Source organism: Rana temporaria, chromosome 3, assembly GCF_905171775.1.
Source record: "Rana temporaria chromosome 3, aRanTem1.1, whole genome shotgun sequence".
NCBI classification, from domain to species: domain Eukaryota; kingdom Metazoa; phylum Chordata; class Amphibia; order Anura; family Ranidae; genus Rana; species Rana temporaria.
Window position 1 is genome coordinate 70,989,656 of NC_053491.1, and position 288,358 is coordinate 71,278,013.

The 288,358-nt window shown below is 42.3% G+C and overlaps 1 protein-coding gene across 1 annotated transcript; it reads right to left on the minus strand.

The window, feature by feature from the left end:
* Window positions 1-21,275: 21,275 nt before the first annotated feature.
* PRTG (protogenin) lies at window positions 21,276-210,551 on the minus strand. The gene is made up of 20 exons (XM_040342732.1): window positions 210,424-210,551; window positions 192,891-193,193; window positions 126,688-126,832; window positions 124,658-124,791; window positions 124,275-124,412; window positions 123,999-124,157; window positions 119,600-119,759; window positions 118,948-119,195; window positions 113,924-114,088; window positions 113,504-113,809; window positions 109,028-109,216; window positions 55,647-55,742; window positions 50,700-50,886; window positions 48,980-49,107; window positions 46,820-46,990; window positions 37,629-37,811; window positions 34,235-34,355; window positions 30,436-30,598; window positions 28,917-29,021; window positions 21,276-28,834 (listed from the first exon to the last, which is right to left on the minus strand). The coding sequence occupies exons 1-20, from the start codon at window positions 210,494-210,496 to the stop codon at window positions 28,529-28,531; spliced, it is 3,480 nt and encodes a 1,159-aa protein (XP_040198666.1). The 5' UTR covers window positions 210,497-210,551; the 3' UTR covers window positions 21,276-28,528.
* Window positions 210,552-288,358: the final 77,807 nt, after the last annotated feature.

The window sequence follows — 288,358 nt, forward strand, 5'->3', positions numbered from 1 at the left end:
TTATTTACCTCATGAAACCTGACCTAAAAACTTCCAGGAGGTTGTTAAATGCCTCGTTAGCTATTACTGCCAACCTGGCTAACACCGTCACAGGAGGGAGCTCTTCCTCTGATTCAAACCCCCTCACATGCACCTTCTCTCCCCTGAGGCAGTAGCTCTGAGCTCAGTGTTTGAGAGCTCACTTCTGTGATGGTGGAGGTGAACAGTAAGACCCCTTTCACACTGGTTTTCAGGCGCTTAACGCTGGAAATAGCCTCTGCTAAGCGCCTGAAAACCCTGTGACTTTTCACATTTGGGCGGTGTGCTTGCTGGACATTCCGAAAATTCCTGCAAGCAGCATCTTTGGGGGCGGTTTGGGAGCGATGCATTTAGCGCTCTCATAACGTCCTGCCCATTGGAATGAAAAGCGCCGCAACACAAGACTTTTTGACACCTATTTTGGGTAGGGATGAACTCTGCATGTGGAGTGTTCGCACACTCCACATGCAGAGCCCGCCAGGAATTCAGCACAGCGTTGCGCTAATGCCAGTCAGGGAGACATTTTCCCGATGCGCGGCTGCAGAGATAGGGAAAATGTCCCACTGCCTGTGATTAGCGCAGCGCCGTGCCGACTTCCTGGCAGGCTCTGCACGTGGAGTGTGCGAACACGCCAGAGTTCATCCCTAATTTTGGCGTTAAAATTGCCCCGCTAGCGGCTGAAAAGCGCTGCTTAAACAGTGCTAAAACGCCGCTATAAGACCCCTTTTACACTGGTGCCGTGGCCACGTTAAAATGAGTGGCGCTTTAGCGCTAATGTGGCCGCGGCCCCAGTGTGAAAGGGGTCTTATAGCTAGGCCTCACTTAGCAATGTACTAGCAACACCCTGGAAGTTTTTAGGTCAGGCTTCATGAGGTAAGTAAATGGCCTACACTTATCGTAAACGCATTATTCAACTTTGATCAAAGCTGCACAATTTATTTCTATCTGCAGACTTCCCCTATCTGCATAGGCAGTTTTGTGGTAAAGGTGAACTTTCCCTCTAAGGCAGGGGGTCTTCAAACTATGGCCCTCCAGGTGTTCAGGAACTACAATTCCCATTATGCCTAGTCATGTCTGTGAATGTCAGAGTTTTGCAATGCCTCATGGGATTTGTAGTTCCGTAACAGCTGGAGGGCCGTAGTTTGAGGATCCCTGCAAGGCTTTGTTTCTACTAGTGCGACCCCCAGTGCGACTTTGCAATGCAATATAATGCGACTGGTGAGAACCATGGGAGAACAAGTCGCCCCGAAGTCAGAACAAAGTAGTACAAAAACCTTTTTTTGCACCAATTAGAACGGGGACATTGAAATACATGGATTTTGATTTGTAATGCGACTTCACATGTGTCAAGTTGCACAAAAACTCGCAGTAGTGGAAACAGAGCCTAAAGCAGACGGAGAGGATGTGATACAACACCTCCATACTGCCCATACACAGCAGATGGCAATCAGCGGGTGACAGCCAATAAATGCCCGCCGGCAACTGCCGATCGTCAGGAAGATACACAGGACATAGCTCTGCCTAAATAAACAGGGCAGAGCTCTGTCCTGTCAGTGGGGAAGTAATGGATTGTGTCCAACTGTTCACCGCAATATCGCAGTCCCGCTATAAGTCGCTGATCGCCACCATTACTAGAATAGAAAAATAAATATACAAATTCCAGAACATGTACCATCGTTTGAAGACGCTATAAGTTTTGCGCAAACCAATCTATATAAGTTTATTGTGATTTTTTACCAAAAATATGTCACGCTCGGGACCCGGTTCTGAGCTCCGTGACCGCGCCCGCGGGATCCGCGGACCCGATCGCCGCCGCTGTCTCGTGATCGAGTCACAGAGCTAAAGAACAGGGAGAGGTAAGTGTAGACAAACCTTTCCCCATTCTTCCTAGTGCAAGTGTCACTGATCGTCTCTTCCCTGTCATAGGGAACGACGATCAGTGACGTCACACGCCAAGCCACGCCCTCACACAGTAGTAATCACTCCCTAGGAAACACTTAACCCCTTCAGCTCCCCCTACAGGTTAACCCCTTCACTGCCAGTGGCATTTTCACAGTAATCAGTGCATTTTTATAGCACGGATCGCTGTAAAAATGACAATGGTCCCAAAATAGTGTCAAAAGTGTCCGATGTGTCCGCCATAATGTCGCAATCACGATAAAAATCGCTGATCGCCGCCATTACTAGTAAGAAATCATTATTAATAGAAATGCCATAAAACTATCCCATATTTTGTACACGCTATAACTTTTGCGCAAACCAATCAATAAACGCTTATTGCGATTTTTTTACCAAAAATATGAATACGTATGAGCCTAAACTGAGGAAAACATATTTTTTTTATATATATATGTTTTGGGGATATTTATTATAGCAAAAAGTAAAAAACATAGGGCCAGATCCACAGACGAAGTACGCTGGCGTATCTACTGATACGCCGGTGTACTTTCAAATTTCCCGCGTTGCATCATTGTTTTGAATCCTCAAAACAAGATACAACGGCTTCTGGGTTAGATCCGACAGGTGTACGTCTTTGTACGCCTTCGGATCTAAGATGCAATACTTCGGCGTCCGCTGGGTGGCGGTTTCCGTGTCGGGTATGCAAATTAGCGATTTACGACGATCCACGAACGTACGCGCGGCCGTCGCATTTTCGAACGTCGTCTGCAGTCGGCTTTTACCGGCGTATAGTTAAAGCTGGTATTATTCGGCGTATACATAGAATTGCCATGTTAAGTTGTCCGTGAATAGGGATGGACGTAACTCACGTCTAAGTTCAAAAAATGACGTCGTTGCGACGTTATTTCGCGCAAAGCACGGCGGGAAATTTCGGAACGCCGCATGCGCAGTTCATTCGACGCCGGGACGCTCTTCATTTAAATGAATCACGCCCCCCTACCCGCCGATTTGAATTACGTGCCGAGAGATACACTGCGCCACCGTAACTTTCGGCGCGCAAGCTTTCAGGATTCGAACCAAAGCTGGAAAAGTTACGGCGGCGTATCGTATCTCTGATACGCGGCGCAGGTGTAAAGGTATGTGGATCTGGCCCATAAATTTTTTTTCAAAATTGTCGCTCTAATTTCTGTTTATAACACAAAAAATAAAAACTGCAGAGGTGATCAAATACCACCAAAAGAAAGCTCTATTTGTGGGGAAAAAAAGGACGCCAATTTTTTTGGGGAGCCACGTTGCACGACCGCGCAATTGTCAGTTAAATCGACGCAGTGCCGAATCGCAAAAAGTGGCCTGGTCCTTTAGCAACAAAATGGTCTGGGGCTTAAGTGGTTAACTTCTCAAATCGCATGCCAAATCTCAGCCTATTTCCGGCAACGGCACTGACCCAATCGGTGCAGCGCCAACTTTGGGGTGCTGCACCTTTTTTCAAAAGTAGTTCCTGCACTACGTTTGGCGACTTCAGGGGGCGATTTCAATAGACATCTGTGCAGGAACCCACATAGATGTCTTTCAAATCACCCCCAAACTCGCACTGAAATGCGGGTTTGAAATCGTACGAGTTCAGCTGAATTTTAAACCCGCCTTCAGTGTGAACGAGGGTTAAAAGTCCATTTAAAACGACTTATCTATTTAACTCTACCCTGTCCGCAGGCTGACAATGCTGCTGTGTCATTTCACCACGGAGCAAACAGTTCTGTAACCCAGTTTAAAAGACATGTACTGGCAGGATCAACAGGTTATATCATAGAATGCTATGGTCCTTTTGGGACACCATCTGTTTAAAAAAACTCAAAGGCTTCCCATAACTAAAAATTTGCATTTCTGTTAATCTAAAAATAAGCTACTTAGGGGAAAAAAGTGTGAAATGCACAGAAAATATCAGATGTATTTCTTATATAAATATCCCCAGTGTGTAGATCTGTGGATACTAATGGATTTTATGCTGACACGCTGTATTTCTGTAATTCTCTGAAATTGTTACGCACACGCTGCAAAGAATATGTTTTAGCCCTCGTTCACATTGAATGTGGCTTTAACCACTTCCATACCAGGCACTTACGCACCTTCCCGCCCAAGCCAATTTTCAGCTTTCAGCACTGTCGCACTTTGAATGGCAATTGCGCGGTCATGCTACACTGTAGCAAACACAATTGGCATCCTTTTTTCCCCACAAATAGAGCTTTCTTTTGGTGGTATTTGATCACCTCTGCGATTTTTTTTTGCGCAACAACTAAAACAAGACTGAAAATTTAGAAAAAAAATATGTTTTTATTTTTTTCGGTAATTTTTTTTGTAAATAAGTAAGTTTTCTCTTTCAATTACGGGCACTGATATGGCGGCACTGATGGGCACCGATGAGATGGCACTGATGGACATCGATGAGGTAGTACTGATGGGCACCGATGAGGTGGCACTGATTGGCGGCGCTGGTATGCGGCACTGATGGGCACTCATAGGCGACACTGATGGGCACTCATAGGCGGCACTGATGGGCACTCATAGGCAGCACTCATAGGCGGCACAGATGAGCACTCATGGGCGGCACTTATGGGTGGCACTGATGGGTACTTATGGGTGGCACAGATGGGCACTGATAGGTGGGCACTGGGCATGGATGGGCACTGTGGGGTGGCACTGATGGACACTGTGGGGTGACACTGATGGACACTGTGGGGTGGCACTGATGGATCCATGTTGCCAGTCAGTGCCCATGCGGCACGGATGGGCACTCATAGGCGACACTGATGGGCACTCATAGGCGGCACTGATGGGCACTCATAGGCGGCACTGATGGGCACTCATAGGCGGCACTCATAGGCAGCACAGATGAGCACTTATGGGTGGCACTGATGGGTACTTATGGGTGGCACAGATGGGCACTGATAGGTGGGCACTAGGCATGGATGGACACTGTGGGGTGACACTGATGGACACTGCGGGATGGCACTGATGGATCCATGTTGCCAGTCAGTGCCCATTTGTGGGCACTGATTGTCATCTTTTTTTTTTTACTGCACTTTTTTTTTTTTGCCCTTCCCTGGTGGTCCAGTGTGGGCTTCCCTGGTGGTCCAGTGTGGCGATCTGAGGGGGGGCTGCGCTGATAAACAATCAGCGCGAACCCCCCCTGTCAGGAGAGCCGCCGATCGGCTCTCCTCTACTCGCGTCTGTCAGACGCGAGTGAGGAAGAGCCATCAACTGCTCTTCCTGTTTACATCGTGATCAGCCGTGATTGGACGCGGTTGATCACGTGGTAAAGAGCCTCCGCCGACACCCCGCATCACCGATCGCCGCGCTGCGCACCCCCACGCGCGCGCAGGCATGAAATCCTGCAGGACGTCAATAGACGTCCAGTCAGGATTTCAGAACCACTTCCCGGACGTCAATCTGTTATTGACCAGGCGGGAAGTGGTTAAAATTGTGCGACTTCAAAGCTGCATGTCAGTGCGACTTGGGAGACATCTGTGCGGCTTCATGGACAGAGGTCTATGCAAGTAGCACCCGAAATCGCCAAAGGTAGTGCAGGAACTACTTAGTCAAATTGGTGCGGCATCGCAAAGTTGGCGTCGCACCCAACAGTGTGATTGCCGTCAATAGGGTGCGACTTGTCAGGCGATTTGACCTGTCAAATCACCTGACAAGTCACTCCAATGTGACCGAGGGCTGGATTACATTGTTCTGTATGCATAACAGCGCACGTGGTAATGCGCGAGTGTAGAAAACAAGAGGGTTCTAATTATCGGACATTTCCATGCAGCAAAATTCATGTGTTGTGCTGCATTAAAACTGGCAAGTGTGAGAAGACTACGCGCCCCTTCACCCCTGCCTATTCTCTCCTTCAATATTTTTATTGGTAGAAATACAAAGTATACATAACAACAGTAGCGCATGACACGTATAAGAAAAATGGGTTATCCACGTACAAAGGTCATAACAACACATCATGTAAATAAAGAGTCAATGTGGAAACTCGCTGTCTATGCTTTTGCTGCATGGATATGCATGTCTAGTAGAGATCCAATTGTTTAACCCCTGCTGATTTTGTATGTTTGCCCACTGACAAAGAAATGATCAGCCTATAATTATAGGTCCCTTTCACACGATCAACCCGCAATCGGCCTGTCCGTTTTTCAGGTGGATCCGAGCAGGCCACTCATTGACTTGTATGGGCAGGCGGAATGTCAGCAGAGATGTGTCCGCTGACACCCGCCTGCCATCCGATCCAACAAGATCCGCTCAAAACAGACGGATGGCTATAAGTTCCCCATCCATCCAGCGGATGGGATCAGATGAAAACGGACGTGCTGTCCGTTTTTGTCCAACAGCGGGGGTTTGACAGGTTCGTCCCTTCATAGTGAGCAAAGATGGAGCTGTCATCCGCCTGCTCAGCGGGGATCAACGAAGCGATCCCACGCTGAGCTAGCGGAGCCCGCTGAGCAGATCCACTACGTGTGAAAGGGGCCTCAATGGTCTGTTTATTTTAACAGTGAGAGACAGAATAACAACAAAAATATCCAGAAAAACACATTTCAAAAATGTTATTAATTGATTTCCATTTTAACCACTTCCATACCGGGCACTTACGCACCTTCCTGCCCAAGCCAATTTTCAGCTTTCAGCACTGTCGCACTTTGATTGACAATTGCGCGGTCGTGCTACACTGTACCCAAACAATTTTTTTATCATTTTGTTCCCACAAATAGAGCTTTCTTTTGGTGGTATTTGATCACCTCTGCGGTTTTTATTTTTTGGGCTATAAACAAAAGAAGAGTGACAATTTAAAAAAAAAACACAATATTTTTTACTTTTTTATTTAATAAATATCACAATTTTTTTTAAAAAAACTTTTCTTTCCCTCAGTTTAGGCCGATACGTATTCTTCTACATATTTTTGGTAAAAAAAATCGCAATGATCATATATTGATTGGTTTGCGCAAAAGTTATAGCATTTACAAAATAGGTGATAGATTTATGGCATTTTTATTTTATTAATTTTTTTACTAGTATTGGCGGCGATTTGCGTTTTTTTTACTGTCACCGTGACATTGCGGCGAACACATCGGACACTTTTTGACACGTTTTTAGCGCCATTCACATTTATACAGCGATTAATGCGATAAATATGCACTAATTACTGTATAAATGTGACTGCCATTCAAGGGGTTAACACTAGGGGGTGAGGGAGGGGTTAATATGTATACCTGTATTGTGTTCTAACTGTGTGTGTAGGGGGGTGACTGGGGGAGGTGACCGATCTGTGTCCCTATGTACAAGAGACACAGATCGGTCTCCTCTGTCCCCTGACAGGACGTGGAGCTCTGTGTTTACACACAGAGCTCCACGTCACTGCTCTGTCGTTACCGATCGCGGGTACCTGGCGGACATCGCGACCGCCAGGCACGCGCATCGGCATCTCGGGGACGTGCTCGCGCGCCCCCCAGTGGCCGGAGGAATACAGGATGTCAAAAGACGTCCTGTTGAATATTCAGAGTCACCGTGAAGCCGTCATTTGACGATGGCCCGGTGCTCAAGTGGTTAATGAGTGAAAAAGGTATTTGATCCCCTATCAATCAGCAGGATTTTTGGCTGCCAGGTGTCTTCTATACAGGTAACAAGCTGAGATTAGGAGCACTCACTTAAAGGCAGTGCTCCTAATCTCAGCTTATTATCTGTATAAAAGACACCTGTCCACAGAAGTAATCAACCAATCAGATTCCAATCTCTCCACCATGGCCAAGACCAAAGAGCTGTCCAAGGATGTCAGGGACAAGATTGTAGACCTACACGAGGCTGGAATGGGCTAAAAAGCGATCACCCAGCAGCTTGGTGAGAGGCTGACAACAGTTAGTGCGATTATTTGCAAATGGAGGAAACACAAAATAACTGTCAATCTTCCTGGGTCTGGGGCTTCATGCTCGTGGAGTTTCAACGATCATGAGAATGGCAAGATATCAGCCCAGAACTACACGGGTGAATCTTGGCAATGATCGCAAGGCAGCTGGGACCATAATCACCAAGAAAACAATTAGTAACACACTAAGCCATGAAAGAATGAAATCCTGCAGCACCCACAAGTTCCCCTACTCAAGAAAGCACAAGTACAGGCCCGTCTGAAGTTTGCTAATGAACTTCTGAATTATTCAGAGAACTGGATGAAAGTGTTGTGGTCAGGTGGGACCAAAATCAAGCTCTTTGGCATCAACCCGCCATGTTTGGAGATGGAGGAGGAATGCTGCCTATGACCCCAAGCACAAAATCGAGTTACCAAACTTTAGACTCAAAACCTTAATGACTTGGAGAGGATCTGCAAAGAGGAGTGGGACAAAATCCCTCCTGAGATGTGTGCAAATATGGTGGCCAACTACAAGAAATGTCTGACCTCTGTGATTACCAACAAGGGTTTTGCCACCAAGTACTAAGTCATGTTCTGCGAAGGGGTCAAATATCTATTTCATTCATTAATATGCAAATCAACTTATTTTAAATGCGTTTTTCTGGATTTTTTTGTTGTTATTCTGTCTCTCACTGTTAAAATAAACCTTCCATTAAAATTATAGACTGATCATTTTTTTGTCAGTGGGCAAATATACAAAATCAGCAGGGGATCAAATACATTTTCCCCTCACTGTAGTATATCTAAATCTGCTAGTACATCTAATGTTCCCTTCCCTCAGTTTAACAAGGTTGCTGTCTTCTAACGATAGAAAAAAAACGATCGTTTGTAGGCACGTCCATCGGTTAAAAATCCACGCATGCTCAGAATCAAGTCGACACATGCTTGGAAGCATTGAACTTAATTTTTTTCAGCATGTCGTTGTGTTTTACGTCACCGCGTTCTGACACGATCGTTTTTTTAACTGATGGTGTGTAGGCATCAGACCGTTTTCATCGGATGGACTGATCGTGTGTACAGGGCATTAGGGAAGATTCAGGTACCTTGCTTTGCAGATTGCGGGTATAATCTTGGATCCCGAGGACAACTGTTCCCACACTGGATCCAGCGGATAGGCCTCTCTCACTGACCTAGCAGCCGGTGCGAAGCTCGTTCAAAAGTCTCTGCCACAGACTTGATGAATGCCGTTGAGTCGTTACACGGTCCTCTGCCACAGGACCATTGGCCAGGATGCGTCCTCTAATTGAATCCTCAATTGTTCGGCTTCTTCCTACAGAGAAGACAGCACAGGACCATCCCTGGACTAGTAGGCCCCAGAAACTTCTGGGCCTACTCGCAGTAACGGAGCCTCGGGCCAGCAGGCCCCCGAGACCACAAAGGTTGCTAACACATCCCTGAGGCCAGGGGGGCCCTCAGGTCAGGATCGATGTCTGCTCCTTAAGTACCCCTCCATAGAATGCACAGCGGCGGGGACCACTGAGCTGCTTCTGGGCACCCAATACACCCAGCCCATTGCAGTTCCAACCTTGACCACTGGTGACAGCGACACCCACAGTCAGGCGGAAGAAATGCGCAATGCAGCCGAGCTGGAACAGTGACCCATAATTTGGCATACAATTCTGAGCTAAACTACAGCTCAGATAACTAAATTTACAAAATAGCGCCTACTCAACAGGAGCAGGGCGCTACACTGGCTAGGTCACCAGGTGAAAACAGAGGCAAAAGAAAACCTAAACGAATGCAGGCGCCACATCTAATGATTGGTAACTGCAGTATTGTTGGCTTTGGGTTTAATACCGCTTTAAGGAGGGTGCTGGTGGGTAAAATATTCATAATGTTTGCTTGTTTTTAAATCTTCTACACCAATGATTTTTCACAGTTTTTGATTAAATGCATGGGAATTGCAGTCATCTCCAAAGATATGGAAATGTTTAAACCACCCAAGAAAGATTGTACGAAAGATGGATGCCACACACCAGTGACTTCACTTCCTTCAACAATCTTTATTTGGTCAAACTGTGCCAACTAGACCCACCCCTTACCGCATTTCACCCAACCTAGCTTGGTTGTAGAGATGGGTAGGGTTGGGGGAGCCTTTTATAGTGTTTGTAAAGGCAAAAAAGTTTTCTTTTAAATAAACAAACATGTTATCCTCTCCTGGTGCTCTGGGCCTCCCCCCCCCCTGCCGAGTGCCCCCACTCATGCGTGGTTGATCCTGAGCTAACTCTCTGTGTCTATAAGACATAGACAGCATGGTTGAGCCCTGCCCCCTGCAACCTTCTCACTGGCTGTGATTGACAGCAGCAGAAGCCAATGGCTTCTGCTGCTACATTTCAGCCAATGAGGAGCAAGAGACCCAGGACAGCCTTGGCCTTCGTACACATAGTTGGATTGGGTTTAGGTAAGTATTGGGAAGGGGGCTGCACACTGAAGAATGCATGAAGGAAAAAAAATCTTCAGCCTTTACAACCACTTTAAATACATAAACCAATTAGCAACATGAGCTTGTTTAAAGTGCCATGTATACTCATTCCAAAACTTTCATTATACATAAGCCAATATACCTATTGTGTGATTTTTTACCAATGATAGCCTCATCCCTGCTGTGAACGTGCATACTGGATCTAATGCAACTAATCGCTTGAAAATAATCAATAAACTATATTGTGCAAAGCACACAAATGGGGGGGGGGGGGGACTGTTATATTCCTTGTTTTTACATAATTATGATGGAGTGGGAAGCAGGGAGCCCTGTATGGGAACATTCTGGAAAGAGTGAATACGTTTGCTGAAAAGAGGCATTAGCCAATAGGTAGACTCTCACAGCACACTGGGCCGGTGCTACCACTAGGCGAACTAGGCAGCTACATAGGGCGCACTGCTGCCTAGGGTACAGCAACGGCCAGGGGGACTCTGGGAACCCTAATGTAAGGGGGACTTTGGGATTCTAATGTAAGGGAAGACTTTGGGGATCCTAATAAAAGTGGGGTCTCTGTTGTAAGGGAACTATAATGTAAGGAGGAGAGGGAGACTCTGAAGACCCTGATTTAAGGAGAGGGGACTCTGAGGACCCTGATTTAAGGAGAGGGGATTCTGAGGACCCTGATTTAAGGAGAGAGTACTCTTGGGACCCTGATGTATAGGGGGGGGGGAAATTTTGTGAACCCTAATGAAAGGGTTAAACTCTGATGTAAGGTGGTCAGGCCCGGGGGGCCCAGGCCTAAAGCTGTGTAAGGGGCACCAAATATTTCTTATGGCTGATTTGTTCCCCACACACTGGGCCAACGTTCCGCATACCGCTGCAGGATTATATGATGTTAGCTGGAGACTAAGCAATCTCCGGTAAACTTCAGCCAATCAGTGAAGAGGAGGTATCCAGCCAATGAGGTGCTGTGCAAGCCGTGCTGCACAACATCACTTCCTCCCAGCTCCCCATTCAGTCTCCACACTGAGCTAACGTTGGCAAAGAGGTGACACAGCATTCCTGTACAGGCTGCATTTGGAGCCTTTATTTGGGGGGGGGGGGGGGTGCAAGTAGCTGGTCTTGCCTAGGGCGAAAAATAGTCTAACACCGGCCCTGACAGCACATCCCATGTTGAGAGAGTGGAGAGTTATTTCCTTGGTATGTTTCAGAGCAGGACATACAAAGAGGTAAGAACTACAGTATGTCCTGGGTGGAAGGAGAAAACCACTTTAGACCTGAGGACAACCTTGTTTTTTGTGAAAAGGCTCATTACAGGGTAAAGGTAATGAGTTAGGACGTCCTCTGAAGTGTCAAAATAACCAGGTTAAGGTCTCACAGAGTCACAAAGCATAGTAAAGGGGAGTAATTTGCACAACAGTCTGCACAAAGGCCAGGCCTGAGATTTGCTTTTTGATGGTACTCAAGGCTGGATGCTGATCAAAACCAGACTGGAGAAGAACCTTAACTTTGATTAAGGCCAATACCCGAGAAGTGATGAAGATTGATTAACCCCTGACACAATTTCTCAGGGCGAAACCCATTTCTGCCGTTTGACCCAAATCTTGGGAGCATGCAGAGAACTGAGAGAAAGCTCGGTGTCCAGCCAGAGAGAGAGACCGAACCTACTTTATTGGTCCTTTTAAAAACAACATGACATCACAAACATAAGCACATTTGATTGGTTCAGTCTATACATTTCAGTCCCTTATTACACGCCCCCTGTGACGTCTGATCTTTGCACACTGCACACATTCTCCTTGTAAGTCCATTTATGTTCTTAGCACGAACAGTCTCTTTTGACACGAGGCACATTCTTTCCTTCCACAATCGCCATATTTGTTTTACTCGGTGGAGGGAGTCATGGGAGGAGCTGTTTTGGAGGGGTTTAGGAGTGCAGTAGAAGAGAGGAATATCAGCTGTCTTCACTTAATCATTCCCTGAAGGGTTGGTTGACTCTATAATGTCTCTTAAATAATTTTCTAATACACTCACATACATATGTATTATACCTTATATCGATCAAGAAATAAAGGAATATAAAAGGAAAACATTTCAGTGGTTCTAATAAAAGAATTAGCTTAACACAAAATAGCATAGAATAAAATATTCATTTTATTTCACTTCCATCACAGAAGCAGATTGGTGGATCGGTACATGGGACAGAACAGAAGTTAGGGACAATCTGGAAAAGCTCATGGAGAGTCTAGCAAGAGTATGTCCAAACGCCAACGTCCTCCTGGGCCAGTTTGGTGCAATGAGGATCAATGGAATGCCCTCCATCTGAATGCGGAACAGACGGGGGAGGAGCTGTAGAGGAGAAAGGTATTGATGAGGTTGAACTAATCGAAAGGAAGAGAGTTGGAAGAACATGTTGAGTGTATATACTGTAGGTCTCTCTTTGTCCTACACTCCTCTACAGCTGTGAATCATGGATGTCTAAATATTCTCAGGCCCCAAAAAGTTGTTATTTTTGGATGTCTCAATGACATTCTAAGGCCTCGTACACACAACCGAACATGTCTGCTGAAACTGGTCCGCGGACCAGTTTCCGCGGACATGTTCGGTCGTCTGTACGGCCGACCGGACCGGATTCCCGGCCGAGCGGACAGGTTTCCAGTGGACAAATGTTTCTTAGCATGCTAAGAAACATGTCCGCTGGAAGCCTGTCCGTCAGACATGTTCGGTCGTCTGTACAACTCACAGGACATGTCCGCTCGGCCGAAAGCCCTCGCATGCGTCAAAGTGATTCGACGCATGCGTGGAAGCATTGACCTTCCAGGGTCGCCCACGTCGCCTCGTCATCGTCGCGGCCACGTCACCGCGTTCGCTGTCCGCGGGGATTTTGGTCTGATGGTGTGTACACACATCAGACCAAAATCCGGCAGGGGACATGTCCGATGAAAACGGTCCGCGGACCGTTTTCATCGGACAGGTTCCGTCGTGTGTACGAGGCCTAAGAGGTTATGTAGTGGAGCCTACTACACTGCTTTACATTTAGCTGAAATCTTTTTTTCGGAAAACCCAACTCCAATTTTTTTTGCTTAGTTTAGATTTAAATCTGACCAACAGGGGCACAGACAAAAAACAAACCCATCTTTTAGTAGGAAAGGATCAGAGGACCTAATATGTAAGCAAATAATGGGAATTTACTTACCTAGGTGGATGCAGCATCGCTCCAATGCTACATCTGTCCCCCTGCCGGTACTAATACTGAGAACCAAATAATCAAACCCCACCGATCGCTCGGTTCTGATGCCGGGTACACACGATGATTTTTCGGATTGTAAAAAAACGACCTTGCCTACACACGATCGTGAAAAAAAATGCTCTAGCAAAGCGCGGTGACGTACAACACGTACGCCAGCACTATAAAGGGGAAGTTCCATTCGGATGACTCCACCCTTTGGGCTGCTTTAGGTGATTTCGTGTTAGTAAAAGACGAATCGCGCTTTTCTGTCTATTACAGCGTGATGAATGTGCTTACTCCATTACGAACGGTAGTTTTACCAGAACGAGCGCTCACGTCTCATAACTTGCTTCTGAGCATGCACGGATTTTTCACGTCGTTAAAGCCCACACACGACCATTTTTTACAACCCGAAAAACGACAACGTTATAAACGTCGTAAAAAAATAGAGCATGTTCAAATTTTTTATTTTATTAAAAAAAACATCATTTTTTACAACCCGAAATATGATCGTGTTTGTACGCGGCATTAGAGCTATCTGAGCAGAGAGCTAGTGACTGACAGTGAGTTTCTATGCTGAGCATTTCCTCCCTATCACATTTGAGCAGCCCCATGTGACTTTAAACATGCATTCACAGTGGTAAATGACAGCCCACTCCATCCTCCTCCTCCATGCCCACTAACCAGCTAAACACAATGGGGGCAGGATATTACATGTAGATTGATGGAGGCGTCACCTCCCTCTTATTATAAGACACAGGATTGAGAGGTGTAACACAGCCTGTAACTGGCATAAATTCATCTTCACCATGTTATTGCCAAAAAAATAATACAGATTTGATTACAAATAACTATTTGTATGATAATTTAGAACAGTTTATTGATATTAATTATTCGTTTTTACTCTATTCCAAAGGCTGTTTTTTTTTTAACATGTGACCAACAGTAGAGGACTAGAAGCTCCTCCAGCTTTTGTTTCCTTGCATACAGGCTGGGAAAGATCTGAGTCATGACAGCTGTATATAGATTAGGAAGAGGTACCTAGATGTTTTTATTATTAAAATAATTACAGTGCCATTCTCCATATACTGTACAGTAAGTCCCCTATTTACGGAGCTCGTTCATAAGTTCAACTTGTTTGCAAGTCCAGCGAAGATTAGCACTTGCAGACAGGGGCTGCGAGCACTGATCAGTGTGTTCTGGCGGGGGAGCCCCCCTGTGAGAAAACAAAGGCACAGCAGGGGAGATCGCTGTACCAACATTGCTCGTGTTTGGACTGTGATCTGTAATTTCTTTTTTCGTTCAGCCCGCTAGGTTGAACAGAAAAAAAACTAGCTGTGTGTACTCAGCTTTACAGGATTGGTCATGTTAACACAGTTCGCATGTTTGAAAGTTTGCAAGTTATAAATTCATATGAAGGGGACTTACTGTACAGAAAAAGAAGGGACAATGTGAATTAAACTGTGTGGGCCAGATTCTCGTAGATCAGCGTATCTACGAGCAGGGCGTAGCATATGCCATTAACACTACGCCGCCGCAACTTACTGGAGCAAGTGCCGTATTCTCCAAGCACTTGCTCCGTAATTTGCGGCGGCGTAGTTTAAATGGCCCAGCGTATCCCCACGTAAATCAAAGGGGGCGACTTGTATTTAAATTAAGCGCGCCCCCGTGCCGAACAAACTGCGCATGCGCCGGCCTTAAACGTAGGCCACTGCGCATGCTCCGTAGTACGCCGCAAATACATTGGTTGCGACGTGAACGTAATTAACGCACAGCCCTATTCGCGACGAGTTACGTAAGCGACGTAAACGACGGAAAAACCCGACGCTGTCCCGATGGCCATACTTAACATGGCATACGGCGGACCGACGTAAGGTTACCCCTCATATAGCAGGGGTAACCTTGCGCATACAGAAACAACGTAAACTACAGCGAAGCGGCGCAAAAACTTTCGGGAATCGGCGTATTCGGCTCATTTGCATATGCGACGCTGAAATCGACGTAAAAGCCACCTAGCGGCCAGCGTAGTATTGCATTTAGATCCGACGGTGTAAGTGACTTACACCAGTCGGATCCTAGCCTAATTCTGGAGTATCTTGTTTTGAGAATACAAAACAATGATACGCCGGCGGGATTTTCGAATTATGCCGGTGTATCTGTAGATACACCGGCGTAATTCTTTTGAGAATCTGGCCCTGTATGTTTAATATCACCGTGTTACATTTCAATAAAGTTTAAATGCCACATACTAACATAAGCCCAGGCATAGGTCACGTCACTTCCCAGAGGGCTTAATCATGACTTCCTGTGGGTGGGGCGAAATGCATCAGGCTGTTGTGGCCTGGATAGAGCTGGGCTGAAGCTGCTTCTTTGCCTATCTATACCCTGGCTTATGTTGGTGCGCGACATTTGGACTTTCTTCTTATTTTAGTGTATTGAGCCGGGGTGGGCTTTTTCAATGCCATCACCTTTCCAGTGAAAGTCATTGGAGATCTGAAGCAGCTCTCAGTTTTTTGTTTTATGAGTTCAATAGAGTTTGTTTAAAAAAAAAAAGAAGGAAGGTAAGCAGTTCAATTCGCTGCAATCGGCGCTGCACTAATCAAGGAGTGCTTCGCATCACACACCAGCCACTGTATTATAACACAGCAGCTAGTGTGACTAGAGGGTACCTCTTTATATACACCTACCATACATGAATGCAAAAATAAACACGACTGTAAGAAACTTTTATTTAAGAAAACCTTTATTTTAACTGTGCAACTCACTGACATCTTGACTGTTATCACAGCAGAAACAAAAACATTTGGCGTTTCAACATCTATCTTTTTTGGCAAGACTTACGGAGCGCTGAAACACTCCTGTAAACTGACCAATAAACAAAATAAACAACATAGTATAAAAAAAAAAAAAAAATTCTCAACAAACTAAAACCATTTTTTATATAAAACCAATAAAGAAACACAATAGTTAAACAATAGTACGTGAAATGAGAAAACTAGTTACATTCACAATTCAAGGAGAACAACAGGCGACACAACAGAGCGACAAGCCGATTCCCTGAGTATAATACAAAACTAAATCAGCCGTGTCCTCCAAAGTAACACCAGTGTCACCTTTACATGAAAAGAAGAGGAGGAAGAAAAAAAAAAAAGACGCTCACTTTAAATACTCCATAGAGTATTGTAATAGTGATCTAATGGAAAGAAACTCATACATTTATAATAAAGTATTAAAAATGTGTTGATAACATTTGGCTCCTGTATATACACAGTGTAAGATTATTCCTAGAAAGAAATGTTGCAGTTAAATGTGCCGCAGGTTTGAGGCATTGTATTGTGGAATTCAAGGCCACTTCAACGTGGACGTCAATTCTCAAATCACTTTCTGAGAAGGCTTCTGAGCTCTTCAGAGAGATTACGGCCTCATTTACACAGACGTACTTTGGTATAAAATATGCCCAGCATAAAAAGACATCATTTTCCAATGGCTGGGGAGCTGCAGGTGGCCATAGACGTGAATGGCTGTACACCCCTGTAGACTACTTTCACATTGAGGCGTTTTTAGGCGCTAAAGGGCTAAATAAAGCACCTGTAAAACGCCTCCCCTGCAGCCCCAGTGTAAGACCCCGAGTGCTTTCACGCTGGAGCGGTGCGCTTGCAAGACGTCAGAAAAAGTCATGCAAGCAGCATCTTTCGGGCGGTGGAAAAGCGGTGTATAAACCGCTCCTCTATCGCCCCTTCCATTGAAATCAATGGCCATCACTGCCGAATCTCCTGCAAAGTGCTTTGGCAGCGGCACTTTACCGCTAACGCCCCCACCCCAGTGTGAAAGTAGCTGTACTCTTCTGTGCATTGGTGTTTACCCACACATATGTGTAGAACATATTTTCCCAAACGCAGATCATCGTACGTGCATGCAAGGGTGAACCGTAATGCACAGAAGCAACAGCGTTTACACAAGTACAGGAGAGTAAAAGCATTCACTTTAATAGTCGGCCATGTGCCACACCTACAGCGCTCCAGTTGAGGGGAAAAACACATGTTTTTTAAGCTAAGCATATTTTGTGTGTAAGTATGCCTGTGTACATGTAGCATAACTCTTCACCTTAGGTAATTCAGAATAATGATATTTAAAGGGTTACTAAAGGAAAAAAAATGTTTTTCTTAAAATAACAAACGTTATACTTGCCTCCACTGTGCAGTTCGTTTTGCACAGAGTGCCCCCGATCCACGTCTTCTGGGGTCCCTCGGCGGCTGTCTCTGGTCCTCCCCCCAAGTAGTCACCACAGTCATGCGAGAGCTTGCATGGTGGTCAGTAATTGCAGGCTCGCTCCCGTGATACAGCGAGCGCCCATAGCCGCTCACTGTATCACTCGGCGCGCCGCGTCACTGGATGTGATTGACAGCAGGGCCAGCCAATGGCTGCGCTGCTCTCAATCCAATCCGCTCTAGCCAATCAGCGGCCAGGCTGAGCGGCGAAGAGGATATCGGGACCGCAGGCGGGACTTTCGAGGGGCCAGGTAAGTATAACGGGGGCTCAGGGGCGGCAGCATCAGATGTTTTTTCACCTTAATGCATAGATTGCATTAAGGTGAAAAAACATTTTCAGATTGGATCTGATGAAAACAGACAGGTGGTCCGTTTTCATCCGAACCCCCACAGGGAAGAGCGGGGCTCTGACAAGTCTGTCCCTGCACAGTGAGCCTGAGGCGGCCCTATCATCTCAGCTGGGATCAACGGATCGATCCCTGCTGAGAAAGTGGAGTCCTTAAAAATGGACAGCCCCGTGTATAATGGGCCTAAGGCTCCATTCACACTAATGCTTTTTTTGGTGCATTTTGCAGAAATGCAAGGACATTTTTTAACATGGTTTCCTATGGAACATGTTCACATCAATGCTTTTTTGTGCCTCTGCGTTTTTGGAAAGGGTCAGGGACTTTTTTCCAGCAAAAAGCAGCGTTTTGCATGCAATAGAATTCAATGGACCTGCATCCATAACGCATTTTGCCACGATTTTGCCACAATTTGCATTTTTTTTCAACCTGTTCATAGCTGGTTGTTAAAGGAAATGTAAAAAAAAAAAAATAACTGGCAAAAAAAAAAAAAAAGCAAAATGCACGTCAAAAAACGCAGCAAGCACCGCAAAAAGCATTGCAAAAATGCTCAAAAGCAATATGCATAGGTGTGAATCGAGCCTAAGGCCTGATTCACACTTGTGCAGGTTGCATTTGCATATTGCAGGTGCATTTTGCGTTTTTCAATACACATCTTTAAACCACTGAAGTCTATGGAACCAAAACACAGAAAAAAACCTGACCCTTTCCATAAAATGCAGATGTGAACTACAGCCATAGGAAACCATGTTAAATGAACTGTAGTGTGTTTCTGCAAAACTAAAAATGCACTAAAAAAAAAAATGCATAGGTGTGAACCAGGCCTAACTGAACACATGCTCTGCCTGTAAATGAAACCTACTCACTTGACATCTCCTTTGTTTAAAGTGTTTGTCTATCCAGCTTCAAGTTTATTTAGCTTCAGGCTAAAGTGTTATCATGTAGCAGGTGCAAGTCATCAACTTGACAACCATGAATACACAATGACACAATGGGGTTGATTTACTAAGGCAGGCCAAACACGGTGCAAATTTCTTTCCTGCAACCACGGGAGATTGCAAAATTTGGTGCAGCTCTGTATAGTTACCAATCAGCTTCCAAATTCTTTTGCAAAGCTTATTTTAACAAGCTGAAGTTAGAAGCTGATTGGCTACTATGCAGAGCTGCACCAAATATTGCTCTCCAGTTTTAGTAAATCAACCCTATTGGAGTTGATCTACTAAAGCTAGAGTGCAAAATCTGGCGCAGCTCTGCATAATAACCAATCAGCTTCCAGTTTTTTTCGTCAAAGCTTAAGGGCCCTTTCACACGGGCGGACGAACGGTCAGTTTTTTACAAGTCCGTTTACGGACTCACAATGCATCCCTATGGGATTGTGGACGTTAGCGGATGAGCATCCGCTAACGTCCGTAAAGATCCGCCTCCGCAAAGATCCGCTTTTTCAGACGGAAGAAAACCCTATTTTTCTTCCGTCTGGCGGAACGGATCGGATGAATACGGACACACGGTCCGTATTCATCTGATTCCCCATAGGGGAGAGCGGAGGAAAGACAGGGCGGTCTCTGCACAGTGTGCGGTCTCTGCACAGGGCGGTCTCTGCACAGTGTCCGCCGACAGCTCAGCGGGGATTTACAGATGATCCCCGCTGAGCAGACGGACACACACGGGGCGGATCAATACGGATCCTCTCCGTGTGAATGAGTCCTAAATGGAACAAGCTGAAGTTAGAAGCTGATTGGCTACCATACAAAGCTGCAGCAAATTTTGCACTCTTTAGTTTTAGTAAATCAACCCCAATATGTTATAATAATGGATTTTTGATCAGCACTGTTTGATTTCAGGTAAGATATGGTCCTCTCACTCATATTACCCAAATGTTTCAAATCACAACCTTCATGTCTTTCAACACTTTAGATTTATTTACAAAAATTTAAAACTGGGTGAAAAACCCTTTAAATGAACACAGCTGCCTATTCTCAAGAAAATGTACAGACATACCCCACTTTTAAGTACACAATGGGGTTTATTTAATATCGCCGGAGAGTGTAAAATCAGGCTCACTTCTGCATAGAAACCAATGTGCTTCTAACCCCAGCTTGTTCAATTAGGGTACTTTCACACTGAGGCGCTTGTGCGCTGGCTATTTTTAGCGGTGTTTAACCGTCGTGTTTGCTGCGATTTTCTGACGCTAGCGGGTTTTTACCTCTGTTAGCGGCCCGAAAAAGGGTTAAACCCGCCCACAAAACGCTGCTTTGTGGCCTTTTGGAGGCGCTACCCCATTGATTTCAATGGGCAGGGGCGTTATAGGAGCGGTATTTTTACCATTCCTACCGTGCCTCAATGAGGCGGCTGGCAGGACTTTTTTTAGCGTCCCGCCAGCGCAACGCTCCAGTGTGAAAGCCCTCAGGCTTTCACACTGGATAGAAAGGAGCAGCTCTTTCAGGGCTCATTGCAGGTGCTATTTTTAGTGCGATAGTGCCTGCAAAGTGCATCAGTGTGAAAGCAGCCTTAGGCCTCGTACACACGACCGAGTAACTCGTCGGGCGAAACACATCGTTTTCCTTGTCGAGTTCCTTGTTAGGCTTGTCGAGGAACTCGACAAGCTTGCTTTACGTACACACTGTCAAGACAAAATCTCCTCGTTCTCAAACGCGGTGACATACAACACATACAACGGCAGGGGAAGTTTGATTCCACTGGCACAACTCTTGGGGCTGGTTTTGCTAATCTCATGTGTTTGCGTGTTAAGTAAAAGTTTGTTAAGAGACAATTTGCACTTTTCAGTCTGTTACAGCTTGAAAAATGTGTTATCTCCATTACAATTGCTACTTTTACTCCCGTCTCATACTTTATTCTAAGCAAGCGCGGGTTTCTTAGCATACACAAGCTCGAGTTTCTCGTCGAAAACCAGCCCGACGAGGAACACGACGAGCAAATTCAGACTCCTGTCGAGGAAAAAGAGAACTTGCTCTCTTTTTTGCTCGTCGAGTTCCTCGACGAAAAACGTACACTTGACCGGTTTCCTCGGCAAAAAAGCTCTCCCACCAAGTTTCTTGATGGATTCTGCCGAGGAAACCGGTCGTGTGTACGAGGCCTTAAGCTTTGGTAATACAACCTGGATGCTCGTTGGTTTTTATGCAGAAATTAGCCTGATTTTGCACTCTCCAGCGATAGTAAATAAACCCCATTGTGTACTTAAGTGGGGTATGTCTGTAATGTATTCTATGGCCAGTGATTGATATTCCAACATAATGCGTATAAAACTGTAAAACGACTGGGCAACAAATATTAATAGTTATTGATCTCTATGGCACATATTCAATATTTCCATAAGCATTGTGATACATTACTTGTACACTTAGGCCTACAACAATACAATTAGTTAAATATACATTTTTTCACAGATGATAAAATAGACGAGTATAATCGAAGTCAAGAAAATACAGCTATAAAAATATTTGCATAAGAATTACACACATGTACAAATGTATAGTTTGCGTTGTGTTTATAAATATACATTCTTAACTTAAAAAAAAGCCTTGGTGACAAGTAGGATGTTTGTGATATTAAGGAACTAATAAAAAAAAAGCACACCCTAAAAAACAAAGGGTAATTATACTTTTTTGTCCCGCCGTCCCATTTCTAAATTCATAAGACTTCCATTGCATTCAGCTTGCGTTGATGCATTTTAAATGCACTTGAGTTAACGTACATTGACATTCATTTTTTAATGCATCACATTGTGATGTAATAAGTTGTATCATGTTGTGCTGTGTTTTAAATGCAGCACGTTTCATTTTCACAAAATCCAAACTCAAGTCTATTGGAAACAATAGATTTCTGCTTGCTTTTGCATTGGGCCTGCGATGAACAAAGCACCCCAATACACGTGGCGTAAAAGGCCTCTAAAATTAAATGAATAGGCAGTGAAGCGTGTAAGTATAAAAATATTTCTTTTGCAGGGTGTGTTTTTTTTTTATTTTTAAAATCGGCAACAAAGTTGATTTAAAGATAATCTGATATTGGTCCTAAGAATTATAAAGTTTAAACAGAAAAGTTTGTGAAATCAGCAGTCTTTAAAATTTAGTAAGCCCTGGTAACGTTTCACAGTGGATGGGAAATTTGTTGACTTTGTCTGAGTGAGTTTGTATTCATACAGGGAATGAAGGCACAGTTGGCTTTTTTTAAAGATACATAGAGGTATATGGTTGGACTAGTACTTCCCTAAAATCTGGATTTCTCACACTAGGGGAAACTAGAATGCACCCTTGATAAGAGATTATGTATGCAACTTTACTAGTGGCCTGATGTTTGCAGACAAAGCCATGAAAACGCTGGCATCACTGGGTGCAGTTACGTTGGTCCAGTAGAACTACATTAACCTCAACCAGATCACAGATACCTGAGTAATCACAGGCATCATTAACTTCTACAGAAAAAAACAAATGTCAGGGCATACTGATGGTGATATGTCCATGGTTTGCATTCCCAAATGACCATTAAACATTAGAGGGTGTTATTAAAATTACAGTAGCATTTGGAAAACTTAAAACTTTTGGGTTCAACCAGCTGTTGGCATCCAAGGAAAACAGTAATGATAAAAGTTGAATGCATTCACCGCAGTTACATGGACAAACACACTCTTTAGGTTTGGGCCTTGGCATGTTTAAGCACTTGGCATTGACATAACATAAATCTACAAGGCACATCTTCCCAAAAGTCATATTTTTGTAGCCTTCATTTGTATAAGTACTTCACCCAGACAAAGTACCAAGCTGGCACTAGGATATTATATTGCACACAGTATTTTAAAGGGAATACCGTCAACTATTCAAGAAAAAGTCCCCCCTTTTAAGACCAGACAGTTTTGGAATTGCATGGTCATTGGCTTGTTTTTCTAGGCTGCCCAAAGCCAATGAGATACCTTGGGTACTGTGGTATATAGAGGTCGGTGTCAACTGGTTCTCTAAATATAATAATGTTGATTTACTAAATGAATAGAAGATTCTCCTAACCCAATAAAGCTGTATTTATTTCAGAAACCCAATAAAGCTGTGCTTTTCATCAAAAACCTAATCATGTGCAGGGGATTTAAAGGCCAATTGAAGTTTCAGGCCAAATACTAAAAATGAAATTGGGGTACAGCAAAATAAGTTCTATGCCCCGCCTTTGCTTTTAGTAAATTGCCACTCAGACCCAACCATTTTTTTCCCCACTGTATGCTGCAGAGAGGACTACTGTGCCCTGTGTACGAGAAGTGGTTGTCTCTGCAGTGTTCCAACCCAACCCCTGCAGAATCAGACCTACAGGTCTCCAATCAGCAGCACTTGCTTGCAAATGATTAGGTGATTGATCTAACCACAGCTTCACTGGGCATTGTTCTCCTCTGGTAAATCAACCACACTGGGTGATCAACACAGTGCTAAAGGGAACCTGTGCTGAGGGAATATTAGAGGCTTCCACTGCTGACGTCTCCTCAAAATGTTGTTTAGCTGTAAAGCTGCTCTACTGTCTTCAATATTCTCCAAGCCACTAATCCATACCAAGTATGCACTTTTTTAGAGCTTATACATTCTGATTTCACTCAACACATGCTTGTTATGGGACAGGCAACTGGCATTCCAGGAAGGACAGCTGCGGAAGCCTCAAAATCCTTTCAGGTTAGGGTTCGTTTAAGTGAAAAGAAAAGAAACACTGCAACAGAAAATAGAAATTTGAAGAAGAAAAAGCTGAAGCCATAGACAATCACTTGTCCATTTCTGGTAGTGGAGACAAAAGGAGCATTAAAAATAGCAGTATACACTGCATATATGCATACACAGAACAAACCTGATATCTTCACATCTTACATTCAGATATAAAATACACCACAGTAATACAACAGAGTGGGGAGAATCCCAAGGTCTGAGAGGCACAAGACATAAAAATGGTGTGGTCTTTAACGTGGTATTAGCCGTCCAAAATACATAACAAGCTTATTTATTAACTGCAAAGTAACTAATAGCATCCATATTCAATTCCATGTAATCAGTTAGGAAATTATTTCTGGTTGCTTGCTATGGAATACTGCAAATTAGACAAAATAATTGTTCCCTGCACCATATCTCTAGGGATGAGCTTGGGTTCGGCAGCTAATGAGCTGCAGGTGGAAGATTCCCCACTCCGTCGCTGCATGAACACAAAGAGGTGGAATGCATGTGACATCACTGACTTACTTTGGCCATATGCCCCTTTTAGGTCAATGATGTCACAACAGCATTCCCACCCACAGCTCATTGGTTCAGCAATGGCAGCTAACTCCAAGTGAACCCAAAATCATCACTGCTCCTCATTAAATAAGTTTCTTTATGGGCTAAGCGGCACGCAACATCCAAACTTCAGTGCAGAATGCTGTACAAACTAAAAACACACCATTTTTTTCTGATAAAATGTCACCCCTCATCCCTTGGAACTCTCGTTATTCCAACTAGAAAACTAGCAAGAAACACCGGTGGTGTAAACTGCTTTGAACACAAAAAAATAAAATAAAAAATTAAATTAAATGGTCCATGCAGTAATAAACAGTACATTTGGCCAAAACGCCAGCAAACAAAACATTATTTTTAAAGACTTATCCACTGCCCTATATGCCGGAGCAGCCATAAATATCTTTGGCATAAATTGTTAACCAAGATAAGGGATATATGGGACATATTGAAGTTAAACCATAAGCGGCTCTATCTTGCTTGCCCACAAAACTGCTGTTTAGGCAATATTTTGGGGGCCTCGGATTAGTACCAAAGGAAAGCACTAAAAAAACACTGCCTAGAGGATATAGGTAGAAAGGCAGGGAGCAGTGGTAAGCTGCAAAGCTTTTTAGTTAAGGTGACCTGGTCTTCGCGGTTTATGTACTGGGCTGACCACATTAGTATATATAGGCAATCAGCTCTTATGGAAAGTGTCTGCATTATCTCAGTTGGTTCTTTAGGATTTCTGCAATCAGCTGCCAGAGCTGTGGTGACATAAGGGAATGTAGGTGGTGGGGGGGGAATCGGTGCAAAACTGCAAACTTATTTGCTCAAAAATTTAAGAATAAACTGATCTCACACAGAAAGCTTTACGACCTGTTTTAATTCTATGTATGTTAATGTGATGACCGAGTCACTTTATGGGTTGCTCAAGAGCTATGGGTTGTGAGTTTCGTGCACAATATTTCTAATGCTAAGCACTATCTTGCCTATTTAGTGTAGACTGTACTGAATGCCTTCTATTTTAGAGATTGCAGAATTCAGACAACCAATGGCCTTTGTAAGCTTTAGGTTGGTAGCCAAATGGAAGCCACATACTATGATTAATATGTAAATTCCTACACTATATGGAAACTGCTCTCCAACATACTTTTGTATAACAGTAAGGTACTAACTGTATAACAGTGGAACCAACATGTATAACAGTCTCATGGGTAACCTTCAGAAACAAAAATTTCTCACAGCTTGCATATTCTAAACCTGTGGGATTGCTTTAGAAGGAGAAAATCACAGTAGCAGTTACTGCTACTACAGTGATCACTGCAGTCTTCTGTGTCCCATGCGGAATGGCTGCACTGATGCACCCTAACCACAGGGGGTCACTAGCTCAGCACTGTTGCCATTCAAAAAATTCCTTGAATTTTTCCTCAATGAATGAAAAGCATTCTCTGATTGGATGAGGTGGCAAACATCCGAAAGACAAAAAGTAAACTAAAATCACCCCATAAATGTCACAGACAGCATCAAAAACCTGACAGAAGTTTGAATCGTTCTCCACCCTATCCATAACTAAAATAGAAGTTTTGCTTACAGTTGGATTTTACTTTGCTTGATGGAGTCATTGTTTATTGGGATATTAGAATCTTTTCTAATTATGAACAGCCTATTCAATACACAGTACCATTGTCAGACATGTTATGATTTCACATACTATGAAATGAATCTATTGCTACATGTGTTGATTCCTTGCTCTAAAATGAGCACAAACAAACAAAATGTAATATCCCATTATTATCCCTAATAGGAAGGATAACATGATTAAGTTTTAGCTGCTCCGGCATATTAACTGTTTAGTGTGAACATTTGTTCATGCAAGAAATGGACTTAAAAAAAAAACTCTAAACAAAGAGCAAGACAAGACCCCAAAAATAAATCTTTGGTTAAAGTTTCCTTCCATATTGTATAAAGCAATTTGTTCAAAAAAATAGGTCATCTAATACTGGTATAATAAAGAGCTAATAGCTGAATACTAAAAGTGGAAGTTTTTGGACATGACTATTTAAAGTCAAAGGTAGTTTGAAATGCAGATTGTATTCATCCCTACTTATCATTTACAATCCCTATTACTACTACTTAGCAGTTATGCGAAAAACAAAATAACTTTTTTTTTCTTTTGGAAAAAAAAAAATTAGCTTTCCCTTACAAAGTAAAGGACAATCTTTGGTATGACATAATTTACATGTCTGTATTAAAGGTTACCTGTTCCACAATCACAGTGGAAGCAGCCAATTAAGGAACAGGATTACAGGTAATACAGCAACTGCAAAGCAACAGTTCCATATCCTCTTCCTGGAGTTTATATGGCCAGATTTGGCCATATAAACTTATAGCCATTCTGAGTGAAAGCCTTTACAAGATCGCTACACATATGCACGTGGTTGGAATGCAATCTTGTCAGCTATTCATTATATGGTGATTTTTGCATATTGAGCACCAAGGATGAGCTTTGGCTTGGCCGGAAGGAAGCCAAGCAGCTGCGACCTCCTCTGCAGCTTCATATACACAAAGGGGATGCTTGTGACATTATTGACCTATTATGGCTACATGGCTAAATTAGGTCAATGACATTGACCTAACAGCAGCATCCCCTCCACTTTTTGAACATGCTGTTACTGGGCAGGTAATGCCCAGCTGATGCCAGCACTTGACAGCTTCCTTCTGGAACCGAACCCAAACTCATCCCTAATCACAACATACCAAACTGGAGCTTTAGCACTTAAAAGTGGCTGTCTGTTTATGCAACAGGAACGCTTTAATAATGTATCGGATAAATTAATTGACCTACTTCATTTTCTATAAAAACAAGGAAAAAAACATGATACCCTGTCACATTTGCCCCATATATTCATGAGGTCCAGACACACAAAAATACACAATTCCCTGAGTCCAGGAAATTAACAAGAACATCAATTTAAAAAGAGGTAGTATAAATCAGGAATTGTAAAGGCAACAGGCACAATTGGCTCTCGAGTAAACAGCTCTGCAAAGGCTCTTCTAACATTCAGTCAACATTGAACACATCGGCTGACTAGCATGTTGCTCTCCATCCCCAAGTGTAAACAAGCATGTATACGGCAAAGAGTATCAAGCATCAGTGCCAAATAGGCTGTGCTTCATTTAAAAAATGATTATGTCTATGGGTAAGTATATACAGTATATTATAGTATTCATACCATAAATAGGACTCCATCTTCATTACACATGTCAGTAGCATTGTAGTCTACTTCCATCTGCTGAAACTTACATGACCATAGCCAACCTTCTAAAGAAATCAAACATTTTAAGAGAATTATTAAATGGATATGTGAGTGGTTGAGGTTCTCCACAAATGTCCTAGGGTTTAAGGCCTCTTGTTTTACTCCTGAGTAATGTCCTGAATACTGTTTGAGTAAGGCAGTACTGTTTTACTGAGATACTAGAAGGCACAGCTGTCTGTTTAGACGGCAAATGTTACGTAATAATAAGTATTTGTCTCAAACCAACAAGAACATAGAGTACGTTTTGTTGAACACTCTTGTTTACAGAGGTAGTAAGTATTTCAGGTAGGAAGCCATGCTCTAATCAGCCAATTAACAGTACTGTATTCAAAGTCTAACAGAGACCGTTTCTCCATTTTGCCTTTACAACTCCTTAGGTAAAAACATTCATCACAAAGCATGAAAAATAATAAAAAAACACATTTAGGAAGTATTTCTGATGAAGGGTAAGGGGAGACATACAAACACAAATATGGGTAAAGCAGCGAAATGGAGTTCATCGTGTGACCAGCTGAGGTAGACATAAATCTAAGGGACTGCTTGACGTTCCTTTACAACAAAGATAAATGGCATAAAAAACCTGGAGAGTTTCGAATCCATTCACTATCCAGCAAGCCAACCTTCACAGTCAATAGATTTACTCTACGGAACATTCTGTGGGAGAATTGTAATGTATGGGATGTGAAAAACCAGATTCCACATTCATTTGTTTTGACTCTGTTCATTGTCCTTCGAACAGACACTAATGTTGGATGCATCTGGCTTTAAAGTAATCATCGTCTTTAAAATGTTTTGTGGATCTTGTGAGGTACCGTGAACGAATGTTCCTCAGCAGCAGACACTGGTCAGTTTTTCTAGCGTTTGGTTAAGACAGAGTCCTTAGCACTTTCTTCACTGCTAAATGAATGAGGTGAGGGCAGAGTGGTGCTGATAACAGAGTACAGATTCATGTCATCATTGGATTCATGGGAGTAACGCCCCGAATCATTGGTCTCGTGGCTTTCCTCACTGTTCTCAGAATGCTCTGTGTCTGCTGCTATGCTCCTTCTTATCTGAAACGAGTCTGGGTGGCCTGGTGGGGTGGAGGATGTGCCTTCTCCCAGCAGTACAGTTGTACCAGGTTGGTATAAACAAGTAGCCCTTACAATTCTTGAGTTGGACTGTTGAGGAAAAATATCTGGTCAGTGTTGCCACACAAAAAAATCAAATACCTAATACCTATCTGCAAGTAAAAACAATTACCTGTTCCAAGTGGTCTTTTTTACGGTCATTGAAAAATAACCATTTTTTTTTCGTGTTTTTTTTCACAACTGGTCCATAGCCATTAATGATGAGATCGGATCCACCCTAGAGTAAAAACAGGCCTAGCTTTAATTTGAATGTCAGTATTTAAAAAGAATGACGAAAAAAACATCACTATAATTTACAAATAGTATGGTGTCAACAACTTTTTTTCGGACATTTTCAGATGCATTTGCCTGGCTTTCAATGTATTTGATGTCGTCACACAATTTTACTTAGAAAATTCATAACAATTTATTAGCTGGAGGAATATGGTAATGTAGGGCAAAGACTGTTATGTAACTGCATGGGCTGAAATCATTTATTATTTTAAAGAGGGGTTGTAAAGGTTCGTTTTTTATTTTCTAAATAGGTTCCCGTAAGAGCCGGTTCACACTGGGGCAACCTGGCATCCGACTTGAAGTTGCCCCAAGTCGTCCTAAGTCACGTGGTTGAGAAAATCAATGGAAGTGAATGGGAGCTGTCTTAATGTACACTACTGAAGTCGCTCCGACTTCAGAAAAGGTTCCTGTACTACTTCAATCCAACGTTTAGGCAACTTGTACCCATTTATTTCAATGGAAGTCGCCTCAGAAGTCGGATCACTGTCTTAACTGAAGCAACAATACAGGAAGATAACATACATTTCTCAGGCAAACCCCTCCCTCCCCCAGAGCTGATTGTTGTTTGATTGGCCACTGGAAAGCCTCCTGTCCTGGAGGCGACTTGAAGTTGCCTTGTACTGTCCTGGAGGCAACTTGAAGTTGCCTTGAAAGTTGCCTGATGATTCATACTCAAGTCATGTCCAAGTTGCCTCCCAAAGTTGTGCTGGAAGTCGTGTTGCCCCTGTGTGAACCGGCTCTTAAGCTAGTGCATTGTTGGTTCACTTACCTTTTCCTTTGATTTCCCATCTAAATGTTTTTTTTTCTTTGTCTGAACTTCTCACTTCCTGTTCCTCCTCAGTAAGCTGCTCTGGCTGACTAACCCCCAGCTGGAACGGCTCAGATAATGGGGGCAAGCTTACTGAGGAGGAACAGGAAGTGGGAAATTCAGACAAAGAAAAAAAAAACATTTAGAAGGGAAATCGAAGGAAAGGGTAGGTGAATCAACAATGCACTAGCTTAAAGGAACCTATTTAGAAAATAAAAAATGAACCTTTACAACACCTTTAATATCACCTTGGCATAGTAATGAATATACCGTATTTCACAATGAGATAACAAGTGTCAATGTGACTCAAATTTTACCAAAGCTCTCTCATTCTAAAGCACATTTACTTCTCATCAAAATTAATTGATTTTGGCTAATTAACCATAGGGCCCCAAAACCACATTTTTGGATTTAATTTAGGGTTGACAGCATCTATGTTCTATAGAACATGTAAAATTGACACACACGTGTATGAAATGTAGTAGAACTACATCACAGTGTACTTTGGAACAAACACATGCAAGTGCTTATCTCCAAACCATCCACCTACCTTTGTATCAAGGATATGATCTGCCTCAACAGCAGACATTAAGGCATCTGCATTCCCTTCTGGCTGATTCACAGTCTTTTGTTGTTGGCTCTCATGAGAAATTAATGCAGCTGCTTGAGGTATCCGGCCATTTCCTTGAGCAAGTTTTGCAATTGTGGCTTTCCTGTATATAAAATAATAATAATTTATTATTGGCAAAACATCACATTGTTCATGCAGACAGCAATGCAGATATCTAGAGAATGACTGTAGGTTTGCGGTATTTGACTGGTGTGTCAATGACACCGCTTCTCTTTATTAATGTCACACCCACTGTGGCACAACAATGATATCACGAAAGCCTCGTACACACGACTGGTTTTCTCAGCAAAAAACAGCAAGAAAACTGCTTCTAGCCGAGATTCCCGTTCGTGTGTATGAGGCTTTCAGGTTTCTCGTCAAGAAATTTGGCCAGAATCTCGACGAGAAAAAGGCTGGGTTCACACTACGGTTTTCCCGTCCGTCAGCCGCATACGATTTCAGTATTGAAAACGTGCGGGCCCGGACGGGAAAACGTATAGATAGACAATGCATTGCAAATCGTATGCACTCAGATGCATCCGGGTGCGTACGATTTGCTGGCAAAACGTTTTTTAAACGTACGCAAAACCGTGTTCAACCACGGTTTTGCGGCCGTTTTTAAAACAGTATGGCAAACGCATACGTTTTCCTTTAACATTAACGTCAATGGAAAACGCACATATGTGCGGTTCCATACGTTCCCGTCCGTTTCAGCCGCATACGGTTTTTCATATAAATCGTATGCGGCTGACGGACGGGAAAACCGTAGTGTGAACCCAGCCAAAAAGAGAATCTGCTCTCTTTTTTCTCGTCAAGATTCTTGTCGGCCTGTTTCCCGAGGAGAAACCAGAGTGTGTGTATACTTACCTGTCGCGGTGGAAACCTGCACATGCTCGAAATGACTTTGACTCGCGGTAGCTTCCACGGCATAGGTAGGGTGAAGCAAGATGGCGGCGACGGCATCGAATGTGACGAGCGCATGCTCGTCGTACGCAATGACGTCACTGCGTTCTTTCCTTTCAAGAGAACCGTGGTTCTTTTGAAACGAAAGTCTGTACACTCGGGTGGCAAGAGTTTCTTGCCAAGAATCTCGTCAGGGAAAACAACGTTTTTTTTCCTGACGAGATTCTTGCCCGTGTGTACAGGGCCGAAAGGGAATGAGTTCAGGGGTGAACTGCATGTGTAGAAATGCAGATAACCTCTCTACCACGTCCAATCAGGGAACACCTTGAAATTATAAAAATGATGGAAGGCAATTTGTGAGTGGTGGCAGTGCCAAGTTAATGATCCCGTTTTCACTATGCAGAAGGGCAGCTTCTTTGCACAAGATCCGGAAGACCACGGTGATCTCTGTAGTAGGGGCAACTACTATTATTTCTCTGCAATCACAGCGGGTACCTCAGGTGTGGAATATATATATATATTTGCATTGGTTCAAGTTGAACCAACGTCACTATGCAATAAAAACAATACCTGGAGTTCAGCTTTAACTTAAACTGAAACTGTAATCAGGCTTGCTTCTACTTTATAAGCTTGTCAATGGAAAGGCAAGAACAGCGGGAAGCAGCAAATCTATCTGTTCTGACTTAAATTATACAGCGGAAGAACCTTAGGTGTTCCGGGATTCATTACCACTCTGTTCTTAACCCCTTCACAGTCCGACTGTCCAGAAAGATGTTTAACCACTTCAAGACCAAGCCTATTTCTGACACTTTTTGTTTACAAGTTAAAAAAATCTGTATATTTTGCTAGAAAATTACTTAGAACCCCCAAACATAATGATATGTAATTTTTTAGCAAAGAGCCTAGAGAATAAAATGGCGATTGTTGCAATATTTTATGCCACACGGTATTTGCGCTGTGGTCTTTCAAACACAATTATTTGGGGAAAAAATAAAATGTACTGAATAAAAAAAACAGTAAAGTTAGCCCAATTTTTTTGTATATTGTGAAAGATGATGTTACGCTGAATAAATAGATACTTAACATGTTACGCTTTAAAATTGCACGCACTCGTGGAGTGGCGATGGTACTTCAAAATCTCCATAGGCAACACTTTAAAAAATGTTTTACGGTTACCAGTTTAGAGTTACAGAGGAGGTCTTTTGCTAGAATTATTGCTCTCGCTCTAACGATCGTGGCGATACCTCACATGCGTGATTTGCACACTGTTTAATTTGCGGCGCGACTTACGTATGCGTTTTCTTTGGTGCACAAGCACATGGGACACTTTAGAATTATTATTTTTTTATTATTTATTTATCTATTAAGTTTACACTGTTCCTTTAAAAAAATATAATCTGATCACTTTTATTGCTGTCACAAGAAATGTAAGCATTCTTTGTCACAGTAATAGTCAGTGACAGATACGCTTTATGGAGGGATCTAGGGCCAGATTCACGTAGAATTGTGGCGGCGTAACGTATCGTAGATACATTACACCGCCGCAAGTTTTCATCGCAAGTGCCTGATTCACCAAGCACTTGCGTGAAAACTTACGCTGGCAGCCTCCGGCGTAAGCCCGCGTAATTCAAAAGGGCGTGTGCCATTTAAATTAGCCGCGCTCCCGCGCCGGACCGACTGCGCATGCTCCGTTTTGAAATTCCCGCCGTGCTTTGCGCGAAGTGACGTCATTTTTTCGAACGGCGACGACGTGCGACGTGCTTAGCGTACTTTCGTATTCCCAGAAATGTTACGCAAGACAAAAAATCTTTTACATTTCGACGCGGGAACGACGGCCATACTTTAAACAGCACATACGTGTGCTGTCTAAAGTTAGGGCAGGTCAAACGACGCCTAAAATTGCGACGGGAAACTATACTAGCGACGACGTACCGAACGCGAAAATCCGTCGTGGATCGCCGTAACTACTAATTTGCATACCCAACGCTGGTTTACGATGCGAACTCCCCCCAGCGGCGGCCGCGGTATTGCATCCTAAGATCCGACAGTGTAAAATTACACCTGTCAAGTTAAAGGGATATCTATGCGTAACTGATTCTATGAATCAGTCGCATAGATACTCTGAGAGATACGACGGAGTATCTGAGATACTCCATCGTATCTCCGCTGTGAATCTGGGCCCTATGGTCTAAAAGACCCCAAAACCCCTTCTCTGCACTTCAAAGTATTCAAAACTTCAAAGTCAGTGTTTTTGAATACCTGGTATTTTATTAAATCGCCGTCATTGGCTGCCGAGTAAACCGGAAGTGACATCATGATGTCGCTTTAGGGTTACAACATCGGAGACCTGAGTGAAGACAATTCTGGCTTTGTTTGTGACTCCGGCCAGCTGACGGACATGCCAGCTGGTGGCTCGGGTCTCCTGATGGGACGAGGAGACCCGAGCGGAGTAATGGAAGGCGGGACGTCCCCTCCCACTGCTTGTGCTATCAGCCGAGTGGCTGCTTAGAGCATCGGTTGTTACCACATGAAAGCCATCCGTATGCTCTAACACACAGTACCTTTTTCCTTTTAGCCGGTGAGTCTACGGTGTTAAAAGGACCACTTGGTAAGCTGGCAACCAGAGCAGGGATTGTGCAGGCAGGTGCAACTGAAGCTGTAACCTTTATTTTATACAATACATATATGTTGATACCATATGGATAACAGACAACATTACAGCTTCAGGCTTTCATTTACCAACTACCATGTACAGTAAAAACCTCGAGATGCCATAATGCAACATACTGTATTTGGTACATATACTCTATACTCCTTATATATCTAAAATACCAACCTGGCTCTGCCACGATTAATCAGAATAAGCACACATATGAGAATACACGTTATTGCAATGCACACTCCAACAACAATTCCCGTCATTGACTTCTGGTCCAGATGGTAGAAACTGGAATAATCTGCAATATAGAAGCCATTTAGAAAGCCTGTCAGTGCCTCAGTCTTTGTGAACAAATATCTAAAAATGCAAGATCAGCAAAGTGCACATCTGTAAAATGCAGTCCCAGGGATTATAATTACACACACCTAACACAGAAAACATGACAAGTAAGCTAATACCATTGGACAGATTTATATGCTCACATGCTCATGGTTATCAGCTTAGAACCATAGTTCTCTGGGACTTTCAAGTACAAAATGACAATGGAATAGAAGGTCATGTCCGTGCAAGATCAAGGTGGTCGCCTTTGTACCTATATGCAATTCTGATTAGGTGGTAGAAGATCAATACAAAGACAAACCTGTCACTTACACATAAGAGCACATCAAACCTGGATAAATGGACACTGTTTATAAATAAGCGTGTTGAGATGGCTCCATGTTATAGTTATATAGTGATTGTTGCATGGTCGCTGAGCTTCAATTAGGTTTTAGAGAACTGCCAGCATGCACTAGCGACTCCTGACTGGCTCAGAATGGTCGACAGTTTATAGTGACTCTCTCATGAGAAAGTATGTTTGGCCATGTCTGCCTTCAACAATTATGATTTACAAACCCGGAAGAAGTATGCTTTAAATGAGTGTCAACAAGTGTCAGAATTCTTTATCCCAAAGCTTGTTCCAAGGTCAGAGACTTGGAAAGCATTGAAGCCAAAGTATCAGCATGAGAGCCAGGAGAGGGTGGAAATGGTAGCCCCCATACAGTTTTCATTTTAACAAGGTTGTCTATGCTATCACATTTCGTACACCCAGAAACAGATACATTTTTTGATGAATATATTTAATTTATAGTATAAATATAGTATAACAAAACAAATAGCGCACTATAAGTTACCCACTGGTAACTATGCAAATAAACACCAGGGTGTTAAACTTGCCATAGATGGCAACATTTTTGGACGATTCTACAGCTGAAATTCTAGCTGTAGATGGACCTGCAAGCACCACCCAACTCGACAAAATCGCTGAACAAGTTAGAAAATGACTGGCTCAACAGTGACTGCAACTGCATCCAATTGCCAAAGACAACAGTCGGCACTTGGGATTCCTTCACTCATGCTGTTCAGCATAGATGGAGGAATCGCTTGATTTTCTCTAGTTCAGCCTTTTTATGGCTACTAGCTTTAAAGTGATTCTACATTAATTTATTTAAAAATGAAAAGTCAGCAGCTACAAAAACTGTAGCTGCTGACTTCTAGTTAACAGACATTTACCTGCCCAAGGGTCCAGCGCCGTCCTCACCCAAGCTATTTTCTTCTCTGGTCTTTGGTTCCTGGCATGTTAATTGTGGGAAGGCTGTGACTCCTTGTGGCTTCACAGCCGGCTGCCCACTGCGCTTTGTGAATGGTCCTGTAGCCTTCTGGTGACATGTCCCAGAAGGTTGAGGGGAGGAGAACTTCTGCTTGGATTGCCTAGGCGATCCAAGTGAAAGTGGGTGGGGGTATCTGTCAGAACTAGATACACTCTCCCCCGCCAAAAAAAAACCTTACAAATATGGCAGAGGAGGGGGTGAAGTTTTGCTTTAATGACTATTATAAAGAAAATGTCACATTTACTGCAAACAAAACTGTAGCAACCTGGGTGAGCACACATGCATTCACCTGTTGTGACACAACACAATAGGATTGGGTTACTAAAGAAGTCAAGGATGTTCACCTAGTGCTCCTGCACATGGGCCAGCTGAGCCCATCCAGGGCAACTGCTGGCATATTCCCTCTGCTCAGGCAGTCCATGAATGGCTGCATACTGTTGTATTTGTGTATTTGGTAGCACTATCATATATATGAGTACAGCATAGGGGCATACGCAACAATTTTCTATGCTAGACTGTACGCTGTATTTGGGCTGTCTGAGTGGAGGAAATATGCGGGCAGTTAAACTGGCCATACATTATACAATTTTTCAACTCAATTAACTTTAGATTTACCTTCAATTACATAGTGAAAGGGCCTGCCTGGTTGCATACAATTTGAAAGTGTTTAGGTTTGAATTCATATTGCACGGTTTTGGTAAATCTAAAGAAAATTGGACAAACATTGGGTTGGTCTGTCCATTCCTTTTTGCAGTGGTCTCTTACGGTAATCCTGGTGTGGTAAGCTCTCCTCCCATTGGGACAACCTTTGGCAACTAAGTGTGCATTTTTTCTTATAATGTGACATAACATTTTTCTCAATACCCAGTTACTTATATAATTTTCCTTTGTATGTTTGCACAGTTTTACGCATACCCTGATTGATTTGTATTATCCCTGATGAAGCTATTAGGCAAAACATGTCGGGTTAATATACAAATTTGAATTCTATGCCAAACACTTGAACGTCTGTGTCCTGACCACCTGCATTATAAATATGTTGAATATCTTTGAATAATTCAGCTCTGTTTGTGCGTTTTTAATGTTATTCTCATTAAAATTATAAAAAAATAATTTTTTAGTATTTGGTTTCCATTATTTTTTGTAAGCACTGCAACAATCCCTTTTCCCCCTGCTACCTTACACAATTGTATAATGTATGGCCAGCCTTACAGGCACAACTGGCCCATGTCCAAGAGCCCCTAGAAAATAAATGTTTTTACTTTGCAAAGTGAATGATAGTGAAAAAAAGGTTAACTTTTTTTAACTTTGAATATCCAATAATTTTCAAGAAAAAAAATGTAGCTTACACATAATTGGTTGAACACAGCCATATCTTATTTACTTAATTCACTTAATTGCTAAATTAAAAGTCTCCACTTTTTAAGTAAATCAACTCCCGTGTTAGAGATAACGTGAAACAAATCACAGCCTAAACAGTATTTGATTGGCCATGTCTACTGTAAAACATATTTTTTCTTTGTCTGAGCTTCCTATTTAATTATACCTCATTTTTTGTAATGATTTAGGTACTGTATAGTAAAAATGACAACTATAACACAGTGAAAAATTTAGTATTGTTGAATTGGAACTTTTCTCCAAAAACTGCAGTGGATTGCAAGTTCCATGATATATGATTTGTACTTGCACTTACACCCACATATAAATCACTGTCATTAATTTGTTTATTTTACGTTTATTACAGTGACAGTGTATCACCCCTGTATACAGTTATTGGTATGCTTGAATACTCTTGCTCTGTATGGAGTCATTTGTCTCTGCTGTGCAAACTATGGCAAGGCAGAAACAAAAGCATGTCTGGAAGAATTGCTGCTTCCGAGTAAATAATGAAACCATTTCATTCTGTTTATTTCCAAACTGACCTTGACTGTTGGCAGAATTAAAATGCTTTGACTTCATGCTGCTGTGTACCATCTCCTTAGGCTGAACATCCAACTCCACTGTGTTAGAAAAAGGTCCTTCTCCCACTTCATTGGAAGCCGAGATCTTGATCAGGTAGACGTTTCCAGGCAGCAGGTTTTCCAGCAAAGCCATTGTAATCGCTCCTGTAATTTAACATCAAGGTTAAATCATACATGTAGAAAGGATCAACTAAAATTCAGGTACACTAAACAGACTTAATCATAGCATTGGTGTTCAGCTGAAAGCTTTCTTCCCCATGACTACTGATGCTCAATTCACTAAGCTATAATGATCATTACTTAACATAACCTGTATTTTCAGCACTGCGTGTTTATAACAACAGTCATGTCTTTGTTTTAGTATTTAATACATGTATTAGGACTCAATTAATTGAGATTTTGGAATGGAAAATTGGTGGCCCTGTCATATCGTTCACGAGAGAGATGATATAGTTACTTAAAGCCCAACTCCAAAAGATCTGAAAATTGGAGAGTAAAATCACTTTTACTTAGCTGATCCTCCGCTACCCTGGCAGATTGTGCTCCCCCAAGCTCTGGCGGGGGGATGTTTCTTAGCGTTTAACATCCAGTGCATTGCTATGGACCCTTGTCATTATGACATCAGCACCTTAAGCCTCGTACACACGACCGAGAAACACACGACCGAGAAACTCGACGGGCGAAACACATCGTTTTGCTCGTCGAGTTTCTTGTTAGGCTGTCGAGGATCTCGGCGAGCCAAATTTCCCCATTCCCGTCGAGGAAAAAGAAGACATGCTCTCTTTTTGGCTTGACGAGATTCTCAACAGTTTCCTCATTGAAAAGTGTACACACGACCGGTTTCCTCTGCAAAAAAAAAATACCAGCAAGTTTCTTGCTGGTTTTTGCCGAGAAACTCGGTCGTGTGTACGAGGCTTGTGACTGCCGGAGCATGGGGAGAAGACACTGTGGACTGGTCTAGCAGCATGAGGGTAGCAGAGGATTAGGAAAGTAAATCTTCTTTTCTACATGCCTGTATTCCAATGTGAAAGCTCCTGTGGCCAATAGAGGCTACCATATTGGATTTTTGCACGGTGGGGGTAGATCTTAGCTCTAGGTGGGTGAAGCTAAACTCAAGCAGAAGTCCAAAGTTCAATCTGTAAATAGGATCCACTTTGGGAGATTTTCTCTAACTTCCTTGTATGTCACTTGCATAGGAAATGACATGTAACTTCTCTAATAGGACACAGGCAGTTATAAAATAGCCTGGCAGGGTTATCCCTCCTCCCTAACCCAGTGGTTGTAAACTAAACTAATAGGGGCCTCAAACGCGGGCCCTGATATCACCAAAGAAGTGCATCAAAATATTCAATATACGGTATGCTTGAGAGGACTGTCAGAAACTGCAGTCCTGAAATGATGTCAGAGAGTGTGGACATGCTACATGCTGGGGATATGCTGCAGAAGGCAATATGAAACTGGAAACAAAAGGCTAGTAGAGATCAATGCTATTACCAAAATAAATGTTTCCATTAAGGCCTCATACACACAACCGAGAAACTCGACGGGCGAAACACATCGTTTTGCTCGTCGAGTTCCTTGTGAAGCCGTCGAGAAACTCGACAAGCCAAGTTTCTCCATTCCCCTCAAGGAAATAGAGAACATGCTCTCTTTTTGGCTTGTCGAGTTTCTCAACAGTTTCCTCGACGAAAATGTACACACGACCGGTTTCCTCGGCAAAAAAATATCTCCCAGCAAGTTGCTGGTTTTTGCCGAGAAACTCGGTCGTGTGTACGAGGCTTTACAGACTACTGAGGTCCGAGGGCTGCACATCATATACCAAAGGGCCACGTGTAACCCTTGGTCCACAGGTTGGGCACCAGGACACTAAACCTTCTCTACTCCATCTAAAACTATAAATGTACTGTAATTGTCAAGTTACCACAAGGATTGAGCCCCTCCAGGGCAGGTTGAAGAGTCTCTGCTGGTTACCTAAATAAGATTGATTTTAGAAGGATGCGTGTGTTCTTATCACATTAAAATCAAATCCTAGGTTTACTTTTACTTGACATAGTTAATTTGGGCCAAGCTTGGGATGCTGTAATAGACTGTAGTAGCATCAGCTCCATACAGTAAGTGGCGCTGTGTACGGTAAGGACTTCCTCTCTGCTGCCGGATATCAGTCTTAGCGCATCTCTGCCTTTCAGGTAGAGAGATGAGAGGATGACATCCTGAGCTCCAGCTCAGCCAATCAAAGGAAGCCTTGTATTCATTGTTAAAAATACAAGTCTTCTGCTGAATGGCAGAGATATGCGAAGACCAACTCTCTTTTTTTGTAGCAGAGGAGAAGTCACTCTTACTGCTGCTGGAACACAGCGCTGCAACTAATGCTACTTTTAGTCTATTACAGCAGCGCCAGACCGTTCAAGCATGGAAATAAAAACTACTTATAATAAAAGTAAACCTGGAATTCTCTTTTAGCTCTTTAGGGGTCTAATCATTGCAGATTTTGTACTCATGTATTACTGTAGAGCAATAAGGTTTATTGTGGTAGCTATTGAGTAATTCATTAGCTGCTTAGAATCCCTAGTGTTAGAATGTATATGACAGTCATTAATAATTAACTTCTTCTCACTGTCGCAAAACTGCGGTCTTAATTTACAAGGAAGAGAATTTAAACACTCTTTGTGGTTCATCACAAATGACGGCACTCCTGTATTATATATGTGAAGAAACTCATCAGTTATAATAGAAGATAAACATTACACCTCGCACGCCACTGAGGTCAAGTTCCAGCAGTGTAAAGTCCGCCTGTAGACCACAGTACCTTTGACGGGTGCCAGTTACATGCATTCATTTAGAGGAGTTCATTAATAATGAACAGTCGAGTCAGGCAGCTAAAAGATCTGAAACTCTGTCACCACTACCTTGCAATTATTACTAAAAGCCATGACAATGACACATGTAAGACACAGATTAGTGTTTCAAGGACTTTCCATTGCAGCTGCGTTAAAAAGATAAATACTTAAATAGATAGATACTTCCGACCAATGGTTTCCAATGCGATGTGCATTGCTAAATTTGACCAAATAGGTAACAAAATGTCAAAGCTGCAAGTGAGTCCAAAGCCTGCTCAAAGGCTTAGGCTGGGTTCACATATGTGACCGTGGTTTGCAGCCTGGCGTCCGATGCATTTCTGTTCACCACTTCAGGTGCAAATTTTTTACACCAGGACCCCCCCCCCCCCCCCCGCAAGATGAGGCAAAATGTCGTGCAGGCAGTATGCGGTAAAAAAAAGTACTTCTTTCCAGAGAAGTCACCATGTGCTGTCTGTGTGCAGTGTCGGCTGCGTGCAGTACTTTTTTTCTAGAAAAGTCACCATGGGCTGGCTGTGTGCAGTGCTGGTTGCGTGCAGTACTTCTTTCCAGTGAAGTCACCATGGGCTGGCTGTGTGCAGTGCTGGCTGCGTGCAGTACTTCTTTCCAGTGAAGTCACCATGTGCTGGCTGTGTGCAGTTCTTCCTTCTAGAGAAGTCACCATGGGCTGGCTGTGTGCAATGCCGGCTGTGAGCTGTCCTTTTTTCCAGTGAAGTCACCATGTGCTGGCTGTGTGCAGTGCTGGCTGCGTGCAGTACTTCTTTCCAGTGAAGTCACCATGTGTTGGTTGTGTGCAGTGCTGGCTGCGTGCAGTACTTCTTTCCAGAGAAGTCACCATGGGCTGGCAGTGTGCAGTGTTGGCTGCGTTCAGTACTTCTTTCCAGTGAAGTCACCATGTGCTGGCTGTGTGCAGTTCTTCTTTCCAGAGAAGTCACCATGGGCTGGCTTTGTGCAATGCTGGCTGGCTGGCTGTGTGCAGTACTTTTTTCCAGAGAAGTCACCATGTGCTGGCTGATAGAGCTTTATAAAATATCACTGTGTGACATTTCAATAAAGTTTATTAAGAAAAAAAATAAAAAGTGAACCGGTGCAATGCGCCAGGTTTGGCATATAAGCACTGCATTCACTGCGACACACACCAGCTGCTGAGCTTTAACTGTGTTAATGTACCCTTAAAGTGTTACTAAAGCTAAAACAGTAAAATGAGTCTGTACATGCAGTAAAGCATGCTCGTTATACTCACTGTGGAAGCTAAGGGGTTAATATTCTGCATTGTGTAAAAAGGCTGCATGATCTTATATGCACAGATCCTCCTCTTCTTCCACCGACTCCAAAACATGTCTGGATAAAACAGTCTTTGGAGTCAGGCTGCACATGCTCAGTTTGGTGTGGATTGCTTGGGAGGGTTTTTTTTTCTTGGGAGAGTGCATGTGATCAGTGCAGGGCCAATCAGCACTGTCCAGACAGAGGGTCTGGAGCCCTGCAGCCTCATAGGACAGCTCAGAGCAGTATGAAAATTCCTCCTACAAGCTTCACCAATACGCATAGAAGTCACAAACCTGCTATATACTGCTGATGAGAAAAGGTATTTAGCAGTTTATATTTACTAAAATAATTGCATTTCCATGTTCTGTGTACTGTGGGAGGCCAGATATAGTAAATGCAGTGGCCTGGGTTTAGTAACACTTTAACCTTTTTTATTTAAATTTACTTTAGTTGCCTTGGCCAAAAGTCATTCCTCCCAGGAGTCTTCAGGAGGGGAGGAGGGGCTTTCTCAGCTAAGCACACCATCCTGCATGCATACCTGAGCTAAGGGCAGATGGATTTCAGGAAGTAAATGCTACATGAATCATCTGCCCTCACTTAAGATGGCTGCAGCTAGAAATGCTAGAGGGATGTTTTTCAAAGTGATTTCTTAACAAAATAAAGCATTAAGACATGGATCGATGGGTGAGTTTGCTTGATTATTAAAAATGCATTTAATAGCATTTTCAATTTGAAAAGTCAGATGCAGTTTAGTTCCACTTTAGGCAGAACTTGCATGAAAATTTCTGTGTTTGGCCAGAATAACCTATCAGAGAAATGCTGCAGTTAACTGAGATAAAGCTATTTGATGATTCAAGGGCTTCATTCTCTGACTGCAATGCACAAGGCTTTTAGACTGTGACCTCCAGAGTCATGCTTTTTGTGCAGCCTGTAGTAATCAAAGAAGTAATGGAAACCTTCATAAAGCGAGAACTGTCCATAGCGCTACTCAGATTGTGTTATGGAGTGTTAGGTGAGCAGAGCACTCTCAGCAGCAGCTGTGTCTTGTCCTTTGTGACATAACCTTTGCTATAATGTGCCTGAGCGTTATAAATCTGTCATGGGGTTTGGATACTTCACAGACTTTCAGACTATAAAACACTGATCAAAATACAGATATAGAGACTGCTAGAGACTGTGACTTTCAAGGGGAAGTTAGATCCAAGGCTTCCCATGCATAACCTCTACATAAAAAAAGAAAGAAACATCTGCAGGAGCCTCTGGGGTGTTTTAGTCAGTGCCATTAACTCATTAATTAATTCAATGTTTCAATATTAACGACTTTTAAATACTTTCCAGTGAAGCCAAAAATATTATTTACTAACTGGTGTCAAAAACGTCTCAGTATGCTAACCTTCTCTGTATGAGACATATCTTTACTAATTTATCAATATATTTTATGAATTATATAAAGGAGGAAGTAATCTAGTGATGCAGGAAACTTACAAATTCCACAAAAATAAAAATGAGAAAATAAACAAATGAATGTCCATCAATGAATAATGTGGGTTAGCACTGAAAACATATACCCACGTAGATCATCATGGGAAAATCATTCCTTCCAACTATGTAGAATAGATGGAATACACTTACCAGATCCTGTGGATCTACCTGTCAGTGACAGCAGATCATAAAGGCATAGAGACTCCCAAGACGGATCCACTCAACTGGTCTGACGGCTCTGCGTAGTTGGAACCACAAACTGGACCTTGTTGGGACACGACAGTCCTCGATTGGAAACTCTGGATAGATGAATAACGATCTGGATCGATGGAATGGACCCAATTCAGGAAGGCAACCGCCTAGGCGGGTCAGCTGTGTTGAGGTCCCACAACGAGGCTTGGTTACAGGAAGGAGCTTAGTACACAGTGTGGGAGATCCAATGAGGACTGAGAGCTGATATCTCTGCTGAACTATAGAGAGGAGTCCTGGGGGACAGTTTTTGGAGTTGTTCTATCGTGCTTTGTTAATCCCTTTGGGGGTTTTCTTCTACCTTTCAACACATGCTGGAAGCAGGGCGCTTGCCTTCCTGAATTGGATCCATTCCATCGATCCATATCGTTATTTATCTATCCAGAGTTTCCAGTCGAGGACTGTCGGGTCCCAACAAGGTCCAGTTTGTGGTTCCAACTACGCAGAGCCATCAGACCAGTTGAGCTGATCCGTCTTGGGATTCTCTATGCCAGTGGTTCTCAACCTGGGGGTCGGGACCCCCTCGGGGGTCGAATGGCAATTTGCCAGGGGTCACCGAATCCTGGGCTGTTCCTGAAGCCTGCACCACTTTCCCAGCCTTTTTGCGGAAGCCCAGCCGGGCTGTCCCCTGGAGCCTGTGGCCACCCACTCAGCCTTTTCGCAGCCGCCCATTCAGTTCACGGCATGGGTGGGGGGCAGAGACTAGAGGTCAGCTGACTGGTGAGGAATGTGAAGTGGCAGGGGCTGGGGAGACCCTATCTCCTGATTACGGCATAGGTGAACTTGATCAAGAGCACCTAAGTTGGCTGATCAGAACTCAGCCCAGTGCTGCTTCTGATCCCATCCCCCACCAGCACTGCCACTCATCCCAACTTCCCGCCAGCACTGCCACTCATCCCAACTTCCCGCCAGCACTGCCACTCATCCCATTCCCCCCACCAAGGAGTAAGAGAAGGAATAAAAATAGAGAATACATGGAAGGGAGAGGAAAAGAGGGGGAGAAACAAAGAATAAGAGAAAGAACAAGATTGACAGCTAGAGAGAGGGATGGGGGGGAACAAGAAATGAGGATAGAGAGAGATAAAAGGGAAAGAAAGGAGAACAACAAAAGAGTGGTACATCCCAAAATGTACCATAAGGGGTTTTACTGTTTGAGTGGAAGGGACTCAGGGAGCGCTAAATGTCCGTGGTTTAGGGGCGCAAATTACTTGGGTGCCGACAACCCACGCTACGAAAATAATTTTACTGTTGGGGGTCCCCACAACAAGGAAAATTTTATCAAGGGGTCACGGCACTAGTAAGGTTGAGAACCCCTGCTCTATGCCTTTATGATCTGCTGTCACTGACAGGTAGATCCACAGGATCTGGTAAGCGTATTACATCTATTCTACATAGTCGGAAGAAATGTTTTTCCCATGATGATCTACGTGGCTATATGTTTTCAGCGCTAACCTACATTATTCATTGATGGACATTCATTTGTTTATTTTCTAATTTTTATTTTTGTGGACGTTGTCACATTCACCTTTGCAACTCGTTGTGATACTGAGTGCCTTTATTATCAGTAGCACTACATTTATATATTTATCACTTGTCCAATTTTGTCACATTGTTGTGTAGCAGCTTGTCCTTTATTTTGTTTAGACAAGCAAAATATTTTTTTTTTTTATGTACAACAGTCTTGTCGTACCAGTGTGAACCTGGCTTTAGACCCCGTTCACACAACCATCCCAATGAGATCTACTGTAGCTGTTTTTCAGATGGATCTAAATGGAAACTCAATGTTAGTCTATAGACAGGCGGATGTAGATAAATACACATCTGTTTACATCCAAAGAAAAAAAAAAGAAGAAAGACAAAGGATTGTGTAATTTTCCAGTTTTTCATACAAACACATGGGGGGATTGAAGGTATAGGGATGTAAATGGGGGCATGTTTATTTACATCTACATGCTGATAGACCTAACAGAGTTGTGTTAAAAGAGAAGTATGGGTTTCCGGAAAAAAAAAATCTCATACTCATCTAGGTGGATGTAGCATTTGTCCCCCGTCGCTGCTGCACTGAGAACTGAGCGATCAAACACAGATGATCGCTCAGTTCTCCCCTCCATTCTGAGCAGAGAGTGGAGAATGTCAGTCACCAGCTCTCTGCTCTGTCCCTCCAGCGCTCACTGGAGCACTGGGCTGTGGAGAGGACAGGAGCGGCTGGCTCAGTCTCCCAGCGACTTGCTGAGAGGCTGTACCAGCTGCCGGGCCAGGAATCTGGGAGGATCCTGACTGTAAAGATGATTTACTGACTGCAAAGATGTCAACCGACAGAGGACTTTAGCATGCTGTCGGCTGAAAACAGGTCACAGAAGTGCAGAACGAACTGAGAAGTAGTGCCAAAAAAGCTTTGATCATACTTTTCCTTTAAAGGGTCACTAAAGAATTATTTTTTTTAGCTAAATAGCTTCCTTTACCTTACTGCAGTCCTTGTTTCATGTCCTCATTGTTTAATTTTTTTTAGCTAAATAGCTTCCTTTACCTTACTGCAGTCCTGGTTTCATGTCCTCATTGTTTGTTTTTGCTTTGATGTTGCTGTAATTCCTCTCTGTTCTGGACACTTCCTGGTTGTCTGTTTCCTGATAACCACAGTACTGGGAGATTTCTCACTGTGGTCACTAATCAAGGAGGTGTGATTACTGTGTGTCTAAAACTCCTCAACACCAATCCAGTTTCGTTTTACAATCCATCACTGCCCTCTATTGGCTCTCTGGCTCTGTACATCAGAGAACCAGGAAACAACAGCAAAAACGAAACTAAACTGCAGGCACATTATATGATTGGTTTTTATCTATTTTAATCATTTTTAAAAGGAATCAGTTAACTAATATGTCTCTATACCCTGTAAACCGTCATTTCAGCTAAAATTTTTTTTTCCTTTAGTGACCCTTTAAGCTCTGTTAGGAAAAAAACTGAACAGATGTCACAAAAGTAACACCTATTCCGTTTGGCTCCAATTTATTAAGGTATCTTATTCATGTGTGAAAGGGTCCTTAAAATTAGTCAAGGGGAATCAATCACTTAAATGCCAATCCTTCTGCGTTATTCAACATGGTACAAGACTCTACTGCTAATTCACCAGTCATAAGTTATTGGAAGTAATCATTAAACAGTAGCGCTACTTTAATAAATTACCCCACAGACATGATTCATACTAATAGATATAGACAATACTGAAAACACATAAAGGCCTTGAAAACAACCAACACCAAAAATGTTACAAAATGTCAGCCCAAAATGAAGCCGGTATATTACCATCGCGATGCATATTCTGCCACTTGCCGGCAGCACTGTCTTTACTGGATGCATAGAATATTGTGTATTGGGTGACAGATGAACCCATATCCTCGGGGGGTTTCCAAGAGACCAAAGCTGTGTTTTCCTCAATCAATGTCACCTTCACACTTACTGGTGGGCTTCTGGGGGCTGCATTAAGACAGCAATATTCAAAGGTGTTATTAGTAAAACAAAGAAGAAGCCAATACTAATAACCTGCATTTTTCATCACAGTATACACATTTTCCTGAACAGATGAAATTGTTTTGCAGATGTGTGGATGTAACATTCATTTTCCACAGGTCATACATAGCACCTGAGATGATGTGCAGCATGCTTTTTCCACATTAAAAATTGCATGTTTCCTGTAGGGATCCCTATGAAGATGCTTTACCTTCACTGAAGAGTTATGATTTACGTGACTTTCAAAATAATTACCTGAATATGTTACAAAGTTTATATAGATATTAAAGTGTAATGGTCCATACTACGAATTGGCTATGTACAGCTAATACTTTTTTTTGGCTTTAGATGACATTACCGAAGTGCTATCACCTATGTAAAGGTTTGATTGCTGTGCCCCCCCCGTAGGGGAGGTTTACCCTCTCTGTGGGCTCAATTCACTAAACAATATCTCATAAGGGAAACTGAATCAAGTGACACATTTTCTCCAATTATCTCATGAGATGCTGAAAATGTCAATTCACTATCACCTCATAAGTTATTTACCTCACAAACCAAAAACATGAGGTAAATAATTCATAAAAACAGCATTAAAGTCAGTTGACTAAGGCTACTTTCTGGTGCTGTGCCGCGTTAGTGGTAGAGTGCCGCTCGTTTTAGCAGAGCTTTATCGTCGCTTTAGCAGCACTTTTCGGACGCTAGCGGGACACTTTTAACCACCACCGGCATTTCTTGCTATTTTGATGTTTATGGCAGGGTTTGACAAATTTGCTTGGAATCTAGGAGCCAGCTAAAAAAGTTAGGAGCCAGAAAACGCACCCCGTCCTGACGAGCTTGCGCGCAGAAGCGAACACATACGTGAGCAGCGCCCGCATATGTAAACGGTGTTCAAACCACACATGTGAGGTATTGCCGCGATTGGTAGAGCGAGAGAAATAATTCTAGCCCTAGACCTCCTCTGTAACTCAAAACATGCAACCTGTAGAATTTTTTAAACGTCGCCTATGAAGATTTTAAAGGGTAAAAGTTTGTCGGCATTCCACGAGTGGACGCAATTTTGAAGCATGACATGTTGGGTATGAATTTACTCGGTGTAACATTATCTTTCATAATATTAAAAAAAATGGGGATAACTACTGTTGTCTTATGTTTTAATTATAAAAAGTGTAATTTTTTCCCAAAAAAGTGCGCTTGTAAGACCGCTGCGCAAATACGGCGTGACAGAAAGTATTGCAACGATTGCCATTTTATTCTCTAGGGTGTTAGGATAAAAAATATATATAATGTTTGGGGGTTCTAATTAGAGGGAAGAAGATGGCAGTGAAAATAGTGAAAAATGACATTAGAATTGCTGTTTAACTTGTAATGCTTAACTTGTAATACCAACGGCCACCACCAGATGGCGCCAGCTCACACAAGGAAGAGCTGGGGACTTCACTTTTTTTTTTTGCCCACCTTCCAAGCCAAGTCGCCAGGACGCTATTTCTAGTCGCCATGGCGACCTGGCGACCGGGATTTGTCGAGCCCTGGTTTATGGGACACAACAGGCCTGAGCACTGTTATTCAGCTCATCATTCTACAATCATGTGGTAGAGCTTGGGAGAGTTTTTGTCTACATTATATAACTATTATACATTTATTATTATACTGTATCATCATATTACAATAGGTTTTAGATTCTTCTTACACAGGCAACAAAAAACACACGATCTGTGTAAGTGTATTAGCATTCAAAGCTACACAGCGGGAATCATAGTTATGAATACATCAAATGTGAGAGTATCACCCTCTCCTACAGAAGTCAGCATGCTGATCGACACTTCACACAAAGCCATATGGGCTACACTACCGTTCACAATAACTGTCCTGAGCCTATGCTGCAGCCTGGTTTACAGTACCTGAGGGACTATTAGCATTCAATACATTGTAAAAGTAAACGGCTTTGATAATTCTTACCTTCTGGGAGGGTAGAATGGTAAACCACGGGGCTCCAGGGACTCGACAACTGGTCCACATGCAACCGTACAGCAAATTCATACTTAGTATTCGCTTCAAGGTCCTGAACTAAAATACGAGGTTCTGTCCTGCAGAGATGCATATAATACAATACAGGGCACTGTCATTGGATGTCATGGAAAGAATTATATTGTCAGGCTCAACTAGGATTGAAAAAATGAATACACATTCCAAATGATAATACTACTAGTACTGTCCACAAATGATTATTCAGCACTACATAGGGGCACATTTAAAGTGGAGGTTCCATCAAAAAAACAATTTTGCTTTAAACTGTAGCTTACACCTAAAAAAGAAAAAAATAAAGACATTTTTTTTTTTACTCATCTGGAAATGCCTGTTGCTATGCGGTCCAACGAAATCTGCCTTTGAAACCACCTAGGATTCTGACATCATCTCCCTCTAATGCTCCTGGGAAATGTGTGTCATCATTTCCCAGGATGCAGTGCGCTGTCCAATTATCACTCCCCATACAAGACTTCCAGGAAGTAAGGGGGTAATCCACAAAGAAGCGGCGCAACGTAACTTTTCGGATTTAAGTTACACCGCCGCAAAATTTCCACGTTAGGTGCCGATCCACAAAGCACTTACCTGGAAATTTGCGACGCTGTAACTTAAATCCGGCCGGCCCAAGGAGTTCCTATTCAAATGGGACTCGCCTCATTTAAATTAGGCGCGCTCCCGCGCCGGACGTACTGCGCATGCTCCGTAGGGTAACTTACCCGACGTGCATTGCGCTAACTGACGTCGCTTCAACGTCATTTGCTTAGACGTTAACGTAAATGGCGTCCAGCGCCATTCACGGACGTCTTACGCAAACGACGTAGAATTTAAAATTCGACGTGGGAACGACGGCCATACTTAACATGGCTTAAGACAACTAGGGCTCAGCCCTAGTTTTACGCGGCGGAACTCGACGTAAAAGACGTAGATTTAGAGCGACGGGCCCATCGGAGCGTTCGTGGATCGCCGTAACTGGTCATTTGCATATTCTAGGCCAGCCGCAATGGCCTCGCCACCTAGCGGCCGGCCTAGAATTGCATCCTTAAGATCCGACAGTGTAATTCAATTACACATGTCGGATCTTCGTCCTAACTATGGGTAAATGATTCTGTGGATCAGTTCCATAGTTAGGACCAGGGATACGACGGAGTAACAGCGGTTACTCCGTCGTATCTCTTTTGAGGATTTGGCCCTAAGTGCTTGTGGGCTTCACAATGCCCACAAGCAAAATGACAACGGTGTAGACATAGTTTTATAAACTATCTTTTTTGAATAACTATGCGGATCGGCAGCGGATTGTAAAATAGTAAGTGACCGGATTTATATTATAAAAACGCAGGCTGAAAGGACATACATTTAAAAAATGCTAATTGTGGTTGGAACTCCGCTTTAAAGCATTTGTTACCCCAACATAAACTTTGTTTATTCAGATGCTTTTGCATCTGTTTTTTTCTAATTGTGATTGAAGCTAAATTGCTTATTATATTTTCTATAGAAGCAACTTCTGCTATCAGGTAAACCCGTGTTGAAATCAGCCTGCTATAGTTCATTTATAGCTCATTGCTCTGGTGACCTTCCTCTTAATGAGTTTGTTCAAAGGTGAAAATGTCAATGAATTTTTCTACAGAGATACAAATTTGCATAAGACTGTACGTACGTTTGGAGGTAGAGTACCAAAGATGCATTCTGTAGACCGACGGGATTACAACGCACAGTGTAGTTGACAGATTGGCCAGAAGAGAATGCTGGCCGTCCCCAATAAAGGTAGATAGTAGATGAGCTATTGGCTTTTGCATACAGGTGATGAGGTGGTGGAGGAGGAGGCACTATGCGGTCTGGGACAGCTGTAATAAAAGAAAGAAGAACAATTATACTTTAACAATTACTAAAGCTCCTACAGCTCTTAAACATGTTGTTAAAGCTTATTATCCTCACACAGTTATACAGTTAATTCTGGACACGTGTATAGGTTTAAAGTGGTTGTAAACCTAAGACATGAAATATGAACAAAGCTTATCCCGCTATAGCGGGGATATGCAATTAGCGGACCTCCAGCTGTTACAGATCTACAATTCCCATGAGGCATAGCAAGACTCTGATAGCCACAAGCGTGACACCCAGAGGCAGAGGCATGATGGGACTTGCAACAGTTGGAGGTCCGCTAATTGCATATCCCTGCGCTATAGTGTGATTTATGTCTGCTGGCTTGTTCCTCTGCTGTCAGCAAGAGTCACGTTTGACAAGTTTTACTTACACCAAGAAAAAAAAAGGTGACAGGAGGAATCTCCAGCACACAGCCAGTGATTGACAGGCTTAGCTCTGTTCTGTGCTGTGTGGAAGGGGTGTGTCCCTTCCCTCCAATCAGCTCTCAGAGGTCTCCTCACCATAGGTGTGCGCAGCCAATTGCATTAGGGTGTGCACCCAAAAGCCCAAACACACACTACTAATAGGGTGACCACGTGTCCCGGATCGCCCAGGACAGTCACGCATTTTGCAGGTCTGTCCCGGGCACCTTTATTCCAGGACAATACAGTGTCCCGGAATGAAACTGACACAGCCACCCCCAAGCCAAACTAATGCCCCCAAAAAAGGCTGCCACATCACCACTTTACTCACTGACAGTGCTTGTCCTGGCCGGGAATGCCTGGAGGAGCACAGTCCCCGCCCCCTACTTGTGATTGGAGGAATCACCTCTTGTGTTCAATCACTGTGCTGTGATTCGTTACAGCACAAGCTGATTTTTGGGAAGGGGGGTGTCCTTGAATGGTAGTTTGGAAATGTGGTCACCCTAACTACCGATCACTCACGATGTTCATTCAAAAGGGAAGGGGCCGGTAAATTACATATTTACTGGCCCCTTCCCCACTCCTAAAACATCCCAGCAGCACCAGCCGTTAGGAGAGGAGGGAAGCTGGCAGCGCTGAGGGGGTAAAGATGGGAGACAGGGCAGTAGGGGGAATCTGTGCTGCACAGAGTGATTTGGGTGTGCCTGGGCACACCTGGCACACCCTGTGCGCATGCCTATGCTTCTCACTGAGCTCTGCAGAGTATAATTTCCGCTCTCTGCCCCCTGTTTTCTGACAGCTCAGACAAGCTTTATAAATTTTGGACTTTGAATGGCTGTAGAGAAGAGAATACTGCAGATTAACGGGTACAACCTATATAGGGGATTTATTTAATCTCTGTGTTTCATCTGAGGCCAGTCACTTCACTGGGTATATGTAAGGGTTTGCTACATTAACTGTTTCTTATTGTTCCTTACTGTAATGTTAAAGAGTTCAAATTTCTAAGCAGACATATCTAATGTAACAGATAATATGTATGCTTTTGGATTAATGGACAAATCTGTAAATTAATTATTTAACCCTGTACAATTTTGTCAGTATTTGCTTTTTGAATCGCCCTCTCCTGTGCTTTTGCCTGTCATTTAAACTAGAGATGGCAGATCGTTAGGGCAATGCCAATTTCATTATCCCAGAAAGCATCTTCGGATACAATAATACAACTCCTACAATTCTTTTCTTCTTTGACTGACAAGCACAAGTGCTCCATGTGGGTGAGGTCAAAGCTCCTCATTAGAACAAGCCTGTTATTTTGTAATAAACAGAAGGCAGCACATTACTCAGAATGAGAACAATGCATAGTGGATGGGACACAGTGAATTGCTCCTCATAGGAAGGAGAGTAGGGAGATTAGTCACGCAAAGTAATCACATGCTGCAAAAGGGGGACCGCATGGGACAGACCGCACACAGCATCATGAGATTTGTATCCTAGATGAGACACATATGTTATTCCCATCTCCCTTACAGGCTGCTGGCATTGGGGTTAGGGCAGGTGTTGAATGGCTTATGGGCAGTGATGCTTCTAACTTAGACTGGGCTAAGAGATAAAAATCTCATTCAGTTTTCAACATAAACCACTTGCCATCTGAGCCAATTCTGACACTTCGCTCCTACATGTAAAAAAACATATTTTTTTTGCTAGAAAAGTACTTAGAACCCCCAAACATAATATAAATTTAGCAGAGGCCCTATAGAATAAAATGATAGGTGTTGCAATTTTTTATGTTACGCCGTATTTGCGCAGCAGTTTTTCAAGCACAATTTTTGTTGGACTTGGCCTCTTAGTTCCATTGAAGTGAACTCTTGAAGGCGTCAGCACACCAAGATATTTAGGACAATTTCATGCTCCTAACTCTGTGGGAACAGTTTGGGGATGGCCCCTTCCTGTTCCAACATCACAAACAAGGTTCTCAAAGACATGGATGAGTGAGTTTGGGGTGAAGGAACTTGACTGGCCTGCACAGACTCCTGACCTCAACCCGATAGAACACCTTTGGGATGAATTAGAGCAGAGACAGCGAGTCAGGCCCCGTCCACATCAGTGCCTGACCTGGAAGAATGGCCAAACATTCCTATAGACACTCTTAAACCTTGTGGACAGCCTTCCCAGAAGAGTTGAAGCTGTAATAGCTGCAAAGGGCAGGCCAACTCAATATCAAACTCTACGGACTAAGACTGGGAGGCCATTAAAGTTCATGTGCTTGTAAAGGCAAGTGTCCCAATACTTTTGGTAATATAGTGTATAAAACAAAGGCAAACTTTTCTTTAAAGCGGAGGTTCACCCAAATAACATTTATATCAAACCAACTTCTTTATACTTCTAACATGTACAGTCTGCAATTTTTTTTCTTTTTTTTTAGGCTGTACATACCTTCTAATCTATATTTGCAAGTCAGCTTCCGGGGAACTTCTTCCCGCGGGAGTAGGCGTTTCTATGCATCCTTTCAAATCTTATTAGACCAACTTCTTTATACTTCTAACATGTACAGTCCGCAATTTTACATTTTTTTTAGGCTGTACATACCTTCTAATCTATATTTGCAATCTGGCTTCCCGGTACTTCTCCCCGCGGGAGTAGGCGTTTCTATGCTGAGGAGGCCGCCCAGATGATGGACTGCCTTTCAGAAAAAGTTCTCCCCGGCGGATAAGGCCCCGCCCCCCGGGAGTAGGCGTTTCTATGCATCCTTTCAGAAAAAGTTCTCCCCGGCGGATAAGGCCCCGCCCCCATATTGCGTAGGCGCGTCAAGAGTCACATCGTTTCCGAAAGAAGCCGAACATGAAGAAGCTCTATACGGCGCCTGCGCAGTCAGCTCTACACGGCTCTTAGTCGGCTTCTTTCGGAAACGCCGTGACGCGCCTACGCAATACGGGGGGCGGGGCCTTATCCGCCGGGGAGAACTTTTTCTGAAAGGACGTCCATCATCTGGGCGGCCTCCTCAGCATAGAAACGCCTACTCCCGCGGGGAGAAGTACCGGGAAGCCAGATTGCAAATATAGATTAGAAGGTATGTACAGCCTAAAAAAAATTAAAAATTGCGGACTGTACATGTTAGAAGTATAAAGAAGTTGGTCTAATAAGATTTGGATAGAACCAATGTCAGGTCTTTATTGCAGTCTGTGTCCCCATTAGGAAGGTTTACTCTCTCTAATTGCCTTGATCGTCAAAATAAAAGGAAATACAAGTGAGGAAAGTCCAAAATTTTGAGTTGCTCCCAGAACAGGAATAGAGGGGCAAATCCACAAAAACGTAGCCTAACTTAACTTTTACCATTTAAGTTACACTGGCGGAAAATTTCTACCTAAGTGCCCGATCCACAAAGCACTTACCTAGAAATTTTCGGCCGTGTAACTTAAATGTCTCCGGCGCAAGGGGGTCCTCTTCTGCAGGGGGCGATGACAATTTAAATGAGGCGCGCTCCCGCGCCGGCCGTACTGCGCATGCTCGTGACGTCATTTTCCCGACGGGCAGCGCGCAAAATTACGTTACGTCGGGCTTTGTGGATTGCGACGGGACAATAAAGTTGCGTCGGGTAAAAAAAAAGTTACGCGCCGAAAAATAAAATTCAAAATTTAAAAAAAATTGCGGCGATCGAAAAAAAGGTCTGTTTTTACAAGGTGTAACTAGTTTACACTTTGTAAAAGCATCCCTAATTTTACGTATGCAAACGTAAACTTACGCAGAAAAAACAAAGCTGAAAAGCTTTGTGGATCTCCGTAAGTCCTCATTTGCATACGCAAAGCGGCATTTCAACGCGAAATGCCCCCAGCGGCGGATGCGGTACTGCATCCTAAGATCTGACAGTGTAAGTGTCTTACAGATGTCAGATCTTATGCCTATCTTTGGAAAACTGCTTCTGAGGATCAGTTCCAAAGATAGGCACAGGGATACGCAGGCTGAACAGCAGATCCGCCTGCGTATCTCTTTTGAGGATTTGGCCCAGAGTGTACATCTTCCAATGGGGACAGTTCCAGTGACAATTGTCTAAGAGGGGATTTCCTCACATTAGAAAGTTATTCACGCATTTCCTGCAAAGTCTACAGGACAGCAAGTGAAGGGAAGTTTCCCTAATAAGACAAAGATGATGAAAAACCCCAATAGTGGTTTTAACCTTCCCCATCTCTATATAAAATGAAAAAAAAAGTTTTGACTTTAGAAACTTTAAATTGCAACATGAATGATTAAATGAAGATAAGGTAACAGTAACAGTGGTATTTGAATAATTTTTAGATCTAAGACTTATACTTGATTGTTTTACTTACAGACACAAACAGGAGTGCTGACAGTCTGGTCAGCTTGATAGCCTTCATCCAAATTGTTATAGGCAAGTAACCTTACTTGATATTTTCTTCTGGGATCTAATGAGAGAACACAAAGACAACTGAGTAAAATGTACTTTTAAGCATACCTTATGCAATGCTGTAAGTATTAAAGGATTAGTCTGTACAGGAGTAATTATTTAAGTTCCATTTGAGGTATTGTGAGCTGAAATAATCACACATTTTTTTCTGTACTCCAACAGCAGGAGCTTCTTCACAACCTTTTTTTTCATCCACCTTGAAGTTCCTACCTACCTAGGGGTGTTCCCACTCCTCCTTCCTAATCCATTAAATCAACTACAAATTCAGCTGGGAGGCTAGACCCATAATATAGACATGTTTGTAGGCCTGGCTCTGGCTAACAAAATAAATCTTGCCAGTTGAGAACCCAATACAGTGAGGGGAAAAAGTATTTGATCCACTGCTAATTTTGTATGTTTGCCCACTGAAAAATAAATATTCAGTTTATAATTTTAATGGTCGGTTTATTTTAACAGTGAGAAACAGAATAACAACAAAAATATCCAGAAAAATGCATTTAAAAAAAGTTATAAATTGATTTGCATTTTACTGAGTGAAATAAGTACTGTATTTATTGGCGTATAACACTCGCTTTCTTACCCTGAAAATAGAGGGTAAACTGTGCCTGCGTGTTATACGCAGGGGGCTGTGGAAAGGGTTTTCCCTGAAACTTCCCTCTTAAAGTTAGGGTGTGTTTTATACCCCTGTGCGTGTTATACGCCGATAAATATGGTATTTGACCCCTTTGCAGAACATGACTTAGTACTTGGTGGCAAAACCCTTGTTGGCAATGACAGAGGTCAGACGTTTCTTGTAGTTGGCCACCAGGTTTGCACACATCTCAGGAGGGATTTTGTCCCACTCCTCTTTTCAGATCCTCTCCAAGTCATTAAGTTTTCAAGGTTAACGTTTGGTAACTCGAACCTTCAGCTCCCTCCACATATTTTCTATGGGATTAAGGTCTGGAGACTGGCTAAGCCCTTCCAGGACCTTATTGTGCCTTTTCTTAAGCCACTCCTTTGTTGCCTTGGCCGGGTGTTTTGGGTCATTGTCATGCTGGAATACCAAGCAACCCCCCCATTTTCAATGCCCTGGCTGAGGGAAGGAGGTTCTCACCCAAGATTTGATGGTACATGACCCCGTCCATTGTCCCTTTGATGCAGTGTAGTTGTCCTTACCCCCTAGTAAAAAAACACCCACAAAGCATAACGTTTCCACTTCCATGTTTGACAGCGGGGATGGTGTTCTTGGGATCATAGGCAGCATTCCTCCTCCTCCAGACGCGGCTAGTTAAATTGATGCCAAAGAGCTCGATTTTGGTCTCATCTGACCACAACACTTTCACCCAGTTCTCCTCTGAATCATTCAGATGTTCATTAGCAAACTTCAGATGGCCTGTTCATTTGCTTTCTTGAGCAGGGGGACCTTACGGGCGCTGCAGGATATCAGTCCTTCATGGCTTAGTGTGTTACCAATTGTTTTTTTGGTGACTATGGTCCCAATTGCCTTAAGATCATTGACAAGAATCTCCCATGTAGTCTGGACTGATTCCTCATCCTTCTCATGATCATTGAAACTCCACGAGGTGAGATTTTGCATGGAGTCCCTTGGACATGGTGGAGAGATTGGATCTGATTGATTGATTGCTTCTGTGGACAGGTGTCTTTTATGCAGGTAACAAGCTGAGATTAGGAGCACTCCCTTTAAGAGAGTGCTCCTAATCTCAGCTTGTTTCCAGTGTAGAAGATATCTGGGAGCCAGAAATCTTGCTGATTGATAAGGGATCAAATACGTATTTCACTCATTAAAATGCAAATCAATTTATATAGATAATGTGAAGTAAAAAGAGCGGGTGTGGCGCTGCTAATGAGGTAGAATATATAATGTGCAAAAAAGTGGTAAACAAAGTGACGAACAAAGTTGATTAATATCGTATATCAGAAAAATATGCAAACCTGCAATGAATATGAGTTTAGAGAAATGTCTCTCTTTGATAGAAAACTGGATGACAAAGAGTTATCTTAAACTCAACAGTTCAAAAACAGAACTTCTTATGTTTCACGCCAGCCGAAAGAGTCAACTGGCAACAACCTGGACACCCCCGCCCATTCTGGGCCAAATCATCACCCCTAGCTCCAAAGTCAAAAGTCTCGGGGTCATCTTCGACACCTTCATGACAATGGACGCACAAATAGGGTCAGTAGTCAGCGGAGCGCACCATCTGTTGCGCCTACTACGCAGACTTATTCCATTTATCCCCAAAGAAGACGTAGCAGTCGTGGTGGGAACAATCGTGAATTCCAGACTGGACTATGCTAACGCCCTGTACCTCGGACTCCCAAAGTACCAAATCTCCCGTCTGCAAGTCGTTCAGAATACGGCCGCCAGACTGGTGACTGGGAAAAAAAATGGGAATCAATCTCACCTTCGTTGAGAACCCTTCACTGGCTGCCAGTAAAATACAGAATTGCATTTAAAGCACTCTGCCTGACACATAAGTGCATCCATGGGAAGGCTCCGCAATATCTTTGCGACAAGATAGAACCTCACAATTCTAATCGCGTTCTGCGATCCAGCGACCAAAATCTGGTCAAGGTTCCAAAAACCAAATACAAGTCCAAAAGAGAAAGAAGGTTTGCTTTTCAGGGTCCTAGACTATGGAACGCTTTACCAACCAGCATTCGGTTGGAGGAAAACCACCTGACTTTCAGAAGACGGATCAAAACTCTGCTCTTTTGATGTCATGAGACACGAACAACTAGCGCCCAGAAGCGATTCAGTTCGCATGCGCCGCGCTTTATACGTTTTTCATTCATTCATTCATTCAATATGCCAGCAAGGGCAAAAACAGTGCAAATAAGCAATTATGGTGCAAATAAACCAGTAATAACCTGGTATATAGTTCATAAATAAATGCTAAAGACATTTTTGAAAAACTGTGTTCATATGTGCAAAAACAAATTCATAAACATATATAAAAAGTATTTCATGTGCATAAAAAATAAATAATACAAAGTCCACTGGTGCCAAAACACATGATCAAAAAGTCTCTAAATTTAAAAGCTGAAGTATCCACACAAGCGGGTGGTGTCCGTATATCCTTTGTGCTCCCCCTTATGTGATTGCACTCACCAGCTAAGAAACTCAAGGGGTAGCACGCTTTCACAGTTGTGACCAGATCTTTCCACGGATGTCTCACTCTCACTCATAGATATCATGTAGGGGTAATAAAAAGCCTCCATAGCGTAATTCTGTAAGCCATTTAATGGATAAAAGTAAATATTGCACTTACATCGGGTTAAGTGTAACAAGCATTAAAAAGCAGGAAGTCCAGCGCTCGCTGCGCTCCATGGACCCAAACCAGAAGTGACGTAATGACCTTCCAGCTCCGCCTTACGCGTTTTGTCATCAAGACCTCATCAGAAGGGGGAGCATGAACGATACACAGACACCGCCCACTTGTGTGGATACTGCAGCACTGTTCTTCTCTAAATTTAGAGACTTTTTGATCACGTGTTTTGGCACCAGTCGACTTTGTATTATTTACTTTTTATGTACATGAAATACTTTTTATATACGTTTATGAATTTGTTTTTGCACATATGAACACTGAGTTTTTCAAAAATGTCTTTAGTATTTATTTATGAATTATACAGGATGTTTACTTAATTATTACTGGTTTATTTGCACAGTTTTTGTCCTTGCTGACATATTCATTGCAGGTTTGCATATTTTCATGGTATATGATATTAATCACCTTTGCGCATCACTTTGTTTACCACTTTTTTGCACATTATTTATTCTACCTCATTAGCAGCGCCACACCCGCTCTTTTACTTCACATTATCTATTATTGACATCTGCTCGGGCAGGTAGTTTCAGTGGGGGCAGCAGCTTGTTATTTCTTTAACGTATTTATATCCTTATATTTCATCCATAGAGAAGTACTATCCTTTCCCTTCTTTTCAAATCAATTTATATGATTATTAAATGTTTTTTTTTCCTGGATATTTTTGTTGTTATTCTATCTCTCGCTATTAAAATAAACCTACCATTAAAACTATAGACTGATCATTTCTTTGTCAGTGGGCAAATGTAAAAAATCAGCGGGGGATCACATACTTTCCCCCCCTCACTGTATATACAAGTCCCAAAACAATGGCATTTAAAATATCAGTTTTAAATGGACTGACCCTTTAATATTATTGTACGCTGTACAAGTCCACGCAAACTTTATAAAGATCCATCACGAAGGCAGAATGAAAGGATTTTCATAATTTATTAGCAATACAGCAATTTCTGTCCATTTTAAACCGACATGAGTTATACCTTTCAGTTTCAATTGCAAGTTTCCACCTGCAAAGCTTTATATTTGTTACACCAGTTTTTTTATATATATAAAGATATTGCACCATGATGTAGCATAGCACATACAAAACATACACATCAGTCACAGTCTTACATCCCCGTAAATCCTCATATACACATATGGGCAAATTTGATCAAAGACCTTTTAACTTAGTTGTTTGTTACTGGACTGGAGAGAAGACTGGAGCATCTGGAGAAAATCTGTAGAATCACCAAGGTGACCATATGCCTTAAAAGGGGACCAAAGACCCCAGTGCTGTCAAGAGTTATAACCACAAGGCTTGTATGCTGCCTGCACAGTCCTTGCTTCCTCAAATCAATGCAAAACACTGATAATGTTTGGTATTCTATGTATACCTATTCAAGTATGTTTTATATAGCATATTTCTATTTCAGGTAAAACCTTATCTGAACATATCCACAAATAATAATGTACAGAATTTGAATTGGTTCTTAAAGGATAAGTTCTACTTTGTAAAAAAAATGATAAATGCCCAACTTTTTGCAGGTAATCTTTATTTTTTTTAATAGGAGCCTACAAAGCATTGCACCCAAAATCAGCAGATTGCGAGTCCGATCTGAGGCCTCGTACACACGACCGAGTTTCTTTGCTTGCTGGGAGAATTTTTTTTGCCGAGGAAACCAGCCGTGTGTACATTTTCATCGAAGAAACTGTCGAGAAACTCGACGAGCCAAAAAGAGAGCATGTTCTCTATTTCCTTGACGGGAATGGAGAAAATTGGCTTGTCGAGTTACTCGTACACACGGCCGAGTTTCTCGGCAAAAACCAGCAAGAAGCTTGCTGGGTTTTTTTTTTGCCGAGGAAACCGGTCGTGTGTACACTTTTCAACGAGGAAACCACCGAGGATCTCGTCGGGCCAAAATAAAGCATGTCTTCTTTTTCCCCGACGACAATGGGAAAATTTGGCTCGCCGAGATCCTCGGTGGCTTCACAAGGAACTCGACGAGCAAAACGATGTGTTTTGCCCATCGAGTATCTCGGCCGTGTGTACGAGGCCTTACAAGGAACTCGACGAGGAAAACGATGTGTTTCGCCCGTCGAGTTTCTCGGTCGTGTGTACGAGGCTTCAGGCTTAAAGGCTGTTGGTACTTGTAGTTCTCCCATTCACAGGACTGAATGAATGACATGATCGGGAGGGCGGAGCCCCGCACAGCTGCATTATTTTAGATTGTGACAGCGGGTGTGGGGAGAAGTCTTGCGGGGGCTGCTACAACGGTAACATGTTACATGTTACACCATAAAAATGGGTGTAAAAAAAAGGTGAACTTATCCTTTAAATTACGGTCAAGCATTATTATGTACATATAAAACTAAACAAAGATGGTAATCTGGGCTGAGTGTGGTGGTCAGTGATTAATAATTATTAAACAGCTGCACTCACTATATTGCACATCCCAATACCAAAATATAGCAATCAAAAAAATGTGTTATTATCATTTATAAATGCACACGTTTGCAGCATTACATGTATATATGGATACATTTGATTCTTTGTACTTATAGCACTTTATTCTCATCGGTGTATGAGCACTACATGATTTTGATTATTTAATACATGTTAGAGCTGCACAATTCTGGGTAAAATGAGAATCACTATTTTTTTCTGCTTAGAATAAAAAACACGATTCTCACGGCCTAACATCATTTTTCACACTATACAAAAAATTGGGCTACCTTTACTGTTTAGTTTTTTTTTAATTCATTAAAGAATATTTTTTTCCAAAAAATTGCGTAAATACAGTGTGACGTAAAATATTGCAACAACTGCAATTTTATTTTCTAGGGTCTCTGCTAAAAAATATATATATAATATTCGGAGGTTCTAAGTAATTTTCTATCAGAAAATACTGATTTTAACATGTAAGCAACAAGTGTCAGAAAAAGGTTTAGTCTTTAAGAGGTTTAACTGACCTTGTTTACAGACCGAAGTTCATTCCTTTGATCTAAAAGAACTAAGGGCCCTTTCACATGGGGCGGATCAGTAATGATCCGCCCGTGAACCTCAGCTTGCTCAGCGGGGATCGCTATGTTGATCCCCGCTGAGCCGGCGGATGACAGGGCGCTCCCCACACACTGTGCAGGGACTGCCCAGTCTTTTCTCCGCTCTCCTCTATGGGGGGATCGGATGAACACGGACCGTCTGTCCGTGTTCACCCGATCTGATCCTCAGACGGATGGAAAAATAGGATTTTCCTCCGTCTGCAGAATTGGAGGAATGCAGACCCGGATGAGATCGGGTGTCAGTGGATGTTCATCCGCTGACACCCGCGATCTCACAGGGACCAATGTATGTCCCTTTTTCATCCGTACACGGATGGATGAAAAAGCAGACATACGGTCCGCATGTGTGAAAGGGGCCTAAATGATACTTTGTTTATAGTTATCTCCCAGCTTTGACAACGTTGAAAAACATTTGCCAGCTTTGTTTTTTTTTTTTACAGCTTTGGGTGAATAGAGAACATCTCTGCACTTACATGAATGAAACGTGTAAATGCTGCATAGAGATCGCTAGGGGGGTTAAATCGCGATTGTTTTAGCGATTAATCATACAGCTCTATTACATGTTTGTTTGAGTATATTCACAGCGCAGCACACATTTTTTTGATTGCTATATTATTATGTACATAACTGCTGTTGGATAGTGGTTAATATACTTGCTTTTAACTTATTTAAGTGGTAATTTAGATGTGCATGGGATCAGTAGCTGATGCAATGTGAGGACTAGAGACGGACTCGGGCGTGTTCGCAATCCCAAGTGCCCGATCCCGCCAGGAAGACAACACTGGACACGGCTAATCACAGGCAGTGAGACCTGTGACCGGTCTGTGCATCTGCCGGGAAATGTCTTACTGCCTGTGATTAGCTGTGTGCAGCGTTGGCTTTTTGGCGGGATCGGGCAAGTGGGATTTCGAACACGCTTGAGCCCATCTCTAGTGAGGACAATGAAGCTGATGCACCAATCCCATCACCTTGCACTGTTTACTTTTTGTGTGAACTTTACTGAAATGTCACAACGTAAGTTCTACTGGTCAGCAGCAGGATACAATGCAATAGACTGAATCGCACAGCGCTGAGCTGAAATGTGCTGCATGCCATACTTTTTTTAACACACACCCCTGCAGCACACTTGTATTAAAGCGGTTCTCCACCCTAAAGTGAAGTCCCACTGATCGGAACCCTCCCCCCCTCCGGTGTCACATTTGACACCTTTCAGGGGGGAAGGGGGTGCAGATACCTGTCCAAAGACAGGTATTTGCAAAAGACGGGCATTGCGTCACATCCCGTTGTGTGCTGGGAACACTCGGCTCCCAGCACACAGCGGGAGCCAATCGGCGGGCGTGGCGCGACTTGTGCATGCGCCGTAGGGAACCGGGCAGTGAAGCCGCAGCGCTTCACTTCCAGGTTCCCTCAGCGTGGATGGAGGGGGGAGCAGCAGAGTGACGAGGGATCGCTCGTGCTCTGCTGCGGACGCCGCTGGACTCCAGGACAGGTAAGTGTCCTAATGTTAAAAGTCAGCAGCTGCAGTATTTGTAGCTGCTGGCTTTTAATATTTTTTTGGGGCGGAACATCCGCTTTAACTGGCATGATAGGAAACAAGGCTTTTTGCATTGTCTTGTTTCGGAACTGCCTGGACAAGGCTATCCAGCGTATTGCAATGCACCCGGTATGAACAGGCCTTCTTGTATATGACCCAGAGTTGTTTATACCAAAAAATGTTAGGAACAAGCTTTTGCCACTTCAGTTCCCAAGTGTTTAAAATATGAGTGCATAGCTCATGTGAGACAGTTGAAAATGACATGACAGCATGCTACAAAGAAAAGGCAATAGCTCCAGCAGAGATGCAAGAGGGAGATCTGCAACCTGTAAATACGTCTTCACACGAAAATGGAGACTGAAGTCCATCTGCTCAGTTCTGAGGTCTACATCATGTTACAAGGCAGTGCATTTTGACACTCTCTGTCAAGGAGTTGGGAAAGTAATTCCTTGCTTATGAGTTCCAGCTGAGTGAGCCATCATTACCAGAGGTTTAGTCATGGTATCGCTCAGATGGAGAGATATCAAAAGTCTTACTTATCCAAAGCCCCCTTTGCGTATACATCTTTGATAGAAAGCTGTAAATGGTTCACTGCTTGGTTTTCTGGACTTTGCTCTCGACAAGCAGCTCTCTTCACATGAGGGTGACAGCTGAAGGTAATTGGACAGAATACCAAATGCCATATTTAAAAAAAAAAAAATTCCCATGGGTGAATAACAGTCGCTCAGAGATGGACACAAAATGACAGCTATGATTAATATTACCAACAAAGGAACTCAAAGTGCCTCATTATCATTTAAAGTATTAATTGGCTATCAACCAGCCTGAAAACATATCACATATATGCCAAAACCCAATACATGAAATATTCCAATTATGTACTAATGTTGTGTGTTTTTTTTATCAATTATTCACTTTCTTTTATTAGCAAGCATTTAAATAAACTGGTCAATAGAATAATGCTTGAAAGCCACAGACACTCTTTTTAGGGTCAGGAAACATGGCCTGTCCTCAGCAATCCCAGGCACAGCATTTCTAAGTAAACTTTCCATAGTGTATGTTCAATTTGCAAAGTTAATGTTGGTCAGTAAGGTCAACCTGTTCTCAATTATGTGCAGGGGAAAAAACATTTGTGGACAGCTTCTACACCTAAACGTTCACATAGGGAAGTGAATGTTCGCTTAGGGTACACATTCTCACTGGCCATTTTAACCGAGCCAGGGCATGGTTCACCCCTTTCGTCTGGTTAGTTTTGGGTAATGTGAGCGCTAAACCATGCTCAGGAGTGGTTAAAGTATAACTAAAGTCAAACCTTTTGTTTTGGATAGAAGAGAGATGGATTAGAACACTTGTCGGTTTGTATCGCTGTATGTGCCCCCGTTAGGGAGATTCATCCCCTCTGTCCTGTTTACCATTATTATTGAAAGTAAAAGAAAATCCCATATTTGGGTTGTCCCAGAAAAGTAATAGGGGGGAAATATTCCAATGGGGACACTAGTTCTGGTGACCTAGGGGTCCCCAAGAGATTCCCTTAATTTGAAGGGATTTCCTCTCACTTCCTGTTTTGGCTATGGCACAGGAAGTAAAAGTAAATCTCCCCAATGTGACAAAAATAAACCTTACATGGGTTATAACCCTCCCTTACTCTATTCAAAATGAAAACAAAAGTTTTGCCTATAATTCTACTTTAAATGTACCACGCCTAGGGCCACTTAGAAGAGGTGGTTCTGGGTCGTTCACTTGTGGTCTGGTATGCTCTGGTATTATTATAGACCAGTGGTGGAGTGCAGACAACTGAACTTGTGGAAGGTTCAGTTTAACTGTGCCCAGTGTGATGTACCCTTAAAGTTGAGCTCACGCATGCGTAGTAGGACACCGGCTGTGAAGCCTGAAGGCTTCGCTGTCGGTTTCCCTCACATTCGAACTGCTGGCGGCTGCAACCGAAGCTTATGGACGAATCAGCTTGGGGTGCCGACATTGCGGCATCCCTGGACAGGTATTATATTAAAAATGAGCAGTTACAGTATTTGTAGCTGCTGACTTAAAAAAAAAAAAAAATTCAGACAGAGTTTGGCTTTACTGATCATGGTGAAGCTATGCTCACTTTAAATACTCAATTATGTGCAAGGGAAATAATAAAAAAGTTCTGTAACGTGCAAAACGTAAAAAAAAATGGCAATAAAAAAAAGCAAACTTATAGGTACAATCCTACTTTCCCTGCACAGTTTGCATGAATCAGCACCACTGAGAGACAGATGCACACAAACATATACTTTCATGTATGGCTCAAAGCCTCCCTGTTCTGCATCTTCTATCCAAGCTAATTATACACTGCAAAGAACTTATGGGCATCATACACTGGAGCTTAAACCCATGCATGTCATCCGTACAGAGCACCTCCCTCCACTTCAAGAACTAGTTATTTTGTTGGTATTCTAGCAATGGCTATCAGAAAGGAACAGAAGGAAGGCAGAACTTATTCTTAAACTGCCTCGGGCAAGTTCCTTCCACCAGATGTCACTGCTCACTTCTGAATACAAAACTAGGAATCCTATGTAGTCAACCACCATGAGATGTTTTTGATAACAACTTGAGTACAGATAGTGTCAATAATTAATAACACTACAAAGGCACTTAACCTTGCAGAGGAGGTAGTTAATCCAGTTAATGGGTGTCAATAAATCTTTCCTATTAAGCTGACAAATTGTACTTGGTAAAACTATTAATAAGATGATGCCATTAATGAATTTTGAGCAAGTCTGGATCATAGGTTCCTTTATCGGGACCATATACCAAACAGACGTTCTTGCCCTATAGCTTGCTCACCGCTTCAGCTTTGGAAAAACACGGGATACCCTATCTGTCTGGATCACTACATCCTTTGATTGGACCGGAATAATCATTTTTCATTCACAAAGCAAGGAGCTGTGTCTGTAGATGTATACACTTTATATAGCTTCATCGCCGTTAAAACCTAGAGTGCCTTGGGATAAATGAGAGCAGATTCATAAATAATTATATATCAAATACATAATTCATATTTTCCTTTACATCCTTCCATGTTTCTTGGGAAAAGAGCACGCTTTTTTTTTTTATATATATATATTTTTACAGAACGATCTATAGCTAGATTCATTCCAAGCAGCCAGATCTTACAATAGAAGCTCTTGTTTTGGCACATAAAGAATACAAATACAATAAATATAGGGCGATGAAGTGGATTGCTAATTAATCATCCTTCAACTGCGTTTCATCGCTGTGTAATGTAAGCTGAGCTATGAACACATAGCTATTACTATGCCTGGAGCTTAGAAGGAATTGAGCATGTTATAGAGTGTTGCTTACAGCTGTTAACACAAATGAAAACGGGGTCACTGATCTTGCTCGTGATATTCTGCTAATGTTTAGAAGCAAATAAAATAATGTAATACGCTATTTGCGATAAAGATCAAGCCATACAGATCTTAATATTGACATAAAATGCACTAAAGCAAGACTAGATCTCCTTCCAGCACTGTGAACCTTTTATTACCTGAGCGAGGGTTGATCCAACCCAATATTTCTAAAAAGGCTTTCCTGACGCTCATTAAAATGAATGACTGGACAATAATTTAAAATGTTATAGCACGTCTTTTTTTAAAAGGAAAAAAAAAAAATGATAACACAAATGCACCGAGGCACTAAGATGAAAAAGAAAAATCTAATCTCTCCGGTGAAAGAGAAGTTGAAGAGTTGAATTGAGGTGTGAAGGTTCAACGTATGGTGTGGTCAAATGTACATTTTTTACAAGCTCTTTTGTGTTGCGAGATTTTGTATACCCTACTAAACCATTGTTCACCAAGAGTCCGGCTGGGAAGCTCATTGGTCCCGATTTCTAGGGTGAGTGCACTGCCCTCAAGACCAACCTCTCAACACAATACCGTCTGCATCATCATTCAGCCAAAGGGCCAGCAGTACGGACCAGAGTGACATCTGGGTCAAGACCTTTGCCATAAAATCTGGGGTTGACCAAAGTGTGCTTGAAGCAATTGATGTGCAGGGGAATTGGTTTGGGGGAAGGGTGGGAAAAAATGAAACACATAAGAGAAGTTCCAGCCCTAAAATGTAAATTGCATTTAAAACGTCAGTTGTCATTGGACTGAATCTGCAAAGCAGGATGACGCAAAGGTCTACAGAAGAAAACACTCAACAGTGGAAAATGTATATAAACTACCATGTTGGATCTGCATACCCAACCATTACTAGGGCATTACTTTCAGCATGCAATCAGACAGACTTTATATTAAATATGACGTTTTACACAGATGTGCAGTGCATGTAATAACACCAACCTTATTGACAGCCATTTTTTTTTGCTAGAAAAAAAAGTTATGGAGTTTTTGGAAAATAACTTTTTGATTGTGGTGTGTATCAAAGGTAACAGTGCGGAAGCTGTTTTGGATTAATACTTCATATACTTGTGGTAGCACATGATTGGTGGTTGAAGCAGTTACTATTCGTAATTGTAAATACTTTGCCTATATAAATGTTTTGGAGATCCTAGGCAATAGATTTAGTAATTTGAATTCTCTAACACTCAGGGTTCATTCACATCAGATACGCTGGCATGCGCTGATTAATATGTGTCACTGCAAATACATTGTAAAAGCAGTTCACAACAGTGTGTACAACATGCCCTAACTTTTTTTTAGCACAACACAATGTGTATAAACGCATGTAAGCATACTGCAATGCACTTTAATGCCAATGGCTGCCACTGCTATCAATCTGCACAGGGAGGAGGGAGACAGCGGTGAGAGCCGCTGTTCTTGTGCACATTGTTGGACTGGATCGGGCTCAGGTAAGTATCAGGCCTCGTACACACGACCAAGTTTCTCGGCAAAAACCAGCAAGAAACTTGCTGGGATTTTTTTTTTGCCGAGGAAACCGGGCATGCGTACATTTTTCGACGAGGAAACTGTCGAGGATCCCGTCGAGCCAAAAAGAGAGCATGTCTTCTTTTTCCTCTACGGGAATGGAGAAAATTGGCTTGTCGAGTTCCTCGACAGCCTAACAAGGAACTCGACAAGAAAAACGATGTGTTTCGCCCGTCGAGTTCCTCGGTCGTGTGTAGGAGGCTTAAGGAGGGACTGGGGAGGATTTGGCAGCACAGAATGTTTTTCACCTTAATGCATTAAGATGAAAAGCATTAAGGGAGGCCATACAGTGTTCGATTTGAATGGTTAATGGGCAGGCTGAATGTACCAATTTGATCGATTGATCAACTTGGGTACAACCAGCATGCCAGTTTTTACATGCAATTATTGGTAGCGGCTGCTATAGCCACTAGAAATAATCACTGTCCTCTACCAAGACAAGACAATGGCCCATCAGGAGGGATTCCTGCATTAACTGTCTGTGCTGATGCGGGAATCAAGCAATTTTCTTACCTGTAACCCATGGTTGCAGGAAAGAAATTTGCTCCGAGTATGTCCAGCCTGAGGCTTTAGAATCACTTTAAAAATGGGAATCACCCTGCCCTCTCACCAAAGACGAAACTCACAGCTGCCTGCATGCTAAACCAAAGTGTTTAGTGCACGTTCAGCATTAACAGCCCTGATATTAAAATGCGATGCATGGTAATGCGCAAAAAAAGAGCACACGCTCAGATGCACCTCCTGGTGTGTACAAGGCTACAGCAAGGGTCTAATACATTTTCCAGAAGGAGGGAAAATATTTTTCCATAAAAAGTAAAATTATAGAATGGTCCTTAGCTGATACATGGAAACACTCCATTCAATACAAAACAACCATAAGGAGAAATGTGCGCTTCTGCTAAAAGCAAAGGTAATTATCAAATGTTTCTCTGTTATTGATGGAAGTCCTTCTTGCGTACAACCAGAAAGACAGCAAATGTTCAGTAAGTATTTCTAGTTGTATTTTGTGGTTCGGTGAGGGTCAATTATCACACCTCTCACTTGCACATTTAACTGCTAAAGTGGCAGAGGGGAGGAAAGCCACACACAGCAGATCAATATATTTCTACGACTACCCGGCAAGAAGTGAGTGTTGTGTCCATAGAGGCTGATCTAATAAATTGTGGATGCCTCAAGCGCTATAAAAGACAAATACAAAGAAACGCCATGTATTATTTCTCTGATTTAGTGACATAATCCAACTCTCTGTTCAACCACAGCTCACTGCCAATATTTTCTGGGAGGTCAAATGCAGGATAAAGATTGGACTTCTTGTAGGGCACGATTGTAGGTAATGTTAATGCTGTCACTATTAACTCGTAATTGTTACATCCCTCCTCGAGGATTATACAATGGGAAATGACAAGTGGACATACAAGTAGCCAAGAAGCTGGGTTAAAGACATAACCTACACTATTCACATTATTCTGAATTCTTTGTTACAGGGCAATAAAAACAAGATATATTTTTAGCATTGAAAAAATATATTCTGACAATGCTAATACAGTAGAACCTTGCTTTACGAGTAACAAGGTTATCAAGCATTTTGAATAACAAAAAAAAACAGCCTTTTTGCTTGCACATGATTGGATGATGGAAATCAGCAGAGCCTAACCATATTCAATAGGCTCTGGGGGAAATGAGTGCAACTGCACTTGCACAGTGCACTGTCTATGTGCGTTTAGTAAATCAACCTCATTAGTACAGTGGCATGATGGCTCAGTGGTTAGCATTTTTGCTGTTCAGTGCCGGGGCTCTGGGGCGAGGTTGTAGCAGGGGTACTATTTTGTTGGTGTGTCTCATAAACATAATCTATAAAAAAATTACTTAATTCACCCTTTAATAGTATGCAAAATATAGAAGCACAGTCTAAAATGTAAAAAAACATAAAAGTTAATACTAATTAAACTTTTGGATTTCCAAGTCATTGGAAAGGCCTGACTTCATTAAAGACTATAATCAAAACAAATGCAGGACCTGATATTTGAAAGAAATTGGCCAGCTTCGAAAAATAAAATATTAAAATAGGTAATTAAAAAAAAAACGATAAAACGTTTTTTTTTCGTTTTGAGAGTTAGAAAACAGGTCTTATTGCTTGGCCGACCATAAAATGCAGTGGGAGACTCTTGTTTGTTCTAGAGCAGGGGTCCCCAAACTTTCTAAACAAAGGGCCAGATTATTGTCCTTTAGACTTTAGGAGGACCGGAGTAGGGACAGTGTGAGTAGAAAATGTCCTGATGTCCAGCTGGAGTAAACAATGCCCTATATATGCTGTCAGTGCAAGGAATTATGATCTATTATTGGTGTCAGTCGATGGGATCATGCCCCAAGGGATAAGGGCTAGCAAAGGGCCACATCCGGCCCCAGGGCCACAGTTTGGAGACCACTAGAGTTAGAAAAAAAACACAAATGTAAAACGTGTTTTGGAGAAAGTTGTGTTTACAGAATAAATCTTTCATGTTTTCACCTATGAGGTGTCCCTGGGCACAGCTAGTATGGTATGGATTATAGGCATGTGGATAATGAACAGGCAAGAGCTGTGTGTTCCCATCCCTGATACCCTTTGGACCTGACCTAAAATTACATTTATCACATGGTTTTCTCCTGTAAAGTAGCCTTTCTCCGCTGGAAGGTCACAGCACATGCAATTAGTTTACCAAACATGCTGGAGAGAGGCAACCAAGGACACTACATCCTAACAACCAATTTTGTCAGCATTATTGGTTGTTATTTTGCACCATAACAACCAATCAACAACGTGGTAGAAAAAAAGTCACTTGTGATCCCCCGGCTGGTTTGTTGCTATTATTTTAATTTTAAATAATTTTTGATGGCACTCCTGACCAACCCAGATGGCACCCTTGCTGAGAAAGGCTGGTAAAGGGTGACCAGAGTTAAAATGTAAGAAATCAATAGGAACTTAAATAGATTTATACGGAACAGTATGATCTATATAAATAAGTTGTATACTTCATAGTATATGGAACAGTAATATCCAACACCAAGGTTGCCATAGCGGACAAGGTTAAAAAGTGAATATAGCTCAACTGAAGGCAAAATGTTTCCGTGTTACCAAGAAAATGTATTTGGTGAATAGGAGTCTTTGCAGACAGCCGTACATTTTCCATACTTTCCTGTCCCAAGAAAATCCTGTCACCTTGACAGGAAGTGATGGGAAATCTCCACAAGTGGGACACAAACAACACTAAAAACCAGAGAGAGGTTCCTATTGTAAATCTTTGGTCGGGGTGGAGCAATAAACATCTCAGTATCACTTGTCATGACAACACAAGGAGAGGGCTTTGCATGGGTTGATAAAATAGTGATAATGAGTTCTTCTGAGCATGCAAATTGCTCATTATTGCAGTTTCTCCAGTATATCAAATAAATTGCTGTGTGTGTGTGTGAATGCTGATCATTACCTTTTCTATAACATATCTTTCGTTGTCCATGCACTTTATCTACAAGTTGGTTGAATCTATGTAAATTACATTTTGAGCTCTGAAAATGCAAGGGAGGGCAGGCAGATGTCCTAACACCCATCACATTTGGTGGCATGCCTGTCTATGGCCAGCCCAGGGAGCAATTTACTAACTTCTTCAGATACCCTTAACAGATGTTATTTGATGTATAAACACCAGGCCTGTAGGCAGCCTTTGAAGCCTTGATCTGTATTACAGGTCTGCACAGCAGATCTTCTCCTAGCAGGACACCCATAAAAATGTCTACCAAATACTATTCAATTAGCAGACAGATCATGGTTTCACAGTCCTGAAACATCCAAACCTGAAGACTTTATCTACACAAGTGTCACACAAATAACCCTACTGACTGGAAGGATGCATATTTTCCCTCAATGTAATTAAGATAAAACACAAAAATATTCCTGCAATGAACACATGCACAAACTAAATAGAAGAGCAAAGTGTGACGTGAAAATGATTTATAGAATTTAGAGCTGCAAATGACCAGCTTTACGAGGAAAATTCAATCAACAATTCCTATGATGCAGAGTATCACCACTTTACTGAAGGATGTAATTAGGGGTTGAAAAATGTACAGCGTAGTACAGAAACTGTCACCAATAACCTGTAATTTTCAAATAATCAGTGACACATCAGTAAGAGTCCTTCATGAAACGTCTACATATTTGTACAATTATTTATGTCCAAAGAAGTGATCCGCACAACCGTTGCTGCTCTAAAAATCTTGCTTTATTGTAGAAACCACAGTGTACAAATCACAGGTACAGTGAGTTGACACGTTTCAGCCTACGCGGCTCTATTTATAACAATTATTTATGTGTGGTTTAAACACTTGCTGCAAAATCACGTACCTGTACGTCATTCTGCTTCAAGCGGTTGTACCCCCGATACCGTTTTTTTGGAGCCGACGGTTGGCTTGCTTGTGATAACAACCGATGCAGCTAAGCAGCCACTCGATTGTAATTACAAGCAGCAACATCCCCTCCCTCCCGCCACCTTCTACCGATCTACCCTGTCTATCCCGTCCCACCGGGAGGCCCGAGCGAATAGCCGGCACATCCGCCGGCTGGCTGGAAACCCGAACAAAGCTGGAATCCGGTTGGATCTAGTAACCCGGAAGCGACGCCATAATATCACTTTCAGTTAACTTGAGCTTTAAAAAAATGTTTTGGATGCTTTTAAGTGCAAAGGAAGGATTGGGGTCTTATAGACCCCATATCCCTCCGAAAAAATACCTGACACATGACTATTGCTGTCACAAAGTATATTTACATTTCTTGTGACAGCAATAAAAGTGCTAAAAAAAAATAAAAGGACTGTGTGAAAATAAAAAAAATACAATAAAATAAATAAGAAAAAATTAAATAAATTTTAAGTGCCCTATTCCAGAAGTGAACGCATACATAAGTGGCAGCCTCAAATATAAACAGGTATTGCCACCACGATCGTTAGGGCAAGAGCAATAATTCTAGCACTAGACCTCCTCTGTAACTCTAAACTGTTAACCATTAGGTATAGGTATCTATTTACTCGTTGCAACATCATCTTTCACATTATACAAAAAATTGGGCAAACTTTATTGTTTTTTTTTTTATTATTCATGAAAGTGTATTTTCTCCCCAAAAATTGCGTTTAAAGGCCGCTATGGAAATAGAGTGTGATATAAAATTTAAAAGACCGCCATTTGATTCTTTATGGTCTCTGCTAAAAATATATATATATATATATATATATATATATATATATATATATATATATATATATATATATATATATATATATATATATATATATATATATATATAATGTTTGGGGGTTCTAAGTAATTTCCTAGCAAAAAATACTGATTTCAACTTTGCAGAATTTTACTTTGTTACCAGGGGCCTGACTTTCCCAACTTCAGAGTTAGGGTCTGTCAATTGCCGCCAATCTATCCAATACGAGTACTGCTGTGGCTGACAAGGAGCCATTTTATAGCCATCGTGTGATAACATGGATTTTAATATATGTTAGAACTGGACAGTGTTTGTGGTACAAAAAAACAAAAAAAATATGTTGAATTTTTCTTCTCCACCACTCCTCAAAGTAAACTTTTGCTAGATAACATGCCTTGCACTAAGCTGTGTTTTGTTTTAGGCATACTAACGATTTTACTATGGTTGGCTTGTTTCCTGACAAATTGCCATCATCTTGTGTTTGTAGGTACCATTAGTTTCTTACTGTATTTTTTAATTGGAATTAATGCATAAGTCACTTTGTGTTGTCTAACATAGTGACCTTAACAGCTTCCATTTTTTTCCCTAGGAGAAACAAACCTCAGTCAGTCTATATCTCTAGTAATTATTTATTTTTTATAAATATTTGCACTATTTTCTGTTTTTATGGCAGTCCATAAATATGCTGTAGATCAAAAGGTCTGCTCTCAGTTTTGTTCTATGCATTTGGTATACTTACAAACAAATTAGGTAAAAGTTAACATAAAAAACACACTACTAGCTTGTAAAATATGTTCACAGCATCTTGGAAATGTGACTTACTGACCAAGGAAGAACCCTATGTGCATGAACAAAAAGTCACATAGAACATAGGAAAATCTCCCCAGGATGTTTTATGGGCTATATCAATATACTGCTTCACTATTAACATGGATTGTTTGAAAAGTATAATCCCTTGCAGTGTTTTCTGTAGCGGCAGAGGAGTTAAGGAACGCAGAAAAGTTCTGCTAAAGGAGTTAGGTTTTTTGTTTTTTAATTTACATTTGTCTTTATCCTTATAATTTCCTCTTCTTTTTTTTTTTTCTTTTTGTTGTCATGTCTGTTGTCATTTCGGAACCCAAAACCATGAGGAATGCCTATAAACAACTGTTGGATAGACCTCACAGAAATAGGTGCTAGGCTTCTGGTGGTAATGTATGATAATTCTGTGATTTCCTGTGGCTTCTTAAAACAAGATCTTTTTTCTTGAGGAGCAAGACGTCGGGGAGACAAACGCCACAGCAATTAGTTAATATTATAATTCTACGGCAGCTAAAGTAAATTCTCATCATCATTATGTTAATCTCCAGTTTGTTCTCCATCGTTCCCATGTAACTCAAAGAATCGGGTCTTCTAAGACTCTTTTTCAGAATATGGTTTGCTTTCCAGGATCTCAATGGAGAGGCAGATGCTGCCATTACAGCAGCTTACACAGGTACAATCAGCAGCTGCCACTGCATTTTTAATGAACTGACCTTCCTGTGAGTATGTGGGAGAGTAATTGATCTTTCATTTCTTCGTTGTGCCTACTACCGTGTGAAGCGATTGTCCTTCTCTGCTAGTTTAAGTACATCAATATTATTGTGCTCTAATAAAGCCACATATGGACAAGTTCTGGTAAGGGGTAGAACTGCATGAAATAACCATTTGGAAAGGTTTTTTTCTACAAATATTTTACTATTTGTAGAAAAAAAATTATTACGTTTAATTTTTGTAATAAGATTACGTAACAATTTGAGCTCTCAATAGCACTGTTTAACTGACAGCTATACCGCAGTTCAGTCTTACCATCAAAATGTTTCTTTGTGTTCTTTAATCTTATAAACTGCTTTACTAATGTGGCTTCAGATGTGGAAACCTTAAATTCTTTGAGTTAGTTTCACATTACAATGACATATACTGTAAGTTAAACTATATTTTAATTCATTTGGATGTATGTTACTTATGCTTATGCATTCTATTATATCCTAAAACTTTAACTTTCAGGAAAAATAAAGATTAAATGCAAATAATATGCAAATCCTCTTTAATCTAACTTTATCTTCCAGACAGTCAAAGTCTTGTTCACACAGATTCTATGCACCTGTGTTATCCAAGTTCTACTTCCACATTAATAGTAAATCTATTCAAATAAAGAAAGGGAAAAGAAAAAAAATATAGGGAAGCATGAGAAAAAGAGGAACAAGCTGCAGCACAAACATACAGATCCACATTTTTTTTTTTTTTATATCAGCACAGACATATGTGAACCCATAACAAATACCATTTTGTCTTCTAAAATATTGTTTATAAAAATCTATTGCAAATTTTTACAATAAAACAGTTTTGCACTCCAGCAATGGCTGCAAGGCATTTGTCAGGATGGGTTTCCTGACGATGACAAGAGAGGAAAATGCCTGCATACTTTGTGCTAAAATTGCCACTTACAGTCTCCATAGGAAACCTGTGTGACGGGGTAAGAACGTAGAATCAAAACTGGAAGACTCTATAATGGGAAGTACCTTTACTGTGGCATCATCAAGATTTTTTCATGAAAGCAGAACATTTAAAACTATTAAAATTAACTTTTACTATTACATTAACATGTTAAAGCTTATGAAATTTTAAAGCAGAGTTCCAGCTGCAACATTTTTTTTTAAAAGTCAGCAGCTACAAGTATTGTAGCTGCTGACTTTTAATAAGGACACTTACCTGTCCAGGGAGCCTGGGATGTCGGACCCCTGAGGCCGATTCATCCACTGGCTCAGGTGCAGGCACCGCCATTTCAACCAAGGGAAACCAGCAGTGGAGTCTTCAGAGTCAGTTTCCTACTGCGCATCTCACGTGGCGCTTTGTGAATGGTCAGCTCATCTTCTGGGACACACACAGGTCCCAGAAGGCAGCAGGGGAGAAGGAGGGCTCGCCGCAGAAGAGGATGTGACATACTGCGATGCGGGTGGGCTAGGATGGAAGAAAATGTATTCTTTCTAAAAAGGTAGGTAGGGAAGAATAAATAAATAGATATTCAAAGATGAGGGGTGGAGGGGAGGTCTTTAGTTTAAGAACACCTTGTAAAAGTGGGTGGAACTCCGCTTTAAAGATTAGGTTGCATATACTTTAACTGCTGTGTAGCTGGCTGGCAAGAGAGATTCAACGAGAGTTTGGATGATCTCCTAATACTTACTTGAGCTCCATCTCTCTCCAGCGTTGTCCACAAGTTCCTCGGCCATCTGAGACTCCCCCCCCCCCCCTGATTGTCTGAGACACAGCAGCAGCACCATTGGCTCCCACTGCTGTCAACCAAAGTCATTTAGCTAATCAGGAGAGAGAGGAGGTAAGGCTGAATCAGGGCTCCATGTCTGAAAGGACACACGGTGCTGTGACTCAGTTTGGGTGCCCCCTAAGCAAGCAGCTTGCTGTGGGGGCACTTAACAGGAGGGGGGCCAGGAGAGCCGAAGAGCGACCTGAGAAGAGGAAGATCTAGGCTGCTTTGTGCAAAACCAACTGCATAGAGCAGGTAAGTATAACATGTTTGTTATTTTTAGAGAAAAAAAACAAAAACTGACTTTACAATCACTTGAAGTTCAGTTTTAGATGAAAACCTTATGTTGGTGGCCATTCTTACAAAAATACTTGTTGACTGTCTGTCTGTCTCTGGCTTCAAGGTTCTCTGAATCATTGATCTAGTACTGACAAGCAACAAGACAAATAAGTGTGAAGTCACAGCACTTAGAATTGATCCTTATAATAGTTCTTGCTAGTTCTGGCTCAGCAACACAGAAAGCATTGAAGCCAGAGGCTCAGCATGGCAGCCAAGGAAAATGATTCTCAGAAAATAGCTATTATCAAACCTATACTATTAGATTATATTCTACAAAACAAGTGCTGTAACTGCAACACCAACTCAATTTCTAGATTTGCTTGCTAGCTAATTACCAAGATGGTATTAAAGCATGGGCTCACAAACTTTGAGAAATGCATAGTCATTAGGAGCTAAAGGGGAGATAAAATTACCACCAGACCCATACGGTTGTTTTTCAAAGGTCTCAAATGTGTGGAATAAATGGAGCAGAACATAAACATCTTGTCAATGTGTGGATGAACGTCAAAGAAGTCAGGTGGCTATGGCCAAAACAGCAAACTGTTACAATATAATAGTTAAAATAAAAACAGAATTCCATAATACTCTAGACTACACTGTAACATACAGTATAATATACTGTAATTTTGAATGAATGGATTATAACATCAGAAAGCCCTGCTAGGTACCTCTTCTATCCGTGCTAAGCCTCTTAAGTAGTCTTATCACCGGAGTAACCATGTGATGGAGAGAAGTGGCAGGAAAACAGTCAGACAACCCAGCATTGTCTTTACAACATTGATCGATTAAAAAAAAAACACAATCTCACAGACCTAACAACCTCAGCTCTTTGTTTCTTGGTTGTGGGGCCTACTAAGAAAGCCTTAAAAAAAGAGTATTTTCTTTTTGCCCATTATATAAACATTGAAAATGGAAAGATGCAATATTAAAGTGGTTCTAAAGGCAGAAGGTTTTGTATCTTAATGCATTCTATGCATTAAGATAAACTTCCCCCCCAATACTTACCTGAGCCCCATCTCTAACCAGTAATGTTGCACGAGAGACTCAGCTGGCCAGGACGCTCCCTCCTGATTGCCTGAGGCAGCAGTGGAGTGCCATTGTCCTGCTGCTGTTAATCAGAGTCAGTGAGCCAATGAGGAGAGAGTGAGGGGGCAGGGCTGGGCCACAACTCGGTGTCTGAATGGACACACAGAGCAGCAATTTGGCTCGGGGTGCCCCCATAGTAAGCTGCTTGCTGTGGGGGCACTCAGCAGGGAGGAGGGGCCAGAAGGGCCGAAGATGGACCTGAGAAGAGGAGGATCTGGGCTGCTCTGTGCAAAACCAACTGCACAGAGGATGTAAGTATAACATGTTTGTTGTTTTTAAATTAAAAAAAAGCTTTTTTCAATTCAAATTAAATAATAACATTATGTAAGGGCGAGAAAATGTTTATTTTTGTCTATTTAGACCATCAGTAAGTCTTAAAAATCTAACTACAATTTATTTTTGTTGGCTTATTGTTACCCTTGTCAAAAAGCTTGAAAAACTACTCTAAAATGTTCCAAGAAAAGTTTTAAAGGTCTAGTGTTCGCAGTTTGCATTCAAACTGACCTGAAATGGCAGGGTACACTATCCCCAAATGATCACCCTAGATAAAGAATAAGCATTTTTTCATGAAATGCTGTCAATGTTTTTCTGTTGCTCGTCCCCTGACCTCTTTCATGTGTTAATAGAAGTGTTTTTTCAAGTCTTCCCCTTTGACATTCCAAGACCTAATGAAGGCTCCATGCATCTAAATGGTCACTTCCATGCACAGAGAACAATTGATAAAGGTCCAGGGTCTGGCATGCAGTATGATAAAGGCTGAATAATGATTTCATTTTCTGCGGGGAAGTTTGGCTTAAAGACCTTTGCGGTGATGTCACAAGTTGCTATGCATTTTCCCTGCTATTTTATGACCCATTTCATGTTTTATGGCTTTTCCTACTGTGAAATGAACTCAACAAAATGTGTTAAATGTTGTTAATGATGTACAGATCTTTACATATATATTCGAAGTGTGTAGGCTAACTCTCATTCTTAACCCCCTGTGTGTGATAAGTTATATAATATCCCTCGAAATGCTAGTGTTACTACAGGGGGCAGCAATAATATAGCGTGTTGACACTACCATTAAACAGGTCATTCATACGGAAAATGGTATAGGTTTCATCATTGCATTAAAGCATTTTATTTGATGACAACAACAATATCACATTTCTTGCAAAAACCTCTATATTTGTAAAAAGAACAATGGCTTTCTTCAGTAGGGTTTAAAATGAATGCCATTCAAACGCACGGAATCAGTCATCCCTATGCTGTTAGTTCACATTCATGAATTTTAAATGTATAAGGATCACCTGCATTTCAAATTGTTTGGTATCAGGTTATATCCTACAGCCTTTGCCCAGTTATCAGCAGTGAGCAGGCTGTCTAAAAGATGATGGAGAAGATCAGATCAAAAACCTAACAGGCCTATTTAATAAAGAAGCTCGAAGAGCAATGAAAATGTGCAATGTGCAGTTACCTATAACAATTTTGTTTCCATTTACTCTACTTAGATCTAAAAAAAAGAAATTAGAGCAGAACTTCAGGCGTTTATCAATCAACATTCAAAAGAGTAGTATGGCCAAAGCTTTTTTTGGCCTCACTTCTCTTGTGTGTCACAAGAGTGCACTTACTTTTGCTCTCTTGTGACCTGAAGTCCGGTTACGATGGGTTATTATCTGCGGAAAGCTGCTCCAGGCTCTGGAAGGATCCTGACAATATTGTTAAGAAGTGAAGAAAATGTCATCAGCACACCAAGGATTCCTTTAAAGGGATTTATTTTCAAAGGACTGATGAAGGGGCCCTGCATGGCCCCGAAAACGATGCTGTATGTTTATCATGTAACCACAAAAATAAATCCCTTTCGTGGAATCTTTGGTGTGCTGATGACATTTTCTACACTTTGATCACCCACGGTCTCCAGCCTATGGTCATTACAGCACCCAGCATTACTAAATAGACAGTTTCTTGTGTGCGTAGGGAAAAATGCACTTGGAATTGACAATATTGTTGGGATCCACCCAGCTGCCTGATTGACAGCTGAGAGTCAGAGACAGTTGCGCCCAACCCTTCTCCATTCCATTGCTCTACTGAGCGCTGGACAGGCAGAGTACAGAGCAGTGACTGACGGTCACTGCTCTCCACTCCTAACAGACAGAGAGCTGAGCAATCAGCAGTCACTCAGTTCTTGGTCTTAGAACCAACATGGGACAGCTGCAGCATAAAAACAATGAAAGGGGTAAGTATTTTTATAAACCTCATACTTCTTTAATTCAGTTTTGTTTTCACCTGAAACAAATGAAATGTATTTTACAAAAAAAAATGGAAGAATATCTGAAGCTGTCCTGTTTTAGACTCTTGTGTACAGCAGAGCTCACCCTGGGAGTGGGGGAAGCAGCATTCAGAGCTAAGCACAGTCTAAACATACCTACTGGAGGAGACAACACTGATGATCTTAGTGGTGTGCTGCTCCTACTTTATTGTCCAATCACCAGCTTGGGATAAGATAGTAACCAAGCTAAAATGGTTGATTACAGGAGTAGAAATATAATGTTAGAAACAGGATCACTGCTTGGCAGGGATGCCTGGATCACAAGACTGGTTGAACACAATTACAAATCTTTTGACATAGAAAACAATCATGCATTTCAACAGTGTATTTAACATTTGCTTGGCGTTCCACTTTAACCACTTAATGACCAGGCCTATTTTTCAGACTCAGTGTTTAAAAGTTAAAGTCTTTTTTTGCTCGAAAAATTTTTTTATATTGTGAAATAAAATGTTACGCCGAGGAGAATGATACCCAACACGTCACGCTTAAAAAAATTGCACCCGCTCGTCGAATAGCGACAAACTTTTACCCTTAAAAATCTTCATAGGCGACTTTTAAAAATTTCCAAAGGTTACATATTTAGAGTTACAGAGGAGGTTATTGCTTTCGCTCTAATGACCACGCAAAAAAAAATTCCCCTTTAAGAGTATTGGGCAGAAGTGACGTTTGACGTCACTTCCACCGTCCAATGCTATGGAGCCGAGCGGGGGGCCATCATTCCCTCAAAGGACCCAATCGTCTCCGCCACTACCGATGGCTCTGATAAGTGGCGGAGATGACCGGAGTGCGGCGAGAGCGGGGGGCCTCTCTCGCCACTGATAAAAGTGATCTACTTTTATCTGAAAGTGCACTGCCCACTGTGGAGAAAAATACTGGGGTTATGGCAGCAATCTGCTACCATAACAACGGTATTTAACATCAAAGTAGCATCATATATCCACGTTGGGGAGGTCCGAAAGTGGTTTAGTAGAACAAATTTTCTTTTCTAAATAGACATCATACAAAATCATTAACTCGAACCTATGCCTACGTGCCTTTAATAGCACTCAGCCTTCTGGAAGAATCATGAGAAAACTGATCCCAAATTCTGTAAGTATGTGAATATGCCATATAAGGGTTAATCCTCTGCATTGTGTAAAAAGGCTGTTTAAGTCTTCTCTGATCCTCCCCTTCTTCCACGGTCCCCAATCCATCTTCTAATAAGACAGAGCTTTTGGAGTGACTCTGCACATGCTTAATATTGTGTTTAATGCAAAAGAGTTTTTGAATTTTTCTTGGGAGGGTGCATTTGATCAGCACTGTCCAGACAGAGGGTCAGGGGTCCTGCAGCCTCATAGGACAGTCAGAGGAGAAAAACTCATCCTAAAAGCTTTAACCAGACACTTAAAGAAGTCACAAGACTTCTATATACTGCTGATGAGAAAAGGTATTTAGTAGTTTATATTTACTAAAATAATTGCATTTCCATGTTCTGTGTACTGTGGGAGACCTGCTATAGTGCAGGGTTCAGTAACACTTTAAGTTAGTAATTTTTTATGGGGGGGTTGGTTTAATTTTTCTTCAATATCATCTTTCTGTGGCGATCGATTACAGAGGAGAAATGATTAAATAGGTAAATATCACATACATGTAATCGGTGCTCAGCAGCACAAAATCACTAGACAAATATAATGTCACTGAGCTGAACACAGCACTTCAAAATAAACCAAGAAAAAAACAAAAAATGACACATAGATGCTAAATTATTTCTGCAAAGAAAATCAACTAAATGGATTTAATTAACAGTAATACATGCCACAGGAGGACATTAATTCAATATCAGTGAGCAATGTTGATCTAGGGATGTAATGAATGTTAAGTATTGAAACATCCGCTAGGCAAAGTCCTCCATATTATAGCACAGAAATCATGACCTTGCATTTAATTCAAGAAGGCCTAGAGCTTTACTCAATTTTTTTTATTAAAAGTGTTTGTCATGTCTTGTCCCGTGTAACTTGCTGGTCAATAAAAACGCAGATAGGTTGCCTGTGGAGATCCTCTGTCTCTTAGATTGTAAAGACCACAAAACCTGATTACTATCTATGCTAGTACATTATTGGAAGGCCAGCCTTTTGTAAGTTAAAACTGAGCTGTTAGGCAATAATTAATCCTATCCATTGTATATGTGCTATGTGTGAGCAAAGCAAACTTTAAACTACTTATAATTGTTACAAAAGTCTTTTGTGTTATATTATGTCTCATATAGCTTTGCAATTTAAAAAAAGATAATGTAAGGATTATTTCTCGGTAAAGCGATATGTTTCTTCACTGCATAATGAGCTGAATCAAATATGGAGATATACAGATTGAAGGAACAGGTTGACCTTTGTAACTGTCTTTTACAGATGTGAGAGTTTTCAACTGTTAATGATCAGAAGAAAATCCAATATGGATGAGAAACCATTACACATTCATATGTATATCTATGTATAGGAAACCCAAACGAGATCCTTGTGGTTAAGGTCAAGAAGCGCAAACGCAGAATGATTAATACTTTCGCTAAGTCCATTTTAGTCATAATCAGCTTATAAACTCTTCCGGTAAAACCTGCCCAACAACGTAGAATGTCAGATGAGAACAGAAATCATGTGGCCCTGTTGGATATGCCACTTTGGATGTAATTATCCCCCTGTTTTGGCTAATCTGGATACAAAGGGCCAGATTCACAGCGAGAGTACGCCGGCGTATCTACTGATACACCGGCATACTTTCAAATTTTCCGCGTTGCATCTTTAGTTTGAATCCTCAAACCAAGATACGATGGCTTCTGGCTTTGATCCGACAGGCGTACGGCTTTGTACGCCTTCGGATCGTAGGTGCAATACTTTGGCGCCCGCTGGGTGGAGTTTGCGTCGTTTTCCGCGTCAGGTATGCTAATTAGCTTTTTCCGGCGATCCACAAAGGTACGCGCGGCCGTCGCATTCTCTTACGTCGTCACTAGTCGGCTTTTCCCGGCGTATAGTTAGAGCTGCTATTTCATGGCGTATAGATAGACTTGCCATGTTAAAGTATGGCCGTCGTTCCCGAGTCGAATTTTGCATTTTTTTTTGCGTAAGTCGACCGTGAATAGGAAAGGACGTAACTCACGTCTACGTTCAAAAAATGACGTCGGCGTCATTTCGCGCAAAGCACGGCGGGAAATTTCGAAACGGAGCATGCGCATTTCAATCGGTGCGGGCTCGCCTCCTACTCGCCCAATTTAAAAATATACGCCGAGAAATACACTACGCCGCCGTAACTTACGGCGCAAAATCTTCCTGGATTCGAAATTCCGCCAGGTAAGATACGGTGGCGTAGCGTATCTCTGATACGCTGCGCCAGGGCAAATGTCTGTGAATCTGGCCCAAAGTACTTACTGTATACATTAGGCAAAGGCAAGGACAGAAAACGTAACAATCTGTGCAGTGATTTTTCAAAACATTGGAAGGCATCTACATGTGATAACAAACAACTGTAATACTTTATAGCGGTTCTAAAATAAAATAAAAATAAAAACAAGCTATACTTACCTGCTCTGTGCAATGGCTTTGCACAGAGCAGCCCAGAACCTCCTCTCGGGTTCCCCGCCGTCACTCTTGGCTCCTCCTCTTTCTGTGTCTGCCCTCATAACAAGTTACTTGCTATTGAGGCAACCATGCAAGCTCAATCTCGAGCCGGGCTCTGTGCGTCCATAGACACACACAGCGTGGCTCGGCCCCACCCACCCGCTGGATCTGATTGACAGCAGCAGGAGCCATTAATCTGCCCAGAAAGACCAAGGATAAAGAGTAGCGCAGCAGCAGACAGGCACAGCACTGAATCGATACAGGACTCAAGTAAGTATTTAGGGGCTGGAGGCAGCAAACAAATAGTGAAAGCTTTTTTTACCTTAATGCAGGTAACTTTATGATTTTAGAACCACTTTAATGCACATAATTGCCTTTACAAGCATTTTAATTTGATGGTTTTTACTTAAAGTGACTAATTTCAGGTTTAAAAATTGAAAATCCTAATCAAGTAAGCATTCTTAACATAAAAAAGTTCCTTCTATTGCTCTATTGCTGTGATCCAAATTCCTATTAGAGGGTGGCTATCTTCATTCTCCATGGTTCCACTGTATGTAGGAACGTAGCCACCCTCTCTTGCTCACTCCCAGGATGGACTGTGCCATGTGTAGTGTGCATAAAGCAGTGCACATGACTACAACCAACATGCAATCCTCATTTCAAACAAATACAAATGAGAAAATTAGCTCATGGAGGATGTTGCAAAGAGACAGACATTTTTTTTTTCATGAAAATAATTTACAGGGTCATTAAAGAGGTTCTAAAGTCAAAATTTTGTCAAAATGTTTTTATTTTACCTTAATGCATTAAGGTATATAAAAAAAACTCCCCACTTCCTATCCTACTGACCACCATCTCTAAACAGGTATGTGACTCCTGTCACCGCTCCAGCGCTGTCCCCTCTGCAGCAGCGCCCCCTCACTTCCTGGTCTAACAGAAGACACTGAGAACAGTGGGAGCCATAGGCTCCTGCTGCTGTCAGTCAAACGCCTGTGAGGAGGGAGCAGGGGCATGACTTCCTGACACTGTTTATGGCCAATACGGCTAAGCTCAGGAGCGCACACACACACATGGGTGCCTCCATAGAATCCAGTTTGCTAAGGTAGTACCCGGAGGAAGGGGAAGTGGACAGTGCCAGCGACGGACTGCCAAAGAGGAGGTAAGGGGCAGCTCTGTGCAATAATGTAGCACAGAGCAGATAAGTATAACTTTTTATTTATTTAAAAAAAATTACCTTTAGTATCACTATAAGTAGTGGGTGTGTATGAATTTGTTTTGAAGAAAGAGGATATCATGTAGTGTCACTTTAACCTGGCAGTTGCCCAATTTTCCCAAGTGATGCTTGGATCAGTTGCATTACAAAATCACCTCCCACAACTGATAAATATCCAGCGAAATATATATATATATGCAACGCCATATATATTAAAAATGTATTTATGGTCTTACAATGGCCCCTTCTGAGCGTAAACTCTGATTCCTTGACTTGACCAATATCCAGATTGATTACATTTATTGATTGACCACATTGATTAGATTGATCCAATCACATCCCAAAGGTGCTCTATTGGATTGAGATCTGGGGAGTGTGGAGGCCATTGGAGTACAGTGACCTCATTGCCATGTTCAACAAACCAGTGGTGAGATGATTTGAGCTTTGTAATGTGGTGCATTATCTTGCTTGAAGGAGCTGGGTACAGTGTAGTTATAAGGGGATGGACATGGTCAGTAACAATACTCAGGTAGGCCGTGGTGTTTAAATAATGCTCAATTGGTACTAAGGGGCCCAAAGTTTGCCAATAAAATATTCTCTTCATCATTACACCACACCAGCCTGAACCATTGATAAAAGGAAGGATGGATCCATGCTTTAATGTTTACGCCAAATTCTGACCCTACCATCTGAATGTCGCAGCTGAAATAGAGACTCATCAGACAGGCAGTTTTTTTTCCAAACTTCTATTATCCAAGTTTGGTGAGCCTGTGCCAATTGTAGCCTCAGTTTCCTGTTCTTAGCTGACAGGAGTGGCACCCAGTGTGTAGGGTGACCAGGTGTACCGGATTGCCCGGGACAGTCCTGCATTTTGCAGGTCTGTCCCGGCACCTTCATTCCAGGACAATACAGTGTCCCGGAATGAAACTGACACAGCCACCCCCAAGCCAAACTAATGCCCCCCAAAAAGGCTGCCACATCACCGCTTTACTCACTGACAGTGCTTGTCCTGGCCGGGAATGCCTGGAGGAGCACAGTCCCCGCCCCCTACTTGTGATTGGAGAAATCACAAATCCCGCCTCTTGTGTCCAATCACTGTGCTGTGATTCGTTACAGCACAAGCTGATTTTTGGGAAGGGGGGTGTCCTTGAATGGTAGATTGGAAATGTGGTCACCCTACCAGTGTGGTCTTCTGCTGCTGTAGCCTTTTTATCAACATGAATCAGTCTGCCTCTTTTCCTCTTACCTCTGACATCAACAAGGCATTTTCGTCCCCACACAACTGACACTCACTGGATATTTTCTCTTTTTTGGACCATTCTCTGTAACCCCTAGAGATTGTTGTGTGTGTGAAAATCCCAGTACATCAGCAATTTTTAAAATACTTAGACATCTTAGACATCTAGTACCAAAGGCCATGCCACATTCAAAGTCACTTAAATCCACTTTCTTCCCCGTTCTGATGCTCGGTTTGAACTTCAGCAAGTTGTCTTCGCCACATCTAGATATCTAAATGCATTGAGTTGCTTCCATGTGATTGACTGATTAGCAATTTGTGCAAGACCATGTATGCTAAAAATGTATTTATGGTTGTACAATGACTGCTTCTGTCTGTAAACTCTAATTTCTTGACTTGAACGATATCCAGATTGATTAGATCTAAACCAAGCTGGTAAATATCCACGTTCTGCTGTATGAGCACCTTAAATCTTTTTATTTTTAAGAGACTGTATAAAGATGACATGGTTTACTTTTCACTGTCATGATATGGAAAAAGCATATATGTTTTCCCACATGAGTAAAATAGATTATATATTTTCAAGACTGCATATTAATAATGTCTTCCACTACATTAACACATTGGGATCCCTGTATATTATACAGTAATGTTTTCATTTGAATAACCTAAGACATTTCAGAGTGCAAAGTGTTATATGCTGCATTGAAGTGGACAAGTTAATTTAATCATTATTCTCTTTTGAACGCACTAAATGTCAAACAGTCCCACGCCACTGGCACAGAAAAATATACAACCTAATGGCATGCTTTTACTAGGTGTTTTAGTAACTTAGGACAGCTTAAAGAATTTTTTTATTTATGAGGTTTTTCCCACCTACTCCTATTATTTTCCAATGGCACTAAAAGTCAAAAGAGAATATATCATACTAACAGCTCCATGATAAGACCTCATGAGAAATGTTCTTTTTTTTAAAGCCAAGACATGTCTGCACAGTGCTATCTCCTCATAGGATCTTCTTTATCAATGTGGGAGTGCGAGTTTCTGAGAAACACAGAAATTCACTCTTTCAGAGATCAGGGGGTCACAGAGAGGGTTGATAAAGAGCACACTTCTAAATGTGTCAATATACATCTGCTGCATGTGCAGACCTACAACACATTTATCTTTTTGGACATCTAGTCCTAGTTCACAGCTACACTAAATAAGACTGGTGTTAAAGATTCCAAACATGGCAAATACTACATTTTAAACCATACCTTTAGATACAAAAAAATTGCTGCTCACTATCTTATGTCTGTGTGGCAACCAAGCTATGCAGTTGCCAACAGAAGAGCCAGGAACCTCAACCACGGTTTCCCTAATGGCATCCTCGCCTCCCCATTGGAGTGGATTGTTGTTCAGAAGTTTTAAAGGGGTTGTAAAGCTTTGTGTTTTTTCACCTTAATGCATCCTATGCATTAAGGTGAAAAATAACCTTGCACTCTCAGGCCCCCCAGCCCCCCGTTTTACTTACCTGAGCCACGAAACTCTGTGGGCGCGATCCCGCAATGCTTTCCCCCAGCTTGAGGCGGCTCTTCATTGGAGATTGATAGCAGCGCAGCCATTGGCTCCCGCTGCTGTCAACCACATCAATGATGCAGGGGGGGTTGAGTCATACACTTGGCGGCTATGGCCGCCACTGTATCACATGGGAGCGCTCCCACAAGCTAACCCCGTTGGGAGAGCGCTTCCAAGAAGGGAGTTAGCTCTTGCGGGGAGGAGCCGAGACAGCCGCCGAGGGACCCTAGAAGAAGAAGATTGAGGCCACTCTGTGCAAAACGAACTGCACAGTGGAGGTAAGTATGGTACGTTTGTTATGTTTTTTATTATTTAACCCTTACAACCCCTTTAAGCCCCATATACACTGTTAGATTTTCTGTGTATTCTTTTCTTCAGTTTTACCAAAACCATGTAGTGCACGGCCTGCCTGATCACATACAAATTGAAACTCTCAAGATTTGACTTTAAAGTAAATATGGTTTTGGTAAATCTGAAAAAAAAAAAAATCTGCAGAAAATCTAATAGTGTGTCTGGGGTCTTAAGCTGGCCATAGAAGGTTCGAAATTTGTCTCAGCATGAACCAGCTGAATTTCAATCCATCTCTGATATGGTTGCCACCTCATCCTGTTAAAACCGAACACATATTAATTACACAGGTTCTGTGGCTGATTAAGGTGGTAATTAAACTCACTTGGTTCCTTATCTACATTAAATTAGCCTCAGAACCTGTGTAATTCATATGTGTTTAGGTTTAAAGAGATGAGGTGGCAACCCTAATCTATGGGTAGGCTGGTTCTACTGTACAGAACCCATGTTTTTTAGAGGGTCAGGAAATCAATGCTATCAAGAGTGTCAGATTCTGTAGGAGTTGGGTGGCTAGGGCTAAGGTGAGTATGCCCTTTATTGCAGGAAACACATTATAGTAAAGTATTACTTTAGTGACAGAGTCACTTTAAAAACACTGAATTTCAATGGTCACCCATCCAAGCACAGCAATATATTTCCTGCTACTTGAATGGCTTTAAAGAAACAGTTCTACCCTATATAAAAAAATGTATTCAATTAATCGCACATTGTTGACTTCCAGAAAAGGTTATGTCACTGCCATGAATGAAACATGAATGACACATCATAGTTACCCTAATGTATCTTGTTCTTGAGCAAACAAATACATATTCACTAGACTGCATTGTGGAGGTCCTTTTCAAGGTAAACTGAATTCTTCTAATATTAATGCACTAAAAATATTTGATACGAAGAAGGCAAAGTAATGGCTGTGGGGAACAGGGCAACATGCTATTTGAAATAAAGAAGCAGAGAAAGCAACTTAACAAGAGGTTAGATAAAATATAATTATTTCACGATCTCAAGGTGAAAAGCAGAACAAAAGTAAAGTAACTACTTTTGTTTATACTGAAAGTGTATGTTTATCCTACATTCATGGCAAGGTTATTGTACATTTCATTCATAAATGGAATGTCAGCTTTCTGTGCCACAGAGACAGCAGTTTGTTTTATAACCTGGGCCCTTTTTCTGTTGTGACAACTATTTCCTGGTGCAGGGCTACAGAGCCAGCCATGGCATTGCAAAGCAAATAGGACAATAAAAAAAGTTACAATTTATGAGGGGTCTTCAAAAAGTTTCTGCACTTTTATATATTTGATAGAGTTAAAAAAAAGTGAAGAAACTTTTTGAAGAACCCTCGTATTTGCTTTGGGGGTAATGATAAATTGTAGCTGTTTAGCATTATTATATGTCCAAAACCAAAGTCTTGATTTGTAGGCCAATTAAAGCAAATTATTATGTATTATGTTTAGGCAATAATAAGAGACATGATTCCACCACCTCGTGTCTAATTTAAGACCAAAGAAAAACTTTATCACGTACAATTGCATGGGCGCAGCGTATGTGAGATACGCTACGCCGCTGTAACTTACTTTTCAAAGCTTTGAATCCAGAAAGAATTTGCGCCGTAAGTTACGGCGGCGTAGTGTATCTCTCGCGGCGTAACGGCGTGTAATTCAAATCGGCGAGTAGGGGGCGTGTTTCATTTAAATGAAGCACGTCCCTGCGCCGAACGAATGGCGCATGCGCCGTCCCTAAATTTCCCGCCGTGCATTGTGCTAAATGACGTCGCAAGGACGTCATTGTTTTGACGTGGATGTAAATTACGTCCAGCCCCATTCACGGACGACTTACGCAAACAAAATTAAAAAAAATCAAATTCGACGCGGGAACGACGGCCATACTTAACATTGCGTACGCCACCAAATAGCAGCTTTAACTATAAGCCGAAAAAAAACTAACGACGTAAAAGAATGCGACGGCCGCTCGTACGTTCGTGGATCGTCGGAAATAGCTAATTTGCATACTCGACACGGATTACGACGGGAACGCCACCCAGCGGACGCTGAAGAATTGCATCTACGATCCAAAGGCGTACGAAGACGTACGCCTGTCGGATCTAACACAGATGCCGTCGTATCTTGTTTTGAGGATTCAAAACAAAGATACGACGCGGGAAAGTTCCTTTGTGGATCTGCCCCTATGTGTAAATGACCCCATCCCTCAGAACTTTGTTATTACTTTTAGCATTAATATGTGTTTATATCTTTCCTTATCATTTCCCATGATCACTGTGTATTCATGCCCATTTACAGCACACCCAATCCTCCCTACCCACCTCACCCACCCCTGATTCACAACACCCACCCCAGCTAACACACCCCACTAACTATAGATCTCTACACATCTTTGAAGGTCCTCCTAATGTTCACAGCTCATCCCTTTCCTACACCCCTCTTCATGCTCACACACTGCCCTTACTCCAACTCATAGTGCATGTATGCCTCCTTGGCCACCTTACAAAGCACATCCCTGCCCAGCCACCCACATCTTCCACACACAGCACACATAATCCTTCCTGTCCACCTCACAACCCCTTTCCCCAAGAGCACAGCACATCTCTCCCTAGTCAGCACACATCCATCGGCCGCATGCCCCATCACCGCCTGCTCCTAATATATTGGTATCACCCCCCTTTAACAGACATCCCTGCCTTGCTGCCTCATCACCCAGCTATCAGTGCATCATTCCCCAACCATCTAACCTCCTATAAACAATCCACCTTACAGCGCATCACAGCCCATCTACACCTAACCACTTAGGCCTGATTTACACCTATGCATTTTTATCGATTTTTGCAGATTTTCACTACAGTCCATTTACCATGAATAAATACTGATGCGCTCGTATTAACTCATGTGCAATGTGAATCGTACATATACTATAATCGTATGTATATGTACGATTCACATTGCACATGAGTTAATACGAGCGCATCAGTATTTATTCATTTATCATTTGGTTTAGTTCACCGTTTTTTGATTGCTGCTGTATTATTTCGTTATTTTTTGTGTGGTTTCTTTGAGATTATTTGTTAGTAGCGCTGTAGTCCTTTTCACTACAGTCCATTTACCATGGAACACGTTCTGTAGTGTAACTCTACAAAATGCAAAAAGCACAAAAAATACATAAGTGTGAACCAGGTCCAGCACTGCTTCCATGTCCCTGCTGACAGACATTCCTCCTCAGGATTGTACACACCATTATACCCTATTACACTCCTCTCCTGCACATACTGCCTTCCATTATAGCCTGAAAAATTGTTTGACAACTTTAATGGTGCACAACACATATTAAAATGAGTAGATGTCTAGTATTCTCCATGACTCCCACGCCAAGTTCCTCAAGGTTTAAGGCCCGTGGTTATCCAACGCTCTTTCCACCTAGGCCTCGCTAATTGACCTCTTCTAACCTCCCAACCTGGGGGTACTCTTTTCCTACCCAATCTTCCTGCTCTGCACCCCTTTTCCTCCTCCATCTTATCTCACCATCTGCCCCCCCCTTTTTTTCTCTTTCTCACTTTTGTTTTCCTAATTTCAATATTTTTTTCATGTTTTCTCAATTTTGTTCTTTGTTCATATGACCCTGATTCTAGTTTTATTTTCCACATTTGTGTGGACTACTCCACGCCTTCACTCCTGAGCAATTAAGCTTAGTTACCCTATGTTGACCCCCGGCCTTGGCCGTAGAGTTGTTGATGTTTGACAATTCCCACTATCAAATATGCTTTTAATGTGCACTATTACGTTGTGCCATGTTATGCTTACTGTTTACACCCCCTGCGTGGGATCATTACAGTTGTTCTCACTTCTTAAAAATGTCAATAAAAAAATATTGTACCAAAAAACATATACCGGTACATTTTTATCATAGATCCATTTATATCCACATCAAACAGGTGTGGTACATAAATGTACCTACTCTCATTAACTTCATACTATATAATCAAGAACAAAGGACCACTGGAACAGGTATTTGAAACCCAACGCGTTTCAATTCATCCAGAATCTTCATCATACTACTCATTCCTTTCCTGCACATGCTGTCTCCCTTCATACCTTACTCACTCCTCTTCTGCACATACCATCTAAAACTTTGACCCTCTCTATCACATACTGCTCCATACGCTCCCCCAGTAGCAGCCGGTGCATTGTGGGTGCACGGGCGCCATCCCCCCTAACACCTCCGCCACCCTCCCTATCCATGTGCCCGGCCCCTTTTAGGGAGGGGAGTTTTTTGAAGCACCTGATTAGAGCCAGAGGCTCTAATAGGCTTCAAAATAGGGTGGGCATTTGTGTGACCATAGCGAATGAATGTTCTCTGTTTTCATACTACAATGCCTTCCCACCAATCAGGAGGCAGTTCAGAGAGACCTGTTTCCCGATTGGCCAATGCTCCAGGAGATCCTATTGGATGCCTAGCATTGTAGAAGAGGAGGCACTGGAGCCGGACCCACCTCTGCCCAGAGGAGACAGCACACGAGGAGAGGAGAACACAGCCAGCCCGCCCGTCGCATAGTAAGTGACAGACCTGGGGGGTGTTATCTGGCTGACAGTACTGCGAGTCCCGTGGCCACTAGTGATGGGGTGCTTCAGTGTCATGCCACCTGGAGGGGGTAGTGCTGGTTGTTTGCCGCCCCCTCACCTCCAGACACTGCGCTCCACATTACTCTCCTGGCTGCACATACTGTTGGTCTTCATAGCCCCTGCACACCTCTCCTGCGTATACTACACCATGTCATACCCTCCTTATGGTTCTGCACATCGTACAAAAGAAACAATTATTTAATATTATTTGTTATCTACCTAGTCTTGCCTGTTCTGGAACAAGCACACTTTTGCTAGCTATGTTTGAAATGACGTTGACATGATTATTTTAGTGATTGGGTTTAGATATACCTTCAGCCAACCAGCAAATAATTGAAAACTAACAAACATTCGCATTTCAAAAATCTGGTAACTATGCAGAGATATTTCCACAACTCCTAGCTGCACATCTCAGAAAGAGAAAGGCCTTCAGGCTTCATTGATAGTTGTATAGCAGAGATCGGCTGCCATTATCTAAGGGTCAATGAGTTTTAGCTTTTGAATTCCAGCTGCCTACCTATAAATCATTCTCTTGGGATATGTTTTGTCTTTTAGGTCTTTCCCTTTTCCTGCAGTGACAAAAAACCCTTTATCTGTCTGGGTTCTGCTTCATTCAAGAACAGTGCTGTATGTAACTATGAAAGTTTCATACTAAGGGATACTACACACAAAGCAAAGCAAGGAAAACTAAAGGTACATTTGTGTCCATGAGTGGCATGTTTGTCCTTATTAAAGTGACATTAATAAATATCTGAATAATGTAATATATGTTTTTTCTTAAATAAATTTTTGTTTCTTGCATTGTCATAGGATACAGCGCTTCTGTAGGCAATGATTTGGGTTTAATAGGCTTTGACGTGTTAGGCCCTGTACACACGATCAGTCCAAACTGATGAAAACGGACTGAAGTTCAGTTTCATCGGTTCACCGATGAAGCAGACTGATGGTCTGATGTGCCGACACACCATCAGTTCAAAAACCGATCGAGTCCAACGCGGTGACGTAAAAACACAACGACGTGCAGAGAAAAACGAAGTTCAATGCTTCCAAGCATGCGTCGACTTGATTCTGAGCATGCTCGGGTTTGGAACCGATGCTTTTGCGTACTAACCATCAGTTTTGACCTATCGGTCAGGCGTTCATCGGTCCAATTTTAAAGCAAGTTCTCTGTTTTGGGACTGAAGGACTACAGACCGATGGGGCGTACACACGGTCGGTTTGGACCGATGAAACTGAACTTCAGTCTGTTTTCATCGGTTTGGACTGATCATGTGTACCAGGCCTTAGATGTTATGTAACCAATAATAACCATGGCAAGGCCCCAAATAAACAGATTTACTACTGTGTTCCCCCGGCCTCAATCCCTTTACTAACCTAAAATGCCCATGTTGTGTATCCAACGTTTTTTCATTCACACTATATAGCTTCCACCAAAACAAATAATAATAATGAGTGTTCAAGTTTACTTATGTAGCCAAGTGTACAAGATGCTAAAATGTTGTTGAGCCACTTCCTTCTATTACACATCCATTGTATGTGCCAGCTGTTCACCTTTTTGGCTGGATACATTCCCTCAAAGGTGTCCAGCCTCTGCACATTTGCATTCTTTATATCCCATGGAGTGCTATTGACTATTGGAAAATTACTCATTCGGGTCTTCTAACACAGATCAATACACAAGTGGAGTAGAGGTACAGGACTTTTACATTGGCAGATCCTGGGAACAGGGTCGTGGAAGTTATTCCATATTTACCGATTTGCCTCAATGAGCCCAACTACTTCTAAAAACAATTTGGGTAGAGAATATTTCACACATTATTTAGAATTTCATGAATGCGGTCATACAAGACCAATGCCTACTACACACAATCAGAAAATTGGATGAAAAATACCTTTTTTTTAAATCAATTGTACGATAATCTGATCGTTAGTACATCGTTTTTGAGAGTCGACCACGATGGTTCTTCCAAAATTATCCGAAGGGACAAACACGAAAAAAATTCTTGTGCAGTTTCCATTTACTCAGTACAGTATTCATTAAAAAAACAAAACAGAAGAACGAGTCCACGCATTCTTGGAAACAAAAGAATACATTACAATACAATACAGTAGAACCTTGGATTACGAGCATAATCCGTTCCAGGAGAATGCTCGTAATCCAAAGCACTAGCATATCAAAGCGAGTTTCCCCATAGAAGTCAATGGAAATGAAAATAATTTGTTCCGCATTGACTTCTATGGCATGCAATACTGCATGTGGCCAGAGGTGGGGGGGCACCGGAGAGCCTCTGAAATACTCGGAAAGGCGCGAGGACAGCTCGGCTGAACTCGGAAAACCTTGTAGAGTATTTCCGTGTTTTTAAGAATGACTCAGGCACCCCCGCACCTCTGGCCAAATGCGGTATTGCACACCGCTGTGGCTTGTTTTGTGAGACAACACTCGCAAACCGAATCCCGATTTTCCCCAAAAAATTGCTTGTATTGTGAAACGCTTGTTAACCGCGTTACTCGCAATCCGAGGTTTCACTGTACATTACACCGCTTTCAAAGTTGTATTCTGTCGTATGAGAATTTCCATAAGCTTAGTAACTTCTTCATCTTCGATATTAGACTAGCATGCAAAAAAAATAAAAAAAAAGGACAATCATTTGTCCGATATTCTGATCAGGCTTTACTTTAGTTACTATTTTATTTTGTCTTTGAGAAAATAGAGATTCTATAGAGCTCAGAAAGAAAGTGCCCCAGGCCAGTACTCCCGTGTGAGATAATGAAAGTTTCAGGGTTTATTGGATTACCACCCTCCATGTTTTGTGCAAATTAAACTTCAACCTAAACATCCATTATTGGCTAGGTGACAGTAACTCTTATTAATAAGTGTCAATGGGTATTGATCATGCTCTACCAATATTTACCTTTAATATTACTGTAACAAGATATATTGGTTTAAAAACTGAACTATGTTTTAAGAAATAATTTTTAAAGCAAGCATGAAAGCAGAGGGAGCTAAGAGCAAGAAAGGTAGAAAGTCAATAAATGTGTCCGAGTTCAGCCAGCAATGGGCTGCAGGCTGTTTTGCTGAGTGCAATGCAAAGCATATGAGTGTGTCCCTGGTCAGCAGACTGGTGCTACACTTAGCAAAACAGCCATGTGCACAGGGAAGTATTGCTGCTCATTGGGTTAAATGAATCCCCTCTAAGCAATGGGGTAACTGCTCAGAATACACTGTATACTCAAGTCCTTGCACTCTGTATAGAGCATATGTATGGAGAACTAAATCAGGTCCAAAATACTATACTGCTTGATAGGGTCTCACTTACCAAACTGTCTAAAATAAACAAATATTGTATTGCTCGTAGCAGATCTTTCTTTCTATGCAGTAAATACTCTTAGGGCACTTTCAAAGGTATTTTTAGCGACACTTTACCGTTGTTTTAGCAGTGCTTTTCGGCCATCAGTGGGGCGCTTGTAACCACCGCTAGCGGATGAAAAGTGGTTAAAAGCATTGCTGCAGCAGTGCTTTTCCGGCACTTCACATTGATTTCAATGGGCGGGGTGCTTTAGGAGCGGTGTACACACTGCTCTTAAAGCGCCTCAAAGATGCTGCTTGCAAGACTTTTTTTTGCGTCCTGCCAGTGTACCGCTCCAGTGTGAAAGCACTCGGGCTGGAGTGACAGGAGAGGCGCTTTACAGGAGCTTTGCAGTCACTATTTTTAGCACCTCAGTGTTAAAGTAGCCTTAAAGCGGGGGTTCACCCTATCGACGGGAAATTTTTTTTTTTTTTTTTTTTTACCTTAAAATCAGGCATTGTAGCGCGAGCTACAGTATGCCTGTCCCGAATTTTTTCCCCCCATACTCACCTTGTAGTCGTCCATCGAAGATACCGGGGAATGGGCGTGCCTCTGGAGACGGAGGATGATTGACGGCCGGCTCTGGCGCGTCACGCTTCTCCGGAAATAGCCGAAATAGGCTTGGTCTTCACGACGCGTGCGCATAGCCTGTGCGCAGGCGCCGTGAAGAGCCGAGACCTACTCCGGCTGTCTTCGGGGAGAGTGACGTGCCAGGGCCGGCCGTCAATCATCCTCCCTCTCCATAGGCACGCCCATTCCCCGCAGGAGCCGAAATCTACGATGGACGACTACAAGGTGAGTACGGGGTTAAAAAAATCGGGACAGGCATACTGTAGCTCGCGCTACAATGCCTGTCTCGATGGTAAAATCATGGGATTGTGGGTGAACTACCGCTTTAACTCTACAATATTTTCACATTCGCGAAACAAAATTATAAATATATATTTCTTAAAAATTATATATTTATTTATATTTAAATAAACAACTTCATTAAATGTTGCTTTCATCTGTAAAGTTTATTTTGCAGTTTAAATGCCCCTAAGACCTGGTTCACACAGGGGCAACACGACTTCCAGCACGACTTTGGGAGGCAACTTGGACACGACTTGAGTATGAATCGTCAGGCAACTTACAAGGCAACTTTAAAGCAGTGTTTCACCCTAAAAAACAAGTTTCTATGATAACATCAAGCATACTAGCGCGAGCTACAGTATGCCTTTCTTTTTTTTTTTGCGCCATACTCACAGTTTACTGCCGTAATGAAGGTTCAGACTCCCCGGGGGGAATGGGCGTTCCTATGCACAGGGAAGATGATTGACGGCCGGCTATGGTGTGTCATGCTTCCCGAAGATAGCCGAAATAGGACTTGCCTCTTAACGGCGCTATACGGCACCTGCGCACAGACATCGGAGCTGACTGCGCAGGCGTCGTGAAGAGGCAAGTCCTATTTTGGCTATCTTCGGGAAGCATGACGCTCCATAGCCGGCCGTCAATCATCTTCCCTGTGCATAGGAACGCCCATTCCCCGCGGGGAGTCTGAAACGTCATTATGGCAGTAAACAGTGAGTACGGCGCCAAAAAATAAAATAAAGGCGTACTGTAGATCGCGCTAGTATGCTTGATGGCATGCTAGAAAAAAAAATATTTTTTAGGGTGAACCCCCGCTTTAAGTCGCCTCCTGGACAGTACAAGGCAACTTCAAGTCGCCTCGAGGACAGGAGGCTTTCCAGTGGCCAATCAAACAACAATCAGCTCTGTGGGAGGGAGGAGTTTGCCTGAGAAATGTATGTTATCTTCCTGTATTGTTGCTTCAGTTAAGACAGTGATCAGACTTCTGAGGCAACTTCCATTGAAATCAATGGGTACAAGTTGCCTACAAGTCGGATTGAAGTAGTACAGGAACCTTTTCTGAAGTCAGAGCGACTTCAGTAGTGTGTATTAAGACAACTCCATTCACTTCCATTCATTTTCTCAACCGCGCAACTTGGGACGACTTGGGGAGACTTCAAGTCGGGTCCCAGGTCGCCCCAGTGTGAACCAGCTCTTACTCCTAATTCTACAAGATTTTCACATACGCTAAACAAAATAATAAATAAATATATATATATATATATATATATATATATATATATATTAAAAAAATTATATATATATATATATATATATAACTGTTATCTGTGAAGTTTATTTTGTCGTTTTGAAAATAAAGTATTCTAAGTGTCGTAAAAACAATTCTGCTATCAAGCCGAAAGCCGATATAAACTTTGATTGAATTCGCTGTTCAGGGCTTTAACCTCCAGAGTAAAAAGATTTGAGTTAAACCTGATCACTTCCAGCCCAGGAAGAAAAATGGCACTTTTTGTGCTGCCTTCTCATCACCTTTCACCTACTGGCCTCTTCAATCCCAGGAGATTTTATCCTTCCTTTAAGAAAATGTCATTAAACTATGTGCTGAATATTTGTTCCTGCCCTGAAGGAATGGGGGGGGGAGCCATTGTAGACCCCTCTGTAACAGAATAGGACCACAGCAGTCTGCAAACAACAGGGTCATACATGTATGAAATGTCCAAAGCAAAACACGAGGTCCCACTGCTTAGAACGATCGATCATCATTGTGCTCATTGCTTTTCAACACCAAAATATTTCATTACAGAAGACAAATATTGTTTGAATTAAAACACATTTTCGTTAGCTTGACGTTTTAAAAAATAAATGTAAAGGGGCTCCTTTTTCCTCATGTTACTTGTTGAATGTGGGTAATTCCAGCAGGCTGTGCATTCCGATGTAGCACATGAGATTTTAAAACCCCTCCAGAGCAAAACAAGGTGCAGAAAACCTTGGCACTGTGCCCGAGTATGCAAAGCATTCAGCACTATGCACTGTGTACTGAGATTTTTAAGTTCCTGCTGTATTTTTGTGGTTTTATTTAATAGTTGTGGCTTCTATATTTAAAAACATACCCAAAATTGGCCCTTGTGCATGTGCGTGCCGCTAAATATTTGTGGTAAGGACAAAGAACCAATGGAGGGGACATGATGTGATTGGTCTGGTTTAAAACTGTGAGGCCCCGTACACACGACTGAGTTTCTCGGCAGAATTCAGCCAGAAACTCGATCGGAGCCGGATTCTGCCGAGAAACTCGGTCGTGTGTACACTTTTCACTGAGGAAGCCGACGAGGAACTCGTCGGGCCAAATAGAGAACATGTTCTCTATTTCCTCGTTGTTCAATGAGGAAAGTTGGCTCGCCGAGATCCTTGGCGGCTTTAACACAGAACTCGACGAGGAACTCGATGTGTTTGGCACGTCGAGTTCCTCAACGTGTGTACAGGGCCTCAGAAATTAATCAGCACTACATAAATAAAACACAACACCAGTCTATCACCCCTACGAGTGGTGAGTGTTTTACAATGTAAATTTTGTGTATATGTGTAGAGGGTGCAACAGGTTTTGACTTGGGTTACTAAACCCACAACAGTAAAATCTGTGGGGCAGATTCACATACAATTGGACAGGCGCAGCGTATCAGAGATACGCTACGCCGCCGTGTCTTACCTGGCTTAAATTCGAATGAAATGCGCATGCGTCATTCCTAAATTTCCCGCCGTGCATTGCGCTAAATGACGTCGCAACGACGTAATTTTTTTAACTTAGACGTGACTTACGTCCATCCCTATTCACGGACGACTTACGCAAAAAAAAAAATCGAATTTCGACGCGGAGACGACGGCCATACTTTAACATGGCAAGTCTATCTATACGCCACAAAATAGCAGCTTTAACTATACGCCGGAAAAAGCCGACTACAGACGACGTAAGAGAATGCAACGACCACGCGTACGTTCGTGGATCGTCGGAAAAAGCTCATTTGCACACCCAACGCGGAAAACGACGCAAACTCCACCCAGCGGACGCCGAAGTATTGCATCTGCAATCCGAAGGTGTACAAAGCCGTACGCCTGTCGGATCTTACCCAGATGCCATCGTATCTTGGTTTGAGGATTCAAACTAAAGATACGACGCGGGAAATTTGAAAGTACGCCGGCGTACTTGCTCTGTGAATCTGCCCCTGTGTGTATATACACTCAACGTTGAACATAAGGGGTTAATCCTTTGCATTGTCTAATGATCCTGCCTTCTCTGATCCTCCGCTTCTTCCACAGTCCCCAATCTAACTGCTGATCGACAAACTGCACATGCTCAGTTTGTTGTGTATTGCTAGAGAGTTATTCTTTTGGGGGGAAGGTGCATGTGATCCGCACAGGGCCAATCAGCACTGTTTAGACAGGGGTCAGGGGCCCTTCAAGCCTCATTGGACAATCGCGGGTGAATGAAAACTCCTCCCGCAAGCTTTAACAAAACACTGATAGAAATCACAAGACTGCTATATATACTGCTGATGAGAAAAGGTATTTAGCAATTTATGTTTACTAAAAAAAGTGCATTTCCATGTTCTGAGGAAGACCAGATATAGTGAATGCAGGGTCCTGGGTTTAGTAACACTTTAAAGAGAAACTGCAGTCTGATCACATAATTTGTAATAAAAACATCTTTGCCATTCTGAAGCTTCCCTCCAACCACTTTACATATTATTTTATATATACTGTGATTCTGTACTTGCCAAATATGCTGCAGTAATCTCCCTTCACCGAGTCTGGCTGCAGCCATTTTAACTGTGGGCAGCTGAAGCTGCTGCTTGTTCACTTCCTGGATTTACACAGAGGCACACCTCCAGCTCTGAAGCCCTGCAGCTCTCATTGACCTTTTTATGACTCACCCACCCCTCTCGCTTCCTGGCAAAACACTCACGAGAGTGAGAGAGAGAGAGAACTGTGCATGATGTCATAAGCCTAGGCCTTTTACCAGACAAGAAACAGGAAGTGGATTGTATAAGGCATTTACTGGGAGAAGAAAAATAGTTTACTATCCAAAGTTAAAACAACAAGGGAAGAAGATTTAATAGATGGAAAGATGAAAAATGACTGAAGTTCCACTTTAAGCTTCAAGTCAGGATTTGCATAGAAACCGAAGCACCATTGTTGTCTAGCCATTTACAGACAGTATGGTGTATGACTTATACATTCACTTTCAGCAGAGGTGAACAAATCCCAGAAGCAAAGGAGCCACTGCGACCAAAAAATCAAAGCCAGTCCATAATGTTTCTTAGGGCTTGTTCCCACCAGTGGTTAGAGGGCAGTAAAACCCTGCGATTGAACCACACTTTTACTTCTCCCCAACTGCTACCCCCTTTAGCTGTAGAGGCAGCGGCTAGGGGTGTACATATGCCATGGTTGGATGCTTTGCGGCAGGAAATATACTTCTTGTCACTTTCGGCAAGTGTAGCGCCCTCTGAATGAGACCAATTCAAGTGAATAGGGCCACTCTGCAAATGACTTCTACTTTCCTCAATAGACAACTATAGCCTGGACCTAATATTATTTTAAAGCGACACTGTCTTCAATTAAAACAATAAAAAAAAAAATGTTGGATGCCTTGTCCCCTTCCTATCTCTGTGGTGTCTTCTGTCAGCTCCTAAAGGCTAGTCATAATAAAGGGGTCAACAGAGGAAACCACAGTGTGTGTTGGGGATCTTATGCTTCCCATGCTCCAAGAAATGCCAAATATGAAGATTCTTCAGTAAGTTCCTAAATAGAGTGAAGATCGAAGGAACGGGTGGTGGATCAGGTGAGTATAAACCAGTGGTTGTCTACTTATAAACTAAAGGGGGCCCCAAATTTGGCCCCTTACATCATCAAAGGGCCACACATAATGTTTAATATGTGTAATGCTTGAGAGGACTGCCAGAAACTCCAGACCTAATACAGTAAATGAGGGCAGAGAGTGTGGACAGGCTACTTTATTGGCTGGGGCTATGACAAGAAGACAAGATTAAACTTAAGAAACGAGGCTACTAGAGATCATTGCGATTACCCTAATCAATGTTTCCACTACAGACTGCTGAGGTCTGCACATCATATAACAAAGGGCTGCATCCAGCCCTCAGGCCGCATGTTGGGCACTAGAAGTATAAACCCTCTTCTTTTGCAGGTTCTGAGTTCCACATTTTGTTAAATGGATACTAAAGGTTCCTTTTTTATTTTTTTAAATAACAAACATGTCATACTTACCTCCACTGTGCAGTTCGTTTTTCCACAGAGTGGCCCCAAACATCCTCTTCCGGAGTCCCTCTGTGGCTCTTGCGGCTCCTCTATGCATTAGATAACCCCCTTGGAGAAGAGTTCTCCCAAGGGGATTACCTTGTGGGCGCGCTCCCGAGTCATACACTCGGCGTCCATAGATGCCGAGTGTATGACTCGGCCCCGCCCCCGACGCACGCATCATTGGATTTGATTGATAGCAGCGGCAGCCAATGGCTGCGCTGCTATTAATCTATCCAGTCAATGCCAGGACTCCGTAAAGAGAAGGACTCCAGGGACGCATCGAACAGGTGAACTGGCTTAGGTAAGAAACGAGGGGGCTGGGGGGCCGGTGATTGACAGTGTTTTTTTCACCTTAATGCAGAGGATGCATTAAGGTGAAAAACAACGAGCCTTTACAACCCCTTTAACTCAGCAGCAGAATCACTTTAAATGGTGACAATCTATATATTCATTTTACAATAGCAGACATTAAATAGTAATAACAGTGTAATAAAATCACTAGTAGAGGTAAACAACTGTTTACAGAGCGGGATGAAAAATGTGTGTTAAGCGCCTCCTTGGAGTTGAGCCAAATGTAGTTTTAATTGGCAAATCCTCCTGTTACTGGCACAGACCTTCTCTGCTCACCATCATGGCCTCTTTTCTCCCTTTCTCCTGATTGTGCCCCATGACCTATGTCTCCAGAATCCCACCTGACACAGAGGTTTGCATAAATTCTCTGACAACAAAAGCTTTCCGGAACTCCATGTAAATGGCCACATAATTCATTTTCCTCCAAAGCATTTAATGAAATACGGACAACTCAATCTTCAAAGTGCTGGCCACAAAGGAAACCCATTAAAACACTGACACATTCAAATTAAAATGGCAGAATGAAAAACACAACTTCCGAAATCGGCAATAATGGTCCCTGGATTGTCAAACAGACACTTCACATCACACCTTCCAGCAAGGGACTTATGTGTGGAGTGCTGTATATTATGCTCACCACCGTCCATCTGCTTTATATCAGGACCAATACATTTATTTTCTATATATTTGGTCCATTTAGGTTGAAGAGTATATAAAAATGCAGACAGCTTAAACTTTAGATGTCACAAACTAATGGTTAAGGATAAAAGATAACTATATCTAACATACATACTATATATGACATATTCATTGTAGTTCTTATCACTGTTGCTCTTCATCTCTAAAAGGAATTTCAGTGTGCTGGTACCCTACCATGACATATAGATTATTCAATGCTAACATGCAAATAATGTTTTTCATTATTCATCTGGGCAAGGCATTAAAGGTAAAATGCTTTTGATGTAACCATGTCAGCTGCCTGTGCAGATATAGTCAATAAAACATGGGATTTTTGCTTTGAACTAGAGCAATTATAGAGAACTGACAGAACCGCCAGTATTTAAAAGGGACATATCCATAACTCTGTATAATTTATATTTACGTAATACGCCTCAAAAGCAGGAGCATTTCGACAAAGATTCAACCCACAATTACTTTCATGCTGGTAGTGCCATAGAATGCTGTAAATCATCCCAAAATATGCTCAGCTGCTTGTTTCAAATGATTTCATTTCAATGTTGCAGTCAGGCAAAGTTAAAGGGTCTAGGAACAGACAAATCACTGGAAAGTAAAAATACATATGAAGCGCACTAATGAAGGCAATTTACTATGGTGAGAACACGGTTGGGAAAGCATGACTGGGATTTCCAAGTTGGTGTCATTTTGTAAAGGTTGACTAACATTGCATTTTGCATAATGTTCATACATTTGTCTGGGGTATGGAGAAATTCATTTAGGCATGGCCACGAGGGATAATTGTATGCAGCACAAACCAGAGCCCAGTGCTGCATCTTAAAGAAGGTTCTATGCAGTTCAATGACTGCACTTAGTGTCAGACATTTACGTATGACTGATTTTCCACTAGTGGCAGCTAGATTTAAAACACTGACTGTGATAATGTCTCACATACGTTATGCTCTAGTACGCTGGATCCTTGTACCCAATCCCACATGCCAATTGGCCCTATTACATTTTGGCACAATATATTTAGGCAAAACTAAAGTATCTATTTCTGTTTCAATGTTCTTTTTGAAAAGGTTTCGAACAAAACACGAAAGCATATGTATGATTAAAGGTAGTAAACCATAATTAAATCAAATAGTAGACAATATTCATACAATGGTCCTCAACAAAACAATACCAAGTTAACAGAAGTCATCTATTATTAAGAATATAGAAATCAAGGGTTAAAACTGCCAAAGTCTAAAGTATAAGCATATTGTCATATTATCATGGTATCAAGAGATGTATCTACAATTATGCCGCGTACACACAATCATTTTTCGGCTTGTAAAAAACGTAATTTTTTAGCCTCTAGAAAAAACAATGTTTTTTTCAACTTCATCATTAAAACGATGTTGCCTACACACGATAGTGAAAAAAAATGCTCTAGCAAAGTGCAGTGACGTACAACACGTACGAAGGCACTATACAGGGGAAGTTCCATGCGGATGACGCCACCCTTGGGGCTGCTTTTGCTGATTTCGTGTTAGTAAAAGACGATTCTTGCTTTTCTGTCTGTTACAGCGTGATAAATGTGCTTACTCCATTACGAACGATAGTTTTACCAGAACGAGCGCTCCCGTCTCATAACTTTTTAACATCGTTTAAGCCCACTCACGATCATTTTTTACAACCTGAAAAACTACATATTTTAAAACATCGTTAAAAAATGCAGCATGTTCTAATTTTTTTTGGTCGTTTTTCAGAACCCCGAAAAATGATGTGAAGCCCACACATGATCATTTTAAATGACCCTTTTAAAAAACGTTGTTTTTTTACAAGCCGAAAAATAATCGTGTGCACGCGGCCTTAGTCTTCCACCCCAGAATGAGGGAAAAGCTCAATTAAGGTAAAACAATGTATAACTCTATTTTCCTGGGATAGAAGAGCCATGAGCTCATGTATTATTCAAATCGGCCCAAATAAATGTGGGCCTCAGAACCTGGACCTAGCGCAATGCTAGATGATACACAATAACAAGACAGGAGAGGAACAGACAAAAAAAAAGAGAAGGGGGAAAAAGAAGAAGAGGAAAGAATGTATCCTCCAGACCCAGCCACTACGGCCTCCAGGGCTCCCCAGCTCAGACAGATGACTAAAGATACCTAATCCAAGGATTCCAGACTTTTTCAAATCTGGTCTGTTTATCTTTTACTAAAGTACCATTTTAATGCAAACACTCTGAAACCAGCAAGTCAAAGACTGTGCATGAATTCATATTTCAAAGCTGTGTTACATTGTCCATATTTCATATAACCCAAATGCCATCTTGCCTAGTCTGTTCTTCGGCATTAGTGTTAGGTGATAAAAGGGAGCTGCCATCTTAGGGGAAGTGATGCAATCATTCCTTACAGGAATTTCTATATAGGAACCATTTTTTCTATTCTTTGACAGGAATCAGGAGTGTAATAGGGCACTTCTATCCCAACCCAATCCTCTTTGTCTGGTGTTCAATCAGCCACTTGTGAAACTGGCCATAAACCAGTAGAATTGTGTTCAAAATGTCTTGTTTTTGGAGCTTTCATTCTATTTGCAATATAAAAAAGGTACATCTGGAAAAAGTGTTTCATTCAGGGTCACATCACAGCTGATCACAAGCACAAGGTTCACCAAAGTTTCAAACAGAACACGCGTGCCATTGGTCATAGATCAACACATATATTTTCGAGGAAACAAGAATGACTGAAACGAAAAGCTCTGAACTATACAGTATAGCAAGTATTAGGCCAAGAAATTATTCTTATGATATATGGAATTAAGTGTAAAATAGGAATTCAGAAAGTAATCAGAATAAGCATTTCTGGAGAAGTAGAAAGTACACAAAAAGAAACATAAGCATAGAAATAGAAAGACTAATGCCCCGTACACACAATCGGACCTTTGTCCGACCAAATTCACATTGGAATTGCGATGGAATTCCATCGGAGGAAAAGAGAACATGTTCTCTATGTAAACTCCGATGGAATTCATCGGAAATTTCCGATGGGGCATACACACGGTCGGAATTTCCGATGGAGAAAGTCTGTCTGACTTTTTCCATCGGAAATTCCGATTGTGTGTACGGGGCATAGGACATCAAACTTAAAAGAAGTCAGAGAATGGGAAACAAAGGAAAACATTAAAGAAAATAAGTGACCCGGTAAGAGAGGGAAGGGGGGCAAGGGTAGGAAAAGAAGGGAAAAAGTTTCAGCCTCTTGAGCAATCCAAGTTCCTTCAGGTTTCAAACAGTTAGTGGGCGGTCAAATCAATGTTTGTCTTCAACCGTAGTGAGGACAAATTTTGAAGAAGCCAGATCAAATGTTTTTCTTAAATGAAAAAATTTGAACTGTGAACGTAATTTTCATTTTTGTTTGGGATTTTTTTTTACATATTTTAATGAAACCTGTTTAATATGGGTGGGATTCCATTTAAATAGCAGGTCTGGATGAAACTCAAGAGCTTTGGAAGGAAACAAGTTGACTTAATGATGGCAAGAAAGGATATTCTGATATTTTTTTTATTTTTTACGAATGTTCAAACAAAAATCACACCTGTATGACGTTATACTTGGTTTAAACAAATGTCAACAGAGGAGAATAAAGAACACAGGACAGGACTGAGAGGAGCCATATGATCTGTTCAGCTACGGTCTCTACCCCTTATGTAAATATAGGAACATAATAACATGCTAAGAGCAATGTGTAGAAAGCCTCTGACCTCTGGGCTGTGAAACAGAACTAAAGCAAATAGACATAGAGAATACTAGGTCCTGCACTGTACCTGCACAGCAGCTAGGAGACCTTCTGAAAAAGCTACACGACACGCAAATTTTGAATGCACATGCACGCCCTATTTTACACACCAAAATCCGGTGTTTACCTTTAGAAAAAAAGTTCTGCTTTAAGACGTGAATTTTTTTGCAAACAAAGCATAGTGGGAGGCTGGCTGGTAGAAAAATGAACTACACACTTCTACGTTTAATAAAGTTCAGAAACTCACAGGCGGCTGTTGGATTGCTTTGTTGATTAATCGCCCACGTTGATTTTCTGTGATAGTAATTCATCAAGCTCTATTCTGTGTTAGCTCAGCCATTTTTTCTCTTAATGTCCACTGACTTGGCTGGCAACAGCCTATTATCCGTAAATAGAGATTTGTGATTCGCACACAGTCTCCTTCACAGCTCTGTTCTATACAAAATCACAAACACATAGTAGAGCTCTATCTATAAAGAACGATTACAGAAAGATATACTGTAGGAAAAATCTGCTATATTAAAGTTCTCAATAATATAAAGCAAGTGTAAAGTTTTAGTTTTGAATGGTCGCTGGATATAAGAGGCCTGGGGCAATGCTGTGCTGTAGCATTTATCTACAGATGAAATTTGAGCTCTACAGGTTCTAATAAATCATTATATCTATTCTGTTTCCTATCATGTCTCTCTTTTATCAAATGGCATTATAAAAGGCAGAATACTGAATTCTCTCCATCCCTACTATCATGAGCACGTTGTGATCTTCAGTGCACTTCAAACCACAAACCCTTGCTTTTTCTGCTGCTCAGTGGCCTGAAATGTGTACCAGAGCTACATTAGCCACTCAATAGAGTGTTACAGGTCTTTAATTGGGATATTTTTTTTTACCCATACACATCACCAATAAGCATAAGAGCTCACCACTAGACCACAGTGCTGTCCCACAGAAATCAAATGCATAACATGGCACCAGAAATGCATACCAACAAAAAATATTAATTGTATAAGGCCTTTTGGGTACAGATTCTACTTTGGAACACAGTTCAAGACAAAATCATTAGGTGATATGCAATCTCAAACTAGGGCCTAACACTATCTCTGCTAACAAACTACTGGGTAGCTTTGTTGTCCTTGTTTTTATGCAGTTCACACTGTCCACCTGTAGCCTCACCCTTCTTCCCCAAGAGGTTCACTTAAGCCAACCATAGGTGTATTGAGATTTAGCAGGTTCAGCAGGGAATGACCGAATTTCGATCCATGTACAAGCAGGCTGATTGTACACAAGTCGATCTATCGACACAAGCCTAATTCCTGTTCATCACACACTTACCTAACCCCTCAATGTTGTAATCAAAGTCTTTGACATCCAGCAGGATTGGACCACTCTCTTGCTGTCCTTCCTCCTTATAGAATAGTTTGTAGCCCTGGATCGTAGCTGTATCCTCAGGATCCTGTTGCCATCTCACTGCTATTGTTGTACAGTTTAGGGGATCCAGTCGCAACTCTGGAGACCTTGGTGCTACAAAATATCAGAAATATTTTATAATTGTGCAATAAATTAGTATTATTTGTGATCAATATACCTTACAATATGTATGATTATTTTTGTAAAGTAATTTCTATGATATTTTAGAACAGGGATCCTCAAACTACGGCCCTCCAGCTATTGTAGAACTACACATCCCATGAGGCATTGTAACACACTGACATTCACAGACATGACTAGGCATGATAGGAATTGTAGTTCCTGAACAACTGGAGGGCCGTAGTTTGAAGACCCATGTTTTAGAATGTTAAAGAATGCAGTCTAAGCAAAAACGATTTCTATAGTTTCTAACGGCTCCACTGAATTGCTAATATAGATTTAGCCAACAATTTTGTCTCTTTCCTAGCTGTGAGTTCCAGAATCAGATACTCAAAAAAATGTATGTTTTGCTTGCTTTAAAGTGTTTGTTAACCCAAAACAAATTCAGATCCTGGTCCCTTAAAACAGATTAAACAGCTCAGTGCTTGTGTAATCGGCCCCTCTCTAAACTGTAAAAAAAAAAACTACCTGAACCTGTCACTTCCTGTATTCCCTCTATGTACTGACCACGAAAATCAGGGTTGCTGAGCCACGACCACTGTGGTCAGCGTATGTCCCTTTATCATCCGCAGCTGTCCTCTCTGCACTCCTCTCTCCCCCTCACCCCCTCCTCCTTGCCTGTCAGCTCCCTCTCTGTGTCTCTGTCCCCCTCCCCTATTATTAAAAGTAAAAAACCTACAATGGTCACTGCCAGCCCCTCTATTAGAGCCTGGCATATCACACTATGCAAGTCATTTCTTAAATTAGTGTAAATACCTATTTAGAGCTATCTTCAGGCCAGTCATGTGACTTGCATCCCATTTACAGCTCAGAGACAGGGCTTCTGCGGGAGGCCACGTGATCTTCCTGGCTGACGCCAGAGGGAGATCTTGACCATCTCGCAGAAGCAATGTATCGGAGCTGTAAAGCGGCCGCAAGTTGCGTGACCGGTCCGAAGACAGCTCTAAATAGTTATTTACAATGCTCGTTTTTAGAAATGACTTACATAGTGTGGTATGCCAGGCTCTATTGGCAGTGATTTAGGATTTAGACCTAACAAACACTTTAAAGTATAACTAAAGGCAAAACTTGTTTTTGTCTTGGATAGAGGAGAGAGGGATTGGGACACCTGTCATTTTTTATTGCTGTCTGTGCTCTCATTAGGGAGATTCACCCTCTCTATTCTCCTATTTGCCATTATCATTGAAAGTGAAAGTAAAAGAAAATCCCAAATGTTGTGTTGTCTCCAGAAAAGTAATAGAGGGAAAATCTTCTACTGGGGACACTAGTTCAAGTGACCTGGGGGGCAGGGATTTCCTCTCACTTCCTGTTTGGCTATGAGACATGAAGTGAAACGAAACCTCCACAATGGGGCACAGATGTGAAAAAAAATCTGACAGGGGTTATAACTCTATCTTGCTCTATCTAAAATTTTAAAAAAAAGTTTTGCCCATAGTTCTACTCTAAAGTTAGACTAAACCCATCAATATCTCAAAACAGTAACATTCAAGGCAAGTCGTGAATGATAACCGTCGGTGTTGTTTGTGTTCTCACCCGAATGGTCAAGCCATCAAGTGGCTGGTGTCATAACTGATCACTTGTGCAGAACCATGGCAACTACAGATTAAACAGAAGCAAAGATGGCAGGTTTATTTAGAATTACTGTCCTATTGTTTCATAAGAAATATGTTTTGTTCCTTACGCTAGGTTCCTATATGTGCAGATAGGGGATGCGTGTGTAATCGCATGTGTTTCCCAGCAGCAGGCAAAACACACGGTTCTTTAGACATGCAGTGCGTTTTGGGGAGCGTAAAACCACATGGTGTTGCGGCTCACAAGTGTAAACCTAGTCTAATAAAGACCTGCATAGCTATAGCATGCTGAGCAGAAGTAATGGTCACACACAGTGCTATCTTTTTTTTGTTATTATTATTTGTCATGTATGTACAGACTGTTGCATGGGGGTGGCCAAATAAATAACAGGCATATTAAAACATGAAGGGTTGTGATTTTCCATACAGTTCACTTTCCTCCCCGTCTCCACATCACTGCTTGTGGTGTGACTCTGTACCAGGCAGGCCTTGCTCCCCCTCAGTACTTTTGTGGGTATTCCAGAAGGAATTGGATAACAGTGACCAGGAAGGAAAGCCTGTCCAATAATAATAAGTACTACCAACTCCAAAATGATACTCATGGAGATGTAGGCTTGTAATGCAAAGAAAGGGAAAGGGTGTGTCTGACCAGGACAGGGTTGCTTACATAGAGTGCAGTACTTATCGGTCAAAATACTCAACCGATGTAGCCTAATGTTGCGAAGACAAATTGAGATAACGGTTGTCTGCCCAATTTGTAAAGAAGGACCATGGGTAGAGTAGACAACTCTTTATTTCTTCGCTGGCTCACTCAATAATTTTGTGACTTCACTTGGGTTTTAAGATCACATGTAATATAACTACATAGCTTATAAATTTGAAACAAACAGGTTTGTTTAGTCCAGCCACTGCTAGAATTCTCTACTGACCCAGAAGAAGAAATGCACAAAACGAGGTTGAATGCCTGTCACGCTTGTCTCTGTCACAAAAGAGTGCCCTCTGTGACCTTTACATAGCTTTTGGGTTACCTGACTTAATCTTACTGCTGAGGATGACCTCTTTTATCAATTGCTGTGTAGTCCTACCTACACTTCTTCCAACCAAATTCCACAGCATGATTGTTCTCACAGGAAAGCAAAAACTAAATTTTGTACCAGCACTGGAATTTCGATTAATTAAATAGTGGGACAGAATCTTTATACATAACAAGAACATAAAAGTCTATAAATTACTTTTTTTTTGTTCATCCCCCAAATGTTCACAGCTATCCCAGGAGACACTTTGTTACTAAATCACAAATTTGCGGCATATTTCTGCACACACATACTGCAAGGAACCATAATGCCCATCCATTAGAATCAGACGGCATTTCTGCGCATGCACATAAGTCTGCCATGTGTATGCAGATAAGCTCATTGCCACTCACAAAATGCCTGGAATAAACCAGCGGCGCATCTGTGCACGTGCCATTTTTTAAAGAATAGGGTCATAGGAACATTTTGGAGTGGGTAAGTTCCGGTTTAAAGTCATTTTGTGACTCTTTCACAATTTTTGCAGACTTGCTCTTCCACATTTCTGATCTTATAATAAATATTGGAATTTGAAGCCAATAGAGGAAGCTCTGCATTTCATAGCAATCAATCAGCCACCCTGCATAAGAACTGTTGAAAATTATCTCTAGGCATACATTATTCTCAGTCAGTTGGCAACCATAGACTGGTTTTATCACTGTAATGTAGGAAACATATAGAGTAACACGCTACACTTACAGTGTTCCTCTAAAAAAAAAACCCTACCCCAAAAATTAGACCTAGCGTGATTTTTGGGGAGGACTTCAATACAAGCCCTACCCTGAAAATAAGCCCTAGTAAAGCCCTTGTAAAAATATATACTCTGTTTTGAAAAAAGATTATACGATGTTCAGTGTGTCGCCTTTTGTAACTTTATTGTGGAAAATACCTTAGTTACAGAGCAGCTGGGCGCTCAGGTGACCCGCTGGAGATCCTAACCCTCTTAACTGACGTCAGCGGTCCCTCCCTCTGCAGAGCTCGGAGTGGGACTGACATCAGTGGAGATCTCAGCCTTACCCTCGGCAGTGCTTGAGTGGGGAACAAGAGCTCCGGTAGATCACATGAGCACCAAGCAGCGCTGTAAATAAGGTATTTTCGACAATAATGTTACAAAAAGGAGACTCGCTGGACATTATATAATCTTTTTACAAAATGGATTATATATTTTTACACTTACTTTAACTGAGGTTTATTTTGGGGATTAAAGATGTCATAATGATGACTTCTGGGCTGACAGGGGGAGAGAAAACAGGGAACATAGATAATACATCCCCTGAAAATAAGCCCTAGTGTGTTTTTTATAGCCAAAATTAACATAAGACCCAGTCTTATTTTCGGGGGAAACACGGTAGAAGCAAGGTTTAAACAACACAAACCAACACTAAGAATATATATATATATATATATATATATCTGTCTGGCCCTAGGAATCTGTACAGTTACTACATTTATTATTACAATTTTAAAAAAAGTCTATTAGGCCAATAACGGCAAATGAAAACACAAAAAATACCAACAGTAACTCTTTCAAAAATGGATGTCTTTTAATAATTGAAAGATTTAATTAAGAGCTCATTTACCTCTTATACTGCTCGCTTTGGGTGTCTGATGGGATGTCCAGGCAGATGATTCTCCCCATCCAACTTTAGTTGATGCTGATATGCGAACCAAATAGACACTGTCTGGCTTCAGCCCCTCCAAGAAATACTCATGGGTGGTACCAGGGAGTTCTAGAACTTGAACAGAACTTTCAGTGCTCATTCGAAATGACAGTCTGTAAAGTATGATCTTTCCTCTACAGAATTTGGATGGGATGGGAAGCCATGAGATCAGAACATCTGTAGGGCTGCGGCTCGTCAAACTAAGTTCCGGGGCTCTCAGTGGAACTGCAACAGATAAATACAACTTATACCATCTTTAAAGTACTCCACTATAGGTATTTGTAATTGTTACTACTGTACATACAGTAGGTGATAAAAAAATTCCAACTCATGCCTTACCATCTTCAAGTGTGCTCTGTGTAAAATGGTCTGACATCTGGCTTGCACCCATTGGCATATAGGCAACAATATAAAACGTGTAGTTGCTGGCAGGATCCAGGTCATCGATAATGTAGTGATTTGTGTCATTCCCAATCACCACTTGGTATTCTTCATTGTTTAAACCTAAATAATGAAAACAAAATACATTTACTCTCAAAAATGATACTATTATAGAACTCACCAGCTTTGCATGATGTTAATCCTAACCTGCCTAAATCCAATCAGGAGGCCTTCACTGATGTTTGTTTTCAACTATAGTTTTCTTGTGCTTAGTGCAGTGGTCTGTCTTTGCAAATCTTGAGATTAACCTCCCTGGCGGTATGATTCTTTCAGAAAAAACATGCTAAAAGCGGTACCATTATTTGCAAGGAAATTTGGCGTTTTATATTGTAGGTCTGTAATTTTTAGAAATAACTCACTTAAATCTGACCAAACAAGATTCTAATAGGCATCCCGTGTATTACATTTTTTTAAAAACAAAATTATAAATTATAATATAATAAATAATTATAAATAATTATAACAAATAATAATATAATTATAATAAAAATTATTCAATAATGTAATCAAATCAAAATCACTGAAATTTGCTCAGTCGCAGAATTGTCGCTGTCATTACTTTTATTTTTTTATGACGAATTTCCCCACAAATCGCTATCGCACAATTCTGCAAGTGATTATAATTTATTATCGCTGTTTTTTAGCTGATCTAAAACTATTTTTGACATAAAGGGACACTTTTGGTTGCTATGGACAATCTACAGTTTGCAGGGAGAAAAAAAGATTTTTATTATATAAAATGACATGCAGGACACTGGGCAGACCACTAGGGACAGGGGGGGTGTGTTTTTTTTACATACAGTACTGTAATCTATAAGATTACAGTATACTGTGTGTATAGTGTTTGTTTACTTTTTTGAATTTGGCGCCGTTCTCCGTCCCCGTGCGTCGTAACGTCGCAGGGAACGGAGATCGGCGTCACACGGAGGCACTATGTGAATCGAGCGAGGTCCCGCTCGCTCACACAGCGCGGTGGCATCGCTGGATCCAGGGACAAGGTAAGTAAAAAGTGCCTGTGGATCTAGCGAGGCAAGCCCGAGACTGACACGGGGTTACCGATAGTAGCAAGAAAATCTAACCCCGTGTCAGTCTCGGGAAGACCGCCAGGGAGGTTAAGAGGATAAGCAAGACATGTTTGTTAGACTATAACTGGCCACATACCAGTAGAAATTGAATTCTGATACAAAACGGATGTCCAAAACCAGTCCAACATAGCAAAACAGCAAATGAAAGTCTTGAAGGCAAGCCCTTCAAAGCAACAAACATACGTTCGAAGCTAGCATCACAAGAGGCCTGAATATACACCTAGTAGAATTTAGCAAACATGTTAACAGAAGACAAGGTTGTAGCCTTGCAAGTCTAAGAACCAGATGATTAATGCTATAAGGCCCAAGAGAATCTTTAAACGGAATTAAACTCTGCCATCTTTTTTATTAGGCCCTTAGGAAGAGTGGTAGCCATAATGTGCTAGTATGCGCAGCATATAAGCACATTAGGGCGGATATACCTGTAAAATGATCTCTTCCAGCAATGTGCTGCAAGCACTACCGCTAGTCAAGGGCGCTTCCATCTTCCCTTCATTCCTGGTTCAGTCTGTCCGGCCACTTGAATGGCCGGGTCGCAATTACATCACTCCTGCAAAAAGCGCACAGCAGTCACAGCAAAGAGGGGTGCTGCAAATGTATACTGAGCTGAGCATGAGTGGCTAAATGTTCATTACCACTGACAGGCAGGGAGAAGCATGAATGACAGAAAAGACCAATAGGGTCTCTTCTGTAATAAAAACCATCCCTGCCAACAGGTTTTTTTTTTTTTTTTTAGTTTAATTGTACTTTATTAAATGCAGAAAGAAAGAGGAGATGTTCATTCTCCTAAGACACTGGCATAAAAAACTGGAGCATTATGAGAGTAGGAGGGGTTATATTTGGCTGACTAATGGTGACCATACATGTATAGATTTTTTTAGAAATCCAATCGATGTACAATTCTATTAAAACAATCAAATCCGCAAACAACTAAATAGCCATAACTTCCTTTCTGATTGATTTAAACTTAATTTAGATTGGATTTGATCAAACTGAGTAGAGTAGGGTAAAAATATTATTGATCATTTTGCATCAATCAGCAGCACTGAGATATTTTGTTCGTGAATTTGACAGATCAGATTATAAGATGGTGGAAAAAAAGATGCCATTTATAATTGAATAATCTCACGTTATGATCATAACTTTATTATCAATAGAAATCCACTTCCCCATGTGTGGCATATCAGTGTGGCATGTCAATCAAATGGGTTGTCAACTATAGATTCCTAACCGAAGAGATCATTTGGAAAATAAATGTTATATCGAAGTATGCGTGGCAACCACAACATCTTTGTTTGTTTGTGTCCTAACTCTTGTAGGCAACAGTATAACTAATAAATACTAAGGCCCAGATTCTCAAAGACTTACGCCGTCGTAAGTCCGAATGGGCGCCGTCGTATCTATGCGCCCGATTCATAGAATCAGTTACGCATTAAATTCTGCCAAGATACGAGTGGCGTAAGTCTCCTACGCCATCGAATCTTGGGTGCATATTTACACTGGCCGCTTGGTGGTGCTTCTGTTGATTTCCGCATCAAATATGTAAATGAGCAAGATACGCCGATTCAAGAACGTATGTACGCCCCGTCGCAATTAGTTACGCCGTTTATGCAAGACATACGCCGGCGTAAAGATAAAGCTGGTCTCTAGGTGGCACAGCCCATGCAAGGTATGGACGTCGAAACAAGCGTATCTTTTTACGTCGTTTACGTAAGTCGTACGTGAATGGGGCTGTGCGTAGGTTACGTTCACATCACAGGCATTGAACCGGCGTATCTTTGGGCGTAAATACGACGTGATACTGAGCATGCGTGCGCATGCGCCGTTCGTTCGGCCATGCATCTACATGGGATCAAGCTTAATTTAAATACAACACGCCCACGACCTGCCTACTTTGAAATACGCGCGCTTACGCCTGCCCATTTATGCTACGCCACCGTAACTTAGGACGCAAGTGCTTTGTGAATACAGCACTTGCCTCTCTAAGTTGCGGCGGCATAGCGAAAATAAGATACGCTACGCCCGCACATAGTTACGCCGCCCTACAGGAATCTGGGCCTAATACTATAATACTAATAAAAAAGTATCACATTGATTTGTTCAGTCCAGGATGAGTAATTTTATTTAATCGGATGTAAGGATAAAAATCCAAATGCATTTTGGGGGATCATAAATAAAAAAAGAATTGTATATATATATGTTATGTGTTTCCAATTTAATCAAATTTTTTGTCAATAACAAAAATGGATAAAGAAACAGGATGTTTCTGTGTGCCAGTGCATTGTGTTGTCCTATATTGAATCTGTATCTAAATAAAACCAAGGCTCATTAAAAGTAACAATCAACAAGTGTTCCACAACTACGCACAAGTTTTTGGTAAACTTCTTCAATGAAAAAAAAAAACTGTTAATGGAGTAACCATTTAACCACTAAGAATTCCTACATCTTAAATCCGTGTAATTAAAAACAAACTTCATTTTCTGAGCCACACCATTCAGCAACAAGCCGTTTTATCAGAAACAACAAACGCACAAAAAGCCGTATTGTAAAAGAGGCGATTATATAGTTGAAATCTATTACAGCAGTTGGAGAAGATGAAGGCGGGGGCACGGAAAGAGAATTCACTCTATAAATGTGTTGTGTCTTAATGAGCTTAGGAAAAATTTCAGCAATTCATATTGAAATATGCAAAGGTTTGCATTACTGCTGTTGCCTTTGTTGCTCCTTAATTCCTATACATAGGAACTGGTAAGCGGAATAAGGTTGTTGAAGGCTGTTGTGGTTCAAGACCATTTCACACCAAAATGCATGTCAACTTAATCAAAACTCCCCCACCACCCATTGCCATTAAATGTATAAACAAAACCCTGAACCAAATTCCACTATTGAGCTTTCCCACATATCTGAAACGACTAAAAAGGATTTTAATTAGACAAGATTACTGGCATCTCACAACAGGGCCGTTGATGGTTTCTTAATTAGGAATGTCGTGGCACGATTTTTGACCTGCTAAACAAGATCCTTAGGCTCAAATTAAAGGGCCTTGTTCTTGGAGTGAATGAGCCACTGGGCCTCATGCGGAGGCCTGATAAAATGGCCATAATAGGGGGCGAGACCAGCCTACAAACAGAATCACTACACCCTTTGTAGAGCTTCCAAATTGCTAACAAGGAATTAATACACTCGTGTACTCTCATCAGACCTTTTCGCTTGCCTAGCACATTAACCCGCTCATTTAAATGCAAGATCTGTCCCTTTTTAAAGAACACCTGTTGTCTTTCTTTGATCAACATACATTTTTTGAAGTGGAAACTAGCTTTTTATATATATATATATATGTATATATATATATATAGTTAGTTATAGAAATATAGTAATCTATAAAGGATGACTAAAATCTATTAAAATAACAATTTTATATTTTTTATTGACGTACATGTGAGGTAAACCCTTTTTAGTACCTTAAAAGTTCAATTTTTTTGTAGTTTATTTTTAGATTCTATTGTAATGGATGTTGTTACTTACATAATCATATGTTAAAAGTAGAATTCATTGTGTTTTATTATTATTTTATACTTTTAAATATAAGAGTAGTAACTATTGAAACTTTAGTAGTAGTAGTAGTGTGATCAAACCAAAAAGGTAAAATGCATTGCTTCATTACAATGACCCATTTGATGTGGTAACAGAATTTGTAGATGCTCATTAGGCATTCTTGATTGAAAACTAGGGTAGCTCTGGGAAGGGAAATCCTATAAAAGGGACAAAGGCTCTTGCAGCTGTCAGAAATCTATAGGCTTTTTTTCTAAACACACATTGCAATTGACTTAATCTCACCTTCCGCCTTCATGTAATGCACAGAATAAGCAATGACTTTTTCTGAGTTGTACAGCGGCCTTTCCCACGACAATATAATGGCTGAACTGGACACTGTCTCAGCTCGAAGGTGACGAGGAGCACTTGGCCTGTCTTCAGACATTATTACTGTAAGTCTTGCCCGGGAAAGAATGGAGCCATGACTATTTTCTGCCATACACTGGTATAGGGCATCATCTTCAGGGATAATCTGATTGATTACCAATTTACTAAAGTGAAAAAAGAGAAACAGATTATTTGTAAATTTAAATATGAATGCACTGTTTTATTCTTCATGGAAATGACTACATATACTGTAAAGCCCCATACACACGGTCTGACTTTTGACCATCCAAAATCACATTGGAATTCCGACAGAATTCCATCAGAGTAAAAGAGAATATGTTTTTTTATCTAAACTCCAACAGAATTCCTCGGAATTGCCGATGGAAAAAATCCGATGGGGCATACACACGGTCGGAATTGCCGATGGAAAAAATCAGATGGGGCATACACACGGTCAGAATTTCCAATGGAAAAAGTCTGTCTGACCTTTTCCATCGGAAATTCCGATCGTGTGTATGGGGCTGTAGTGACATGTACATCAATCACTGTCAAATCATTGTCTTCCTACCTATTGTACATTTTGATTCTTCCATTAGAATGTATCTTTCTTCCATTCTTGAGCCATGAGATTTTTGGCATTGGAATTCCTTCAGCTTGACATACAAATCGAGCTGTCCCTGCGCGTGGCCTTGTCAAACTCTCTGGCCGTTCAACAAAGGATGGAGGTGCTTCAGGGATTAAAACATTACAGGGTGAAGATGTAAAACATAATCTTTCTGAATAATCCATCAATGTATATAATAATGTTATATATATTTCCAAAAATTGTATCGTAATCATTTGACAACTGGTAAGAAACATCCTGAGAGTGCAGGCTCCAAGTGACAGCATGGGACTTGCAGAGTTTTAACAAAAACATCACTAGGCCTACTAAACATTCAAAATCATCATAATCCTCTTGCATGGTTAATTTTGTGGTTAGTGAAAACAACGGATGCAATGGTATAATTATCTGGAGGCAATGTGATCATGTTCCTCCACATTTTCCCCAATTTAAAGAGACCTGACCTTGCCTAAATTATTTTGTGAGTCAACAACACTGTTGAAGTACATGCGGGGCCTGGAAGTATCTGTGTTGGTCTTCAAATCATTCCTAGTGCTACTGTGGGGTCACTTTTGGATCTAAGGACCAGGATAAACAATGAGGCTTCAACTTTTCTCCAAGTTGGAATTAAACTTCACCCCCTTAAACTGGTAAATGCCTGAATCTTTTCTGCCCCATGAAGTTCTGGCTTTTGAAAACAGAATGACGTAAACATTTTCAAAATTCGACGCGTGAACGACGTCCATACTTAACATTGGTACGCTGCATGCACGCCTCATATAGCAGGGGTAACTTTACGCCGGGAAAAGCCTAACGTAAACGGCGTATCTGTACTGCGTCGGCCGGGCGTACGTTCGTGAATTCGCGTATCTAGCTGATTTACATATTTCTAGGCGTAAATCAGCGTACACGCCCCTATCGGCCAGCGTAAATATGCAGTTAAGATCCGACGCCGTAAGAGACTTATGCCGGTTGGATCTAATAGAAATCTATGCGTAACTGATTCTAAGAATCAGGCACATAGATACGACGGCTCAGACTCAGAGATACGACGACGTATCTGGAGATACGCCGTCGTAACTCCTTTGAGAATCTGGGCCCTGGACAGACATTGAGGCCCAATATATTAACTTGGACCTAGGATCCAAAAGGCTCAGCAGGGACATAGACATTGATGACTAATAGGTACTAGCCAGTCTTACAAGATGCCTGTAACTTTAGCACTGTTGCTACCTCAGAAATGTTTTAGACAAGGTCTGGTTCACTTTAAAGCAGCAAATAAGGCATTATAATATTAATATATATATATATATATACTGTATATATATATATAGATATACATTATATCTATATCTATCTATCTATTATATATATATATATATATATATATATATAGATACATATATTTTTTTCTAGAGCAAGCTACAAAGGTATTTAAGGCATTTGCCCTCTGGAACTACTGAGATTTGTTTTCTTTTCTTTATATCATTCGACATTCACTTCAAACATTTCCACCTATGCTTTTACATGGATAGCAAATATATTCACAATGCAGAGCAAACAAAAGAAAAATTGGGATTTCACTTGGTATACAAGCTGCATATATTATTTCCCCTAGCATGTATGGTCAAATCTGTTTATTAATAGCAATATACTGTAAGTATAGAAACAGAAAATTTATAAATATTAAGACATATTATCAATGAAGTGCTATGCAGTGGGTAAAATGAGAGGTTAAAGCAGTATCAAACCCAAAAGCAAACATTTATTATATTGCAGCTTACTAATTCTTAGATGTGATGGCTGCATTTGTTTCCTTTTTCAGGGGTTCTTTCTTCTATTTTTATCTGTTGATCCAGCCAGTAAATCCATTGTTTTTCAACAGAACAAACGTTCTTGTAGTTGCAGGGATGAAACAAACCATTTGCCACTGGGAGGGGTGCTTAAAATTATCAGCTTTTATTTATGTATGTAACTTTTTTATAAACGGTTTGATTTTAAAGTATTAGCTGAAGTTCACCTTCAATTTGTTAGTGTATTTACATTTGCTAGAACATCTAACTCTCGATGTAGAATCAGTTATGCATAGATATGCCTAAGATCCGACAGGTGTAACTGTGTTACACCGTTGGATCTTAACTGCAATTTTAAAATGGCCACTGGGGGCGTTCTCGCTGATTTACGCCGAAAATATGTAAATCAGCGAGATACGTCAATTCACAAACGTACGCGGGCCCGACGCAGTCAATTTACGCCGTTTACGTAAGGATTTTCCCGGCGTATAGTTACCCCTGCTTCTATGAGGCGCAGCCAATGTTAAGTATGGCCGTCATTCCCGCGCCAAAATTTGAATTTTTTACGTTGTTTGCGTAAGTCGTTCGCGCATACGGATGGACGTAATTTACGTAAACGTCGAAACCAATGACGTCCTTTCGACGTCATTTGGAGCAATGCACGCTGGTAAAATTTCTGGACGGCGCATGCGCTATTCGATCGGCGCGGGAACGCGCCTGATTTGAATAGTACACTCCCCCTAGCCACGGAATTTGAATTCCCCTGGGGGATTTACGATACGCCGCCGCAAGTTTTGAGGTAAGTGTTTTGTGAATTACCCACTTGCCTCAAAAACTTGCGGCGGCGCATCTAAACCACTTCGTTACCGGGCCTATTTTGGCACTGTTCTCCTTTATGTAAAAATCAAAATTTTTTTGCTAGAAAATTAATCAGAACCCCCAAACATTATATATTTTTTTTTAGCAGACACCCTAGGGAATAAAATGGCGGTCATTGCAACTTTTTTTCTCGCACGGTATTTGCGCAATAATTTTTCAAACGCCTTTTTTTAGGGAAAAAAACAGTTTCATGAATTAAAAAATAACAAAACAGTAAAGTTAGCCCAATTTTTTTGTATAATGTGAAAGACGATGTTACGCCGAGTAAATAGATACCTAACATGTCACGCTTTAAAATTGCGCACACTCATGGAATGGCGCCAAACTTTGGTACTTAAAAATCTCCATAGGCGACGCTTTAATTTTTACAGGTTACAGGTTACTATTTTTGAGTTACAGAGTAGCTCTAGTGATAGAATTGTTGCACACGCTCTAACGCACGCGATGATACCTCACATGTGGGGTTTGAACGGTGTTTACATATGTGGGCGGGACTTGCATGCGCGTTCGCTTCTGCACGCGAGCGACCGGGACAGGGGCGTTTTAAATTATTTTTTTTATTATTTTTTTTTTTTTTTACTTCATTTTTTTATTTTTACACTTTTTTTGAATTTTTTTTTTTTTGATCACTTTTATTCCTATTACAAGGAATGTACACATCCCTTGTAATAGGAATCACTGTGACAGGTCCTCTTTATGGAGAGATGTGGGGTCAATAAGACCCCACATCTCTCCTACAGGCTTACAAGCATGAAATCGGTGAAAAACATTTCACCGATTACATGCCGACAGCCGCGGTTGCGGCTTTGTTTACTTCCGGGTACCGGGCGTGACGTCATAACGTCGCGCCCGGCCCTCCGACGGTCATAGAGATGACTGTGACCGTCTGGTCACCAGTCATCTCTATGGTTCAGCAACGCGCGCCGGCCGATTCGCTCTCCGGGCCCCCGATGGCACGGGAGAGCCCGGAGAAGCACCGGATGGCGGCGGGAGGGGGGCGTCCCCTCCCGCTGCCTAGAAGAACGATCGAGCGCCGTAACCGCCGCTTTGATCGTTCTTCTGGTGCACAGAATCGCCGGCTGAAGACAGAGATATCTGAATGATGCCTGCAGCTGCAGGCATCATTCAGATATCACCACTCAAAGTCCAGGATGTCCCAGGACGTCCTACGGATCTGAAGTGGTTAAATCACATAGGTTACGCGGATCTAAAGATCCACTAACCTATGTGAATCTGGCCCAATGTTTCTGTCCAAAGGTGCCCCCTGTGCCCTTTCATCCATAGTGGGGGCACTTTAATACAGGAGGTGTGTTACTGGCCAGATCAGTGAAAACAGAGGAAAAAAGCATAAAAAAAAGAAAACGAACAAAGCCCACCACAACTAGTGTTTGGAAAGCTGCAATATATTACATTTTTGGGTTTGGGTTTAATACTGCTTTAAGACAGATCAGGTCGCATATGTTTTCTAAAGATCTAAAATGACTAAATTGTATCATCAGGTATCGTTGTAAAATTTCTGGGTTTGGGGGTGGAAAGGAAGGAAAAGGGAGACGAAAATGGAGTTTGACAGGTTCGGGATGACCCATGTGCATTACTCTTAGTGCTTATAATGCAGACATCACATTACAGAAATGACCACATCTTATGAAAAAATCCCTTATGGGAAAAGCAAGGTAACAAACCAATCTTACCTAGAACTGCAACACTAGCCATTGCCACTGTGAAGTTGCGAGTTCCCGGAGTCGTCGCTCTACACACATATACACCTGCATGTTGTACCTTCACGTCGGCTATAACAAGGTTCCCATTCCCCAGCACTCTTGTATTAAAGACATCAATGGGCTTTTGGTCTAGGATAGAAATAGTTTTTTATTGTTCTGCCTTCTTAAGCACCAGAATGAATAATATAAACATTGTAACATCATCCATGAGTAATCAATGTTTGTGAAAAATATATATGCTCTTACCCAGCCTGCTCCAGGACACTATAGGTTTTGGGTTTCCTGTAGCCATACACTCCAGTGTAACAGTTTGGTGCAGAGAGGCTGTAGTATTCTGAGGAGGAGCTATGATTACTGGTTTCTTTAAAGGATGCATTGGTGTGCCTAGTTCAGAAAAAGCAAGGTAATAATTTCAGGACAGAACTGTTAAAATATAAGCAAAATATAAACCCATTTTGCCAAGTTCTTAATATAATGTAATATACTATAAATAGTCAATTTCTATGCATCAGTAATTTCTAACAACTAAGGGCTCACAATATCAGAATATTAGGAAATAATTCCAGGACACGGACTATTAATGAGCCAATTGAATAAAATCATGTATACTCAACAACAGGGAAACAAACCTGGTACAACAGTCAATGTTGCTTCGGCACTCTTGCGTCGGTTTGACATAGAGGTAGCTACACATCTGTAATTTCCGGCATCCTTCTTTGTTACACCATAGATCTGAAGAATTCCTTTCGATAACACAGTAACCCTTTAAATAAGCATACATATACCAATGAGTGAAGATTGTATATTGAAGGCAAATGGAACTAAATAAATGGCATATTACTTAATTTACGTTTTGAGGTTTTTAAACAAGCGAGCCACTATCAGATCTGAGTTACGTACAAGTAAAATACTACAAAATCACTTTTGCTCAATTACAAATTTGTTCTTCTTTTATTACATTTTTTTAACAAAACAAACGCTTTATTGAGATAAAAAAAGACAGATAATTCACAGTGCAACATGCCCCCTAAAAATTGAGAGGAGAATGTTACCAGTTTCATACAGATTACAGATATCAGAATCAACAACATGTGGTGCCAATAACAGTTGCCGATACATACACTATATTGCCAAAAGTATTAGGATGCCTGCCTTTACACGCACATAGTTCATAGGGTTCAATATTGAGTTAGCCCACGTTTTGCAGCTATAACAGCTTTAACTCTTCTGGCAAGGCTGTCCACAAGATTTAGGGGTGTGTTTATGAGAATGTTTCCAGAAGCACATTTGTGAGGTCAGGCACTGATGTTGGGCAAGAAGGCCTGGCTTGCAGTCTCCGCTCTAATTCATCCCAAAGGTGTTCTATTGGGTTGGGGTCAGGACTCCATGTCTTTATTGACCTTGCTTTGTGTACTGGTGCGCAGTCCAATTGGAACAGGAAGGGGCCATGCCCAAACTGTTCCCACAAAGTTGGGAGCATGAAATTGTTCAAAATGTCTTGGTATGCTGATGTCTTAAGCTTTCCCTTCACTGGAACTAAGGGGCCAAGCCCAGCCTCTGGAAAACAACCCCACACCATAATCCCCCTACACCAAATTATGTGGACCAGTGCACAAAGTAAGGTTCATAAAGACATGAATGGCTAACCTCAACCCGATAGAACACCTTTGGGATGAATTAGAGTGAAGACAGCAAGCCAGGCCTTCTCATCCAACATCAGTGCCTGACCTCACAAATGTGCTTCTGGAAGAATGGTCAAACATTCCAATAGACACACACTACTAAACCTTGTGGACAGCCTTCCCAGAAGAGCTGAAGCTGTTATAGCTGCAAAGGGTGAGCCAACTCAGTATTGAACCCTAAGACTGGGGTGCCATTAATGTTTATGTGCGTGTAAAGGCAGGCCTCCCAATACTTTTGGTAATACAGTGTATGGTGTGCAGACTGCTATATATGTAAGTATGAAGTATGAAATGAATAATTAAATATATCCAGAAGGCAGGTGTTTACAGAGTGATTTATTCATCCACTACGCATGTAGAAGTATTTTCTAACCATCTATCCCATATCTTGTGGTACTTTTTCAGGCACCCTCTATGAATGTATAGGACTTTGTATAGGGTAGTGTATTGTTAATGGCCACAATCCACTGTTGTACAGTTGGATGCGACTCCCTGAGCCTAACCCGTGCAATTAACAATCTGACCATAAAGAGTGTTTCTTGTAGAAAAATATGAAGGTGTTTATCCTCTTCTGAGGTGGATAGAAGACCCAATAGGCATTGCTTAGGGCATAGGGTTAGTGGGGAACCCATGCAATTGTGTAGGAATTTGACCACCTGTGTCCGGTATCCTTGATTAACAGGACTAGACAACATTAGATAGGTACGAGGTGCCATTAGTTTCACCACATCTGGGGCATGCTGGGCTGTAATTTGGCCGATATTTGGATAATCAAATAGGTGGTAAATAGGAACTATGTAAAATGTACAGGTGAGTGAGAAGGTCAGAAAGCTTGGGAGACACTAACTTACAGGATTCTAACACCTCATCCCATTCTTCATCCTCCATCTCCCCAACATCTGCCACCCACCGTGACTTTAATTGGTAAGCAAAGTTAATGGCAACAAATTGATTCTTCTTTAAAATTGTGCACTTACCTGTCCATGGCAAGAGGAAGGGCAGTGCGATTTAGTTCCCACGTAATAACAGCCGGAGGATTAGCAGTTATTTTACAGGACAACCGAGCCACTCCACCTTCTTGAACCTGTATGGAAACTGGCTGCTCTTCAAAGGCAGGCATAGCTGAAATAAGAAAATACAACTCTGTTACTATATGCTTTCTGGAGCATAGGACACAAAATTACATAATGCTTTATAGTGGAACCACCTTCCCAGAATTCTGAGAGATAGTCTACATCAGTGGTCATCAACCCTGTCCTCAGGGCCCAACAACAGTCCAGGTTTTATGTATTACCTTGGGGAGATGCAGACTAGAATACTGCAATCACTGAGCAGCAAATGATATCACCTGTGATGTATTTCAGTTATCTTGCAAACCTGGCCTGTTAGTGGGCCTTGAGGATAAAGTTGATGACCACTGGTCTACATAATCCACCTGTACATGAGTGGCTAGGGAAGCCATTCTCAGGATTCTGTGAAACACCAAAGTTCCTCCTCTATATTTCTGGGGCTAACGCCACTTGAGAGAACCCGTGGCATGACACCAATAATTTTTTGCTATCTGCAAGGGTGGCATTCCAACCAACACTGTAAGGGGGGAGTTATTCCCACTGACCACTAAGGTACAGTGCATTTTTCCCCCTGACCTCCGAATTTTTTTTAGCAGAGGTTTGCCAAAGCCTAAAAACGATTTCAACGATTTCTTGGGAGAAAAAACATAGAGAAAAGCTTGGCTTGGGGTTAAGGATAGCAGAGGATAAAACCTAGAAAAATACCCCAGCAGGAGTGTGATTTTAAATGCTCAAGAACCAACTACTACAAAAATCTTTCACTTATAGTAATCATATTACCACCGGTGTGGTTTATAGGCCACAATCCAAAGAATCTACACTGTATTGCCGCATACACACGGTCGCAATTTCCGGCAACAAATGTTCGATGTGCGCTTTTTGACGGAAAATCCGACCGTGTGTATGCCCCATAGGACATTTGCTGTTGGAATTTCCGACAACAAATGTTTGAGAGCTGGCTCTCCAATTTTCCGACAACAAAACTTGTGTGTACACAATTCTGATGCACAAAATTCCACGCATGCTCGGAATCAAGCAGAAAAGCTGCACTGGCTATTGAACTTAATTTTTCTCGGCTCTCCGTACGTCTTGTACATCACTGCGTTCTTGACGTTCAGAATTTCCGTCAACATTTGTGTGACCGTGTGTATGCAAGACAAGTTTGAGCCAACATCCGTTGGTTGGAAAAAAATCCACGGTTTTGTTGTTGGAATGTCCGATCGTCTGTACACAGCATAAGAATAAAACAAATGGACAATCCTAAGAAAGACACAAATTAAATACACTAACCTGCCAATATGCAGAAAAAAAACATCCCAAAATGCATCTTTTTTCTTTGACACTGAATTTGCAAGGTGTGCTTCCATTTATATATACAACACAAATAGCCTTTGAGTGGAATTCATTATTTTGTGTCTTTTCTATGCAACCTCCAATCTTAAAAGCTTTACCAATACACAGAAAAAAATAAAATGATCCTAATGCCCAAATCAGGTTAATATAAGCTGTTTCTTTTAAGATTCAAGTCTTTAAAGCTAATGCATAAACAATAAACTTAAATCCAATGTAAATGTGCTAAAGTATACCGCAATGGCCAACAGTAACTATGAGAAATAAGTAATAACAATGCAGCAAGAGATTTAATACAAATCCATCCTTTCACTGATCCCATGTATTATGCATGGTCTCCTGTATGTTTAAAATGTGCCTGCAAGCAATTCATATGGTAATTACCATGTGTTCTTTATGCTTGCTATTTAAACACAGCATATCAGATACTAACAGGCTGATAATTACTCCATCATGATTAGTATGCAATGATACAGTAAAAATGTGTAATATTGTGGCATTTCTTTTCAAAATTAGTGTCTTTCTTCTGACTTTTTGTTTTGCTGTTGGTGGGCTTATTGTCCTTAGCCAACGCATAATGTCTATAGTAATCCAGTCTTTTGTGAAGTGCAATCTGTTATTACACTTTCTGCATCAGTGTAAATGTCAATTTAAACCCCAAACTGTAAAAGCAATGCTATGATGGGTCAAGTAAACCATAAAACAGAACCCACATCAAAGCTATATACATGGTAATGTTGTTCATGAAAACAATCCCCCTCACAACACCGTAAATGTAATTGCCTTTTTATTAGGAGTTTAACCCCTTTATTTTTAGTATGTTGGTAGTTCTCGAGTTTACAACCTGGAGAAAACAACACTGGCTATTGTGTCAAATGTCCCACCCCAAGGCTTCTAAAAACCATGTTCACACCACCTGTACTTCCTACATCCATCACAAAAACACAAAGTACAGTCAGAATCACGGGAGGAAATGTGCAAGCCTTCCTTCTTCGGAGATGCCACTTACAATGTATGGATTTGGTGTGTTCTGCTACATTACACTTAGTCATTAATATCTGGTCTCTTAAATAAAAAATGCTTAGAAGAATAAAAAGTGGAACAGTAGCCTATAGCAGTCAGATTTTTAATGTGAAAGCACAAAAATATTCTTATCTGCCTTTCAAGTTGTCCTCTGTGATCTAAAGCTGGCCATAGATGAATCGTAATTTGGCCAGTTCAGCAGATACCGGCTGAATTTCAATACAAAATAAGCTTAAAAAAAAAAAAAAAAAAAGGCTTCTAGGCTTTGGTTCACATTGGTACGATTTGACATGTCAAATCGCATGTCAAATTGGTGTCATTTGCCGGCAATGGAACTGTCCTAATCTGTGCGATGCTACAGAATTTACTAACAAATGTTAGGTCTGCTTTTTACTGAAATATTAAATCACTAGAATATATCTATGCTGAATCTATTAAAGCGACCCAAAAGTGGAACTTCCACTTTAAGCACTCCTCGCCCCCTTACATGCCACATTTGGCATGTAATTTTTTTGGGGGGGGGATTGGGGGCTTTGGTAGGAGTGGGACTCCCTGTCCCACTTCCTATTTCCGCCCAGGGACCGCCTCTGCGACTTTGCTTCTCGCATTAGGCGGCCCTTACCTTTAGGCGATCTCCAGGGACACTTGACAGGTCCCTTGAGATCGCCTGTCCACTCATAGAGCGCAGCGTGACTCGCGCATGCGCAGTGAGTGCCTGGCCGTGAAGCTGAAAGCTGTCACGGCCCGGTGCCCACACTATGAATGGAGGTGCCGGCCGGAGAGGAGCGGAGCTACGGGCGGCCGCATCACTGGATCGTGGAGCAGGTAAGTGTCTGTTTATTAAAAGTCAGCAGCTACACTTTTTGTAGCTGCTGACTTTTAATAAACACTAAAAGGCTGTAACTTCCCTTTAAATTACTACTATCTACATTACACTAAGGTGTGCATAAGAGCAGCATATTAGTTGCCATTTTCTGTCCAACACCTGTCTGGTTGCTCTATGTTGTAATTTTGGTAGAATGAATAACACATATATGTCCTGTTGTAATTTTGGTATGCCTTATTAAAAGATCCTTATTTAAAAAAAAATCTAACAAAAAAAATGTCAAAATTACTAATTAACATTGATCAGCACTGCCAAATCCATCAATCTTTTTTTATACTCCAAGTACTGAAATGCATATAAACCATTACGTAAAAAAAAATAGAAAAATGTAATCATCATCAACAAAAGAAGAATAAATAAAATATAAAATTAATAATTTAGAAAAAACTTATATAATAATGGCCACTGCTGGTTTATACTTGAACCTTTCATTTTTTTGCTCTGAATATGAACATGAATACAACATGTTAAAAAGATCTTGCATCTGTTTTTTTACCAGCAAGAAACGGAGAAGTATATATTTTCAGAAAGCCGAAGGCAGGATCATGTGAAATACAAAAGTAGAGTTGAACATTCTGGAATGCTCACAGTCTAAGGACTAATAGCAATTATCTTAATAACTATCAGTAAATTCCGGCTTCCACTTATGGGATGTAGATGTATGGTATATTTCATCTGCAGGATATCCCTCCTTCCATAAACATGCTAATCCGCTTTGTGGTTTACAAATCAAAGAAGCTTAAACACAGTTGTTACTTCCCAAAGCTGTCAGACTTTATTACTACTCATTGCATTTAAAAGTTGTTGTGTTTCCTCATCCTACACGTTGCAAGGCCTTGGGGAAAGAATCTGAAAAGAAAGAGTATCAGATTTCACATAGAAACTTACAAGTCGGATAATGGATACTCACCTCCAACTCACTACAGTAAATAAAGTACTCCAAATCCTTTACGTTGTTTGCAATGCTATACAGAGTGCAAATACCTATTAACATTAAGCTGGCCATAGACGGATAGAATTTTAAATGAAAATTCTTGAGAAAAGTCTTTGAAAAATTCATATGAAAATTCTTAGAACATTCAAATGTCTTTTGAAAAATGTTGTTTGCTTTTAACATTGTGGAATGAATGAACTCTATTAAATGAAAACCACATACACTGTTAGAAGTTCATTTGTTAAAAAAAAAATCCATCCTGCAACTATGAATTTTCTCATCACTGCCGTCAAAAACTAACCTTGATTTGACCCACTTATGCTTATTAAAATAAAAGGCGGTTCACACTGGGGCGACTCATCAGGCGACTCAGCCGCCAGACAAGTCGCGTCCCATTCTATTCAATAGAACCGTTCTAATAGGAGCGACGCAAGTCGCTCGACTTAGAAAAAGGTTCTTGTACGACTTTGGCGGCGACTTGCATTGACTTCTATACAGAAGTCATTTTGCAAGTCGCTTCTGAAGTCGTCTTCAGGACGCCTTGCCGAGTTGCCCCCGAAGTCGTGCCGCCCCAGTGTGAACCGGCTTCTAACAAACTTTCTTCTAATATTTATTTATTTACATGAATTTTCATTTGAAATTCTACAGTCTTGTCTGATCGTTCTCAGCTGGATTAAAGATAACTAAACCCAAGAAAAAAAAAAAATATATATATATATATATATATATATATATATATATATATTGTACAGTCCTTAGATGTTAGTGGTCATATTAGTTTTCCTTTTTCAGGCTAAGAACATTTTCAGCAAGCACAGAAAATAAATTTTAATCTTGCCAGAAATGCTGTGTATTTGTCACTTTCTGTGAGCTGAACTTTTACTTTTACCCAGAGGTAAGCCTATAACAAGGCTTAACTGCAGGTACTGGAAATATCTCCTAAACCTACATGGTTTAGGAGATGTTTACCATATATACGCTTGCACTGATGTCATTGGTGCATGCGCACTGAAGAAAGAGCATGATCATGCCATCTAATGCCGCGTACACACAAACAGATTTTCCGTTGGAGAAAAATCTGATGTTTTTTCAGACGGAATTCCGCTCAAGCTGTCTTGCATACACACGGTCACACAAAATTCCAACCGTCAAGAACGCGGTGACGTACAACCCTATGACGAGCCGAGAAAAATTAATTTCAATGCTTCCAAGCATGCGTCGACTTAATTCTGAGCATGCGTGGTTTTTAGTGCGTTGGAATTGCATACAGACAAATGGATTTTCCGAACCTGCTCTCTATCTCTAAGTCCGTCGGAAATTCCGACCGCGTGTACGTGGCATTAGGGTTTTTGTGCCGTGGCATTACGGTTTTTGTGCCGTGACTGCACAGGAGTGACATCATACGACTCTGGCCATTATGCTTTTACTTTGCAGGGGAAAAAAGAGGAAGTAAAACCCATCAGTGTCTCTTTAAGGACTGGTAAGCTGAAATATCATTTTGTTGGTTTAGAGGCACTCTAGTTGGTCTGAAAGTTACAAAAACGTGTCCAATCACTACTGCTTCCCCCAAATAAGCTATCACCAGGGCTGCCTGCTTGAGGGGCACTGTTTCGAGGCTGGACCATTGACTAAACAGGAACAATTCTGGGTTCAGAATTATTCTGCTAAGGGTAGAATCTCTGCCTGCAGATCTCAAAAGATGATCAGATCCTTCATGGGCCAGCAAATCCTCTTCTGATGTCCAGCCTGAAAGCCAATTACAGAAACAACTATGAATATATACTTATACTTTCATAGAATGCATTCAGGTGAAAAACCTTGGGACTTTACAACTCGTTTAAGTTAAATAGGAAACTAGAACAAAAAAACTATAATCTTCTTCGGGCCTATTGTGGTGCATTAGCACACGTGCATCACCACAAATTAATGTGCATTGCATTAAGGCAGACTATTTATTTCAATTGGCTGCCTAATGCACCAAAAAAGGTTCAGATACTATTTCTGGCAGTACACCTCACCACATGTCACTGCGTTGCCATCCATAGCACTGCATGGCCAAGATACATTGATGTGAATGAATGGCACTGCAATATACAAATGCACGTAGTGTGTGTTGCCATGCTCACAACTGCAATGCAATAGTGTGAATTGGCCCTTAATGTTAAAGAGACTTGCTCATTTAGGGAAATGAAAATGAAATAAAGAGTCTCTTTCTAACCAACCCCCCAAGCCACCTTTGTAGCCCTGCCCTGCCATTCTAGCGCTACTGGTAAGGGTTTTCATGTAAATTCTTTTCAATATCGGGTAAACACCATCATACAATGGAAGAGGTGACTTTAGCCTCAAGTAAGCTCCAAAACCATCCAATACGGAGTTTACATATGGTATTTGTGGCAACTACAAAAGAGGCAGGAATACTGAAATGATGAGTAAAATGTCCTGAATGGGTAACGTGGCAGTCTCTTTAAGATTTGAAAACAATGTTTGTGCGTATAGCACGTAATTCTATATGTAGATGGGTTTGCCGAATAGAGATTCTCCTTCCTCTTTAGTAGCACAGCATAGTGACTGTGCTTTGTTGTTCTACTCTACTCTGTCAGCCCAACCTAGATAGCAAGTATAACTTGCCACAAATGTGTTGCAGTGCTGAATCATAAGTCAGTTAACTTGCTGCACATTTTCACTGGCAAGTTGAACACTTGGAGAGCACTTGAAGCACAAGTTCTAGTTGACAATTTTCCAATTTGTAGCAAATTTGCGTGGCAAGTTTCTAGCAAGAGCAAAGTTGCAGTGGTGAGTCTACAGCAAGAGCTCTGCAAGTCTACGGCATGAAAATTCAGTCACAGTGACCCCTGTGGTGGGATGACTATTGCACAACATAACTAAACCAGAACTTGCAGCAGACTTGCAGAATGGTTGCAAAGAATGTTAATCTGGAGTCATGCGACGCGGACTTGCTTCAATTATGTAACAAACTTGTGAAGCCTGGCAAGTCTGGGAAGTCCATATGTCAGTCCAACGTGAATGAAAGCAACAGAATATCTTTATGGTAGCTTAGCCCTTCATAGCAGTCATTAACCAGGCATGGTTAATGCCTAGACAACTTTCCTTTCAGGAGCTATAGAAAGGTGTTTGCTTTAAACCAGAGCGCTAATCCTTTTAGTTAGGTAGCAAGGATTATTTACATTGGAGATTGACTGACCACTTTTTTCCCTTTTTCTGCACAAAAACTACCAGCAGATGTATATATTTTCAGTACAATGCTACAGAAAGTCTTCTTCCTACAGTAGCTCAGAAGTCCCGTTGTTGTTGAAAGTACGTCCATGCAGCACACATCAGGATGCTCTCAGGCATTCAAGTACAATCCTGCTAGAATGAGGATGGAAGACGGATCATCCACTGTAACACATTTATTTCAGTACAGCAGCAATTCATCACACTTCAGTTTCATTCTCTTGCCATCCAAACTGAAGACTGGAGGGGATGTCATCAATGCATCTCATATGGGAGCAACTGAACTCAGTTACTACATCTGACAGGCTGTTTATAGCAACTGTTCATTTCAGAGCACCCATTAAATTGAAGTCTACTAATTTACAGCTGGCACACACAAAGGAACTGGGTCATACCGCTATCTCCATACTCCACATACAGTATAATAATACAGTACATTGTGATACAAAATACACTCGCAATGTGCTCCTGGACTCTGTCCTTTCATCCCCAAATCCAATTCACACTCTATTTTTTCGAATATAGGTTCGTTCGAAAATACATTGCTTCTCAAAGTGGAAGTAAGGTTTTTTTTGTACCTACCTATAAAAAGGATAGGCTTACTTGTAGATACAGTATATATCTCCTAACCTTGCAATGCTTAGGAGATATTTACACTGAATGCAGACGGTGACGTCCCTGGAGCATGGGCTCTGAAGGGACGGAATACCCTTGCTGCCCCTTTGGAGCTCTGTGTTGTTTCTGTGACTCCTGCGCACATACGCTGGAGTGAGAACATCGCGGCTCAGCCAGTCAGACGGCTGGAGCACTCAACCCCAGAAGGAAGACCAGGTGAAGATGGAAGCATGAGATAAAAGTTCAGGAATATCCCTTTATCCCATTGTTTTGCAGATCTATGTACACTACAAACTGTATGATTGAATTGGTTCTGATATCGCTCTTTTACTAACCAGCAAGAATAAGTCCTTATATTTAAAGAGAAAGAAAGAAAGGGTTGGGACTTTAAATGAGATGTGTGTTGATGCAAACAGTGGCCCAGATTCAGGTAGATCGGTGCAATATTTGCGTGGGCAAAGAGCAAAGATTTTTCTCTGCGCCCACGCAAATATTTCGATTTGCCCGCGATTCACGGAGCAGTAGCTCCGTAAATTGCGCGGGCGCTATGCTAATTAGCCCTGCGTAAGGGCGCCTAATGTAAATGATCCCGCCGGGGGCGGGAATCATTTAAATTAGGCGCGCTCCCGCGCCGAGCGAACAGCGCATGCTCCGTCGGGAAACTTTCCCGACGTGCATTGCGGCAAATGACATCGCAAGGACGTCATTTGCTTCTAAGTGAACGTGAATGGCGTCCAGCGCCATTCACGAATCACTTACGTAACCGACGTGAAATTTAAATTTCACGAGCGGGAAGCGCAGCTATACTTTAGCATTGGTTGCCCCTGCTATTAGCAGGAGCAACCTTGCGCTAAAGTTGCCATACGGAAACCGTATGGGCCCGCAGGGCCCGCGCAACTTTTGTGAATCGGTGGTAGTATGCAATTTGCATACTATACGCCGATCACAATGGCCGCGCCCCCTAGCGGCCAACTTAAGAATGCAGCCTGAGATATGAAGGCATAAGGAGGCTTATGTCTGTCATATCCTAGGCTGCAGTCGGTGTAACGAGGTTCCTGAATCAGGAGCACTCGTTACACCGGAGCAAGTAAGCACTTGCGCCGCGCAACCTATGGTTGCGCGGGCGCAAGTGCTTCTTGAATCTGGGCCAGTATGTATAAGTAAATAAATAAAGTAGTATAGCGTAATAACCAGGCTCAAATTTACCTGCTTCTCTAGATGAACTTTATTATGTGTATATTTTTAAATACTGCTAAAGCCCTGTACACACGACTGCGAATCCCATCGTAAAAAAAAAAACTTTGGTTGTCCCGACAGGATTCCTGGCAGGCTTGCCCTGAAAAGCCTTGTATACACACGGCCACACAAAAACCCGCCGTTCTTTTGAATGGCAAGAATGTGGTGACGTCATCGACTAAGACGAGCAGGTGTCTCATCACATTTGATTCCGTCGCCGCCATCTTGCTACACCCCACACTATCGTTGTATGCTACTGCGCATTCGTCAAAGTGTTATCGAGCATGCACGGTTTTTCTACCCTGCTGGTACACATACAGACGACAGGAAACACTCTGCCGGGAAACCCGACGGGAAAATAGAGAGCAGGGTTCTCTATTTTCCCGTCGGGATTCCCGGCTGTCTTCCTGATGGGAAAACTTCTAGGGAGCATACACACAGCCGGGATTCCCGGCCAAATGCTCTCCTGGCAGTTTTCCTGCCGGGAAAACCGGTCGTGTGTACGAGGCTTACGACTACTGTATACTCTCCCTTTAAATATTTTTTTTTTAATGTATTGCTTTTTTGATTCCTGGATAACATCTATTTTAAAGATCCACCTGAAAACCTTTAGGGAAATGTCCATCTGCTGTGCTTTTTCCCGAGCAAATATCTAAATTTTAATAACTGCAATACGTCTGTTTTGGACGTTTTCTGCCCTATACAAATGTCTATATATATGCACAGAGAAAACATTTTTTTGTGTAGATTTCCTAACTGCATATTGGGTTGTCATACTGTTTTTTTTATTGTCATTTTTATTGCAGCTACTTTCTAACTGCAAATCTGTCAGAAACATTACTAACTATTAATGCATACTGATCACGGTGCCATAAACCTTTTGTAAGTCTAGTGAGTATTCTGCCTTTTTTAAATTGGGTCCCTTTAAAATACAGACATAAATTCTGTTTCTCACATTAAACACCATAATTGTGCCTCCTGGTTTATTTCAGTAATTACCTATGCTGATCTCCTGCTGATGTTGTTAATACACTCGGTTTCTTTTAGAGAAAGCAATACAGAACACCAACTGAGAGGAAAGTCTGTTCTATTGGTCATTACACACTAGGTCTAGCTTAACCATTTCGATTAAACACATAATCCCAAGGCCATGTATAACTTTAAAGCAAATACATTACAGTGGGAATAACACTTATGGGGATAAAGCACCTAGAAAGTTTATCAAAATTAATTAATATTGAATGATAATCACTGAAATAATATTAAAGGGGTTGTAAAGGATTTTTTCTTTTCATAAATGGCTTCCTTTACCTTAGTGCAGCCCTCCTTCACTTACCTCATCCTTCCATTTTGCTATTAAATGTCCTTATTTCTTCTGAGAAATCCTCACTTCCTGTTCTTCTGTCTGTAACTCACCACCGTAATGCAAGGCTTTCTCCCTGGTGTGGAGTGTCGTGCTCGCTCCCTCCCTTGGACCCACATTCTATGCATTAATATTACACACCTTCTGTGTGCAGCAACCCCCTTCAGCCCCCCTAATACTTACCTGAGGTCCCTCTAGATCCAGCGATGTTGTAGGATTCTTTCAGCTGCCTGGGACTCCACTCCTCCTTGGCTGAGACAGCAGTGCAGCGCCATTGTCTCCTACTGCTGTCAATCAATGTCAGTCAGCCAATGGGGAGAAAAAGGGGGCGGTCCGTGGCTCCTTGTCTAAATGGACACAGGGAGCTGCGGCTCGGCTCAGGTGCCCCCATAGCAAGCTGCTTGCTGTGGGGGCACTCAACAAAAGGGAGGAGCCAGGAGCACCGAAGAGGGACCAGAGAAGTGGAGGGTCTGTGCAAAACCACTGCACAGAGCAGGTAAGTATAACATGTTTGTTATTTTAACAAAAATAAAAAAAATACTATACTTTACAGTCGCTTTAAAGAAGAATTATAGGCTACACCTAAGTAGTCTTAAAAATGCTCCCTCTCTATCCTAACACCTACTGTGACTAATCTGTGTAAGAAAGCTCTATATACCTAGTTTCAGCCTGGTCCTGTCACGTGGTTCCCCTATGTCAGCCAGTGGCAGCTGCTGGGAAGAGAAGAGATTGGATGACAGTGGCTGGTAAAGCCTGGAGCAGGAATGTCATCCATAGGCTCTTATGGCCCATCCAATGTCAGCACTCCCTCCTCTCCCCTGCAGCTACCACTGGCTAACACAGGGAAGTCAGTTCACATGAGGATAGGTAAGTATATGCATCATTCAGTTAGCATAGGTGTTAGGAGGGGGAGGGAGCATTTTTAAGACTAGTTACCCTACTTTAACTACTGTATATACTTGTCCTGGGCCAATATCAGTATGGGAGTAAGAGTAGATTATTATGACCAACAGGCAACTGTCATTATGAGACGGAGAGGTCAGTAGATAGCTGATTTTTAAACTATATTTCTTGCAATAAACCCCATAAGTCTGTAATGCTGCGTACACACGATCATTTTTCAGCATGAAAAAAAAAACGTTGTTTTTCAACATGTCAAAAAAACGATGTTTTCCCAACTTCATCATTAAAACGATGTTGCCTACACACCATCGTTTTTAAAAAATGATCTAGCAAAGCGGGGTGACGTACAACACGTACGACGGCACTATAAAGGGGAAGTTCTATTCGCCTTGGGGCTGCTTTAGCTGATTCCGTGTTAGTAAAAGACAATTCACGCTTTTCTGTCTGTTACAGCGTGAAGAATGTGCTTACTCCATTATGAACGGTAGTTTTACCAGAACGAGCGCTCCCATCTCATAAATTGCTTCTGAGCATGCGCAGGTTTTTTACGTCGTTTTAGCCCACACACCATCATTTTTTAAAACCCGAAAAACGACATGGTTTAAAACGACGTTAAAAAATGCAGCATGTTTGAATTTTTTTTTGTCGTTTTTCAGAACCTGAAAAATTATGTGAAGCCCACACACGATCATTTAAATTACATTTTTGAAAAAACTTTTTTTTTTTATGCCGAAAAATGATCGTGTGTACGCGGCATCAGGGTGTATTTATCAATGGTAAACCCAAGAGTCACACAAATTTACACAAGATTCACACCTTTTCCATTTGGGATCATGTGGAAAAGTGTGTGAATCTTGGGTGAAAGTTGTGTGAATCTTGGGTAAAAATATTTTTAAACAGACCCCTAAGATTGGCTTTACTATACAGTAATTTATACCCGTGAAGGTTTAGTGAAAAAATATATATTGGGTACCAATTATGCAGGGACAATTGTATGGAATCAGGATCCAAGGGTTTGACAAAGTTTTAACTGATATTATTTTAAAAATGTGTTTAACAAGCTATAAGTTCTGTATTAATCAAGTACCCGTGTTTAACTGTCCAATAACTGTTCTTTTTTTATGTTATTTTTATAACAATCAATTTTGCGAGGGTGAGCCATGCCCCCCAAGGGATCATTTACTTATTTACGGTGCATTAATGCATGTGCACTAATGTGTGTAATGTTGCATGTTAATGTGTATTGCGTTAAGGTCGTCTATTGAAAACGAATACGATGCCAACACAACCCAATGGCCCGGATTCAGAAAGGAGATACGACGGCGTATCTCCGGATACGCCGTCGTATCTCTGAGTGTGCGTGGTCGTAACTATGCGACTGATTCTGAGAATCAGTTACGCATAGATTTCCCTAAGATCCGACCGGCGTAAGTGTCTTACACTGTCGTATATTGGGCTGCATATTTACGCTGGCCGCTAGGTGGCGCTTCCGTATAGTTACGCGATGAATATGCTAATTAAGTAGATACGTCGATTCAGAAACGTACGTCCGGCCGGCGCATTTTTTTAAGTCGTTTACGTTAGGCTTTTTCCGGCGTAAAGTTACCCCTGCTATATGGGGCGTAGATAATGTTAAGTAAGGACGTCGTTCCCGCGTCGAGTTTTGAAAATTTTACGTCGTTTGCGTAAGTCGTTCGAGAATAGGGCTGTACGTAAGTTACTTTCACGTCTAAAGCAATGACGACTTGCGGCGTAATTTCGAGCATGCGCACTGGGACTTTTTCACGAACGGCACATGCGCCGTTCGTAAAATATTTCAAATATGTGGGGTCACAGTGAATTTACGTAAAACACGCCCACATCATCACCATTTGAATTAGGCGGGCTTACGCCGCCACACATACGTTACTCCGCCGTAACTAAGGGCGCAAGTTCTTTCTGCATACGGAACTTGCGCCCTAAGTTACGGCAGTGTACCGTATATGTGATACGTTACGCAGCGCCGACAGATACTGCAATGTATCTGAATCCGGCCCAATGTGTTTAAAAAAACACAAGACCCTTTATTTATTTACTTTAACACAATGCAATGCAATGCCATGTGTACTGGTAAAATTTGCATTTTACAGTGCATTGAGTAAAGCACCAGAGTAAACGGCCTTAACACACGTGGGAGTGTAAATGGGTCCACAGGGTCATCGATCATGTTAAATAGTGAACGTGCAAACAGTTAAGGATCGTAATTATTTTTTACTTTTTCTTTTTAAAAATACACATTTTTGTCCCAGTGAACAAGTATAACTGTACACTACTAAAATTAACTTTGTGTCTGGTATATTAGTTTCTTACAAAACAAACAGCACTCACTAGTTTATAAAGTTTAAACATGCAAAGCAGTTTGGTTTAGAAATGTTTTGCACTTTTCTACCACACTGGAAATTATTAGCTGATGGTTTTTAGTGGTGGATATTTTTTCTCCACATTTTCCACTTTGCCCTTTGACCTTTTAATTACTGCCATGTGTACAAGGGTGTTAGGATGATCATTTGAAATGTTTTCCCCTTGTAATGGTTGGCAGGTTTTTCCCAACATCCTGAACCATTTGGTGACTGACAAAGCTAATGCATACAAGGCTGTCAAAACCTGTGCTTTTAAACAATATATCTTATGCTGCGTACACACGATCGGAAATTCCGACAAGAAAAGTCTGATGTGAGCTTTTGGTCGGAAATTCCGACCGTGAGTATGCTCCATCGGACTTTTGCTGAGAGCAGGTTCTCTATTTTTCAGACGGAAAAAGTTCCTATCGGAAAATCCACTCGTCTGTATGCAATTCCGACGCACAAAAAACATGCATGCTCAGAATCAAGCAAAAGAGCCGAACTGTGTATTGAACTTCATGGATCTCGGCTCGTCGTACGTCTTGTACATCACCGCATTTCTGACGGTCGGAATTTCTGACAAGATTTGTGTGACCTTGTGTATGCAACACAAGTTTGAGCCAACATTCCGTCAGAAAAAATCCACGGTTCTCTTGTTGGAATTTCCGATTGTGTGTATGTGACATTAGTTGAAATGGTGATAAAGTGCTACTAAACCCAGGAGCCTACATTCACAATATCTGCAGTCCCACAGTACACAGAACATGAAAATGCAATAGTTTTAGTAAATATAAACTGCTAAATAGCTTTTCTTATCAGCAGTATATAGCAGTCCTGTGACTTCTATCAGTGTCTGGTTAAAGCTTGTAAGAGGACTTTTCATTTTCCCCTATTTGTCCTATGAGGCTGCAGGACCCCTGACCCTCTGTCTGTACAGTGCGGATTGGCCCTGTGCCAATCACATAAACCCTTCCAAGAAAAAAAAAATCTCTAGCAATACACAACAAACTGAGCATATATACAGAGTAACTCCAAAGGCTCTGTCTTATCAGAAGATGGATTGGGGATAGTGGCAGAAGAGGAGGATCAGAGAGACAGGATCAATTTTTTTTACAAAATGCGGTGGATTAACCCCTTAGGTTCCACAGTGAGTATAACAAGTGTGCTTTACTGACTAATTTTACTGTTGTGGGTTTACAAACACTTTAAAGTGGAGGTTCACCCGGAAATACCACTTTTTACCCTTAGATTCCTGCTCATTTTGTCTAGGGGAATCGGCTAGTTGTTTTAAAATCGAAGCTGTACTTACCGTTGTAGAGAGCAATCTTCTCCGCCGCTTCCGGGTATGGGCTGTGGGACTGGGCGTTCCTATTTTGATTGACGGTCGCATCCATTGCGTCACGATTTTCCGAAAGTAGCCGAACGTCGGTGCGCAGGCACAGTATAGAGCCGCACCGACGTTCGGCTTCTTTCGGCTACTCGTGACGCGATGGATGCGACCGTCGGAAGCCTGTCGGAAGACTGTCAATCAAGAAGGAACGCCCAGACCCGAAGACCATACCCGGAAGCGGCGGAGAAGATCGCTCTCTACAACGGTAAGTCCTGCTCAGATTTTAAAACAACTAGCCGATTCCCCTAGACAAAATGAGCATCAAGCTACGGGTAAAAAAAAATGTATGGGTGAACTCCCGCTTTAAGCTCCAGTTTTACATTTTGGTCTACAGGTAAGCTTATAAGAAAAAAGTCTTACTTGTAGTTACCTTAGAAATTGTGAAACTTGTGCTGTTTAGTGGATATTCTCATTAGCTCCAGCCGATGACATCATTGCCCCACGTGCAGTGCGCTCTGCATTTAGGGTACATGGAGTGTACGGTGATTACAGTCAGCACTGTCCGGTGATAGTGAATCCTCTGCACATGCATGAGAGTGACATCATTATGGTCTGGTCATTAAAATTTTCTGGAGAAAGCAAACACTAGGCGACAATGAAAGCATGGGCAATTCAATCAGGTCCACCTGTCGGTTTTTCAGGGGCACCTGAAAGGAAGGTCTGTGGATTCCTATTGACAGGTGGAGGTAAATAGACTTGTGTCTGCTTACACCCACCTACCTCCAGATTTGATCCAGTCTGCTAAAAAAGGGGGATCCGTCCCGTTTAGGCAAATCGGATCAGAGGGTAGTTGGGTGTAAATGGACAGTGGACTCCATTTACTCCTGGCCACTCATTGAGAACAGCCATCTTTGTCCATGTCCGCTCTGCAGAAACCGAGCACGATGTGCTCTGCTCCGATCAGCTGGGGATATGTGAGCTGATTTCCTCCCGATTGGAACAGAATACGCCCCCCTGTGAAAGGGGCCTTAAAAGGGCTTTCCCTCATTTTGAAGAGATTTGGTCACTTCCGTAGTGTCTATAGGATAGGAAGTGGAGGGAAATGTCCCCATAGGAACTATACTAAAGATGGGCTTTAGGTATACTCCAAGAACCCGGCATCTATGTTTTGTCTTTTATACATTGGCAAAAACAGTTTGGTCTATTTTGACCTAAGTATTTGGAGAGCAGAGCATCTGGCCATACAACTAGAGGTTACCGAAGCCTGGAAAGAATGTGTCATCAGTAAACAAACAAATATGACTGCCGTCCAATCTTCTAATTTTAACCGGATCAGATGGCAATCTTGTCTCCATGCGGCAGCAGACTGCCCCCAGCCAACAAGCTCTAAGTAAAGTGTGTGTGTTAGCTGCAAACCTTTTCTGAAGTCTATAAGATGGTGCTAGGAGCCGTCTGTCTGCTCTTAATATTTTTTCTACTCACATAAAGAAAAGCCATCATTAAATATATGGGCTACCACTGCTGACCTCCTTTTGATAATGCTAACTGCCTGGCTGCCATGATAATCCTATGTCTGCATTATCTTCAAAGCCATTGATCTGGAACAAGCCTTCAGCAAGGGAAATTAGATTTATGATGTACATACTTGATGAAGGTCAATAATTCAGAATGTGCTAAAGCCTGAGGAGCAGTTTGAAAGCTTGCCAAGTAGACATGCCTCCAGATATCTGCCTGGCAGCCATGATGGGCTTTAAAACCTTCGAACACACTAACAAGCATTGCGCAAGTGCAGCTATAATTCCTGATGTGCATACATGTTCCAGGTCAGCAACTCAGAAAACAGTGAAGCCAGAGTAACAACATGAAAGCCAGGCAGCTAAAGGTGGGCAGTTCATGAAGACGGGTTTCCTTTAAGTATCATATGTACTTTAAGCTAAGCTGAGCATACTTGTTCAGTAAAAATAGGTTGACAGACATGCTTTCAGGTAGTAGATCATGTCTGCATAGTCGACTGCCATGTATAGTATGTCTATGGCTACTCTAAGGCCTGGTTTACACTACAATGCCTTAAAAAAGTATTTATACCCCTTGAAATATTTCAATAAAAAATGTTAATGTATTTTATTGGGATTTTATATGATAGAACAGGGGTCTCCAAACTTTCTAAGCAAAGTGCCAGTTTACCGTCCTTCAGGCTTTAGGGGGGGGCAGACTCTGGCCAGTAGGAGTAGAAAATGCCCTGACTTCAGTGCCCCATCATTGGTTTTATTGGGAGAAATAGTGCCCCATGGTTGGTATCAATGGAAGAAGAGTGCCCCATTGTTGGTATCAAAAAAGTGCCCCGTTAGGATGCGCGGTCCCTCCAACTGATAGAGAGGCACTCAGGTATGTCACTTATTACTGTGTTATATTAAATTTGTCTATTATACTTTGAAATGCTACTATTGTTATTTTTTCTTATCGAAAATGTATAAAAATAATTGAAAACAAGAGTGCCCTATTGATGGTATCAACGGAAGAAGAGTGCCCCATTGATGGTATCAATGGAAGAAGAGTGCCCCCATTGATGATTGATGGTATCAATGGAAGAAGAGTGTCCCATTGATGGTATCAATGGAAGAAGAGTGCCCCAATGATGGTATCAATGGAAGAAGAGTGTCCCATTGATGGTATCAATGGAAGAAGAGTGCCCCATCATTGGTGTCAGTTGGTGAAATAGTACCCCAAGGGCCAGTTGAAGACAAGCAAAGGGCCACATCTGGCCCCGGGCCACAGTTTGGAGACCACTGTGATAGAACAACACAAAGTGGCACATAATTGTGAAGTGGAAGGAAAATGATAAATGGTTTTCAATTTATTTTTACAAATAAATATGTGATAAGTGTGCGTCCCTTCTGCTGTGCTCTCCGCGGCCGCCCCAAAGATGTGTGAACCGGCTACATTGAGAGCCGGTCACAGTCTCCGAAAGCAGGCTCTATGAAATGTGTGACTCAGCAGTGACTACTCACAGGGATGGTGAGTATATGTCACAGAATTCAAAGAAGTAAAAGTTTGGGGATCTTCACAAAGTAAGTTTACAAACTTGAAGATCATTCAGATTAATACGACTAGGCTAGAAATAACTGAAACAAAATGTGGAAACGCATATATTTTACATTTTTAAAGCGGGGGTTCACCCTTAGAGGGCACTTTTCCCCCTTAGATTCCTGCTCGTTTTCTCTAGGGGAATCGGCTATTTATTTTAAAATATGTGCAGTACTTACCCGTTTACGAGATGCATCCTCTCCGTCGCTTCCGGGTATGGGCTTCGGGAATGGGCGTTCCTTCTTGATTGACAGGCTTCCGAGAGGCTTCCGAGAGGCTTCCGACGGTCGCATCCATCGCGTCACGATTTTCCGAAAGAAGCCGAACGTCGGTGCGCAGGCGCAGTATAGAGCCGCACCGACGTTCGGCTTCTTTCGGCTACGAGTGACGCGATGGATGCGACCGTCGGAAGCCTCTCGGAAGGCTGTCAATCAAGAAGGAACGCCCGCTCCCGAAGACCCATACCCGGAAGCGACGGAAGAAGATGCAGCTCGAAAACGGGTAAGTACTGCTCATATTTTAATACAAATAGCCGATTCCCCTAGACCGAACGAGCAGGAAGCTAAGGGGAGAACAAATTTTTTTTTACAAATGGGTGAACTCCCGCTTTAACTATAGATACCTTTTAAGTGATAAACATTGCATAAAAAGGTTTTATCTTTATATAGTGTGTCATGATTATTCATGGTATGTATAGGAACATTCTGCTGGCTGAAAGATATTTTTTTAGCATATATAGTCATATTAGTAGATTATCTCAGTTGTAAAGTGATCAGGTATGTTAATAAAAATGGGTGTTTCAAACTATTTTTTAAAGCAAATTAGATGCAAATTGGTGTATTTTATTCTGAACATACATTAGAGACTGATATTGCACTCTATAAAATAACATATCACAGTGAACCACTTTAGCCCCATACACACTATCAGTTTTCCTGTCAGTTTTCTCTTCAGGTTTACCAAAACCATGTAGTGCAAGGGCCTGCCTGATTGCATACAAATTGAAACTCTTGAGGTTTTACCTCATATTAGATGGTTTTGGTAAACCTGAAGAGAAAACTGTCAGGAAAACTGATAGTGTGTATGGGGCTTTAGGTTATACCAAATGTCAATGGGTAGGACTAATATTAAAAATAGCTGTGTGTGCATCTTAGTACACTGTACAAGAGTTGCAAGCACATTTGCCTAATCTAGTGATTTTTTGCATTTTCCCAGGTAGCAGTACATTCTGTATCAACTATATTATAGAACTGCACAATTAATCGTTAAAAATCGTGATCTCAATTCAACCCCCCTGACGATCTCCAATGCAGAGTTTGCAGATTCTTTCATATAACAAGTGGAGGGACTTATCAGCTGTCAAAAGAAAATATCCGGACAGTCTACCAAGTTTTTAACAGGAAACATTGTAACTAATGCTTCCTTCTTAGATCAAAGGGATAAACTTCTGTGTGTGTAAAGAAAAAATCTGGGCAGTCTGCCAAGCTTTTAACAACATGAAACAATGTAACTAATGCTTCCTTCTTAGATCAAACTTCTGTGTATGTAGGAAGTTTAAAGCAGAGGTTCTGCGGCAATTTTTTTTTTTGGACCATTAGATTAAGTACCCTATTAGAAATCTTTACATAAATAAATAATTCTGTGGGACGTTTCTATTTTGCCTGTGAGCACTAGAAGCCCACAAGCACCTATTTCCTGTATGCAGTGAATGCTTCTTTCCCAGCATTCACCGCTCGATCCTGCGCATGCTCAACACTGAGGGTTGCCATCACAACGGGCGGCATCGTTGAAAGTTCCTGCCCCCGAGCGGATGGATTGAAAGCAGCGCAGTCATTATCTGGCGCTGCAGTCAATCACATCTAATGACGCGGCGCGCAGAGGGGCGGGGCCAAGTGATACAGTGAGCGGCTATGGCTGTATCACGGGAGCGCACCCGCAAGGACTCCACACAATGCGAGGGATCTCGCATGAATGTGTGGAGTTCTTGCGGGGAGGACCAGAGACAGCCGCCGAGGGACCCCAGAAGAAGTGGATCGGGGCCACTCTGTGCAAAATGAGCTGCACAGTGAAGGTAAGTATAACATGTTTGTTATTTAAAACAATAAATACATTTTTGTTTACAACCTCTTTAAGTTAAAATCAATATTTTTTGCTAGAAAATTACTTGGAACCCACAAACATTATATATACAGTATTTTAGCAGAGACCCTAGGGAATAAAATTGCAATTGCTGTAATATTTTATGTCACACTGTATTTGTCCAGCGGTCTTTCAAATGCAATTTTTTGGGGAAAAAATACACTTCAATGAATAAAAAAAAAAACGAAACAGTAAAGTTAGCCTGTATTTTTTTTTTGTTTTAATGTGAAAGTTACGCCACGAGAATCGAGTCTTTCAAATGCATTTTTTTTGGGTAAATATACGCTTCAATGAATAAAAAAAAAAAACGAAACAGTAAAGTTGGCCCTTTTTTTTTGTTTTAATGTGAAAGTTATGCCGCGAGAATCGTGAGAGTATTGTGATCTATCTTCTAAGCAAAGAAATCGTGATTCTCATTTTAGCCAGAATCATGCAGCTCTACCATATTAGGTTACTTTCTGAATGTTCCCTCTACTGCAACTATGGAGGAGATAGACTGTTAATATCATATCTGTTTGGTTCCTAGCACGCATCACTGACTGTCATGAGGAATAATGGCCTTTTTTCTAGAGACTACGGAGACAAATTGGGAAAAATCTCTGTTCCATATGGTGAATGTTGCTGCATATGCGGGACAGCAGAAGGGAAAGTCAAGCACTGGATGTAAACAAACTGCTGCGTTTTTGATCAGATCTCCATAGTCAATTAACTGGATGGATGAATCTGAGGTCTGTAGTGAAAGTACATGTATCCTTTACAAAGAAGGCTGTTATATTTTTGGTAGGGATTTGACTCACAATGCCTACTAAGAACTGCTAAACACAAGTGGGGATCCATAATGGCATGGTGATCTAGCTCATAGCAGTCAATATGTCTAATGATTGATCTACATGGCCAAGAAATATGAAGCTAATACATTTTTTTCTTCAAAGGAAAAGTAAAATCATTTGTGGCTGCTGTAGGTAACGGCAGTATTTTGCCTATGCTTCAGTTATATCTAAGCAGCCCCTTTATGTCAGCTTTAGAAAAGGTCAATTTACAAAAGCAAATGTTTACCATATACAGTACAGACCAAAAGTTTGGACACACCTTCTCATTCAAAGAGTTTTCTTTATTTTCATGACTATGAAAATTGTAGATTCACACTGAAGGCATCAAAACTAAATATAAAAATAAATTAAATATATTTCATATTCTAGGTTCTTCAAAGTAGCCACCTTTTGCTTTGATTACTGCTTGGCACACTCTTGGCGAGCTTCAGGTAGTCACCTGGCGCAGCACCCCATCACTCTCCTTCTTGGTAGAATTAGCCCTTACACAGCCTGGAGGTGTGTTTGGGGTCATTGTCCTGTTGAAAAATAAATGATGGTCCAACTAAACGCAAACCGGATGGAATAGCATGCCGCTGCAAGATGCTGTGGTAGCCATGCTGGTTCAGTATGCCTTCAATTTTGATTAAATCCCCAACAGTGTCACCAGCAAAGCACCCCCACACCATCACACCTCCTCCTCCATGCTTCACAGTGGGAACCAGGCATGTAGAGCCCATCCGTTCACCTTTTCTGCGTCGCACAAAGACACGGGGGTTGGAACCAAAGATCTCAAGTTTGGACTCATCAGACCAAAGCACAGATTTCCACTGGTCTAATGTCCATTCCTTGTGTTCTTTAGCCCAAACAAGTCTCTTCTGCTTGTTGCCTTTCTTTAGCAGTGGTTTCCTAGCAGATATTCTACCATGAAGGCCTGATTCACACAGTCTCCTCTTACCAGTTCTAGAGATGTGTCTGCTGCAAAAGGTGGCTACTTTGAAGAACCTAGAATATGAAATATATTTTCAGTTGTTTCACACTTTTTTGTTATGTAGAATTCCACATGTGTTCATTCATAGTTTGGATGCCTTCAGTGTGAATCTACAATTTTCATAGTCATGAAAATAAAGAAAACTCTTTGATTGAGAAGGTGTGTCCAAACTTTTGGTCTGTACTGTACCTACCACCTGATGTCCATCAGCATATATAAAGTGCCAAATGATATGTGCACATATTTCTTGTATCCCTAATTCTACACATATTGTTTCCAAAAAATGCTTTGCAATTTTTTAAAAATTATTTATTTAGATTAGGGCCTAGGTAGAAAACACCCTCATAATGCAAAACAACTCAAGTGAAGCTGAGCATATCGTCCAATATGTATATAAGTACATCAAGCACTACACGTTTTTACAGGTAAATTCAAACCAAAATGTATAATATATAGAGTGCCTATCTTCAACCAGGGTTTGGTTTCCGATGCCTTCCAAAAGTTTCCAGAATTTATCCGAAATGAATTTGGATAAAGAGAAGAAAAAGAGGAAAAGGAATAAGAAATGAAAAAGGTAAGGGACGTGCTTCTAAAAACAAAAAATGGGAAGGGGTAGACGAAATAGAAGAAAGGTTCAGAGGGATGTGGGGGAAGCGCCAGGGGGAAAGGATGGCCTTAATTAAGAAACAATATAAGTAAAAATTGCCACGCTAGACAATCAATAAATCGTACTATGACAGTGTAACCACTTCAGCTCCGGAAGGTTAACCAGGCCATTTTTTGCAATATGGCACTGTTTTATTTTAAGTGATAATTACGACACTGAACCCAAATAAAATTGATGTCCTTTTTTTCTCAAAAATAGAGCTTTCTTTTGGCAGTATTTGATCACCTCTGCGGTTTTTATTTTTTGCGTTATAAACAAGTAAAAGACAGACAGTTTTGAAAAAAATATATATATTTTTTTAACTTTTTGCTATAAAACATATCCAATAAAAAAATGTAAAAAATCAAATTTCTTCATCAGTGTAGGTCAATATGTATTCTGCTACATGTTTTTGGTAAAAAAAAATCCCAATAAGCCTATATTGATTGGTTTGCGCAAAAGTTATAGCATCTACAAACTATGAAATATTTTTGGGGGACCAGTGACACCAATACAGTGATCAGTGCTAAATATGCACTGTCACTGTACTAATGACACTGGCAGGGAAGGGGTTAACTTCTGGGGCGATCAAAGGGTTAAATGTGTCCCTAGGGAGTTCTTTTCTAACTGTGTGAGGGGTGCTTGTACTGTGAGAAGACAGTGATACATGTTCCTGCTTAGATGTCTTCCCTTGTCACAGAACGGCGATCTGCCTAATTTACATAGGTAAACCACCTCTTCTGACTCTGCCAGGAACAATCGGTGGGTCAGTTGGACCTGCTGATTGGCTCCCAATGTGTCACAGCGGGAGCAAGCCGCTGGCAGGAGTGAAAAACCCAGAAGTAAAAAAGACGTACAGGTACAAGATTCTGCCTGTAGGACCTGCCACCCCACAGTACGTGGGCCGGTTGGCAAGCTGATAATAATAGCAAAACAAATTATAACATATCATAAAGTGAGTCCCATAAATTATAATAGTCCAGATAAAATCAGTTCCAAAGGATGAAAGATTCCAGTGCTAAGTGTGAATCCAATAAATGCATCTAAAATGGGTATGGATGGCAAACCAAAATGTGATTCACCCAGGTGCACCTCCACCATCTAGTGTGAATTGGCTTCTTACCGGAAATATAGGACTCTAAATTATAAGAGTCAGAAGCGTGATGTAGAAAAGGAGATAACATGCACTACATTGATGCATTCACACAATTTCACAGTAACCATGAGATAAAACAAAGTTCAGGAATATTCCTTTATCCCATTTTTTTGAAAATCTATGTACACTACAAACTGTATGATTAAATTGGTTCTGATATCGCTGTTTTACTAACCTGACAGCTTATTAATCTAAATAAGAAACCTTCATTTTGTTTGCAAATATTTAAGATTTTAACTACCAGCAGGAATGAGTCCTTACATTTAAAGAGCACCTTTAATTTCAGATCCAACATGGCAGCGTCTGTTAGCGGGCATCCACTCACCTGCTGCCACCACGTCCCTTCACCTTGTTCAACAGCGGGTCAGAGGAGGGACCACTGCGGGACAGAGATGACAGTTGCTCTTTAAAAATTATGATTTAAATCAAATCCACCCTGGTCTGGAGTACACATACCAAAGGCTGAGAGCATATGCAGTATAAAGCATTTAAAGTATATCTATGGTCAAAATTAAAAAATCATATATTCATTTCCATATTGTATTTCAATTATTTTCAACTTCCTTCTATTAATCTGAATGATCCCAAACTTACTTTGTGAAAACCCTCAAACATTTACTTTCTTGAATTCTGTGACAAATATTCACTATTCCGTGCTGATAGGCACTGCTGTGTCACACATTTCACAGAGCCTGCCTTCTCAGAGGAGGAGATTAGGAGGCGGAGTCAGTAGTGGAATCACTGCTTGCAGGCAGCAAGGTTCCATGGGATATGTAGTCCTTAGAAATTGAAAGTAAACAGAAGAGAAGCTGCAAAGCATGCAGGGAATCTAGGAAGTAGTAGAAAATGATGGCCAACAGAGGCAGCACTCCCAACATGAAAGGAGATTTTTCTAGTAACCTTATATTGGATTGTCAAAAATAACTATTGTTTGTTTTGTTATTACAATGCTGACATAATACAATTAAAGAGGCAGATTCACGTACATCGGCGCATATTTGCGTCGGGCGTAGCGTATCTAGGATACACTACGCCGCCGTAACTTACTTTTTTTTTTTGGAATCCTCAAAGAATTTGCACCGTAAGTTACAGCGGCGTAGTGTATCTTTGGCGGCGTAAGGGCGCGGAATTCAAATGGATGTGATGGGGGCGTGTTTTAATCAAATACGTCGTGACCCGACGTAAACAACGTTTTTTTTTAACAAGCCAATGTCTACGACGGTGACGTCATGCTACGCAAATCCCTATTCGCAAATGACTTACGCAAACAACGTAAAAAATTCAAAAGGCGACGCGGGAACGACGGCCATACTTAACATAGGATACGCCTCATAATAGCAGGGGTAACTATACGCCGAAAAAAGCCGAACGCAAACGACGTAAAAAAATGCGCCGGCCGGACGTACGTTCGTGGATCGCCGTAACAAGCTAATCTGCATACTCGACGCGGAATTCGACGGAAACGCCACCTAGCGGCCGCCGAAAAAATGCATCTAAGATCCGACGGCGTACTAAGACATACGCCTGTCAGATCGATCCCAGATGCAGTCGTATCTTGTTTTGTGGAAATTTGAAATTACGCGGCGTACCAATAGATACGCCGGCGTAATTCTTTTGTGGATCTGTCCCAAAGTGTTTGCTGTGACAATAGATTTCCTTTAACAATCTACACTACATAACTGGATCCTGACACTTAATGGGTTAAGGTACGGCTCTAAGTAAATGTCGTAATAGAGCACAAGCATCATGTATCCTATCACTTATTCCAACTACTGTTGACAGAATGTATTTGATTTTGCAAGCTTAGCTGGTGCGATTTGATCTTCTCACTTTTAAAGCATCCCAGATGGATTTCCCCCTCCCGGATTATCTGTCATCCTGTTGCAATGTGTGGCCAAAGAAATGTACAATAAATGCTAATGCACTTATCAGCCAGCTACCCCTGGCCTCTTCCAACTTTCAGCCGAGGAGGAAGTCGTCCAGGAAAAGCGAGCAGCAAGCCACATTAAACAGCTTCAAAGCCATTCTTCTTGTGTGGCCACCATGCATTTAGGGGCTAAAGGGCACAAAGATTCCCCCTTACCAGGGGTGCTTTTTTGAGATGTTTGCCAAGTGATTGGCCTCTTGCGTTGATACTTAATCCTACACATACCTTTTCCCATGGCTTGCTACCATTCCATAAAGAATTAACTTGTGTAAGTAGCTAAACAAGTCACATGAAAACTCACACAAATTCCTCCAGGACTAAGTACACTTCACAAGCAATTAAACTGTCAGTCATCAGAGGAATAAAGAGTGCAAAATTAATTTCTTTCTCACAGAAAACAAATAATTGGTTACAAGTGTAAAATGAAAAAAAAAAAAACATGTTTCTAGTAAAGCTCCATTTTCAGATTTCCTAAACAATGGCTTCTATTTTATACTGCAAGGTACTTGTACGCGTTACTGATGTATGAAAGTAAGATTTTTGGTAGAAAGTTAGAGTGCAAAAACGCAAAAATTGTCTGAATAGTAAATGCACTCAAATGCACTAAAATACACTCAAATGCACTAAAATACTATCCCGCAGCACCGATTTTTGTATTTTTTTTTTTTTTGTGATTTACACACAGTTGGTAAAAACAATGGACTGCATTTAGATCAGTAAAAAAAGTCCCAAAAGCCTAAAAATGTTGTGTTTTTAGGCATCCATGTGCAAGAGGCTTACATTACATAAAACGAAAAAAAAACAGCCTGTACATAAGACCATGTGGTTGCCATCATCCCTTGAAAATTGTAAATGTGAAAACCTCTAAGGTTGGAATTATGCGGGCAACATAAATAATAAAAAAAATCTATATATAAAAATTAAATTTATTTATACAAAATGGTAGAAAAATTCATGACAATATAAAATCACATATACAAAATAGTGACAGGCACAGAACATGACAAGATGTGATTTTATATTGTCATGAATTTTTCTACTATTTTGTATAAATAAATTACATTTTTATATATTTTTTTTGATTATTTATGTTGCCCGCATAATCCCAACCTTAGAGGTTTTCACATTTACATTACATAAAACAATATCCTTATTCTCCAAAAATAATCCATACACATCCACTATTAAATGGCCATGTAATCTATATCTAATTAAAACAAAATCTTATTGTCTACTCTTAACATCTTCCATGAGCACCCAAACGTTTCCTTCTTCTCCCCCTTACTTCAGTTTGTTTGAAACGAGCAGCACAAGTTAGTTGTGGCAATGTGCACAGCTTTATGCACACTAAAAATCCAAATGTCCATAGTCCATCTCAGAAGTGGGAGAGACAGTGGCTACATTTCTACATAACAATTCCTACATGAAGCTGATGATGCCAGCTTATGACAAAACGCGTAGGGACGTGACCTACGCAGTGATATCAGCACGCACAACTTCCGTTCTGATCCCGACCAATGTTTGGAGTTGAATGCTTGTATTCTGGTGATACATGTAAGGGGAAAATAATGTTCCATATTAAAATTGTGTTGAGGAGTTTACACTATGTGCTGGTCTTCTTTCATATATACCGGGGATATGCAATTAGCGGACCTCCAGCTGTTGCAGAACTACAAGTCCCATGAGGCATAGCAAGACTCTGACAGCCACAAGCATGCTACCCAGAGGCAGATGCATGATGGGACTTGTAGTTTTGCAACAGCTGGAGGTCCGCTAATTGCATATCCCTGCTATATACCATTGGTCTCCAAACTTCCTAAACAAAGGGCCAGTTTAATGCTTTTGAGACTTTAGGGGGGCCAGACTGTGGCCAGTAAGAAAAGAAAATGCCCCAGAATCCATGGGGGTCCCCATTGTCTCAGGCTTGTTGGTCAGGAGGAGGAGGAATAGTCCTCCATCATTGTTTTAGTAGCAGGAACTGCACCATCATGTGGTGTCAGTGGGAGGAATTATGCTTCATTATGGTATTAGTGAAAGAAATGATGTATCATCATTGGTGTCAATAGAGGGAATAGTGCCTGAAGGGCCAGACAAAGGCAAGCAAAGAGCCACAGTTTGGAGACCAATGCTTTATACCAGGGGTAGTGAATTAAAATTCACGGGGGTCCGGACGGAAAAAAATTCTTCCAGCGGAGGTCCGAATGTCATATTGGTGCTATGACGCCACATGATATCCTCCACTTCACAGCGCCCCCCCACCACACATATGCACACACCTTTAAGACCCACACACCATCGAAATCGACTTAAAAATCGCAAAATACATTTCTTTCATTTTTATGCAGCACAGATCAGTTGCGGTGCATAGAAACAAAATGCATTTTGTACCACACTGCTCAGCACGCAGGGGCGCTGTTTCAATGTGAACAGGACACATAGAAAACAGACCTGTGTTTTGCCAGTGCAGAAATCATAGAACCCCTTTTACATCAGTGTCCTCAGCCCCCCCACCCCCCTTACATCACATCCCCCTGCCTCATCACAAACCCCCCATTACAGACTGACCCCCCCAAATCACAGATCCCCCATCCCAGACTGACCCCCCAAATCACAGACCCCCATCACATACCGATCCCCCCAATCACAGATGGACACCCCCAGCACAGACTTATTCCCCACAATCACAGATGGACCCCCCAATCACAGACTGAACCCCCACAATCACAGATCCCCCTATTACAGGCTGACCCCCCCCCCCGATCAGATCCCCCAAATCACAGACCCCCTATTACAGACTGATCCCCCAATCACAGATGGACCCCCCCAATCACAGATGGACCCCCCACAATCACAGACCACCCCATCACAGACTGAACCCCCCCACAATCACCCCCCCCCCCCAAATCAGACCCCACATCAGACTGATCCCCCCCCCCAATTACAAACTGAACCCCCCACAATAACAGGACACCCCATCACAGACTGAACCCCCCACAAACACAGATCCCCCCATCACAGACTGACCCCCCAAATCAGACCCCCTATAACAGACTGACCCACCAATCACAGACTGACCCACCAATCACAGACTGACTCCCCAAATTCACAGACCACCCCATCACAGACTGACCCCCCAATCACAGACCCCACTATCATAGACTGATCCCCCCACAATCACAGGCTGACCCCCCCCCCCCCCACAATCACAGACCTCCCCAATTACAGACCACCCCATCACAGACTGAACCCCCCCCCACAATCACAGATCCCCCCCTATCACAGACTGACCCACCAATCACAGACTGACCCCCCAAATCACAGACCTATCACAGACTGACCCCCCAAATCAGATTTAACCCTCCCCCAATTACAAACTGAACCCCCCCACCCACAATCACAGAACACCCCATCTTAGACTGAACCCCCCACAATCACAGATCTCCCTATCACAGACTGACCCCCCCAAATCAGACCCCCTATCACAGACTGACCCACCAATCAGACGGAGCCCCCAAATTCACAGACCCCCCCATCACAGACTGAACAACCCCCTCCCTACAATAACAGACCCCCCATCGCAGACTGACTTCCCCCCATCACAATCCTCTCAATAGCAAACCCCTGTCCTGTTCTGTTCTGTCCTGTCCTGCACAGCACAACACTCCCCCTCCCCACAGAAAACCTACCTTATTCACACAGGACATGAAGCGTGGCCGCTCTGGACAATGGGCGGGACCTTTCCCATTAAAAGCGAGTGATTTGTTGCTGGGACCGACCCGATGCCTAGCAACCAATCACCCACTTTTTAACTTAAAAAGTCCCGCCCATTGTCCAGCGCGGTCGTGATTCATGTTTGTGTGAATAAGGCAGACAGGCAGTGTGGGGAGGGGGGAGTGCAGAGACGGCACAGACCTGCTGCGCCTGCCATGCTGTGTATATAGCGGCATCGGCAGGCGGGCGAGCCGGTCACAGAGACACACAGGCGAGGCTGCGGTCCGGGTAGAATGGCCACTGGGGCCGGAACCGGACCGCGGTCCGCCATTTAGTGACGCCCGCTTTATACCATCATCTGTATGAGAGAGAGAGTGTGTGATGTGCCTCGGAGTATGTGACATCGAGAGTCCGACAGCGACTTAAACGATCCTTATGATTGCACACATGCTTTCTATGACCGCTCTTAACCAGAGGGTCGTAGATTTTTGATAAACTGCTCTGGAGCCCTTTGACACATGGGGTGGATGTGGATAGTGATCTTCTTTTCTGGGAGAACACGTTCTGTTTTACCTTTACTTGGACACTTCCTTATACAGTGGAACCTCGGTTTAGGAGTAAGTTTGAGAGCGTTTTGATTTGCGAGCAACATTTTTTTTTAAAATGCTGACTCTTTTTTTGAGTGTTGACTCGCAAGACCAGCAGAATTCAAGCTAAATAGGCCTGCAGTACCTCATTTGGCCTGAGGTACGGGGGCACAGAAGTCGAGCAGAGCCGAAAATAGGCCTGCAGTACCTCATTTGGCCTGAGGTACAGGGGCACAGGAGCCGAGAAAAGCCGAACATTGGCCTGCAGTACCTCATTTGGCCTGAGGTACAGGGGCGCAGGAAACGAGCTGAAGTGTCCTCTGGCCTTTTCGGACGTTTTGCCCCCACCTCTAGCCGCATTCGGTATTACATCCCATTGAAGTCAATGCGGAACTAATTATTTTCGTTTCGATTGACTTCAATGGGAAAACTCGCTTTGATATGCGAGTACTTTGGATTATGAGCATACTCCTGGAACAGATTATGCTGGGATACAGCGCTGCCTATACGTTATTATAGATGTCTGTTATACCTAGGTATTAGGATAGCTGCTTTATTACCCCTTTTTTTGTGGTGAGCATGGTTTTCTTTCTTTTTTTTTTTTATTACATTCCTACATACAGGGGGACTATGGAGAATGGACGTAGTCACCATCTAACAGGAAGTTGGATCATAGCAGCACCAAAAAAGGAAATCTGAGATTTGGAGGAGGCTGAGAGCAATATGAATGTACTTTTTTGAGTTAAGAATACATAACTGAACATATTAAATTTTTTTAAACCAGAATTTAGCATAACTTTAAATGTTACATCATTGTATTTATGAAACTTTCCAGCCACCCACTTCTTTTACTATGTTTGAGTTGGACTCAGGCAACATGGGAGATTATAGCAACTCATTACTAAGAGATTTAACTCCTTGTTGACAGTTGTTACATTTGCAGTACACTGATTTCAACCGAGGCAGATGTCTGTCAGCAGGGTCTTAACCCTCATGCTGACAAGCAATTAAAATCTCATATGTACTGTTGGCTGCAGCCTCTAGAAGCTTCATGTGCAGGCATTATCTGAACTCCTTCAGGCATCTGTGTCTGGGTCTCAGTACGTACATGGTCACCTATGGAGAGAGGTATGTTGCAGAAATTTTAAATCCCATCGTAGTAGGTGGGGGGAGAAGGGATTCGCAATCTGGCAAGGTTTATTAACCTGTCCGTTTAGCGTTCCCAAAAATAAACCTACAATGCTTGGCAGCATATAGATAGAAGATAATTGCCTGCAAATATGGAGTCTAGATGGCTGTAATCTAGAATCGACAGGCAACAGGAGGGGACAGGATTTCCTTCAGTAATATGACATTTGTTCCCAATCCCCATTAATGTATGAGTGTTGCCTAAATGGGTCTAAGTAGATGCCGGCACATTGGAACCCCATCACTCAGTAGCTGCTGCAGGGCTGATGTAGCAATGAAACGGGTGACTCTGAATGGCAGAAGGCAGGAAAAGAGGTTTCAACAATATCAGTAGTGTCAAATATCAGAATGCACCAAGGAGATTGCATGTAATCAGTCTCAAGACACCCGTAATTTGTCCGCCTCCGCAAAGATCCGCATTTGCAGACGGAAGAAATCCTATTTTTTTTCCGTCTGCCGGATTGGATCGGATGAACAAGGACACTACGGTCCGTGTTCGTCCGATCCCCCATAGGGAAGAGCGGAGGAAACACAAATGGGTCCCTGCACAGTGTGCGAGGACCGCCCTGTCAGCTGCCAGCTCAGCAGGGATTTTACGGAGGATCCCCGCTGAGCTTTGCGGACACACGGAGCGGATCATTACTTATCCGCTCCGTGTGAAAGGGCCCAAAGGAGGGTGTTCCACATTATAGAAAAAGGATCTCTCTGCTGCCGAAAAGAGTGAAATAGTTCAATGCCTTGGACGAGGTATGAAAACATTAGATATTTGACGAAAACTTAAGCGTGATCATCGCACTATTAAGAGATTTGTGACTGATTCAGAGCACAGATGGGTTTCGTGCAGATAAAGGCACATTGAGGAATATTTACTGCCAGATCCATGCATTGGATTAAGAGAGCAGCTGCTTAAACACCATTGCATAGCAGCAAACAGATATTTAAAGCTGCTGGTGCCCCTGGAGTCCCACGGACATCAAGGTGTAGAGTCCTAGAGAGTCTTGCAACTGCGCGTAAACCTTCCATTCGGCCACCACTAACCAATGCTCACAAGCAGAAACGGCTGCATTGGACAGAAAAATACATGAAGACTAATTTTCAAACAGTCATGTTTACTGATGAGTGCCGTGCAACCCTGGATGGTCCAGATGGATGGAGTAGTGGATGGTTGGTGGACGGCCACCCTGTTCCAACAAGGCTGAGATGTCAGCAAGGAGGCGGTGGAGTCATGTTTTGGGCCTAAATCATAGGAAGAGAGCTGGTCGGCCCCTTTAAGGTCCTCGAAGGTGTAAAGATAACCTCTGCAAAGTATGTGGAGTTCCTGACTGACCACTTCCTTCCCTGGTACAGAAGGAAGAACTATGCTTTCCGTAATCAAATCATCTCCATGCATAACAATGCACCAATCTCACGCTGCAAAGAATACCTCTGCATCAATGGCTGCTATGGGGATAAAAGAAGAGAAAGTCATGGTGTGGCCTCCATCCTCCCCTGACCTCACTCCTGTTGAGAACCTTTGGAGCATCCTCAAGCAAAAGTTCTATGAGAGTGGGAGGCAGTTTACATCCAAACAGCAGATCTGGGGGGCTATTCTGACATCTTGCAAACAAAATCAAGCAGAAACTGTCCAAAAACTCACAAGTTCAATGGATGCAAGACTTGTGAAGCTGCTATCAAATAAAGGGTCCTATGTTAAAATGTAACGTGACCTGTTAAAATGTTTAAAAGGTTAAAATGTTGTTCAAAGTTTGATTGAAATAGCTTTTGATTCCAGTAAATCTGCTGCAAACACAACAAATGGCAATTTTCAGTTTTTTACAACCTATAAAGTGTTTTGAAACTTACTGTGCGTAATAATTTGGAACAGTGCATTGTAAGTTTTTTATTTTGAAAACTGTTATCATTAGGAGGTTTGTTCGATAAAATTTGAATTGTACACTTAACCTCACTGGCGGTATGATTCTTTCAGAAAAAAGATGCTGAAACCGGTACCATGATTTGCAAGGAAATTTGGCGTTTTATACTGTAGGCCTGTAATTCTTAGGAATAACTCACTTAAATCTGACCAAACAAGAGACTAGTAGGCATCCCGGGTATGACATTTTTTTAAAAACAAAATGATAAATTATAATATAATAAATAATTATAAATAATTATAACAAATAATAATATAATTATAATAAAAATTATTCAATAATGTAATCAACTCAAAATCACTGAAATTTGCTCAGTTGCAGAATTGTCGCTGTCATTATTATTATTTTTTTATGACAAATTTCCCCACAAATCGCTATCGCACAATTCTGCAAGTGATTATAATTTATTATCGCTGTTTTCTAGCTGATCTAAAACCATTTTTGACATAAAGGGACACTTTTGGTTGCTATGAACAATCTACAGTTTGCAGGCAGAAAGAACAGTTTTTATTATATAAAAGTATATGTAGGACACTGGGCAGACCACTAGGGACAAGGGGGTGTGTGTATTTTTTACATACAGTACTGTAATCTATAAGATTACAGTATACTGTATGTAAGGTGTTTGTTTATGTTTTTGAATTTGGCGCCGTTCTCCGCTCCCGTGCGTCGTAATGTCGCAGGGAACGGAGATCGGTGGCACAGGAGGACGCTGTGTGAATCGAGCGAGGTCCCGCTCGCTCACACAGCGCGGTGGCATCGCTGGATCCAGGGACAAGGTAAGTAAACACAGTCTGTGGATCCAGCGAGGCGAGCCCGAGTCTGACTCGGGGTTACCGCTTTTGGTATGAAAATCTCACCCCGAGTCAGACTCGGGAATACCGCCAGGGGGGTTAATAGTTGATAACATGAGAATTATGCTGACTGTTGTTTACATCAATTATTTAGATACATGAGAAAAATATCATTGGCATAATAATTTGGAACAGGGTGTAGAGTGGGGAAAAAACCAAAACTAATATAGGATTAAATATTACTACAACACATCCATTTCTATGCTTTTGGCTGGGGATCTTGTTAAAAAAACTCTCTGGAGCTGCTCTGCTGAAAGCCTCATCCAAATTCTAAGCCATTGTATAGTAGTCATTAAACAACAAGGATCTACAAGGATTGGTATCCCACTGAGTTGGACAGCCCTTCCCTCGGCCAGTAGAGAAGCCTAGGGAGAGCATGACTGCATCATGGGCATGGTAGCTAAGTGTATGTAAATAACGTAGTTAAAAACATAAATTACAGTGGTCACTGATGGGTTTGTACATTTTCAACCTAGGTACTCATTATGCTTCTTCACCATTTACTAGCTAGCCAAAAAGAGTTATTGTCTGACAGTGCACCATTTTGTATTAAAAAGTAACAATGAAACCCTGGCGGAAACATCTACATGTGTTCTAGTCCATTACATGCTTTATCCAAAAAGAGGTATTTAAAAAGGATTAACTTGCTCTGTTGAAAAGAATATTATCATGGTCATGCCACTTAGCTTGTTTGACTTTGACAGCTAAACCAGGTAAGCAGCCTAGAAAATACACTTCACGCCAAAGCTGGCTTTATTTTTTTCCAAGTCACAAGTTGTCTTCCCTTATTTTAGAAAGCAATGTTCTCATTATGGTCATTGAACTGGCAGAGTATCCAAGGAACGAGCAGCAAGCCTAGATCAGTCACACATAAGAACCAAAGTGTGATTCTCTGGCTCGGAGCCAACTGGAAATCCAATATAAGTCTCTGAATAAGCCAAATCAAAACAATTCATGGTTTATATAAGTAGAATAAAGGAAACACGAAGGTCGTATTTCATCTCTGGAAGGCAGATATTAATACTCTACCAGAAGTAGGAGGCTAACTGGAGGGAAAAGAGTGCTATGTCTCGTTTAGGTCTACCATCTCCCTTCACTCTAGAATGACCACCTATTCTTACTTCCATTTCACTAGTGTAAAATAATATATACAGTAAAACCTTGGTTTGCGAGCATAATTTGTTCCAGAAACATGCTTGTAATCCAAAGCACTTGTATATCAAAGCATTTTTTTTTACCGTGTATAAAAGAGAAGAGAGGCACCTCTAAGTGTAGCAATAAGTTGCTAAATGTTGTACCTTCATTAAATGTAACCATATTGCTACACTTAGAGGCTCCTCTTTTTTATACTCAGTTGTGACATGACGCTACTCTTATATCAAGACATCGCTTGTATATCAAGGCAAAATTTATTAAAACATTTTGCTTGTCTTGCAAAACGCTCTCAAACCAAGTTACTCTCAAACCAAGGTTTTACTGTACTTGTCACTCTTTCTTGAGTGACAAGAAATAGTTTTTAAAGCAGATTCCCTAGGCAGATAAAAAAAAGAGCTGTAATCATTAATACATCATTAAATATATTTTGTAAATGCAACAGCGTAAAAACCTAGATGAGGATAACCTGAATTGGGTTGAATAATACCATCAGATCAGGAAAATTTAGAGGCAAAAAAATCTATGGATTGAAGATGAATATTACAGTGAAACTGGTTTTGTTATATTATATTTTAATGGGCTCTTCATTTTATCTTGTTACTTTTGGCTGGACTCAACATCGGCATGATGTAACACAAAACCAAAATTTGCCATACTTATTTCTGTGAAGGTCATAGGTGTGTGCAGCCTATTGCATTAGGGTGTGCACCATATATTACAGACACACACACTCTTATAAATAAGTGTAACCAAACATTTTAAAATGTATTAAAGGGGTTGTAAAGGCAAAAAAAAATTTTTTTAATCTAAATGCATTCTATGCATTAGGATAAAAAGCCTTCTGTGTGCAGCAGCCCCCAGCCCCCCTAATACTCACCTGAGGTCCATCTAGATCCAGCAATGTTGTGGGATTGTCTCAACTGCCCGGGACTCCTCTCCTCCTGGCTGAGACAGCGATGCAGCACCATTGGCTCCAGATGCTGTCAATCAAAGTCAGTCAGCCAATGAGGAGAGAAAGAGGGTGGGGACAGGCCACGGCTCCATGTCTTAACCACTTCAATACAGGGCTTTAATTGCCACCTCCATACCGGGCCTATTCTGGCACTTCTCTCCTAGATGCACAAATCATCATTCTTTTGCTAGAAAATTACTCAGAACCCCCAAACATTATATATGTTTTTTTAGCAGACATCCTAGGGAATAAAATGGCGGTAATTGCAACTTTTTATCTTCCACGATATTTGCGCAATCATTTTTCAAACGCCTTTTTTTGTAAAAAAAAAATGGTTTCATGAATTAAAAAATAACAAAACAGTAAAGTTAGCCCAATTTTTTAGTAAAATATGAAATATGATGTTACGCCGAGTAAATAGATACCTAACATGTCATGCTTTAAAATTGCGCACACTCATGGAAAGGCGCCAAACTTCGTTACCTAAAAATCTCCATAGGCGACGCTTTAACATTTTTACAGGTTTCCAGTTTAGAGTTACAGAGAAGGTCTAGTGCTAGAATTGTTGCACACGCTCTAACGCACGCACTGGAGACACCTCACATGTGTGGTTTAAACGACGTTTACATACGTGGGTGGGACTTACGCATGCGTTCGCTTCTGAGCGCAAGCTACCGGGGACAGGGGCGTTTTAATTTTTATTTATTTATTTTTTATTTTACTTATTTATTTATTTTTACACTTTTTTTTATTTTTTATTTTTTTCGATCGCTTTTATTCCTATTACAAGGAATGTAAACATCCCTTGTAATAGGATTAGTGTGTGACAGGTCCTCTTTAGGGAAAGATGCGGGGTCAATAAGACCCCACATCTGTCCTCCAGGCTGGAAAGAATGAGATTGTGAAAAAAAATTCACAGATCTCATTCTTACTAGCCGCTATTGCGGTTTGTTTACTTACGGGTACCTGGGCGTGACGTCATCACATCGCGCCCGGCCTCCGATGGTCATAGAGATGACTGGCCTCCCATCCGGCGCACGGCGATCATCTCTCCGGGCCCCCGATGGCACGGGAGAACCTGGAGAAGCACCGGATGGCGGCGGGAGGGGGGGATGTCCCCTCCCGCCGCCTATAAGAACGATCAAGCGACGGAACATATGTGGTAAGAATGAGCCCTTAAAGCGAAGGTCCGGCTAAAAAAAATATTAAAAGCCAACAGCTACAAATACTGCAGCTGCTGACTTTTAATAAATGGTCCAGGGTGTTCCCGCGATGTCGGCAGCCGTAGCCGAGCAATCGCTCAGTTCTTTGCTGCCCCCGCCTCTGTGAGGGAATTAGGGAGTGAAGCGGTGTGGCTTCACTTCCCGATTCCCTACTGCGCATGCGCGAGTCGTGCGGCGCGTCCTCACTGGTCCCCGCTGTCTCCTGGGACCTGTGTGTTTCTCAGAAAACAGCGAGGGGGGCGGCAAGGGGCGTGACTCTCGCGGGAGTCTATCCCCTGAAAGGTGCCAAATGTGACACAGGAGGGGGGAGGGTTCCGAAAATCGGAGGTTCACTTTTTGTGTGGACCTCCTCTTTAATGTTTATGGGGTATCCTTGTCTCTAACAATCAAACAAGTATGGAAGAGTAACATAGCCCTTGTATTAAAACTTTAGAAAAGCTTTGTTTAGACCTAACTTCTCCCTAAACAGGCTTGAAAGAATGATGTATTTAAGAGGTCAACAAGCTGCAGCGCGATTAATGAAAACCGGAGTAAAGGGGAAATTGGATTGTTGCCTTTAACAGCAGGTCAGGTTTCAGCTTTATTTCTGTAAACTGCACTGAGAAAGTTATTTAAAATGATCAGTTTATCTTGGGAAAGCTCTTCTTTTTGTGCCCATTTCATTTCATCACTGTACACTAAAAAGGAATTCCTCCGGATATTTTTGCTATCTAAAGCATTACATAAAAATATACACAAGCATAAAACATATACTAGATAAAATGAAAAATCATAAACCAGGGTAGCTAGGGAAATCAGAAAAGCTGAGGCTTTAATTATTAAAGATAATATTACATGACCTTTGGAGAGACAGGGGACCTTACGGGAGTAGAATGACCAATGCAGCGCAGAATGGAGAGATGCAAAGGGATCCTCCTAAAGTTACTGTATATTAGGGCTGATCGCATTTCACGTCCTGGGGGAGGCAACCTGCCTTTGTTTTGTCCAGTTACATGCCTGCTGTGGAATTAAATTACATTTTAACACAGCATGACTGAGATGTTAATGGATAGATCTCATAGAAGAAGCAGAGGGGACTGCAATTTCAAATGTTATTACTATCTGCTCGGAACCTAACCCACTTGTAACGAAGATTAAAACAAAACTGTGGTAAAACTTAACCCATTCACGGCCACGTGCAGAGTACAGTTACCGATCTGAAATATCAGCTAATGTAGCTGCTGAAAAACTTGAAATCTAACGTATGATTACCTCATGTGGGCAAGGTTGGGCACAAAGAAGAAAATACAATGTATTTTAAGCAAGTACACATTTTGAGTTGCTGCTTTAATAGTGTTTACCCAACAGTATTTTTTTTTTGTGACCTGCCTATTCAACATACTTGCTGTTTCTCATTTTGATTAAGAATTTTATTTTACAGGTTTATGAACATGCTTCAAATCAATGACAGGCTGTGGCTGTCTGTGAGTCCCCACACATCCACACTTGCTTGTATATAGGGATGGATGAACAGCCAAGGCTTCAAACTCAGGAGACTTATGCCTGGTACACACGATCAGAAAATTAATAATAATCTGATCATTAGTACACAGCTTTCAAGGGGGAAACACCAACATTTTTCTTTTACGATATAAGAACGTACGATTTTCATTTAATCAGTACAGTATTTGTTCGAAAAAAAAAAAAAATGTAGACCAGTGCCATCCACAACAGACACACAAAAGCTCATCCAGAGTGGTGCTTACAGTAGGTGAGAAATGCAATGGTGCACAGTCTTTTAAATTCTGGCCCAATCAGCTTACACCACCAGCCTCCCCACCCAACCACTGGTCAGGGCACAGTGGCATTGATGGGCACAGTGGTGACAATGGGCACAGTGGCAACAATTAAAGGGCACAGTGGTAACAATTGGCACAGTGGCGACAATTGAGGGGCACAGTGGCTGCGTTTGATGGCATGAAACAGTGACTGCGTTTGATGGCATGGCACAGTGACTGCGTTTGATGGCATGGAACAGTGGCTGCGTTTGATGGCATTGCACAGTGACTGTGTTTGATGGCATGGCACAGTGACTGCGTTTGATGGAATGGCACAGTGACTGTGTTTGATGGCATGGCACAGTGGTGCAAATTGATGGCATAGTGACTGCATTTGATGGCATGGCACAGTGGTGACAATTGATGCCACAGTGGCTGCGTTTGATGGCATGGCACAGTGGTGACAATTGATGCCACAGTGGCTGCGTTTGATGGCATGGCACAGTGACTGCATTTGATGGCATGGCACAGTGGTGACAATTGATGGCACAGTGGCTGCATTTGATGGGCACAATGAGGCTGCAATTTTTTTCTTTTTTCGTTTGCGCCCCCCCAAAAATCTTGAGCACCAGCCGCCACTGTATTTAGGCACTTATGCCGTCAATTTAGGCAGCGCTTTACATACAATGTACATTCACATCAGTTAGTGATGACTCCTTATGTATTCAGATAGTTCAATAGCAATATAATAAGAGTAGGGCTTTCCCGACGTAGACGTAATTATACAAAGTACATACAAAAACTAAGATATTTAAAACTTTAACTTATTAAAGAGATTAAATAAAACAAGAGAACATTTCTATAAAGCTGTTTCATCATATCTCATTCATAGGAATAAAATAAAAATAAATATAGCTCAAGCTAGCAAACTAGCTTATTTTATTTTAATAACTATATTATCTTTTAGTTCAGGTTTTAATGGTAAAAAAATAAATAAAAAATAGTACATCGTTAGTCACTCTGTATTACTGTCAAGAGTTTAGGTGTCAGAGAAAATAGCAGTAAATGCTGCAATTGTCCCTGGTCTTAATGGTCACTTCCCACTTACACCAAACAGTCAGATAAACACAGTAAGGGTAATCCTCCTAGGGAAGGGGGAAGGGAGGAATAAACATTCCCTGCTGCCATAAGAGCTTACCATCAAGTCAACATAGTTCTGGCAGATAAAGGTGAGAATCTATAGTGACAGAAGCAGTTCTCAGAGACAAAAAATCTTGTAAGGCAGCAATAATATTTAAATCAGGCAGTCTTGATATACTTTCAAATGCCAAGGCACAACGGTAAGCAAATATTGGAATTGATTAAAAAAATCAAGGGCTGATCCAACCCTCTTATCTCCTGCACCTATCTATTGGTTACGTATGATGAGCGGGGAGGGTGCATAAACCATAGTTAGGTCTGGAAAGAAGCCCACCCTTGACTTAGTGAAGGCAAAGTCACTAAGTATATATCGTAATTTTCCAAGTTTCAAAGTTACATGGGTGCACCAAAATATATTTGAAGGTATGTGCAGACACCAGATAGTTACTATTCCAGCTATTAAACCATTTAAAATGATTGATATTAATACCTTGCCAAGATTAAACCTGATTCTAAAGGCAGAAGGGTTTTTGACTTAATGCATTGAATGCATTAAGGTTAAAAAAACTTCTGTGTTCAACCCCCCCCCCCCCCCCCAAGCCCACTCTTATACTTACCTGAGACCAAGCTTGATCCAGTGCTGAGCCTGAGAGCAGCAGCTCTTTCCTCTTTCTCTCCTCACTGGACATGGAGGCAGCAGCAATCACAGCCTCTGAGGAGGGAGCGGGGGCAGGCACGCGTGTCAATGGACACACAGAGCCCAGCTATGGGTGTTTATGGGTGTACAGGGCTGGCTTTTAAAGTGGAGGTCCACACAAAAAGTGAACCTCCGCTTTTCGGAACCCCCCCCCTCCGTGCCACATTTGGCACCTTTCAGGGGGGAGGGGGTGCAGATACCTGTATAATACAGGTATTTGCACCCACTTCCAGAAATAGACTCTCCTTCCTGTTACCCATCGCCCTCACCCCCCGCTGTCTTCTGGGAAACACACTGGTCCCAGGAAACAGTGGGGACCAGTAAGGATGCGCCATGCGCAGTAGGGAACCGGGCAGTGAAGCCGCAATGCTTCACTTCCTGATTCCCTCACCGAGAGACGAGCGATTGCTCAGCTTCGGCTGTCGACATGGCGGGCATCCTGGACAGGTAAGTGTCCATTTATTAAAAGTCAGTAGCTGCTGGCTTTTAATAAAAAAAAATTAGGTGGACCTCCGCTTTAATATAGCAGAGATTCACTTGCCTCTAGACAGGCTATTATTTCTGGAAAGAAGGTTCACTTTAGTTATTTTATATCACGCAGGAGGATAGAATGAACTGCTTATGGGCCTAGTTCACTCATCTTTAAAGCCTTTGCTGCTTGGTTGCATGTGGTCATCGACTAGACGACGGCAAACTACAAAGTATGCCATTGTCTTGATATAGAGCTGCAGTCCTTCTTGGACAAACATTTTTTGTTTTTTGGCTAAATCCTTCTTTGATGGCCAGTCAAACTGAAACACATCTTCTTCTGACCCAAAAGTAATCCACTCCATCATATAAGGCATTTTGTCCATCTTATGGAAATTAATGGCCTTCCATAGAGCCGTTTTGTCTCTTGACAAGCTCTTGTCAGAAGAATGTAAGACTGGACGGTTACACAAATCAATCTCCAGCTGCTAGTCTGTGACCTGGATGGTAAGCAGAAATGCCTGTCAAGGTTCACTGACCAATGGTCAGGCTCTTGGAAAGCTGCTGCTATTCTGAATAGCCCATTTCTCTAACCCTGGGGTCAATGTAGATGCCCCTACAAAGGTCTTCACATTCACCCTTCTCAGATGTTCGTCAGCCTGGACTATAAGGGGGTTCCCCTGCATTTCCTTCCTTTGTCCTTACACTCACAAGTTCCAAAAGGACCTTAATTACCACAGAAGCAAGAATGCAGTTTGAGCTTTTAAATGGCATTAATGAAACTAAATACTCCATAAGGAGAATGGAAGCAGAAAGCTTGGTCTTTAAGTGATAACCTTTCTAAACGTCCTGTTTTCATCAATGGCAGACAACAAGACAACATTCTTGTGCTAAGAAGAATGCATAAAGAGAATATGTAAAAATGGCTAATGGGTTGTATACATTATAGAAATAATGGTAACCAATGTTAATAGAAGACTTGCAAGGACAACATGTAGGAATAATGTAGAGATGACAATTACCTATAGTCATCTTTACATAAAGTGACAGTTTTAGTCAGACACCTGAATGCTGAATTACCTGCTGGCTTCTTTTATCTCTCCCAGCGAGTTCAATAGCAAGACTTTCCCTTCACAAATGCCCATACAGACATAACAAAGGTGTCACTCTTCCAAAACGATTTTTTCCAAGGACTACATTTAAAGAAAAGGAATAAACAGATAAAAAGAATAAGGCCTCGTACACACGACCGAGTTTCTCGGCAAAAACCAGCAAGAAACTTGCTGTGTTTTTTTTTTTTGCCGAGGAAACCGGTCGTGTGTACACTTTTCGTTCTCTTTCCTTGACGGGAATGGGGAAATTTTGCTCGCCGAGATCCTCGACAGCCTAACAAGGAACTCGACGAGCAAAACGATGTGTTTCGCCTGTCGAGTTTCTCAGTCGTGTGTACGAGGCTTCAGGCGTCATCCACACGGGCACCATCAGTTTAGCCACGTTGCAAACATATCAGTTCTTATCCTTTGCTTCATCCGTCTTCATCCATTGTCCATTCCAGTAATCTCTGTTTTCATCTTTCTTCCGTTCCGTTAACATCTGTTGCATCCATTTTCATCCGTTTACAGCAGTTTCTGTGGCTTTGATGACATTACCCAGAAAGCATTGCTCCTTCCATGCTGCATTCAGTTTTCAGTGAGTGACTTGTCCTTGCTGTGTCCTTAGTTTGTCCTTGTGTGTGCTATCTGCATTGTGCGACGGATTCCAACAATTTTTGGGACAGCGTGAGATTGTTTGTCATATTTGCCTATATGTGAAGAAAGGAGAGCAAGAAAAAGCAGATTGTGACTAGGATCTGCTCCTGGGAGACATCTCTGGCCGTGGTTCTCCTTGGGATGTACTTCCAATGTACTTCCTATTGTCCAACTACTGCCTGGGTCATAGGTTGAGTTCACATATAAATAAAATAAAAAATATTTCTTCAAAACGGATCTTAACTGATCGGACATTGACGGACATTGTCCGTTAACGTCAGTTAATATCCGTTTTCACGGATCTCAACGTAGCCTTGTACGCTAAAAAAAATTATAAAATCGGAAACAAAGGTTAGCTGATGGTAACAGATGGTCATCCGTTTCCCCATAGGAATGCATTGTTGTCTGTTGACAGATGGAAGAAAAACAGATAGACGTCCGTTCGTGTGAAAGGGGCCTAAAATAAGAAAAATGCACCCCTGAAAAAAAGCTTGGTCATCTGTCTCGGTTCAATATATTGAAGAGGAGGACATGCCATTGTCATTCTGAAACCCTTTTTCAAGGTAGTCATATGCATGATCAGGGCTTTTTTTCAGGGGGAACTTGGGGGAACTCAGTTCCACCACCTTTGGCTCAGACCCTTTGGTGCCTGCTCACCACAATCACTTGTAAACACAGAAGTCTGGTTTCTGTGTTTACAAGTGACAGCTCTGCACTCTGTGTGTAACCCCCCCTTGAACTCTGCAATCTGTATGTAATGTAATCCTGGTATTTAATGCCCCTTTAAGACCCTTCTACTGTTTGTGAAATCTGAACAGGGTTGTGGTTGAGTTCCTGCACCTATTTTCTGAGAAAAAAAGCTCTGTGCATGATATATACCTTAAAGGAGGGAACTGTCCCAGGATCCAACCCAAGAAATCCAGAATAGTTGGAATTTAGGTATGTGATGATGAATTCCATCTGTAAGTTTCTGCAGATGTCTCAAGCTCAAAAATGCCATCAATTTAATCAGAGAAAGTGGGAACAAATTCTGATTTCCATTGCAGAGGAATCGTCTGGTGGCTAGATGTTTATACTTTTTGAGTTTCCTTGTGGAGGGTGGGACAGGTTCCTTGTGAAAGAGGAGACTGAACAGGAAGTTTACAGGGCCCACTGGGCATTAATCCCCACAGCTTGGTTCAACAGACTATTGCCCAATATGGTACAAGTCCAAAAAGTATAGTATAAAGAAACATTACTGCCTTGGTGTCTCCAAAGGGTTATACAAGTAGAGAATGGCCAGGGTTCTGTTCCACATCAATAATATTTTGTATTAGGTTACCTTGAGAGTTTTTAGAAGCCCTGTTTATTTTTTCCCAAAGTGTAATAGGAATTTAAAATCTGCATCCCTTTTTCAATATAGTTATATTTATGTAAGGATTCTGTTGGTGGCTGTGCAAAAATGACATATGAATATGTTTGTACATATGAGATGTTTGATCAGAGCCCAAAAAGCATTAGGTTTCAAACTCCCTTGATTTGGCCAATTACTGTGTGTAAAATGTCTCAATTGAGGATAACAGTAGAATCATGTTCTTATTAGTTTTGAATTAGCAAGAAGGTCATATAAAAGGTCTCAACATTTTAGTGTGCAGGTACCGTATTTATCGGCGTATAACACGCACAGGCATATAACACGCACCCTAACTTTAAGAGAGAAATTTCAGGGAAAAAAAATTCCACTGCCCCCTGCGTATAACACGCAGGCATAGTTTACCCTCTATTTCCAGGGTAAAAAAGTGAGTGTTATACGCCAATAAATACAGTAAATCAAGTTTCCTCCATTGAAATACCCCAACTGCAGCACATGGGTTAATGGTAGTTTTGACAAGACTAAAAAATGTAAGGTGGTGTTATTTTTTTATTTGTTAGACACTTATGTAAAGTCCATTTCAATCTACTAGTCCATCTAATACCACCCTCTTCACAGAGTGACAATTCTGCTATTCCAGGATGGCTATGTTGCTCCTCCGTTGGTACAGTTGGAAGACTGAACTTAGCCATCCTTAGGCCTCGTACACACGACTGAGGAACTCGTCGGAAAAGACACATCGTTTTCCTTGACGAGTTCCTTGTCAGGCCTCGTACACACGACCGAGTTTCTCTGCAAAAACCAGCAAGAAACTTGCTGGGAGATATTTTTTTGCCGAGGAAACCGGTCGTGTGTACATTTTCGTCGAGGAACTCGACGAGCCAAAAAGAGAGCAAGTTCTCTATTTCCTCGACGGGAATGAAGAAACTTGCCTTGTCGAGTTCCTCGACAGCCTTAAGCCACGTACACCGAGGAACTCGATGGGTGAAACACATCGTTTTCCTTGTCGAGTTCCTTGTTAGGCTGTCGAGGAACTCGACAAGGCAAGGCATGATAGTTCTGATGAACATCATTTAGGATCTTAATCTTCTGCCTTATTTTAATGCATATTCAAACGTTTTGTATACTGGCATCTTAGGTATTCATAAGTACAATAGATGGTTAGAAATTCCTAAATCGCATCTTGTCCATAAATATTAGCCTTATGTTTGATGGCAGCTCATATGGAACTGTACTCTGCTGCCTGCCACCACCAAAACACCCCCTTGTGTCACATTATTGTCATCATATTATTGCTTTTGAGTCTCATTGTGCTTTTGTAGGTGCAATATGTCCTATGTGACTATATTTTAACTGCTGTGTGAGATTTTTTTTTGTCAATATATAGAAATATACAGGACCAAATTAACAGTAAAAGCCTTATGCCTCGTACACACGATTGCGATTTCCGACAAGAAAACCATGTTTTTTTTTTCAGCAGGAAAACTGTTAAAATTTGTCTTGCATACACACGATCACACTAATCTTGGACACTTTTATTTTCGGGAATCGCTGTCGTGTGTACGAGATATTAGGGTTACGTTAGGTCTACATGCTTTAAATTTTTCAACATGGATTAATTGTAAAGATTTTAGCCAAACATCCCTAACGCTCATTTAATTGTCTAGGCATTGTATTCACAAATGCAATGCTATGACTTTGCACAGAATTATGCATTTCTAAATATGACAGTTTCTGATCCTCTTCTATCTTTGTTCCTGATAATTACTATGCTCTGTATAGCCTAATCCTGAAAGCATGTTCACTCGATCTAGGACGTGCCTCCTCCTACTTTGATCGAAGGACATTGACTCCTGTCCGTTTATAAACAGGGAGAGGGAGAGTTCATGTAGGAGGATTCAGATATGAGCTCATGTTTATTATTAGCTGAATGCATACAGTGGGGTCATTGTTCTGGCAGGTGCTTTACAGATGGATTGTACTATACTATCTGTGCTTTGACCCAATTCAAAAGGGGCAGCGTGCAATGAGAGGATACAGATTGCTCTCCCTCTGCTATCAAATGTATGCATTTAACATCTACACTCTTGCTATTTATGCTAATTTATACTAAAACAATACTTATATACATGGAAGCAATACACAGAGAGCAGCGTACTTCACACTACCCATATTGCAGAGCTAACAAAACGTGTAAATAAAAAAAAATGTCGCCAAAATAAACTCCCTTTTTAATAACTATTATTTTTTTTTTTAACTATATCCAGCACAGACCAATCAAATGACAATATATATATATATATATATATATATATATATATATATATATATAAAAAAAAAAGGCATATTTACAAGGCAAAGACAAAATGGGTTTTAAACATGAAAAGTAAGAAAACACTGGATTTCCTCCAATTTATCTATTTGGAAAGGTAACCAGTACTAAGGGAAATATACTGTAGACTCCTACTGTTGACCCCTTTTGAAAATGCTAGTTGTCTGCCATCCTCTGCCTCCTATACTATATGAATCTCTGAATTAGAATAAAATAAAACCAATAAAGTCACTTCTGATCTGTACCTTGTTCTGGGTTAGTGATTCAGAAGGTTTTGAAGTCACCGGATAAGTATCATAGCCAGCAACCAGAGGTCAACAACGAAACCCTACAGATATCACTCAACACAATCGATTATCTTGTACCATTTATTATGAACAGATATAAAGTATAAAACACCACTCTTAAAACATCAGTTCTGGATGTTGTGTTTTCAGCACTTCCTAGCACTTCAAAAGTTTTGTTCCTCAGGCAAATGTCATCATTAAGACACGTTTAGCAAGGTCAGTGATAAATACCTGTCAGTGGATGTGCAAAGCAAGTGCACTGCAGCAACAGGAGCATATATATACATAATGCATGATTTAGTACGACTCCAGGCAGTTAGTACAGTAATGAGGGTATTCCTAGGAAGACAACTTCAGAAAACAGAGCAACTTAACAATTGATATTTTTGTGAACATTTCAGAGAGAAAGTGAATGCTTTATTACAGCTCAGAGCAGGACCAAAGAGAGTAAGGCCTCGTACACACGACCGTTTTCCTCTACAGAATCCATCAAGAAACTTGGTGGCAGAGCTTTTTTGCAGAGGAAAACGGTCGTGTGTATGTTTTTCATCGAGGAAACTGTCGAGGAACTCGACGAGAAAAAAAGAGAACAAGTTCTCTTTTTCCTCGACGGGAGTCTCAATTTCCTCGTCGTGTTCCTCGTCGGGCTGGTTTTCGACGAGAAACATGTTCGTGTGTATGCTAAGAAACCCGCGCATGCTCAGAATAAAGTATGAGACGGTAGCTCACCTTCGGTAAAAGTAGCGTTTGTAATGGAGATAGCACATTTGTCATGTTGTAACAGTCTGAAAAGTGCAAATCGTCTCTTACCAAACTTTTACTTAACACGCAGTAACATGAGATTAGCAAAAGCAGCCCCAAGGGTTGTGCCAGTGGAATCGAACTTCCCCTGCCGTCGTACGTGTTGTACGTCACCGCGTTTGAGAACGAGGAGATTTGGTCTTGACAATGTGTACGCAAAGAAAGCTTGTCAAGTTTTCTCCACAAGCCTGACAAGGAACTCGTCGAGGAAAATGATGTTTCATTTATGACGAGTTCCTCGGTCGTGTGTACGAGGCCTTACTATAAAATAGTCTGTATAGACAAACACGATACTTGAAAGCAAAAAACTGGAGCCATTGAAAACAGTGTCACTAGGAATATATAACGTGAGCAAGGAATAAACTCTGCAAAGTTTGCACAGATATCTGTGCTGACCAATATAATCATCTTTTGTTGCTGTTTTCCAGCTTCTATCCACTAAAAATATGAAATGTTCCTGGCTTAGGATGCAAAGCAAGCTTGTCGAGTTCCTCGACAAGCCTAACAAGGAACTCGACGAGGAAAATGATGTGTTTCGCGCGACGAGTAACTCGGTCGTGTGTACGAGGCCTCACTGATAGGAGCTTGCATGTTCTCCCTGTGTCTGCATGAGTTTCCTCCGGGTGCACCGGTTTCCTATCACACTCCCAAGGCCTGCTGGTAGATTCATTGGTTCCTGTCTAAATTGGACCTAATATGTGTATGAATGTGATTAGGGACATAGTTATATAGTTACATAGTTGGTCAGGTTGAAAAAAGACACAAGTCCATCCAGTTCAACCATTAAAAAATAAATACATTAAATAAATACTTTAGACGGTAAGCTCCTTGAGGGCAGAGAGTAATATGAATGTACAATAAATATGTAAAGCGCTGGGCAAACTAATGGCGCTATATAAGTACTTATAATAATAGAAGACTCATTTCGGAAATAAGACTGGAGAAATCCACTAATGTAGGTGGGGTTATACCAGGCTGGTCAAGTTTTTTATTTATTTTTTTATTCCGGTGTTAAAATACTCCTGCAGACGGCCGTATAACCCAAACGTCTCTGAATCCTGTGTCCATCAACGAACAAAAAAGAAAATACATTTAATGACGTATTATTGATTACAGAACTGAATCAGTGTGCTCTTTTAATATCTGCTCAAAAAACAGGCAGTTTTTACGTTTTTTTCTTTGTTATAGACATACAATTTTTTTACTCTAAACCAAATCTCGCCTCCCTTATCACTGTATCAGAGATACTGGCTAATGTATGCATGTTATAACTCCAGGACTATTTAATTATTTACTCTGTCCTATGAAATCATTGATCCGCACTCAATGAGTCACCCTGGGCTGGCAGGTAGCACACATGAAGACATGAAGCTCCTCAATAATGCTGTACCTAAAATACTCATGCAAAATAATAATGATGCTAATATACACAACATACATTAGAAGAAGAATATTGAACCATTTCTATTTCATATCTCAAAAATGTAATGCCGACAAATAAACATTTTCCCAATATATACAGTCATGCCAGACACTTGAAGAATCCCTTATCTGGCCACTGTCAGACTTTTCAAGAGTGCCATTAGCCAGAATATTTGTATTGACTCAATACTGGTCTCCCTTGTTGGGTTTGTTAGGGGAAAAAGCAATAACACTTTATCTGGTTTCAGTTAAGAAAAAAAAGAGAGTTTACACTAAAGATTGCTTTGTGTGCTTCGGTGATAGGATTCAAAAGAACTAGGTTGTTAAAACAGTGACCAGATTCACAGAGATATAGAATAACCCTTTCTACAGCTTCTACGGATTTAGGACTTAAGCCCTGTACACACGACCGGGAAACCCGTCGGGAAAAAAAATGTCGGTTTTCCAGATGGCATTCCTGGCAGGCTTGCCCCGAAAAGCCATGAATACACACGGCCACACAAAACCCCGCTATTCTTTGGAATGGCAAGAACACAGTGACGTCATTGACTACGACGAGCCGAGCAGAATACTCTATTTTCCCATCGGGATTCTCGGCTGTTTTCCTGACGGGAAAACTGCTAGGGATCATACACACGGCCAGGATTCCCGGCCAAAAGCTCTCCTGGCAGTTTTCCTGGCGGGAAAACCGGTCGTGTGTACGTGGCTTTTGTCTTATTTTTACATCCCTACACACATTAAGATAAAAAAAAAACATAGGTTCTCTTTAGCATGTAAATAAAGGTGAAACCATATTGGCCTCCATAACATCATACCTCATATGACTTTAGTCATATGTTTGATCTTTGGATGAAGGTCAGATATGGCAGGGTCACCAACAGCTTTTGGACAGACCCTTAAATGGTGACCTGGAGTCACTACTCTCAACATACACAGTAAGGAGGAACCAGATATACCTTCACCCATAACAGTCCCAACTAAGGTACTAAATTTAAAATCTTCCAGTTCTGGGATCATATCTTATGCAATACTAAAAAATCCCAAAATGTTCTCCTATAGTCCCTATTGTAATAAATATTCCTGTTCCCAGCCAGTGAACAGCTGATGTATTGAAAACATAACTGCTTTACACTTTACATTTTAATACACTTTACAAAGCATTATTACTGATTACACTATATAATAAATTAAAGGGGAGCACAAAATAATTCTCAACAATAATTTGGGATTTTTGAAATACATACTATATTACAATCAGGGCTGTGGAGTCGGTAGATAAATGTTTCGACTCCGACTCCTCAGTTTTATGTACTTCCGACTCCGACTCCCCGACTCCGATGTATTAATATGCAAATGTATTTTATACATTCCTTGAGGGAAAGAAACGCAACCTACCACAGGACTACTGGCTGGGAAGCCAACAGTCTACTGTATTGCACAGTTTAAGCAAAAGACAAACACAATGAAAACAAAGTTTTATTATCTGCTGCTGAAGATAGGGCAGTGGCAGGATCCAGGAAGGGGCATTTATTCTAAAACATGATTTTCCTAGGAGAATCCCATAGTCATGTTTAAAGTTTAAGCTAACAATCAGAGTTTACAAGTTTTTATAGCCTTAGCTAAATGACAGCAGTTTTTCCAATGGTTTACAGCTTCAGTCTTGAACTATTGGCCCTCCATTCCCTTCACTTATACAAGTGTCTCACTCTCTAGTCCTGCAAAAAACATATTTATTTAATCCCTTATGAGTGAGAGGCTAGGTTACACATGGACGCTGCGTTCCCTGTAAAAGCAGAACACAACACTATGGAAAGTATAAGTATTGCAGCTCCTAATTGTGCGTTGCGTGCCATATAGTGAAGCACATGAAAAGCATGCTTCTTCACGGTCACTTAACGTGTTTGTTTTGCGGTTACGTGAGGCACTGCATGCATTGGTCTTTATTCTTACAGTAGAGAAGTCATTAATTATAACTTTTTGTGAATTGGGACATTTAAACTTGCTTTTTTTTTTTTTTTAATTCCAATCTAAATTTAGTAGGAGTCGGAGTCGGTGCATTGTTTGCCGACTCCGACTCCAGGTACCCAAAATTTCCCCCGACTCCGACTCCACAGCCCTGATTACAATTCCATAAAATTTTACACATTTTTATATAAACTGCATTGGAAAGTTTAAACGATTCAAAACGAAATCCATTTTACATCCAAGTGCTCCCTTTGGGCTCTTGCACACCTAAGAACGCCACGCTTTTAGGCATTAATGCATTTATTTTTACTAAATGCAGCCTATAGATTTTAAAGTGGTGTTCTGGCCTTAGAAAAAAACGCAGTGACGTAAAACACTACGACGAGCCGAGAAAAATTAAGTTCAATTCCTCTGAGCATGCGTCGACATGTTCTATTTCTAAACACCGACGGAAAAAAATCCGATTGGGCCCACACATGATCGTAAATTTTGATGAAAAAAGACCATCTGACTTTTTTCATTGGAAATTCCGATCGTATGTACACGGCATTAGTCTAGTTAACAAAGAAGATATGCATGAAAGTATAATAAACGCAAGTTCAATACACAACTATACACAAACACACAATCCTTGAGAATAATGACCTGGTATGTTAATCAGCAGAAGTTACTCTTTCATTCTTCCTGCTATTACCATAAAACCAAGTTGTCATCAGCCAACCCAATGAATTTTCACTATAAGCCAAAAAAGCCAAAGGAACCTGATTTGGTGGAAAATGTAGTGCCATCTTGTGCATTGCTAGTGGTAGCAATTGTGGCAGGAGGCATTGAGTAGCCTTCCCAACATAATTAACCACTCAAAAGGTGTAATAATATTTTAAAGCCCCAGACACACTATTAGATTTTCTGCAGTTTTTGGTCTTCAGATTTACCAAAACCATATAATATGAGGTCAAACCTTAGAAGTTTCAATTTGTATGCAATCCGGCAGGCCCTACACTACATGGTTTTGGTAAATCTGAAGACAAAAATCTGCAGAAAATCTAATAGTGCGTATGGGGGCTAAAACAGAGGAAATAAAACACAACGTTGTTTAGATGCCATGGCTGTTGGAATTTAGAAATTTCTCTATTATTAAAGCTAACTAATGCTACCAGGTTTATCTTAACTTATCTTCCACAAATGGTTCCTAGACTGAAAGCTTATTGACTTGCCCTCTGGTGTCACATTTAAATCCCTGTATAAAGAAACACTCAGTCTCTTTGAGTAATTTCTATTGCATTTGGCAACAAAATGTCAGCCTTCTCTTTTCGAAAGCAAAGACAAATCAAACCACTTGAGAAAGAAAATCAGAGCTTCTGAAGGCAAAGCTCAGAACAATGATAAAGCTATTCATGTCATCCCAACATTTCAACTCTTCAATCACAGCACTACGAGAATTACCATACTTGGTGTACAATTTTATTCAACACCGTGAGCATTTCAAACTCTGATGCAATCATGAGCTATATGATTCATCAGCAGAACATTCTGAGGCTACCTACACTCAAAATGACCTACCAATCAAAATCCTCACCCATCTAATAAAAGTAGCAGAATGGTAAAAATAATGGATCTATCTTTACAGCCAAACAAGACATATGTACTAGAGCTGCACGATTCTGGCTAAAATGAGGATCACAATTTTTTTTGCTTAGAGGATAGATCACGATTCTCGCAGCGTAACATCATCTTTCACATTAAAACAAAAAAAAAATTGGTCTAACTTTACTGTTTTTTTTTTAATTATTATTATTTATTGAAGTGTATTTTTTCCCCAAAAATTGCATTTCAAAGACCGCTGGGCTAATACAGTGTGACATAAAATATTGCAGCAATTGACATTTTATTCCCTAGGGTCTCTGCTAAAAATATATATAATGTTTGGGGGTTCCAAGTCATTTTCTAGCAAAAAATATTGATTTTAACTTAAAGCGGTGGTCCACCCGTTTTTTTTTTTTAAAAGCCAGCAGCTACATATACTACAGCTGCTGACTTTTAAAAAATGGACACTTACCTGTCCAGTGCGCCCGCGATATCAGCAGACTCGGCTAAGCAATCGCTCGGTCCTCGGCTGCTTCCACCGCCATTCCCTACTGCGCATGCACGAGTATCGCGGCGCGCCGTCACTGGTCCTCGCTCTCTCCTGGGAAGAGTGTTTCCCAGAAGACAGTGGGCGGAGTGGTGGGGGCGTGAAGGGGCGGGACTCCCCAGAACCCGGAAGTGGTGCAAATACCTATTTCATACAAGTATCTGCACCCCCCTCCCCCCTGAAAGGTGGAAAATGTGACACCGGAGGGGGGGAGGGATCCAAAAAGCGGAGGTTCACTTTTTGTTTGAACCTCCGCTTTAAGAAACAAGTGTCATAAAAAGATTTAGGGCCAGATTCACGTAGCCCGGGCGCAGCGTAACGTAACCGATTTAGGTTACACTGCCGCAAATTTTCTGTCTAAGTGCCCGATCCACAAAGCACTTACCTGGAAATTTGCGGCGGTGTATCCTAAATCCGTCCAGCGCAAGGCGGGCCAATTCAAATTGGGCGGGTACCATTTAAATTAGGCGCGCTCCCGCGCCGGACGTACTGCGCATGCTCCCGACGCAAATTTCCCGACGTGCTTTGCGCGAAATTACGACGCACCGACGTTTTGTGAATCGGGACGTGAAAAAAAGACTTGCGCCGGGAAAAAAAAAATGTAAGAAAAAATCAAAAGCGACGCGGGAAAGACGGGTATACTTTTACATGGTGTAGTAATTTTACACTTTGTAAAAGGTGCCCTATCTTTGCGACGGCAAACTAACACTTGCGGCGACGTAACGACGGGAAAAAGTTTAGTGGATCGCCGTAACTGCTAATTTGCATACCCGACGCTGGTTTACGACGCAAACTCCCCCCAGCGGCGGCCGCGGTACTGCATCCTAAGATCCGACAGTGTAAAACTATTACACCTGTCGGATCTTAGGGATATCTATGCGTAACTGATTCTATGCATAGATAGAAACAGGGATACGACGGCGTATCAGCAGATACGCCGTCGTATCCCTTTTGTGAATCTGGCCCTTAGACTTTAAGTGGTTAAACTTCCTGCATTTACACACAGAAGTTTGATCTAAGAAGGATAGTTACAATGTTTCATGTTGTTAAAAACTTGGCAGACTGCCCAGATTTTTTCTTTACACACACACACAAAGAAGTTTATCCTTTTGATCTAAGAAGGTAGCATTAGTTACAATGTTTCTTGTTAAAAACTTGGCAGACTGCCTGGATATTTTCTTTTGACAGCTGATAAGTCTCTCCACTTGTTATATGAAGGAATCAGCAAACTCTGCATTGGAGATCGTCAGGGGGGTTGAATCGAGATCACGATTTTTTAACGATTAATTGTGCAGCTTTAATATGTACATAGTGCACAATATTGTGAGTCTACAATACGGCTCTGTACAGTGAGTCAGCATTCCAAGCTTTCATACCTACAAAGTATTGCTTATTTATAGCTTTCTAAACCATTCAAATACAATGAACAAGTCTGGGGGTTTTAACAAAGACTTGGGAACCCACACTACCATCGCAGTCTTTTGTCTATGGGTAATAAATTATTTTACCCAAGTGCTTTCATATAATGAATATACAGTGAATTTTTTTTCATAAAAAGTATACATTCTGTGGAAACCATCGGAGACCTGGCTATAAATTATTCTACATCGTGAACAATAGACACAGCTGCTGAATAGGATGACATGACAATAGACTTCTGCCCAAGCAACTGTTTAGAGCGTCAACAAAATCAGTGGGGGCTGGAAAGAGAAACTAGCAGAATAAATACCCCCATCAGCAAATAATCTGCAGCCCAAGGAAGTGATCCCTCCATATTACAAGACCAGGTACCAGAACTTCACATGTACATCTAATACCTTCTACTGGAATTCTCAGAGTATAGAAAATAAATTAAGATTAAAAAATGTTATGCTGAAAAATTAAAGTTGCATTAGAGATGTATAACTCAGGCCTCGTACACACGACCGAGGAACTCGTCGTAAATGAAACATCGTTTTCCTCGACGAGTTCCTTGTCAGGCCTGTGGAGAAACTTGACAAGCTTTCTTTGCGTACACACTGTCAAGACCAAATCTTCTCGTTCTCAAACGTGGTGACGTACAACACATACAACGGCAGGGGAAGTTCGATTCCACTGGCGCCACCCTTGGGGCTGCTTTTGCTAATCTCATGTTACTGCATGTTAAGTAAAAGTTTGGTAAGAGACGATTTGCACTCTTCAGACTGTTACAGCGTGACAAATGTGCTATCTCCATTACAAACGCTACTTTTACCGAAGGAGCGCTCCCGTCTCATACTTTATTCTGAGCATGCGCGGGTTTCTTAGCATACACACAATCGTGTGTCTCGTCGAAAACCAGCCCGACGAGGAACACGACAAGGAAATTGAGACTCCCGTCAAGGAAAATGAGAACTTGTTCTCTTTTTTTCTCGTCGAGATCCTCAACAGTTTCCTCGATGTAAAACATACACACGACCGTTTTCCTCTGCAAAAACGCTCTGCCACCAAGTTTCTTGATGGATTCTGTTGAGGAAAACGGTCGTGTGTACGAGGCCTCAGGATCTAGATGGCTGATTTTCAAGGGAACAATCATTTGAAATCTAAAGCTGGCTATAGACAGAGCGTTTTTCTGTGGTTGCAGGAAAGAAGATCGCTTGATTCCCCCATCAACACAGTCATTGTTGATGAGGGAATCCCTCCCGTGGAGCCATTGTGTTCTCCCAGCGGGGAAAGACGTCGTCCCCGCCGGGAGAGCACAGTGATTATTGCCAGCAGCTATAACATTCAGTCTGCCCATACACAGTTCGAAATCTTTGAACCGTCTATGGCCAGCTAAACTTGTGCTGGCCTTAGACTTGTAGAATTTCGTTCAAATGTTTAGATGGGAAAGTATAAAAATTGCTCATCCAAGCATCTGATGGTGACTTCATGGACTTGACCAATATTAATTCCAAATATTTTTTTCCATGTTCCAGTACCATGCTACATGGTACTGGGACTGGAACTGACACCCCACCCCCAACCCACAACAGTAAAATCAATCTGCATATGCAGTAAAGCATGCTTGTTATACTCACTCTGGAACCTAAGGGGTTAATCCTCTGCATTGTGTGAAAATGCTGTTTGATCCTGTCTTCTCTGATCCTCCCCTCCTTCCACTGTCCTCAATTCATCTCCCGATAGTACAAAGCCGCGGGGGCACTTTGCACATGCTCAGTTTGGTGTATATTGCTAGACAGTTTGTTCTTTCTTGGGAGGGTTCATGTGATCGGCACAGAGCCAATCAGCACTGTTCAGACAGAGGGTCAGGGGTCCTGCAGCCTCATAGGATGGTCAGCGGAGAATGAAAACTCCTCCTACAAGCTTTAACCACACACTGATAGAAGTCACAAGACTGCTATATACTGCTGATGAGAAAAGGTATTAAGCAGTTTAAATTTACTAAAATAATTGTATTTCCATGTTCTGTGTACTGTCGGAGACCAGATATAGTGAATGCAGGGTTTAGTAGTACTTTAACTTTGACAAGTGCATGCGCACAAGATTAGTTATGATTTTTCTCAGCTGGGAGGGAATTCAAACGATTAGAAATTAATTTGTTCTCATTAGATTAGACAAAATATTTTTATCCTTGACTTTTGATTTATTTATTTTTTGCTCACTCTGGTTGAAACAAATTGCCTAATCACCCACTTTAACTATTAGATAATCGAATTAACATTTTGAAAATTACAGTTTTCTAACAAAATTCTACAAGTGTGATGCATCGTACACACGACCATTTTTCTCGGCAGAAAAAAAACGTTTTTCCCGACGTGATTCCTCTCCAGCCTGACTTGCATACACACGTTCATGCAAAAAAACGTCCGACCAAAGCGCGGTGACGTACAACACGTACAATGGGACTATAAAGGGGAAGTTCCTTTCAAATGGCGCCACCCTTTGGGCTGCTTTTGAGCTGCATACTTGATTCTGAGCATGCATGTTTTTTTCCCCTCGGAAAAGCATACACACGACAGTTTTTCGCGAAGGAGAAAAAAACTGACGGGAAACACAACGAGAAAAAAGAGAGCTGGTTTGAAAAAAAATTCGGGCAGTTTTTTCAAAAGAGAAAACTGCTAGGGATCATACACACGACCGGTTTTCATGACCAATATAAAAAATGGCAGTTTTCTCGTCGTGAAAACCGGTCGTGTGCACAAGGCATAAAGACTGTTTTCCATCAAGAAACTTGGTGGGAGAGCTTTTTTGCCGAGGAAACCGGTCGACGGGAGTCTCAATTTCCTCGTCGTGTTCCTCGTCGGGCTGGTTTTCAACGAGAAACACGATCATGTGTATGCTAAGAAACCCACGCATGCTCAGAATAAAGTATGAGGGGGGAGCGCACCTTCGGTAAAAGTAGCGTTTGTAATGGAGATAGCACATGTTTCACACTGTAACAGACTGAAAAGTGCAAATCGTCTCTTACTAAACTTTTACTTAACACGCAGTAACATGAGATTAGCAAAAGCAGCCCCAAGGGTTGTGCCAGTGGAATCGAACTTCCCCTGCCGTTGTATGTGTTGTATGTCACCGTGTTTGAGAACGAGGAGATTTTGTCTTGACCGTGTGTACGCAAAGCAAGCTTGTCGAGTTCCTCGACAAGCCTAACAAGGAACTCGTCGAGAAAAACGATGTGTCTTTTCCGACGAGTTCCTCAGTCGTGTGTACAAGGCCTAAGGCTAGCTTTACAGTTGCCCAATTATCACACAAATCGCACATATTGAGATGTTTATGGATCTCAGTGCCGAGATTCTGCAGCCCTGAATCACAACTGTGGGGGTTATTTACAAAAGGCAAATCCACTTTGCACTACAAGTGCAAAGTGCACTTGAAATTGCACTGAAATTTCACTTGGAAGTGCAGTCGCTGTAAATCTGAGGGGTAGATCTGAAATGAGGGGAAGCTCTGCAGATTTTAGTATCCAATCATGTGTAAGCTAAAATGCTGTTTTTTATTTTCCTTGCATGTCCCCCTCGGATCTACAGCGACTGCACTTCCAAGTGCACTTTCAGTGCAATTTCAAGTGCACTTTGCACTTGTAGTGGAAAGTGGATTTGCCTTTAGTAAATAACCCCCAATGTCTATTGTTTTGTCTTTTTGCTGACCTAGACAAATTTAAAAGGCAATGCTCTGGGGGGATTAGTCAGTTACTGACAGAACTAAATCTCTGCCCAATTCGAGTCCGGCTATATTTCAATTATCTCAGGATGTAAGTTAGGATTTGTATCTCCTTGTTTGTACTGCTCCGGTCCTGGACAGCTGATTATGGCAGAATTGCAAAAATCGTGCAAAGAATCTGCATTACAAGGGTTTATCATCATGCTAAAATGTGATTTACTAACTAATGCACGTGAAAGGGTTATAACTGGAAACACTTGAAGTGCGCTGTTTGATTTCACATGATCCCATGCACTTCTAGCTGTACTGAGATAACATTTTAAAGGTCTTTATTCGCTGCACTTGAATGGGTAACTACAGGTCAGTGTTTCCAAAATTACAGCTTGCAGGATATTGTTAAAACACACTGAACCACATTGCTCCGGTGCACCATTGACATAAATGGATCTTTAAAGTAGCTTGCAAATTGCTTCTGTCACACATCTGGTGTGAATGAGTCCAAAGAAGTGGTAGAGAGGATGTTTGGCATTGGAGTGGTACTAATTAGGAGCAGCAGAGAGGGGGACTTAAGAATCAAGCTGTGATCTTACAGAAACTCGGCCTTTTAAAACAGAAAAGCCATGAAGTGTAAAAAAAAAAAAAAAGTAATTAATTTCTCTATCTGACCAAAATGGAGGATGATAAAGGATATCACCTAATGGCCAATATCAAAAATGTCAGCTTGTACTACTATTCATGAGGACAAAGTAAGGCAGTGCACAGCAAAAGGACATTTTGACATTCTCCTATATTAGAGATACAGAGAAAAACAAAATACTACTGTACTTAGCCCAACCGTCAGAATTATAGGCCACCAATGGCCACCTCCATATTGCTTTGAGCACAGGTTTCCATTACATCCATTAATATGTGATTTTGTTTATTTACATAGGATATTCTCAGTCATACAATAATGAGACCATTTAAAGTAGAACTATAGGAAAAACCTTTTTTTTATTATTATTATTATTTTGGACAGCGTAAGGGAGGGTTATAAGGCCTCGTACACACGACTGTTTTCCTCGACAGAATCCATCAAGAAAATTGGTGGCAGAGCTTTTTTGCCAAGGAAAACGGTCGTGTGTATGTTTTTCATCGAGAAAACTGTTGAGGAACTCGACGAGGAAAAAAGAGAACAAGTTCTCTTTTTCCTCGTCGGGAGTCTCAATTTCCTTGTCGTGTTCCTCGTCGGGCTGGTTTTCGACGAGAAACACGATCGAGCTGCACAGTGGAGGTAAGTATGACATGTTTGTTATTTAAAAAAAAAATAAACCTTTACCATCCCTTTAAATTCATTCCCACCTGTGGGGCTTCTAGTCCCATGTAATCATACGGTCATGCGGTCACACCGACAAGCCCATGAAAACACACCCCTGTAAGGTCAGTTTGGGTAAATGGTAGCTAACTGCTGGAGAAAACAAAACCTGCTGCACCAAGATAAACTCACACAAAGTGGAGAACCCATCCAAAGGGGTGTAAGCCATATTTGTTGCAATCAATCTGGTACACTTGCAATTTCAAGTCTATACAAGCATCGAAATATTACCATGATATACAAATTAACCACTTAATCACCGCTTCATAGCCGAATTATGGCAACAAGGCGGTTCCCTAACTCTGGGAGGACGTTTCATGGACGTCCTCCCAGAATCACGCTCCCGCGCGCCCCCTGGGGCACGCACACGGGAGTGTCCGTGACCGCCGGGTCCGCATCACGGATCACGGTAAATTTCCGCTGATAGCGGCTGTTTACCACGTGATCGCTCTGTTCAATGACGGAGCGATCACATGTAAACAAACCGGCGTCAAATGACGCCGGTTCCTCCCTCCTCTCTCTGTACCGATCGGTACAGTGTGAGAGGAGAGAGCGGGTGTCAGCAGCGCTGTGGGCTGGATCTGTGACTATTGCAGTCACAAATCCAGCCATCCCTGCTCAGCCATCCCTGCAATACCCTGTGCAATACTCTGCAATACCCCTGCGCAATACTCTGCAACACCCCTGCGCAATACTCTGCAACAGCCCTGCGCAATACTCTGCAATACCCCCTGCGCAATACTCTGCAATACCCCCTGCGCAATACTCTGCAATACCCCCTGCGCAATACTCTGCAATACTCCCTGCACAATACTCTGCAATACCCCCTGCACAATACTCTGCAATACCCCCTGCACAATACTCTGCAATACCCCCGAACAATTTTCAGATATTGGCACCATAGCTTGTGGACGCTATAACTTTCACAAAGACCAAATAATATTCACCAATTTGTACTTATTTTTACCAAAGATATGTAGCAGTATAAATTTTGGCCAAAATTTATGAAGAAAAATTACAAATTTGCTAAATTTTATAACAGAAACAAAGAAATTTTTTTTTTTTACAGAATTTTCATTCCTTTTTCTTTTATAGCGCAAAAAATAAAAAACCCAACGGTGATTAAATACCATCAAAAGAAAGCTCCATTTGTGGGAAAAAAAGGAGAAAAATTTCATTTGGGTACAGTGTTGTATGACTGAGTAATTGTCATTCAAAATGTGAGAGCACTGAAAGCTGAAAATTGGTCTGGTTATTAAAGGGGGTTTAAGTGCCCAGTGGTCAAGTGGTTAATAAAAGCAATAAAAACCACAGTAATCATCACATTTTTTTCTTCTTCGTCACGTAATTATAGTGTGGCCTAGCCTGGGTTAATAGAAAGAGCACTTTTGCTGCATGACTGCACAGAGAGGCCTTAGAAGAGTCTGGGAGGGATCTTGGCCTTTGGGGACCTGCTGGGAGCAGGAGATAAGGTTCTAAGGGACAACCAAAAAGGGGTCTGCTCACTTTCCAATCTGTGCATTCCTACAGAACAATCCCTGGCAATCACTCTTTTGCAGAGCAGAAACATGAAAGATTTGGTCAAAGAATCAGGGTCATCTGCTCTTTATCAGAGGGGGAAGCCTCGCACTGGCCAGTTTCTGACCTTTTAACCCAGCGCAGCCTTCATTTGCACTGGGATAAAGACATTCCTGTGTGAAGTGCAACCTCCAGTTTCCACTTCTTAATCTTTAGAAAGCTAGCCTCCATCGTCTTGTGTGTTCAGGCCCTAAGACCGGTGGGTGCGTAGGCTAAAGCTCTGTGCTTCTCCAAATGCAAAAATTCTGCATTGAGATCCTAAAGCTAATAGTAATCTCGCTTGTCAAAGCTCTGGCCAAGCACAGAAAAAGAACATCCTTGCCCCCTGCTGCTGCCACTGACTAAGATAGCACTTGCTCTTTGACTAGAAAGAATACCCATTTAATGCCTATTCTCTACCTGTTTAATATGTATAGATCCCTTTAGCTATACTGGTAAGTGATCTGGGTTTCCAGGAGCTGACATAAAAACAAACCAAGCAGACGGAGGCTAAATCACTGTATTCTTTTCTAAATATCTAAACCCTGTCTACACTATTAATTCTGTTGCACAATGTTTGTGGGAAAGAGAAAAAAAAAGTTCTTTGAGAATTGGTGCTTTAGGTTTAACTTCCCTGGTTACAGTGGAATCGGAGAATCTTCATACATTAGCTTATAAGAGCTTTGTTCCAACCAGCGATTCACCATACAAAAATTAAGCTGGCGAGTAGATGAATTTCGGAATAAAAGGACACATGCTGATAAAGCAATCACTGCCATTTGCCCATTTTTTCAAGCTTTTGTGCTAGGATAAATTTGACCTCCAACACCAATTGCCGTAGTCGTGTGTATTTATCTAGAAGATGTTCATTTAAGACATTCGGCTCTTTGCAGTTGTCTCTAGGAGACTTAGAAGAAAAGTTTACACGGGGCAAACAAAATGAAAAATGCCTCAAGGCTGAGCACACACGGCCCCTTTTCTCCTATTTACCATTTTATCCCATGTGAAAAAGGCTTTGGGATATTCTCAGAGCTACCCCCTGATATCTCTATTAGTGGAAGTGATTAACAGTGCATTTGATATTCAAAGCAGTGTGTTATTTCCATACAGTGCGCCATTATCATTCTCAATGCTAATTTATTTATCTGCTTACAAGCGGTGCCACGTTTTGCCCTGCATTGTACTTACATTGTGGGAGAGGCTAGACTCATTAAGCCATCACATGCCTACAGAAAATGAAGATGCTGTCTGTTCTCATGGATGGGGTATCCTCTGTTGCCTAGTCTTGGCAATGTGCAAGTGGCATTATATTCTGTGTCTAATTCTTACAGACAATATTTATTGCAGCTAATTCCTCTTGTTTTTCTATACTGATAATAATGCTACCAATTATCCTCTTAACAGAAATCCACTTCTGAGAGTCAGTGTATCTCTTTTATTTATTTCACCCAAAAACCTTTTTTTTTTAACATTAGATTGAGGCTCGTTTTGTCTAGGGGAATCGGGTGTTTTTTTTACAATCTAAGCAGTACTTACCGTTTTAGAGATGCATCTTCTCCGCCGCTTCCGGGTATGGGCTGCGGGACTGGGCATTCCTACTTGATTGACAGGCTTCCGACGGTCGCATACATCGCGTCACGATTTTCCCAAAGTAGCCGAACGTCGGTGCGCAGGCGCCGTATAGAGCCGCACCGGCGTTCGGCTTCTTTCAGCTACTCGTGACGCGATGTATGCGACTGTCGGAAGCCTGTCGGAAACCTGTCAATCACATAGGAACGCCCAGTCCCGAAGACCATATCCGGAAGTGGCGGAGAAGATCGCTCTCTAAAATGGTAAGTACTGCTTCGATTTTAAAAAAACTACCCGATTCCCCTAGACCAGGGGTCTTCAAACTACGGCCCTCCAGTTGTTCAGGGACTACAATTCCCATCATGCCTAGTCATGTCTGTGAATGTCAGTGTGTTACAATGCCTCATGGGATGTGTAGTTCTACAACAGCTGGGGGGCCGTAGTTTGAGGATCCCTGCCCTAGACAAAATGAGCATCAATCTAATGTTAAAAAAAAATTCGGGTGAACTCCCGCTTTAAGAGCAAATACAGACAAGTAAAATCAATTGATGAACTACTGATACTATTTAGGGAATATATTTACATAAAGGTATAAGAGTGAAAATAATTGCCCATTTTACCTCTATAAAAGCCTCTGCAGCTAGATTCATAAGGTTTTAAAACGGTGCTTCCTCTTGTTAAGGCGGAGCTCCACACAAAAATGGAACCTCCACTGTCCGAATAACAAGAACCATTGTAATCCATGTTAAACACTGTCCATGCGTTTTTGATGCGGCATTAAAAATGCACTGGACTGCATCTGGCGTGAACCAGCCATAAAAGCAGAAAAAAACAAGCTGATTGAAAGCTGTACTGCACAGTATGGCACCCCATGCTGTACTGCCCACAATTATATTTTTATATCTGCCTAGAGTTTTGCATCAATAAAATGTTCCAACATCACTATTAAATTACATTTTGAGAAAAGAATATGAATTGTGGAATAAGTAAATAGCTGTACATACAATATGAAGCAATACATAGCATCGGAAATGAGAACTGCTTTTCTTTGATTTTGAAATCATACCCACTGTTTATTGCTAACCATAATAGTGAATGTGAAAAGCGAGATCTTATCAGGAACAAATATGAAATAGAAGGAAACAAGCTTGCCTTGGAAACAGGGGCTAATGGAAAAATCAATTGGTTCACAGCCTGGCTTTTACAACCGCAGATAAATGTTTAATCCTTAAGGGTACTCTATACACAGGTGTCATATGGGAGAAACCCATTACGCTCCAGAAAACTGAATGAAAGGGATTCCATGTGGCATATCACACATGCTCTGGACTGTAAGGTCAGGCAATCAAAGAAAACAGTATTTGGGACATAAATGTAAAGGATCAATGCGGCCCTTCTGTCATTTAAAATGACAGTTTTTTAACACTTAATGTGTAATCAGGTTGAGCATAGATCTACGTGAAACACGCGAGGCCTGGTACATCACTGTCATGTGATCACACTGAGCCTGGCGATATTATGCAAAGGTATCAGCAGTCACGTTCGTACCCTGTGGATCTGGCTTTAATGCATTTGACGTGCTTTGTTTCTTACTGGGAAAGTCTCCATCTAGTAGTAAATTGATGGACTCTAGTGTAAAATAAATAAATAAATCAAACTGGAGTTGATTGCTCTGTGTGCTCACACATCTCATTAAAAAAAAAAAATCCTTCAAAAGACAAAAAAAAAAAAAAAAAGCAATTTGTACACCTGGCCCACATCTAATATAATAAAAATTCATTGGCTTTGTCATTTCATTTTCTCATTCCATGTTTCAACGCAGCTGCCATCACATGATTTCAATGAATGGACTTAAACATGGCTGTCTTCTTGATCAAAAGTTTAGGTTGATGACTGCTCTTTTCACACACTCCACTCTTGATTTATTTATTAATAAAACACTTATAAATATTCTGGAGACAATTTAAATCCGAAATGGAAGCTTAGGAAGCTCAGAACAGAGGCTTTCTTATTTGATGCCTGGCTAAATTGTTCAACAACAACATACTCAACGAGACGCTGGGAAGTTGCCCGTGTATTCAGATGAAGGAAAACTTTCAAAAAAGCTTATTAGCTCTTGCAAGGCGGCTCCCACACAGCAAGACTTCCCTCAATGGGCATCCAACAGTAGCTTTAAACCATAGAAATACAGAAGGGAGAACCAGAACAAAACAGGAAAGGAGCGCCAGAACAAAACAGGAAATGAGCGCCAGAAAAGTCCAAGATCATTTTAATTGTTGGTGAAAAAATAAAATGCATCTAAAAACAGCCAACGCAAACCCTAAAACTTGATTTTTTTTAATGACTTATTGACCAACAATTAAATTGTCCTTGCACTTTTTTATCCAATTTTGGTCTGGAGCTCCTTTCTGTATTTCTATTGTTTAATTAGTTCATAAGACTTTGTTTCCACTGAGCGGATCGGTTCGGTACGGTTTGGTACGTTACGCTATTTTGGGTGTTTCCATTATGAAAGCGGCCCATGCAACCGTACCGTACCGCACCATTCTCAGTCCTGCTTCAGATGTGGGGCCATAGAAAATGGTACGGTTCGGTTAGGGCGGAGCTACAATACATTCCACTGATTGGCGGACACGCTAGGCATTTTTTCTAAACACTGTATGGCCCCTGATGGTCCGACTTGCAGTTGAAATGCTTACCAGAATAGACCCGACCATTCTAACCGCTCCAAACTGTACCGAACCGTTCCGCTCAGTGGAAACGAGGCATAAGTCATTTGTGCAACAAACCGTGAAATAGGCATTAAATACAAAAACTTACTTGCTACAGAAAGGTGAGCCTTTTGACTTAACATGGCACCATATTTGTTCATAGTTAGGCACTGGTAATATCCTTCATCGGAAAACTCTCCTTTCTTTCCCTCCACTTCTTGGATGAACAAGGAACCATTCTTCAAAGTTGAGATCCTTTCGTTTTCAGTAATCTTTACACCATTTTTTATCCACGTCAAAGCAATTGGAGGTTCTCCATGAGCTTGGCAATCTAAAACCGCGGCATCTTTTCGCAACACTATTGTATCCACAGGTTCTTTCACAAACAAAAGATCAGTAAAACACCAACACCCTGCCAAGGGAAAAGTGAAAAGATTGTTACTATTAATTATAGTAAACATGGCAAATATGCAAGGAAGAAAATTCTTTATATATGAAAGAGCTAAAAAAGGCGCATAGCTAAACCACAGGTGCTAAATATTCTGTTGTGAACTATTTTGTGTTTCTTTTTGTCAAAAAATTCTGTTCAGCTAATCTTGTCATCCAGTCAGGCAGCATAGACAGGTCATCCACCTCTTTGTAGATTACAATGAATTTAAAGCAAATATATTATATAACGTAAATGACCGAACAAACTATTAAAACCATATGGTGGGCACCCGTAGGTCAGGACCCTATGTGCCCCCTTATACCATGCTGCTCCGGTATGCAAATATCAACCAAGATTCCCAGGTGTAGATCCTACAAAAAAACAAGGACAAAACCAGCACCTTATAAGCGTAGCAGTTAGGCGGTTTAATAGAAAAATTACTTAATAAAAACACTCACAAACGAGCGATAAAGATCAGCATTTCTAATAGTATCATCATCCACGCTGTCCCGGGAGCTGCCTGGTGCCTGATGTCGGTGGCTGAGGTGTCCTCCATTAATCCGGTAATGGTGGTGGAACCCAGCGCTCTCGGCAGACGGGGACGTAACATGGTGAAACACAGGAACACAGCAGGGATGTCGTCACTTCCGGGTACACGGTCAGTGGGGAGGTTTTCTACTGAACCTCACCCAGAGTGCGCCAAATTAACCCACTTTTTGTATGTTCTACTGAACCTCACCCAGAGTGCGCCAAATTACCCAACTTTTTGGATGTTCTACTGAACCTCACCCAGAGTGCGCCGAATTAACCCACTTTTTGGATGTTCTACTGAACCTCACCAAGAGTGCGCCGAATTAACCCACTTTTTGGATGTTCTACTGAACCTCACCCAGAGTGTGCCGAATTAGCCCACTTTTTGGATGTTCTACTGAACCTCACTTGAGTTGAAGGCATCTGGAGGGGGCACTATACTCTATAGTGCCAGTTGACGTTTATTTATTTTTTCATACCAACTTTGCCTGAAACTAAGTCTAGCACTTGTTTAAGCTGCCTGGCATTCCAGCTCTACCAGGAAAACATATTAAATTTAACTCACGCCAGCATCAGCATAGTTATTTTTTTTCACTATTGGTTTTATGCAATACAGCCTGACCAGGGACCTATCATATTCAGTGAATGAACCATGAAGGAGCAGTAGCACAACGACAAGGTCACTCGTGTTGTTTTGCATGGAGTTAGGAATGTCAAGTTTTTTTTGCATTTGTTTCCCACAGAGGAGATAAACCTTAACTTTTTCTCCTATAGACACAACAGAATGTAATAGGAAATTTCACCAAAATAAGAAAAATCTCCTCCTTAGATTCAAATTTTTTCCTGAAAAAAAGGATTTCCTTACTTAAAGTCCTGGTAACAATGATCACTAGAACACATAAAGAGCATAAATCTCCCCACTGGAGACAAAGAACGCAATAAAAACCTGACAATGGTTCTCTCCCATCCCCACTCTGTCCAAAACAAAAAGAAAAAAATCTGGCTTACGTACCCTCTAAATGGTGCTTTGTAGAATCTGGCTTTAGTAATAGCTAATACAAACACCAAAAAATACAATAAACCTGCAGATATGAAAGTTTCTTCTAACAGCTAAACACATTTATGATAAGATTTCCTATCATGCTAGAACAATTGGCAAAGAAACAAGCAATCACAAATCAGGGTCAGACTTCGGCCCCCGTGACCCTGAGAATGGTTGCTATCTGTGCTACTCTCATTGCTGTATCACTGTACATAATAGTTGGCTAATTATTGGCAAGGTCAAAACAGATGGTAGATTGCTTCCATTTTGGAGGAGTGATACATTTAATAATGGAACAAAGGACATTTTAAAAACGAATTACTGTAATCCACACTAACGTTGAGGTTCTTTTGTATATTACAAAAAATTCCTATAGACTAAAAAAACTGAAAAAAAACATAATTCCCAGAGGTGGGCAGATGACATCATGATCTCTACCTCACCCAATCAGAGTAAGCTTTGTATTCATTGAGAAAATACAAAGCCTCCTGTAAAGGGCTGAGCAGCGCTCAGCTCAATGCCATTTTTTCGGGGTGTGGGGCGGGAAGTCTCCATCCCACTGCTGAGACACAGCATTGTATACTGTATGTACAGTCCATAGAGCAGTGAGAGCCGCTGCCTGACTTTCCACTTATTCACACACCTTGCAACACTTTATAACGGAAAATAAAATTGAACGGGTCATATTTTAATGGTAGATTTAGGCATTCGTCTAAATCAGGGCTATGCAATTAGCGGACCTCCAGCTGTTGCAAAACTACAAGTGCCATCATGCCTCTGCCTCTAAGTGTCATGCTTGTGGCTATCAAAGTCTTGCTATGCCTCATGGGACTTGTAGTTCTGGAGTTCTGGAGGTCTACTAATTGCATATCACTGGTCACAATCTTCCTTTCCTCTGAAGCGCGATCTGCGTTTAGATCACGCTCCAGAGGCTACTGACTGGAGGCGAGGAAGCAATACGATACCTCCTCACTGCCTGGTTAACTAAATTTTTTCCATTGTGGGGCATTTGCAGCGCTTCCTTATTTACTTGAAGGTGTAGCGTTCGGCCGCTCTGCCTTCTGCCGATTGCTACATGCTGGGTAAACACCCTTGTCTGCTGCTTGTTGCAGCTTAAAGCAAAGCTCCACCCAAAAGGGGAAACTCTGCTTATCTGGCACATTTGGAACCTTTTGGAGGGAAGTGGGTACCTGGTTTTGACAGGTACCCGCTCCCACTTCCGGCTCAGTTCGCAGCGGCCCTCTCCTCCTTCCGCCCCACAACCTGTCAATTGAGAAAGTGCAGCGCGATTTGCACATGCACAGTAGGAAATCGGCAGTGAAGCCGCAAGACTTCACTGACAGTTTCCCTTACCCAAGAGTGGGGCGGAATTCCTCTATTAGGTAGGAGGGGGGGGGGGGGCGGTTGGCAGACTGTGCATTTTTGTCATTCCCAAACTGCACACATTCATGAAGTCTAAAAAGCGCACTGCAAAACAGCACACATATGCAGACACCACATATTTAGAACGTAGTGGTTAGCACTTCTAGGGTGGTCGGTATGAATCCCAATTATGACACATCTTCTAGGTACTCCATTTTTTCCCAGACTCCAAAGACTTGCATGTAGGTTGAAGGAGAAGTCCAGTTAAAGCTTGTTTGGCTGTACTTCTCCTATGGACCACAGGAGTAAAGTTTGTTTTGCACTCCTGTGTCCCATTTTCAGAGCAGACTAGAGTCCGCTCTCTGCTGATGTCACCAATACCAGTAATTCCAACCATGGAGTCTGGATCCGCCAGATGCCTGGACTGACACCCGGCTCAGCCTCTCAGTGAGCCCTAAGGCTGCATTCACACCTAGGCGTATGGCAATAGCGGCGTTTTCTGGCATTTTTTCCGGCGTTTTGTCGCGCGTATTCATGCTAATATGCGCGTTTGCATACAGCGTTGTCCGACGTTTTTGTACTTTGACGGGTTTTTTTTAGCCAATAGGAAAAACTATCATCTTTTCATCACTTGTTGCTATGTTGGTAGATTTTTTTAATCTTCTGCATGGGCGACAAGTTCTATTGACGAAACGCCCGTAGCAAACGCCCGTTGTCGCGCAAGTCGCTTGAATCGAGCGTTTCCATTACTTTCTATGGGAAATGGAAACGCTCAAATACGCGCATATCGCGCGATATGCGCGACAAAAAAGGGTCCGGAACTTTTATTGACTACATGCGATGCGCGTCAGGCGCATCGGCGTTCAGATGTGAACCATGCCCATAGCCTTACATGTATTTTGGTCCCTCTGGCGTTTGTGCGTGTCGCGCTACAGGCGACAAAACGCCAAGGTGTGAATGGGCTCTTAGCGCCTGAGCCAGCTGCCCCTGCCCCCTTAACAGCCCAGTACTCCAGTGAGTGAGAAGGGAGAAGAGCAGAGAGCTGTGACTGAGGCCTCGTACACACGACCGAGGAACTCGTCGTAAATGAAACATCATTTTCCTCGACGAGTTCCTTGTCAGGCTTGTGGAGAAACTTGACAAGCTTTCTTTGCGTACACACTGTCAAGACCAAATCTCCTCGTTCTCAAACGCGGTGACGTACAACACATACAACAACAGGGGAAGTTTGATTCCACTGGCACAACCCTTGGGGCTGCTTTTGCTAATCTCATGTTACTGCGTGTTAAGTAAAAGTTTGATAAGAGACAATTTGCACTTTTCAGACTGTTACAGCGTGACAAATGTGCTATCTCCATTACAACTCTACTTTTACCGAAGGTGCGCTCCCGTCTCATACTTTATTCTGAGCATGCGCGCGTTTCTTAGCATACACACGAACTTGTTTCTCGTCGAAAACCAGCCCGACGAGGAACACGACGAGGAAATTGAGACTCCCAACGAGGAAAAAGAGAATTTGTTCTCTTTTTTTCTCGTCAAGTTCCTCGACAGTTTCCTCGATGAAAAACATACACACGACCGCTTTCCTCGGCAAAAAAGCTCTGCCACCAAGTTTCTTGATGGATTCTGTCGAGGAAAACGGTTGTGTGTACGAGGCCTTACAGTCTACAGCTCTCTGTTCACGAAGCTGTGAAAACCGAGCGATTGGCAATGTTCAATCTCTCGGTTCTAAGTGTAGAGGCGCTGAGGGGACAGATGCAGCATTGGACCCATGCTGCATCCACCTAGATAAGTATGACTAGGGGGGAAAAAAAACCTTTACTTCTCTTCTAACTGGCTCCTGTCTAAAAGGGCCCTAGTATGTGAGTGAGTGAGTAACTTGTATAGCGCTACAAATGCGAACTAAATCGTCTCAAGTGCGTTAGCGATCTTAGATTGTAAGCTCCTCGAGGGCAGGGACTCATCTGAATGTACAATAAGCATGTAAATTATCAGCGCTAAATAAATATCTGTAATAAATAATTTACATTAGGACTATGTGCACATACGGTATAGTGTGTTGCAACCATAATGCCCGAACAATCCAGTCTAAATAAAGTAGAACAGCGATGGGATCAAACTACAGAGCTGCTGGTTGAGGTTTAGCCTTGCTACAATCCTCCCAGCTATACGGCAAGGCAGCACCTGCGGAGGGGAAAGTTTTATGGCCGACGCACTCTGTCATATTTGTTTACCAAACACTTGTAAAAGGGGAACTCTTTAAAAAAAAAAAAAAGATCAGCACTCCCCAAGTGAGCGTTCGCCATCATTAACACGGAAACAAGAGGGAACACTCTCTGCTAATTTTACAAGCTTGTCACAGAGATCATAAACAAGGAAAGTCATAAAGGTTTGATTTTTACAAGAAATCATTAACAATCCCTCCCGTCTTTTATAAACTGCCAGGTTTTCTACCCTTGGGGAATTTCCCGTTCTTGCGCACCCTTCTCGGTTAGCCTTGAAATCATCATTAGTGACAACGGCAAAATTAAATGGCTTGTAATACCTTCCACAGGTCCTCCTCCTGTGTTTATTCTTAACATGCATGTAAATATTAAGCGCATTATCACTTGGTACAAACCTGCTTAATCCGTTTTTTTTTTCTCGCGGTTGGTTAATGGTTTACACTTGTCTACTCTCCCGTAACGCGCGCTTAGTAATGTCCCAACTTGCTCAATTTACTTAATTCTTGCATTTCATCCGATACATTTAAGGTTGGGGACAATGCCACTTCCTAATATTTGTGACTCTTGCTGTTGCATCCCAGTGGGAGAGGGATTAGGGAACTTTTATATCCACATTTGTGTATTGCCAACTGTTACAGAAATGCGGAACTAATTGGCTGCTTACTGTCTCATGCAGTGGGGATTACTTAATTACCCAATACACATTTTCTTAGCAGTACTTATCTCTCAAGGAAGGAACATGCTTTTTTTTTTTTTTACCTAACACAACAATCCCAGTTTCTTCATCCATCACACCCGGGAGATAAAAAGAAGTCAGAGAATTCAAACAGCCCCGGCCTTAGGACACAATCTCAGCTGCCATGCTCTTTATCAGCACTTCTAATCTCCGTTTTTTTTTTTAGGGTATTAAGGTTTAAGGTGACATATATAAATAGGTTTGGACTCCCCATCAACAATTGATTTTTCAGATGGAGATCAATAGCCCAGCACTTCCAAGCGACTATGTAATCTGAGATATTTCACCCAAGATCCTGTACTTTGGGTAAACACATCTTGAGCTGTTTCTCCGCTAGCTCCAGAAGTGTCAAATCCATCACAAACAAGCTTTATCTGATCTCAGCCCTATAATGGCACCTTCACTCTCTGTACATTCCTTAACGCCTTTCTGTAGTGGCAAAAGTCTTAACTAGTATAATGCCCAACTAATGTGGGGACAATGGACTGATGACCAATGGGGTGTCATCTGCAATTAATAAAACAGCGTGTGGCTTATTCACAATTCTTGATTCTTTTTTTTTATCATTATTATATAGGGTTTCTATAGTGACAGCAGTTTGCGTAGCACTTTAGGCGAGAGACGGTACAGTTACAATACAAGAGGGGATCGGAGGGCCCTGTACGTTGGAGCTTACAATCTAAAACATGTTGTTTAACAGATGTACTTCGGGCTCTTGCACATGAGTGTAGGGTGTATTTGCGAAACATGGGAACCAATGCTGTGTAATTCTGCCCATAGACATACATTAAAGAATATGCCAACGATTCTCAAACAGGGTTCCTCCAGCGTTGGCTAGGGGTTCCTTGACATGTGGTCATCTGAACTTCTATCTGATTGGTGCCTGCAGAGTTCCAGGCCCAACACCACTTGGCAAAGCCAGTTGTATGACTGCAAAAGTGTCATTCTGGCCACCCCACCCGATTTTCAACTGGGGGTTGCAGGAAAGAAAATTGCTTGGCTCCCTCATCAACACAATGTTCATGTGGAAATCCCTCCCCCAGAGCGATTGTTTTCTCTTGGCAGGAAGAGCCGTCCCTGGTGGGAGAACACGGTGATTACTGCTAGCACTATAGCTGTTGGAAATAATCTAAAAATCGGACATGCTGGTTGTACCTAAGTCGATCAATGGATTAACTTGGGTACAATCATTTGAGATTCAAACCATCTATGGTGGGCTTAACAGGCACATTCTTCCCATTTACCACCAGCACCAATGTAAGGGGCATGGCATTTTCCCAAAGACCCTCATGAACTAATGTTACCAGGGGTACCCAGAGATCTGAAAATATGTTCAAAGGTTCCTCTGGGGTAAAAGGGATCAGAAATGCTTGAATACATTACACACAGCTATAAACACATAAATGCTAGTACCTGCATTTTGATGTAGAAAAAGGAAAGTAATGAATAAATGCAATGAATACATTTATTAATCCAGGAGTGGTACAAAATAATACAGGGCTTACGCGTTTCGGCATGTAGCCTATGTCAGAAAGTTTTTTTTTGTGGAAGATCGAGCTTCTTGCTTTTCCATGTAAATTAATGTATCAGGCCCCGAACACACAACCGGTTTTCTCGGCAGAATTCAGCCAGAAACTGGGAGACGTATTCTGCCGAGAAAACCGGTCGTGTGTACACTTTTCGTCGAGAAAACCGACGAGGATCTCGTCGGGCCAAAAAGAGAACATGTTCTCTATTTCTTCGTTAGTCAATGGGAAAAGTTGGCTCGCCGAGATCCTCGGCGGCTTCACAAGGAACTCGACGAGCAAAACTATGTGTTTTGCCCGTCAAGTTTCTCGGACGTGTGTACGGGGCCTCAGTGTGTATAAAGTATTCTGTAATGTACTTCTATGAGCAGATTTACACAGCGGCTGTGACACCTAGGCACTACAAACACAGGCGCATTTTAATCTTTAGGACTATACATCCTATATGCGCCTGAGTGCAAGAGCTCTAAAAACAACACATAGGATATTGATAGGATGCTCAATCGGTAACATACAACCGAAAATCAGTTATTACATTAAAAAACAGTGAGCGGCTATGAAGGAATCACGTTTTATCTCTGTGATGCACACTGGCATAAATAATCATATATGCAAGAGAATGCTGGCAGATGTTCACACAAAGACCATGTATAAAAACGCATGAGCTGGTATGTAAAGTGCTTGTGTTTACACACATATAGATGCATAAATGCCTGAATGGACAAATAGAGAGGGTGAATGTCCCTAATGGGGGGGGGGGGGGGGGGGGGGCAGAGGTAGCAATAAAAACCTAATAGGTGTTCTAATCCATTTCCACTAAAAAAAAAGGTTTGCCTTTAGTTATACTTTAAGGTAACTGTGTGCATTAGGGACAAAGAAAACAACAAAAGTGCATTCAGATCCTAAAGAAAAAAAAAAACTGTCAAAAAAGAATATGCAGTATTTGTTTACACCCTATATGTAGAAGCCCTTGAGGCCTCGTGCACACAGGACATTTTGTTAACTCTCCTAGATTCCTTCCCTCCAGGCAGCAGCATTTTGGCAGAAAGAACACTTAACAGTTGTAAACACGTGTAACACGTTAAGGCACATCAAGCACTATAATTTATTCTGGCCATTGAAATGAATGCTACACGCACCTAGCATTTACGTGCGTTTACGTGCATCAAACATTTTTTCTGCAAAAGCCGCTGCTCCTAGATGCACTGGCTGTGGGTTTTGTTTCTTCCTTTAAAACTCTTCTAAACGCTGTGTGAGCATGGACACTCGGAGGAGATTTACTAAAACTGGAGCACTCCGAATCTGGTGCAGCTGTGTATGGTAGCCAATCAGCTTCTAACTTCAGCTTGTTCAATTAAAGTGGTTTAAAAACCTTCTGTGCTGCTGTTCCCCCAAACCTCCTTTTTCTTATCTGAGCACGATCTGAACCAGAGATGTGCACGAGTGCAGCGGCTCCATTGGACAAAATGATAGCAGCAGGAGCCTATAGCTCTTGCTTCTGTCAATCAAAAGCTGTGATACGGGCGCAGGGGGCGGGGCCGAGTCTCGCTGTCTGTGTCAATGGACGCAGTAGTAGGACTCGGAAGTGAACTTGCACGAATGCACCCATGGAAATCGACTTTCCATGGGGGAGCCCGATAAAGAGGAGGGGCTGGAGCGCCCGTGGAGGACCCCAGAAGAAGAGGGTCGGGTCTGTTCTGTGCAAAACCATTGCACAGAGCAGATAAATATAGGCATGCTTATTATTAAAATAAAATAAAAAAGATCAAACATTTAGTATCACTTTAAGCTTTGACCAGTGGCGGCTGGTGTTTTTTTTTTAGGGGGGGCGGCAAACAACACACCCCACCGGTCGGCCGGCCCCGTACTTACCCCATCTATAACACAGGTGGCACTTTCCTCCAGGAGACGGCTTCTCCTGCATCTCCATGGTGGCCACACGTCTCTTCCCTCCTCCTCCTAAGCCAATAGGATCGCTTCTCCTTTCGGCCAATCAGGAAACGGGTCTCAAGACCCGTTTCCTGATTGACCGGGAGGATCATCAGGGTGACAATTGTGAATATTTATTCACAATTGTCACATAACTGGGTGGGCTCGGGGCACACTGGGTGGGCTCGGGCCACTCTTCTCTGAGGTCTATAAGACTCACACTGGGGCGTTTTTCAGGTGCTTTTGGGCTAAAAATAGCGCCTGTAAAGCGTGGCCAAACCGCCGAACTGCCGGCAAATGTGCTGCTGCAGCGGCGCTTTGCGGGTGGTTTTAACCCTTTTTCGGCTGCTAGCGGGGGGTTAAAAGCATCCCGCTAGCAGCCGAATAACTTTTACAGTAATACCTTTTACAGTAATTTGCTGCTAAAAATAGCGGCGCTTTACTGCCGACGCCGCCCGCGCCCCAGTGTGAAAGCGGCCTTAGAGCCTCAAGCTCTAATCATGTGCTTCAAAAAAAAAACTCTGATTGGAATTCATGCGCCCGGCACCTCACATGTAGATTAGGGGGCCATACACATGGAATGGGGGCGTCACCCCTGCACCCTGCATTACGGGCCGCCACTGGCTTTGACAATAAAACCTGCAGTTTGATTGGTTTCTTTGCAGAGCTGCACCAGATTTTGAAATCTCCAATTTTAGTAAATGACCCCCGCGGGCTACCATGCCGGGGCGTTTAGAGGCAGGAAAAAAACACCCCCTAGGAGCAGCAGAGAAAACATACAGCGTGCATGAGACATGAATATTTGAATATGAATACTAAGATAGTAAACACACAATAATATGGGCAAAGGGTAATCACCATTGTATGACAGCGAAAACGGTTAACGAACACGTGCGTGGATGATCGAATCACATGACTGCACTGATCTATAATAAATGTACATAAGCACACATGTAATATCTGTAGAACATCGCCATACCGAATATCATCGCACTTCATTCCATCAAACTTTCTCCATCCATCACATGCTACTTATAAATAATGTAGACACCGTCCGGCTATAATAAAACTAATATTGACTGTCTTCTGCATTCACCATCTCGCTCATTATTCCTATTTTTGCCAGAGCGAGGATTACCAAAGGCAATCAAGCAAAACCGACTGTCACTAAAACACACATAAATCCATTTCAATGATGCAGAGAGATGGAGCGGAGCCTCTGTTTACCATCACAGTCATAATATTATCCACAACACAGCAAAACATGCAGATACAACCCAAAGCAACAAACATCATCATCTCTATACTGAACATACAGAGGAGCACATTACTTAAAACCCGGAGCACTCAGAATCTGGTGCAGCCAATCAGCTTCTAACTAAGTTTCTTCAGTTAAAGGGGTTGTAAAGGTACAATTTTTTTCCTAAATAGCTTCCTTTACCTTAGTGCAGTCCTCCTTCATTTACCTCATCCTTCCATTTTGCTTTTAAATGTCCTTATTTCTTCTGAGAAATCCTCACTTCCTGTTCTTCTGTCTGTAACTCCACACAGTAATGTGAGGTTTTCTCCCTGGTGTGGAGTGTCGTGCTCGCCCCCTCCCTTGGACTACAGGAGAGTCAGGACGCTCTCTACGTTGCAGATAGAGAAAGGAGCTGTGTGTTAGTGGGCGTCCAAGGGAGGGGGCGAGCACGACACTCCACACCAGGGAGAAAGCCTAGCATTACTGTGTGGAGTTACAGACAGAAGAACAGGAAGTGAGGATTTCTCAGAAGAAATAAGGACATTTAAAAGCAAAATGGAAGGATGAGGTAAGTTAAGGAGGACTGCACTAAGGTAAAGCAAAAAAAATGGTACCTTTACAACCTCTTTGCTTAGACAATAAAAACTGGAAGCTGATTGGTTTCTATGCAGAGCTGCACCACATTTTGCACTCTCCAGTTTTAGTAAATCTCCCCCACAATCTCTTCTCGAAGTCCATGGAGGGACATAATCTTATAGCGATGGCGGAGGTTACCCTGAAGGTGGCAGTATAACCCATTGGTATTGGATCTACTGTCCCTGTGTCCCTCAATGGACAAATGATGATTCAATTTCCAAGAAATAGGATTGGAAGATCGTTTGATACACCATACAAGTTTCACGGATTCTCTGTCCAGATTGATTAGTATAATTTTGCTGAAAATCGATGAAAGACCCAGTATGTGCCTTTTGGCAATTCATAGAATTGATCACACTGTCCCATTGAAAAATCGTTCAATCAGATTGTTACCTGTATGGCCACTATAAGATTTGATTTCTTACAGTGGCCATACGCTCTTTAATTGTATTATCTGATCAATGTGAGACTTGATTAAAAAACGATTGAACTGGCAAACAGTCGAACTTCCATTCCAAACGATTTAGCTCTTATTTGATCAAACTGAGTTGATCGGTCAGGGTGGAGAATTATCGATCAGGCAGCACTGAGATGCTCTGTTCATCAATTCGATCATATACTGATCGACCAGTTTATGAGATTGCATGGTGAAAACTGAAGCCTCGTACACACGACCGAGGAACTCGACGGGCGAAACACATCGTTTTGCTCGTCAAGTTCCTTGTTAGGCTGTCGAGGAACTCGACAAGCCAATTTTCTCCATTCCCGTCAAGGAAATAGAGAACTTGCTCTCTTTTTGGCTCGTCGAGTTTCTCGACAGTTTCCTCGACGAAAATGTACACACGACAGGTTTCCTCGGCAAAAAAATATCTCTCAGCAAGTTTCTTGCTGGTTTTTGCCGAGAAACTCGGTCGTGTGTACGAGGCCTGAGATGTGATCCTATAATTGAATCTTCCAACTATTGATCGAAATCCACTTCCCTGAGTGTGTGTGTCATTCTACCAATCAACTGGGTTGTGGACTATAGATCTCTTATTCCTATCAGACGAGATCGATCGGAAAATAAATCAGTTATTTTTTAAAGCGTTTATGGCCAGCAATAGTCAACAACCCGATCGATTGATAGGACAAACACCAGGGAGTGGATACATTTGGGGAAGTAGATTTAATCAATAGTTATATGATACAACCATAAATTACAACATTGTACCATCTCATAATCTGATCGATCCTAATGTGATCAATTGTATTACCAAGCATCTCTGTGCTGCCGATCGATAATATTCCTCCCTGACAAACTGATTTGGTTTGATCATATCCAATCTAGATTGAGTCAAAATCAGACAAATGTAAAGTTATAACTAATTTGATTGTTTGCCAATTCAATAACTTCGATCAAACTGCACACCGATCGGATAGAGAAATCAAAGCGATCATGGTCACCATACCAGATCAATTTATTCCTAAGAGGAAAAATCTATCAGTAAAGAATTTAAAGTAAAGTAAAAGTAAAGAAAGTAAAGGATGCACACAGGGAAGTCAGTTGTTATCGATAGTCAGCCGGGATGTTCATAAATTACCAACCTCATCTAATTTCCCCCATGCAATCTCATAATCTGATCAATCGAAACATGATCAAATTCATGAACAAAGTATCTTAGTGCTGCCGATCAATAATTCTTCACTCTGACTGATCAACTCGGTTTGATCAAATCTGATCTAAACTGATCGGAAATGAAATTATACCAATTCAATCAGTTTGATTGAATTGCATATCGATTGGATAACAAAATCAAAGCGAGCTTAGCCACTCTAATAGATCAATATATTCCTATCAGGAGAGATCAATCAGAAAAATACATTGATAGGATGCACACAGAGAAGCCAATTTCCAGACATAGTTGGCAGATATGATCGTAAGTTACCAATCGCATCTATGTTTTCAACAGGAAAGTGGATTTCGATCAATAGTTGAAAGATTCTGCAATAAATTATCGATCACATCTCAGTTTTCACCATGCAATCTCATAATCCGATCAACTGAAACATGATTGAATTCATGAATAAAACTGAAGTGTACATAGCCCCCTAATAGATCAATTTATTCCTATTAGGAGAGATTGGTCATTGATCGAAAAAAAAATGATAGAACACACAGGAAAGACATTTTCCATCAATAGTTGGAAGATACGATCGTAAATTACCAATCTCATCTCTGTTTTTACCATGCAATCTCATAACCTGATCAATCGATAACATGATCAAATTCACAAACGTGCTGACGATCGATAATTCTCCACCCTGACTGATTGACTCAGTTTGACTGAATCTAATCTACAGTCCAAATTGTTCAGGAGTGAAGTTATGCCAATTCAATCATTATTCTCGAATTGCGCATCAGTCAGATAATAAAATCAAAGTGTACATGGTCACCGTAATAGATCAAGTTATACCCATCAGAGAGATCGATTGGAAAATAAATCAATCATTTATAGAAGCATGTTTGGCCACCAATAGTCACCAATCCATTCAATCGATAGATCGCAGGAAAGCCAATTTTGATTGATAGTTGGAAGATACGATCGCAAGTTATCAATTGCATCTCTGTTTTCACCATGTAATTTCATAATCTGATCGATCAAACTATGATCAAATTCACGACCAATGCATCTGCCAATACTTTCCACTTGGTGTGATCAGATGGGATCAGAAGTAAAGTTACGCTTGTTCCATTGTTTGCCAATTAAATTATTTTGATCAAATTGCATATTAATTGGTTAAATACAAATGAAGCCACCGTTAAGAAATCAGATCTTATGGTGTCCATACATGTAACAATCAAATTGATTGAACGATTCTTCATACAATAGGACAATATGATCAATTCTACGGATTATCAAAAAGACACATAATTGGCCTTCAATCGATCAAATCTAACATGGATCAAATGATACAAATGAAGCTGGGATGGTCCTATCAGTGAATGCGTGGCCCTTCCACTAGAAGCCCCTGGATTATTTTCATATCCTGTCTATAGTGTCCCTCTATGTGTATTCAGATAAAGAATACTTGAATAATTCAAAAATAATATGAATAAATAATAATAAAATGTATATATAATAATAATAATAATAATAATAATAATAATATGTAGATATTATTATATCTACATATTATTATTATTATTATTATTATTATTATTATTATTGTTGTATACATATTATTACCGGTATTATTATTATTATTATTATTATATATACATATTATTATTATTATTATATCTACATATTATTATTATTGTATACATATTATTATTATTATTATTATTATTATTATATATACATATTATTATTATTATTATTATTATTATTATTATTATTATTATTATATATAATACATATAATGGGTCAGGATATGCTCAGTATTGATGGGTCAGGTAGGATATGCTCAGTATCGATGGGTCAGGATACAGGATATGGTCAGCATTGATGGGTCAGGATATGATCAGTATTGATGGGTCAGGTAGGATATGCTCAGTACTGATGGGTCAGGTAGGATATGCTCAGTATTGATGGGTCAGGTAGGATATGTTCAGTATTGATGGGTCAGGTAGGATATGTTCAGTATTGATGGGTCAGGTAGGATATGTTCAGTATTGATGGGTCAGGTAGGATATGCTCAGTATTGATGGGTCAGGTAGGATATGCTCAGTATTGATGGGTCAGGTAGGATATGCTCAGTATTGATGGATCGGGTAGGATATGATCAGTACTGATGGATCAGGTAGGATATGCTCAGTATTGATGGGTCAGGTAGGATATGCTCAGTATTGATGGGTCAGGTAGGGTATGCTCAGTACTGATGGGTCAGGTAGGGTATGCTCAGTATTGATGGGTCAGGTAGGATATGCTCAGTACTGATAGGGTATGCTCAGTATTGATGGGTCAGGATATGCTCAGTACTGATGGGTCAGGTAGGATATGCTCAGTATTGATGGGTCAGGTAGGATATGCTCAGTATTGATGGGTCAGGTAGGATATGCTCAGTACTGATGGATCAGGTAGGCTATGCTCAGTATTGATGGATCAGGTAGGATATGCTCAGTACTGATGGATCAGGTAGGATATGCTCAGTACTGATGGGTCAGGTAGGATATGCTCAGTATTGATGGGTCAGGTAGGATATGTTCAGTACTGATGGATCAGGTAGGCTATGCTCAGTACTGATGGGTCAGGTAGGATATGCTCAGTAGTCAGTACTGATGGATCAGGTAGGATATGCTCAGTATTGATGGGTCAGGTAGGATATGCTCAGTATTGATGGGTCAGGTAGGATATGCTCAGTATTGATGGATCAGGTAGGATATGCTCAGTACTGATGGATCAGGTAGCATATGCTCAGTACTGATGGATCAGGTAGCATATGCTCAGTATTGATGGGTCAGGTAGGATATGCTCAGTATTGATGGGTCAGGTAGGATATGCTCAGTATTGATGGATCGGGTAGGATATGCTCAGTATTGATGGGTCAGGTAGGATATGCTCAGTATTGATGGGTCAGGTAGGATATGCTCAGTATTGATGGGTCAGGTAGGATATGCTCAGTACTGATGGGTCAGGTAGGATATGCTCAGTATTGATGGGTCAGGTAGGATATGCTCAGTACTGATGGGTCAGGTAGGATATGCTCAGTATTGATGAGGAAGGTAGGATATGCTCAGTATTGATGGGTCAGGTAGGATATGCTCAGTATTGATGGGTCAGGTAGGATATGCTCAGTATTGATGGATCAGGTAGGATATGCTCAGTACTGATGGATCAGGTAGGATATGCTCAGTATTGATGGGTCAGGTAGGATATGCTCAGTATTGATGGGTCAGGTAGGATATGCTCAGTACTGATGGGTCAGGTAGGATATGCTCAGTATTGATGGGTCAGGTAGGATATGCTCAGCATTGATGGGTCAGGTAGGATATGCTCAGTATTGATGGGTCAGGTAGGATATGCTCAGTACTGATGGGTCAGGTAGGATATGCTCAGTATTGATGGGTCAGGTAGGATATGCTCAGTACTGATGGGTCAGGTAGGATATGCTCAGTACTGGTAGGATATGCTCAGTATTGATGGGTCAGGTAGGATATGCTCAGTACTGATAGGATATGCTCAGTATTGATGGGTCAGGTAGGATATGCTCAGTACTGATAGGATATGCTCAGTATTGATGGGTCAGGTAGGATATGCTCAGTATTGATGGGTCAGGTAGGATATGTTCAGTACTGATGGGTCAGGTAGGATATGCTCAGTATTGATGGGTCAGGTAGGATATGCTCAGTATTGATGGGTCAGGATATGCTCAGTATTGATGGGTCAGGTAGGATATGCTCAGTACTGATAGGATATGCTCAGTATTGATGGGTCAGGTAGGATATGCTCAGTACTGATAGGATATGCTCAGTATTGATGGGTCAGGTAGGATATGCTCAGTATTGATGGGTCAGGTAGGATATGTTCAGTACTGATGGGTCAGGTAGGATATGCTCAGTATTGATGGGTCAGGTAGGATATGCTCAGTATTGATGGGTCAGGATATGCTCAGTATTGATGGGTCAGGTAGGATATGCTCAGTACTGATAGGATATGCTCAGTATTGATGGGTCAGGTAGGATATGCTCAGTACTGATAGGATATGCTCAGTATTGATGGGTCAGGTAGGATATGCTCAGTATTGATGGGTCAGGATATGCTCAGTATTGATGGGTCAGGTAGGATATGCTCAGTACTGATAGGATATGCTCAGTATTGATGGGTCAGGTAGGATATGCTCAGTACTGATAGGATATGCTCAGTATTGATGGGTCAGGTAGGATATGCTCAGTAACTATTGGTATATAATGCTATGAGATAGGAAGTGATTCCTGGAAAGCAGTGTCGGGGTTCCCCTCCATCCCGCAGAACTTTTCCCCTCCCCTCCCCCCTCAGCACTCACCTGGTAGACAGAGCAGGACAGCCCAGCACAGCAGTGATCCCGGCTCCATCCTTCTCCCCGTACACGGCTCCATTCACCGGCGCTCTGCGGACATACTCCGGCTCTCACTCTCTCTATGGCTCACAACCCTCCGGGACTTTCTTCTCTTTTTTTTTTTTTTCCTCGAGCTCCTGCGCAGGCACAAGAGGCGGGGGGAGGGCGGGAGCGCGCACAGAGGTGGTGAGGGGGTTGCTGGACACAGCAGGGACAGGGGAGGAGGGGGAGGGGAGGCAGCTGAAGGCATGTGCTGTGTGTTGTCACACAGTGTGCTGTGCAGGGCATGGGGTCACCGGTCTGGGGTCCCTTCCTGTATCCTCCCCCCACAGAGGAGGAGGGGGAGGGGATGCCCTCAAATGCCCCCATTGTGTGTCCCTGGCTGCACACACCAAGGGTTAAACTGGGAGGTTTGATGGTCAGGCACTGGGAGCACTGGGAAGATGAATGGACTTAGGGGCTCATTCACATTCCGGGGGTCCTGAATACAGGCAGAAAAAAATGCTGCTGCCGGGCGCGAACGCGGCTTCATGTGGCGTTTTTCATGAGCTCAAATAGAAACTAGAAAAAAATCCTGATAATAACATTTTTGTACCAGTTTCTTGTTGCATTTTAGAAGCTTTAGCATTTTATTTACATTTTTACAGCAAATGATGTTAAGAGAATTTTAGTAGCATTTAGAAGCAGTTGGGAGCAAAAAACGCTCCAAACGCGTACACACGATTATTCGGGTTGTAAAAAACAACGTTTTTTAAAAATGTAATTTAAAACGATTATGTGTGGGCTTCAGAGCATTTTTCGGGTTCTGAAAAACAAAATTTATTTTTTCCGAACATGCTCTATTTTTTTACGACGTTTTTAACTTTGACGTTTTTCGGGGTGGTAAAAAATGATCGTGTGTGGGCTTTAACGACGTGAAAAACCCACGCATGCTCAGAAGCAAGTTATGAGACGGGAGCGCTCGTTCTGGTAAAACTACCGTTCGTAATGGAGTAAGCACATTCATCACTCTGTAACAGACAGAAAAGCGCAAATCGTCTTTTACTAACACAAAATCAGCTAAAGCAGCCCCAAGGGTGGCGCTATCCGCATGGAACTTCCCCTTTATAGTGCCGTCGTACGTGTTGTACGTCACCGCGCTTTGCTAGAGCATTTTTTTTCACTATCGTGTGTAGGCAACGTCGTTTTAATGATGAAGTTGAAAAAAACGTTGTTTTTTCGAGAAGCTGAAAAACGTAGGGCCAGATTCAGGTACATTTACGGCGGCGTAACGTATCGCATTTACGTTACACCGCCGCAAGTTTTACGGGCAAGTGCTTGATTCACAAAGCACTTGCCTGTAAAGTTGCGGCGACGTAGCGTAAATCCCTCCCGCGCAAGCCCGCCTAATTCAAATGATCCGGGTAGGGGGCGTGGATCATTTAAATTAGGCGCGTTCCCGCGCCGAATGCTCCGTTTTGAAATTTCCCGCCGTGCTTTGCGCAAAATGACATCGCACCGACGTCATTTTTTGAACGTCGACGTGAGTTACGTCCGTTCCTATTCACGGACGACTTACGCAAAAAAAATTCAAAATTCGACGCGGGAACGACGGCCATACTTTAACATGGCAAGTCTATCTAGACGCCACAAAATAGCAGCTTTAACTATACGCCGGGAAAAGCCGACTTGCGACGACGTAAGAGAATGCGGCGGCCGCGCGTACTTTCGTGGATCGTCGGAAAAAGCTAATTAGCATACCCGACGCGGAAAATGACGCAAACTCCACCCAGCGGGCGCCAAAGTATTACACCTACGATCCGAAGGCGTACAAAGCCGTACGCCTGTCGGATCGAAGCCAGAAGCCGTCGTATCTTGGTTTGAGGATTCAAACTAAAGATACGACGCGGCAAATTTGAAAGTACGCCGGAGTATCAGTAGATACGCCGGCGTACTTCTTCTGTGAATCTGGCCCGTAGTTTTTTACAACCCGAAAAATGATCGTGTGTGTACGCGGCATGAGGCTCCATGCACACAATTTTTTTTATTAATCGAAAAAAAAAAAATGCTGGAGAAAAAACCGTTGGTAATAGCTTTTTGTAGCAGCGTTTAGGAGCGTTTCTGTTGGAAAAATGCTCCAAATTTTTTTTTTTTTAAATGCTATTTTTTTTTTCCGTTTTTTTTAGTTCATTAAAAAAAAAAGCTAAAAAAAAACACTATTAGCAGCATTTAGGAGCATTTCTGCTGGGGAAACGCTCCAAAAATACAGTAAAACCTTGGTTTGAGAGTAACTTGGTTTGAGAGCGTTTTGCAAGACAAGCAAAATGTTTTAATAAATTTTGCCTTCATATACAAGCGATGTCTTGATATAAGAGTAGCGTCATGTCACAACTGAGTATAAAAAGAAGAGAGGAGCCTCCAAGTGTAGCAATATGGTTACATTTAATGAAGGTACAACATTTAGCATCTTATTGCTACACTTAGAGGTGCCTCTCTTCTCTTTTATACCCTGTAAAAAAAAATGCTTTGATATACAAGTGCTTTGGATTACAAGCATGTTTCTGGAACGAATTATGCTCACAATCCAAGGTGTTACTGTATATATTATTTTTCTGCTCCTAGATGCTGAAGCTCAAAAAACACTTATGCCGCATACACACGACCGTTTTTCGGGTTCTAAAAAATGACGTTTTTAAGGGTCTAGAAAAAACAAAGTTTTTTTTCAACCCGATCATTAAAACGGTCTTGCCTACACACGATCGTGAAAAAAAATGCTCTAGCAAAGCGCGGTGACGTACAACACGTACGACAGCACTATAAAGGGGAAGTTCAATGCGGGCTGCTTTAGCTGATTCCGTGTTAGTAAAAGACGATTCGCGCTTTTCTGTCTGTTACAGAGTGATGAATGTGCTTACTCCATTACGAACGGTAGTTTTACCAGAACGAGCGCTCCCGTCTCATAACTTGCTTATGAACATGCTCGTTTTTTTTCACGTCGTTAAAGCCCACACACGATAATTTTTTACAACCTTAAAACGACAACGTTAAAAACGTTGTGAAAAAATAGAGCATGTTTGAAAAACATTTTTAGAACCAGAAAAATGCTCTGAAGCCCACACACAATCGTTTTTAACCCGTTCACGCCGAGTGAACGCATATATGCGTCCTCGGCTTTCGGGGGTTATACCGGAATGATGCCTGCAGCTGCAGGCATCATCCCGGCACCGTTGTTTAGAGCGGGCGATTGGCTCTTCAGGCATAACAACCGATGCGGTTGTTATGCCGGAGGAGCGGGCGGGGACATCCTCTCGCCACTCTGACCGGTCCTCCAGTCCCACCAGGAGACCCGATCCTCTATCCGGCGCCTTCTGTGTCCAGGCAGAGACTGAAACTAAGCCGTAAACAGCTTTGATTCAGTCTCCGCAATGGAAACACGGAAGCAAAGTCATGATGTCACTTCCGGGTTTCTCTGCTGCCAATGGCGCCGGATTTAAAAAAGTACACAGTATTCAGAATCGCCGTTTTCGGCGATCTGAATACTTTGAAGTGCAAAGGAGGGATCTTTTAGACCCCCGATCCCTCCATAAAGAGTACCTGTCACCACCTATTACTGTCACAAGGGACCCATCCTGGGTGGACGTCAAATGACGTCCTGGGATTCCCGGCCGTCTAGGGGGAGCGCGCGAGACCCGGTGCGCATGCCAGGTGGCTGCGTAGTCCGCCGGGCACCTGTGACCTGCCAGTACAGAGGAACACACATCGGTTTCCTCCCCTTGTGAGTCCCCTCCCCCTACAGTTAGAATCACACACTAGGGAACATATTTAACCCCTTCAGCGCCCCCTAGTGTTAAAAATGTAATAAAACTATCCCTTATGCCGCGTACACACCATCACTTTATGTGATGAAAAAAACGACGTTGCCTACACACCATCATTTTTTTCAAAATGCTCTGGCAAAGCGCGGTTACGTTCAGCACTCTTTTCCATTGAAGCTTGCTTCATAACTTGCTTCTGAGCATGCGCGGGTTTAAAAACGTTGTTTTAAACGTCGTTTTGCCCACACAGTATCATTTTAATTAACACAAAAAACTACGTTTTGAAAAACGACACAAAAAATTGAAGCATGCTTAAAAAAAATTTTGTCGTTTTTCACAAGACATAAAACAAGGTTTTCTCCCACACACGGTCATTTTAATTGACGTTTTTCAAAACGTCGTTTTTTTTCATCACATAAAGTGATGGTGTGTACGCGGCATTATTTTGTAGATGCTATAACTTTTTTAACAAAAATATGTAGAAGAATACATCTAAACTGAGAAAAAATATTGTTTTTTATAGTTTTTGGGGGATATTTATTATAACAAAAAGTAAAAAATATTGAATTATTTTCAAAATTGTCGCTCTATTTTTGTTTATAGCGCAAAAAATCAAAACCGCAGAGGTGATCAAATATCACCAAAAGAAATCTCTATTTGTGGGAAAAAAAGGACATCAATATTGTTTGCACGACCACGCAATTGTCAGTTAAAACGACGCAGTGCCGAATAGCAAAAAGTGCTCTGGTAAGGAATGGGGTAAATTCCTCCGGGGGTGAAGTGGTCAAGCTAAAAAAACAACGATGGAAAAAATGCTGGATAAAAAACGTTGGTAAAAACTTTTTTTAGGAGTGTTAGTGTTTTATTAGCGTTTTTGCAGTTCATTTAAAAAAAATGCTATTGGTAGCATTTAGGAGCATTTCTGCTGGGGAAACGCTCCAAAAAAACAAAAAAATATATTTTTTAGATGCTGAAGCTCAAAAAACACTAATAGTCTAATCTAATGTATGGACACCTAAGATAAGACTATTTAGCTTCTAGGAGCAGAAAAAAATACCGATAATAACATTAATAATTTTTTTGTAGCATTTTAAGAGCCTTAGCATTTTATTTACATGTTTGCAGCACATGAAGAAAAAAAGAGAATTTTAGTAGCATTTAGAAGCAGTTAGGCGCATTCAGAATTTTTTTTTTCTGCTGAATTTTTTTTCAAAATAACTCTACAAAAAAATATTTTTCTGCTCCTAGAAGCTGAATCTCCATGCACCTGCTTCTATGCTAATGTGCATGGAACAGCGTATTTCATAAGCTCAAAAAAGCTAGAAAAAAACGCTGTTTCCCCATAGAAGTCAATGGAAACTAAGATAATTTGTTCCACATTGACTTCTATGGCATGCAATACCGCATGTGGTCAGAGGTAGGAGGGGGGCGCCGGAGAGCTTTAGAAATACTCAGGGACAGCTCGGCTGATCTCGGAAAGGCTCCGAAACACTCGGGAAATTAGAATTTCCGAGTGTTCCCAAGTATTTTCAAGTGATTCCGAGTGTCACTGGCGCCCCGCACCTCTGGCCAAATGCGGTACTGCACACCCCATTAGCGTGAATTTTGCTCGTTTGGGGGGCAACACTCGCAAACCGAGACAGAATTTAAAAAAAAAGTTGTTCTTTTAAAATGCTCGTTAACCGCGTTACTTTTAAACCAAGGTTCCACTGTAGCATTTTTGTGCCAGCTTCTAGTAGCATTTTAGTAGCTTAATTCAGAAGCATTAGCATTTTTGCAGCGTTTTTGCAGCGCTTTTGCAGCACACAAAGAAAATAAATAAAAGCTGTTGGGTTCCATGCACACTGGCAAAAAAAAAAAAACGTTGATTCTACAGGCGTTTGACATTTTTTTCACCTGCCTGTAGAAGCACTTCCATTGTATTCTATAGGTCTTTGTACATTATGATGACTACAGGCATTTTCTGACAGGGACGTTCAGAGGCAGGAAAAAAAAAACCTTCTCAATCATTTTCTGGAGAAGTTTAGGAGCTGTAAAAGCGCCAATCGCTCCTAAACTCCTGTTAACTCTTGTGAACGTCAAGTTTCAACGTTTTTTTTTATTTGCTTTTGCAGAGGGGAGTGTTGTTAAGTGCAAATAACGCCTGTAATCTCAAACGCTCATAAAATCGCCTAAACTTTGTACAATATACTCTCAATTTGCGTTTTTTTTTTTGCCACATTTTTCCAGCTAAAACGCTGACGTTTTTTCTGCTTCGTGACCAGGATTTTTTTTGCGATGCGCCACTGCGTTACTTTAACTGACAATTGCGCGGTCATACAACGATGTATCAAAATGAAATTTCCACAATTAGAGCTTTCTTTTGGTGATATTGGATGATCATTGTTTTTTTGCGCTATAAGCATAAGAAGACCGACATATTTTTTTTTTCTGATATACAACCTATTCAATAAATAAAAAATTAAAAATAACATTTCTTTAAAATCGAGGCCAATATGTATTCTGCTACATTGGGCCGGATTCAAGAAGCAATTGAGCCTGTGTAACCATAGGTTACACAGCGCAATTGCTTACTTGCCCCGGCGTAACGAGTGCTCCTGATTCAGGAACCTCGTTACGCCGACTGCAGCCTAAGATCTGCGCGGCATAAGGCTCTTATGCCCGCATATCTTAGGCTGCATTCTTGCGGTGGACGCTAGGTGGCGTTCACGTTGTGCTCAGTGTATAGTATGCAAATTGCATACTAACTCCGATTCAAAACGTTGTGCGAGCCCTGCGTATGCAATTTACGTTGTTTACGTACGGCGGTTTTCGCGCAAGGCTGCCCCTGCTATTAGCAGGGGCAGCCCATGTTACGTATACCCGTCGTTCCCGAGTCACGAAATTCGAATTTTACGTACTTTGCGTAAGTGAATCGTGAATGGCGCTGGACGCCATTCATGTTCACTTTGAAGCAAATGACGTCCTTGCGACGTCATGTGCCGCAATGCACGTCGGGAAAGTTTCCCGACGGAGCATGCGCGCTACGATCGGCGCGGGAACGCACCTAATTTAAATGATTCCCGCCCCCTACGGGATCATTTAAATTGCGTGCTCTAGCGCCGGGCATTTTGCCGGCGCGCCCGCGCAATTCACGGAGCTTCTGCTGCCTCCGTAAATAATAGGCAATTCTACCTGAATCCGGCCCATTGTTTTTATATATTTTTTAAACCTAATAAGTGTATATTGATTACTTTGCGCAAAAGTTATCGCGTGCGCAAAAGTTATAGCGTCTACAAACTATGGGATATATGCTAGAATTTATATTTATTTATTTAGTAATGACGGCGATCAGCGACTTATAGCGGGACTGCGACATTGTGGCAGACAGTCTGACACTAGCTCATTTGAGCAGAGCTTCTGCTCATTTACTAAGCTTTGAAGCAACTGCTCTTGAAGAGTCCAAATGCAATTTGAAAAGTGCACAGTTTATTTGCCTTTAGTAAATCAACCCCAAAGAACAGCATCCAATCATATGCAAGCAAAAATTCATTTTTTTCCCCTTGTATGTGATTTTTATTTTTTTTGCAAAGTGAAGCTTTATTTATTTACTAAGTCTTGGAGCAACTGCACTTACAAAGTACACAGTCTAGTTGATTTTAGTAAATCAACCTGTATGTGTGCTGTTTTTACTAAGGGAAGTGATGTATTTTATTCCCTGCTTTGCAGGGACACAAAATCCACCACTATCCCCCTGTCAGAATGGAGCTCTGCCTTGTTTACATAGGCAGAGCTCCGTCCTGTGTCTCTCCTCGCCGCTCAGCCGTTCCAGCGGACATCTATTGGCCAGCACCCACTGATCGGCTTGTGCTGTGTCAAATCACAGCAGAGCCGCAGTGCTGGCGCGCACACGCGCACCCCTTACCAGGAAGTGCCAGATGGCATAATGGGTACATGATCCAGGCGCAGGAGACCCACTCTGCCACCATATAACTAAGTTGCGGTTGGCAAGCGGTTAAAATATAAACAAACCCCCAAAAATGTAAACTCTGTTGGCTGTAATACCATTGCACATATTACCTGAATAGATTACCAACATTATGAGGGCCAGTTCACCCCAGACGCAGTTCCGTACAGTTTTGTGAGCACTAAAAATGCATGCACAGTGATTTCCATGTATTCCAAAGGCTCTAGTCGGCTCTAGTTCACACCATGCAGTGAGTTTCCGGTGCAAAAACTGACTGCATGGTGTGAACTAGAGCCGACTAGAGCCATTGGAATACATGGAAAACACTGTGCATGCATTTTGTGCAGAAAAAAGCACACGAAACTGAACGGAACTGCGTCTGGTGTGAACTGGCCCTAATGTCAAATTTTGATTTTGTTTTAGCCATTTTAATTGTTTTGGTCATATTTTAGTCTAAAAATATTTTCATTGAATAAATGATCATTGCAGTGAGAAAATGTAAAGCAAGCTGCATTTTTTAACAACGTAAACACGTGTAAATGCAATACAGCACACATGAAAGCTCAAAAAGTGACCTCAAAGCAAACACAAGCGCACAAGCCACTAAAAACACTCATGCCGCATACACACGATCGGATTTTCCGACGGAAGTCCGCTCAAGCTTGGCTTGCATACACACGGTCACACAGAAGTTCTCTGAACTTTCGACTGTCAAGAATGCGGTGACGTACAACACTACGCAAGCCAGGAAAATGAAGTTTAATGCTTCCGAGCATGCGTCGAATTGTTTCCGAGCATGCGTCGAATTGTTTCCGAGCATGCGTCAGAATTTTGCGAGTCGGAATTGCTACAGACAATCAGATTTTTTGATAGGAATTTTTTCCGTCTGAAAATTTGAGAACCAGCTCTCTATCTTTTTTTGTGGGCGGAAATTCCGACAGCAAAAGTCTGATGGAGCATACACACGGTCGGAATTTCCGTTCAAAAGCTCACATCGGCCTTTTGCTGTCGGGATTTCCGATCGTGTATACGGGGCATTAGACCCCTTTCACACTGATCTGGTACGCTTCTCCTGCTGCCTGGGTGCAGCACAATGTACCCCGCATTTCATGTGGGATAGCTGTGCTTTGCCATAGACTTCTACTATGTCCAGGGATTTTAGTTTGCTTTTAGAAAGAGCATAAAAACCACAGGACATAATAGAAGTCTATGGCAAAGTGCAGCTAACCCGTATGAAAACCGCAGGTACACTGTGCTGCACCCACGCTGCGAGAGAAGTGCATCTGATCAGTGTGAAAGGGGTCTTAGGAAAACACACTGCAATCACTGTAAGGATAATTACACTTCAACAGGGACCTGCTGGAGCGATTTACCACTCTGGCAGCTCTCTGTTGCCAGCTGCAGTAGGGGGCAGTGTGGTGCACAATTCAGCACATCACATGGCTCCCTTTTTTATTGCGCAGTATGTGTGAATTCCCCCTAAATGTGAATTGGCCCTAGGCTAGCCATACACCAGTAGGATTTAGTTGATACATTTTCATCTCAGTTTGATTTTCTAATGATTAGTGGGGTCAAATCAGCACTCGTTTTTTTTCAACCATAGTGATTAGACATTTTTAAGGAGCGGGATGGAAGATATTCCTTAAACAAACAAAATTCTCAGTCTTAAAGGGGTTGTAAAGAAATAAAAAATTAAAAAATAAATAACAAACATGTTATACTTACCTCCACTGTGCAGCTCGTTTTGCACAGAGTGGCCCCGATACACGTCTTCTGGGGTCCCCCGGCGGCTGTCTCTGGTCCTCCCCGCAAGAACTCCACACATTCATGCGAGAGAGCTTGCATGGTGTGGAGTCCTTGCGGGCGCACTCCCGTGATACAGAAATCGGCTATAGCCGCTCACTGTATCACTGCCCCGCCCTCGGCGCGCCGCGCCATTGGATGTGATTTACAGCAGCGCCAGCCAATGGCTGCGCTGCTTTTAATCCATCCGCTCTAGCCAATCAACGGCCAGAGGATGTCAGGGCCGAGCGCGGGACTTTCGAGGGGCCAGGTAAGTATAACGGGGGTCGGGGGGGGCGATATTGTCTGAAGTTTTTTCAAATTAACCTCCCTGGCGGTATGATTATTTCAGATTTTAGGTGCTGAAAGCGGTACCATTATTTTGCATGGAAATTTGGCGTTTTACATTGTAGGCCTGTAATTCTTAGGAATAACTCACTTAAATCTGTCCGAACAAGAGTCTAGTAGACATCCCGGGTATGAAAAAGTTTGAAAAACAAAATCATAAGATATAATACAATAAATAATTATAACAAATAATAATATAATTATAATAAATATTTTATTGTATTGTGTTAATTAACTTTTTTGAATTTGGCGCCGTTCTCCGCCCCCGTGCGTCGTAACGGCGCAGGGAACGGAGCTCCGCGGCATCGCAGGATCCAGGGACAAGGTAAGTAAACTCTGCCTGTGGCTGCTGCGAGGCGATCCCGAGCCTGGCTCGGGGTTACCGCTTTTGGTAATGAAAAACCACCCCGAGCCAGACTCGGGAATACCGCTAGGGGGGTTAATGCATAGGATACATTAAGGTGAAAAAGCTTTTACCTTTCCAACCCCTTTAACCACTTGCCGACCGCCGCACACCTATTTACGTAGACAGAATGGCACGGGCAGGCAGATTGGCGTACAGGTACGTTTTTTTAAATCTGCCGCCCAGCAGGGGAGCCGCGTACCTCGCGAGTGCGTCCGCGGGTCCCGGGAACTCAATGTTCCTGGGATTTCCGCGATTGCGGTCGGCAAGAGCAGAACAGGGGAATGCCTTTGTAAACAAGGTATTCCCCTATTCTGCCTAGTGACACTGTCAGGCCTCGTACACACGACCGAGTTTCTCGGCAAAAACCAGCAAGAAGCTTGCTGGGTTTTTTTTTGGCCGAGGAAACCGGTCGTGTGTACATTTTTCGACGAGGAAACTGTCGAGGAACTCGTCGAGCCAAAAAGAGAGCATGTTCTCTTTTTCCTCGATGGGAATGGAGGAAATTGGCTCGCCGAGTTCCTCGACAGCCTAACAAGGAACTTCACAAGCAAAACGATGTGTTTCGCCCGTCAAGTTCCTCGGTCGTGTGTACGAGGCTTCACTGATGACCGTTCCCCGTGATCAGGAACGGTCATCAGTGACGTGTCACGTGTAGCCACGCCCCCTAACAGTAAGAATCACTTCCTAGGGAACACTTAACACCCGCAGCACCACCTAGTGGTTAACCCCTTTCACTGCCAGTGTCATTTTTAAAGTAATCAGTGCATTTTTATAGAACTCGTCGCTGTAAAAATGACAATGGCCCCAAAATGTGTGTCAAAAGTATCCGATGTGTCCACCATAATGTCGCAGGCTAATCGCCACCATAACTAGTAAAAAAAAATATTAATAAAAATGCCATAAAACTATCCCCTATAAAAACTTCCATTTTGCTGTGTTTAAATGCCGCATTTGTGTTTAAAAGCTTTTTTCTCTTTAAATAGTCAAAAGTTTAAAACTTCTGTAAATGAAATGCGTCTAATTGCGAGTTCCCGCTTTTAGGCGCGTTTAGAAGCTGTTACAGGCTTTTGGCGTTTCAAATGCCTCTGAACATCCGCCCTGAGCGCATTTTTTTGCGCTCCAAAAAATGCTTCTAAACTCAACTTCCTAGAAACGACTATAAACGACCCTGTGTACATGTACTGATAAGATAACATAGAGGAGAGTTCCAGGGCAGCAGAGAAAAATGCCCAACCTAAATGTCCATTTACCAGCAGCAGTGTACATGAGGCCTAAAGCTTGGCCACAGACGAAGGAGAATCTTGTCTTCTGGTACTGTTGGACCTAAGCGCAGCATTTGACACAGTAGACCACAAACTCTTACTGACTCGGCTAGTTGAAGTAGCTAGAGTCACGGAATGTGATTTATCTTGGTTCTCCTCCTTTCTGGAAAACCGATCACAAATAGTGAAATTGGGACCATTCACTTCTGAAAAGCGCACGGTGTCATGCGGAGTCCCTCAAGGATCCCCCCTGTCGCCGATACTTTTCAACATCTATCTTCGCCCTCTCTTTGAAATCATCAGCAGCCAAAAACTACTTTATCACTCCTATGCAGATGACACACAACTGTATTTTCGCATCTGCAACAAAAAGGATCATCATCTTGGTCTAGAGAAATGCCTCTCTTTGATAGAAAACTGGATGACAAAGAGTTATCTTAAACTCAACAGCTCCAAAACAGAACTTCTCCTGTTTCACGCCAGTCGAAAGAGTCAACTTACAACAACGTGGACACCCCCACCCATTCTGGGCCAAATCATCACCCCTAGCACCAAAGTCAAAAGTCTCGGAGTCATCTTCGACACCTACATGACAATGGATGCACAAATAGGGACAGTAGTCAGCGGATCGCACCATCTACTGCGCCTACTACGCAGACTTATTCCATTCATTCCCAAAGAAGAGGTAGCAGTCGTGGTGGGAACAATTGTGAACTCCAGACTGGACTATGCAAATACCCTTTACCTTGGACTCCCAAAGTACCAAATCGCTTGTCTGCAAGTCGTTCAAAACACGGCCGCCAGATTGGTGACTGGGAAAAAACCCTGGGAATCAATCTCACCTTCGCTGAGAACCCTTCATTGGTTGCCAGTAAAAGACAGAATTGCTTTTAAAGCACTCTGTCTGACACATAAGTGCATCCATGGGAAGGCCCCCCAATATCTATGCGAAAAAATAAAAGCTCACAACCCCAATCGCGTTCTGCGATCCACCAACCAAAATCTGCTCCAGATACCCAAAGCCAATTGCAAGTCCAAAGGAGAGCGAAGATTTGCGCTCCAAGGCCCCAGACTATGGAATGCTTTACCAACCAGCATTCGGTTGGAGGAGAATCACTTAGCCTTTAGAAGAAAGCTCAAAACTCATCTCTTTTGATATCAAAGGAGACAGGAACAACGAGCGCCCAGAGGCAATTTAATTTGCATGTGCTGTGCTATATAAGTTCTTCATTCACTCACTATAGATTTTTTTTTCATTCAATAAATTGAACAGATTCCTCCATTCACACTTTACAGCACAGATGGATGGATCTCCTGCTGCATCTATTGTACTCTTCCTGCAATTTTTGCCTGGATCCTTTGATTTATCAGTCAATGGGGAGTGACAGGGCCACCCACTGAGCAAATTTCAGCTGGTTCATCATACACTGTATGCATCTGAACGTATCATTTTTTTCCCAGCCGAGGTGTCCTCTAAACCTTTCGGCCACTTCCGAGGCTCTCTGGCGCCCCCCCGCCTCTGTCCGCATGCGGTATTGTATGAAGTCAATGCGGAACAAATTATTTTCGTTTCAATTGACTTCAATGGGGAAACTCGCTTTGATATGGGAATACTTTGGATTACGAGCATTCTCATGGAACGGATTATGTTTGTAAACCGAGGTTCCACTGTAGTTACATTGGCGCAGCTTTGATCAATATAAGTATGTATATACTGTACCTGGACAATGCCCCTGGAAGCTGGAATTCACTTTAGTAGACACCACTACTCCAGTGATCTCCACTAGCTTCAAGGTCCTGTGTTGTCTTGCTGTATTTTGAATACAGGAGGTCGGCCGCTAGGCACGGACACCATCCAGGAAACACTTTTTCTCATTAAATGCAAAGCAAGTCACCATCTCCACCTCACCCAATCAGAGAACTCTTTGCATTCATTGATAAAATGTGAAACATTCTCTGAATAGCGCCCAGAGAAAGCAGCAGGGCAGCCATTCGACATGGGACCCTGAATCAAGTGGAGATCAGTGGAGTAGCGGTGCACATACATACATAGCATTGGTCCAAAGTGGACCCATGTATGTCAAAACTGGAATTTAGCTTTAAAGTGGAATTCCAGGCTATTGACTATCCTTTAACGACTATCCTTTAACTTGCTCATACCCTTCTTCTAAATACTATTCTAACTACCCTGTACAAGGAAAATGTCTATACTAACTTATTTTGGGAGTGCTCTCTTTTTCGGTCATATGATCTCCCCAGCGGCCGGCTTCAGGGGGGAGGAGAGATCGCCAACAACGGCTGCAGAACTTGAGCAATGACGTCACCCATAGGTTTACTATGGCTCATCCATTGTCAGCTGTCCCTCCCCAACACTGAAGCTGAGCCACTGGGAGCTGATCACATGGCTTGACTGGAGCTCCTGAAGAATAGGTAAGTATAAAGCTGCCCATAGATGGTTCAAACTATGTGTGGGCAGGCTGAATATACCCAAGTTGATTGATCGATCAACTTAGGTACAACTAGCCTGTCGGACTTTTCATGTGATATATACACATGTGTTCTCCCAGACAGGACAGCTCCCCATATGACCCGCCCCCCCCCCCCCCCTGAAAGAACACAATAGCTTTGCTATTGTTTATTTTGATTTTTTTTACAATTTAACCAGGAAATATTTATTAAAACATTTTTTCAGCCCCGTTGGGGGGGGGGGGGGGGGGGCTTTGGTAAGATATCTTCCCTTTGAGACAGGGAAAGGGCTGAGGGCGACACAGACTCCACAGTCCCTTTCTCAGCAGCCTCAGCTGCACTGAAGGTAAATGGACAGGAGTCAGACGCTTCTCACCATTCATAAACTGAAGCATCGTAAACACAGATGCTGCACAACTGTGCGTTCAGAAAAGGAAGGAGGCAGTAAATTACAGATTTACCGGCTCCTTCCTGAAAGATCCGGGACATGAGGGGAGCACACGGAGAGCCAGGGAGGACGCAGGGGGACCCAGAGGATGACACAGAGGGGGACCCGGAGGATGAAATGGATCGGGACCCAGAGCAGGACACAGGGAGCCAGGGAGGATCCAGGGGGACCCGGAGGAGGACACAGAGGGGGACCCAGAGGATGACACAGAGGGGGACCTGGAGGATAACACAGAGGGGGACCCGGAGGATGAAATGGATCGGGACCCAGAGCAGGACACAGGGAGCCAGGGAGGATCCAGGGGGACTCGCAGGAGGACACAGAGGGGGACCCAGAGGACTAAATGGTTCAGGACCCAGAGGTGGACCTGGGGAGCACAGAGGGGGACAGTCGGGGGGATTAGTGTGGCAGAGGGTGCAGTTACAAGCATAGATCTCCCTGACAGCCGTAGGCGAAGCAGCTGTCAGAAATGCTATACAGGGAGATTGTTGCTTGTAACTGCCCCCACTGCCGCATCGATCATCCCAGAGGGTGCCCAAGTGTCGGGTCAAGCATCAGAGCCTTTGTGAGAGTACAAGTACTCATGCAAATGCTCGGTACTAGTATAGTTATCGGTGAAACCCTAGTTTTAGATTGTGCATGCAAGTAGATTTCAAGATTTTTGTTTTAGGCTGGACTTCTACTTTAGACCCCTTTCACACGTTTTAGCAGCGCCTTAGTGCTGTTTAAGCGGCGCTTTTTAGCCACTAACTGGGCGTTTTTGACCTTAAAGACGCTTCTGAATCGCTTTTCAGGCGCTTTGGAATCTCTGCCCATTCATTTCAATGGGCAGGGCGTTTTGAGAGCACTAAATACAGCGCTCCCTAACCGCCCAAAAGATGCTGCTAGTAGGACTTTTCCTAATGTCCCGCAAGTGCACCGCCCCACCGAATATCATGTACCAATGGGACGCAGGTTGGTCACCGGGAGTTTAGGATTGACTGTTAAAAAACCCATTAATAACGCATCAAAATGCATGTGAAAAAACACAAACCGCGCTACAAAACGTGGCGTGAAAATGCAGCAACCGCAACGGTGATGCCACGTGTACACCTAGCTTTACTGTTCACATCACCATGCAGCTGCATCTGTTTTGAAAACATACCTTCCATTTTTAAATGATGTGTCAATTTTTTCCTAGGTGACCAGAGATAAAAAAAGCACACACAATGCATCTAAAACGAATATACGTTGTGTTAAACATTAACGCAACACATTAAGATTGTGTTCAAAACGCAATATTCATATTTAAAAAGCACCAGTAAGCACCTGGGTCTAAAAAGCGCTGTTGCCGGCTTGTCAAAAAAGAGGCAAAGGAAACAGAGAATGATGTTTCAGTTGTGGGTGGAGGAGGTATATACCCAGGTGTGCCAGGGGGAAAAAGAAGTGTGCAATGAGGAGGATGTAATGGGCACTAGGCTTGTCACTGCGGTGCATGAAGATTGATACTGTTACAATTGGGAATGTTTAGATTTTGTTACACTGTATTTATTTCCACAGATGTTGTGTTTGGGGAGTTTTGTAACACTGTATTGAGTTTATTGTACAAATATTGTTGTTTCTCTGCTAAGCAAAATCAGATCTGGCCAAAGAGGCCTAATTTGCATTAGACACATTTTTTCCCCCCCATTTTAGAGTACAGTGGGTTAAAACCCCTTGCTTGATTTTATTTTTCGCCATCTGTGTCCCATTTTGGGGATTTTCCTTCACTTTCCCTTCATTTCCCATAGCCAAACAGGAAGTGAGAAGAAATCCCTGCAAATTCAAGGGGTTGTAAACCCTTGACGTTTTTCATCTTAATGCATTCTATGCATTAAAGCAGTTACACCCAAAATTGGTACCCTTCGGGGTGGGGGGGACAGCATTCCTGTCTTTGACAGGTACTGTATCCTTTCCCACTCTTGGGAGCCTCAGCCGTGGGTATTGATGTCACTGCTGGGCAGAGGGGTATCTAGTGAAAATGGCGCCTATGGCAAGCACTGAAACTGCGCCCCTGTCAAAACATTTGAAACCCATCTTTCAGATAACCAGGGACATAGCGGGGACAGAGAGGGACACTTAGGACCACTGGCGGTTTTTGGGGGGGCGCAATCTCACATGATGACTTAAAAGTTTTAAGTCATCGTCATGTGCAATTGTGTATGTGTGTGTGCCAGGCATCAAATATAGTTCTCAATATGGAATAAATAAATGATAAATATGCATAGCCATATCATTAATAAACTGTAATAAAGTGATTTGTGCAACAGCTGTTCACAAATCACTTTATTACAGTTTATTTATGATATGGCTATGCATATTTAATCCACTGAGAATTATATTTTTCTGCTTGTTTCTGGTTGGCAGTTGTCACACATGAATATGATGACGAGGATCAATTAGTACCTGGCTGCTATCCTTGGGGCTGCTGCTGGGGCCGGGGGTTCTCCATCGGGCCGCCATACATTCCTTCTCTCCTGTCCTCTCTTCTCCTCACCTCATTTCCCATTCCCCGCTCTGGGAATAAGATGATAGGGTAGGCGGAGCATTAGGTCTGGCCAAACATCGGCTGTCATGGGGGCACCTGTCACTCCCCTTCCCAAGCAGAAGGAGAAATATTAGCAATTGCTATGCCAGCGCCACGCTCCAGCAGGGCGGCCACAGCGCCGGGAGATTAGTGCGGGAGGCGGCCGCGGGAGGACAGGGGTTTTCTTTTCATGCAGGGGGTGGCTTTTTGTCGCTCCCCTCCCCATGGCGCCCATGGCACTTGCCATGGCTGCCATACCCTAGATACGCCACTGTGGCTGGGGCTCCCTCCTCCCTCCCCTGTCGCTGAGCCAGTAGGAGAGAGGAGCGAGGCCTTGTGCATGCGCAGTAGGGTTCCCGGCGTAAAGCCTTACCCGCAATGGCGGTGGCAGCACCCGACAGCTGATGGAAACATCAGCTGCGGTGCCGACATCGCTGGACTCCAGTACAGGTAAGTGTCCTATTATTAAAAGCCAGCAGCTGCAGTATGTGTGGTCTGTGGATAGAGAAAAGTGGGTTAAAACCTAGTCCCAACAGCCATCGGTGGATGGGCAAGATGTCATATCAACCCTTGTACTCAGTAAGACATCTACTGTATGTAGATCCTTCTTAGTTCCTCATTGTGACTCTTAAAGAGGAAGTAAACCCTCTAAAACATTTCCTAAAAAAAAAACCTGCAATACAAAGGCATAATGAGCTAGTATGCATAGCATACTAGCTCATTATGAATTAATTACCTGAGATCGAAGCCCCTAAAGAGGTCCTGGGTGACCTCCCCTGTCGCCGCCATGATACCCGGAGTAACTTCCGAGTATCACTGCTCCAGCACTGTGACTGGCTGGAGCAGCGATGACGACACTGCCACCAACAGCATGATCGCCGTTAGAAGCGGCACTCTCAGTGCACCTGCGCCCGCATGCGCTGTAGACATCGGTGCCGGTATTTTCTGCAAATATCTCCTAAACCTTTTAGGTTTGGGAAATATTTGTTGCACCTACAGGTAAATCTTAATCTAGGCTTGTGAAAAATATGATACTGCGCCATGTTTGAACACTTTACAATATTGGAGGTGTACACTGTACTGCAGCAGACCCACAACAGACCCACAACATTTAAAAAGAGGGCTTGAGGGGTTTTTATAAATTTTTGCGCCGGTGACACATAAAATATATTTTTATACACAATAAAACTTAATCTAGGCTTACCTGTAGGTTAACGTGGTTGCTATGGGTTTACAACCACTTTAACCACTTAAGGACCGGAGCAATATGCTGCTAAATGACCCAAGGGGTTTTTACAATTCGGCACTGCGTCGCTTTAACAGACAATTGCGCGATCGTGCGACGTGGCTCCCAAACAAAATTGGCGTCCTTTTACCCCCACAAATAGAGCTTTCTTTTGGTGGTATTTGATCACCTCTGCGGTTTTTATTTTTTGCGCTATAAACAAAAATAGAGCGACAATTTTGAAAAATATTCAATATTTTTTACTTTTTGCTATAATAAATATCCCCCAAAAACATATATAAAAAACATTTTTTTCCTCAGTTTAGGCCGATACGTATTCTTCTACCTATTTTTGGTAAAAAAAATTGCAATAAGCGTTTATCGATTGGTTTGCGCAAAATTTATAGCCTTTACAAAATAGGGGATAGTTTTATTATTATTATTTTTTTTTACTACTAATGGCAGCGATCAGCGATTTTTTTCGTGACTGCGACATTATGGCGGACACTTCGGACAATTTTGACACATTTTTGGGACCATTGTCATTTTCACAGCAAAAAATGCATTTAAATTGCATTGTTTATTGTGAAAATGACCGTTGCAGTTTGGGAGTTACCCACAGGGGGCGCTGTAGGAGTTAGTGTTCACCTAGTGCGTGTTTACAACTGTAGGGGGGTGTGGCTGTAGGTCTGACGTCATCGATCGAGTCTCCCTATAAAAGGGATCACTCGATCGATGCAGCCGCCACAGTGAAGCACGGGGAAGCCGTGTTTACATACGGCTCTCCCCGTTCTTCAGCTCCGGGGAGCGATCGCGACGGAGCGGCTACAAACGAATAGCCGCGCCGTCGTCCCGGATCGCTCCCCGCGGGTATCCGACCGCCGCATGTAGCGGGGGGGTCCCGATCGGACCCCCGACCCACGTCTAGGCAGGGACATACAGGTACGCCAATGTGCCTGTACGTGCCATTCTGCCGACGTATATCTACATGCGGCGGTCGGGAAGTGGTTAAGCCTCGTACACACGATCGGATTTTCCTGGCAACAATTGTGTGATGGAAGGGTTTTGTGGAATGCATCGCACATATGTGAACCAGCCTCATTAAAATCACTGGCCCGGATTCAGATAGGAGATACGCTGGCGTATCTCCTGATACGCCGTCGTATCTCTGAGTGCGGGCCGTCGTATCTATGCGCCTGATTCAGAGAATCAGTTACGCATAGATTTCCCTAAGATCCGACCGGCGTAAGTGTCTTAGGCTGCATATTTACGCTGGCCGCTAGGTGGCGCTTCCGTATAGTTACGCGAGGAATATGCTAATTCGGTATTTACGCCGATTCAGAAACGTACGTCCCACGGCGCATTTTTTTACGTCGTTTACGTTAGGCTTTTTTCGGCGTATAGTTACCCCTGCTATATGAGGCATAGCTAATGTTAAGTAAGGACGTCGTTCCCGCGCCGAGTTTTGAAAATTTTACGTATTTTGCGTAAGTCGTTCGTGAATAGGGCTGGACGTCATTTACGTTCACGTCGAATCCAATACGTCCTTGCGGCGTACTTTGGAGCAATGCACACTGGGATATTTCACGGACAGTGCATGCGCCGTTAAAGAAAAACGTCAAAAACGCGGGGTCAAGTGAAATTTAAATAAAACACGCCCCCAACATCCCCATTTGAATTAGGCGGGCTTACGCCACAACACATACGTTACGCCGCCGTAACTAAGGGCGCAAGTTCTTTCTGCATACGGAACTTGCGCCCAAAGTTACGGCGGTGTAACGTATCTGATATACGTTATGCCGGATGAAAGATAGAGCATTCAATCTGAATCCGGCCCACTGTATTTTATAATGTTATGCGAATTGGATGCGGTTTAAGCCACACTCAATTCGCATAGGTGTGAACCCGGCCTTATAGCATGATCTCAAATTTTCCGACAACAAATGTGTGCCGTCGGATTATCCGATCATCTGTACACAAGTCCGTCGGAATAAAATCCAAAGTACAAACACGCATGCTCCGTACCAATGCTAACCATCAGACAACATTAGCAGAAGTTGCCCAAAGGGTGGCGCTAAAGAGCTAAAAAACAACATTGTTTTGTGTATATTGACTGAAAAACTTCTGCCGTCTGTATGCATATCAAGTTCGCGGCCAACGCCCTTTGGACAAAGTTCCACGGATTTGTACGTTGGAAATCCGATCGTGTGTATGAGGCTTTAAGGCCCATACACATGATCGGATTTTGCGACGGGAATTGTGTGATGGCAGGCTTTTGTCGGAAAATCTGATCGTTTGTATGCTCCATCGGACAATTGTTGTCAGATTTTCCGTCAACAAATGTTGGATAGCATGCTTTAAAAGTTTCAGACAACAAAAGTGGGGAGTCGGATTATCCGATCGTTTGAAAAAAATCAAAAGTACAAGCACACATGCTCAGAATCAATACTCACCATAACACAACATTAGTAGAAGTTGCCCAAAGGGTGGCGCTAAAGAGCTGAAAAACACGTAGTTTTGTGTTTGTTGGCCAACGATTCTTTGCCGTTTATATGCAAGACAAGTTCACGGCCAACGCCCTTCAGGCAAACGTCCTACGCTTTGTCCACGGAAAATCCGATCGTGTGTACCAGGCTTTAGGCTCCATGCACACTGGCTTAAAAAAAACGTTGCTTCTACAGGAGTTTTGTGTTCTGCCTGTAGAAGCTACTCAATGTTATCCTATGTGCCCATGCACATTACGATGATTACAGGCATATTTTAAGCTCAACGTTTAGAGGCAGAAAAAAAACCTTCTGGTTCGCATTTCTGATTGGAGCTTACTGGCAGAAAAAAAAAAAAAAACTCTCTTAAACTCCTCTAAACTTTGTACAAAAAAATCCTCTAAATGAGCGTTTTTTACTGCCAAGAGAACCCAGTGTGCATGTTCATGTTTAGGGGCAGCCACAAGCATCTGGAAGCTTCCTAATCAAGGAAATATCCTTATGAAAGCAGAAGTTGTCCTTGTGCCACATATGAGATGCACAGGCCTTGTTTGCATGGTTTTCTGGCTACGTAATAATACAACCCATCTGTAACTTGTCTGTAGTAATATATATATTATGTTTTTTCTTGCCATACTACCTGCAGGGCTCTACACATTGAACTGATCATTTGGTTTCTTGTCCCTGAAAGAACTCTTATGCCACGTGCACAGAACCAGTTTTCCCATTGGAAAAAAAATTTATGGTTTTCCCGATGGAATTCCAGCCAAGCTTGTCTTACGTACACACGGTCAGACCAAATTCCGCCCATCCAAAGAGTGGTGACGTACAACACGTACGACGGCACTATAAAGGGAAAGTTTAATTCCAATGGCGCCACCCTTTGGGCTGCTTTTGCTGATCCCCGTGTTAGTAAAAGTTTGGTGAGAGACGATTCGCGCTATTCAGCCTCGTGCTTTTCAGTCCGTTACAGCTTGATGAATGTGCTATCTCTATTACGAACGCTAGTTTTATCAGAACGAGCGCTCCCCTCTCATACTTGATTCCAAGCATGTTTGTTTTTTTCGGAAAAGCATACAGACGAACGGTTTTCCCGCTTTTTTCCTGACAGGAAAAAAGAGATCCTGCTCTCTTTTTTTTCCAGCAGTTTTCCTGTCGGAAAAACTGCAATAGAGCATACACACGGTTGAAAATTCAAGGCCAAAAGCTCTCATTGCAGTTTTTCCGACGGAAAAAACGGTCGTGTGTACGAGGCATCGCTCTTACAACCCCCAACCCTGGATGAATCCAGTTTAACTACCAGTTTGTATAGGGAATGGGCACTAGGTCAGGCTTTATAATGATTACTGCAAGGCTCTTCATCTTTAGCAGCCACCTTTTAGAAATGTTTCATGCTGTTGCTATAGTAATTGGTTTTCCTCAGGAACTTATATGGTGAATTATAGAGCCTGGGCAGGTTGTCCAAAAGCTCATGGGTGAATGGCAGTCGGACATGAGAGCTGCACAGACCTTGTTTGCATACTTGCATATTTTCCTGGCTGCATAACAATGCAATCCATCTGTAACTTTTCTGGAAAATATATCTATATCTGTGCCTTGAAAAAGTATTCATACCCCTTGAAATTTTCCAACTTTTGTCATGTTACAGCCAAAAAACGGAAATGTATTTTATTGGACGCAACGCAAAGTGGCAATAATTATAAAGAGGAAGGAAAATGATAAATGTTTTTCAAATTTTCTTACAAATAAATATGTGAAAAGTGTGGCGTGCATTTGTATTCGGCCCCCGGGAGTCAATACTTTTTAGAACAAACTTTCACTGCAATTACAGCTGCAAGTCTTTTTGGGGATGTCTCTACTAGCTTTGCACATCTAGACATTGTGTGTGACATTTTTGCCCATTCTGCTTTGCAAAATAGCTCAAGCTCTGTCAGTTTGGATGGAGAGCATCTGTGAACAGCAATTTTCAAGTCTTGCCACAGATTCTCAATTGGATTCAGGTCTGGACTTTGACTGGGCCATTCTAAAGCCTCAGACACACAATCGGACTTCCATCGGACAAATCCGTGGAATTTTGTCAGAAGTGCTTTGGCTGCTGAAGAAAAGCATCCCGACAACATGATGCTGCCACCACCATGTTTCATGGTGGGGATGGTGGATTCAGGGTGATGTGCTGTGTTAGTTTTTTGCCACACATAGCGTTTTGCCAGAGCACCTTCTTCCACATGTTTGTTGTGTCACCCACATGGCTTCTCACAAACTGAAAACGGGATTTCTTATGGCTTTCTTTCAACAACGGCTTTCTTCTTGCCACTCTTCCATAAAGGGAAGATTTGTAGAGTGCACGACTAATAGTTGTCCTGTGGACAGATTCTCTCACCTGAGCTGTGGATCTCTGCAGCTCCTCCAGAGATACCATGGGCCTCTGGGCTGCTTCTCTGATTAATGCTATTCTTGCCCGGCCTGTCAGTTTAGGTGAAGGGCCATGTCTTGGTAGGTTTGCAGTTCTGCCATACTCTTTCCATTTTCAGATGATGGATTGAACAGTGCTCTGTGAGATGTTCAAAGCTTGAGATATTTTTTTATAACCTAACCCTGCTTTAAACCTTTCCACAACTTTATCCCTGACCTGTCTGGTGTGTTCCTTGGCCTTCATGATGCTGTATGTTCACTAAGGTTCTCTAAGGCTGGGTTCACACTACGGTTTTCCCGTCCGTCAGCCGCATACGATTTATATGGAAAACCGTATGCGGCTGAAACGGACGGGAACGTATGGAACCGCACACATGTGCGTTTTCCATTAACATTAATGTTAAAGGAAAACGTATGCGTTTGCCATACTGTTTTAAAAACGACCGCAAAACCGTGGTTGAACACGGTTTTGCGGACGTTTAAAAAACGTTTTGCCAGCAAATCGTACGCACCCGGATGCATCTGAGTGCATACGATTTGCAATGCATTCTCTATCTATACGTTTTCCCGTCCGGGCCCGTACGTTTTCAATACTGAAATCGTATGCGGCTGACAGACGGGAAAACCGTAGTGTGAACCCAGCCTTACAAACCTCTGAGGGCTTTACAGAACAGCTGTATTTATACAGAGATTAAATTAGACACAGGTGGATTCTATTTACTAATTTGGTGACTTCTGACAGAAATCGGTTCCACTAGATTTTAGTTAGGGAATCAGAGTTCAGGGGGCTGAATACAAATGTACATCACACTTTTTAGATATTTTTTTGTCAAATATTTTGGAAAACCATTTTTCATTTTCCTTCCACTTCACAATTATGTGTCGCTTTGTATTGGTCTATCACATAAAATCCCAATAAAATACATTTATTTTTTTTGGTTATGGCGTGACAAAATGTGGAAAATTTCAAGGGGTATGAATACTTTTTTCAAATCACTGTGTTTTATATATATATATATATATATATATATATATATATATATCTATATATATATATATATATATATATATATATATATATATATATATATATCTTATTAATATCCATAGTACCTGCAGGTCTCTATACATTGGACTATTAATTTGGTTTCTTGTCCCTCAAAAAAAATGCTCTCTTATTACCCTACCACATTCATCAAAGTAGGGCCAGTTTAGCTTGAATCCCATTTAACTACGTCGTTCCCTATATTAGGCGTGGTCACGGAGCTTCGGACCGGGTCACGAGCGCGACCCATGGCTGGGCTCTTAAAGGCGACGTACCTCTACGTGCCTGTGCCCAGCCGTGCCATTCTGCCGACGTATATGTGCAGGAGGCGGTCCTTAAGTGGTTAAAGGCACTTTGCCATGATGTAAACTGTACATTACCTGAGCTCTGACAGAAGAAACCTTTCAGTGGCTCATATGTCATATAATTCCATTTAAAGTGGAACTCTGTAACAAATACATCAATAAGGTAACAATATGCTTCTTGTAGAATCACAACCATTTTAAATGAATGCCCCACCCCTAATGAAAGTACATCCTCTTCCTACAATGCTGAACACAGCAAAAAAAAGTGTCCCTGGAAACTTTTTTGAAATGTTAGCAACTATGTTAACGGATAAATAAGATAAAAGCATTGGGCCAGATTCAGATACATTGGGCGTATCTCTGCGGCGGCGTAACGTATCCGATTTACGTTACACCGCCGCAAGTTTTTCAGGCAAGTGCTTTATTCACAAAGCACTTGCCTGTAAAGTTGCGGCGGCGTAGCGTAATTCACCCGGCGGAATTCAAATTCGGCGGGTAGGGGGTGTGTATAATTTAAATGAAGCGCGTCCCCGCGCTGAACGAACTGCGCATGCGCTGTCCCTAAAATATCCCAGTGTGCATTGCTCCAAATAACGTCGCAAGGACGTCATTGGTTTCGACGTGAACGTAAATGACGTCCAGCCCCATTCACGGACGACTTACGCAAACGACGTAACTTTTTAAAATTTCGACGCGGGAACGACGGCCATACTTAACACTGGCTGCGCCTCATATAGCAGGGGCAACATTACGCCGGGAAAAGCCTAACGTAAACGTCGTAAATTTAATGCGTCGGCCGCGCGTACGTTCGGTAATTCGCGTATCTAGCTAATTTGCATACTCGACGCGGAAATCGACGGAAGCGCCACCTAGCGGGCAAAAAATTGCAGTTTAGATCCGACGGCGTAAGAGACTTATGCCTGTCGGATCGAATGGATATCTATGCGTAACTGATTCTAAGAATCAGTCGCATAGATACGACGGGCCAGATTAGGACTTACGGCGGCGTACATGGCGCTGCACCGTCGTAAGTCCTTTGAGAATCTGGGCCATTGTGTCACTCAAAATGAAAACTTCTGTTCTGGGTTGAGTAGGGAGATAGGCTGACTCCCGGATCCCCCATGAGGCTGGGTTCACACTACTACACTACTTTCATCCTACTTTGCTCTGTGTTCAATGTTTCCCTATGAGAGCGTCTTGTAGCGTCCTACACAAGTCGGTCCGACTTTGAAAATGCTCCCTGTACTACTTTTGGTCCTACATTGATCCTACTTCAGGCCCATTGAATATCATTGAAGTCGGACCAAAGTAGTATCCTGTTCATGAAAGTGGGATGGATGTAGGACCAATGTAGGATAAATGTAGGACCAATGTAGCAGAGCAAAGTAGGATGAAAGTAGTGTAGTAGTGTGAACCCAGCCTCACCCTGGAATAGATAAAACAGACTGTAACTGATCTTCAAGACAGTTTCAATGGCCAGTGTAGAATTTTCTGTGCATTCCTATGGCTAATCCAGGTAAGGACAGATTATTGCAGTGTACTGGACACTTTATCTGAAAACAAATAATCTGTTATACTGCACTATATAAAATGGTGGAAAATGTTTAAGCTAAACTCCAGACAACCAGCTAAATTACGCTAACTAGATAGTTGAAATACATATATGTACTGTCTTATGCGCTAAAAAATGAAAATGCTGTGATCTAATATTTCCCTACTCGTAAAACAACACAGCATGGTCGCCAACCTGCCACCAGCCTGCTTACTGGATCTCGTAGGAGCATCATTAAGCTAATGAGAGCATTACTAAACACTTTGGTCTCTCTCCCTGCCATCAAGCTTCTGGTGTTAAATCAACAACACTATGGACTAATTGGCATTTCTGTCTCTAACTCTCCCAGCCCTGTTGTGCAGGGGATTGCAGAAAGATAAATTATTACTAAAAGCTCCTGTATTACAACCTAAACAAGTACCGAAACCACCTACCGTGTGATGCACAAGTTTCATAAAGTTAACAAATAACTTCCTTTACCCTCCCTGACAGGCCTAAATCCTCCTTCCTTTGTGTCTCATATGTTCCCCCTTACAGACACTGCAGCGCAGAGTGGGAATGTTTCAATTGCATAGACGCTCCCAGCCTACATTAGAGTGGCAACTCTGCTTTTATTTCAGGAGCAGTGCAGCATTGTTGTGACACCATCACATTAAGGTAGAATTCACTGGCAGAATTAACAGGTATCTGTGGCTGGTGGCTTAGAGAAAACTGCAAGCACAGATACACATATTAACCACTTAAGCCCCGGACCAATATGCAGCCTAAAGACCCAAGGTGTTTTTACAGTTCGGGACTGCGTCGCTTTAACAGACAATTGCGCGGTCGTGCGACGTGGCTCCCAAACAAAATTGGCGTCCTTTTTTCCCCACAAATAGAGCTTTCTTTTGGTGGTATTTGATCACATCTGCGGTTTTTAGTTTTTGCGCTATAAACAAAAATAGAGCGACAATTTTGAAAAAAAAGCAATATTTTTTACTTTTTGCTGTAATAAATATCCCCCAAAAACATATATAAAAACATTTTTTTTCCTCAGTTTAGGCCGATACGTATTCTTCTACCTATTTTTAGTAAAAAAAATCGCAATAAGCGTTTATCGATTGGTTTGCGCAAAATTTATAGTGTTTACAAAATAGGGGATAGTTTTATTGCATTTTTATTTTATTTATTTTTTTTACTACTAATGGCGGCGATCAGCAATTTTTTTCGTGACTGCGACATTATGGCGGACACTTCGGACAATTTTGACACATTTTTGGGACCATTGTAATTTTCACAGCAAAAAATGCATTTAAATTGCATTCTTTATTGTGAAAATGACAGTTGCAGTTTGGGAGTTAACCACAGGTGGCGCTGTAGGAGTTAGGGTGCACCTAGTATGTGTTTACAACTGTTTGGGGGTGTGGCTGTAGGAATGACGTCATCGATCGTGTCTTCCCTATAAAGGGAATGACGGGATCGATGCGCCGCCATAGTGAAGGACGGGGAAGCCGTGTTTACACACGGCTCTCCCCGTTCTTCAGCTCCGGGGAGCGATCGCGACGGAGCGGCTATAAACAAATAGCCGCGCCGTGGTCCCGGATCGCTCCCCGAGCGGACCCGACCTCCGCATGTAGCGGGGGGGGTCCCGATCGGACCCCCCACCCGCTAATAGGCGAGGACGTACGTGTACGCCCATGTGCCTGTACGTGCCATATTGTGGACGTATATGTACATGCGGGGGTCGGGAACTGGTTAAAGGGGTTATAAAGGAAAAAAATGTTTTCCCTAAATAGTTTCCTTTATCTTAGTGCAGTCCTCCTTCACTTACCTCATCCTTCCATTTTGCTTTAGCGCACTAAGGAGCCGAGGGAGATGACGACACAAACCGAGGTGATTCAGAAGGCAGATTTCGTGGGAACCCATAGCAACAAGTATTTCCAGGGGAGTAAAAAAAAAAAACCCTTCCTAACTAGGCCAATTTCAGCTTTCAATGCTCTCACATTTTGAATGACAATTACTCAGTCATGCAACATTGTACCCATATGACATTTTTGTACTTTTTTTCACACAAATAGAGCTTTATTTTGGTGGTATTTAATCACCTCCTGGATTTTTTTTTTTTTGCGCTATAAATAAAAAAAGACGCACATTTTGTAAAAAAAATAATTTCTGTATACATTAGTAATTAGCAGAGCTTCATAAGCCAATGCTTCCTGTAGAGTGCCAACTTTTGCCACAGGCAGAGTCTATGGCAAAGTTAGCTAACCCGTGGGTTAGACATAGGTGCACTACGCTGCACCCATGGTGTGGGTAAACTGCACCACATCAGTGTGAAAGCAGTCTTAAGCCCTTTTCACAGGATCGACCCTACCCAATTGGACCCTCAATTCACCTCTACAGAGCGGAAAATGTAAACAGACTTCTGTCCGTTTACGCCTGCCTACCTCAAATCCAATCCTCTAAAAAAAAAAATAGAAGGGAATTCGTCCCCTTCCATCTGTGCAGATCGGATCGGAGGGCCTATAGAGTAGCTATGACCTGTCATCCACCTGCTCCGCTCATTGTGGCCCACGACTGGTTATCAAGTTGCTTAAGTGGCCCTCGCTCTTCAAAAGGTTGGGCACCCCTGGTCTACAAGCTATGGTGTCAATAACTAAAAATGTATCACACCTGATCACACCCAGTGGCGTCAATAGCATTGGTGTCACCCGGGAAAGAAAAACATGGTGTCACCCCCCCCCCCCCAACCAACTATAGTCTTACATTAAGTACAGACCCCCCCCCCCTCCCACAGTATAGATCCTCCCCTCCCGCAGGAAAAGACCCCCCTTACTAAGTATAGATCCCCCTCCCTTTGTACAGACCTCCCTTCTTCAGTTTACACGCCACCCACTAAGTACAGACCATCTTCCCACAGTAAAGACCCCCCTCCATCAGTACAGATCCCCCTTAATCAGTATACACCCCCCTCAGTGCAGACCCCCTCTATCAGTATAGACCTCCCTCAGTGCAGACCCCCCTCTAGCAGTATAGACCCCCTTCATCAGAATATACTCCCCCTCAGTGCAGACGCCCCTCTATAAGTATAGCCCTCCCTTAGTGCAGAGCCCTTCCCGCTATCAGTATAAACCCCCCTCAGTGCAGACACCCCCCTCTATAATATAGTATAGACCCAGAGGCCCAACATGCAGCCAGTACCATTAGGCGTTCTGGGAGCATAAATTACACATCTAATTTTCTGACTACCTATTGCAGTTTCCATTGTCCCTGGAACACCAGGAAAATGGAAACTCCCACAAAATGACCCCAGTTTGGAAAGGAAACATTCCAACATATAATCTATGAGACATTATGAATCTTTTGAACATGTTATTTTTTTTCCACATGTTTTTGGAAAATGTGGAAAGAAGATGAAAAGCATTTTTCAAGGCATTTTATACCCATTTTTACAGCACTGACAGGCGCTGATGAGGATCCACTTATAGCAGGGGTGTCAAACTCAATTTCATCGTGGGCCGCATCAGCATTATGATTGTCCTCAAAAGGGCCGGTTGTATCTGTAAGATTAGATGTCCAGCGCATCCCCTTCCCTTACATTAGATGTCAAGAGCCACCCTACCATCAGAAGTTGAGTCCCTTACTCTCCCTTACATCACAGTGCACCCCACCCTCTTTCCTTATGCTGCAGGGAAGAAGCTGGATGCATTGCTTGAAAGCAGAAAGTAGGGGTCTGGAGGAGGACCAGAGGAGGGCCGAGCTCATCTGCTGCTGCAGGAAAGGTGCGAGGGCCACATGAAATGGCCTGGAGGGCCTTGTGTTTGACACCTGTGACTTATAAGGTGGCACTGATAGGCACTGTATTGGCACAAATGGGCACTTTAGTGGCACTGTAGAGTACTGCTGGGGCACAGATGTGACAGTCCTGGGCACTGCTGGAGAACAGATGTGGAACTCCTGGGCACTGTTTGGCACTGATGGGGCACTCCTTGGCACTGATGGGGTCTGATGTGCACTCCTGTCTCTGATGGGGCACTCCTTGGCACTGCTGAGCTATGATAGGCACTGCTTTGCTCTGATCGGGCACTGCTAAGGCACTTCTTGGCACTGATGTGGCACTCCTGGGCACTGCTCTGCACTCAAGCAGCCTCAAGCTGCAGCTTTACCCTCCTCTCCTCACACCGATCGTGTGAGAACTGGACATGACACTGGTTTGGCCCTTTACCCCAATCCGTGACGCGCCAGGTCCTGAGAACTTGGCAGTCACTAACATTCCCTGGTGTGCGCCCCAGGGGGTGCACAGGAGCACAATTCTGGGAGGACGTCATTGCACGCCCTCCCAGAATTATCCAACTGCGCTGTAGCCATCAGTCAGCTATGGCCCGGTCGGTAAGTGGTTAATTAAATGTTCCCCTGTTTAACACCTTCTTAACCCCTTATTTACTCTAATCAGCCTTAATTAACTCCTTATTCTCCTTCTCCATTAAATTATTATTTAATGGAGAAGAACCAGTTTTTTGTTCACCTTATGAAGTATTATACTGTTAATCAGTTAACTATCCATTTAGGGACGCAGGGGTGCCGCCCCCCCTAATCCATGCGTTTGGCCCCTAATCTACATGCAGGGCGCCGGACGCATGGATTCCAATGTTTTTTTTGTTGTTTTGTTTTTAGAATCACATGATTAGATTAGATCCGGAGGCTTCAAAAAGGGTGCACTCAGGGCACAGGCTGGGGGGAGGCATGGCTGGCTGGGAAGGGGGCCAGTCTTGAAAATTGAGCACCAGTCGCCACTGCTATTAATAGTTAAAACTTTTTTTTGTTTGCTCTGTTCGCTAATATTTTTACACCTTAAACACAAACGTTTAACGTTTCACTTTGAAAAAAGCGCACAATTTAAAAACAATAAATGTATTTAATATGTAAATAACTTTTCAATGCTCTGCAGCATTGCTGACAGCTTAAATGTACACAAAAGAGTTGAGGTTGGTATCGGTAATTAGCAGGGCAACCATCAGAAATGTTGGGGCCCCTTACACAGCTTTAGGCCTGCTATAGGTGGAGCCGGCCCCTTGGGACGCTCGGGCCCCTTACTTGAGTACTGCCTGATGGCAGCCCTGGTAATTAGTATCGGCGAGTACTAAAAAAAAAGTATTGGCACTTGTAAAAAAAAAACAGTATCAGTGCATCCCTATATATCAATATCAAGAGAGTCAACTAGATTTCAGTGGTCTGTTCAAGTAAAGGCAGGGCTGGACTGGGACAAAAATTTGGCCCTGGACTTCATCCAGACTGGCCCACTTTGACAGGTCTCTCCCATGACGGCCGGACAACTCCCGCACCCCCCCCGGCCACCCAAGCCCCCTCTCCCCCTACACTAGCCACTAACCGTTCTACTTTATTAGAGTAGAAAGGCTGGTACTGGTACTCTTATAGGCAGTACCAGTGGGGAAGCTAGACATTATTTCACCCGGGGCAAATAATCAGTTTGGTGCCCCCCCCTTATGGGACAAGATTAGGCAGAAGTGAGAAACTCCCAGGCCATAGCTGTTGAGTCAGCTGTCTGTCCCCTTCCCCCATGCTCCTCTGTCATCCCCCTGCTCCTCTGTTCCTCCCCCTGCTTCTTTGTTCCCTCCAGGTGAGCGCTGGGGGCAGGGAAAGGAGGTGAGCGCTGCAGGAAGGGAGAAACAGAGGAGCGGAGGAGGGCAGTGGTCGGCTGTCACTGAAGCCGGCCCACTGAGCCATCGGCCCACCGGGAAACTCCCTGTAGTCCCAATGGCCAGTCCATCCCTGAGGTGAAAGGTACCCCATATGAGAGGCAGTGTCCCAAGGTGCCTAGTGTAGCCCAGAAGAACCTACCCAGGGATAGGCCTCCTATGTGACCCACACTTGGCACCCAACGAGGAGGGAAACATGGAGGAGGTACCATCCGCCTGCTCCCTACCCTACATGCAGACATGCTACATTTTATTGCAGTGTAGAGGTAGGTCCCACATGTCACCGCACATCAACTCAAAGAACCACTCTGTTGTGCAGAGGCATGTATGAAGTATCACTTTGTGCATAAATAAAATAACTGTGTGATGCATTAACTGTCCCAAACCGCGCCTCACTGCAGCTAAAACTAAAATGCAGCGTGTTGTGTGCATGCATTATGAGCTCAGACTCAGAGAGAGAGGGAGAGATGACAGCCAATGTGAATCAATCAGAATGTATTGTATTGTACGCCACTGTCAGTCTAAAACGAAGATGACCTCATCAGTTGAATCAAAATGTTAGGGAAGGGAAGGTGACCAAGCTGTAGTCCTTATCTGCAATAGATAAGTGAAATCACTAAAGGTGAGTGAATCACAGGAGTGGCTGAATGGAATTGCAAATATTTGGGCAAGTAAACATTGCCCATATATGTATTTAAAGCGGATGTGCCACTAAAAAAACATATTAAAAGCCAGCAGCTACAAATACTGCAGCTGCTGACTTTTAATATAAGGACACTTACCTGTCCTGGAGTCCAGCGGTGATCGCAGCAGATGACGAGCCGATCGCTCGTCACCCTGCTGCTCCCCCCTCCATCCACGGTGAGGGAACCAGGAAGTGAAGCGCTCCGGCTTCACTGCCCGGTTCCCTACGGCGCATGCGCGAGTCGCGCTGCGCCCGCCGATTGGCTCCCGCTGTGTGCTGGGAGCCGAGTGTTCCCAGCACACAACGGGGGACAGACGGGAAACGAGGAAAAAACCCGTCTTTTGCCCGTATCGTAGGGCCGGAAGTGGGTGCAGATACCTGTCTGTAGACAGGTATCTGCACCCCCCTCCCCCCTGAAAGGTGTCAAATGTGACACCGGAGGGGGGGAGGGTGCCGATCAGCGGGACTCCACTTTAGAGTGGAGATCCGCTTTAACTGTTTATTTAGCTGTTTGAATGGAGTTCAACATTGAAATCGATCTTGCAGTAAAATACAAGGTCTCCTCAAATTACCTCCAACCCCTCCTCCTTTCACTTACTGTAAGTAGGTATAAAAGTTATCTGTAAAAAATAAAAAAAGTTAGATTTATATATACTGTACCTTAAAGTGATTTTAAACGATCACCTTGTACAATAACCCATTCAGTTAAAATTTTTATTGAAAGGCAAAATTTTTTTTTTTTTGTACTTTATATGTTTATTTGTTTTTTTCTTTTCTTTACATAAAACAGCATATGGAAAGGCACAGGGCAAATACACTGCCAAAAACAAACATGAATACAATCCTCTTGACAAAAAAAATACATACATATTCGCTCTGGACCCTCCCATAAACTCCCTCACTAAATCTTCCCACTCTAAGGCCCCATACAGACGACCGAACATGTCTGCTGAAACTGGTCCGCGGACATGTTCGGTCGTCTGTACAGCCGAGCGGACAGGATTCCACCGTACATTTGCCCGCCTTTTTCGAGCGGGCAAATATTTCTAAACATGTTTAGAAACATGCCCGCTGGAATCCTGTCCGTCGGACATGTTCGGTCGTCTGTACAGACCTACCGTACATGTCCGAGCGGCCGCCATCCCTCGCATGCGTCGAATGACTTTGACGCATGCGTGGAAGCATTGAACTGCCTGGGCCGTGCACGTCGCCACGTCATCGTCGCGGCGACGGCACGGCCTCGTCACCGCGTATCGAGTACGCGCGGATTTCTGTATGATGGTGAGTACAGCCATCATACAGAAATCTCCGGGCAGACATGTCCGCCGGACCGTTTTCAGCGTACATGTTTGTTTGTCTGTACGAGGCCTAACCCTTTTCTTAGTCCTCACTCTCTCTCACAGAGAAACAAGTGATGCATCTGCCCTTTCCCAGCCCCCCCCCCCCCCCAAAAGGCGAGAGAGAAAAAAAAAAAAGAGAAAAAAATAAATAAAATAAAAAAAGATAAAAGAGGGGGAGAGAGAAGGGGAACCCCATCCTCTCCCTCCCTTAAACCACAAATCATAACAGGAAAGTCGGTTTATCCTTCATATTATATTTTACATTATAATTCCTTGCGCGTATCCGATTCTTCATTAATCAGGTTATGTCTTGTAAAAAACGACAACAAAAAATTGAAGCATGCTTCAATTTTTTGTGTCGTTTTTCAAAACGTCGTTTTTTGTTTCACAGAAAATGACGTTTTTTTCCATCACATAAAGTGATGGTGTGTACGGGGCATGAGAAAATAAAATGGGGAGGAGGCTCCTAGGATGGGGGGGGGGGGGGGGGTAGGGATGTTTTTTTTTTCAGGTTCACACAGTGTTATGAGTTACTTACTTATGCATGTTTATGTATGCTGAAGATGGAAAGAGAAACTCGTTTAAAGCAAAGATGTTTTCTTTGAAAAACTGCACACTGGCAGCATTTGATGGGGCAAACTGGCAGCAATTGATGGGGCAAACTGGCGGCAATTGATGGGACACACTAGCGGTAATTGATGGGGCACACTGGCAGCAATTGATTGGCACACTGGCAGAAATTGATGGGCACACACTGGCAGCAATTGATGGGGCTCACTGGCAGCAATTGATGGGGCACACTGGCAGCAAAAGATCAGGCACACTGGCAGCAATTGATGGGCACACTGGCAACAATTAACGGTTACAGTAGCTGTGGCAGCAATTTATGGGCACAGTGGCTGTGTTTGATGGGCACAGTGGCTGCACTTGATGGGCACAGTGGCTGCAATTGATGTTTTTTTTTTTTTTAGTTTGTTTGCGCCCCCCCAAAAAAATTTTGAGCACCAGCCGCCACTGATGTCCAGCACAGAAATTAGTAATTTCTCCAGTTTTCAACTTTGCTGTTTTTCCAGCCACTTTTGTATTTTTTGTTTCATTTTATCGATATTCAACATTTATAAAGTTGTGAGACTGGAATTTGAGCACAAAGGGCCAGATTCACAGAAGAGATACGACGGCGTTTCTCTGAAACGCCGTCGTATCTCTCAGAGTATCTATGTGACTGATTCATAGAATCAGTTACGCATAGATAGCCCTTAGATCCGACAGGTGTAATTGACTTACACCGTCGGATCTTAGGATGCAGTACCTCGGCCGCCGCTGGGGGGTGTTTGCGTCGTATTCCAGCGTCAGGTATGCAAATTAGCAGTTACGGCTATCCACAAAGGTTTTTCCCGTCGTTATGTCGGCGCAAGTCTTAGTTTCACGTCGCAAAGTTAGGGCTGCTATTAACATGGTGTAAATTTACTCCACCATGTTAAAGTATGCCCGTCGTTCCCGCGTCGCTTTTGAATTTGGCGGGCTTGCGCCGGACGTGTTTACGATACACCGCCGCAAGTTTACAGGTAAGTGCTTTGTGGATCGGGCACTAACACTGTAAACTTGCGGCGGTGTAACGTAAACGGGTTACGTTACACATCCACAATTGTATGTGAATCTGGCCCAAAGAACTTAACATGTTTTAGCACTACAAGCTTTAACTCATTTTTCTGTATAGACTTTACAGAAAAGCTTCACTTTAGCTCTCAGCTTTCACCAATGAACCTTCACGAACTTTCCAAATTAGCAGGTCACGGTTTTATCAATAAAATGGAAACCAGTTGGTAAACGTGCTTCAAAAAGTAGCAAAGGCGTTTGCCAGTCTCTTATGGAACCCCCATAGCGTCTGCTGAATAAATCCCTGGATGCATGCGGTGTGCGTTCCACTATTTCCTCTTCACTTATTCTGTAATTCCGTTTAATGGTTTACTGGAAAAAAAATCTCTGAATCCAATAATGACAGTTTATTGTAGGCTGTCAAAGACTTGAAAACATCCTAATATGGCAAGAGTAGAAGAAATATTACTTGTCGCTCCACGGTTATTGAAATTTATATATTGTGTTTCCAAAGACGTAACAAAAGGAAAACGTAATTACAATTATTATTTGGTTAAATCTATAAGACCTGAATGCCATCCTTTTTTGTCCAATGGTAATAACATTATGTTCCCGTGAGTTTTCTCTAGAAAGGAAACGATGTTCTGAGATCAATTACAAGCGTGCTCAGAGATCTGGTTTTCCTACTCTACTCTATGGGCAGGTATCAATCAATATTTATGATGAATACAATGGCAAACACTACATACTCTAATCATAGCATGATAGTAAATAACCTTGGTTCCCATAGCAGAGAGCATGCACTGACATTTTATTCTGCATTTGTATTATATTGTAGCTGGCATACTTATATTGTTGTGTGTTCTTAGATATAATGTACAGTAAGTAACACATATGTTCCTCCTGTATAAATATATTTCTCTATTTCCATTGCTATTAACAATTCCATAATCCTTACATAAAATATTTAGAAGATAAATTCAATGTGAAGCTTTTTTAAGCTTTGTTCAGCAAGAAATGGCAAGTGGCAAGTAAAATACCAAGGACTTTTGATGTGACAGATATAATCATTCTATGAACACCAGAACTCCCTGTACTGTTTGTTAGTTCAAAGAAATGTTAACTGTCCTTAAATCTCTTTGCTCTCCTTCCTTTATTATTAGCTGAACTGCCTTAAAGCAAGCCTGTGGTTTTCCCATGCAGGGAATAGCAACATATTTGCTTAAATGCTTTGTTCTCCGACAACATACACAGATTAGCCATAACTGTAAGATTGCTAGCAGATAAAGTGATTGATCATCTCATTACAAGGGCATCTGCAATCTGGTGGAATATATTAGGCAGCAAGTAAACACGTTGTCCCCGAAGTTTATGTGGTAAAAACAGAAAAATAGCAATCGCAGTTTGTTGCGTATGGGGCTGTGTAGCCACAGATCGGTCAGAGCGCCCATGCTGATCTTTGTCCACAGCCAAAGGTGGACCACTGATCAATAAAAGAAGGTGGCCTGGTCTGATGAATCACAATCAAACCGCGTGCGTCGCTTAGATGGGGAAGAGATGGCACCAGGATGCAGCATGGGTAAAAAGCACGCCAGTGAGATCAGTGTGATGCTTTGGGCAATGTTCTGCTTGGAAACCTTGGTCCTGCCATTCATGTGGATGATACTTGACGTATACCACCTACCTAAACATTTTTGATGACGAGTAAACCCCTTCATGGAACAGTATTCAAATGCAAAAATGGTTTAAGAATGGTTTGAGGAACACAACAACAAGTTTGAGATGTTGACTTGGCCTCCAAAGTCTCCAGATTTTAATCCAATTGAGCATCTGTGGAACGTGCTGGAAAACAAGTCTGATCCATGGAGGATCCACCTCACAACTTGTGGGACTAAAGGCAGAAGTCCTTCAGAGGCTGAGCCCCCCCTCAGCCCCCTAATACTTACCTGATCCCATCTCGATCCAGCGATGTTGCACAAGAGTCTTAGCTGTCTGGGACTCTCCCCTTGGCTGAGACAGCAGCAGGCCGCCGATGGCTCCCGCTGCTGTCAGTCAAAGTTAGTGAGCCAATGTGGATAGCTGAGCAGCTGCTCCATGTCTGAATAGACACACAGAGCAGTGGCTCGACTCGGGTGCCCACATAGCAAGCTGCTTGCTGTGGGGGTGCTCGACATGATGGAGGGGCCAGGAGCGCAGGGGAGGGATCCGAGAAGTGGAGGATCTGGGTTGATCTGTACAAAACCACTTCACAGAGCAGGTAAGTATGACATTTAGTATCACTTTAGTATCACTGTAAAACATCTGCTACTGAGGAGTCGGACTTGGTGCCAAATATCTCAAAATACCATCAGAGGTCTAATGTTGTCCATGTCTCACAAGGTCAGGGCTGTTTTGACGACAAAAGGGGGACCTACTCAATATTAGGTTGGTGATCATAAAGTTATGGCTGATCAGCAAATATTTTACATTTGTTAAATATCCATTGGGAGCAAAAGAATACCCGATCATATAGAGACATGTGACAGGACTGGTGCTTCATGACTGGCCAAACACTGTCACAAGGGGGCCAGGAGAGTCTTCAGCAACTGAAGTGACCCAGAGCTTATACAGTTTTTCCTTTTCTGGTGCCCATTTTTTTGTGAAATAGGTGGGTAGTGAAGAAAATGTGTGTATGTGCTGCTAGGAAGGGGTTGTACTTTAAGGGTGTTCTCACACTGGGCATGGTTGAACTTAACTGTGTCCATTTTGATGTAGGGCATTCGTGTTTAATAGGGAAAAAAGGGGAACAATGATCCTGAGCGGGGGGGGGGGGGGATAACAGGGGTGCAGGGGTGATCAGTGGAGAGACGGGGGGACACTGGTGCTGAGTGATGTGACAGGGGAACACCAGTACTAGAAAGCAACAGTTTAAAGCAACAGTTGCCTGGCAACAAGGAAGAACATGGGGAGGTCTAACCGGGAGTTCACACTATATTGTGTTGTACAGCACAATGTATAGAGTGCAGAGGTCAGCATTATGTGTTGTAGTGCCCCTTATATTGGTTGTCAGAAGGAAGAAATAATGTCCGGCATCTGATCAATGGGAGGAAAGAATTGCTATTGTCAAAGTAGAACTAAAATCAATATAAAAAAAAAAAATGGAAGCAGGACAGCCCATTATAGAAGAAGAAACATACTATGGGGTCAAAATACTAAAGCATATGCGCATAAGCTGCAACAACGGAGGCTCAGTATTTGGGGTAAAATGGGCTTTTCGTCTCCCCTGCAATATAATAAATGTACCTGCCTGCTCGCAGTTTTGTTTAAAAGAAGATACATTCCAGCACAATTCCAGCACAGGTGACTAAACTTTTTTTTTTGCATGCTAGCTGGTAAGTGTGCTGGAAAACCTGTGTATTTGTGCTGTGCAAAGACCTTTCATGTGCACCTTACTACAAAAACTAGTTAGCTTGGGGTGGTTGCCATTTATAGCTTGCTCACTGGATTTGGATTGGGGAGGCATTGGATGTTTTGTGCTCTTGCTGGGCTTCTAATGTATCCATTTAAGGAGTAATGGGGTGCCTCCAGGCATATCCAATCTTCATTTTTCCATTGCTATATATGGTGCAACTTGAAGACTCCCAGATTTAAGAGTTAGGACCACACTTTACAACTTTACAGAGGGGGTGTTGCAAGGCAGTCTGGTGTCTGTATATATGAAAAACCTCTGTTTTTAATGTGAATATTTAGACAGTGCCAATTTTTTTTGGGGGGTGGGGGTGGTTGTTGGTTTTCAGGCCAAGTGATAAGTGTGCTGATAAAATTCTCTGATAGTTTTTTTAAAAATAAACGTACCTGTCTGCTCGCAGTCTTCTTTAAATTAGACTACATTTCAACATGGTGCCAGCACATATGACTGAAATTGTGCGCATACACAGAAGTTATGTCATCCTGCACTGGCCAACCAAAATGGTTGAAGGTTGGCATTTAGAAGAAGCTGGGGAGAAGGTGACTGAGGCCAGAGGTGAACCCTGCGAGCGTCAGACCGTTGCATCAAATATAAGTACCGTGAACTTTAGTTCCACTTTATTGATTAGTGGAAGGAAACAAATCTGCTGTTAGTGGTCAGCAGAAAGAAAAATACCCTGCTTTTAGTGGGGGGGATAAAAACACTGGACAGCAAGGCTTTTTCCCACTGACAACAGGGGAAGACTATGAGGAGAGCAGTGAAAGTGGATGAAAATAAGACTATGAGGGGGCAATGAAAGTGAATGAGAGGAAGAGTATGGCAGAGAGCAGTGAAAGTAAATGAGAAGAAGGCTATGGGGAGAGCATTGAAAGTGGATGAGATGAAGGCTATGAGGTGAGAAATCAAAGTGGATGAATGTAATCAAAGTGGATGAACGCAAAAGTATGAAGGGAGTAGTAAACGTAGATGAGAGAAAGAATATGCAGGGAGAAACGAAAGTGGATGAAAGGAAGAGTATGGGGGAAGTAACAAAAATGGATGAAAGGAAGAGTATGAGGGAAGTAGTAAACTCGAACAAGAAGAAGGCTATGAGTTGAGCAGTGAAAGTGGATGAGAGGAAGACTATGGGCGGAGCAGTGAAGATGGATGAGAAGAAGACTATGGGGGAGCAGTAAAAAAATAGATGACAGGAAGACTCTGAGGGAAACTGGATGAGAGAAAGAGTATGGGGGCAGTAGTGAAAGTGGATAAGAGGAATCAGTTGATTGCCTCCCATGGCAAACCCTCGATTGGCTGGGACTTAACCGACTAACTAAATTCAACATACTAACAATAACTTACAAAGCCATCCACAACCTGTCCCCCAGCTACATCACTAACCTAGTCTCAAAATACCAACCAAATTGTCCTCTTTGCTCCTCCCAAGATCTCCTGCTCTCTAGCTTCCTTGTCACCTCATCCTATGCTCACCTCCAGGAATTCTTCCAAGCCTCTCCCATCCTCTGGAACTTCTTAACCCAAATCTGTCCGACTATCTCCTACTTTGTGTACTTTCAGACGATCCCTGAAAATTCATCTCTTCAGAGAAGCCTATCTGGCCCCCACCTAACAACTATACATTTATTTTCTCCATCACCACATCCCTCACGGTTATTAACTCTTGTATCTCTCGACCCTCCCCCTAAGACTGTAAGCTCTGACGAGCAGGGCCCTCTGATTCCTACTGTATTAAAGTGTATTGTATTTGTACTGTCTACCCTCAAGTTGTAAAGCAATGCGTAAACTGTTGGCGTAATATAAATCCTGTATAATAATAATAATAATCAGTTCATAGGTACCCACAAGATCTGCTCAAGATCTATTGTAGAGATTGTGGGGTAGATCCACAAAGAAATTACGCCAGCGTATCTATTGATACGCCGGCGTAATTTCAAAATTCCCACGTCGTATCTTTGTTTTGAATCCTCAAAACAAGATACGACGGCATCTCGGCTAGATTCGACAGGCGTACGTCTTCGTACACCGTCGAATCTAAGATGCAATTTTTCGGCGGCCGCTAGGTGGCATTTCTGTCGTAATCCGCGTCGAGAATGCAAATGAGCTATTTACCGCGATCCACGAACGTACGTCGGCCCGTCGCTTTTTTTTCCGTCGTTTGCGTTCGGCTTTTTCCGGCGTATAGTTAAAGCTGCTATACTGAGGCGTACTCAATGTTAAGTATGGCCGTCCTTCCCGCATACAATTTTGAATTTTTTACGTCGTTTGCGTAAGTCGTTCGCGAATAGGAATTTGCATAGAATGACGTCACCGTCGTAATCATTGGTGGGTTCCGGTTTAATTTCGAGCATGCGCACTGGGATACCCCCAGGGACGGCGCATGCGCAGTTCCAAAAAAAACTTCGTTTACGTCGGGTCACGACGTATTAACATAAAACACGCCCCATTAGATCCATTTAAATTCCAAACCCTTACGCCGCGAGAGATACACTACGCCGCCGTAACTTACGGCGCGAATTCGTTGAGGATTCAAACTAAAGCAAAGTAAGTTACAGCGGCGTAGCGTATCTTACATACGTTGCGCCCGGCGCAGATGTATGTGGATCTGCCCCTGTATGTATAATTTAAATAATGCATATTGGACAGCTGAAATATAAGATATAACAGTGACTAAGTGGTCATCACTTCTGCCTGGCAGCACTAGTGCCATTGGTTTGAATTCCAGCCATGACACTACCTACATGGAGTTTGCATGTTCTCCCTGCGCTTGCATGGGCTTCCTCTGAGTACTCCAGTTATCTTCTACACTGCAAAACAATGCTGGTAAATTAAATGGCCCCTTTCTAAATTGGCCCTAATATGTGTATGTATGAATGTGAGTTAGGGACCTTAGACTGTAACCTTCCTAAGGGAGAGGACTGATGTGAATGTACGATATACAGTATATGTAAAGCACTGCCTGAAATAAATCCCTGAAATAAAATAAATACCCGAAATAAAAATAATCCTCAGACCAATGAGAAATATACCTCTCACCCTCAAACTTCAGCGGAAATTAAAGGCAACTCCAGCCAACAACAAACACTATCTCATGCAGTAGGGCTGCACTTTCAATGCAAGTGTTAGGAGCAGGGGTCAAGTCCTGGGGAAAAAAGTGTGGGAACTCCCACCCAAGATCTACTCCCCCACCAAAAAAAAATAAAAAAATGATACGCTCATATGCATAATTACTAAACCGCATGGTTTTTTATAAATCCCGCGATAACTCATGGCAGACCTCCGCAATGTCTCCTGGGAACAATGACAAAAGCTCCCAGGAGCCATTGCAGCATCGAGGAAGTGACGGAATACCCGCACACTACTCCGATAAATCCATATACAGGAAGCAGCCAGTAACATAAAGGATTACTAAGGTTCGCCTGCCCCTGACAGTGACTCGAGCTGGGCATCGCCTCTTAGTGAAGGATTGGCTCGGCTGCTCTCAGCTGCTCTAGTCCTGCAAAGGGAACTGAGTTCCTGCTGTGAAAAAAGTGCAGGAACTCCGTTCCCGTGCGTTCCCGCAGGACTTGAGCCCTGGTTAGGAGCTAGTTTTGTTCAGGGGAGAGGAGAAACAGTATTACTTACCTGATTCTCTGTCCCTCCAGCAGATGTCGCTCCCCTGGTAGTGGACTGTCCCTCATCATCATAACGTCCAGCGCAGGTCTCTGCTTTGGTCTTGATGATGTTAGAACCCTAGACTGCTGGAGCATAGGGGAAAAGAGGCTGCCGACGTTGGTGTAACTGTGACCAACCGGGAATGCCAACACAAAGAGTGAGACTTTCTAATCTGGCTTGATAAGTACTGTATGTTGATGAAGGATATAGAGCTAGAGACGTGCCCTGATAATTTTTCTAAAATCAAAGATCTAATAAACAAATACCCGATCCAGCACTTCTGAGCACCCATATACAGTATAAGCAATATTCCTAGAATAAACATACAGTTAAAACCGCATAAAAATAGTATTAAAAAGTAGGGCTGTTACTGATCAAAAATTTTCTGTTCGATTAATCATTTTTTTTTTTTAATCGATTAATCAACTAATTTCGATTAATCATAACGCACATACAGATCCAACTACTTTTAGCTGATCTCCTTGCAGGCTGATTCCCAGTGCAGCTACCAACCACTGGAAAAATGTATAGCAGGATACAAAACACACAAAGGCAGCGCTCGATGGGAATAACATTAAAACTTTTATAGTCTTCAGTAGGTAACCAAATAAATATTGCACTGGAGCTAAAATCGATGTAGCTACATAAACTGTAAAAATGGTGTGAGTAATACCAAACGGTACCAAAAGCAGTCATAAAAACATGTAGCTAAGTATGATACTGGTATAAAAATGTGTACAACGATACCACTGCTGAATCCAGATGAGGAGGGGTTAACATCAGTCCGTCGGCATGTAGATGTCCCATGAAGGGAACTATCACAACTCCCAGTGGATGGCTGTAGAATCCCAGGTTGATAGAGGGAAGTGTAACAGCCCTTGCGTGTGGCAGATAGTAAGGTCCCGCCGGCATGCAGATATGAAGGCACAGCAAAGGAGCCCTTCAGATGGACACGACAAGCCCCGCCGGTGTCCGTGACGTTACTGGATCTCCAACGGAACTCCTTGAAGGCCCAGAAGCCGGCGGAGAGGTGAGTTACAATCAAAAGAATTTTAATCGATCAAAAATATTTTGATCGATCAAAAAAATTAAAGATTAATCGATTAATTAAAAGTTAATTTGCACAGCCCTATAAAAGTAATTAAATGTTTTTGTGGACAATCCTTTGCACTATCTATAGATAAAGAATGAATCCTATAGGAGGGTATGGGACTTAAGGGGTGCTATTCACTATACAAGATACAACAATTTTGATAAAAAAATATCATTTTTTTGTTACATACAAAAAGAGAAAAATAGTATACAGTAATACATTCTCTACATACAAATGTTCCACACTTATTAACGTTCTACATGTTTCGCCTTACGGCTTCCTCAGGAACACACGTAGATATTATTTTCTATTAAATGAATAAGGACGAAATTACAGATACACATCTAATGAACCAATGTATAACATGGAAAAGAAAATTACTTTAAAATGTATCTGTATATGTTATGGCTATGCCTTGATAATTGCAGAGACCTTCAAGGGAGTAACTCTGAGTCCACTTGAGGAATATTCAGAGCAGCTCATCAAGCACATAAACATATTTATGGAGCTCACCACCAGTCGAGACAGATTATCCAAAGTGAGCAGTATTATTCTTTAAACTGTATGGCCCTTTAAAATTCTTTGTTTCCTATGGACAATAAATAAATTGATATGGCATGTGATACATCAATCCATGTCTATGTATGATTCATACCTATATAGTTAAAAATCCTTACTATAGAATAAGTTCAATTCAAAATAATGCTTACATGGGAGTTTTCACTCAGATCGCGAACTAGAAACCCAATTATCCTGGATGCGAACAGGTGCAGACGTTAAGATTCTGTTTTGTATGTCGGCATTCAAATTTACCAATTTGACTAAAAGACAGAATTGGGGCAGTGAACACGTGAATAAAGAGAAATAAAGTCAAACGTCCTCTTAAAAATGGGCTTTAACGTATTGTTCACTATTATATTTCTTTATATAATTACCTCCTTGATATTTATATGTTGTTGGTTTTTATATATCCTACGGATTCAAGGTCATGGTGTTACCGCGATGTATAAGGGATTTCTGTGTTTAAACAGATATTCAGTCAATGCAGTGATTATCCCCCATGATATTAATCTCTAATTGCAGAGGAATATCAATAGGGTTACTATGTGCTTCAAAAACCCACACAGCAGCATGTGTACTGCCGTGTGGGTCTATTTATACTGCTCACATATACGCAGAGATTGGCGCGACGTATGACATCAATATGCTCGGACGTATGACCGGACGTAAGTAGGTGGCGTATTGTGTGGAGGAGTGACCTCCTCCACAGACTGACCCGGACATGTGACACACGCCAGCAGGGCCTGTGTCTCCCAGCGCGCAAGCGTGCCCAACGTCCGTGGCGGCAGTGGGTGTGATGTTGTTACCTCTTGGGGGGGAAAGGTAGAGAAAAGGGAGCAATCACATCAGTGATGCGCTTGCCCCCCAAACACATGAGCGTCACCTAGATTCCCGGACAAACATAGCACACCCGTCTCCACAGGAATTCAGCACGATAACTCAGGTGTTAAAGCGGAAGTAAACCCATCGATTTAACAGTTTCAAAAAGCAGTTACATTTCCGGCATGCCGGAATTGCTAACTGTCACATTGGTTGTGCTCTCAACCAAACGGTCAAACCATCCAATGGCTGGTGTCATAACTGATCACATGTGCAGCACCATGGCAGTTGAAGATTAAACATAGGCCAAGATGGCAGCTTCCTTGGCTGAAAATGATAGGTGGGTTTACTTACACTTTAAGGCGAAACATGTATAGGTAGATTCAGGTAGAGTTAGGCCAACTTATCGGTAGATAAGTCGACCTAACTCAGAACCTACGCCGACGTATGTTTAAGCGTATGCTCAAACAGAGATACGCTTAAACATATCTAAGATAGGACGGCTTGCGCCGTCCTATCTTAGATTGCAAATTTTCGGGTGGCCGCTAGGTGGCGCTTCCATTGCGGCCGGCGTAGAATATGTAAATGGGTTTCTACGTCGATTCACGAACGTACGCCCGGCCGCCGCAGTCGATTTACGCCGTTTCCGTAAGGCCTTAGGCGGCCTAAAGTTATTCCACCTATAAGGTGGAATAACATAGGTAGATTCAGGTAGAGTTAGGCCGACTTATCAGTAGATAAGTCGACCTAACTCAGAATCTACGCCGACGTATGTTTAAGCGTATGCTCAAACAGAGATACGCTTAAACATATCTAAGATACGACGGCTTGCGCCGTCCTATCTTAGATTGCAATTTTTCGGATGGCCGCTAGGTGGTGCTTCAATTGTGGCCAGCGTAGAATATGTAAATGAGTTTCTACGTCGATTCACGAACATACGCCAGGCCGCCGCAGTCGATTTACGCCGTTTCTGTAAGGCCTAAAGTTATTCCACCTATGAGGTGGAATAACAATGTTAAAGTATGGCCGCCGTTCCCGCCGCGAGGTTCGAATTTTTTCGTCATTTGCGTAAGTCGTCCGCGAATCGGGAGTTACGTCGTTTACGTCCACGTCGAAATCAATAGACCCGTACGGCGTACTTAGCCGCAATGCGCACTGGGAAATGTAGGTGCCCGGCGCATGCGCAGTGGCAAAAAAAGTAAAAAACGTGAGGTCAAGCCTCATTTCCATTAAACACGCCCCCCTCCAACCCATTTGAATTAGGCGCCCTTACGCCCGCTGCGTTTACACTACGCCGCCCTAAGTAAGGAGGTAAGTGCTTTGAGAATCATGTACTTGCCTCTCTTACTTAAGGCGGCGTAGTGTAAACACGCTAGGCTACGCCGACCTAAAATTGCGCGCCCCTACCTGAATCTACCCAGTAGATCGTAAAGGGATGATGGTGCTAAACATTAAAATTTGTAAATTGATCATTCTAAAGTAAACCATATACCTTTACACTATCTACTTTACCCTTTCTGTACATTCTGGGTTTCCAATGGTATTTCCCTATTTTGCTGGATTGAAAGATTATGATTATTGTTTGTGAAGACATAAATATATCTCTGAGTAGATCTCTCTTCGGTTGTGCTGTCATATAGAAATATATAACATTACCATATGCAGCGTATAAACACCATTTAAGCTCCTTTTATAGAACGAACCCCTCTGGCCTGATATCACAGAAAAACGAGAGGCTGAAGGAGGCTTCAATTCCGACTAATGCACCACAAATGTCAAGTTGACATCCATTTAGATTGCTTTATTGGCTGATCCTGAAGAAATGTTTATCACTAAATGCTTGTGCAGGAATGATATTCTGCTGATTTAATGGGTCAATTCCAGGGCGCTCTCAGGTGGTCGCATGGATGTTTTTGCTCTGTGAATACGTTTTTTTCTATTCTGCATTCCTTCTTGACTGAACAGAAAGTCCTTGAGGAGGCTGGAAGAAAGCCAAGTTCAGTCGTACCTGTGTAAGCTGCATTTGCTGAATAACATCCCCATTCCACATTTGCAGAATAGTCTTTTTTCCGTTTCTATGCCACAGGCGATAAGTCAACAAAGAGTTTACCTGTGGTACAGTGAGTATTCGTGGCATTCAATTGCACACATACACTCAGGGAAGCGGTTGTTTCTTTGCTGGAGAGAACAAGAGCAAATACATCTCAGCCTACCTGAAACCCAACAAAAGAAACCCAACAAAAGAGGCCTACTCTATTTTATATTGATGTGTGTGAAACTGATTTTTTTTTACCCCTTTATCATAGTTTTTTCTTTCTTTCACCTTTACAATTATGCCTCTTGCACACGATACTCCTGTTTGAGCATCTATTTTTTATTTGGTATGTATTTGTGGGTATTTTCGTGCATATGTGTTTATTTTCACACGCAAACTTATTCTCATGTTCACAATATGTTAAAATTGAACTCATTTGTGCGCATGAGGCATACATTTCTGACCAAAAATTAAGATTTTTCTATTTTATTTTCCTACTGAAGGATGCACTGCACTTTTTTACGCACCTGTGTGCATAGGCTCAGTAAAAAAAAAAAGCAGTATTGAGCTTTTTCAAGCTGCAGTGTGCAAAAGGCCTTACTGAAAAGTTGAGAAATAGAAAACATTTTTTACCTTAAAGTGGAGGTTCACCCTAAAACAATTATATAACATTACATCCAGCATACTAATGACATGTACAGTATGCTGGTATTTTTTTATCTTTTCGCCGTACATACCGTTATATTGTTATTTTCCCCCCGGCTTCCGGGTTCTGATTCCCGCGGGACTGGGCGTTCCTATTGAGAGGGTAGATGATTGACGTCTGGTGAAAAACTTCCCAAGGCGCATAAGGAGCGTCACCAGTTTTCCGTAAATAGCCGACCTGCGAGTCGGCTCTATATGGCGCCTGCGCAGTCAGCTTTACACGGCGGGAGCAGGTCGGCTATTTACGGAAAACTGGTGACGCCAGACTTCAATCATCTACCCTCTCAATAGGAACGCCCAGTCCCGCGGGAATCAGAACCCGGAAGCCGGGGGAAAAATAACAATAAAACGGTATGTACGGCGAATAGAAAAAAAAATACCAGCATACTGTACATGTCGTTAGTATGCTGGATGCAATGTTATATAATTGTTTTAGGGTGAACCTCCACTTTAATGCAAGAAATGCATTTTAGCTTTAGTGTCACTTTTACCTTTTGCTACCCACATAATGTAAATGCACTGCAAATATGCATCCAGTAGAGAATTGTGTTATGAGCGCATACTCACTAGACATTCCCAGCACTAAAGCCCCGTACACATGATCGGAATTTGCAATGGAAAAAGTCAGACGGACTTTTTCCATCGGAAATTCCGACCGTGTGTCTGCCCCATCTGACTTTTTTTCCGAGGAATTCCATCGAAGTTTAGATACAGAACATGTTCTCTTTTACTCCGATGGAATTCCGTCGGAATTCCGATGTTAGTTTGGCCGAGCAAAAGCCTGAACGTATGTACGGGGCATAAGACAGCTTTGAGTCCCTAGTAATCAGGACCTGTTGGAATCGCTTCTCGATCATGTGAACACTTTGACAGCCAATCACAGTAGGCACGTGATCGACTAGCCCTTCCTGCCCACCAGGCATAAAGACCCAGTTAAAGAGATGTTGAGTCTGGAGGGGAAGGGGTTAAGCTATGGTCACGTGATCATCCAGCACCAAGTTCTTGCTGGTGGGCTCTTCTTCTGGGTGTCTCCATCACTGCATACAAGATGTGGACAACTTTCATTGGCTGGCCAGTCGAGGAGTCATCTTAGGATTCAGAAGCGATCTGACGTTGGACCAAGGGTAGTGAAGGGGACATGCCGACAACAGTAATAAGATGCATCAGTACTTCTGGGGATGATACCCCTACCACTCAAAGACAAAGGGATGACAGCAAAGTAGACTTCACTGGAAGAATAGCACCCCAGCCATACTACAGTTTGCAAGGTGGAAGTACCAACATTGGACTTGATATACACAACTTGTCTTTGACACACTCACTGCTCTAGTGGCTATGAAATTGCTATAGCAATGATGAAGGGTCAGTCTTTTCAGCCCAGCTCCTTTTCTTTGCTCATGCAGGGTAAAGGGATATGATCAATGAATTTTCTGTTCTAATTTACTCCCAAGAGTACATTTCTTACTCCCCTTCTTCCATGTGCCAACACTGCTGCATCATGATGGGCTTAATGCTGTCTAAGGGAGGGTTTGGGGGTTACAGAGGGCTTTGTTTCTCTGGTCCCGAATAAGAAACAAAGCAGCACAGGAATGCAAAAAGGTGAGTTTTTGTGGTTGGGCAGGGTGGGAGTTGAGTCACCATTTTTTTGCCTTGTTTTGCTAACTTGTTCACCTACTATCTGCCCTCACTGCCTCAGACCCTCATCCCAAAAAATCCATTTATACATACATTTTTCCTGTAGTCTTCTTGCCAGTCTGGTGACATAATGGGTCCCTGCTTCACTTATTTGGTGGTGGTGGTGATAGGTTTACTCCTAGACAGTGCATTGCTGTGACCTCATAAGGTTGTACCTCTAAGGTGGTGCATAATATCCAGCTGGCCCAATGTTGTCCTAGTTCTTTCCTCTTCTTTTACGGTGATGGGGAGAGGGGCGGGGTTGGTTGGGTGACTCTTCCTCCGGTATTGAGCGGCATGTGAAGACATGAAAGAGCCTCTCAGTCCAGGAGTACTGTTTGCCCAGAATGTGTCATGGGCAGCCTGGGCTCACAGGAAATGCATTGAATGAATGCGCTAAAAAGAGTATTATCCCAACAAGTCCAAATAAATTAAATACAGTACAATTTTACATTGTTTGCGTAAGTCGTTCGCGAATACGGCTGGACGTAATTTACGTTCACGTCGAAAGCAATGACGTCCTTGCGACGTCATTTAGAGCAATGCACACTGGGATATTTTATGGACGGCGCATGCGCCGTTCAAATAAAACGTAAAAAACGCGGGGTCAACACAAATTTAAGTAAAACACGCCTCCCCATTTGAGTTACGCGGCCTTACGCCGCAACACATACGTTACGCCGCCGTAACTAAGGGCGCAAGTTATTTCTGAATAAAGAACTCGCGCCCAAAGTTAGAGCGGCGTAACGTATCGGAGATACGTTACGCCGGCTGGACAGATATAAGCCATTGTATCTGAATCTGGCCCTACATCTCTTATAGCTAGGCCAAATGGGGCCAAGTGAGCAGAATCAGGCGACAGGATGTCACAAAACTACAGAAGATGGTGCCACCCTAAGTGCCAGTTCACACTACCGCGACTTGGGATCCAACTTGTGTTGTCCCAAGTCACGCGACATGAGAAATTTAATTGAAGTGAATGAGAGCCGTCTTAATGTACACTACTGAAGTTGCTCCGCCTTCAGAAAAGGTTCTTGTTCTACTATGTCGACTTCTAGCAACTAGTACACATATAGCTAGATTCAGGTAGGCTGCCCTAACTTTGCGGCGGTGTAGTGTAGCGTGTTTACACTACGCCGCCGTAAGTTAGCGAGGCAAGTACATGATTCTCAAAGTACTTGCCTGCTAAGTTATGGCGGCGTAGCGTAAATCGGGCGGGCGTAATGGCGCCGAATTCAAATTTAGCTGAGGGGGCGTGTTTTATGGTAATGGGGCTTGACCTGACGTGATTGACGTTTTTTTGGAACGGCGCATGCGCCGTCCGCCTACATATCCCAGTGTGCATTGCGGCAAGGTACGCTGCACGGGCCTATTGGTTTTGACGTGGACGTAAATCCCTATTCACGGACGAATTACACAAACAACGTAAAATTTTCGAATTTCGAAGCGGGAACGGCGGCCATACTTTAACATTACTATTCCAACTATTTGTTGGAATAACTTTAGGCCTTATAATGCGTTACGTAAACGGCGTATCTGTACTGCATCGGCCGGGCGTACGTTCGTGAATAGGCGTATCTAGTGATTTACATATTCTACGCCGACCGCAATGAAAGCGCCACCTAGCGGCCAGCCTAAATATTGCACCCTAAGATAGGACGGCGCAAGCCGTCGTATCTTAGATAGGTTTAAGTGTATCTCTGTTTGAGAATACACTTAAACTTAGGTCGGCGCAGATTCCGAGTTAGGTCGGCGTATCTACTGATACGCCGTCCTAACTCTATGTGAATCTAGCTAATAGATTTCAATGGAAGTTGCCTCCAAAGTCGGATCTCTGTCTTAACTGAAGCAACTTTACAGGAAGAGAAAATAGTTTACTTAGGCAAACCCCTCCCTCCCACAGAGCTGATTATTGTTTGATTGGCCACTGGCAAAGTTGCCTGTCCTGGAGGCAACTTTTAGGCTGCATTCACACCTAAGCGTAGGCAATAGCGGCGTTTTGCGGCGTTTTTTTCCGGCGTTTTGTCGCGCGTATTCATGCTAATATGCGCGTTTTGCATACAGCGTTGTCCGACGTTTTTGTACTTTGACGTTTTTTTTTTTAGCCAATAGGAAAAACTATCATCTTTTCATCACTTGTTGCTATGTTGGTAGATTTTTTTAATCTTCTGCATGGGCGACAAGTTCTATTGACGAAACGCCCGTAGCAAACGCCCGTTGTCGCGCAAGTCGCTTGAATCGAGCGTTTCCATTACTTTCTATGGGAAATGGAAACGCTCAAATACGCGCATATCGCGCGATATGCGCAAATCGCGCGATATGCGCAACAAAAAAGGGTCCGGAACTTTTATTGACTACATACGATGCGCGTCAGGCGCATCGGCGTTCAGATGTGAACCATGCCCATAGCCTTACATGTATTTTGGTCCCTCTGGCGTTTGTGCGCGTCGCGCTACAGGCGACAAAACGCCAAGGTGTGAATGGGCTCTAAGTTGCGTTGTAAGTTGCTCCAAGTCGCGCTGAAGTTGCCTTGCAAAGTCGCGCTGTAAGTCAAGTTGCCCCTGTGTAAACCGGCACTAATGGTTTTAAAGCATATCCATTACCAGGCATTATTTATTACTTGCAAATGGAAGAAAATCATGTCATTGTTTTTTTTTTTTTCTTTTGTCTTTTATATGTTCCCCTGGTTTTCACAGATTGTTTACCACTATTTCTCACCATTTGCCTCTTACAAGTTCACACTTTTATAGTAAAACCTACCTGGAACCAAAAGTAGTTGAAATCCGGTCAAATACAATAATAGATTTTATTTTTTTGATTTATAAATAGTCCCATATATTTTAATCTATTGCCTGCTCCTGGGCCATCCATATCCTGTCCATGGTGCAAAATAGTCTCACAATCTTTCTGAAGGCATTTCATATATTTTAGGAGTTCATTTTTATCATTGCATGTCTTCTTATCGAAGTTCATTTTTAAAATGCCATAATGATGGATTATTGTAAGAGACGCCAAGCTGTAATGGGCAAAAAGTCACATGCCATTAGCAGCACCACCTGAGCCATCTGATGAGTTTAGTTATCAATGGAATGTGTAAGAATAAGGCACTCATATCTTCCCGTAAGGCTAAGAAGAATTTATCGACCCCTCAAGCACTGTTCTCATGTGCAGGAACAAAAATGAAAAATATGCATTTACTGTGTTTATCATATGAATTATTTTCATCTGGGTTAAGCATGCTGTTTAGGCTTGTCACTATGTCTTGTACACTGTGGAGACATCTAGTTTGTGATGATGGTATTCTTCAAACAGAAGAGTAGGTGGCTGCTAAACTGAGGTGCCTGATTCACAGTGAAAGATTATATAATATAAAAAATGTTTTTGACCTGCACAGTTTCCCCGAAAATAAGCCCTACCCAGAAAATAAACCCTAGTTAAACTCGTCGTAAAAACGTAATCCATTTTGTAAAATATAATGTGCAGTGTGTCTCCTTTTTGTAACTTTGTTTTGGAAAATACCTTACTTACAGTGCCGCTGGGCGCTCACGTGACCGGCTGGAGATCTTCTCCTCTCTAACGTCAGTGGTCCCTTCCTCTGCAGTGCTCAGAGTGGAGAAGAGCTACGGCGGGTCACTGTGCTGGCTATCATGCTTTAAAGGATCAGGATATATATTTTTTCTTTTTGGGGTTACAACCACTCTAAGATCGTCATGATGACATGACTGTATTTGAATAAATGTAGATTATTGTACATACCGTAAAGAAATAAGACATCCCCTGAAAATAAGCCCTAGTGTGATTTTTGCAGCCAAAATTAATATAAGACCCGGTCTTATTTTCGGGGAAACACGGTAAAAAACGTTAATAATACTAAAAAAGTATGAAGCTAAATATGATGTCACTAGGGGTGCACCGATAACGCTTTTTTTACCGATACTTTTTTAGTACTCGCCAATACTGATTACTGATACTTTTTTTATGTCATGTGACAGTGGCACTAATATGCAGCACTGATGGGCATTGATAGGTGGCACTGATGGGCCCTCATGAGGCATGTGCTCAGTCAGTAGTCAGTAGTTTTTTATTTCTTTTAGTTTTTTACAATTACATTTTTTTATTATTTTTTACAATTTATATATTTTTTATTATTATTTTTTTAATGCTTCATTTTTTTTGGTGGGGGGGGGGGCTGTGGGGGAGTGGACGGTGTCAGTGTTTGTTTTTTTTGTATTTTTACAATTTAACCTAATTTAATTATTAATTATTCTCTTTTTTATTTTTATATTTTTTTTATTTATCAGCCCTGTTTGGGGGGGGGGGGCTTTGGTGAGAGACCAGATTCCCCACTACTTTTCTCTGCAGCCTCAGCTGCACTGGAGATGAATGGACAGGAGACAGCGGCCCCTCCCCATTCAAAAACTGAAGCAGAGCAAACACAGTTTCGATGCTCAGTTATGAATAGTCAGTAATCAGTGTGCATTCGGAAAAGCTCCTTCCTCCGCTCTCCATCCTGACAGATCTGGGGGGGCTGACGAATGACCTGGGGAGCTGGGGAGCACAGAAGGGGACCCGGAGGAGACAGAGAGAGGGAGGACCCAGGGAGCTGGAGGAACACACATGGGACAGTCAGAAGTGATCGGTGCGACGGCAGGGGCAGTTACAAGCACCGATCCCCCTGTATAGCCTTTCAATAAAGCAGCTGAAAGCCGTGGGAGGGAGAGGGGGAGAAGTGGCTGTCAGCTGCTTTATTGAAAGGCTATACAGGGGGTTGGTGCTTGTAACTGCCTCTGCTGCCGCATGATCACCTGTGAGGCAGCCCAGCCCCCCTGCTACACTGAGGCCGCCTGGTCCAATACAACAGGTATCGGATTAAGCATCAGAGCATTTGCACGAGTTCCGATACTCATGCAAATGCTTGGTATCGGCACCAATACTAGTATTGTCAAGGCCATCTTTAATATTGATTAGACCCTGGGCAAAAATGTTCTTGCCCCCCCCCCATACAATTTTGTTCTCCACATGCTCTGAGACATACAATAAATATCAACTAGACTTAAAATCAATTTACTGTATCAGATCAGGCAGCGATTGCGATTGGTTGCCAGAGGTTACGGCATATCATTACCACTTACTGACTGGTTGCTAGAGGTTACAGCACACATTACGGCTCACTGATAAGTTGCTAGAGGTTACAACACATGATTTCTGCTTGTTGAATGGTTGCTAGAGATTACTGTACAGTAATCACAGGTGTGCCTAGCCTATTGCATTAGGGTGTGCACCCCAAAGCTCAAACACACTCTACCGATCACTCACGATCTTAATTCGGAAAGGGAAGGGGTCAGTAAATTACATACTTACCGGCCTCTTCCCTCCACTCATTATAAAACATCCCCACAGCTGGCAGGAGAGGGGAGGAGGGAAGCCAGAAGGGCTGTTGGGAGAAGGGAAGAAGCTAGGGCAGTAGGGGAATTTGTGCTGCACAGGGTGATTAGGGTGTGCCTGGGCACACCTGGCACACCCTCTGCGCACGCCTATGACAGTAATACTGCTCACTGATTGGTTGCTAGAGGTTACAGCACATCATCTCCTCACTACAAAGGGGCACGATATACATACGAATGCCGCCTTTATTTACATATCAATGCCGCCGGCCACCGCTATTTAATTATGCATGCTCCAGTTATTAGCATATGAATGATGGTTATTTACATGTAAACACAGAGTCTGCAGGTGAGTCATCTGTACCCAATAGGGCAGAGCTGGGCAGCATTAGTAGCAGCACTTTACACTGAGATATCGCGACACAGCACAGGACTAAAACTTCAAGGGACAAGGGAATTTAAACTAGGATAGTTGGCAAGTATGAAGCAGTTGCTTTGGGCCCCACAACAATGTCAGGGCCCAGGGCAGCTTCCCCTTCTGCCCTGACTTAAAGACAGCCCTGAGTAATCGGTATCGGTATCGGTGCAAACCTAGATGTCGCCATTGGTATTCTCTTGCAGAGCAGTAATGACAATGTATTTATTTTTTTAAAGCAAAATTGAATTTTATAACATATTAATTTTTTTAGCCAATCACCAGTAGTGGATAGAAAATTGTTATATTAGTGCTTTGTTTTACAATAATCATGCATGCATGATGTTTCAATTGATACTGAGTGTCCAGAGACATTAGAGAGTGGTTGGATGGTTTGGCACAACAGAGTACCGCAGAACACTCCATAATCTTTCCACGTCATCTCTGTTGGCATGTTTAACTCAATTAGGGGGAGGTGAGCAGTGGTGGCAGATCCTGTGAGTAGGACGTATCATGGGTGACATGTTTTCTGACCTGCCAGATTGGGTTTTCCCCCCAGAGCTATTAGTTTGCCTGGATCCAATTTCCACCATGAGATCCCTGAGACTGACATGTCACATATTTGGGCTGCTTAAAGCAGACTCATCTGTAACTATCCATGTTTTCACTAATAAATTCTTATCATGCCACAATATGCATCAACAGTATCATAAAAAAATCATTCAATCTTTAAAGCTGTATTAAACCCAAAAGCAAGCATTTATTATATTGCAACTTACCGATTCTTACATGTGATAGCTGCATTTGTTTTTTTTCTTATGCCGTGTACACACGATCATTTTTCAGCATGTCGAAAAAACAACTTTTTCCCAACTTTTTCCCATCATTAAAACGACGTTGCCTACACACCATCATTTTTAAAAAATGATCTAGCAAAGCGCGGTGACGTACAACACGTACGACGGCACTATAAAGGGGAAGTTCCATTTGCCTTTGAGCTGCTTTAGCTGATTTTGTGTTAGTAAAAGACGATTCGCGTTTTTCTGTCTGTTACAGCGTGATGAATGTGCTTACTCCATTATGAACGGTAGTTTTACCAGAACGAGCCCTCCCATCTCATAACTTGCTTCTGAGCATGCGTGTGTTTTTTTACGTAGTTTTAGCCCACACACGATCATTTTTTACAACCCGAAAAACGACAATGTTCAAAACAACGTTAAAAAATGCAGCATGTTCGAATTTTTTTTTGTCGTTTTTCAGAACCTGAAAAATGATGTGAAGCCCACACACGATCATTTTAAATGACATTTTTGAAAAACTATGGGCCAAATCCACAAAGATCCGGCGTAACTTATTTTTTTCCATTTAAGTTACAAGTGCCCGATCCACAAAGCACTTACCTAGAAATTTTGGGCTGTGTAACTTAAATTCCGCCGGCGCAAGGCGTTCCTATTTTCATGGGGGCGATTCCCATTTAAATTAGGCGCGCTCCCGCGCCGGCCGTACTGCGCATGCTCGTGACGTCATTTTCCCGACGTGCATAGCGCGAAATTACGTTACGCCGAGCTTTGTGGATTGCGACGGGTCAATAAAGTTGCGTCGGGAAAAAAAAAAGATACGGCGGAAAAAAAAAAATTAAAAATTAAAAAAAAATCGCGTCGCTGGACAGAAAGGTCTGCTTTTACATGGTGTACTAACTTTACACTTTGTAAAAGCAGCCCTAATTTTGCGTATGCAAACTAAAACTTACGGAGAAAAAACGAAGCTGAAAAGCTTTGTGGATCTCCGTAAGTGCTAATTTGCATACCCGAGGCGGCATTTCGACACAAAATGCCCCCAGCGGCGGATGCGGTACTGCATCCTAAGATCCGGCAGTGTAAGTCCCTTACACATGCCGGATCTTCTGCCTATCTATGAGAAACTGATTCTGTGGATCAGTTCCATAGTAAGGAACAGGGATACGACGGCGTAACAGCAGTTACTCCGTCGTATCTCTTTTGTGGATTTGGCCCTATGTTTTTTTAATGCCGCAAAATGATCGTGTGTAGGCTTTCTTTCTTTCTGTCTTTTTTTTTCAACAGAACAAGCAATCCTGCAGATGTAGCAGTTAGGGGGATGAGACATACCATTTACCACTGACAGGGGTGCTTAGAATGGTCAGCTTGAATTAATTAATGGGAAAACTTAAGCCTGGAAAGAGCATCCTGAGCATCGGCAGTGTTTCCTCCCAGCATTCCCCAGCAGCTGTGTACTCAGTGTGGCTTGGTGATGTGAATGAGCCCTAAGCAGGGGCGGACTGACCATTGAGGCTCTCGGGCACTGCCCGAGGGCCCCATGCCACTAGGGGGCCCCATCAGTGTTGCCAGGCTCAAAAAAATCAGGGGCAGTATGTAAAATTCTGTGTTTTTTTTACATCTGTCTCTGATAGGTCCGAAACCAACATGCTTTTAATTTGAAAATCTTGAGATTTTAGCTGCCCTGCCTCTGCACTGCCTCCTGGCGTGGTGGCCATCTGTAAGCCCAGGGGCCCCATAATCTTCTATTGCCCGGGGGCCCCATGAGTTGTCAGTCCGCCCCTGGCCCTAAGGGTTTCACTTACACATTACCTGCATTATATATGCACTGAACACAAGAAACTGAAGACTAAATAATCGGAGACCATCTCCATTGTAAGGATATTATTGGCATTAAACTATCTTATTTAAATACATTCAGGTTTGGCAGCCCTGCAACAGATGAAGCATATATACCAAATAGATATCTCATTGGCAAAAAAGGTATTTGTTTGGCATTCTGATCTCTATTCCATGTATGAAGCTGACGCAATGCAGTGCTTTGCTTAAAGCAGTATGAGCCCAAAAAGCAATGTAGATGTATTCTATTCCAGATTACCAATACTTAGATGTGATGGCTGCGGTCGTTTTATTTTTTAGGCTTTCTTATATTTTCACCTGGGGATCCTGCCAGTAAGTCTGTTGCTTTTCAACAGAACAAGCTGTTCGGCAGATGTAGTAAGTAGGGAATTGAGACAAACAGTTTAACACTAGCATGGCTGCTAAATCCAAGCATTGATGGTTTGACTCTTGGCCGGTTCAGCAGGAACCAGCTGAGATTAGAAACAGTGCCTTGAAAAAGTAGTCATACCCTTTGGCATGTTACAACCAAAAACGTAAACACAATTGAACTTTTTCGAAAATGTGAGAAAAAAGGGAAAAATACTGCGCTAATCTAAAAATATATAAAGTGAGCAGCTACATAAGCAATATGACAAAAATTGAAATAGAAACAGTGAAAAAATATGCAGCGCTAAAAATTCTTATAAAGAGCAAATTATGCATCAATGTGATGAGAACACAGTGACCTGTAAATGAGTGTCCATTTAGAACAACCAACACAAAAGAAAACACAGAAGAAAAGTCCATCTCAGTTGGACTCAGTTTGACCAAGCATTTTTATTATATATATGTGGCAATATGGGGGTGAAGGTAGATGCCCCAGTTGAAGTCCACTTGGACGAAATGCGTCGGGCTTGCTATACCTGCACCCCATATTGCTTTTACTCTCTTTTTATATTGAAGTGATCACTTTTATGTTGTTGGTTTTATTACAATAAAACCTACCCTCTTTTACCTGCACCATCCGGAGCATTGTTTTCTTTCTTTTCCCTGCATGACTTGCTTGGATGCAAAGTTTTTTCAAACTCCATATCTGTGTGCACCTTGCATCAGTGGACACCACTGTTCACATCACCAGTTGGCGTTTAAACAAGCGGACCCTCTGTTCCTGTTCACGAATTGGAGTTGGAGCAAGTACACCTACGGTGAAGTTCCAGTCCAGGCTCACAGCCATCCATCAGGATACCCCGTGGTGAGTCTACTACTGTGCCATCATCCAGCCGAGCAGAGCCGAGGGGAGTCCTTACATGCTTTTATGATCTGTTGTCGCTGACAAGCAGATCCACGTCATCTGGTAAGAGTATTCCATCTACCTCTGATTTTACCGTGCAGAAAGTTTTTCCAATGATGAGGATGTGGTCATACACCCCATATTGATGGACTTTTCTTCTGTGTTTTCTTTTGTGTTGGTTGTTCTAAATGGACACTCATTTACAGGTCACTGTGTTCTCATCACATTGATGCATAATTTGCTCTTTATAAGAATTTTTAGCGCTGCATATTTTTTCACTGTTTCTATTCCAATTGAACTTTTTCACCTAAGGCCTCGTACACATGGACGGACTGTCCGCTGAAAACGGTCCGCCGGACCGTTTTCAGCGGACATGTCCGCCCGGAGATTTCTGTCTGATGGTTGTACACACCATCAGACAGAAATCCGCGCGTACACGATACGCGGTGACGTGGCTGCGCCGTCGCCACGACGATGACGCGGCGATGTGCGCGGCCCTGGAAGTTCAATGCTTCCACGTATGCGTCGAATCACTTCGACGCATGCGAGGGATGGCGGCCGATCGGACCTGTCCGGTGAGTCTGTACAGATGACCGAACAGGTCCGACGGACAGGCTTCCAGCGGACATGTTTCTTAGCATGCTAAGAAACATTTGTCCGCTGGAAACCTGTCCGATCCGCCGGAAAATTGTCCGGTCGGACGTACAGACGACCGAACATGTCCGCTGAAACTGGTCAGCAGACCAGTTTCAGCGGACTTGTTCGGTCGTGTGTACGGGGCCTAAAAGCAAAACGCTGTGTGTGGCAGAAAATTAATACTGCACATCACTCTGAACATACCATCCCCACCGTGAAACATGGTGGTGGCAGCAGCATGTTGTGAAAGTGAAGAGCGCTGATATAGATACAGATTAGCATATTTTTTACATAACACAGGCACAGGAACATTTATTGGTATATTACAGCGCGGATGGGATGATTTTATATAAGTGGGTTAACAACCACTTTAAGTTTGTGTGTGCCGCAAAGCGGTGACAACATTCAGTACCCTATATTTTCTATATGTGACGCTTCAAAAGCCACCTATAGGTCATCGGTGTTACAGGTGAGGTCTGGTGCTAAAATTATTGCTCTCGCTCCAGTGTGCGTGGCTAAATGTAATATGGGTATCACAATCGATCTTTTTTAGACCCTGAATGTCTCCTCTGGGCTCCACTGAATGTTTTGCAATGCAGGTCGCATTGCAATACATTGCTTCCCGGCTATGTTAGCCGGAGACATGGAGAGGCTGACGCGGAAGTGATGTCATATATATAGATGTCGTTTTCGAGGTCTCAGCAAAAAGGGAGGAGAGTGGATGTGTGTCTGCTATTCTCCTCCCCCCCCTCCCCAGCTGGCAGCACCCGCTATGTCGGTCCCGGGCCTGCAGAAGGGCAAGCGGAGCCCAGAAATTATGGTGGGGCGTGTGTGCACAGGGGGGCGGTACTGGTGGTATGTGTGAGCAAACAGGCGGCAGTGCCTGTAAGTTGTACACACAATCCCCATGGCTGCAACCACTGGATTGTGTGTAAAAACCCTGCTGTTAGGTCCATACAATGTACGGACCTGTCAGCGAAAGGGTTAAGGCAAAAAAAACTTCTGTATTCAGCTTAACCCCCAGCCCCCTTTTATACTTACATGAGCCCAATCTCAATCTAGCGCTCTCTGCTCTCTCTCTCCTCATTGGAAACGGAGGCAGCAGCAGGAGACATTGGGGCATATCCACGTACCTCTGCGCCGGGGCGCATCGTATCTAAGATACACTACGCCGCCGTAACTTTATTTTATTTTTTTCGAATCCTCAAAGAATTTGCGTCGTAAGTTACGGCGGCATAGTGTATCTTTGGCGGCGTAATGGCGCGGAATTCAAATGGAAGTAATGGGGGCGTGTTTTATGTTAATACGTGACCCGACGTAAACAACGTTTTTTTTTTTACTGCGCATGCGCCGTCCGTGGGGGTATCCCAGTGCGCATGCTCGAAATTAACCCGGAACAAGCCAATGCTCACGACGGTGACGTCATTCTACGCAAATCCCTATTCGCGGGAATGCCGGCCATACTTAACATTGAGTACACCTCATAACAGCAGCTTTAACTATACGCCGGAAAAAGCCGAACGCAAACGACGTAAAAAAATGCGCCGGCCGGACGTACGTTCGTGGATCACCGTAACTAGCTAATTTGCATACTCGACGGGGAATTCGACAGAAACGCCACCTAGCGGCCGCCGAAAAATTGCAGCGTATATCCGACGGCATACTAAGGCCCCGTACACACGAGAGGATCTATCCGCTGGAATTGATCTGCGGATCAGTTCCAGCGGATAGATCCGCTGGTGTGTACAACCCAGCGGATCTTTTTCCGCTGATTTTTTTCGGGCCGACCGATTTCCAGCAGATACAAATTTCTTAGCATGCTAAGAAATCTATCCGCTGGAATCGGCTTCAGCGGATTGATCCGGTGGTCTGTACAGACTCACCGGATCGGTCCGTCCGATTCCCTCCCTCGCATGCGTCGTAATGATTCGACGCATGCGTGGGTATCCTTATATCATATATCATATATCATTATACGACAGGATCAATCCTCTCGTCTGTACCTGGCATAAGACGTACGCCTGTCGGATCTAGCCGAGATGCCGTCGTATGTTGTTTTGAGGATACAAAACAAAGATACGACACGCAAAATTTGAAATTACGCGGCGTATCAAGAGATACGCCGGCGTAATATCTTTGTGGATCTGCCCCATTGGCTCCAAGGGGGTGGGGCCAAACCATGCTCTATGGACACACTGAGCTGACTCGGGAGCGAGGCCGTTCGAGTGCCCCATAGCAAGCAGCTTGTTATGGTGGGCACTCAGTGGGGGGAAGGAGCAAGGAGCACTGGCGGGGGACCCAAGAAGAGGAGGATTGGGGCTTTTCTGTTTAAAATCATATAAACCAGGCAAATTTTGTTATTTACAAAAAATAAAATTGGATCCGTTATAATCACTTTAGGCAAGCACAGGTTCACTTTAGGTATTTACAGCACCGAAGGAATACCTTTTAGCCTCATATAGGCATTAACTGCTTGCTGGAATGTGTTTCAGGTATACTACTCAGGAAGCTAAAATACTGGGTTTGCTCAAATCAATGGGCCAGATTCAAGAAGCAATTGCGCCTGTGTAACCATAGGTTACACAGCGCAATTGCTTACTTGCTCCGGCGTAGCGAATGCTCCTGATTCAGGAACATCGCTACGCCGACTGCAGCCTAAAATCTGCGTGGCATAAGGCTCTTATGCCACGCAGATTTTAGGCTGCATTCTTGCGTTGGCCGCTAAGGGGCGCTCCCATTGTGATCTGTGTATAGTATGCAAATTGCATACTAACACCGATTCACAACGTTGCGCGAGCCCTGCGTACGCAAATTACGTAGTTTGCGTACATCGGGTTTCGCGTAAGGTTACACATCCTAATAGCAGGCGCAGCCAATGCTATAGGATACCCACGTTCCCGCGTCGCGATATTTAAAATCTACGTCGTTTGCGTAAGTGAATCGTGAATGGCGCTGGACGCCATTCACGTTCACTTTGAAGCAAATGACGTCCTTGCGACGTCATTTGCCGCAATGCACGTCGGGAAAGTTTCCCGACGGAGCATGCACTCTACGCTTGGCGCGGGAGCGCGCCTAATTTAAATGATTCCCGCCCCCAGTGGGATCATTTACATTGCGCGCGCTTACGCCAGGCAATTTTGACGGCACGCCCTCGCAATTTACGGAGCTACTGCTCCGTGAATCGAGGGCAGCGCAAAATATTTGCGGGGCGCAGGGCAAAATCGTTGCCCTGTGCCTCCGCAAATAAAGCGCAAATGTACCTGAATCTGTATGCTAATTTTTTTATAAATAAAATACATCTACCTGGGTGGTAGATCTGTTTAGAAATATCTTTGCAATGTAGCTCTGACTACTGCTGTTATCTGCTGACTTGTGTAACTTGCGAGTGTATGAGCTTCTAGAATGAAGGCATAGAATGTGGATTATTCTTGTCCCCAGAGCCCTTTCCGGAGAGTTTGGTTACAGGCTTTGTGCAGATCATTTCTCTCTCTTCTTCAGTGAAGATAATGAATTGTGATCAGACCTCACAAGAAAAGATGTCCTGAGGTGCAGAACAATAGGAATCACTTTCAAACTCCTGCAGTTCCCCAGTGCCACTAGTCAGTACCAAAGCAACAAAAAAAGCTATATCAGCTAAGCGTGAAAAATAGATTCTTTTTTTACTTAAAGGGAAAAATATCTATTTGTAATATAGCTGCTTCCATTCTTTTACAGACAAAAGAAGACGACTCAATTTTTGTTAATATTGTTGTTTACAATGACCATCTTATGCTGTATTATTATGCCTTTAAAAAGTACGGCATTGTGTTCAGACTAGCAATAAAGCTAGCCATAGACATGAAATGACCTTCATCTGACCAAGTGGTCATCTCATGTGTAGGGGTTTTGTTGGAGATCTTGGAGAAGATAGAGATCAGATAGGTTGGAAAACCACATCAAATTGCCAATGTTTATCTTTAGATGAGCACACCATGAGAATGTCCACATACAGGGGCGGACTGACTATTCGGGCACTCGGGCACTACCCGAGGGCCCCATGCCACGAGGGGGCCCCATCAGGGTTGCCAGCCTCAGTAAAACCAGGGACAGTATGTCAAAATATGTGTTTTTTCAAAAATCCCAAGATTATAGCTGCCCCGCCTCTCCAGTACCTTTTCAGTGTGTGTATGTGTATTCTGTGTGTGCGAATACTGTGTGTCTGTGTATGTATACTGTGTGTGTGTATATTGTGTGTCTGTGTGTTGTGACAGGAAGTCAGGTAAATCTGTGGGTGTTGTCACTGACGGGACATACATTTCTGCCTTGTTTAGACAATGCACCAATTGGTAGTAGGCGTTGGCTGCAAATGTAGCCAGAAAAAGATCTAAGGGCGTTGGAAGACTTCAGCTGTTCAGAATGAGGCAATTAAGGCCTCTATAAGTAGTCCAGAGAATTACCACTGATTAGCTGCATGCTGAGGCTTTCTGAGTGAAAGAGAGCAGTAGCTGAAGGTCTTCTGAGGAGGTGAGGAGAGGATTGATTTTTCTGTGTGATAAAAATCAAGACTATTGATTTTCTGCTGTATGACCAGCACTGTCTACCCAGCAGTAGGCTGTGCTAGACTCCATAGATAGGTTCCTGTGTGGAAGGTAGACGCCCAAAGTGGCCAGGGTTTAGTTATATTTGATTTTGTTTATGCTGTTTGGATGCTTGCACTTGTTTCTAGCAAGATGGAAGAATAAACCAAAATCTTTGTTTTCAACCGTCTTCGACTACCTGTCTGTATAAATTCAGTGTGTGGTGAACCCATTGAGGGGGTCACACACCCCGCTACCGAGCTAACCCCTTACAGTGTGTATACTGTGTATGTATACTGTATGTGTATACTGTGTGGCCCCATAATCTATTGCTTGGGAGCCCCATAATCCCCTATTGCCCGGGGGCCCCATAATCTCCTATTGCCCAGGGCCCCATAATCTCCTATTGCCCAGGGGCCCCATAATCTCCTATTGCCCGGGGGCCCCATAATCTCCTATTGCCCGGGGGGGTCCCATGAGTTGTCAGTCCGCCCCTGTCCACATACTTACCCTTTCTCACTGTGATACACCATAATTATGAACATTTAAAGTGGTTGTATACCCCCCAATACGGAAGTTGTACCTATAGCTAAGCCTAAAATAAGGCTTAGCTATAGGTACTGTAAATATCTCCTAAACATGCGCCGTTTAGGAGATATTTACCTTGTAGTGTGCCGATGATGTCATCGGCACATGCCTTGTAAAGAAATGGCCCTCCGTGCCGTTTCTTCACTGATGGCTCCCACACGCATGCGAGAAAGGTGACGTCAAGCAACTCCAGCCTATCACAGAGCCAGAGTCCGCAGCCCTGGAAGAAAGAGGGGCGAAGATGGATTCAGCCACTAGCAGAGTTAACAGAGTTACCATGGGGTTCTTGGATGCTTTTCTGATTAATGCTTTTCTTGTTTAGGTGGACAGACATGTCTTGGTAGGTTTGCAGTTGTGTCATACTCTTTCCATTTTCGGATGATGGATTGAACAGTGCTATGTGAGATGTTCAAAGCTTGGGATATTTTTTTTTAACTTAACCCTGCTTTAAACTTCTCCACAACTTTATCCCTGACCTGTCTGGTGTGTTCCTTGGCCTTCATAATGCTGTTTGTTCACTAAGGTTATCTAACAAACCTCTGAGGGCTTTACAGAACAGCTGTATTTATACTGAGATTAAATGACACACAGATGGACTCTATTTACTAATTATCTGACTACTGAATGCAATTGGTTCCACTGGATTTTAGGTAGGGGTATCAGAGTTATAGGGGTTTGAATACAAACGCATGCCACACTTTTCAGATATTTATTTGTAAACATTTTTGGAAGAACCATTTATCATTTGTCTTACACTACTCAATTATTTGCCACTTTGTGTTGGTCTATCACAGTGGTCTCCAAACTGCGGCCCAGGGGCCAGATGCGGCCCTTTGCTTGCTGAACCCGGCCCTTGGAGCACTATTTCCCCCACTATTCTTTCAATTGACATCAACAACAACCATTTCTCCCACTGACATTAACAATAGGTCACTTTTCTTCCCAATGATACCAACCATAGGGCACTATTCCTCCTTCTGATACCAAATGGGGCGATTTTTGCTCCCACTGATGCCAGAAAAATGTCCTCTCCTGCTGGCCACAGTCCGGCCCCCCTAAAGTCTGAAGGACAATAAACTGGACCTTTGTTTAGAAAGTTTGGAGACCCCTGGTCTATCACATAAAATCCCAATTAAATACATTTGAATTTTTGGTTGTAACATAACAAAATGTGGAAAATTTCAAGGGGTATGAATACTTTTTAAAGGCATTGTATCTGTAATATGCATGCACATAACAATAATTGTATACAATTCTTTCATATAGTAAAACAATACATTTTCTGTAATGGACAATTAGATTTGTTTTACTGACTTTAGAAGGGGTCAGCAACCTACGGCCCCCAGCCACGAAATGTGCGGCCCGTCAGTCCACGTGAGAAATTCACGTCCACCCGGCCTGCCAGCTGGCCGGATATCCAAAACGAAGCCGTTGGATTGGGTCTCGGGTCTCGTAATCTGGAAGCGATGTCATGACATCCGTTCCGGTTTACAGAAAACTTAAAGGCGTCAGATTTAAAAAAATTACAGTATTCAAAACAGTCAAACTTGGCATTTTGAATGCTTTTAAGAGGAAAGGAGGGATTTGGGGTCTTATAGAACCCAGATCTTTCCATAAAGAGTACCTGTCACTGCCTATTACTGTCACAAGGGATGTTTACATTCCTTCTGACAGCAATAAAAGTGATCAGAAAAAAAAAATTAAGCGAGGGTGTAAAAAATTTAACTAAATAAATAAATAAGGGGAAAAAATTGAAAGGGCCCCATCCCTCCACGCTCGTGCGCAGAAGCGAACGCATACGTAAGTCACGCCCACAAATTTAAACCGTGTTTAAACCACACATGTAAGGTAATGCCGCGATAGTTAGAGCGAGAGCAATACTATTAACACTAGACCTCCTCTATTACTGGTAACCTGTAAAAAACAATTTAAGCGTTACATATGGAGATTTTTTAAGTACCGTTGTTTGTCGCCATTTCACGAGTGTGCGTTATATATAAGTATATGTATATGCCTCCCCACTGTTTTAATTTTAACTTGCTGTTGGCGTGAAAAATTACATTTTTTAAGATGGTCATTAAAAACGATTGTGTGTAGGCTCCAGAGCATTTTTCTCGACGTGATAAAATGGGCATTAAAAATTTAGAACATGCTCTAATTTTTTCGTCGTTTTTCACGTTGTCGTTTTTCACGTGTGTAGGCTTGAACGACGGGAAATAAAACGCGCATTCTCAGAAGCAAGTTATGAGACGGGAGCACTCATTCTGATAAAACGAGCGTTTGTAATGGAGATAGCTCATTCGTCACGCTGTAACAGACTGAAAAGCACGAAGACTGAAAAGCGCGAATCGTCGCTCACCAAACTTTTACTAACACAATCTGTACTGGGAACACACATCGGTCTCCTCACCTCTGACAGGACATGGATCTGTGTGTTTACACACACAGATCCACGGTCCTGTCGTGATTGCGGGTCTGGCGGACATCGTGATTGCCGGGCAAGCGCACTGGGTCCAGAGCGATGCCGCGCGCCCCCTAGAAGCCCAGGATGTCATATGCAGAGCAGCCATTACAAATTTTGGGGCCGCTTACACAGCTTTAGGCAGGGCCCCCCCACCGCAAGATGATAAGCGGGGGGGGGGCGGTTGTGGTATCGAAAGTGTCATCTCTTCTCTTCTCTCTCCTGCCGCAAGATGATAAGCGGGGTAGGGGGGGCTTGGTGCTGATGAACAAAACAAAGTCAAGTAAAACGGGGCGGGGGGCTTGGGGGGCGAGCCCGGGCCCCTGCTGCACGTTTCTAAAGGTGGGGGGGTAAAAAAAAACGAGGGGGGTGGCAGCCGGGCCCCTGGGGACCATCGGGCCCCTTACAGGTATAATGCCTGTACCCCCCTGATGGCGGCCCTGGTCATATGACGTCCACCCAGGATGGGAGATCCCATCTGTGGACGTCATTTGACTATGGGCAGGATCTGAAGTGGTTAAGGTCAAATCTGTACCAGGGGGTTTCTCCTATGTGCTATGTACTGTATTTTATTATTAATATTAGTATACAGGATTTATATAGTGCCAACAGTTTTACAACATGAGGGAAAACAGTACGGTTACAATGCAATTCAAAACAGCAGAAATCAGAGAACCAGTGGCACTGGTGCTCCAAATTTTTGGGGGGGGGCGCAAACAAACGGAAAAAAAACAATTGCAGCCTCACTGTGCCCATCAAATGCAGCCACTGGGCCTATCAAACGCAGCCACTGTGCCATCAATTGTCACCACTGTGCCATGCCATCAAACGCAGCCACTGTGCCATCAATTGTCACCAATGTGCCATGCCATCAAACGCAGCCACTGTGCCAATAGTCGCCACTGTGCCTTTTAATTGTCACCACTGTGCCCTGTAATTGTCGCCACTGTGCCAATTGTCGCCACTGTGCCCTGTAATTGTCGCCACTGTGCCAATTGTCACCACTGTGCCCTTTAATTGTCGCCACTGTGCCCTTTAATTGTCGCCACTGTGCCCTGTAATTGTCACCACTGTGCCCTTTAATTGTCGCCACTGTGCCCTTTAATTGTCGCCACTGTGCCCTGTAATTGTCACCACTGTGCCAATTGTCGCCTCTGTGCCCTTTAATTGTCGCCACTGTGCCCTGTAATTGTCGCCATTGTGCCCTGTAAAATGCTGCCCCTTACATTTCTGGGGTCGGCCCCCCTCCTTCCACGGTCCCTCGATGTCTTCTCCCGCCCTCGATGACGCTTCCGCCAATCAGGTTTCCGGTAACCAGAACCGGTGAACCTGATTGGCTGAGACGCTTGTCAGTCTTATCCAAGGAATGCACCCCCCGTGCGTCCCTGGATAAGTATTTGAAAGCCTATTACAGCCTGAGGGCTGTAATCGGAAAACCTATCATAGCCGCTGGCTCTGATAGGCACTTCCACAGCCAACCAGCTGCCGTTATTCAGATGGCCGGCGCTCACCAGGGGGCCGGCCATCTGAATAGTTGGCGGCAGCGGCAATACATAGATTCATGCAATGCAATACTTTTTTCTGTTGTAGTGTGTAAGGACACACTGAGCTTGAGCACCTGAAAGAGGATCTTGCAAATTGGACTGGGATTTCCCTGCTGTGTGCACTGTCTTTCTTAAAACTTACCTAAAGTAGAAGATAGTCGACAGATTGGGGAAAGGAAATTCTATAGGATGGGAGAGGCTTGGAAGAAGTCCTGGGGGTGAGTATGGGAGGACGTGATGAGGGAACTAGAGAGCAGGAGGTCTTGGGAGGAATGAAGAGAACAATTTGGTTTGTGTTTGCGAGCAGGAGTGTCAGGACGCCCACTAACACACCGATCCTTTCTCTATCTGAAAAGTAGAGAGTGTCCTGACTTGTCTGCTCGCCCCCTCCCCCCTCAAGAGGCTTTCTCCACACCAGGAAGAAAGCCTTGCATTACGGTGGTGAGTTACAGATAGAAGAACAGGAAGTGAGGATTTCTCAGAAGAAATAAGGACATTTAAAAGCATAATGGAAGGATGAGGTAAGTGAAGGAGGACGGCACTAAGGTAAAGGAAGCTATTTAGGGGAAGAAAAAAAATCCTTTACAACCCCTTTAAAGGGAGGGTTCCAACCACGAATGGTAGGATGTGTAGGGATAAAAATGGAAACTTAATTGGAACTGAAAATATTAGAATGCTGGGCAGAGTACTTTGAAGGGCTAATAGACAAATAGATTTAAAATCAGAGAATAGAAAGTAAAAAAAATCATTTTTTATGACCCAGAAATAGAATTGGAAATATTTTTTGGGCAAAATGGTATGAGCTAATACTTGATAAGACTATATTAACCAACTTTATGGAGATGTATCTTTAAAAGGAGGAACAAATGCTAGAAGAATGAAAATTGAGTATAATTAGCCCAATCTTGAAAGATTATTAGGCAAAGCTATACAGAAGAATCATTGTGTTGTCTCCTTGTTAACTGCCACATATTCAGTAACAATCAAAAATGTGGCAATCAGATTAGAATTGTTAACATATGTAAACCCAATCACTAAAATCTCAAATAAGCATTAACATGTAATCTTTCCTACTTAGTAAATTAGCCTTATTTATTTCATGAAAAAAAGCCAGTTTCCAACTTTCATTTAACTTTAAATAGTTTAAGCTGGTCCAAAATAACTATTTACATCACATTTGCAGCGGCTGGTGGCGCTGTATATATTGTATGTAGCTTCAGCTACATACAGTATACAGATTTGTGTATCGGCAGCAGGACAGGGACTTCCCACCTCACTCCAGAAACTAAACTAAGTCAGGCTGAGTGTCGTTCAGCTTTTCATAGGGAGCTTTGTCTTCTGTGAATGACTACAAAGCTTCCTCTGATTGGCTGAGACAAAGGACAATACAAACTCCACCTTAGCCAAATCATAGAGTAGAAAGCTCTCTATGAAAGACTGATCGCCGCTCAGCCTGACTGGATTTAGTTCTGGGAGTGCGAAGGGAAGTCCCCGTCCTGCTGCTGGAACTTGGTGCTGTATACTGTATGTAGCTGAGGATGCATATAGTTCATATAGTGCACACAGCCGCTGCATCTGAAAGTGAAGGTAATAGTTCATTTGGGCCAACATGGTCCAAAAAAACAAACTATTTAAGGTTAAATTAAACCTGGAGATCATCTTTAGCCACTTAACCCCCGGACCATATTGCTGGTCAAATACCAGAGCACTTTTTGCGATTCGGCACTGCGTCACTTTAACTGACAATTGCGCGGTCGTGTGACGTGGCTCCCAAACAAAATTGGCATCCTTTTTTTCCCACAAAGAGAGCTTTCTTTTGGTGGTATTTGATCACCTCTGCGGGTTTTTAGTTTTTGCGCTATAAACAAAAATAGAGCGACAATTTTGAAAAAAAATGAATATTTTTTTATTTTTGCTATAATAAATATCCCCCAAAAATATATAAAAAACATTTTTTTTCCCTCAGTTTAGGTCGATACGTATTCTTCTACATATTTTTTGTAAAAAAAAACGCAATAAATGTTTATTATTTGGTTTGCGCAAAAGTTATAGCGTTTACAAAATAGGGGGTAGTTTTATGGCATTTTTATTCATATTTTTTTTTTACTAGTAATGGCGGCGATCAGCGATTTTTTTTCGGTACTGCGACATTAATGGACGGACACATCGGCCACTTTTGACACATTTTTGGGACCATTGGCATTTTTATAGCGATCAGTGCTATAAAAATGCATTGGATTACTATAAAAACGCCACTGGCAGGGAATGGGTTAACACTAGGGGGCGGGGAAGGGGTTAAGTATGTTCCCTGGGTGTGTTCTAACTGTGGGGGGGGGGGGTGGACTCACTAGGGGAAATGACTGATCGCTGTTCATACATTGTCAGGCATTTTTGCCCCTGACAGGACCGGGAGCTGTGTGTTTACGAGCGATCGTGGGTGCCTGGCGGTGATCGTCGGGACACACGTCGGGATCAGGGACGAGCGGGGGCGCGCGCGCTCCTAGTGGCCGCTTTGCGAGGTAATGTGGAGCTACGTGCTCTAGCGCAGGGGAGCCGACCTGCGGCTGGTCGGCAAGTAGTTACGAAATCTATATAGAAAATCAATATGCAAATAAGGTATTGTTACACCAAAAGAATGTATAAATGAAATTGAAGGAGAATTTCTAGGAATCCAAAGCTGGAGAAGGAGGGCAAGACAAAAAAAAAACAGACAAGCATCATAAAGGAGGACATGGATAGGAGGCCACATCTAGCTTCTTAAAATCTATTCAGTTTGCTGCTGAATATAGCATAAAATGCTTACCAACAACAACAAAAAATGGTGATGATGTGTGCAACCAGCAAAGAAAAATCAAGAACAAACAGGTCTTTTTCTGCATCATTAGCCTGGGTACTTTCCACATTTCTTTTGTTTCCCAACGGTCAATTGAGTAATGAGAATTTCTTTAACTAGTATGAGTCTTAGCTGAATAGTGGTAGAAAGCATTGATTCGACACACACCCAAGTGATTTCATAGCTATAGTGTCTACTATACATCGCCTGTGTGTCGATATTACTTTATTCCTTAAGATTGGTTTCTACAGAACAAGTGGATGCTTGGTATCTTCTGCTACAAGATGTTGCACTAACATGAACATAATTTCACACAGGTGCCTCATTCAGAGGAATATGGATCTTGAATAGTAACAATTACATTTGTGCTTGTCAAAATGAAAAGCGAGAGATCCGGACAGCTGTTAAATTAACTGACACAGTGGCTGCTTGGTGATATCCTTTGTTACCTAAATATAATTAAATAACTCTCAAACATTAAATTACACATACATGAAAATAAGCATGTTTTAATATTTGTCAAAAAGAGGTTTAGCAAAGATAAAAGATTTAATAAAACACATGCAGTGCAAGCAGAGGAATGTTCCTGCACGGAGATAATAAGACACAACACATTTATGGCCATTTTTATCATTTATTCTTATTTGCGCCTAAATACAAGTACCGCTATCTAAAAAAACAAACAAAAAAAATTGCATTGCTATAGAATTACATTGGAGCAATTCTTTCCACCTCTAATAATTGTTTTTCTCTTCCTATTAAAGTAGAACTTCAGTAATTTTTTCATCTTTGGATAGTAAAATTCCCTATATAGCCCACTTCCTGTTCCTTGTCTGGAATAAAGGCTAGCCTCTCTCACTTTCGTGAGAGTTTGCCAGGAAGGGAGAAGGGATGAGTCATAAAAGGGAGAGCTGCAGAGCTGGAGGTGTGCCTCTGTGTGTCTGTGTAAATACAGGAAGTGAACAGGCAGCAGCTTCAGCTGCCCACAGTTAAAATGGATGCGGCCATACTCAGTGGAAGGAGATTTCTGTAGCATATTTGGCAACTACAGAATCGCAATATATATAAAATAATATGCAAAGTGGTTGGAGGGAAGCTTCAGAATGACAAAGATGTTTTTATTACAAATTATGTAAGCAAACTTTCAGTCCTCTTTAATATGATTGTTATCAATAGTATAGATAGTGATAACGTTAAGTTGTAGTATTTATGATTTTTATGGTATACCAGTTTCAGCCTAACAATCCTACGGTAAGTGTAGTCTTCTCTTGTTTTCCTACATTGTACTTTGGTGGAGCTGTTTTGATTTTCTGCCCCCTTTCCTGACAAATGCAACTATTTATAGTGAATCCTATATGAAACCTGCAAATGCTTTGGCAGTTAGCAATGTTCATTAGTTGCCCCCTCATGCAGGACAAAGCCCTTTCCTGGCAAATCTGTCTTCTCTATGTCCCTTCTTCAAATACCTCTCACCCAATTAGCACTTATTAAATGATAAATACCTTCTGAAGTCTTTTTTTAACTCTAACCTAACTCCACTGTTAATGTCCTCTTCCGGATGTGGTGACTGGTGGTTCAATTTCTGCCATCTATGCCCACGCTGACTACTCACCTGTTTGTGACATCATCATGCCGCTGCAATATTTTCAATTATGAGATAATAAAGCTGCTGGACATGTAGATATCTGAAGAAGGACTATTATTCTCTGTTGGTCAAGAAGAGAGAAGACTTTGGACCTGGTACATCACATCACCATGACTTTAAGTATGTGATTTTGTTGTGTTCTGTGGGGGTGGGAGAGTTCAGCTTACTTCTAGGTTGGGTTGGGTTCATGTGACTAACTCCCCTTTTTCTCATCTGACAGCACTTTAAAGGATACGTTTACCTTTTGGAGCATGTTACATGTTCCACCCATATTTAGGGTGAAACATGTAACATGTTCCAGCAGCTGTAGACTCCCCCTCCCCTTCTGTGACAGCGAGCCAGGGATCTTTTCCCCATGCCCACTGTCACTATTTAAAAATAACATGGCCATGCGGGGCTCTGTTTCCTGTGAATGCACAAACTACAAATATCGCCAGCCATTGCAACTGACGACTTATAGTTCTGAATGGACTGCGAGGTCACTGAAGAGCAGCCTCATAGTTCATTCACAAGCCCTGCAGCTTGTAAAGAGTTAGCCCAAATGGAGGTACAGGCTGAAAGCAGTCTGGCGTTGCAACCTGATCCACTGATCACGTGTGAAATGCTTTTAAGACTCCTTAGGGAAAAAATAATAAATTCACAAAAATATGTGTATTTCCTGTTCCCAAAAGGTGAACGTATCCTTTAAGAGGTTAAATTGTGTCCCTGGATATATTAAATAAGCTAATATTCTACCCTTTAATCTCAATGTAGTCCTAGATATTACAAAATTACAAAATTATGTTTTTATTCAGTGGCAAAGCAAGCATTAAATAATAGTTGATACTCCAGTCTTTGCAGACGAAACACGTAGGGTTAATACGCTGGCCTAAGCCACCTTTTATCTAATAAATTCCGTTAACCGGATTTACACTATGTGGAGGCCTCACACTTTCACATTTGAAAACTCATCCTCGGGCGGAAACATAATTTGGAGAGCCGGATTTGCGATCGTCCAGCGTTTGGAATCTTCCTATCATGGACATGCTGGATTCACCACCAATTTGCAGAGGAGGGGATTGAAAGTTTCGCCCCAGAAGTTCGTTTGGGTGTCTCTGTTTCCATGTGCGATAGATGGTGAGTTGGGTGCATTACTTCTGGTAAGAGTACCGTTTTCTCTCCCCCACTCCTGGGTTTATCTAGTCAATGTTGATTACATCTATACAAGAGCCTGGCTAACGTGTACAGCTATAGAATGTCCTTTTCAGGACTCATTGTTTAGCCCAGATATCTCATTTTTATGGACTATCACGTTTTATTTTTTTTGGTGAATACCTTGTATGCTACATTTTTGTAATATATAGGTGTTTGTCACTGAACACAGTCACCATTATTTTTATATCATCATACTCACGTATTGTTATATGTATTTAGTTTGTATATGATTTTACTTCTCTGATTACGATACTGTGGAAGTAAGAATGGTTCATTACACCATTTTCTTTTGATAGTGCGTGCAATCGTCCCACCGATTAGACATCACATGAGGACATTTGCATACACTCACAGGTGATATGTACATGATGCATTTTTCTATACCTTTTCTGCACTTTATAGATTGATTAATGAACTCTATATAATCATTATTTGTAGGGCTCAAGTCCTGCGGGTAATTTGTGAGAACGGAGTCCCTACACTTTTTTCACAGCAGGATCTCAGTTCCCTTTGCAGGACTAGAGCAGCCGAGAGCAGCCGAGCCGCCTGAGCCTAAGCGGCGATGCCCAGCTCAAGTCACTGTCAGGGGCAGGCAAACCGTAATAATCCTTTATGTTACTGGCTGCTTCCTGTATATGGATTTATCAGGTAGTGTGCTTCTTTCTAAATCCCGCGATAACTCGCGGCAGACCTCCGCAATGTCTCCTGGGAACAATGACAAAAGCTCCCAGGAGACATTGCGGCATCGAGGAAGTGACGGAATACCCGCACACTACACGATGAATCCATATACAGGAAGCGGCCAGTAACATAAAGGATTACTAAGGTACAGTGGATCAAAAAAAAAAATTATGCATATGAGCGTATCATTTTTTTTTTTTTTTGGTGGTGGAGTGAATCTTGGGTGGGACTTCCCACACTTTTTCCCCAGGACTTGACCCCTGATTATTTGCTGCAGAAGTGTGTGCATTTATCTTGCGACTTAACATCGCATGAGGGCATTTATATACACTTACAGTGTTATATGTATATGCTAGGTTTTGTATTGTAAGACACTTCTTTACACTTCACTGATTAATCCAATCGCCCTGATTAGTTAACCTTTCATATAGGTTCTGCTAGGTTATTTTCTTTAGCACCACACTTTTTATCTACACATTAAATAATAGTCTCTTTTCAGGAGGTCAAAAATATTATGGAGCTGATGCTAGTGAATGAGAAGATGTCTAATATCACTAACGATTCACAATCTAAATCTCTCAAAATTTGTGAACCATGGCTCACCTAAGCTTTACCAACCCTTAATTGTGATAGTCTGAATGTCCTATGATTAATTTATTTGACCTTCAGACTCATGTCTATGGGGGACGAGTTCTTCTCCCCTTCATCGATGCAGAACAGTATCCAATAGCAGCCACTAATCATCCACTGAAAATATTATTTATTGTACAGTATATGTGGAAGCCCTGCATAAATCGATGGCGCTATATAAGTACCTGTAATAAATAAATACATGTAAACCAAGCTGTAACCAGGATATTATCAGTGCTCTTTCAACCCCTTCATGCCCTTTTAGTTTCGATTGATTCACCAAATACTGATGATCATTAAATCATCAAAGGTCTTACAGTGCTTTCCTCAAATGGCAACATACACCACTTTCAGCCAATTTGTCCTCCTCAAGGGACATTTAATCACCAGCAATCCACATAAGTGCATTAAACAGAGAAAAAAAATATATAACCATAGTGTAAAGGTTTTCCTCTTTATTCAATTAAAACATGTTAAAACACTTAGTCTTCTGGTGCTATACTAACATCAGCTAATGCACCCAGTCCACCTCATCTTCTTCTATCTCTGAGAGCAAGAATTGTCATCTCTGTATGTTCTGAGTTCATTGACCTTGCTCAATGCATTTCACATGACAAACTTTACATCAGTTTTTTTTTGCATGCCACTACAAAGACACAAAAGGTGGTGCCTGCTTTATTAGAGCCATTGTGAATGCAGTCACAAACGATCACAGGGGAATCTCACTAGTGTATAGTCCAAAATATGTAAAAAAAAAACAGTGGTGATTCAATATACTAGTTACCTGTGTCGGGACAAGGCCACCCAGCGCCCAGGGCAAAGATGTCAAACTGCGCCCCCCCCTTCCTTAGGGTTAGTGTCAGGGCACCTGCATCCCTGAAATAAACCATTGCACCCAGGGCAGCCGCCCTTCCTGCCCACCCCTTTCCCCCGGCCCTGCTAGTTACTACTTATAACTAAAATACCAATTTTCTAAGGAGTTGTCCTTTCAGGCTCCATGCACACTGGGCTTAAAAAGACCATTGGCTTAAAAAAACGTCTGTTCTCTTTGGAGTAAAAAATGCTAATATAATGCATTTTTGTACACAGTTTAGACAAGTTAAGGAGAGTTTTAAAAATGTTCTGCCAGTGAGCTCCAATCAGAAATGTGAATGAGAAGGTTTTTTTTCCCTGTCTCTAGACCAGTGGTTCTCAACCTGGGGTCGGGACCCCCTTGGGGGTCAAATGATGATTTGCCAGGGGTCACCAATCCTGGGCTGTTCCTGAAGCCTGCACTGTTCTCCCAGGAAGTGAGATGATAAGAGGGGGAGGAACAAAGAAAAAGGAAGAGAAAGGAAAAAAAGAGAGAGTAAGAAAGACAGTTAGAGGGAGGGATAGGGGGAAAAAATAAGACATTAGGATAGAGAGAGATGAAAGGGAAAGAAAGGAGAACAAAGATAAAGAGTGGTACATCCTAAAATGTACCATATCGGGTTTTAATACTGTACGAGTGGAAGGCACTCAGGGACCGCTAAATGTCCGCGGATTAGGGGAGCAAATTACTTGTCTTGCCATGTGTGCTTTCAACCCACGCTACGAAAATCATTTTACAGTTAGGGGTCCCCACAACTTGGAAAATTGTATCAAGGGGTCACGGCACTAGAAGGTTGAGAACCACTGCTCTAGACGTTGATCTCAAAATATGCCTCTAAACATTCTAATGTGCATGGGCACATAGGATAACATTGAGTAGCTTTTACAATCTACAGGCAAAACTCAAAACTCCTGTAGAAGCAACGTTTTTTACGCCAGTGTGCAGGGAGCCTAAAAAGAAAACCTTTACACCTAAACCCTGATCCTTGCCAAACATCACTAGACTCCAGTCAGTGTGTATGATAAGATCTAACATATCTCAACTGAACAAATACTGTATAACACCATACACAGTATCAAATATGCTTTATATGCTCTGTGTTGACTTTTCAATTTTGGTAACTTTTACACAACCACAGTTTTCCAGAGCTTTTTTTTTCTCTATATAATATTTAAAGGAGGAGGATCTATGCAATCCTTGCTTTTCTGAAGGTCTGAAGGAGAGCATGGCAGATATGTTGTCAAGGAGACTGAG

Coding starts and splice junctions, on each gene's coding strand:
- PRTG (XM_040342732.1), bottom strand. CDS start 210,496: ATGGAGCCGTGTACGGGGAGAAGGATGGAGCCGGGATCACTGCTGTGC. Junction 49,108..50,699: donor TTGGTACTCTACCTCCAAAC/GTACGTACAGTC, acceptor GCATCTCTGCAG/GACAGAACCTCGTATTTTAG. Junction 30,599..34,234: donor ATTAATCGTGGCAGAGCCAG/GTTGGTATTTTA, acceptor TTTTATATACAG/GAAAGCCACAATTGCAAAAC.